Here is a 248,914-nt window from a genome sequence, read left to right as displayed (position 1 = left end):
AGATATCTTTTTCAATCTTCTGCGCAGTGATCTCCCTTACCTGAAAATTGAAATTTCTGAAGTAGAAGGGAAGCAACTCCTGCTTGCATTTTGACGTTTTTTAAAAAGACTGCCCCAGTCAAAATAAGAAAAGTCATATTTGGAAACTTATTATTTTGTACTGGTAACAGGAAGAGTTTGGTATGTTGGGTTAAAAACTATAATTTCCTCCATCCTTTTTACGTGCACATCTATTTAAGCTTGACTTTTACTTGAAAAATGCATATAATTCCACTTTAACAACAAGTTAAGATCTATTTAGAAGGTCCTATTCAGAATTAAAAACATAAGCTTAGGAACAGGGGAGTGGGAGGACCAGGGAACCCTACACCGTTATTGTTCCGAGGAAAGGTAAATTTTATTTACCGTCGCGTGTGAAAGCTCTGTAGCCTATAGCTTTTGAGCGGCCCCATCTTAAGAACAGTTAAAATCAACTATACTTTACCCCCAGCAATATGCTGGTACCCATTTACAGATGGTTCGACTGAGGCAATTGTGATAAAGTGCCTTGCCTAAGGAGACACCGCAATGGGAGTAGCCAGGAATCGAACCCGGGGCCTTCATTTCCGTAGGAAAGCGCCATAGCCCTATCGGCCAATGCGTCCACTAATGGGACTACAAACCCACAATTTATATCAATTTATTTAAAGGGATGGCAACGTTGTTCTTATGTTAATTTCTTCAGAGCTCTGGGATTTCTTAAAACATTTAAAGAAGTGAAAGAATTTTCAAAATCGAACTAAAAATCGTGTTAACTGGAACAATTAAACATGTTAACGGGGTCACCTCCAAAGCAAGTCAAACCCTTAACTTCCTGAAAAGGAATAACCCCACTAATAGCCCAAAAGTAAAAGAGTTTGCTTACAAAACTCTAGTCAGACCCCAACTTGAATACTCGATCCATCTCTGTTTGGAGTCCATAATACCAAACAAACCATCCATTAAATTGAAATGGTCCAACGCACTGGGCCGCGCGATGGGTTTCAAACGATTACTCCAAATACAGCAGTGTCTCCCAAAAGTTAATTAAACTGGGGTGGCATTCGCTTGAACACAGAAGAACTGATGCAAGGTTATTAATGTTCTAGAAAATTGTAAATGGACTGGTTGCAGTGCCCATGCCCCCTTGTGTTTTACTCTCTACCCGCTTCACAAGACATATGCACCCTTTGTCTTACAAGCAGATCATAACACCCTGTAATTATTACAAATTCGCCTTCTTTCCAGCTACTATAGTCCTATGGAACTATCTTCCGGCAGAGGTTGTGCAGGTCCCTACCGTGGAACAATTCAGACAGAGAGTGACCAAATGTTCTTACACGATATAAAGTGAAGAATTCTTTTTTAATCTCTTTTAACTGTTTATACTCTTCTTTTTAATAACACTGTCTTCTTGATTTTTCAACACTTCACAAATGCATTAGTATTGCTTTTACCCTCCTGTACATTTCTTCGTTTACATTTATCGCACAGACGCGCACCTGCACGTAATACTCGGAAAGAGGGCGTGGCAGTATGAATAGATAGATAGATAGAGAAAGTTATGAGCATTTAAATATTCGCCCAAATTGGCGGCCATTTTGTTTCCATGGCAACAAAAAAAAAAATGGCGGATTTATTAAATTTTTAGATACACATTTGTACCGTATTTACTTATTTCAGTAAAGTAATTTCTCTACTTTTTCCAGCTATATTGAAAGAAATTATCATGTTTTACACCTTACACTCAAAAACATATGAAAATTAATCTATTTAAAAAGTTATTTGCTAAATAAAGAATTCAGCAGTGTGTAAATGACGTCATAAACACACTAAAATGGCTGCCTCCATGATCAGCCATTTTCTTAAATTTCAAACTGCCATATCTTTTTCAATAGTGGTCCGATTTTAAAAATTCTCACAGCGGTATAAAAGGCTTGAAGATGGCTTTCATAATATGAAATTAGGCGCTGCCTATCTGACGGGAAAACCTAGTGATAGTGATACGGATTCTTTCTTTTTTTCTGCATTAAATTGTTCTTTCTGATATTTTTTGTTTGGCTTTCAGTTTTGACAGTAAGCCTGATGGTTTTGCTATTGTTATAAAAATAAGAAGGGGAAATGTTTTAAAAAGTTTTGTTTAAATGAACATGGATCTAATCATTTCTTCAAATGTATCAAGACTAGACAGACAATGGAAAAATAGTGTTCATGAGTTAAAGATAATAGTGATGTTTGGGTGCACAGAATCTACTCCCAAAAACGCACCATTAGTTGTACTGATGATAAAATAGAGAAAAGTGGAAACTTCACATGTCGCTCAACACGACAAAAACGAAACTGTTGCATAAACCCGGACAGATAACGGGGTTTTTTGACGTGTCACTTTTTTATTTCTGCAAATTGTTATCATTTATTGGTATCAAAATAATGCTTTTGCTGAAAACTTTACATAATTCAAATTTATATCTAGTAAGCAAATTTTAACTCACACGAAGTGAGCGCCGGAAAGTGGTATGTAAAATGGGGGCTGTACGAACATTGATAAATTCGAACACTTTGTCATTTACAAAATTTTCCTCATAGCATTATATATGGTGCAACAGTCATTCAAAAGTGACCCAATATCAGGCATTTATGTGTTGTCAGTGAGCATGCGTAAAACACACTCTTCCTCAGTAGTTTTGGATAAATATTTTATTATATACAGATAAATGCAAGTCATTTATTTATACATAATATTACCAATTTTGTTTCTGTTTACAACGAACATGCCTTTGCTATCAATTTGTTTCTCTAATACAAATTTCTGAATCTGGAAATGCACATATTCTTTTCAGTTCATTTGTTACAAACAAATAGTTTCTAAAAAACGACAAAACAATCCAAAAAATAAAACACAACAATTTACACATTATGCCTGCGTAACATCACATTCAATATCATCTTGTTCTGATATTCTTTTGTAGTATAGATACCGGAACTTGCGTTATCCTGCTATCCTAAACACGGACTATTTTAATTCTTTTAAATGCCATTATTGTCAAATGACACTCTTTTAGGACAAATTGTGTTCCACTAATACAGCTATGGTAAAACTTGTGTATGTGAGAATGACAAACAACCATTTACTTGTGAAATTTTTATTTCAAATTCATTGTAAAAAGTTCTTGACCAGAATTTTATATATAACACAAACACTCTTGGTCTAAATTCAATTTAATTTACCTAACTGCTAACAGTCTGGGACCTTTTTTTGAATATGATTAAGGTTAATTTCTTAGCTTGATAGTGATCGTAGTGAGCCTCTCAAGTTTATAGCCAACATTTTTTTCCAAGTGTAATTTTACTAAAACTCTAGTCAATGAATTGACTTTTAGAAAGTAGCTGCAATGTATGTGAAAGATTGTGGAAGGGAAGGGAGATAAGCAATATCGATATATGCTTTTTCCATGCCTTCGAATATTTTGTTCAAAATTTACAGACAGAACATTGGTTAACTATACTTATTATTGATTTGTGCTCCAGTAATTGAAAAAAGTCTGATAAATATAAAGAAAACAAAATTAAATTTGGCCTAAGTAAAAAAAAAAAAAAAATCAAGCACCTTACGAGATTCGAACTCGGACCTCGCGCATGGAAAGTGTGTGCGCTAACCACTGGACCAGAGTGACTTGTAACATAAAAGTGTGATAAAAATATGTATATAAATAAATTTTGTTAGGACAGCGTGTCTATATTCGTTTTACATTGACATTTTTGAAATTATTGGATATTCTACATTCATAGAAATAAATAAACAACGGTTTTGTTATTCAAACAGTGCAGAAATGTAGCTTACATCATAATTCATTATTGGAGACAAAAAGCGGGCCGCTTGAATCATCCATAAACTCGTTTCATGAAGAAACCCGAATAACACCGATTTCTATTGATACCGCGAATTTTCAACTGAATAGAATAATTTGTTTAAATAATGCGGCGCCTGATCGTTCATAAGAAATTTTATTTTATCAAATGTCGTCCTGAAAATTATTTATTGCGCAAGCACGGCAGCAGGTCCGGTAGAATTATGGGAGAACAACAACAACAAAACCGGTGAAGGTATAGAACATATTCCCAAGTTGAACGGTATATAGGTTTACTTTGACATATATACACGTACACATTATCTATAGACGGAAAAACCTTCGGTTTTCCCGTATAAAATTAACCTATTGTCAGGCTTTCCTTACCCTTTAAAATCTCTATTTTCGTTTCGTATGTATAAGACCATAATATGAAAAAGGCAAAGCCTCTGAGCGAGCGTAGCTTAAACGGCAAAGAAACTATTCACTGCTTAAAACAATTCCGAGAACCTATTCACTTGAAAAGAAACAAAAATTTAGTGTCATTATACCTGTAACAGCGAATATCATACGTTGCAAAATTTATGCAAAGCCGGTGTCACGGTGACGTCATTACCTGTTTGTGGCGTTCTTATGGCTTTATGCTTATTTATGATATTTTATCCCATTTTCTGGCCAATGCTTGATCTTTTAAAAGAAAATTATATTTTTTTCTACCAACTGGAAATCTTTCTTGCATTATTTTTGAGCGATGGATAATATTCAGCAATCAAATGAAGTTCTGTATTCACTGCCAACAAAGCATTTCCTGTGAGCACCTGTCCTCTAGGGACACGCACTTTGTAAAATAAAAGCAAAATTGAAATTATTTCCATAACATAACTTTTTTAAAAATAAAGACACCTAATGAACCTAGAGATTGTAACTCGAATATAAAATTAAAAAAACAACAACAATTTTCCCGACTTTGACGGAAGTAGAACAAAATGGCGGCACCCAAAATGGCGGCGACCAGACGAGAGGAAAATTTTTCAGCTACATCACTTTGCCCCATTCGGCACACCTTTGTTATATTCGCCTACACATTGCCGTAAGGCGAGCTACGCGCTCGCAATTGCGCTTCGCGCAATTGCTCGCAAGCTACGCTCGCTATCAATAATTGTACCTTAAAACTCACCAGAAATCTGCATTTGTCTTTTAAAAGACACGGTGCCTCATGATCCACTTTTATATAAGATGTCGCACTACGGAGTCAACGGTCAACTGTTGTCCTGGTTATCCTCCTTCCTTAAAGACAGATCGATGAATGTTGTGGTTGAAGGTGAACACTCGAGAAGCATACATGTAGACTCTGGCGTACCACAAGGAACTGTCCTCGGTCCTTTCGTGTTTCTTTGCCACATAAATGACATACCTCTTTGTATAAAGTCACAGGTTAGACTTTTTGCAGATGACTGTTTGTTGTATAGACAGATACGGAATATTTCGGACCAAATTAACCTCCAGCAAGATCTTGTCTGGAACATTGTCCGGTAGAGTGCAGGAAAACAGCTTTCATTGCCTTGGTAAGATCACAACTAGAATATGGTTCGATCATATGGGACCCATACCTAAAGAAAGATATTGATAAATTGGAAAAAAATAGGACTGGGACGATTTCAAAATTTTGAAACCGGTTAATCATTTGTATGAAATCGAATCGAACCGGTTAATCGGCCGCCATAATGAAAATGCTGTTCTCTTTTCCGAATACCGTATCAAGGTACCTCCAGCAGCTGACTTCAACAGGAACTTGCGGAATTTATCGTTTGCAAGCAGTGTGATAATTAATAAGTCATATTTTGGTGTATTTCATTTTGAATTTATCATAACAGGCAAATCCGAGACTATTGATTATGTTGATTGGTGTGTTTTAGCGGAAATATATTGCGGGTCTATGGGCTGGTCAAAGAAATGTACAAAGATAAAGTACGATTCGCGATGTTTGTTGTTTGAATGCGACTAGGTAATCGAATCGGATCCGATTAACCGAGTAATCGTCCCAGTCCTAAAAAAAATCAACCTCTGGGCGCTCGTTTTATTCTAAATAATTACAAATCTCAATAAGAAGGATGTGTAACACAGATGCTCAACACTTTAAAACTCAACTCTTTACAAAATCGTCGTGTTTACAATCGACTATTGATGCTCTACAAGATAGCAGAGGGTATGGTGCCGGCAGTGGACGCAAATAATTACCTGACTAATAAACCTACCAGACGATCAATAAAAGTGAAATCGTATACAAACTTTACTACATCTAACATTCTAGACAGACAGTTATCTAATAACTCTCGTTCGAACATGCTCGTACCGCATGCTCACACAAATCAGTTTAAAAACTCTTTTATTCATGGAAACACTTGTGCATTTGAACCATCTAGAGGATAGTGTAGCGCGCGCACCTACAGTCGAGGGCTTTAAGAAAGCCTTCCCAGATCATTTCCAGCCTCATTCCCGTAGAATATATTCCAGAAGTGGTCCTTCTACGTATTCGAACAGATACAGATACAGAAAAGATTTGAAAGAATCTATATTGTTCAAAATGTGTTTCTATCGAAAACGTTTTTCTGTCTTGCCGACTTGGAATGAAATTTATCTTATCTTATCTTAACGTCTGTTTATTTTTCAAGGCTAAATCCTCATAGAATAACTTAATCCTGGGGTATATGATATATTTTAGGGGTATATTTGGGGTATATTTATATATTCCTTTAGAATTCAAGATTTAGCATTTCAAAATTTCAATTGCAGGTCCTAAAGAAAACAATAAAACATTTTTACCATTTTCAATAATCACCTCATTCTACAATTGTATATATTAATTGCGATTTTCCAAGATTTACATTGCCATTTTCATAATCAAAAATGCATGATGTAAAGAAAATTTAAACAAAAAATCCCTAGTTATGTAAACGTTAGTGTTTAAAATGTTTCCAAAGAACAATTTTTTATAGGCAAAAACTGCACAGCTAGCTTGAGTATATCATGGCAGACTTTTTTCCCTAAAATCTCGTTAGAATTACGTATTTTTTTTGCGTTTGAATCAAAATTTTACGTTTTATAAAATTTAGATACTATGGCGAATTTCCAGCTTATATTTCTGAATGAAGGTGACCATATGGGTCCATGTGCAAAGAAATAATGCTTAAAACAATGTTTTTTAAAACAGAAATGTAAATGTAACATCCCTTTATATTTAGGCAGTATCTCTGGAAAATTGCTAATTTAAGGACACGTCCCGGCTGAGGTATCTTAGCATCATTGTAATACACAACTAGTATTAAAACTGTGTTTCCAATGCATGTGCTCATTAGATAAATCCTCAGTATATATATGTGAAGGCAAGGGATCTGCATGTTCTTTTTCCCAATTGCAACGCTGTGAATGGTTCTAATTAGTGACAGGTGATTGAAACAATAGGAATTCTCACGAGACTTGGATAGACAAAACGACGTTAACAGTCAGTTCTTTTCTTGTGTTTATCTACGAGCTGTAAGCTATATAGAAACTCTTTTTAAAGAAAATCTAACTGGAAGGTAAAAATAACAACAAACTTAAGTTAGGTCGCGAGTCACCTTACAGCTGTCAAATATTGAATGTCATTTGTTTTCACGATCTGTCATATGCATTGCTTTTATAAGTATCTTGGTAGGACATTTTAGTGTGTAATTTATTATACATTCCACAGCAATATTTGTGCTAGACATTGTTTTGTTGAGCTCTCCGAAGTCACATAAGAATTTCTATTGTTTTAGTTGTTGTTGGTAATAAAGGTACCAAAACTCAATCTTAAGATAAGGAATGGTTACTTTCTGATGGGTAAAGAAACACAGTACCCTGAATCATAACGTAATGGTTTTTGGAAAGAAATGAATAATTCTCTTTTTTGTAATTTACAGGAAATTGAAAACGTGATATCACTTTAATATTCTAACAAGTATGCATCTGGGTAAATCAGATGCTGATAAGAAAGCAAACTAGCAGGCCTTTTCATTTAAAGTAATCTCCGGCAAATGGAGACATTCCCGGTTTAAATAAATATGTTCTTTTCCAAACCGGAACTTAAAAATCACAAATGAGTGCTTTGTTTTGGTTTCGTTTTTTCCCCCGATTTACAATTTCTCAACTTCTGCTTGGCATTCAATTCAATAGCTAAATAAACTCAGCAAAGACAATTTATACACTGATCCAAAGGCAAGAGCTTGACCTAGCTAAAATGAACCCAACTTACTGTTTTGAGATCTATGAATGCGATCGTCGAAATAGAAAAATTGTGTCTGTAACTGTTGTTGTTGTTGTTGTTGGTAGACTAAGACAGAATTAATCGTAATGTAAAATCACGTCTGCGAAAAGGTATATCACAATGTAACTTTTTTAGTGTTGTTATTTACACACTTCGTAAGACTCTTGGCCATGGCATTTTTTCTGTTGTATTTGGTGAAGAGTATCAAAGTTTTTATTAAAAGATGTAATGAACCGACTGTTTGAGACGCGCACCACCTTAGTGGTGTTTAGTTCTTTTCCAGCGGACTCCAGTGGTGGCCTCCGTGATAGGCCGTGTTAAAGTACACTTAGACTGATTTGCTTTTATACTTGTCCTCGGACCAGTTTTGTTTGGGCCCTTGATGTTTCTCTTGTTATACTGTCTTCTGCAAAGTTATTCACTGGAGTACATCCGCATATGGTTCCCTAAGTTAACCTGGTTATGTCAATGTTAGGATATTTGTGAACCTTGCCTAGTTCAAGAGCTACATGTATGACTTAAAATTTTACGAAATGCTTTAGTTTGCAATACCGATAACTCCTGTAACTTTTTTCAAAAGACCAACGCAAACAGAAAGCAATGAAAGCAATGAAAGCAATGCTGTTATGTGAACTTGCGCACATTGTACAATCGTGTAACGTGTACATCAGTATGATAAACGCACCCCTCCTATTTACCACCAAATAGTTATGCCATGCTAATTTATAGCTACATTTACTTATGGATTTTTTTTCCATATTGGGTCTTTAGATAAATACCTATTTTGCTAAATACAAATGGAACTACAGAATAAAATTTCAGGGTTCTTGGATTACTAATGGTACAAATAAGACGAAGACGTTGAAACGTAACTCACTCCTAGATAATTATATAAACTGATTTATCTGCATTTTTTATTCTTAATTTTACATTTTATAACATTGTAACCACTGCATAGAATTATCATAGAGTTATCAAACTTAATACGCAAGAAACATAACTCTCTTTCCAATATTTGCCAAGTTATCCTTCACTCCGATTCAGGATGCTTTTAGATATTTTCATATACCGTCAATCTTGTGTTAAAGACCACCTCCGAACGAAGACCATAATTACAAAACCTGCTGAAACAGGCCATTATTTACCATTTTACCGAAAATTGAGTAATTTATTTGTATTTACCGAGAGACTTCCTGTCGACAAAGTTTGCCCTTTTTCATTTCCTTAAGGTGGTTTCATATAGACAGATATTACAGTGATAGATTTTCAGGTTGAAACTTAATAAAACTTGAAATGATAGATGTCTGTCATACCTTATGAGCATTAGTTTCGAAGTATGTATACATCGGTTTACTTATAGCTCTTGTTTGCTGTTGGTGTCGTTGCATTTTTTGTTTTCAGTCGTGCTATATTCATTGTATAAATCATTCTAGCATAAAACTGCTGTTCTTGTCACTTTTCGGGGGTGTTTTAACAGGAGAGAAAACGTGTGTTAACAGAGAGATTCTCGCGCTCACGTGCTGTTATAACACCTTTTTATATATCCACGTTCCGTGGCAAAGCGTAAACGCATTACGGCCCCAAAACGGATAATTCAAAATGAAATGACGTCAACGTGACAAAACAACGTAGACTTTACCGCGCATTTCATGGAAATTCAATGACGTTGAGGGACAATATATTAATTCACCTGTTTTTTATGCGTTTTCTGCTAGAATAGCGTTAGCGCATGTTCTTTTCGTGTTATAACATAAAAACATGCGTTATCCCTACAATGTTAAATAGCTTTTAAGGTTGTATTTGATACTACCCGTATTAAGACTACCTAGGTTGTATAAGTAATGGCTAACGGGAGAATACTCCAATATAATGATATATAAAACCACCACTGGATTGGTCACGCTTAATATATATAAATGTTGCCTCTTTCTCAAAATTCAGAGAACGTTTTTATGTTTATTGTGGAAAACTATATGGCAGCTGAAGAGTAAAAAGAAGATATCATTATCCACATTAAAAATGAAATGTGCAAAACTGAAAGTTTTGGCACATAATTTGCTTATCTAAAATCTCCTGGATAATATATTACCTTGTTAAATGGAATAGTAACTGCTTGTTAATTATATACTTGTTCTTAATACTATAAATAACTCTTTCAGAAAATTCTTAGTTTTTAAAACTAGTAGAAATGATCGCAAGTATCGGTTTAACAAAATAGCATCTGGTTGTTTCAGAGGGTGAGAGTAAACATTGAACAATTCTTGATTTTTTTCTATGCAAAGAATATGACGACTCTGTTAGTCACGCATGTCCGTCGGTCCGTTTGCCCGGCGTGTCCGCTCCATATCTTTTTAACCGCTGGGATGATTTTCATAAATCCAGCCCATCAAGACGACGTGCTGAGTGCACAACCCAGATTACTAGGTGCAGTTCAATCAAAGGTCAAATAGCGCCGAACTTGTGTACACCACTTGGAAGATTTACATGAAACAAACATCAGTTTTTACGTCACCAAGACGACGTATATAGCTCACAATCTAGGTCACTAGGTCAGTCACACTTGAAAGTCAAAGGTCATGATCTCAACATTTCATTCTCCCTGAATCAAAGCTGCATCTGAGGGTATTAATCATCTTCGGTAAATCAGCTGTAGTTTTGTCATAAATACATAAAAATGAAGACTTATATCGCTACTGCTTCGCAATTCGGATATTTTCAAATTTCTTGTTTATTGTCTTGTTTTATTAACTTTTGCATTAGTTTGAACGTGTTACTAAACTCTGTTTAAAACGAGCTGTTCTAGAATATAGCGTATTTCCAATTCATTTCATTTGCTAATTTCCAGTTAAAATCTTTCGCGAAGATTATTTCTAAAAAAAAAAAAAGACTGGAATAATAGAGAACAGAACTAAATATATCTTTTGTTATCCTACATGGATAAAGATACATTTTGTGATACATGTAACATGATAATAATCCAACAGATAATATACAGAAAGTTTAAAAGTTGACAAGAATCAATGTGGTAGTAGGGATGGTGAGCATATATATGTACAGTTAAACTTATTTCTTGATTTTCTCCTTGTTTTTATCATTATGAAAGGTGAACAAAGAAAAAAAACTAAAAAAAAAAAAAACAAAAAACAAAAAAAAAAACAAAAAACAAAAAAAAAACAAACAACAACAAAAAAAAAAAAAAAAACAAAAACAAAAAAACGAGAGGAACAGAACAAGAACAAATCGTAAATTAATCTGTACATCGATGGCTCCTCATCTTTAGTACACAAAATATTTTTGTTTCGTTTTTGTTTGGGTTAACGTCGCACCGACACAATTACACTTTCCAGCTTTGATGGTGGAGGAAGACTCCATGTGCCCCTCCGTGCATTATTTCATCAAGACCGGGCACCTGGGTAGAACCACCGACCTTCCATAAGTCAGCTGGATGGCTTCCTCACATGAAGTTTTCAACGCCCCGAGCAAGACTCGAACCCACATCGGTGAGGGGCAAGTGATTTGAAGTCAGCGACTTTAACCACTCGGCAACGGAGGTCCCAGTACACAGAAGAGTACATATATATATGTGATCATTAATAAAATATCAGTGATACAGCAACGTAATACTAGAATAACTTGAAATCTGTTTGATGTCCCTGTTTTACCAACCGCTTAGTTTTCGCATAACCCGAAATTAAAACTCTACACACTCTTCCCAGAGATATAGGGGGTTTCCATGTGACCAACATTTAACCCATTGAAAATGGTATAATCTTATAGGAGGTAAAACAATGTAATATATAATTTACCTTATATTAATAACACAAATAATAATAATAACAGTTTAAATAGGTAGCAGAAAAGTTTTGAAAAATGTGAAAAATTGCACCTCAGTGTAATTCTCAAAACTTATGTCCTGAACTGAGACCTAAGGTCACAGTTTTACCCCGAGAACTCAAAAGAATTGTTACAATTAAAAGGCAAATGATATTACAGGAGAGAACATGTTTCAAGTTGATTTCTTTATGCCTTTGAGTACCTATGTCCTCGACTTTTCTCTGAAAATCCATGCATCTTTTATGAAAAATTACATGTTTACAGCAAATTATAAATTTGTGTGACATGAGATGTATCGAAAAACTTACTGGTATTTGATGAACTGCTATTAATATGACTTAACTTAAGACATGAGAAATCGTTTGTGACATAAAGGTAAAGTTTCTAACGTCGTATCAAAATAGCAGTTGATCATTTCCCACCCGTACACACACAAACAAAAAATAAGGGAAATAAACACCACCACTGCCAACAACAACAAAAACAACAAAACAGTCTGCATTTTAAACTCTCGAATATGATTTAAAAACATATATATAAAGTACTTAAGCTAAACAGTAAATCTAGGATTTCAACAAAAAACTTACCCAAGAGTTTAGAATGCCATATAAATCAATTGAGGGTCGTGGCCTTATTGTACACACTGGAACTCGGGTTATCAATGAAGCTACTTGGAATCTGAGCTGATACATGTAGGTTAGGTTCTAAGCAAAACATATTTTTCCATATAAAAATGGACGTTCTTGGAATTACTGCACACTATTGTATTTAAAACCCTAGGTTCTCTGCAACATTTGCGTAAGGCTGACTCTGAACCTGAGAACTCGGGCTTTTGGAATTAATTTGCACAAACGACCGGCCATAACAGTCTCTTCAGAATGCAAGAAAAAACGTGATCGCTTACATCAAACGCACGCTATTCTGCACATTTAGTTTTATCCGTTAAGTCGTTTGAAACTGACTAAAAATAATAAATTAAGGCGTCAGAAACCTGTAAAATCATACATCATGATAGAGTTTACATATGTAGCATGTAATGTAAAACGATGTATAATTTTTTTTTGTTAATTGAAAATAGAATATCAAAATAAATATAAGGTGTATCGTTATTTTTATGTGTAACGCGTAACAAAAACATATTTAATCTGTTTTTAAAATGTTGTAGGAGTAGCAATTATTGCTTAATTTTTGCACCAACGTGTTCTGAATTTGGCGCGTAAATACGACGTTATAATTATGACGTCAGATACTTTGTTTGCGTCATTTAAAATGTAAACAACGGTACTGCGTCGTAGCGTAACGCATTCGATACAACTAGAGCACGGTATGTAAAAATGTTTATTATTTATTCTGTTTATTTTTTTAAAAGAAAATTATATCATGTAAAAGTACATATTACAAACAGATGGATTTTGTAAACAAAAGTATAAAATGCCACTGTGTTATTGGTCAGTTTGATATTTAAAATAATTACAAATTTTCTGACGTAGTATTTTTTGTCGTATTTGTTCAACGGGTATCCTACCTGAATCAACAGTAATGTGTTTTTATGCTCTGAAGCCTGAAACCAGTTTACCTTTAAATAAATGTACAAAATCATATCTTTCTATTGGTATATAACATAATACACTTTTAGATAAAACAGCGTATATAGTGTTATGCTAAAAAAATTACATTATTTCTGCCTGACGTTCAAATACGAGTATACAAGGAAGTGTCAGTTTCTTGACTTAGTTTTTGCTCCAAGTTCTGATCTATATGCTGTACGTAATTTTGGGGTGGATATACGTAATAAAAAAGCATAAATACATTTGTAATTAATTTTAAGATGAAGGATAAACATCCTATAGGTCTTTCTGCGGCAGAAAGTTTACAGTGGTATAAAAATAAAAAGAAAGAAAAAAACAAACAAGCTGTCAGTAAACATAGAAGCTGTTTTCCCAAGTCTGAAAGGAAGACACCAAGAAATAAGAAATACATAAAGTATCTAGAGTGAAACTAAATAAAATTCAGCAAAAGAAAGAACACATCAGACAATTAACAAAAGAAAGAGTACGTAAATTTCGGACAAAACAACCTACTGAAACAGAAAGCAGCATAACTGTCACTAAGCCATTTAAAAACAGAATGCAAAAGAGCAGGGCCGTGAAATGTGTAAAAGATACTATTAGAGATTATACACCTGAGAAAAGATCTGAAATTATATCTGCTTTAATATCGGCAAACAGTCCTAACTCCTTAAAAACAAGACGGCGCCTTGAATTTGAAAAGGTGATTAAAGGTGAAGGTGAAAAAATTCGTGATAAGGTCGCAGATGCTGTTCTGTCTGACGTACAAACTTCATTAAAGTCTGTTCCACCTATTACGTTTACCTCGTTTCTGAATTATCAGTATCGGTAACATCGTTCAAAAAAACATATTTATATACCATACATCAATAACTCTAGACCTTTTTTTCATTTTTTCAATAAAGTGTATTTCAAAGATATAATCTTGGATTTTTCTTTTTTCCCCATAGACCGTAATGCTATATGACGTTACGCCGACTTTCCAATATGGCGGCGCCCGTAGCGCAATAAACTAGGGGTCAACTCAAAAATAAAACGCCCGAGTTAATATTTGAAAAGACTGTTTTTGTTATCATAATATGTTAATTCTTGGGGAAATTCAGGTTAGGCCACCTCAACATGAAAATAAATAAATAAATAAATAAATATATAAGAAAATAGAAAGAAACAAACACAAAAGAACAAGGACATTCTAAAACGAAAAACAAAATTAATGTGCGTGCGAACGTCTCGATATTTTAGTAACACATGGGCAGAATGCCCATGTGTTACTTATATCATGTTTTCTGTCGTTGAAAGAAAATTATATATATCTTGACTTCAGCTGATGTGACTTAAATAGATATTTTCTCTCGGAAGTATCTTTATGGATTTAATTAATAAAAGTGAAAACTAAACTTCGCAGTCCGTCAGGATATTCCCTTTCAACACGTCGCATTACTGAATTCGAACGGACAGGGCAAGGAAAAAACTATTTTAAACATAAAAGGGTTAGATGTCTACAACTCGAAATATTTGCGTTAAAATAATTTCATACATACAAAAACCATCGTGACCGTTTAGAATTACAAATATTAGGTTTTCCTAAATAATCTTGTTAATATTTCTGTATATTAAGTTATATTTAGGACCCAGATCTAACAAAGAAATATCAGTTTATGTAAATGTTCCACTGAAACACCAAATTTTAAACTCTGACCAGTGAGTATTCGGAAAACATACAGAAAAATAATAACTAAAAAAAGATTTTTTCTTTAAGACTCCATAATTATGTTGCATGTAAAATCCTTTAGTCACCACTGTGGATAAAAAATCATTAATGTAGAACGGACCATGGCCTCTTTTTCAAAGGTAACAATTTAACGTTTTGTATTGTTATTATTAAAATAACATTTGATAGCAACATTGGTTAATCATACCCATTTCGATCCGTATCTTGCACATGTTTGTCCTCGAAAACGGAGAGTATATGCACCTGTCAATATTTTGCCCGCCTGGGGCAGCGGCGGGCATACACGGGACTTTAGACAGAAGACCATTCCCGACAGGCGGGAATTTGACAAACATTTGATGTACCAACCAGGCTCTAGGGTGGGATTTAGACAAAAAAGGTTGTCTCTGGGGTGGGGATTTAGACAACAACATTTTTGAAATGTCAAATTCCCCTGGGTCAGCCCGAAATTCACTCACGCTCAGAATCGCGTATTTTCATTTGGTAAACTTACAGAATAATTCAAGATTACGTTCTATAATAAAATCAGAATCGTTTCTGTTGATATAAAACCATGACGGCAACATGAAACTTTATGCTAATGAACCGGTGGAGCGCAATAAAAACACGTGCAGTGTTCCCGCCAAAATTAGGAACGGATAACATAAAACACATAACAATTACATATACATAGAGATATTAATTCCCGCGGAACTGCACGGCAAAAAGCCTGTATGATTATTTGACATACATTTTGCATGAGCAAAACAGTCCTTTTTAATCATCTTCAACCCGATTTAGGCCCCCGACGTGCATGCTTTTATTTAGGTTTAGGTTTCGGCGTATATATGAAAACCTTCGTCAGCTATAAAGCATTCTATTTTTTCAGGTTCAGGTTTGGTATGCAAAGTTATGTTAAATCTCTCTCTCTCAAAGTTCATTACATTAGAACAGTATGTTTCTATAATCTTTGGACTATTTGCGTTGCATCAAATTCTTATGTAAATGCTCTCTCAAATGGACTCTTCTGTTACTTCTATGGAAAAACCTCTTGTTTTAATTAAAAGTGCGGGGAACGACGGGGAGTGGTGGAGGGGGGGGGGGGACAAACAAAATACGTGCTGTACACCATATTTGTAGGTGTCCTTCAGGTCCCGCTGCTCCTACGCCTATGTTACACTTTCTGCTTATCATTTTGAACATTCTATTATATTTTCTTCGATCGCGCGCCTTGTTATGATACACGTGTGAGCAAAGGCCGAAAAAAAGAATTATTAATCGGTCTCCGTGGACTTTATCAACAAGACTTTGTGCCAGAGACAATAATTAATCTGTGCTCGTTTAATCCAGCAGAAAACTGAAGTGACGTAACACTTGCGACGATTACGCACAATGTCATATCTTGTGGAATTTAAAAGCATACTCCAGCCTACATGTTCAACATAAATGTACGATATATAAAAATAATGAACAGGAACAAAAAGAAAATATCATACCTTTGTTAAAAACCCTGACTGGCAGTTTCAAGAATAATGTAAGACTGAAGTAAAACTTTAACGGAAAAACGTTTCAGCTCACATTACCGTTATTTATTCATGAATGATCTGAAAATAGTATTTGAATGTTTAGATCTGTTTCTGGACATCGTACCTCCGGTGAACAATAAAAGTTGATAAAATGATAGTTCGGGGATATATTTCATAATTGAAATCGGCGGTTATAAATAACAATATTCTACGCTCTATGACTTCTCTCTGAGTCAAATATAAATCTGACATAATAATTATAATAATAATGATGATAATAATAATTTAATAAACAGAGAGAATGTGTTCGCGATCCGATTTTGCTTTTAAAGAAATCTAAATTAGCAGCCTTCGGATCAAGAGTAAGTCACAGGTTTAAAAAGAGATGCTTTCATATAGGCCTAAACAGCAAAATTATAATAAAAAAAAAAAACAAACAAAAAAAAAAACCCAGATAGGTTGATGAAATGATAAGCAATTAAGCATTTTTTAAACATATATTTCAAGAAGTAAAATTTAATTCTAGCGTGATGTACGTCAAGATGTCTATCTTCTATCGGCTAATTGTGTATCTACACCTGTGTAATTCTTCCCTTGTGCGCCTCGAATAAATCTGCATATTGCCAGCAATACTACGTCATTTATCTTATACGTCATAAGTTTCTTTCGGAGAAAAAGAAGCATACTCAACCGGGACTCGGTATGGCGAATATTGTGTTTTGAAAACTGAAAATTGTGAAAGAAATTGGATATGTGGTGGACTGTAAATACTTCAGTAAGGATGCTAAAATACAGGTTATCTTTGAACCATGCGTTTGGAAATGATGTTAAATTGAGCAAGTCATCGTTTCAAGGGCATGGTGCGATTGATGCCTGAATTTCATCGATGTGTAAAAGAGCTTGTTTGTTTACAACTGATTCACTGAGAATTGGATAGAGCTACAGAGGACTAGGAAGATTTTTGGAGTGTTTACACCTTTGATAGGTTAAAAGTGAGTCAATTTACATTTTTGTTAAATCTAAATAACATATTTTTAAACATAAAATTTCAGTTCACTCAATGCATTTACATGTAGCCTTGTAGGGAATTGTAAACGAAATGAGTTTTGAGTCGCTCCCGATAAAATTCACGTGAATTTTCCCGTTATACTTAAATTTAGAGAGCAAACTCCAATGGCGACAAGAAATTACAATGGGAGACTGCCGTTGAAAATATAAATTTGTCATTTATTTGGATATTTGGCAAAGCAGAAAAAAATCGTTAAATTTCTCGAGGGTGACTTTTTTCTAGTTTATCAAACCATGTGTACTTCGCCGGTAAGTGTCGTAGTTTTGTCATATGACACCAAAGTTGGGGTAAACCTTTGGAATGGAACAGACTTTAGGTATTATCAAAGGTTTCTCAACGGAATGCAGAACAAAAACTTAGGAAGTCGTCTCGTGTATAGTAGGCAACAATATTGAAACAATGATGCATTCCCTTACCAAAATGAAAAGTTTGCGGCAAATTTGCCGCAGCGTTGCGGTAAATTTGCCGCAAACATTTTAGTTCACCAGAACAGAGTAATAAATCGTTTGCAGGAGTTCGCCAGTAGCGGCGACCTTTCGGCAAACGTTTCGGTGACTTTGCTGCAAACTCACCACAGACTTTACAGAATTAAGCGTTTGCCATAACATCGCCAGAAACTTTATCACATGATTTTGTTCACCAAAACGTCACCAGAATCTTTTATCTATATTTCCTTCTCCAAAACATTCGCCATATGAGCTTTTAATTATCTGACCAGGTGTGAAAGCTCGCCAGAGGATTGCCAGATCAGTATCACATGACTTCTTCTTTGTTTTTATGGGTGCATAGAGTTTGGCTCCATTTTCAAACTGCCAAACAGTAGTTGTACATTGATGTATTAACATGAATTATTTATGTTTCTTTACTAAACAAAAACTTCCACAAAAAGATGGATAAATCAAAGAAGTATACTGTGTTTAATACCGTGGATAAATGTTGCGATGTAAGGTTAGTTTTCACATTATTACGCATGCAAAACCAGAATGTTTTTGCAAATCAGTTATCAGCTTTCACAATCGTTCCTTTAAAATATTTAAAGAGCTTCAAATCCATGTTAGCATAAAATATATTTACTAACGACATACTTTAACATAATGATCTCGTGCATTTGTATTTTTTCTTTATAATTATTTACAAAAGAGAAATCATTATTAGCAGATGCTATTTTGATAATTTAATAGACCTTTCTTACTTTTCTTGAAAATATATCCTTTGTTCTTCAAAAACAAAAGGTCTGTTACTTTAGCGCCAAAAGTTTGCAGCAAATTTGCGCCAAACAAATTTGCATAATTGTTTGCTGCCAAGTCGCCGCAAACTAATTTGCATAAATAGTTTGCCAAAAGCTCGCCAAAACATTGCCAGAAGTTCGCCAGAAATATTTTGGCGAATTTGCGACAAACTTTTACCATGCAAATTAGGTTTGCCGCAAATTTGCTGCAAACTTCATTTGCATAAATTGTTTGCGGCAAATTTGCCGCAAACTAATTTGCATGGTAAAAGTTTGCCAAAAGAAAGTTTGCGGCAAATTCACCAAAACGTTTGCGGCAAATTTGCCGCAACGTTCGCCGGAAGCCTGATATTTTGGTAAGGGTTGAAAGGCAAACTCACTTAGATAGTATGTTCGCATCAGCTTTCTTTCTTTTTGGGAGAGGGGCGGATTATGGATATTTTATATGATCTTGTGACGCCCAAAATCATATTTTAGCGTCAGCACGTTGTTTAAATGACGTTACATAAATGTGCAGAATAGCGTGCGTTTGATGTAACAATTATTGACAATTCTGAGACAGTGAACGTCTTTCGGGATATTTGGGTAGTACCTTGTGGTACCATAGTAGTCCTAAGAAGGAGCGTTTGTATCCATGACTACAACATGCCTGCACTTGGTCTATGAGGCCTCTATAATGGCAAGCTTCAGACGTAGGTTGTATCAGAAGCAATGAAAGTTTTCTTTCCTTGGCTCTCAAGTATTTCTCCGCCACTGCATCAATCTGCCTACTTACCAACGTTGCTTGGGCGCATGATTTCTGCAACTTCCACTCGGCTTCAAACAAAGCCTGCTTAGCGGCTGCAGTGATTACTTCGTTAACTTTCATATTAGCCATTCTGTATTATCAAGACAGTTTTTATTTAAAATTTATCGAGTAGAACATAGCGTCATGTTGACATCTGGCACGGACATGTTTGTGCATGTTATTTACACCTTTTCATTATTCTGCGCTAACAAAACTATTCGAACCAAGGGGTAATTAAAGAGTAATTGGCACTTACGTTGATCACCTGTTTGTATTGTCATGACTATGTTGTTATTTGTTTTGTTTGCATATTTAATTTAGCTAAATAATTGTCCTAAATAATGCCAAAGAATATTAATAAATTAAAAGTAATAATTACATTTACAATTAAAACAGAGATTGTCAGAACAGAACAGAACAGAACAGAACAGAACATATTCTTTTATTTCATCCAGGCATTTTACAATACAACATGGATATATATCATAGTAAAGATTAACATGAACAATAGAATGGTTCCGGTACAAGAAGTACTGTTAACAAATAGTAACAGTTATGAATAGACATTTACATAGGAAACTTAAAATTAACTTTCAGTATTAAGTATTCAATACAATTAAAACAGAGATTGTCACCTACTTAATATATGTATAAGCAAGATGACCATAATAAAACACCTATCTACAAAGATAAAAATTTCTTCTCTTGAAAATCAAATGACAGGTTTTGGCAGTATGACGCAGCGATGCACAATTACAGAGTATAAAGTCAGTTTTTCAGTATCGCTATTTACATGTAGCCTTTACTAAGATATATAAGAAACATGTGAATTACCAATTAGGCATTATCAGATCGAAGGTAAAAACAAAAGTGAAATTTTACAAGATAAGCATCAGCTGCAATATACATTTCGGGTCCCGGTAATGTGCCAGAAGGACTATTTGTAACGCTTGACGGTGTCAATCAATACGAACAACAATAATGTTAACTTTATCATCCATTAACTTTTTATTTTGCATTAATTATCATCTTTTGGGTTAATGATAGGGGTCAAAATCGTTGTTGGCGTGGACATTTTAATATTCTTCATAAAGTAGGGAAACTCGATTCTAAATATCTATAACGTTCAAATTCTACATAATTTCTATGAAACACTGAATTATACTTTGAAAGAACACTTTTGATATAATTTTTTGTTGTCATACACAACCAAATACACAACCAAATTTAACGACTTAACGTTTTAAGCAAGTTTTGACCTCAATTAGAGTAAATAAAATTGTATCGATTCTTTCAACTGTGGTCGGTGTTTACCACCTGTCTAACATGCTGTTGTTAACGGACATCTATGAACCAATCACCTTGCACAAATATCTTTTGAAAATGTGTCGAAAATACTGTAAAAATTAGCAACTGTTGTCTCATGTCAAATAGTTATGATAAATATTGACTTCTTTCTTTCATTCCAACATAAGTTACATACCAATAACCAAGTAAGAATAAATCTACATGGCGTACGAAAGACCCGTGGTGACATTTCAACTTCATTATTTCACGATTTCTGCTTCATGATTTCACGATTTCCACTTCATGAATCCACGAATTCACGATTTCTGCTTCCTGATTTCACGATTTCCACTTCATGAATTCACGATTTCACGATTTCCACTTCATGAATTCACGATTTCACGAATTCACGATTTCACGAAAAAACTTCACGATTTCTTGATTTCACGATTTCACGATTTCTTGATTTCACGATTTCCACTTCATGAATTCACGATTTCACGATTTCTGCTTCCTGAATTCACGATTTCCACTTGATGAATTCACGATTTCACGATTTCCACTTCATGAATTCACGATTTCACGAAAAAAATTCACGATTTCTTGATTTCACGATTTCTTGATTCCATTGTGAAATCGTGAATTCGTGAAGTTGAAATCGTGAATTCGTGAAGTGGAAATTGTGAAATCGAGAATTCGTGAAGTGGAAATCGTGAAATCGTGAATTCATGAAGTGGAAATCGTGAAATCGTGAATTCATGAAGTGGAAATCGTGAATTCAGGAAGCAGAAATCGTGAAATCGTGAATTCATGAAGTGGAGATCGTGAAATCAAGAAATCGTGAAATCAAGAAATCGTGAAGTTTTTTTCGTGAAATCGTGAATTCATGAAATCGTGAATTCGTGAAATCTTGAATTCATGAAGTGGAAATCGTGAAATCAGGAAGCAGAAATCGTGAAATAATGAAGTTGAAATGTCAACACGGGTCTTTCGTAATGGCGTCAAGAACAAACTGTACACCAGATTCACTGCAGAAAATGTCATTGCAGACGACGCTAAACGACGCTGAACGAAAATTGCGAAAGTCATGCGCCCAGATCGTTTTGTTAAAAAAGCAGCTCGAAGCTATCCAAGAACGCTACCGCTGGGCGAAGAGGGACAACTTCCGGTGCTACCGTTACAATCTACGTCTGAAGCTGACCGTTGTTGAAGAAGTTAGAAACATGTTCTACGAGTACGCACACATCAAAGCGGAAGAAGTTGCCGAACTTCGCTTACAGCTATTTAGTGGAACAGTAGACTCTGAGATGCTTTCCGACAACTCCGACACTGAGTCCGACAGAAGAAAAATGAGTTGTGACACACACATGGTGTGCGCTGAATAGACTGCACAACCGCCCTTTTAAGGGCTAAATGAGATCCCAGAAAGATCTCGCAAATACGCCGAAAGGATTTTCTTTTCAGTCAGTTGTCACTTTCATGTAAAAATCTTTTGAGAAATGTCAGCCGACATATTGTTGTGTAATTCCGACGAAACATGAATAACGTCATTCAAAGTTTAGTCTCATATAAGATAATACGAAAAGCTTGAAATCAACATACAATGCTTTTTAATTTTTTAATTTTATAGGATGTATTTTTAATGTACAAACTCATATGCATCAATTTCATACACTGCAAACACATTCGGGCAGCTTAACCATTTAAATATATTCGAGGGCTCTGACATTTGGAATAAATCATTTTTAGTGATGCCAGATTGCAATTATTTTATACGTTCGTATATTTTTGTCCATTTCCAAATAAGTAGGAATGTATCTTTTTATCGAAAGAAATGATTTAAGGATTTACACGTGAGTGGCGCAACCCCTGCGTCAAAACAACATAAAATTTGAAATCCATCTTAGAACCGTTGTTACAACGCACGTTTCCGCGTAACGTGCATATACGTTAGCGTGCCTGACGTCACACATTTAAAGTCGATTGATGTAAGTGGCGTGATTTTTCCGGCAAATAGTGGAAACTGCAAAAGGTTATGCAATCGCTTAAAATTACAAAAAGCATGGCTACTAGAAGTTCAAACATCGGTCTTTTTGCAGTTCTTTGGCGAGTTATTTTCAGTAACAAATTCAGTGCATACCTGAATGTAACATTTTCGCTATTCTAACAAAACTGATCCTGTTAAAGAGGCGAATAAACACGGTTGACAGAACATGGATCTAGTATATTCAATTCACTGAATTTCACGAATCTTATTAGTCTATAATTTTCCTTGACTTTTCTTTGTTTCAATACTTTTTTAATGAAAACATCTGAGACTGATCCGTGATATTATTGTTCTGTAAGTTCCCGATACCTTTTTTTTTAAATATTTCCATGACAATTACAAAACTGCTGAATCGCACGAAATGACCTCTTAATTTAAAACATTTTCTGGGAGAGGCCCCCATACCCCCACCTGCGGAAGGGGAAACCTCCACTCACACCTACCCCCATTTGTCGTTTCAAGTAAGCAAAAAATGAAAATTGTCAGAATCTTGAAATTTCGCTAGACTTTAAAGGCAGCACATTTAAAATTTGGAAGTAGGAACAGCATGCTTCTTAAATTTAATATCATTTGTACAATATTAGAAATGCATGGAAATACAGTGACAGCCGTCCAGTTATAATTGTAATTGTATAGCTGGATGAAAAATGGATGCTATACTTGTTTTCCCGCAGAATTTCATTCGTTTTACCGTGCGTGTAGATTGAAATGAGACATAATTAATCAATTATATTTCTTTTCATTGTAGAAAATTAAATTACGAATAGTGATGTTCATTTTTATACGTGTTACAAGATGTATATATTATACGACTTTGTAGTTTGAAATCTATTTTTAATACCCAATATCGGACGTTACCTCGATTTCTTTTCATCCTTTTTACCTATCGTCGGTCCTGAAATATGGTCAAATATCAAACAAAATTTAAAAAGTGTAAGTGTATTAAAGATGCGGGAAGACTAAGCAATGATGTTGATTGTGTTATGGATTTCCAGCCTTAAAACGAATTTGCTCGTTTGTATATTCAAAAAAAAGAAAAAAAAAAAAAAAAAAAAAAAAGAATGTGAGGGATTTTTTTGTGACTCGGGGTCGAAACATGAATGTGTTGTGCTAGAAGATTTATTAAATGTTCTAAAGAAATACGATGTATTTACGGCGCAGCTTAGCAAGTGAAAAAAACGACCAAACTTGTCATTCTCCCCCAAAAGGGTTGTTACACGTTTAAAAAATGCGTGAATGTTCTGTAAACGCTTTATAGATCTAGCATGTTCCTGTTCATGTTTAAAAACAAAACTTGTGAAAGAGGCAAAATAATCACTTTTCAGCTGATCGATTATCTAATGTATTTTTCAATACGTAAATGCTATTTTTTTTTTGCATCTATATACATGTAATCACATCAATGCATATAAATCTCACTTCTGTATGAAAGTTCTCTGTTGTAATATTAAAGCTTGATGTGTTTATGTAATTTTTATTAATTATATTTCACCATATTAACGGCATGATGAAAGAATAACCGCGAAATATATTTCTAAAAATAGACTGCTGTCTCCGTACTTTTCCGCCATTCTCTGTATAAAACCGAGAGTTCCCGAATATGGATGTACGGTACGGGTACGGTACGGGGATTAGGAACAACCTATTCAAGTTTCTGTGTTGTAATATATTTAACTGTCTTGTAATAAAGATATATTATGTACTCATAATGTAGTGTTAAGATATTTGTGCAACGAATAAAATGTGAAATGTAGACTAGAATGTCTGTCGTGTAAATACGCCGCCTAAATAAGGATAACTGATAATGTCACAAGTGAAATCGTTTCTCTTATGTATATATTTCCCTTAAAATGTTACAATATTTAATTCACCTTTCACCTGATACAACTTACTTTTCAAAATGTGGTTTCATGTGAATATTATTACAATGTATATACAATAAAATGCTGCATCACGTGCTCACAAGGTTAAGTGTGGAAAAGGCCTTTTAATGTTTGTTATCATGAACATGTGTGACACAATGTATGTTGATATTTAGCATTTGTATTGAAAACATTTAGGCTACGGTCAATCCGAAGGTTTGAGAACACGATATCATGTATATTTTAACTAATTCTATTCGAGTGATTTTATTCGTTACCTTGTTCCCAAAATATTTTCCTCGTCCTCTCATCTAAAAGTGATAATGGATAATGTGTTACCAATCATGATTTCATATCGACGATGTATTTTAAAGCCTTTAATACTTTGGTCCAGATGGACGATTATTTTCAGGAAATGACTATAATGTTACCAAATACTAGAATAAACTCTGCATCTGTTTATCGAGTATTGAGAGATTTGTCCATCTAGGAGTTGGGCCGCCGTAAATTACAAATGGCTAGCCCTAAACAACATGCATCGGATTGCCGAAATACCATTAAGAAGGCATATCAGATTAAAAACACAATTACATGTATACAACATGCTATGTAAATCAGCCAAATCCTGAGAAATAGCGAATGACTGAGAAGTTGCAGTATGATGCTATTTATTTTACTAACTGCCAGATGGCATCGATCGGTTTGCGAGTGATCTTTAACTTCTAATTTCAAGAAAACATTTGAGACTATCGCCAAACGATATCGCACCGTGAACAAACTAGGCATCAATTATGACACATCAAACAAATGCTGTCTGCAAAGTTCAAATATAGACAAAGGAAATTGCCACTAAAATATTTAGATATCATACAAGATAACATACATTAGTCCTTGCCCTAGGGTCCCTATTTGTTCGAAACACTTAGATAATTGTTTCCAGTTATTCTTCCCCAACGTACAGTATGATATACACGGTCAGGTACGGGAAAAATACTCGCCCATTTCAACTAAACAAAAAGTCCGATAAATGTGTAGGTACTATGCATATTGAAGAATTGATAATTCATTAGTTATACGGCTTGTTGTGACCAGCTACAGGATATACGCTCGACACGGTGGAACTTTCAAAGTATGCAGATTAATTAAGCTATTGAGCGGAAATCATTTTTCTATTTAAAGTAACAGTGACCTTGGCCGAGTGACCCCTAAATTTATTCCCAACCTATATGTTTAACAAAGGCTATCTATACACCAATTTTGCTAACAACAGGTGAACCCAAACTAAAGACATTGAGTGGAAGCCATTTTTCTATGTTTAGTAACAGTGACCCCAAATGAAATCCAAAGCTAGTTCTTCATATATGCTTGCTATACGTCAAGTTTGGTAACAACAAGTCAATCCAAACTAAAGTGATAAACCGGAAACAGTCTTTTTGATGATCAAATGAAATTTTGTTTTAGTGATGAGGCCTTGACCATGATCCAATGGCATCAAAATGAACTTTTTTATCACAAAAAAAGAAAACAGGGCCCGACCAGGCTTTGAACCTCGATCTATTCGTTCTATTGCACTAAAGGTAACTTTGGCCCGACGCTCTAGACCACTTCGTAAAAGTTGAATTTTCTAAGTATGCAAATTAAACAAGTTATGCTGCCCTTAAACTTGACCCCGCTGACCCCATACACAATTCCATCTGTGGTTTTTCTATAAGCTACATATAGCCGAAGTTTAATTTTAACCTTTTTATATTTTTAACAACAGTGTCATCGACATAATGACTTTATATGCAATCCCAAACTCCGTCGCTACGCAAGCTACCTATATACCAAATTTCATTGCAATCAGTTACTCCTAACTCAAGGTATTGAACGGACGCAGCCCACCACCAAACGGCATTCGTCATTCTAATAACCGTTTTTCTAAACCCGGTTAATAATCTCTGTCTCTTAACTTGAACTCATCTCTTAGCTTACTAATGATTTGTACAAGATTTGTAAAATTGTTATTAGATTTTACTCCAAAAGGGCCAAAAATGTTGACACAATATCTATAATTAATTTGTTAAAACTCATTGACTATCTATACCTATGCTAGTAAATAAGTCAATAAATACTGGTATCTTACCATATCAGTTAAAATAAGCTCAGGTCACTCATACCAAGAAAAAAAGGATCCACTGGAGTAGTCAAATTACAGGCGAGTGAGCATACATCCCATCCAGTCATGTTGTTTTGGAAAATTAAATGACTAAATTTCTTCTTTTTTGACAAATTCGTTATCAGAAAGAATCATGGATGTCAGCCTACAAATACTTCATATGGACCATACAATAGTTTTCGTCTAACAGGAAATACCAAATTAATATACGTGAAATTGTAAGTTCTTGGGCAGATATTCAGAAGGGTAATTTCAAAGATTTATTCCTACACGCCCGTTGAAATTTGATATAATTATCAAAGACATAGTTTATGTTATCGAAAAAGGCTTTCTTTCCAGTTGTTCAAATGACAACACACCCTCTTTACCCCTATGTATGACGAATTGATTAAATTCTTCAAAACGAAGTGAGTTCATATTGACTGATTCTAATATATCTGCATCTAACTAAAGAAACAAAATGATAAAAGTGTAGCAGGAAGAATGCAGCCACACATTACGGTTCCGTGAGTTGTTTCATTTTGCCGGGACAGGTCGATATCTTACATGAACATATTTGATGTTTTCAATGTATTCCTGTGGTTACTGTTATATGTGCAAGATTCATCTGGCGGGTGTAAGTTTATTATTTGGAAAACAACAACAAAAAACACTATTTCTAAACATTTTGCCTTCACGGTGACACACTGCATCTCTAACTCAGAGATAAAATGTCATCTTGTCAACACTTTAACTACCTGGATCAGGCAGTTAAGTCACAGACTGCCTTAATTTTAGCAGTCCTTGTTATTTTCATTTGATACACATCCAAGCTTCACATGCCTATTTAGCATAAAATCTCTGACTGTCATTTTGTTCATTTACTAAAAATTTACAAAATCCCAGTATGCATCCTCGTTTCCATGGTAACCGGGACATATATTGAACAGGAGTTTCTGAATTTTGCATCCTCCTCAGGAAAAATCGGTATAAAGGAAATCTGTGAATATGGGTTTCCAACTTTTTTTTTCTTACAGAGAATTTGTCTTGGCTCTGCCCTGCATGTATACTGTAAAAATACCACACCGGCCTTTCATACAGTTACTTTAGCAAGGTACTTGTATGATGTCATCAGTAAAGTGATGTCATCAATACACTTGTGTGTACACATATTATGTTTACCAATTTCAAGGTTAATAAACAGTGTAAAGGCGAGACATTGTATTAACTATCTCTTGAGAATCTGTAAATTTAAGTATACATATGGAATTAGGAATTACGTGTGTTTAAAGTGACAGCAGGTCTGTAAAATGAAATGCTGCATGAAATGCCTGCGAAGCTTCTGTAGATGTACTGCTGAATATGGATTATCAAGTTAACAAGTAAGATGTTTGCTTCTATATTTCACATATCGATGTAAATGTAGAGCTAGTGCACAAGGGTGCAATACCATACTTAAATTACAAACAAAGGAAACATACCTTTGTGATCGCAGGTCGCCTGGACATTTATACTGTGTTGGTGTTTTCTGTTAACAAATGCGGCCTCATCTGGATAACCAGGCGAAATTATTTTAACATGGGTCCCGTCAATACAACCAATTACAGATGGGAACCCACGAATGGCGTAAAATCCACTCATGATCCGTCTTCGGTCGAGGTCCGTCACAGGAAACTTGATAAATTGGTCTTTCAGTCCAAATAGTACGTCGGTAACGTCTCTCACGACCCGGGAGACGGTAGAAATGTCTACGCCAAAGGTGTCGCCGATAACCTGCATGAAATTACCTGTAGCAAGAAATCTCAATGTTATCAAAATCTGTTGCCGTGGTGTCAGGGCTTGGTTACGTCGCGTCCGTCGCTCCAAAGTCGGTCCAAGAAGTTCAACAAGTCTGTCTATGTTGTCAGCTGAAAACCTGTACCTTTGGCGTAATTCTTCATCCGTCAAGTCCGTCAATTGTCTGTCAATACGTCGAAACTGTCGAGGTCGCCTATGTCTTACAAAATGAATGGCGGCCATGTTTGAGTGGTTACTTTGTGGTTACCAAGCTCCTGTAGGTAGGTTAAAACTAACCGTGGTTATATCGCGGTTACCACGTATGACGTTATCTATACAATCGCTTACCACGATGTAACCATGTTGGTTACTGGCACTTAGTGGTTACCGCGCGGTTAAAAGTTTTATACAATTGGCTGCTGGAGGCCGCGGGTATATTGGAAAGCAACAAGTAGTGTGGGTGATTTCACATGATTTTTTTTACCGATATGCAATTGCCTTATCGTATTTATGGAACGCCGTTATTGCAATATAGCTGGCACTCTATACAATATATAGAGAAATGCTTGTGACCTGAATTCCTCATTCATTATAATAATTTCAAAAAATTTATTCAAACTTTCAGCAATGATCAAAATTAAGACCTAGTTGTTCATAAGAAATTGTTCTTTAATTTCCTGGATTATGGTCTTGTGTTGTTTTGCTTTATATTTCAACGGCATGAATCACATTTGTGATATCTGTAGTAAAGTATTTTAATAGTCAAGGAATGTGACCAGTTGAACTAAAAGCTATATCATACATGAAAGGGAAATATAGTTATTTTTGCTCAAAACACTAACTTTCAGAATTAAGAAATACACATTTCATAGATCTACTTGTAAAACATGTAGAATGGAGTAATATTTCCTACATTTAAGCGTAATTGTATGATAAAAACAATCACGCATAAGTTACCTTTTAATAACGTCTGGCCAAAGGAATATACACCTTGTAATATAAGAATAAAGAATGGCGTTTTGTGCCAGTAAACTTCCTTAAACTCACCAGCTTTTTTTTGCCAAGGCGATGCCCTACTTTGTTCCTTTTTTAAAACTACGTTCCTTTTGAAACCGTTTTAGAGGTGTTCCTGGGGGCCGTTTTATCAAAGTGTCGCAGATAACGACAAAAATTGGTCGTAGACGTTATTCTGCGACTTTGTCTTACGACCGTTTTACCAAAGGTGTCGTAGGATCGATGTCGCTACAATGTCGCAGTCTTTGTCGTAGACAATAAATCACGCGAGTCACAGTCTGTGTATACATTTCCGGTGACGTCAAATTGTTGTCTATCACAAAATGTCAGACGATAAGGTCACTAAAAAATCGAAGTGGAGCGAAGGGGAGGTTATTTTGTTGGTGGAGGAGGTTACCGGGAATGAGAAATTGGGGAGAAAGTTTAGCCCGGACAACACAGCAGTTGATAGGACCAGGTTTTGGTCTGAAACTACTAAAAAGTGAGTATCGGAAATGGTTGTTTAACCCCGACCATCCAAGTGTTTATAAACAAACAAACGTGGTTGACCTACTTTGTTGAGGCGCTTTTAACTCCTTGATAATATAATCCTTTCATACGATTAAAAGATTTTTTTACTTGAAAACATGGTCCGAATTGTCCCTAGTCAAAATAGTTCGACGTTCAGATTGTTTATTCTAGGGCAATCTAAACATCAAAACCGTGAAGGACCAAAATAATGGAAGTTAAATCACAGTACACAGTCGTGCAAACAGGTAAAGTTATTGGTTTTATATATAGGTGTAAACACACAGGAAACGCACCGTTTCTTTTTACAATGTAGAGGTGACGATGAACCAAGAAATGTTTTTTCATTGATCAGAAGTTAAAGGTATAGTTCGGACATGTAGAGGAAAGCGGTAGGGAGCGACTTGGAGATGGATGCGTGATCGCTACGTTGGGATAGTTTCTTTCGCCTCAATCAAACCGTTTGGATTTTTCAATGTAGTGATGAACAGCAAGAAATATTCTTTCATTGTCTTCATCCTTTAATGCCATATTTCCAAAGAGAATAGTCTTTAGAGTAAAAGGACAATATCTGCTAATTTCATTTGTAAGTATTATACGTATGTTGTCGTAATGTGTACATTGAAAGAAATAATGATAAGTTGTTTCAGGCCGTCCGCATAAGCAGAGGGGTGATGCGGTAATATTTTTGGAGAACAGATCATCGGCGAGTGAGCTGCAATTGGTCCGAAGGCGGGTGTGAAGAATCTGATTTTTTCGCCGTCCGCTATAGAGGTAAACAGGAACTTGATTATTTGCTAGAAAAAGTTGTCTTTTGAAAGATGAAACTGAAGGAGAGTTTCTAATAACGTTGAAAAGCACCATTTTTTCTCTTTTCACATTATCCACATGCGTATTAATTGATGACTGGTCTTTATTAAACAATATGTGTGTGTGCGCGCGTACGTGCGTGTGCGCGTGCGTGCGTGCGAGCGTGCGTGCGAAAACAGCTATACACACATGTCGTTTAGATTAGTATTATGTAATTCCTTTTTATCTAAACTCCAAACGATGATTTTGTTCAACGACAAATCACTGTTTGGGATATATTATTTCTTAAATGGACCTGGTCGTGTTAGAATTTTTAATCGGAAATGGACTGACGGACGGACAGCCTGACCGTCCATTTACTATATGCCTTCCCGTTGAGGGACATAAAAACTATGCAATTGGAGTGTTTAATGCAATAATTAGGAACATTCCGTTTTGGTCGCCATGCCATCTTTTTAAATTTTTCAAATGATTTTATTCAGTGAAATATAGATTTGATGTTTAACATGTTACCAACCGTTAACCGGTTCCGAGCAAAACAGTTCGTGGCGGACAAAACAGTTCACCGATATTTTTGCAGGCATCTGCATTGGGATAAGTATTCTATATCCAAGAATCGGTTGGTGCAAAATATGTTAAAGATTTTAATTTCTGTAAAAAGTAGCATGAATGAAGAACATACCATGTGCTTCCCGTTTATAGGTAATCTATATTTAGTAAGTTATGGCGCGAGTTAAAAGTGTTTTTTTTTTTAAAAAAAATGTGAAAACGAATGTTTATCGCGGTGTATTTAATTCACTTTTCAACATAGGGCTATTGTATTAACGTCAACCTTTAAAATAATGTTTGCTCTGAATATTATCCAACTTTTAAGCGATAAAACGCAATATTCAACTAGGTATAGACATTCAAACATGACATGGTCGAAAAAAATGTGGCGGCATTGCACAGCTCAAAATTATTTGTGTCGAGCAGGAGCAGTCCTGTGTCTTTTTTTATTTAATTTTACTTTAATAAATGGTCTAAATAATCATAGTAATAATCATTACTATTTTCCCGAGGTCTGAATGCAACCAATCTATAAATAGTTTATTACATGAGATCTGAATTAGATTTTCAAGTTTTGTTAAATACGGAACACTGCTTGTTTATTTGTTGATAATATTTCAGTTCGGCGAGCCTCACTTGTGGTACTACACTGTTCTCCGCCAAAAATACCTGTCAATTTCTCCCAATGAATCAGAGTTGGAGGACGGATGATTTTAGAAACATTGTCTTCTTTCAAATAGTCATAGAGGACGTAAGTTTCATCCGGGGACTTGAACTCGAACTCGCAGCCTCATTATGTATAGCTCTCCCTAATGATCTAAGTGAGTGGCCTTTGTTTGAACTATGGACTGACTATTTATAAGAATTCTTATAGTTTAAATAATCTAAATGTCGACGTATTACAGTAGGCATACATTTTATTTATTGAGTGGGTTCTATGTCAATGCCAGATAGACAACTGAAAACAAGTATAACTATACTAAATATATTATTGTACAAAGTATGTATTACTCAGTAACATGTAACTACAACGCTACAATGACCAGGTATCGCGTGTAATGAAGCATTACACATAGTACCCAAGCATTGGAGATTTAGGTACGGATGACAGGTTAGTAATTGTTAATAATGAACAGAAGGGAAAGGGGCAAGGTTTTGAGAAAATACTGGTCTGACATATAGGTCAGGTATAGGGTTAAAACAGTTATAATATGATTTATCATGGTTTATCATTGATGGCTTCACGTCAATATAGAACGCTGAAAATAACAAAATGTCAGTGGTGTACTGTTAAAATAGCGTCCTATGACATAAACATCCAACCAGCTGCCAAATATTTCCATTTTTACTCAAAAACGTATTGGATTAGTTCCGGGTTACAGAGTTCCTACCAGTGAGTCAGCAAAGACACTTATTGATTTCCTTATTGATTAAGGAGGTAGGTTACCTTGTTACAAGGGTAAATTCAAGTTAGTTTAACCGCAGCATTTGTTTGTATTTCGTGTAATATGATGTTTTACCTGCTACAATCTCAATTTCGTTTGTCTCTGTCCCTTCAAATTCAATTTTTATCTAGGTTTGAAGAACATGACCCTCTTAAGGTATTTCATATTAAAAGAAGAAGGAAAATACGGATATTTAACACTTTTCAGTGTATTTTAGTTTCATTGATATCCGTAGAAGTCTGCATAATTGATAATTTTACTAGTATGCACGTTAGCTTTCTAATATAAGCTTTAAATGCATATGTCGCGGGGCTCGTGTTTCCATGGTAACGTATTTTCTCTCATTTTTAAACAACTATGTATAAAAATAGGGGTTTTCGACGGCTTAAGTGGCATTCTGTTAATGACTAACATGGAATATTTGGGAAATATTATAAGCAAAATATCATGCACTTTACATGGTACCCTATTTTTCTTAAAGTTTACAGTAACCATGGCAACAGAGGTGTTTAAAATAGCTTATATCTTGCTTTTTGTCGTAATTTCTTATAAAAAATATTGAATAAGATTATCTTTCTAGTTAATGTAGCTTTAAATCATATTATTTCTAACGTAAGTTATATTTTCTTGTTATTTGCATTGATTCAAACAAATTTCACAGCTTAGAATACATACGGCAGTACCCCTCGCCTGACATTTTTCATGGAAAAATCGTTCAGCATGCTGATATTATTCTAATGGATATTGTTGAAATGAAAATAAAAAGCCGAAGTTGTGTTTCTTAAATAGACCAGTGTCAACGCTTTTGAATTTTACATTTAGATACATAGGTCACGGGCTTCATTTCCATGGTAACATCAATTAAATTTAAGGAACCACATTTTTCTACTGAAATTTGAACAGTTTTAGATCTTATTTTTAGTATATAAGTAACAAATTATCAACGGAACCTGAAAAATAGGTATTACAAATCAAACTGCTAGATTTTTTAATTGAAAATGGCCGTTACAAGTAACCTTTCATCCAACTATATTCCAAATAACATTGGTTACCATCATCCATTTTCTTACAATCCGGATAACGTTTCAATATAACTATATAAAAGAAGCAAAATATTGATGATTATTCAGAGCAAAAGATTCATAACAAATATTTCAGCAAATATTTGTTATTTGAAGATAGTTAAAATAAAGAAAATGCACAGAATCACGTACTTTCAAGATAAAAGCTTTTAATTTTGCGCGGTAACTGACACGTAACGTCATGACGTCAATGACGTCATTTTAAGGCAACATTGTTTTGAAGCGTTTCTGCGGCAATTGATTCATTATTTCTGCATTATTAAACCATAAAGTATCAGATCGGAGGCAGGTTCATGATTTGTTTTCAGGAGAATGAATATACAAACACATTTAATTTGTCGTAAACGTCGTCGTAAATCGTCACGTTAGCTTCCGGTTGGACATGCGCACATACAAATATGAAGGTAACCTACCTCCTTAAGCTATTACTTTCATTTCGGTACGTCCATTACTGCAAAACGTAAATTTATTTGATGTTCTATAAATGATCTGCTGTTGTCAGAATAATAAACACGACTTTTTAAGAGTTACGAGCTCGATATCACTATTTAGACACTATTCAATAAACTAAAATCACATAAGAGGCGGAACTGCTCTGTCTCGCCACACAAGTAATTTTGAGCTGTGCAATGCTACCACACTTTTAGACCAGGTCATATTTGGATGTATATAACTCGTGGAATATTGCACTTTGCTGGTTAAAATAACAATTGCACAATATTCTGAGCAAACATTATTTTAAAGGCTGATGTTAATACTATAGCCATAAGTTGAAAAATAAATTAAATATATCGCGATTAACTTTTTTTCGTTTTCGCATTTTTTTAACAAAATCACACTTTTAACTCGCCATAACTGACTCAATATACGTTGCTTTTAAACGGGAAACACATGGGATGTTTTTTGTCCATGCTATTTTATAGAAATAAAAAGATATTTTACATATTTTGCACTAATCGATTCTTGGGTCGAAAATACTTGCCCCAATACAGATGCCGGCAAAAATATCGGAGAACTGTTTTGTCCGCCTGGGTGTGGTTACCTCTAATATAGAAATGGCATTTAAAAGAATATTAATTAATGAATGATTATGTCCTAGTTGAGAAATAAGAGGGAAAGTATTCATGACATATTTCTCTTGTAAGTATTTTAGAGAAAATCTGAAGTATTATAGAATTAGGGGAGTTTAGTTGCTTTGATTACAGTTTTGGTCATTTTTCCCCATTTCTTCAGTAGTACAATAAAGGACCCTGCATGCAATTGTAATTTTTAAGCGGCATGCTTCCAGATCGTTCGACAACAATTTTTTTAAGATATCTTGAAATAAATGCCATATTTCTTAAGAAGTTTTTAACTTAATTACTGACAAACTTTATGTTACGGAAACACATGAGAATTTGCTGTTTTTACTACTTTTTACGATGAAAATTGAAAAGCTTTTGTCATGCTTTTACTCCATGTAAACTGTCTTGATTATAAATATCTATATTTTGAAGTCATTATTCACTACTTCAGCTGAGCGCTATTGGTTACGACGACGGGAAAATGTCTTTATTGCCGCGGCGGTACCAGCGCGGTCGTCTTTTTTTCTTGATTTGGAACTTTTATAATACTTTAGAAACAAAAATTCATATTCTAATGTTCATAATATGATCAAACTTCAATTTGAAAGAAAGATTTTTTTAGCCAAATCTTGAGGCATGCTGCTTTAAAAACTCGCAAGACTTTATGGGTCAGCTGGCACTACATATCAAATTTTCTCTGTTTTAATTACTTAAAAATATCTCAAAATATATTAATATTAAAGTACATTTGATTTTTCAGGGTTGATTTTTTTAAGTAGAAATAAGTGATAGGATTTTATTTTTCTGTGATTGCAACATGTATTCTATGAATTGCTCAAATTTCATGTCATATTTATTTTATTTATTTTTTATTAATGCAGAGTAATATATATTTCTTATCACTGAAAATGATTGTATTATATATATATTACTATAAAATGGACATGTTTGCCAAATAAAACTATAACTACCTCCCTCTCTAGCTCCCTTCATGACTACGCCCTTGATCTGAAGATGACAACGATACAAACTTGTTAATTTAACTAGGGAAGGAAAACACTGCAACACAATGTATAAAAACATTATGCTTACCGGAGACTTCGATGCTAAGAGTAAACTTTGGGGGGAATGTGACAGACAATGGTGCAGGTGAGCTACTTGAAAATTGCAAGTGGTTGGAAAATTTTATTTGCATAAATGATGATGAATCAACTAGAAGGGAAAGTAACAGTGTTATAGATCTTTTTGTCATCAAACCTCATATAAACAAGGATGTTAAACTTCGCAAAACGCTTGACCATGAAAATGTTCGGTCGGACCATATAGCAGTTTTGTTAGATATTGAAGACAATCTAGACCAAAAGTTCACATAAACAGAGAGATACTGTATGAATGAAATGGATATGTACATCATCACTAAAGATGAGTTTTCTTCATGGAAAACTGAGAACTTTGAACTGTTAAATATAGAAGAGATATACACATGTTTTCTAGAAAAATTTCATAAATGCCTGTCAGAAGCTGTACCAAGAAAAAAGGTAAAATCAGGCAACAGAAGAATACACCAACCTTGGATAAATGACAAAGTCAAAACAATAAAAACAGAACTAAACAAGTCAAAGAAAGTATTCAAATAGAGGAAAACTCCAAAGAATCTCCAAAGAATAAAAGAATGTGAAGAATGATATGAAGAAGAAGTAAGAAATGCTAAGGATGAATGGAGGAACAATATGTGCAGTAATATTGATCAATGTTCTAGGAGAGATGGAGATCATTCAAACAATTAACATCATATCAGGTTGAGGATTTCCAATATTCTTCCTCTTGTAGACAGCAGTGATGAAGTGATTTTTAACAAAAAAGAAAAAGCCAAACTTCTTGAACAAAATTTCTTTGGTGGGAAACACTTAGATGGTTTGACTTTTGATGAGAAGTTCAGAGCAGAGATTGAAAATGAGTTGGCACTTATCAAACTGGAAAGCATGACAGATGGGGGTGAAGATTTCCTAAATAGACATATTACATATGAAGAGGTTGAGGCAGTACTACAAACCTTAAAAAAGAACAAAGCACCAGGTCCTGATGACATATACACTGATCTACTTTTACAGTCAAATCAACAACTCATTGAGGTGATAACCTACATATTCCAACAGTCTTGGAATAAGGGTGTACTTCCAGGTACTTGGAAAAGTGCTACTGTAAAGTTTCTAAAGAAACATGGGAAAGATTCTTACCACAAACCAGGGTCCTACCGACCAATAAGTTTAACCAGTGCCCTTGGCAAATGTATGGAAAAGATAGTATACTCCAGAATATATGCATACTCAGAACACAAAGACATCATAGATGCAGAACAAGAAGGCTTCAGGAAAAATCATAGTACCACACAAGCAGATACGATTGGTGCAAAATATATATGATGGTTTCAATGAAAACAACTACACACTAGCTGTATTTCTAGACATGGAAAAGGCCTTTGATACAGTGTGGAGGGATGATTTGTTGGTCAACATGTACAGATTTGGAATCAGAGGGAAGATATGGAATTGGCTATCAAATTTTTTAACAGGTCGGAAAGCAAAATGTAGTGTAGGAGATGAAATGGGAGAGGTCTTTTCATCAGATATGGGGTTACCACAAGGATCTGTGCTGTCCTCTTTACTGTTTAATCTCTACCTGGCAGACATATTCACACAGGTAAAAAGTAACAAAGTAAAATTTGCAGACGACGGTACCATTTGGAAAACTGGAAATGATATACACCAATTAGAAACATCATTAAATACTGATTTAGAGGCAGTGCATGCATGGACCCAGAAATGGCGAATGAAGCTCAATACAGAGAAAACTGAATACTCAATATTTAGCCGAAGAAAGGATGACATAGATCAAATACAGATTACAGTGAACAAGAAAACACTACTAAAAACAGATAAACCAAAATTTTTAGGAGTTATACTTGACAAGGAACTTTCTTTCAAAGATCACATTGAATATGTGGAGAGGAAAGGATTACAAACATTGTCTACATTGATAACAGTAGCAAAAACAGAAAAAATAAGTGTTAAAAACATTGTTAACCTTTACACTAGCTTAGTGCTACCACAGCTTGAATATGCAGCTCCAGTTTGGCAAATTGCTAACTGTCAACCCCTTGAAAAAATTCAGAGGAAAGGATTAGCTGCATGTCTGCCTAGGATTACCTACTACTTCCAGTAAAGATGCTGCTGAAGTGCTTTCTGGGGTTCTACCACTTGACTTCAGAAGGGAGGAACTGAGCATTAGAGAGTGTTGAAAAAATATTTGCAAAAAACAAAAAGGAAAACTAGAAAGTTACATGGGAAAACACACAAATTTAATTGAAAAATTCAGATCTCCTTTTGGCTACATGTTAACACAGATAGAAGATATGAAGTCACTGACCAACTTGACAATGAATAGTATAGAACCAGAATTTTCCTACCTTGAATATCTACAGCCGTCCCGAACCAGACCTGATTACAGGAACAATCTTGTTTGTTCCAAATCTAGAACCAATAAACAAGTAGAGGATGCAAAGCAAATTATCACAAATATACTATCAGATGTAGACAACAGAACAGCAGTGGTTTTTACAGATGGTCCCTGCAGAGGAAGTCCAGGTCCCTGTGGTGCTGGAGCTTGCATCCTTCCAAACACAGAGTTAGTTGAACTGAAACAACCGGTATCAAAATTATCATACATCCTTGTAGGTGAAATGGTGGCTATCAAGTTAATACTTAAAACAATCCTAGAAGAGTGTAAGAGATTACAAATCAACAAGTTAAAAATATTAAGTGACAGTCAGTCTGCTATAGGCATTGTTAATCTTGGATGAGAGAATAAAACACACAAATTCTTGTCGTCAGAAATACTTCAACTGTGGAAAGATCTAGAAATGGCTGGAGTAGACATCCACCTTGATTGGACCCCAGGACATGCTGGTATCAGTGGGAATGAGACAGCAGACAGACTGGCCAAAGAGGCAGCTACAGAGGCAGAAAGCATGACAGATGATGAGGTAGTTACAAGTCAAGCAGATATCTGTCATGCTGCTAGAGGGTCGGTACGTATGAAATGGAAAAGAAGATGGGATATCAGTGAGAATGGACGACATTTATATCAATTCAGGCAAGAAGTTAAACCTAAGTACATCAATTTTCAGGGACTGAAGAACAAAAAAATATTGCTCCAGCTGCAGAGTGGGTATTGTCTTAACGAATACCAAAATAAAATAGGAAATAAAGACACGCCATTCTGCAGATGTGGAGAACCAGAGACTGTGATACACTTTATAGACGAGTGTCCCATATATGAAGTTCATAGAGAAAGGTTAAAGCAGGAGTTATTCCTTAACATGGTTATCTGCATGAGATTTCAGCGCTGAACTTTTTCTTGTAAATTCAGCAGAGGATCCCTACAAAGAACACAAGGAAAACTTGTCAGCTATAATTGATGACTTCATTGAAGCATCCAGATGATTTGTTTAAGCCTTTTTATAAAATGAAAACAACCGAATTTCGCAAAATATTATACCATGAGTCTATAAGAGTACATACTAGAGAAGAAAACGTACAACGTGTACGGTATATACCGGGGAGACAGCACGGCCATTAGAAATGAAACGAAACGAAAAGGAGGAATTATAAAAGAATTTTTCATCACTTTTATGACGTGGCAGCGAGTTTCACGTCTGTTTACGTTGTCATATTAAAGGTTGAACCAAGAATTGTCTTTTCTAACGAGAGAAAGATGACAGAACTAGAGATTGCACGGTGAAGTATTCGTAAGTGTAACTTATTTCGGATAGTTTTAATTTACAAGATACAAATATTTATAGTCGGGTTGTAAATATAATAACATTAGCTATGAATAGCTATTAGCCGACTTAACAAATAACAGTCACATTACAATACAAACAAATAAGCACATAGAAAAGCACATGAATTATCAAGCATAAAAGCACATTATACATAATACAACTGCAGGACTTCAAATTATATGCTGCTTTCTCCTTGATTCGAGCCTCTTAAATCTTTTAGGGTTGTGCATATTTTTGTAAACCTGTTCACTTAAATAATTTTTGTTTTTTGTTTAAAAAATATTTGCATTTAACAATGGGCAATAAGAATTACAATTTTATCATCTTTTATATGTATTTTTTTGCACGAGACTGAAGGAGGTCAAACTCCACATCATTTTAAAACTTTCTCATCGATTCGAGCCCTTTGTTTGGAAGGTCATTAAGTGTTAATGTTTGCATATTCTATTTCCATAAAGCAAATTTCTATCAAGATTGACTTCTTGTTCACTCGTTACAACAGTCGAAATATGCTCAGGACACTTTTAATTTGAAATTTGGGCTCACAATATTACCCACTATGTAATTTCCTTTTGAAATCAGCAATTTTTTATGCAAAAATATTAAAACAGGTATTTACTCATTTTTTCAGTGGTTTCATGACTAATATTTTCCAAGGAATTTTAAAATGTAAATGACACAAGTTTCTGATGGAAAAACATGCTCTATGAACATGAATTTTACTAAAACACAAGGGCTCGAATCGATGAGAAAGCTCGAATCGACGAGAAACAGGCATACAAAGTAAAAGCTGAGAGGTTTGTGCTAATCTTGACCATAGTCTAAAAATAAAGGGTACTTGGGAATACCGAAAACTACTCCATTACCGAAAACAACCGAAAACCAGTTTTGATTACCGAAAACTACTTATATTGCTAAAAGTATTACTGTTTTGGAATTTAAGTTAATATATTCTGATAACATATAATAATATATATTAACAGACGAAATTTTGAAGAAATTTGACAATTTTAAAGTGGTTTAATTTGGATTTTATTAAAATGAGTGATAATTGTATACTGAGTTACTTCCCTTTGATAATCAAGAAAACAGAATTCATGCCGGTGATAACGTGTTCTTTAAAATGATCTCAAAATCATATGCGGGTTGTAAAAATACAAAGTGCTATTCCACCTTAACATTGAAATGTAATGTTGTTTTAAACAATAAAAATGACGTGGACATTGTTTCCGTAAAAGAATAATATTGTCAAAAAAAACAAAAAAACAAAAAAACAAAAAAAAACAAGGAACTTTAACAACGTATAAACCTTTGAATTTCTTTCCTTCTTACATGTATATTTCATTATTTTTATCATCTTTACGGACGTGCAATGCGGTATGGGGACATTTGCTAAATGACGGACGGGAAGCAGACATGAAAAGAATTTGTAAACTTTTAAGGCTATAAGTTATAGCCAAATACTATTGCAGTGTATTATATTATTATACAATTATACCTTTTCATACGGCACATATGTGCATATATTACCAGTCCGTACGTGACGGAAAATATATATGACCAGTCATGTGACTTGACTTCTATGCACGTGCTTGTGGAAGTAATTAGATTTTGTCATTGAGAATTACCAGAGACTTAAAAAACATGAGATAAGCAACTTCATTGAATCCAGAAATGTCTCATGTGACTGAATTTGTAACGATTAAAACTCACAGACCATTCATCATACAAACATAAAAAAAACATATTTTCTTAAAGCTTAGATATTCAAGGTAAAAATATTTTCATATTTGCATTTATCTTCTAAATTTTATCCTCGCATACTTGATGCTTTTAGGAAACGTTAAAGCCTAAAATGTTTTATATTTGCTACAAACTTAAGAAATTTCTGCTGACACGCGTGAAATTTGAAGCATATAACAGGTCAGTACCATATTAACAGTCTGTGACGGTAAGCTATATAAACGAAATCGTACTAAAAAGACTTTATATGAACATTAACATGAATAACATGATCTCCATTTTCAGATAAAGTACATCAATTAATTAGATTTAAATAACAAATAACATGTTTGACGGGTCACGGCATATATTATGTCCGTACTGGACGGAAAAAAGACTTTTTGCACGTGTTATGAGCGTTGCAAATTTCCTGCATATTCAAGTAATTATTGCTTGATAAATGTTTATAACTATCCTGCTGGTTATTGGAAAAGACATTTTTATTTTAAAAGAAGACATCAGTCAAAACGATTTCTTGAAGATTACTGAAAGTTTTTATAATTGGTCAGTGAAATACGTATCTGTTTTAATGCATACTAATTTTGAAAATACTTCATTATTATCCAAAAATCATTACGTTTATCAACATTTGATTCTAAAATCATAACGGCTGAATATAAAGAAGTTATATTTACCTTGACAAAGCTGCATTTGCATCGTAGTTAAATCCAGAGAAAACACAACATTTGCACAGAAAGTTTAAGTGAGCAGCAGACCAAGTTTTCAAGTCCTTAGAACTTAAATTTGCACAATCACTATGTACCCAATTCTGACAATTGGAACAATGTATGCCTTCATGGCACTCAAGAGCACAGACAGAGCATGGATATTTCATATTGAAACCAAAGACAATGGTACTGAGGCTACTTTTTCGTAAGCTTAAATATACGTTAAAAACAAAGAAGACAACAAACTATGAAGAATTAAAATGAGTGACAAAACTTTTTTATGTAGTTTCTTCTGATGTTATGTAGATTAAAGAGAAGCAAATTCAATAAGAATCAATTTCAAGATATATTGTTTTTAATAATTACCTTTAATGTGTAGTTTGAAAGCTCAGATTAAAGACACATTGTTATCACCTTAAAGAATTTGAGCGGGAATGTATTTAGCACCATACAGATGGATTAAAGATGCACATGCAAACCTGAAAAGACTCTAAATTTAAAATTAACACTCATTAACGATGACAAAATAATTAGTTAATATATCAAAAAAATAATTTCAACCAGGTATGAAAAACATTTATACTTACCTTTGAACTTCTTTCTTCAAACACTCTACAATTATAACTTACCGTTTTAATGACTCGTTGACATCTTCTTTCGACTAAAAGTGCAAACTTTCTATTAAGACAACAATTAATTTTTCTCAAAAATCAACTTAATAATTTTATATTCATATTACGGAAACTCTAAAACAAATCAGAGTAACTGATTTTGTACAGTATATATATGAAAGGGAAGTAACTCAGTGTTTCATTTTCAAAGCGTAATCAATAATGTCGGATAAAACACTTAAACATGGACGAATTAATTCAAAATTTCGCCTGTTGTAATAAAATATTATATATTAATAGTATGTATTAAATTTAATATCATAATAATAATACTTTTAGCAAAATAAATAGTTTTCGGTAATCAAAACTGGTTTTCGGTAGTTTTCGGTAATGGAGTAGTTTTCGGTATTCCCAAATACCGAAAAATAAATTAAGATCTAATCAGTAAAATTCTGAAAAAATTAATATAAACACAAGAGTGCACCAGCTAAAAAATGTCTTCAAAAATCAAATATCACCTTGAATCAGATTCAAAGAGACGTGATTAGCAGGTCTAGGAAAGTGGAGTATTTACAGATTATCTGTAAATTTACAGATAATCAATAAATTTACAGATTTTTCAGTCTGTAAATTTACAGATTGTGTGTATGAAAACTGATGAAATTACATTTATCCTCAAAACCGCAGCTTGGAATTAATTGGTTTATTTACAGCATGCATAAATTAAGGTCAATTGTGGGTTTCAGCCATTTTTGTTGACTTTGAGTTTTTGGCATTTTAAGAAAAATCAAAGTCAACAGAAATGACTGAAAGTTACAACTGGCCTTTATTTATACATACCATAAGTAAATCAATTAATTTCAAGCTGCGATTTTGTGTTTATATATAATTTTAGCAGTTTTCAAACACTTGATCTGTAAATTTACAGATTGAAAAATCTGTAAATTTATAGATTATCTGTAAATTTACAGATAATCTGTAAATACTCCACTTTCCTAGACCTGATTAGTAGCACCTATCTCTCAGGTAATATATTAAATAGTTTCTGTAAAAATGCAAACTTAATCATATACAATTTAAACAGAAACATGCAAACTAAGCAAAGAACAAAAGCAGTTACCGGTTGCAAAATACATAAGCATATAATTGGTATCTAGCACAACTATAAGCTAGCAGAGCAAATAAACAACGGCATGCTGAAGTATGCAATTGGAAAGCTATGTATTGAAGTTAACAGTAAACAAAACAAACGACATGCAGTACATAAGAAGCATTGGCATAAATACAGTAGCAACAGTTATGCATTGTTGGCACAACAAGAACAGCGGCAACTCCGTCCATTCCAAGCACTGATCAAGCTCCGGAACTGATTTAGGTTCGACTCGTCTCTAAAATGTTGAGGAAAGGAGTTCCAGAGCTTGGCAGTGCAAGAACGGAAGGAGTTGCTACCATATCTTGTTGTCCTTACCTGTGGCACTTCTGCAGTGTTTGAATACTTAAAATAGTAAGGTTTATTATCAATATTTATAAGGTCATGAAGATAAGCTGGAGACTGTTTATTAATTATTTTAAAAGTTTCAATAGCAATTGTCCTTAGACGCCTAACTTTCAAAGATGGAAGCCGAGACTGATTTAGAAGAGTTGCATAATCTGAACAGTAGTCATTATAAACGAAACGTAAGGCCCTTTCTTGTATTTTTTCTATTTTCTTAGTGTTAGTTTCTCCGCAGAAATGCCAAGCCAATGGACAGAAGTTAAAATTTGACATAATAAATGAGTAGTAAATGTTAAGTTTACCTAATTTACATAGATTATGTCCAATGCGTTTTAATACATTCAACTGCCTAGATGCTTTTTTGCAAATGCTTGAAACATGAGAATGAAAATTAAGTTTAAAATCTATAGTTACTCCTAATAGTTTTACTTCCTCATCACATGGAATAATGTTATCATCTAGATTGAAGGAGATATTACATTTCTTTGTCTTATTACCAATAGCAATAGCTTGGAATTTGTCTGGGTTTGCCTGCATTTTATTATTTGAAAACCATTTAATGAGTGATAAGCTATCATTTTCCAAAGTAGTTACAACAGTATTAATATCATGGTCTGCATGTGATAGAGTGTTGTCATCAGCATAGTTATATAATTTACTAACTTGTACAAAATGAAAGATATCATTTATGAAGATGTTGAAAAGAATCGGCCCTAAAATGGAACCTTGAGGAACTCCTTTATAGATGTCTTTAAAATCACTGCTAAATTGACCTAACTTAATGCACTGACTCCTATTACTAAGATAACTTTGTATTAATTTTATGGAATTTTCGGATACACCATATGCTTTAAGTTTCAAAATCAGTAAATCATGTGGTAGACAATCGAAAGCTTTAGAAAGATCCATTAAAATTGAGGCTACATATTTGTTCTCATCTAAGGCTTGTTTCCAATCTTCTACTATCCTTAAAAGGGTCGTTTGACACCCATAACCTGACCTAAAAGCGGATAAATACATGTTAAAATGTTGTTCAAAAAAGTTTACAACTTGAATATTAATAGCTCTCACAAAAATTTTTGATAAAATTGGTAGAATACTGACAGGGCGATAATTCCCTTTCTCTAGTGTACTTTTCTTTTTATGCAGTGGTGTCACTTGGGCAATTTTCAAGCTATCGGGGAAAACTGAAGTTGAAAAGGATTTATTTACCAGAAAAGTAAGATGACCCGAAATTGCTGGTTCAGCCAGTTTAACAAGTTTTGAAGATAAATGGTCAGCTCCAGTAGCTTTCTTTATGTTTAACTTATTGATTTGCTTACAAATGAAATTTTCTGTAACTGGCTCAAAATTTAATTCTGATTGGCATGATTTATTATTTAAAATAGCAGCAATACTTGGATGGTCTTCATTTGGGATAAGATTGTCATTACCAATATCTCTAGCCACATTCACAAAAAAATCATTAAAAACTTCACAGACTTCTTGTTGATCAGTAATAAGTTTATCTTTTTCTAATAATATAGTGTCCTTAAATTTAGTACAACCTTTATTTGTGAGGAAAGGTTTTACGGTTGACCAGAAATCTTTGGATTTGCACCCCCCTACACATCTATCAATAAAGTATTTATTTAATGATTTTCTTCTCAAGCTGGTTAGGCCAGCATTTTTTAATTTTCTGGTTTACGGGAGCGCCAACCCTATTATTTGAAAAAACAAAATAAAAATAAAAGTCATTTTCAGTACTTTTATTTTCATTTTACCCGCCGACCGTCCATAATTGCTGCTGCCAAAAATAAAAGTTTAACTGTAAGGTAGAGGGGGCCTGTATAAAACGCAGACGAATAACGCAGACCATATAGTTATAGAGGGAAAACGCAGACGACTTTTTGGAAAACGCAGACAGGCTAATAAAACAATATTTAATTGCATGAAAGAGGTGTTTTTACAAAGGAAGTTCAACAGAATGATAATAATCGATAAAATTATTAATTCATTTGTTTATATATTAACTGAGAAAAGATAATTAGACATACAAAGATTCGAGGGAATTTTTAAGGGGGCAATTTGGACATGGACTTCGTTTTCTCCTGAAGCAACGTTGTATATTGTATTTCGAATGCAAAAATAAATAGAAATCTAGCGTTTATTTTAAAAAAAGAAACAACCAAACATGAAATATGAATTTTAAATAACACAGGCCTATGTTTGAATGTACAAATATTAATCAAATGAACTTGCGGAAAATATATATAATTTCTAGTCAGTGTGTTATCGTCTGCGTTCTCCCTAAATAACTATATTGTCTGCGGTTTCTAACAACATAAAAACATCTACTTACTCACTCACTTACTTATATATGCATAGATTCTATCGTCAGCGTTTTCTCTATATAAATATTTTGTCTGCGTTTTCTAACTTACATGAAACATTGACATACTTAAGTTACATAAAAACACTTACTTACTTACTTATATGTGCACATACTCTATCGTCTGCGTTTTCACTATTATGTAACTATATTGTCTGCGTTTTCTAACTTACATAAAAACATTTACTTACTTACTTACTTACTTACTTATATGTGCACATACTCTATCGTCTGCGTTTTCACTATGTAACTATATCGTCTGCGTTTTCTAACTTACAAGAAACATTTACTTACTCACTTATTTACTTACTTATATATGCACATACCCTATCGTCTGCGTTTTCACTATGTAACTATATTCTCTGCGTTTTCTAACATACATAAAAACATTTACTTACTCACTTACTTACTTACTTATATATACACATACTCTATCGTCTGCGTTTTCACTATGTAACTATATCGTCTGCGTTTTCTAACATACATAAAAGCATTTACTTACGCACTTGCCTACTTACCTATAAATGAACATACTCTATCATCTGCGTTTTCCCTATATAACTATATTGTCTGCGTTTTCTAACATACATAAAAACATTTACTTACGCACTTGCCTACTTACATATATGAACATACTCTATCGTCTGCGTTTTCCCTATATAACTATATTGTCTGCGTTTTTTAACATACAACCGCCAAACTATATTGTCTGCGTTATATGGTGTCTGTGTTTTCACATACATACTACGACTCTGTCGTCTGCATTTTCTTTAAATAAACGTATTTGTCTGCGTTTCCTAACTTATAATCGCCAATAATACAGTGTCTGCGTTATCATCTCACATACGTAATTCAAACTTTTTTTGTCTGCGGACTATCAGCATTTTCTAAGTATCATCATCGTCATAATCATCATCGCCATAGTTAAAACATCATAACCATGACTTCTGCGACCTTTGCATTGAAAATATCTGCTTATGTCATTAAAGCAAATGAAACACGTTGTAACTGCGAATTTGATTTTACCATTACATTTATGCACAATACAAATAGAATGGGAAAAGAAACTGATTTTCTCCTAAATGCGCAGTCATCTTTTTTTTATATTGTTGTTGTTGTTGTTGTTGTTATAGGTGGTGGTGGTATATAATGTGATAGGATCAAATTAAAAAAAATCGGTAGCTCGTTCACGAAGCACAGAGCACCAAAAGAAAAAAATACATCCGGTACTTATCTGAAAATAAATGTCACACTTTTCTTGAATATCACATTTAAATATGTGCACAATTTTCAAAGTAATCGCATATCTATTTTAAAAGTGTTTTCTAATAAAATTTATTTATTCATTATTAATTTTTATAAAATCAACTGTCTCCTCTTCTCAGGAGAGATCGTGTTTGTATACAAATCCGTTGTGTATTCTATTTTTAGAACTGATAAGACAAAGATCAGGTGGGCAGACGCCGAGCGTCAAATTTTTTTCGTAAACAGTGATGTTTTTCTAACGGCTTAAACTTTCTTAAAACACAAACGATATCAATATTTTTTTGATCAATGGAAAGGATATAAAACAAACAATTTGTTGATAACTTTTAATTATCATTTCAAAATAAAATTAATTAATTATGAACGCTTAACTTACAGTGTTTTTTCTAAAAGTTTTGAGCATCGCTACGCAGCTATTAAAATTGTATGTCATTCAAAACGGTTATTTATTTTCAAAAGTTATTTGAATATAAAAATATGAAAATCGGAAGCATTTCAAAACTTTTTGAATTTTTAAAATCAATAAATGAACAAAAAAGTTATTAAAAATTAATAATTCCGATCCATACACAAACGATGTAAAAATATTTGTTTTGCCCACCACCAGATAAACAGGTGTTGATGCGTGACGTTAGGGCGATCTCTATAAAGTAGACCGACTTTCCAATAAACAATGACTCCTGTTTATCGGGACCCTACTGTGAAAGTCATTGTCCTCCAACATCTGAAAAAAAGGTGCGAATGGCCTGAAGATAATGGGATTACGAAGAATATCATATAATAATTATAATAATTAGATGTATCCTACTAATTCATAATTGATTTTTTTAACAGAACAGAATCTATTTATTCCAGACTTATGCATACTCTGCGGAAAAATGTACAGAAGACACCAGTAAAGTTATTGAATAGTATAATAATCATTTAAAAAAAAAAAGTAAAAACTTACTAGAAAAACGGAATATGAAGAAAAAAATTGTCCCGGCAGATATCTGATTTATCTGTAAAATAAATCTAGTACATTTGAAAAATATGTCATCCAAATTACTATATATTTATGGTATTGATCAAAGTCTGTTTTTCTTTCAATGATATTCAGATTAAGACTACCCACGTTTACATTAGCTAGAAGTGAAATGGTGAAATGAACTTTAACACTTTTTTTTTTGCGACGAGACGGTCGCTAATCGTTTCTGCTAAATTTCAAATTGGTAAAAAAGTAAAAAACAAATAACCAAAGACCCAAATAAAGATATATTATTTCAATAAGATAAGTGGCAGTATGGCAGTTTGTTTTTGAAGTATAGTATAATTATTTGATACAAAACATAATTCAATAAATAAATATATAAATGATATATAGAGTGGGTATCCTATAGACTATAGTATTCATTTTCCACTTCTTTTTTATTTCTTTTTATTAATTTATTATTATTTTTGTCATGTCAAAAAAGTCAAGCGCTATTACATTTTTAATCAGTCAAAACCTATATTACTTTGATATTACCGGTATAGCTCTTTTATGAGAGACATTAAAATGATCGAGACACAAGCGCGTGCCACTGTGTTTCCATCATCTCCGTTCTTTAATGAGGTGATAAAAGGATTAGCGCATTTTTGTGATTATATATGATCACGGCTACTGTTCATTCCATACGTCATTCATTATTATGTTATGTTTAAACAAAATACGGAACGCAAATGAATCCAAATCATACGAATCACTGATAAAATAATAATTTTTAAGCACGTGCGTAAAAATATATTCATGAATATTCAAGCCAATATCAAACGTTTTTTTTTTTCAGTTATAAATGAAAATAGAAATGCATGACATATATATTTGCATTAATTATCAGGTTGCAAAACTCCACAAAAGCTTCGATAAAGAAAGTTACTCAATATGAGTTTGAAGTTATGAATAATTTATCAAGGAAGTTGTAAGAATTAAAGAAATGCTGAAATCTTTTATGTTTACCGCTAACTTATTGATTTAATTTCTTAATAACTCTACACAATATCGAGTATCTAATTAAAAAGCAAAAATAAGACCTATGTAAAATTGACGTTTATGCCAAATAAGTATAGAATACATTTTATATTTGTAGTTCTTGATTTTGGTAAATACCAATTCAAAATGTCTAATTTACTTTGATAGTAACCTGTTGAAATGCATTGCATCATCTGCGTTATAGTTTCTCCTATATGTTGTATATTGTCTGCATTTTCACACTACCCGTCTGCGTTTTCCCTCTATATCTATATTGTCTGCGTTATTCGTCTGCGTTTTAAGGTCACAATAGCCTAAAAAGTTTCCCCTATATATTCTATATAAAACTGACCTTTTTCAAAGAGCTACCAAACATAGCTAGACCCATTTCAGAGAACAAATCCTTACCTCATTTTAAAGAGTTATGATAAAACTGATATAAAATGAAGAGAAAAGTAGGGGTCATGTATCTTCTAAGAAAGATTTCTCTGGTCACATTTACTTACTGTAAACTGACATCAAAATCACACTGCTGTGACCTGGAAGTACTACTCATACTAAAATGGAACTTGACTTCACCAAATACAGCCTGCTCTCCCATTTTTCCTACCAAAATGTCAACAATACATCCACAATGAAATTTAAACAAAAACTAGCCTCAATTTAGATCTCTGTTGCCATGCCAAGTGAAAAATTAGTGTTCAAATACCTGGCAGCCATTACGTGACTAGACCAGATGGCTCCCACGCTGGTTCCTTTAGTTTAGTTAGGCCTATAAGAAAAACTGTTTTTCTGTAATAGTCTCAATTTCATTTGTATAGTACCAGTAACACATCTGCATGAAAAATACCAAGTTTCAGCTTGATTAAATCAGTTTTCCAGGTTTTATGGCATTTTCAGTAACGCGTGTCCCTGCGCCAATTTTCCTTCAAAACTGATGTCGCGACATAATTTTTAACCAGTTCTTGTAGCCAGAGCTGGTTTTTGCCCTATTTCATAAATTTTCACCATAATTTGCAAGCAAATTACACATTAACACTTTGAAATATACCAAATGTCCCCTCTGAAAGGTATAGATGGGCATAATTTAGAGAGCAAATTTGCATTTTTTTTAAAAAAATACCCCCAAGACAGTGAAAATGTGATTTTTTTGGTTTTTACCAATTTTTGCAGCAAAATTTCAATGAAATGCTCATTTTTTACCAAAATCTGACCAAACTAGTTCATTTATATCAATATCTGGACAAATCTCATTTTTTGCCCACATTTTCTTATATAAGAAAAACTGTTTTTCTGTAATAGTCTCAATTTCATTTGTATAGTACCAGTAACACATCTGCATGAAAAATACCAAGTTTCAGCTTGATTAAATCAGTTTTCCAGGTTTTATGGCATTTTCAGTAACGCGTGTCCCTGCGCCAATTTTCCTTCAAAACTGATGTCGCGACATAATTTTTAACCAGTTCTTGTAGCCAGAGCTGGTTTTTGCCCTATTTCATAAACTTTCACCATAATTTGCAAGCAAATTACACATTAACACTTTGAAATATACCAAATGTCCCCTCTGAAAGGTATAGATGGGCATAATTTAGAGAGCAAATTTGCATTTTTTAAAAAAAAATACCCCCAAGACAGTGAAAATGTGATTTTTTGGGTTTTTACCAATTTTTGCAGCAAAATTTCAATGAAATGCTCATTTTTTACCAAAATCTGACCAAACTAGTTCATTTATATCAATATCTGGACAAATCTCATTTTTTGCCCACATTTTCTTATAGGTCACAATAGCCTAAATAGTTTCCCCTATATATTCTATATAAAACTGACCTTTTTCAAAGAGCTACCAAACATAGCTAGACCCATTTCAGAGAACAAATCCTTACCTCATTTTAATGAGTTATGATAAAACTGATATAAAATGAAGAGAAAAGTAGGGGTCACGTATCTTCTAAGAAAGATTTCTCTGGTCACATTTACTTACTGTAAACTGACATCAAAATCACACTGCTGTGACCTGGAAGTACTACTCATACTAAAATGGAGCTTGACTTCACCAAATACAGCCTGCTCTCCCATTTTTCAACAATACATCCACAATGAAATTTAAACAAAAACTAGCCTCAATTTAGATCTCTGTTGCCATGCCAAGTGAAAAATTAGTGTTCAAATACCTGGCAGCCATTACGCCATTTTTATAAATAGCTTGTTTCAAAGTTTTATTCATGAATGGTACTGGCTTCTGCAAAAGCCTTTTCTTTTTCAAAGGAGCATGCTTGTTTGCTACATCTAAAAAAGTCCTGCTAAAATCATCATATAATAAATTCACATCATTCTTTTGGCAGTCTAATTCAGAAATATGACAAAGTAAGTCTTGATTAAAATTTTCAACATCAAAATGTTTAAAAGTTCTGTATGTGCAAAATTTATTATTCAGTTTTTGGACATCATGTTTAAACTGAGCGCCAATAAAGTTACGGCAGTCACTCAGACCACAGTCAAAGTTACATGTATTGGAAATAAGATTTGCACTATTTGTTAAAATAACATCAAGGAGTGTAGGATCACTGTGATTTTGGAAACAAGTAGGATCTTTAATAATGTTTTCCAGTGCAAAAATATCACAAGTATAACACAAATTTCCGGATAAATCTCTATAAATCGTAAGTTCGGATTAATGTTCTCCAGGTAAAGCGGTATTAGTCATGATAGTCACAGTAAAGAGCAGGTGTTCTTTTTCTTTATAAGACTGAAAACCTTTTAAATGCTGCAGTACACACCTCAAAAGATTAAACTCGGAAAGCACTTATTCTTAGATCATATCAGCAAAGAAGTATAAAATACGCAGAATGGCAACTGGCTATAATCTCGCGTGAGCTCGTGCCAGAGCGTGATTCGGCGTTATCTTACTAAAAACAAACATCAGCGAGCATGGAGTTACAATTTGTACCTTTAAAACTACATTTAAAATACATGTTAGCTTCTAAAACAAAATTAGTTTAATTTGAAATGGTCTTAAGACACAAAGTACACGGTTTTTTTTTGCCATCGAAGGAAGCGTGGTCATATTTTACCGATGAATAATTGCTTTCGCATACAAAATGGCGCGTGGAGGAAGCACCACTTCCTGTAAACGAGATCTCGTTTTTTTGTCACGGGAGGTTGGCGAGATTTGCTCTATATGCCTTTCAAGTTGCCAATCTATTTATTTTTATAGCTCTTTGATATCCGATATTATATAAAAGAAGTCCACTTTCACCATAAAGTCACATAGATTTCTATATATTTGCCTACATTGCTAGCTGTTTTTGTTAAGATTGGTATTACATCTTGTTACTTTCCACTAGCCAAACCAAATGTATGGATTCACAGGGGCTAGGTATTTAGCAGATGGAGTTTCTTGTATGATTGTTCCCTTTAATTTATAGGAATGCATGTAACATTACTTCTTGCTTAGAAATCCTGTCTGATAATACCCCTGAATATATACCTACATCAAATACAGTATGTATTTCACTAATTTACTGTGACTAAAAAGTAAAAAACCCTGTATTCAGTTGCAATCACCTACTGAAAATGACAGTATATATTCTTGGAGGGAGGGTCTTTTCACCCCAAGACAGCCCAAAACACCCATAGACACCCCAAGACACCTAAAAAAACAATAATTATCCTATTGTTTGGTATTAAAAGGTCAAAAAATAACATATTTTAATGATTTAGGTGATAATTTTCTTTTTTCTGAATCATAAAAAAGGAAACTTTAGAACATAATAATTCAACGGGAATAATCCAAAAAGCTTAACTATGATAGAGCCTAAATGAGATCCAGTTATTTCCCTTCCATACAGAAGTTATTGTGTTTGTAAAATTTTATGTTAGTAAATTTGAGTAAAAAGTAAAAAATTTTTTAACTGTAAGGGCATCCGGGATCTGCAGAATGACTATATCCAAGGGAAACAAATAAATATGTTATTTACATAGTAAACTTTACCTCCCTTTCACATTAATAACAAGTTCGTTTCAGCTGATATTGTTAGATGTATTTCCTTGAACAAATCTACTCTGCATGTTATCTTAACTGTATTAGCATGTCTTTAAGATATATATTTTTAATAAATGATACAAATAAATTAATATTCTAGGTGTCTTGGGGTGTTTTGGGGTGTCTTTGGGTGAAAAGACCTTCCGTATTCTTGGATAAGGAGATTCTTTGTAAAAAGTTACAGCTGGAGGAGGAAATAAATAAAAATAAAATCCACAAAACACCTCAAAGTCAATAAGAAAGATAAATAAAACAATTTTTTCCAGACTCTCTTTATTTTTAGCTCACCTGTCACAAAGTGACAAGGTGAGCTTTTGTGATCGTGGGGTGTCCGTCGTCCGTCCGTGCGTCCGTCCGTAAACTTTTGCTTGTGACCACTCTAGAGGTCACATTTTTCATGGGATCTTTATGAAAGTTGGTCAGAATGTTCATCTTGATGATATCTAGGTCAAGTTCGAAACTGGGTCACATGCCTTCAAAAACTAGGTCAGTATGTCTAAAAATAGAAAAACCTTGTGACCTCTCTAGAGGCCATATATTTCACAAGATCTTCATGAAAATTGGTCAGAATGTTCACCTTGATGATATCTAGGTCAAGTTCGAAACTGGGTCATGTGCCGTCAAAAACTAGGTCAGTAGGTCTAAAAATAGAAAAACCTTGTGACCTCTCTAGAGGCCATATATTTCAAAAGGTCTTCATGAAAATTGGTCAGAATGTTCATCTTGATGATATCTAGGTCATGTTCGAAACTGGGTCACGTGCCTTTAAAAACTAGGTCAGTAGGTCTAAAAATAGAAAAACCTTGGGACCTCTCTAGAGGCCATATATTTCATGAGATCTTCATGAAAATTGGTCAGAACGTTCACCTTGATGATATCTAGGTCAAGTTTGAAACTGGGTCACGTGCCATCAAAAACTAGGTCAGTAGGTCAAATAATAGAAAAACCTTGTGACCTCTCTAAAGGCCATATTTTTCATGGGATCTGTATGAAAGTTGGTCTAAATGTTCATCTTTATGATATCTAGGTCAAGTTCGAAACTGGGTCACGTGCGGTCAAAAACTAGGTCAGTAGGTCTAAAAATAGAAAAACCTTGTGACCACTCTAGAGGCCATATATTTCATGAGATCTTCATGAAAATTGGTCAGAATGTTCACCTTGATGATATCTAGGTCAAGTTAGAAAGTGGGTCACGTGCCATCAAAAACTAGGTCAGTAGGTCAAATAATAGAAAAACCTTTTGACCTCTCTAGAGGCCATATTTTTCATGGGATCTGTATGAAAGTTGGTCTGAATGTTCATCTTGATGATATCTAGGTCAAGTTCGAAAGTGGGTCATGTGGTGACGAAAACTAGGTCAGTAGGTCAAATAATAGAAAAACCTTGTGACCTCTCTAAAGGCCATATTTTTCATGGGATCTGTATGAAAATTGGTCTGAATGTTCATCTTGATGATATCTAGGTCAAGGTTGAAACAGGGTCATGTGCGGTCAAAAACTAGGTCAGTAGGTCTAAAAATAGAAAAACCTTGTGACCTCTCTAGAGGCCATACTTGTGAATGGATCTCCATAAAAATTGGTCAGAATGTTCACATTGATGATATCTAGGTCAAGTTTGAAACTGGGTCACATGCCTTTAAAAACTAGGTCAGTAGGTCAAATAATAAAAAACCTTGTGACATCTCTAGAGGCCATACTTTTCATGGGATCTGTATGAAAGTTGGTCTGAATGTCCATCTTGATGATATCTAGGCCAGGTTTGAAACTGGGTCAATTGCGGACAAAAACTAGGTCAGTAGGTCTAAAATTATAGAAAAACCTTGTGACCTCTCTAAAGGCCATATTTTTCAATGGATCTTCATGAAAATTGATCTGAATGTTCACCTTGATGATATCTAGGTCATTTTCGAAACTGGGTCACATGCGGTCAAAAACTAGGCCAGTAGGTATAAAAATAGAAAAACCTTGTGACCTCTCTAGAGGCCATATTTTTCATGAGATCTTCATGAAAATTAGTGAGAATGTTCACCTTGATGATATCTAGGTAAAGTTCAAAACAGGGTCACATACCTTCGAAAACTAGGTCAATAGGTCAAATAATAGAAAAACCTTGTGACCTCTCTAGAGACCATATTTTTCAATGGATCTTCATGAAAATTGGTCAGAATTTTTATCTTGATAATATCTAGGTCAAGTTCAAAACTGGGTCACATGAGCTCAAAAACTAGGTCACTATGTCAAATAATAGAAAAAATGATGTCATACTCAAAACTGGGTCATGTTGGAAGAGGTGAGCGATTCAGGACCATCATGGTCCTCTTGTTTGTTTTTATCCAAATGCCATTAAAATTTATTATGCAATTTTTTAAAGTATTAAGTAGAATATTGGTTCTTTGCACTTAGTAATCAGTTAAAATCAATTTAAACTTACACTGTTTTTAGTTTGTCTGAGCACAAAGTGCTAGTTAATCCCCCGCAATGAGTGGTGGGGGATTATAGGAATGGTCTCCGTCTGTCCTTCCATCTTCCGTCCTTCTATCCTTCCGTCTTCCGTCCTTCCGTAACATTTTGTGTCTGCTCTGTATTTCTTAAACCCCTTGAAGGATTTTCATGAAACTTGGGTCGATTAATCACCTCATCAAGACTATGTGCAGAACCCATGAGTAAGCCATGTCGGCTCAAGGTCATGGTCACAACTCAAGATCAAAGGTGTGAGCCTTCCATTTTGTGTCCGCTCTGTATCTCCTAAATCCCTTGAAGGATAATCATGAAACTTGGGTCAAATGATCACCTCATCAAGTCGATGTGCAGAACTATTAAGTCAGCCATGTCGGCTCAAGGTCAACGTCATAACTCAAGGTCAAAGGTTTCAGCCTTCCATTTTTTGTCCGCTCTGTATCTCCTAAATCCCTTGAAGGATAATCATGAAACTTGGGTCAGATGATCACCTCATCGAGATGATGTGCAGAACCTATGAGTCTGCCATGTCGGCTAGTGGTCAAGGTCATAACTCAAGGTCAAAGGTTTGAGCCTTCCATTTCCTGTCCGCTCTGTATCTCCTAAACCCCTTGAAGGATAATTGTGAAACTTGGGTCAAATGATCATCTCATCAAGACGATGTGCAGAACCTATCAGTCAGCCATGTTGGCTTAAGGTCAAGGTCACAACTCATGGTCAAAGGTTTGAGCCACTATCCGTAACAGTGGTGGGGGATATCTACAAAGTGTTCAAGGTAAGCTGTTGTGATCACTCTGTGACCATCGTGCATTAATTGTTGCGCATCGTCCATCATGCATTGTCAACAATTTGACTGTTACATTAACACTTTTAAGGTTACAGTTTTAGCTTGATCATAATGAACTTTGGTCAGAATGTTACCCTCAAAATTTAGGACAAGCCTTTTGCTGGGTTATCCTGGGTCAAAAACTAGGTAAATAGTTCAGTTATTTGGAAAACCTTGTTAACTCTCTAGAGGCCACACTTTGTCGCAGTGTTAGTGTCAATGAAATCTAAGAAAAATTCAAAACTTGATTACCTAAAATGGAAAACTAGGTCAGTAGTACAAATCATAGAGAAACACTGTTCCATTTCTAGAGGCCACATTTTGTGTTTAGATCGATCTTCATAAAACTTTACCAGAATGTTTGTCTCTATGAATTCTAAATCAAGATTAATCCTGGGTTACCACAGGTCAAAAACAGGACACATGGACAAACAATAGAAAATACCTTTTTTATCCCCCCACCAAAGGCGAAGGGGATATTAGAAATGCTCTCTGTCGGTGCGTGCGTCCGTCCGCAACGATCTTTGTCCGGAGCATAACTCCAAAAGTACTGGAGGGATTTTCTTCAAACTTCATACACTGATAGAACACATTGGGAGGAAGTGCAGTGTGCAGGAACAATAACTCTACCTTGCCTATTTTTGAGTTATTCCCCTTTATCTTATTTTCTTTAAAAAATTTGTCCGGAGCATAACTCCAAAAGTACTGGAGGGATTTTCTTCAAACTTCATACACTGATAGAACACATTGGGAGGAAGTGCAGTGTGCAAGAACAATAACCCTACCATGCCTATTTTTTGAGTTATTCCCCTTTATCATATTTTCTTAAAAAATTTTGTCCGGAGCATATCTTCTTCATGCACGGAAGGATATTGATATATCTTGGCACAAATGTTCACCACCATGAGGCAGAGTGTCATGCGCAAGAACCAGATCCCTAGGTCTAAGGTCAAGGTCACACTTAGAGGTCAAAGGATACAAGAATGAAAACCTTGTCAGGAGCATTTCTTCTTCATGCATAGAGGGATTTTGATATAACTTGGCACAAATGTTCACCACCACGAGACGGAGTGTCATGCGCAAGATCCAGGTCCCTAGGTCTAAGGTCAAGGTCACACTTAGAGGCCAAAGTTCAGATACAAGAATGACTTTGTCCAAAGCATTTCTTCTTCATGCATGGAGGGATTTTGATGTAATTTGGCACAATTATACACCATCATGAGACGAAGTGTCATGGGCAGTTCCCTTCTTTAGAATTACTTCCCTTTGTTGTTACTTTAAATAGCTTTTATTATGTCTCTCCCTCTGGGGGAGACGTATTATTTTTGCCGCGTTTGTCTGTCCGTCCGTCCGGTCGTCCGTCCGTACGTCACAATTCATTTCCAAGCAATAACTGGAGAACCATTTGACCTAGAACCTTCAAACATTATAGGGTTGTAGGGCTGCTGGAGTAGACGACCCCTATTGTTTTTGGGGTCACTCTGTCAAAGGTCAAGGTCACAGGGGCCTGAACATTGAAAACCATTTCCGATCAATAACTAGAGAACCACTTGACCCAGAATGTTGAAATTTAATAGGATGATTGGTCATGAAGAGTAGATGACCCCTATTGATTTTGGGGTCACTTTGTCAAAGGTCAAGGTCACAGGGGCCTGAACATTGAAAACCATTTCCGATCAATAACTAGAGAACCACTTGACCCAGAATGTTGAAACTTTATAGGATGATTGGTCATGAAGAGTAGATGACTCCTAATGATTTTGGGGTTACTCCGTCAAAGGTCAAGGTCACAGGGGCCTGAACATTGAAAACCATTTCTGATCAATAACTAGAGAACTACTTGACCCAGAATGTTGAAACTTCATAGGATGATTGGTCATGTAGAGTAGATGACCCGTATTGTTTTTGGGATATCTCTGTCAAAGGTCAAGGTCACAGGGGCCTGAACATTGAAAACCATTTCCGATCAATAACTTTAGTACCACTTGACCTAGAATGTTGAAACTTCATAGGATGATTGTACATGCAAAGTAAATGACCCCTATTGATTTTGGAGTCACTCCGTTAAAGGTCAAGGTCACAGGGGCCTGAACATTGAAAACTATTTCCGGTCAGTAACTTGAGAACCACTCGACCCAGAATGTTGAAACTTCATAGGATGATTGTTTATGCAGAATAAATGACCCCTATTGTTTTTGGGGTCACTCCATTAAAGGTCATGGTCACAGGGGCCTGAACATTGATAACCATTTCATAGGATGATTGAACATGCAGAGTAGATGACTCCTATTGATTTTGGGGTCAGTCTATTAAAGGTCAAGGTCACAGGGGCCTGGTCATGTAAAATCATTTATGGAAAATAACTTGAGAACCACTTGACCTAGAATGCTGAAACTTAATAGGATGATTGGACATGCAGAGTAGATGACCCCTATTTATTTTGAGGTCACTTGGTCAAAGGTCAAGGTCACAGGAGCCTGAACAGTGACTTGAGAACCACTAGGCCAATAGTGTTGAAATTTAGCGGGATGACTGGACATGCGAAGTAGATGATCCCTATTGCAGCCAGCCATCAGTGTCTCTTTGACTTTCGCTCCTGACCCCTATTGACATCTTGCCTATAGGACTTTGCATTGGGGGAGACATGTGCTTTTTAGCTCGACTATTCGAAGAATAAGTAGAGCTATCCTACTCACCACGGCGTCGGCGTCGGCGTCGGTGTCGGCGCCGGCGTCAGCGTCACACCTTGGTTAAGTTTTTCGTACCAGTCCACATTTTGACAAAGTCTTTTGAGATAAAGCTTTGAAACTTTCAACACTTGTTTACCATCATCATGGCCAGTTATAGGCAAGAGCACATAACTCCATCAATGATTTTGGCTGAATTATGGCCCCTTTTGACTTAGAAATCATGGTTAAGTTTTTTCGTACCAGTTCATATTTTGACAAAGTCTTTTAAGATAAAGCTTTGAAACTTTCAACACTTGTTTACCATCACCATGGCCAGTTATAGGCAAGAGTACATAACTCCATCAGGGATTTTGGCTGAATTATGGCCCCTTTCGACTTAGAAATCTTGGTTAAGTTTTTCGTACCAGTTCATATTTAGACAAAGTCTTTTAAGATAAAGCTTTGAAACTTTCAACACTTGTTTACCATCACCATGGCCAGTTATAGGCAAGAGTACATAACTCCATCAGACATTTTGGCTGAATTATGGCCCCTTTCGACTTAGAAATCTTGGTTAAGTTTTTCGTACCAGTTCATATTTAGACAAAGTCTTTTGAGATAAAGCTTTGAAACTTTCAACACTTGTTAACCATCACCATGTCCGGTTATACGCAAGAGCACATAACTCCATCAAGGATTTTGGCTGAATTATGGCCCTTTTTGACTTAGAAATCGGTTAATATTGCGTACCAGTTCATATTTAGACAAAGTCTTTTGAGATAAAGCTTTGAAACTTTCAACTCCTGTTTACCATCACCATGTCCAGTTATAGGCAAGAGTACATAACTCCATCGAAGATTTTGGCTGAATTATGGCCCCTTTTGACTTAGAAATCTTGGTTAAGTTTTTCGTACCAGTTCATATTTTTTGTAAAGTGTTTGACATATGGCTTTTAAACTTTTATCACTTGTTTAGTATAATAGTCTCTATCTGTAGGAAAGAGAACATAACTCTGTCATCTATTTTGGCTGAATTATGGCCCTTTTTGGACTTTGAAATTGGTTCTGTTTTCATACAAGTCCATGTTTTGTCAAAACTATTTGACATATGGCTTTTAAACTTTGAACACTTGTTCATCATTATGATTTCCATCAGTAGGCAAGAGTACATAACTATTTTGGCTGAATTATGGCCCTTTTTGGACTTTGAAATTGGCTCATATATTGCCATTTAGTGCAAGACTTATCGAAATCAAAGTAATACAGGAACATTGTTTGTCTAATCTATTTATTTCTTTTGTCTGAATATCCGTGGAAATATTTTGACCCCATTCTTCAATCAATTCTTCGAATAGTCGAGCGCGCTGTCATTAGACAGCTCTTGTTTCCAAAAGCAATTTCTAGTTGTAACTTTTTCATTACTAGTTGTAGGGAAAAATCGAGACCACTTTTCTGTAGTACAACATGCATGCTACATCCAATTTTGAGGTGTATTTTGACCAATCTCTACCTGTTAAAGATTTTTGTGTGGACATACAATTTTTTTTTCTTTTTTTTTTTTTAAGATTAACTTCCCTTAGTTGTTACTATAAATAACTTATATTGTAACATTTTTAGCTCATCTGATTTTTTGAAAAAAAATGATGAGTTATTGTCATCACTTGAGCCGTTGTCGGCGTCGGCTTCGGCGTCTGCGTCGGCGTTGCCTGGTTAAGTTTTATGTTTAGGTCAGCTTTTCTCCTAAACTATCAAAGCTATTGCTTTGAAACTTGGAATACTTGTTCACCATCATAAGCTGACCCTGTATAGCAAGAAACATAACTCCATCTTGCTTTTTGCAAGATTTATGGCCCCTTTTGTACTTAGAAAATATCAGATTTCTTGGTTAAGTTTTATGTTTAGGTCAACTTTTCTCCTAAACTATCAAAGCTATTGCTTTGAAACTTGGAATACTTGTTCACCATCATAAGCTGACCCTGTACATCAAGAAACATAACTCCATCTTGCTTTTTGCAAGAATTATTGCCCCTTTTGGACTTAGAAAATCAGTTTTCTTGGTTAAGTTTTATGTTTAGGTCAGCTTTTATCCTAAACTATCAAAGCTATTGCTTTAAAACTTGCAACACTTGTTCACCATCATAGGCTGACCCTGTACAGCAAGAAACATAACTCCATCTTGCTTTTTGCAAGATTTATGGCCCCTTTTGGACTTAGAAAATATCAGATTTCTTGGTTAAGTTTTATGCTTAGGTAAACTTTTTCTCTTAAACTATCAAAGCTATTGCTTTGAAACTTGCAACACTTGTTCACCATCATAAGCTGACCCTGTACAGCAAGCAACATAACTCCATCCTGCTTTTTGCAATAATTATTGCCCCTTTTGGACTTAGAAAAATCATTTTCTTGGTTGAATATTATGTTTAAGTCAACTTTTCTCATAAACTATCAAAGCTATTGCTTTAAAACTTGCAACAGTTTTTCACCATCATAAGTGGACACTGTACATCAAGAAACATAACTCTATCCTGCTTTTTGCAAGAATGATGGCCCTTTTTAGACTTAGAAAATCATGGGTAGGACAATATTTCTATTATACAAAAAAAATCAGATGAGCGTCAGCACCCGCAAGGCGGTGCTCTTGTTATAATTGACCATAGGGAAAAAACAAGACCACTTTTCTGTGGTACAACATAGATGATACTTTCCAATTTTAGGTGTATTTTAAGGTATCTCTACCTGGTAAGGAGTTTTTTTGTGGACTTAGAAAAACAAAAGACTTACAATGATTACTGAACAACCACAAAATTAAAATTCCATTTGTAAATACAGCTGCTAGAGTAAAGAAATTTGCTGTGACGGGCGTATATTGTGACATTCTGGCACTCTTGTTCCCTGTTAGCTTTCCTTTCCTTGTATTTACAGTAGCCCTATAGAAAAACATCATAGCTATACTGTTCATGAAAATTAATAAAATTTAGCAGTAAACCACCTCACCACTGACTTATTCTTTCTTCCACATCTTTAAAACCCCTGATGCGGACCACAACTCAACGGTTCTTCAAAGTTTTCCCCAAAATTATTACTTTCAGACACTAACTTGCCAGGAACTTTAGCCTTCAATTATAATATGCCCGGCGGGGGGATTAGCCATGTCTAACATGGCTCTTGTTTACACTCTAGAGGTGATCTTCATAAAACTGTGTTAGAATGTTTGCCACTCAAGTTGAAAAATAATAAAAATGACATAAATATTCATAAAATGGAAGTTCTTGTCAATCAAATCCCATGTTTATATATATTGTAAATACTTTAAATGAAGTATCTAACAGAATTAGTCATCTTGGTTCTTTCATATGTATATGTAGTGAAATAAGGGATGTAATGCAAATTAGCAATTTGAAGATATGATAGTAATGAAGATTTATTCCTTAGAAATTTCATAAGTATTATTTTGCAACAAAGGGAAGTAAATAATGCAGACTTGCTGAAATATTTTGTTCAAATAGGCCTTTATTCAGTCCTTAATAAAGCATAATGACATACCGGTATATGCCATGGGGGAAGGGTCGGTAACGTACACTCACATAGCAGTGATATAAAGTTGTACCTTAAACGTAAAGTTGATTTTCATTGAAAAAATCGAGCACATCAAACTTGAACAGAAGTTTAATTTAGTAAAGTTTAAAAAGCAAAGAATCTTTGTTGACTTGCAATGATTTATACATATTCTGAACTTCTTAGAAGCTGCCGGGGCTCTTTCCACAGACAGTTTATTTATAACATTGTACACATGTGACATAGCCATCATTATACTGTTTGTCTATAAATATATTGTAACAAAGGTTTTGTTGGGGGATGGTGAGTTTTCTGTTTTGAAAAAGCAGTTAGTGTAGTAAATCACTTGCCATTTGACATAGAAATTGTGTTTTTACCCATGCAGAAATAAGTCTTGGAGGCCAGGATATCCCAGGTAAATCCTGAGATATCCTGGGATATCCTATGTGGTATTTTAAGAGCTCAGCTTAAGACAGGAAAAGCCAGGACCAGAATAAAAGAAGACAGGATAAGGCAAGACAATCCAGGACTTATATAAATTGATTGAGGAACAGGCAGGACAAGCCAGGACTTCTTCAAATAAGATTCAATAAGCTGTAACAAATGTAAATCATAATGTTCTTTGTGCAGGAAATCCCAGGATATCCTGAGAAATCCTGCATCAAGAAAGGAACCAATGAAAATGAAGGCTTCTGACGCTGTTATACATGTGCCAAAAAAATATTCCCCCTTTTTCTGTTTATTTTTCTGTGATTATTGCAAATTCTGTTGGCTAAAGAATGGTCAAATTCACTCTTGTACTGTATAATTATATTTATATCAATAACATTCTAGATATTCCCTTCAGTAACTATATTGTACTCAAGAAAATTGCTCATGAATACCAAAAATTTGAATGTAAACAGGAAGTGCTTTGTTCATGTTGTTGCTGGCACATGGAATGGAGCAAAATATTTTAACTGGAATCTCTAAAAATGCTTAAGTTTAAGAAGGATATCAGGTAAGAACATTAAACTTTTTAATTTTAAATGTAATTCAAACCTGTAATGTCACAGGACCAGAAAAAAATTATAGACTAAAATACCATCTTTATTCCCTCAGTGTCTTAATTAAACTAAAAATTTACCTGGTCACAGGTATTTTTTGTTCAGGTATATGTGAAGGATAGATAATTATGCTTCTGTAACAAGAGTTAATCTAATACTTGTATATATTTTAGGTGATTGTTATATAAATAAATTTGAACCACTGACCTAATTACATGGGTGCCTAAATATAATGAGGGACAGGCTGAAGCTGGTCAGGCAAAGGCTAATTACATTGAGCAGTTGATGAAATGAAATGGAGAATGAAAAGAGGTGTTGAATTATGCTAATTTGAAAAAAAAAAAACAAAAAAAAAAAACAAAACAATACAACCTGTCAAATATGATCATATTTAAGTATAAAAATAACATTAAACATTTGACATTTTTTATTACATTAATTTTTGTTTATACAGTTGTCAGTGTTTGTGAGATACCTATTATATGAATTCCCCCAAAAAGGAAGAAAAGCTTACAACTTGTTTGTCTTTAGGGTCTCATTTCAGTCTAATAATAATCTTAAAGCTATAAAAAGTTAATTCTTTCCAAATGAGACACAATGATTGATTATTTCTAACAATTATTTTAAGGTAAGTCCTGCACCCAGGATAACCTTGGATGTCCTGGTCCCAGGATTCATTCTACTTGCCAAGAAATCCCAGGATATCCTGGCCCCAGGACACTACCATCCTGGCTTCCTGGGATTTCCTGGTCCTGGTACTCAATCTACATCCCAGGAAATTCCAGGATATCCTGGCCCCAGGACACTTTTTTCAATCTTGGCTTCCCAGGATATCCTGGGATTTTCTGGACCTCAAAATGTTATTTTCTACACCCTGGCATTTCCTGCTTATACAGGATTGTCCAGGAATGTGCAGGAATAAATCCTGTTCCAATTACCGGCGTGAAAAATCTTGAGATATCCCAGGATATCCCAGGAAAATGGCAGGAATTTCTCCTGAGATAACCTGAGATATCCCAGGATAATCCCAGGATTTCCTGGCCTGTTTTTGCATGGGTAGCTCACCAGAGCACAAAGTGCTCAAGGTGAGCTATTGTGACCGGTCATTGTCCGGTGTCCGTCGCATGCGGTGTGCATCGTCCGTCAACATTTGCCTTGTGAACACTCTAGAGGCAACAATTGTGGGCCAATCTTTTTGAAACTTGGTCAGAATGTTAGTCTTGATGATCTCTAGGTCAAGTTTGAAACTGGGTCATGTTGGGTCAAAAACTAGGTCAGTAGGCCAGATCAAAGGAAAAACTTGTGAACACTCCAGAGGCCACATTTGTGAGCCAATCTTTATGAAACTTGGTCAGAATATTTGTCTTGTTGATCTCTAGGTCAAGTTCAGAACTGGGTCATGTGGGGTCAAAAACTAGGTCAGTAGGCCAGATCAAAGGAAAGCTTGTGAACACCCTAGAGGCCACATTTGTGACCCAATCTTAGAAACTTGATTAGAATGTTATTCTTGATGATCTTTAGGTCAAGTTCGAAACTGGGTCATGTTTGGTCAAAAACTTAGGTCAGTAGGCCAGATCAAAGGAGAAGTTTGTGAACACTCTAGAGGCCACATTTGTGACCCAATCTTTATGAAACTTAGTCAGAATGTTTTTCTTGATGATCTCTAGGTCAGGTTCGAAACTAGGTCATGTTGGGTCAAAAACTAGGTCAGTAGGCCAGAGCAAAGGAAAAGCTTTTGAACACTCTAGGGGCCACATTTGTGATCCAATCTTTATGAAACTTGGTCAGAATGTAAATCTGGATGATCTCTAGGTCTAGTTCGAAACTGGGTATGTTGGATCAAAAGCTAGGTCAGTAGGCCAGATCAAAGGAAAAGCTTTTGAACTCTCCAGAGGCCACAATTTTGTGAGCCAATCTTTATGAAACTTGGTCAGAATATTTGTCTTGTTGATCTCTAGGTCAAGTTCAAACTGGGTCATGTGGGGTCAAAAACTAGGTCAGTAGGCCAGATCAAAGGAAAAGATGTGAACACTCTAGAGACCCAATCTTTATGAAACTTGATCAAATGTATCTTTTGGTATCTATGTCGGTCAATAGCAATACATAGCTAATGTTTTCTGTTTATATATGCACCGGCTTTAAATAAATTTTGTGTTTTATTGTGAAAAAAATATGCAAAAATGAAAATAAAACTTTCCCATATTTAGGACTATTTGCACACAAAAAATAAGTAACTACTCAGTGTTACATGTAAAGAAGTCCTAAAACAGATTTCCAAATTGCTGGTGAAAAATGGCATAACGGATCATGTAAGGATATGACAGTTATATATTTTATCTAAATTCACTTCTAATTGCATTGAGAAAAGATCTAGACTATTTCACTTTATTTATTGATTTTATTCATTTAGTAAATGTCTACGTACTCGTAATTGCCCAGTAGCAATATTTAATTTGAGCATGTTTACAAGGTGTTGTTTTCCAAAACACTTTATTTTTGTTGTAATTTTAATGTTACATTACATCTCTACTGTACTAGTAGATTTTTGTTAGAAAACGGCTATTGCGTTATATGGATTTCATATCACTGAAATGCTCTAAGTACTTAAATTTAAAATGATGGATCAAAGTTTAAAAGTTTCTGTGGTATAAAGAAGGAACTGTGTAAGTTACAACACGCTAAATAGCTGTTCTTCTTTATTCTATATAAAATTGACGTATTTTCAATGGCTGCAGCACACACCAGGAACCATTTTAAATGTTTGTAACTTGCATTATCTTGAAGAATATTGTCAGTGCTGAATGAAAATCAATAGAAAAGTGGGAATCGTATTTGATGCAAGAAAACTATTTTCAGTCAAACACAAAAACTGCAGAATCAGCTAAACTATGCGACCCCAAGTTGAAGTGGTGGTGTATGATCTAAGTTTTCCATGACAAATTCTGTCATGTTATTATTTCCTTAAGGACGGATTACACAAAACCGGAAGTGACTACTCAGTGTTATATGTGAAGTAGTCCAAAATGTAGTTCCATGCTATGGATGAAATCTGGTATAATGAGTGACATGAGGAGGTGACAGTTAAATTTTTGGCTTATGTTTATTGCTATAGTATTGAGACTAGATCTAGACCATTTTCATTGTAAATTTCTTGGAATAAGTTTTATTCTTTGTGAAAAATGTCTACCTACGCGTAACTGCTAAACGGCTGTTTCCATGGGGTCATTTTTAGAGGGTGATGTTTCTCAGAACAGATTTTTTTTCTTATATTCAACATAACATGTCAATATTTTTCTATTTTTGATAAGAAGACATGTTATACTAAATGACCATATATGGTTTTCATATCATTGAAATGCTCTAAAGTGCTGAAAATGAGGTCTGAATGTTTTGTTATTAATATGAAATAAATAAGGAATTGAATTGGTAGAATGTAACCTATAAGTTGTGAAGGGGTAAAAAATTAAACTTGTTTAGATGTGGCTGTAAATAGGCTTGTTTGGCCGGATTATGATAGAAAATGACAATTTCAGTGCAATTTAGCAGAGAAAAAGAAGAAAAACTAAAAATATTTCAATATCACTGTTTTGGGTTTTTTTTTTTCAAAAAATGCATATTTATTGACTAAATATTGGTAAATTTTAGATGTCAGGGGTGAGTTTGGGTATATTTTACAGTAACAGTGTGTGATTTGAGTGCAGTTTATGGTAAAACTTGATAAAATATGGCAAAAATAAGCCCAAGCAAGGAAAAGTGGTCAAAAATGATGTCGCGACAGCTTTTTTCCAGGAAATTTGGCGTGCTAGTATACGTTACTGAAAAAGCCATAAAACCTTGAAAATTGATTGTATCAAACTGAAACTGGTATTTTTTTTCCATGCATTTAGGTTACTGGTACAATTTAAGTGAAAATAACACATTTTGAGTATGAAAAATTTTCCTTTAAGGACGGATTACACCAAACCGGAAGTGACTACTCAGTGTTATATGTGAAGTAGTCCAAAATGTAGTTCCATGCTATGGATGAAATCTGGTATAATGAGTGACATGAGGAGGTGACAGTTAAATTTTTGGCTTATGTTTATTGCTTATAGTATTGAGAATAGATCTAGACCATTTTCATTGTAAATTTCTTGGAATAAGTTTTATTCTTTGCGAAAAATGTCTACCTACGCGTAACTGCTAAACGGCTGTTTTCATGGGGTCATTTTTAGAGGGTGATGTTTCTCAGAACAGATTATTTTTCTTATATTCAACATAACATGTCAATATTTTTCTATTTTTGATAAGAAGACATGTTATACTAAATGACCATATATGGTTTTCATATCATTGAAATGCTCTAAAGTGCTGAAAATGAGGTCTGAATGTTTTGTTATTAATATGAAATAAATAAGGAATTGAATTGGTATAATGTAACCTTAAGAAAATGCTGCCTACATGTCAAGCATAGATCTGTCATGCGATTTCAGCAAAACATTGCAACGAAAATACGGAAGATAGCTCTACTGTATGGAGCAAAAAAAATCTGTGGACTATTTGAATCCGTCTTTATTTTTTTCGTACCATTTACCTATTTAGTGTTTGTATGCCTGCAATATATATTTTTTTAATTTAACCTTCTAATTTAGTATTCTAGTACCTGCATGTAGCGATTTCCACGAACAAACGTTTCAAACAATACACTCTGACGTCAGAGGTTACATGTACAATGTCCCAGAAACCAGAATATTCGTGAATATCTGTAACAAACCGGTAAATTAAGACTGTCATCTTCTACCTAGCTGAGGTCGATGTAATTAAGAACACTCTGTTAGTTCTTGTATATCGGTATTTGTTATACTTCGCATGCATAATTGATAAACCCGTGTGAATGATCAGCTGATCAGTTGCCCGGGTCTCTAAAGCAGTGTCACATCAGCTGATCAGTTGCCTAGGTCTAAAGCATTGTCGCATCAGCTGATCAGTTGCCTAGGTCTCTAAAGCAGTGTCACATCAGCTGATAAGTTGCCTGGGTCTAAAGCAGTGTCACATCAGTGATCAGTTGCCTAGGTCTAAAGCAGTGCCACATCAGCTGATCAGTTGCCTTGGTCTTTAAAGCAGTGTCACATCAGCTGATACGTTGTCTGGGTCTAAAGCAATGTCACATCAGCTGATAAGTTGCCTAGGTCTAAAGCAATATCACATCAGCTGATCAGTTGCCTAGGTCTCGGTAAAGCAGTGTCACATCAGCTGATAAGTTGCCTAGATCTAAAGCAGTGTCGCATCAGCTGATCAGTTGCCTGGGTCTAAAGCAATGTCACATCAGCTGATCAGTTGCCTAGGTCTCGGTAAAGCAATGTCACATCAGCTGATAAGTTGCCTAGATCTAAAGCAGTGTCGCATCAGCTGATCAGTTGCCTGGGTCTAAAGCAGTGTCTCGTCAGCTGATAAGTTGCCTAGGTCTAAAGCAGTGTCACATCAGTTGCCTAGGTCTCTAAAGCAGTGTCACATCAGCTGATAAGTTGCCTAGGTCTAAAGCAGTGTCGCATCAGCTGATCAGTTGCCTGGGTCTAAAGCAGTGTCGCATCAGCTGATCAGTTGCCTATGTCTCTAAAGCAGTGTCACATCCGATCAGCTGATAAGTTGCCTAGGTCTAAAGCAATGTTGCATCAGCTGATCAGTTGCCTGGGTCTAAAGCAGTGTCACATCCGATCAGCTGATAAGTTGCCTAGGTCTAAAGCAATGTTGCATCAGCTGATCAGTTGCCTGGGTCTAAAGCTGTGGCGCATCAGCTGATCAGTTGCCTGGGTCTAAAGCAGTGTCACATCAGCTGATCCGCATGTCCTTTACTCGTATTTCGGAGCACATCAGCAAATACTTAAGCTCTTGTCAAAAATCGAAATATTTTATGTTAGTGGCAAATTTTTTTTTGCTACATTAATTTACTCTAGCAATTAAACAAATTACACAAAAACAACACTTTGCCACTCCCCAGCTACTACACACATGTATAATCTTTTTTCATCATCACTGCATATCTTGACAAAGTCCTAAGTATAAGACCTGACATATCTTATATCACATTAATACGTGTTACATTCATTTGTAACAGGCTGAAGGGTGTTTGAATCCTGACAAACTACTGAAGATTTACAACATTATTTATAATGTATGCCAAATATTTACAAACAGTCAAACAAAAAGAAAACAATCTAGTATTAAAATTAATCTATATTTCACAAAACAAAAACCAAAAAGAGAAAACGATACATGTGGGTGAAACACACCCTAAAGCAGCACCCAAGCTCCTTCTCGAGATAACATAAAAATAGATAATATCTAGGCACTTTTCCTGCCTTGTTATCATGGAAGAAGCACAGATGTCAAGTCATTGGTCATAACACTTACCAACTGAATATAACAAGTAAGTGTTCGGCAATGTCTGTAAAAGAAATGACCATTGAGTAATTTTGTAACAAAAAGGATATCGTTTGATGTTGCACGTGCACGATCCAATGAAATAAGAACAATTGAATGCGTACAGACATTTTTGGCAGACACTATTCATACAACACAGGTAAAGCTTAAAGGAGCTAGATATTAAAATCAGCTTTCTTTGGCTTCTAAATATACACAAGATGTCACAGGTCAAACATTTAATATGGTTAAGTTGTAATGTCAGATGTGGCGTTCCATATTTTTAACACTTAACCTTCCCATATGCGTTATAATTGGATATGTTTGGTTTTATGCATTTATAGTTTAGTGTTTTACTTCGGGTATTGAAATAGTGATACTCGTCAATGTACACCTGTGGCAGAAATTGAGGAAGCTACTGAAGCAATAGTTGGTGAACATTTGTCAGTCTGTTGTATTGTACATATCTTATCATTTCGTCGGTTTCATGTTTTTGTATGAGAGTTAGAATGAGAGAAAATTTCTGAAATACATTGGTTCCTTTTGAATAAAAGTCTTTTTCTTCACATATCCTTTCCGTCCCTGCACTTTCTCTAGTCCATTCTTACCAGTAAGACGTATAAACTATATCATATATATAGAAGAGAAACTACAGTACATTATTTCTATTTCCATTGAATTTCAAAACCTTAATATCTAAACTCAAAAGCCTGACTTAGTTATTGCTGCAGGCTCTAGCAAGTTTTTTCAAATGATTTCACTTTCCCATTGTTTGGGGTCACAAGAGCTGAAAAGAGTAAAACATTTAAATGATTTCTTCTTGAGAACAACATGATAGATTTTCAACAATCCTGGTCTGTGGCATCAGTGCATAGACCTCTCTCAACTTAGTTAAAAAAAATTGACATGACCCCCTTTAGGGGCGGCCCGAGCAGCTCAGCTAAAAACAGTCAAATTCTTTAACAACTTCTTCTTCTTGAGAACTACAGTGCAATCATCATGAGGTGTCTTTAAGATCTAAAGTCTCTAGAAGTGATCTGACTTTTTAGCTCATCTAAACTTTGTTTCAGAGTGTGAAGTAGTACAGGTGGATGATCAGTCATCCATTGTCGCGTGTCAACATTTTTAATTTAATTTCTCATCGGAAACTACTGGTCAAAATTACATCACATTTGGCTAGTAGCATCCCTGGTATGGACCTTCTTTCAGATTTGTTTGTATGGTCCAAATCAGTTTGGCTGTTTGTATGGGCAGCCAGAGCTAAAAGTTAGAAAACCTTTAAGGATTTATTCAAATTGTTCCACTTGGCCCTTTTCACAGCTAGAGCTAGAAATAGAAATATGTTAGGTGAACAAAATAATTTTCCTTCACAACTTGGTCTGTAGCATCCATGTAACCTTTTTATCTAAAATTTGTTCAAATGGATCCACAGTGAGACTGCACCCAGTTTAGGTGCAGCCATAGCTAAACATTGAAAAGCCTTTGAACGACCTCTTTTCATTACCCAGGTGATGGACCCTCAGCAAGCTGTAGCAGCCTTGTACAAACATCTAAAAATAGAAAAAAACTTTTAAACAACTTATTCTCATGCACTGCCAGACCTAAAAATAGAAAAAAAACTTTTAATCAGCCTGTTCTCATGAACCACATGATGTTACTTCAACAAACCTTACATGTACATGTTGTATCTCTCTCTCTCTGTTTTTCAGATTGGCTTAAAGTAGAAAACAATCTTTAGACAACTTCTTCTTGTGAAATGCTTGAAAGATCTCTGTATTACAGTAACATTGTTCTATGGTCTTTTTCTTAGTGTTGACTGTAGAAAGGAGCTGCCAGATCTGAAAAAAAAATTAACAGCATACTCATGTGAACTTGATGGACCATACAAAAGAGTATTTGATCTTTAGCACCTTTGGTTGGACCACTCTTAGGTTTGCTCTAATGGTTATGCATTTTGGGACTGTCAGAACAAAATACAGAAAAAAAGCTTTTAATAGCCTTTAACCCGTTTGCTTAACGGATGTTCACCAAACTTGATGAGAAAAAAGGCCAAATGGTCAAAGTCGTCTTCAGGTAAGCGACTTAGTCCGATTAGGGCCTCTTGTCTGCAATTATTGCAATCAAATTTTTTTCTTTATATACAGGGCCTCCACAAGCCATGGATCAGAAATCTCTGCATATAAGCTGACAAGTACTTACAAACATTGTATAGTCACCAGATTTATACCCATTCATTATGCCGAATCAAGGTATTCCACAGACTGGGGCAGCCAATGGAAATGCTTCTAGCACTACCACACCTTCGAAGCCTTCAGTAGCCAATCAAGGGGCATCTAACAAACTTCATGAAGGTCTACTACATAAATACCTGCTCTCATCAGCTTCAGCAGTTGTTGCTGAAACAGGTCTGTATTAACCTTATTTCTACTGCCTGTACTATATTCTTACATGGCATTTTTTGGTTACTTTATGATCAAACAGGATAACACTTTTTAAAGGTTTCTTAAGAAGAATTCTTCTGTGAAAAATTACACACCTGTAACATACTGTGTATGCTACTTTAGTACTTAGAGTATTAGGTTAAGTATCAACAAGTATTTAAACATTTAACCAGGACTTTCTATGAACATAGGAAGCTTATGAGGATCAGGATGAAATTTCTCAAGTCTTTGTTTTGAACATATATCACATTATCTCGACATGGGTTGAGCAGGTGTCACACTGGCTCAAAATGTTTAAGAGGCACTTTTAGTCAGATTTGGTACAATAGTAACAGAATAAGAGTTTTACATAATTATGAAAAGCCTCATTCTAGGTGCAATATGAAAAGTTTTAAGATTTTTTGTGCCTCCCCACCCCCCACCCATGAGTGGTGGGGGCATATAGATTTGCTCTTGTCCGTGCATCTGTGTGTCCATCCGAAGTTCGTGACACGCCTAGCTAAAAAAGCATTTGATATAAAATTGATGAAACCTTGCATGAGTATTTATCATGATATAAACTTGCACACTAACTATTTTTCGTCAGGCTGTGCCCACTAATTTGAGAGTTATGGCCCCTGAAGTAGTCAAAAAATGCACAATTCCATCTTGTGACATGCCTAGCTCAAAAAGTATTTTATATGGATTCATGAAACCTTGCATGAGTCTTAATCATGATATGAACTTGCACACCTCCTATTTTTCATCTGGGTCTGTGCCCTATTTCCAGAGTTATGGCCCCTGAAATAGTCAAAATTGCACATTTTCACCTGGTGACATACCTAGCTCAAAAAGTATTTAATATAAATTTATTAAACCTTGCATGAGTCTTTAACATGCGACATATGAACTTGCGCACTTCCTATTTTTCATCTGGGTCCGCCCCCTATATCCAGCGTTGCGGCCCCTGAAATAGTAAAAACATGCACATTTTCACCTTGTGACCCGCCTAACTCAAAAAGTATTACATATAAATTGATTAAACCTTGCATGAGTCTTTATCATGATATGAACTTGCGCACCGCCTATTTCTTATCTGCCTCCGCCCCCTATTTTCAGAGTTATGGCCCCTGAAATAGTCAAAAATGCACATTTTAACCTTGTGACATACCTAGCTCAAAAAGTATTTGATATATAGATTCATGAAAAACTTAAATGAGTCTTTATCATGATATGAACTTGCACACCTCTTATTTATTTGCTGGCTCCTCCCCCTATTTTTAAAGTTATGGCCCCTGAAATAGTAAAAAAATGCACATTTTCCCCTAATTACGTGCCTAACTCAAAAAGAATTTAATATAAATTCATGAAACCTTGCTTGAGTCTTTATCATAATATGACCTTGCACACTTGGCATTCTTCTTGAGAATCTTAGCGTTTATTACAGAGTTATGGCCCTTGAAATAGCCAAAATAGCGGATTTTTTGTTATGCCCCCGGCATCTACTGATGCGGGAGGCATATAGTGATCCTCCTGTCCGTCCGTGCGTTCGTCCCTACAAGGTTAACCAAATGGGACCGTTTCATCTAGCATCAATACCCCTTACTAGAATGACTTGATACTTATGCAAATGTAACCTGCGACCATTCCTCATCTTCAGACATCACCTGACCTCAGTTTGACCTTGACCTTGACCTCATTTTGGACTTAGGTAGCTTTATATGGGCCATCTCTTGGTTAACCAAATGGGACCGTTTCATCTAGCATCAATACCACTTACAAGAATGAATTGATACTAATACAGATGTAACCTGTGCCCATTCCTCATCTTCAAACATCATCTTACCTCAGTTTGACCTTGACCTTGGACCTCATTTTGGACTTAGGCTGCTTTATATGGGCCATCTCTTGGTTAACCAAATGGGACCGTTTCGTCTAGCATTAATACTGCTCACAAGAATGAATTGATACTAATACTGATGTAACCTGTGGCCATTCCTCATCTTCAAACATCACCTGACCTCAGTTTGACCTTGACCTCGTTTTGGACTTAGGTTGCTTTGTATCGACAAGGATGCCACCGGGGGCATCAAGCGTTTATTGAACGCAGCTCCTTGTTTGTGAATGTGATGCTCATAGCTCAAAAAGTATATGGTATAGAATAATGAATCCTTTTCATAATTCTTTTTAGCTCGACTATTCATAGAATAGTAGAGCTATTGGACTCGCCCATGCGTCGGCGTCCCGATTTGGATAAGGTTTTGTATGTAAGCTGGTATCTCAGTAACAACTTGTGGGAATGGATTGAAACTTCACACACTTATTCACTGTGATAAACTGACTTACATTGCTCAGGTTCCATAACTCTATTTTGCTTTTTTACAAAATTATGCCCCATTTTTGACTTAGAAATTTTTGGTTAAGGTTTTGTATGTAAGCTGGTATCTCAGTAACCACTTGTGGAAATGGATTGAAACTTCACACACTTATTCACTGTGATAAACTGACTTACATTGCATAGGTTCCATAACTCTATTTTGCTTTTTTACAAAATTATGCCCCTTTTTCGACATAGAAATTATTGGTTAAGGTGTTGTATGTAAGCTGGTATCTCAGTACTTACTAATGGGAATGAATTGAAACTTCACATACTTGTTCACTGTCATGATCTGACATGCACTGAGCAAGTCCCATAACTCTACTTTTTTTTCAAAATTATGCCCCTTTTTCGACTGTTGAAGCAGTTTTTGGTTAAATTTTTGTATGTAATCTGATATCTCAGTATCCACTAATTGGAATGGATTGAAACTTCACACACTTGTTCACTGTCATGATCTAACATGCTCTGTGAAGGTCCCATAACTCTACTTTGCATTTTTACAAAATTAAGCCCCTTTTTTCAACTTAGCATTTTTTGGTTAAGTTTTTTGTATGTAAGCTGGGATCTCAGTATCCCCTAATGGGAAAGGATTGAAACTTTACACACTTGTTCACTGTCATGATATGACATGCAGTACAGAGGTTCAATAACTCTACTTTGCATTTTACAAAATTATGCCCGTTTTTCAACTTTGGTATTCATTTAATTGACAAGGCTGTTGAATAGCCGAGCGTTGCTGTCCTCTGACAGCTCTTGTTTTTGAGGCTATACCCCATTAAGACTGCAAACATTTGAATTAGTTCCCCTTATTTGTGACAAATATACTAGTGGGGGGCACACCCTGTGTCCTACAGACACATTCTAGTTTTTAAAAGTTTGAAATTGAAGCAAATGGCAAACTTAAAATGTAGATGACAGAGTGATCCCAGCTGATATTTTGTCCTTAAAAAGGGGTTTTGAACATTTCCAGAAATGGGGTTTTGGACAATATAAACTGAGGCATGGTAGATTTATTAGTCGCAAAGATATTTCTTCATGAAATTTGGTGCATGGATAGACGACACATGCAGACAGTATAGCGAATATGCATATTCTTGTATGCTGTTGCTTTCATAACTGATTTGGTTGCTATGGCAACGAGCCAAAGTGAGATCCTACAAAAGTGCACATGATTTTTTTCTGAAACTTGTATAAAGATAAAAGACAATATTGATAACATGCATGTTATTTTCTGGGTTTACTTATAGATCCATTTGTCCACCTGTCTGTTCATTAATCATTCACAAATGGTGGATTCTGCCTTAACTTTAGAAGTACAAGAAATTTTTTTATTGAACCTGGATCATAGGTAGATGGCAACACTGAGAATTTACACATTATTTTATTTCATCCTTATTACAATCATTTGTACATCAGTCTGGCCATTCGTCAGTCTCAAAGGATAGACCCTGCACTCGTACAAGATTTTTTATGAAACATGGTCTATACATGATGGGTTATTTTGAAAATATATAGTTCATTCAGTTAAGTTTCAGTGTAGATAGATGTGGTTTTCTTGGAAGCAAATAGGAAATATGTCACTTCACTGGGCAATGATCTTTCTCATGATCCTGACTATTCTACCTGTTACTGTGGTTACCACATTATTAGAATTATGTACCGATTTCAGATTTATAACAGTGATGTTACCAAGTGCATAGATTTTCAAAAAATCTACTGCTATCTGACTATTTGAAAGATCTTGCAAATTCAGCATAAAATAACGTGGTACCATTGTGAGACAACAAGTGTGAGATACGATTATCTCATATTTAAAATTTTGTCTTCCATTTGGAATACTTGTCTCATAGATTGGAAAAAAAGTCAAATTTGCATAATTGTTATGCCCTTTATGTATTTTCATTTATTCCGTAATGATAGGGGACAATTACGGGATATTGCCAATCATAACTGACTAACTGACAAAAATCAAGATACCTAGTTAACGTAAGTGAATATGTGTATGGCAGTAGTGGGCACTAACGGGCAGTTTTGTCCTGTTAAGATACTTAAGTGGATAACAAGCCAGATAATAACTGAATGAGTGACATTTTTACAAAAAAAATCGAGATAGATAAGTGAATATGTGGTTGGCAGAAATATGCCATCATACAAAATAAAACCAAACGCTAACAACAAATAAATACAAATCATAGAGTATGACGTCACGAAAGCTTAGAACCTCATTTATACTTACATTTTCTCCATGAATCGGCGTTATCAGACACGGCGGATATATGTGTAATGTTACAGTAATATTGGCTGAAATAAATGTTTTCTTTTAATACTTACGTTATGAGGTGATCGTATATTGAAATAAGCAAATGTTCACGTCTTCTTGCTAGGACATATATATTTTTATCATAACAATTAACAATTATAATTGATATATATAATTTTATACAATATCAAAAAGTAAGAGAAGTTGAATAGTGTATTTTACATTATATCAAATTAGGAAATTTAATGATACTGAGATATGGTTAACTTATATATAGACAACGCCAATATATACGACTCGTATAAAGATATTTAAGTAAAAATATCCGATTGATAGGCGTTATTTAGCCTATTTAGCCAAGGTTCCCCGATGATAGATATATACTGAACAACTTGGCTAACCCACCGCTTGTTCTTTTGTCATTATTGTAAAAATTCTGTAAGTGCTATTTAGTCCATGCTCAATGCAATACGTTGTTAATTGCTTCATTTCAAAACAATGCTTTCAGTAATTTTATGAGTTTTCAGTAATTTCAAAAGAAACAAATGACGGATTAGCTATTTGTTCAGTGCCGTTCTATTAATTACAGCAAAGCAAGGATTATCCAAATAAGATGATGTGTTATTTGAGACATACAGTATTAACATTTATCAGACTATGCAGAGGAAGACTCAATATAAAACCTATTTCATTAGAGTAAACAAACAGGTCTATGAGGTGTATTTCTGGTTGGAATATCAATAACATGTCGTGATAGTGCATTACCAAACCTTTTCAATGAACTGGGGAGGGTTTTACCGACTTCAGTGTCTGCATGATATTACTTTTCACAGTGATACTTGTGAAAAAATTCTATAAGGATTACATGCAAAAATGGTAAATTCACCCTGTCAAACGTTTTTGGATAAAATTTATACGTTCTCCATGGATTAAATTGTCTTGTAGTGCAATGGGCCGAACACTATCAAACAGTTTTTAATGTTGTTATCATCATGTGCCAGACCTACGAGATATTAATTGTTATTTTACCTGGAGTAATCCATGTAATCATCAAAATTGTCAGTGTCGTCGTCTGTACCGCGGTACTCTGATGCCTGTATTATGCATTGACAAAATGGGAAAGCAAACTCATGATTAGGATCGTCATATACAGAAGCAAGATGCTCCGGAAAATGACAGTTGCTTTTTACCTGAAAAATAATTATTCCTATGCTTGACCTAGCGTTAAGAATATTAAGCTTAATGAAAGGTAAGCAAACCCTTTTCACAACAAGTTTTAGCCGTTGAATCAATAAGGCTTAGAAAGTGCCTGGAATAATTTAGATTGTTCCACTGTAACCTTTGCAAATACAATACCTACATAATACTACATAATACAACAACAAGATGTCATAGATCCTTGCAAGGCCTAAACATGCGACTAACAGTAAGATACTTTACTTTTCCTTCAAAAAAATCAAAATCAAAGTTATTTCTGCCTGGTGAACACTGACACGCTAAATGGTAACAGAAGGCACGTTTTATATAACATAATTTATAAAAAAGCAATCCATAAGAACCATAAACGCATCCAATCATTGCCTTTGTAGAATACAGAGCAACAAGGAAACACCCTTACGTGCCCTACGAAACAGGCTAGATGACACATATGACAATAGCTCAGTCACATTGGGATTTAAGAACTATTTATAATAGAGTCCTCCACTTATCCAGTCAAACATAATCAAAGAAGAGGAAAATGTAGCGTTCAACTGTAAAAAAAAATGGTTTGAACACTAAACATGTGATGTGTCTCAATACAGCTGGGACATAACCTTTTAATAAGACATTTTATAACTAAACCAAATACAACTGGGAAGTTGCCATGACCCAAAATCTTACGAAGATTTCATAAAAGTCTGGTTTTGATACACCTTTCGCTGAAGTGTCTTTAAACTACTAAAAATATTAAAACCAAATCTGAATTATGATAGTTAAATTTAGAGATTTGTTAGTAATTTACAGTAACGGTAGAACTACAGAAGAATTTGTTTTTGTAATATACGAATTACGTTCAAAATGATTATATGCTCTGGCAAAACAGTTTAACCAAGTTGTGTTTCTGGCGCTGACCGTTCAAAGGCGATGTCCAACTATGTTTCATTTTTTCTTTTTCTTTTTTGTTAGTTTTGTTCTTTGTACGTGCGTGCGTGAGTTTGTGCACGTCCGCATGCTGCGAGTTGCGATTAAGAGAGGCTGCATTTTTGGAACGCGACATTTCCTGTTTAATATTAATCCTTGTCTATTGGTGCCCTGGGCCAAGTTATATTAGATTCAAAATCAATGTAAAAAAGACTCGGACTAATAATTTGTACGTTTTTATTAAATTAAAACATTCAGGAAAACATAGGCATTTCCTTACTATGACCATTAAGCACTGTAAATTTTACCTCTTGCTGACAGCTGTTGTTAGTACCATAAATTAAATTGTGAAACTCATTTCCATCTGACAGCCCAAGATATTGTGCAGTTAAAGTCTTTGTATACAGGAGATTTTCCTTGATGTCAACATCTAAATTTTGGATTTCCATTATAATCTGTCCATCAACTGTATCCACCGATGAAAAGTCACAGTAAACTGCAATGCCGTCTTAAAAACATAACAAAAAAGTTATAGAACATCTATCAACTAGAGCTATCACTGAATATGATTAATACCACAACCATGTACTGTTAAGTGAAGGTTCATACGGATCTGTCAATACGAAATAATTCTAGGACTTTTCAAGTCAACCTGGCTGATCTAAAATCCAACTGCTCTTTAGTGCATAATTATAATGCTAAAGGTCACTGATCTTTGCCCTAGTACCGCAAAATCAACAGGGGTCATATAACGGCCATGACTAACCCGCCTACCTTGTTCGAGGATCCTATCCCTTGTGTCCTGAAGTTATGGAAGTTTTGGAGCAATAACCAATATTTGATCTTAAATTGTGACTTTGGCTTTTGACCATCAGGTATGTATGATGTATGTGACACACTCTCTTGTCATGAAGAATAATAATCCGCAGTTATATCAAAACTCTTTCAGGCACATAGAAGTTATGGAGCGAAAACCAAATATCTTATATTTGACCTTGAATTGTGACCTTGACCTTTGACCATCAGGCATAGGTGATGTGTTCAACATGTCATCTAGTCTTGACGAATAATAATGTGAAGTTAAATTAAATAACTGAAATAAAGTGAAATTGCATCAAAATTAAGTTTGTGAAGTTAAATTAAATAACTGAAATAAAGTGAAATTGCATCAAAATTAACCTTAATATCTAAGTAAAAGGGGGCATTATTCATAAAAAATTGGTGTTAGAGTTATGAACCTTTTGTCACATGATGTGGGTGTTAAGGTGGGACATCTATTTTAAACTTGAATCAAATCCATTTAGTAATAACTGAGATTTAAATTTCGGGAAGCGACATGACGGAACAAAACTGACTCATATAAAGCTCCTCCCCCCTGCCCCACCACCCACCCCCAAACATGTTTGGTTGAGGTATAAAAATAGTATATTTACAACATTAAAATATTTCGATATGCATATTGCATATGCACAACAATGTCGAGGTGAGTGAGGCAGTGGTTTCATAAATCGCAGAAGATACAGCTGTATGAACGGCTTAAAAGTACATGAACAAAATCCCTGTCAACACCCATATATCGTATGTTCACATACAAATCTATCTTTAAAATAATAAATTTCTAATTTGAATTGCTTCCGAAAATAAGCCTCAATGAAAACGTTGGATTTCATCCAAATCAATACTTGAAATTATATATATTTTTTGTAAATTGAAATCCTTACCTACAACATATGGTCCAGATTCATGATATCCATTTTCCCACCATTCATCGCAGGATTCTGCATTGCCTTCTTTGCAAAAGTTTTCATCGGTGCCGTCGTCACAATCCGGGTATTTATCACATACAAGTATGTATGGGATACATCTATCAGTATCGCAGTGAAATGAATCTTTGCAAGAACCTTTAAAATGACAACAACATTGAGAGGCACACTGATCTCATGCATAAATTTAGGCGGACGTTTCTAACTTCAAATGAGAAAAGGCGGCACAAACCTTCGCACTTAAAATGAAAAAAAAAGTACATTTTAAATTATTGCAATACTGATATAAGATAAATACTTGCGATAACTTATGTCTATTTATTTGTCAGTTGTCGTTAAAATAAGTATCTTCAAACTTACCGCTAAGACAATGCGTTTCATCGCTTCCATCAAGGCAGTTTTGAATAGCGTTACACCTCATCTTGGCCTGAATACATTGTCCATTTTCGCATGAAATTCATCTAATTTGCATGACTGTGGTGCTGCAATTATATTCAATCTCGATATTGAATGTTAAGCAGCGAAGATTGTTTAATAATTGTGTATAACATAATATGATATTTTATATGTAAAAACGTAATGTGATACTGTCAGATATAATATATAATTAGGCATAGAAATATGGAAGTTGTCTATGAAGCAAAATGTTTAATAAAATAAATGAATATAAAATTGCACCACATAAAATTATGATTGGTGCACAGTGATGTTAAGATTCCGTATCATCAATACTTCAGATTTATACGTCATTTATTTAGGACAGGTGAAATATCAGACAATTATCCTTCTGCATACCATACAACATCTTAGGAATTGTTTTACACTGAATCTAGATGACCTTGGACAACATGTCAAGCTCGACAGGTGTCGAAAGGACTAACAGCACCAAGTTTGACCTTTGACCACTAAGTATGACTTTGAGGTAGGGGTCTCTGTAAAGAAATTTAGTTCCATGTAACTCTTTCTGTCTTAAAAATATGTCAACCCGAGTTATGTTTTGAACCCATGTGCACACCGGCACAGCAGCTACTAGCAACAAAAAACATCATGTACCAAAATGTAAATTTATATAACTGCATCACTGAAAAGAAACAGTAACTATTATAACTGTACGGTGCCCCTAAAGTGACATGTTACACACTTTTTTTCCAGTTAGGTAATGTGAGACTTTTTTTATTTCGTTTAAACGAAATGATTTCGTTTTAACGAAATGATTTCGTTTAAACGAAATAAGTTATTTCGTTTAAACGAAATCATAACGAAATAGTTATTTCGTTTAAACGAAATGATTTCGTTTAAACGAAATAAGTTATTTTGTTTAAACGAAATGATTATTTCGTTAAAACGAAATCATTTCGTTTACACGAAATAAAAAAAAGTCTCACATTACCTAATTGGAAAAAAGTGTGTAACATGTCACTTTAGGGGCACCGTATTTTCCTTCATAATGCTGTACTCCAAACTTTTAACAACTTACAACAGCAAGATAACTTATCCGGACAAGAACTTAAATCCTTTTGTGCATCATTCATTTGTGAACATTCAAAAGTCCAAAATGCCGAATCAATGCAAAGTACAAGAACGTCTTTGCGATTTGCACATGGAAAATCCTATATATCTTTCTGTATTGTGCCAGATTCTTTGAAAACTGTAAAAGGAGTTTCCTTGACAATTATTTCGGAACGGACAGACAGCGGCAACTCTACCATATAATTTAAATTGTCGAAAGAATAAATAGGTTCTAAAATTATGAAAAAGTCGGAGGCCAATCTGAAATAACATGAGACAGGATTATAAAATAACGTTAGTCTGGGTCGGTACAAAACTCTGAAAACGATTATAACTCCCAATAGACATTTACTACTTAAGACGTGGAGTGTGAACACCAAGAACGGGGGCAATCGTAACATAATTTAATAATCATATTATATACGGTAGGAAAATGCGCAAACGATGATAAGGCCTGGTTTATTATGCCACCACTATGCGGTGAGGGGATGTAGCCTTATCTTCGTCTTTTCGTCCGTCCGTCAGGTAAAATTTGTAATCCACATATCGCACGATTTAAACGACCGTTATAAAATTTTGTAGGAATGATATTCCAAGTTGGAGTTGAACACCCTAGCTTTTAGTACATCACAAAGTGATCGAAGAGAGCTATTGTGCTAGCACTGTGTCCGTCGTCTGTCTTTGTCCGTCGTCGTACGTAGTTCACAATTTCTCTGTTAACACTCTAGAGGCCAAGTTACAGTTTAAGTTCAATCGCAATGAAAGTTAGTCAGAACATTGTGTCAAGAAAATCTCGACAGATTTTGACACTTGTATTGGTCATCTTGGTTCAAACACTACGTGACTAGGTCAAATCATTGAAAACCGTGTTAAAACTCTTGTTTCCATTTTTCTACTGGCTTTATTAGACCTGGTCAGAATATTGTCTTTATAAAATCTACAACAAGTTTGAAAATGGATTACCTAAGGTTAAAAATTAATGTCACTACGTGAAGTAACAGGAAAACATTGTTAACATAATAGAGGTCGTGATTTATTTTCTATTTTTTGTTAAACCTTATGAAATATAGATCTAGTTTAGAATTAGATTATCTGGGATTAAAAACTGGGACACAATACTGTATCATAGAAAAAAAAAACATTTTTAACACAAATACCCGACTCAGAATAGTTGTCTTTATCATTAATGTAAGTTAATTTTGAAATTGGGTGAAAATCTAGGTCAATAAACCAAATGAAAGAAAAGCCTTGTAAACACTCTAGAGACTAATTTGTTTACATGATCTATATGAAACATAATCACAATGTTTGTCTTAATTAATTCTAGGTAAATTTCGGAACCTGGTAATCTAGCTTTAAGAGGTAAAAACAAGGGAGGAATATCCAACAGGGAAAGCCACGTTCCATAAACGCAGCCACCACAAAGGCACATACAAACAACACTCGCACACCACACACAGAATAAACACACACGGACAAAACAACCAAACACATGAACACAGTGGGACACCGCCTTGGAACAATCAGTGGCAAAACCACCACTGGGTAAGTCATAAAAAACCTTTACACTTTAGGTGCCAAATACATTTTACTTTATAAATTGAAGTACACCTTTAAAACAGGGTTATTGAGTGTTATGTCATATCAGGGGAAAACATGCATAACACTTCTCATAAATTCTTGGTCAAGTTTGAAACTCGGTTATATTTGGTCAATAACTCGGTCGCTAGGTTAAATCGTAGAATATTTGTCTTCAGGAAGTCTACATCAATTTCAATATTGCGTTATGCGGGATTTAAAAAATACGTCACTTTGTCAAATCATTGAAAACTTTCTAAACCATCTATAGACGTGATAGCCTTTTGATCCAGATTAAAATTCATACGACAGTTTATTCAGACAAACATTTTGACCAAGTCGCAAAACGATTTGGTCATAATTGTGATCTCTCGAGTGTTCAAAGCGAAAATGTTTACGTAGGACAGCGACGACGGACGATGGACACCGTGCGATCACATTAGCTCACCTTGACCAATTTGTCTAAAATACATAATTTGCAATGTTGAAGAATATTTCAATCAAGTGTAATGCCGGTAGGTCAAATATTTTTGGCAATATGTATAACATCAGTTTTCTCTGACAGACAGACGGATGGAAGGAAAACCCAAGCCAGATCTATATACCCTATCGCAAAGTGGTGGTGGGCATTTATTTCCTACCGCACATGATATAATTTAATTTTGTTGAGATTGTCCCCCTTAAAATCGCGGGCTTAGCGCAAAACGGTTGTAACTTATATGAAATAAAGAAGGAGTTACAACCGTTTTGCGCTAAGCCCGCGAAATATCAATCATCATAAGTGTCCACAGTCCACTTTATTATAAAGATCAATGCAGCGTTGTTATTTTACAGTAAGTGAAATATTTGTAAGTAAAGTTAGTACTAAAATTATTTGTTTTCATTTATGGTACGTAAAACATTGTACATGCATCGAGTACCTACTTTGTAATAACTTATTTTATCTTATCTGTTTAATTTGATTTGATTTTATAGATTTGATCTTAACATGTCAAATGTTAAAAATAAATGACAGAGTCAAAGTTACCTAATTTTGGAATAAAATAAATATTAATGCTTACCTGTATTACAAAGATAAATTATAAATACGGAAAACATATGCTTTTTATCCATGATAGTAAATACACAAATGATTTGTCTATATTTATTAAACCATTTTGTCAGAATGTGCTCAATGCATGTTGCCTGTACAGCAACATATCTGGCAATGATGTGAACTACAATAACATACGTCTGGGACAAATTATATGTAAATATTCACTAGCTCGTCTGTTTCATATTCATGTTGGGATAATTCCATGTCAAGCCATATGTAAACTTGTGAACATGCCACGTATCGGATATAAATCACATTGAAAATAAAAAATAATATATATATATGACAGACGTACTGTTTGCTCTGCCTATGAATATAGTGCACTTAAAAAACGTCTGGACCATAGATTTTGTGCGTAATGCACCGTCTCGTTAGAGGTAAAAATGCCATTTCAATAAAGGTATCTAACAACTGCAAAGATGTATCATTGACACAGAACGGAAGACTTATGAAACATTTCGGCAAATAATGGCTGTTTAAACATAGCTCATAATAAAAAATACCCAAAAGCACATACTCCTAAGTTAACAGCTTTTATGTTTTACTGACAAGTATCGTCAAAACGTCTATGGCGTCTATGACGTCATTATAACGCAAAGATGATTTGATTCAGAAGGGTTTCTGCGGTAATTTTTCTTATAATTTCGGCATAACTAAACCAGTCAGCATCAATCAGAGACAACTAGAATACTCACTGAAGGCTTTGCCGTCCAGAATTTGGCTAAAATTATTTTTATTCAAATTGAAGATGAGCTTTTGTTTCTAAACTATCTTAAAAATGCCAGATCAAGAAAAAAAGATGTCCGAGTCGGGAATCGAACCCTTGCCGCCGCGGCAATAAAAACATTCCCGCGGTCTTGACCCATACACAACAGAAGAATATATATTTAACTATTGTTAAATATAGATTTTTATCATTTAAAGCAGTTTACCTCAACCGCTTTTCCATTTTCAATGTAAGAATTGTTTTAAAAAAAAAAGCAACTACTTCTCATGTGTTCCTATAACATAATTTCTGATCTGTCAGTAATTAAGTTTCAGAACTTGCTTGAAAAAACGGTGAGTTTTTCTGATCGCTCGATGTCCGGCGTCCGTCGTCTGTCGTTTGTCTGTTGTCTGTCGTCCGTCAATATTTGGCTTGTGTATGCTAGATAGAGGCTGTATTTTTCAACTTATCTTCACGAAATTTGGTCAGAATGATAATCTTGATGAATTCTAGGCCAAGTTTGAAAATGGGTCATCTGGGGTCAAAAACTAGGTCACTAGATCAAATCAAAGAAAAACCTTGTGTATGCGACAGAGGCTGAATTTTTCAATTGATCTTCCTGAAATTAAATCAGAAAGATTATCTTGATAAGATCTAGGCCAGGTTCGAAAATGGGTCATCTGGGTTCAAAAACTAGGTCACTAGGTCAAATCAAAGAAAAACATTGTATATGCGATAGAGGCTGTATTTTTCAATTGATCTTCATGAATTTTGGCCAGAATGATTGCCTTGATAAAATCTAGGTCAAATTTGAATATGGGTTATCCGGGTTTAAAAACTAGGTCACTAGGTCAAATCAAAGAAAAACATTGTGTATGCGATAGGGGCTGCATTTTACACCGGATCTTCATGAAATTTAATCAGAATGTTGGTCTATATAAAATCTAGGTGGAGTTTGAATATGGGTCATCTAGGGTTAAAAAGTTGGTCACTAGGTCAAATTAAAGAAAAACCTTGTGTACGCAATAGGGGCTGCATTCTACACTGAATATTTATAAAATATAGTCAGAATGATTGCCTTGACAAAGTCAAGGTCAAGTTAGAATATGGGTCATCTGTGGCTAAAAACTAGGTTACTAGGTCAAATCAAATAAAAACCTTGTGTATGCGGTAGAGGCTGTACTTTTCAATTGATCTTCATGAAATTTAGTCAGCATGATTGCCTTGATAAAATCTAGGTAAAGTTTGAATATGGATTATTTTGGTTCAAAAAGTAGGTCACTAGGTCAAATCAAAGAAAAACCTTGTGTATGCGATAGAGGCTGTAATTTTCAATTGATCTTCATGAAATTTAGTCAGAATAATTGCTTTGATGACATCTGGGTCAAGTTCGAATAAGGGTATTCTGGGGTCAAAAAGTAGGTCAATAGGTCAAATCAAGGGAAAACCTTGTGTATGCGATAGAGGCTGTATTTTTCAATTGATCTTCGTGAAATTAAGTCAGAATGATTTCCTTGATGAAATCTAGGTAGAATTGTAATATGGGTCATCTAGGATCAAAAAGTAGGTCACTAAGGTAAATCAAAGAAAAACCTAGTGTATGCGATAGAGGCTGTATTTTTCAATTGATCTTCATGAAATTTGATCAGAATGATTGCCTTGATGAAATCTAGGTCAAGTTCGAATATGGGTCATTTGAGGTTAAAAACTATGTCACTATGTCAAATCAAAGAAAATACTTGTTTATACTCAAGATTTTACTCAAATTTTAATGATAATTGGTCAGGATATTTTTTTTCCATGAAATCACTAGGTCAAACATGTTTACACTGATATGGTGTGTTATGGTGTATTTCTCGGGTGAGCGACCTAGGGCCATTTTGGCCCTCTTGTTTGTTGTCGTACGACTAGGAGGCCAGTATTTTTACTATTATCTTTGATGTTGTCGTAAATTCTTACAATTTGTCCGCTTGCCTTCATTCACATTTTATGTTATATTACTTCCTTAATAAGTTCTAAATTGCAAGGAAAGGATACGCTAAACTAGTGACCGGATTAGATTTTGTGACAACTACATATGTCATGCTATTTTTTACAGACAGTGTGTCTTATAAAGCCTTCACTTGTATGTATGTATTTGGATGTAATATACCAAGACATATAACGAGAACACTATGCATCAATAGAATATTTGTTTAGGCCGATTTCTCTTGAAGCTACGTTACAAAGGTGGAACATTCATGAAAAATAGTTTTCTTCAAGTACCTCATTTTACTGTCTGTGTCGTCAATCATGTTTTAAAACATGCACATTCAAATCAACATACAAACCGACACAGATTAATATCAGCTTTCAAATTTCATTTGGAAAACATACGTTAATAACGACAGTCTTGATTATATCCCTATTAATATGTTCAGGTGAACTTTACAGATATGCATTAATAAGTATAAAGCAATTTGTACACGTTGCCAACAAAATATAAATTACATAATTTTCGAATAAATGCAATCATCGTGACATTTCTACTGCTATAATATTCCATCCCAAAAGTAAACCTGTTGTGCCTTTCTAAATGTTGATATTAATAATCAATGCAGCAACATTTTCGTTTGATAGTTTTTCTCCCTCCTCATTGAAATTAGAAAGCCGTCAGTTCTCAAAAGACAAGTGCATGTTGAAAATAACTGCAGCTCGGAAAATAATTGTTCCGCATGGCGACATACACAAAACGAAAATATAAGTTATAAATATGTAAAATCCCATGTTTCTCTTTTTGGAAAGAACGACTGGAAATTTTTATGACGTCTTGAATAAAGGCACTATCATGACTACAATGTAAAACTATATTTTTTCTATCAACGCTTTTATTTGCAATGTTGTGATAACATTTATGTTATTTCTGATAATGTTATTAATGTAATTCATGACCTAAAATATAATGTTTTATTCTATACCTATTTTATCTATCCAATCGCGAACGTTCATTTGCAACACGTGACCGTACAATATATTACGGTATTTGGATGCACGTGCGTACAAAAATCCTGTATTTTCTGTATTTGGACGCACGCGCGTACAAAAAGTCCTGTATTTTCTGTATTTGGACGGTTCAACAGTCCCATGTTAAACATACGATAAAGCCCGAAATGCGTGAAAATGTTCCGAATGTAAATCGGATGAAGTAGGCGCTCTATATACAGAGTTTGATTATGCGATTTAATTTGAGTTTTTTGTTTGTTTACAACACACATAAACGATTCAAGGGATAACAATGCTATCTGATTTAGATATTAAAACGTTATTTAATAATCAAAAACTTAAAAATACTGTAAAAAGAATTATCAGATGTTGGAATATTTGAAAAGTCGCTAAAAGAAGCCGTTCCGGACGAAACCTAGAAATTGGTATCAGCCCTGACTGTCTGAATAGCTACCTCAGCAGTTTTTATTTAACGGTTAAGAAACAAAATGGAGAAGATTATGAATGGCAGCGGACGGGCGGTCAGCATCCAAAACATGTCTGCTCTATAATTCAGTTTTCGTCGGATCTTCACCAAACTTGCTGACAATGTTTGTGGGCATTACATCTCGGCCAATTTCGATAACCAGCCAAATTGTACCAGGCACTCTTTGATTATAGTCCTTGAATTACTCGAAAAACGGGGAATTTAGCCTTGTCCGCTCTTTTAAGTCGAACAGTTTTCATCCGATCTTCACCAAACTTGCTGACAACGTTTGTGGGCATAATATCTCAGCCAAGTATTATTACCACCCAAATCGCAAAATGGCTGTTGTAGGGAGGTTGCACCATATACTTTTTTTAATGATGATACGCAGAAAAAACAACATTCAATGAATTACGTATATTACGTATGAAGTGAAATAAATATAGAATAAAAAGGTTATTTAAGGTCTAACATTGTTCTGTATAATATATATTTGCACTCATACCAAGCTGGGAAAAGCTAGAAAAGGCAGGAATACAATATTCAGTGAAACATTTTTAATTTAAACTATTATTATAGTAAGATAAAATAGATATAGAATAAAAAGGTAATTTAACATTGTACTGTACAATACGAGATATATTTGGACGAGTACCCAGCTGAGAAAACCATATTGGACGAGCCGTTAGGCGAGTTCAATATGGTTTTCTCAGCTGGGTACGAGTCCAAATATATCTCCGTATTGTACAGAACAATGTTAAATAACCTAATATCATTATTCTGGGTGTTTATAATCGGCTGAAAAAAAGAAAACATAATTGGAGGTATATTTTCTGTACCCCACCCACTACATTGTACTTATGAAAGTCTGTATAGAAGTTAGGCAATTCAGTTAAGAAATAATTTATAGCAAAACCGTGATTTAACACTATTTATACACGATGGGTGGTTATACATCGGGCGTAATAATTTTATTTTTAGTACGACGTATAACCTCCCGAGTGTATTAATTGTATTTAAACACGGTTTTGCTATAAATTATTTCGATTCTAACATATGCGCTTATGTATGCTTCATCTGTACGGGGTACCGAAACATTTCCTTGTATAAACGCAGTTCAAAACAGAGCTGCTAGGTATTTTTAAATTATGGTAGATATACCACCATATGCAGCGGTCTCTGGATATCGGATGGAACCCAGTAAGTTTATGTTGGAAAACTATTATATTGTATTGGTGTAAAGTAGTAAATATGGATGAGACAAGATCAAATAGAAAAGTGTTTAGATGGGCAAGTAATAAAAGTAGCAATAAATGTAAAATCTAGAACGTCCTTGTGTGTGTGTCAAAGATGGAAACAAATATAACTGTAATAGGTTTTGTGACATAAATGCTTTTTGCTAATAAAAATTATATCTAAAATGTAATGACAATGTGATGTAAATCGTGATACTGCTCATAGTGGTGTAGGTGGAATAAGCTTAGGCTGTATTTGTCATTTAGACAGAATTTTTGAAGTAGAACAGTATTGTAACGTTGTTTTAAATAAATCATATCTAGGTGCACTTGCAAAATGTAGGAGTGGTACAGCCCCAATACATATAGAAACTGGTAGATACAATGGTTTTCCTGTTAGTGACAGAGTTTGTTTTAGTTGTTCCGCTACGGTTGAGGATGGACTTCATGTTTTATTACATTGTCCATACGGAGAAAGTAGGGGTTTTTTTTCCTAAAAAATCTAGTAAAAGCTTTATTATGCGCCAAAACTTGTTTTAATATTTTAAGTAGAAGGGGAAATCTTTTATATTATTGAATACTTATAAATGTATAAATACGTATATACGGTGTACTAACTTGTATTATCTTTGTAGTACAGTTTTAATGAAATTTACTAAACCTTTTTATGCTTATAAAAGTTAGTCTGTAAATACAAGGGAATTCTTAAGGTGTTTCTGGCGCCTTGTGAATAGATTATAGTCTATCATATTTCTGATTAGAAAGGTTTGCATGATGTAAAAAGAATGTCATTTCTGAGGATAAGTAGTCTTTGTTTTCTGTCTCTTTTATAAAAAAAATAAAAACCAATCAAAAGTATTTCATGTTTTCTCATAGCAATGTGAATCTACTTTAAAATGTCAAAAAACGGGCCAAATGCGCTAAACGTTTATGTAATTAATAATGACGTCAGAACACCTCCCATGTCCAATTTTTCAGCTACCGAGTTAAACTTCTGATCAATATATTTAACTGATTTTTATTGGATTTTCACCCTTTTCTCAGCTTCCAGCCATTGGTCAGCATCAATAAGACAAAATAAAAGGCTTCACATTCTGATTTTCTCTGGAAGTCATATAGAGACGTTAAAGATAAGGATGAATCGGTTTACAGGGTTACACGGGTGTATGGTGTACCAGAGAGCACATTCAGAGACAGGACCATTGGTTTGCAGTCAGCAGCAGAAAATAAAGTGGACTTACCACGGTCAGGTGCACCGACAATGTTTACAAGGAAACAAGTAAAGCAACTTGTAGATAATGTTTCATATATGACAGGGATAGGATACGGGGAGGGGGGTGGGGGGTGATGGAGGGCCACCAGGCATGACTTTCTGAATTTGGCAACCAATTTTTCTTTGTCCCTAGGTATGAGATTTGTTTCTGGTGCACTGTTAACGTATTCTTGGTTCATTGGATTTTAGAACCGTATGCCTGAAGTATGCCTATCCAGGCCTCAGAAACTTTCATTAGTACGGACATGATGTACCTCAAAGGAAGTGCTTGACAAATACTTTGAGGAATTAAAAAGCGTGATGGATAAGTATGATAAAATAGATCACCCAAAATACATGTTGTTTGTGTTAAGGGGCAGACCCCACAAGCAGTTACTTTCAACAAGGGAAAGACTGTCACAGTTATTGCAGCAGGAACTGCATCTTCTGTGTTATGTTTTCGACTTCATAATAATATTGTATACCAGGCTTACTTCTCAAAATTTCAGTTTATCATTTTTACTAATGCTAATGCAAATATTTTGTTAACACGATAAATGCAAATGAAGAAAACATGTTTGCTGCTAAATTTGTTAGCTACAGGTACCTGTTTTGTGAATTTTCAGGATCTGCTGGTACTATGTCTGAGACTGGATGGTCTAACTCAGCTGTCTCTCTTGAAATTTTGAACATTTGTTCCTAGTGACCATGCAGTTCCTGTGTTGTTTGGTGGACATAAATTAAACGTTAACCTCACTTTATTTACCTGGGGTGCTGCAAACAATGTTGTATTCTTCGTCCTCCCTCCTCACACCTTTCACATAACACAGCCATTGGATGTAGGGCGTTATGGTCCTCTCAAGAACTCTTACTACAGTGAATGCCAGACATACATGTGGAGAAATCCAGGGATGCAAGTGACAAGGTACATTATTAGTTTAGCATGTTTAATTGATTAAAACATAATTGTCCTTTAACTGGATCTCTCTTGTTAAATGAACGTCAACATCCATGTTATACAAAAACCCATTATTATATTTTTGCCTAATACTAGAGAAATTCGCAGTAGCAGTATCAGCAGAATCAGTAGCACAGTGGCATTATCAGTGTAATCAGTAGCAGCAGCAGTAACAGAAATGGTAGCAGTAGCAGTTGAAGCAGTAGCAGTAGTTGTAGTAGTATAATAGTGAAACTGGTCGAAGCAATAGTAGCAGTACTTCTAGTGCTGCTAAGGCTTTTAAAATGCTGCTCCTGCTACTGACTCTGCTTTTACTGCTACTGTTATTACTGCTACTATTCTGCTGCTGCTACTAATGCTGTCATTGCTGTCTTTGCTACTGCTACTGCTACTACTACTCCTGCTACTGCTGCTACATCTACTGCTACTTCCAGTTTCGCGTTGATGCTACTGATACTACTGCTGCTGCTACTGCTTGTCCTACCAGTGATGCTGCTACTGTTACTATTGCTACTTTTCTGCTGCATCTGCTGCTGCTATTAATGTTGCTACTGCTACAAAAATGCAAAAATGACTTAAACATTTATCATTTTATTTCCTGTATGTTAATAGTTATGAAGTAGAAAAATATTATTATCTACATAAACAAAACAGGCATATTTCGGATATGATTGTAATAAACCTGTCGAAATGGCCGCCATTTTGACGACGATACAACTCTGCCTATAGGACCTTTAGAGGGATAGATGGGAAATTGTGACCATAGGCAAGCTGTTCTAGCACAAACGAGAAATTCGCAGTAGCAGTATTAGCAGAAGCAGTAGCACAGTGGTATTATCAGTATAATCAGTAGCAGCAGCAGTAACAGCAATGGTAGCAGTAGCAGTTGAAGCAGTAGCAGTAGTTGTAGTATAATAGTGAAACTGGTCGAAGCAATAGTAGCAGTACTTCTAGTGCTGCTAAGGCTTTTAAAATGCTGCTTCTGCTACTGACTCTGCTTTTACTGCTACTGTTATTACTGCTACTATTCTGCTGCTGCTACTAATGCTGTCATTGCTGTCATTGCTACTGCTACTGCTACTCCTGCTACTGCTGCTACATCTACTGCTACTTCCAGTTTCGCGTTGATGCTACTGATACTACTGCTGCTGCTACTGCTTGTCCTACCAGTGATGCTGCTACTGTTACTATTGCTACTTTTCTGCTGCATCTGCTGCTATTAATGTTGCTACTGCTACAAAAATACAAAAATGACTTTAAACATTTATCATTTTATTTCCTGTATGTTAATAGTTATGAAGTAGAAAAATATCATTATCTACATAAACAAAACAGGCATATTTTGGATATGATTGTAATAAATCTGTCGAAATGGCCGCCATTTTGACGACGATACAAATCTGCCTATAGGACCTTTAGAGAGATAGTTGGGAAATTGTGACCATAGGCATCATGCTACTGTCTGGTATGCGGAACACTAATTTTCGCACTATGACTTGAATATGCCTTTTTCGAAATACTCTAAACCAAAGACTTTCATAGACAACTGGTTAGCTTAAATGCCCTATTGCTTTAGACATTGATCAGGCTCAAATAAGCTCAAACCCGCAATTTAAGACTCAGCAGCGATACTTCAATGGTTACAATCAATGTAAAGATGACTTGAAAAGCTGGAATCCCTTTTTTCTGTCTCCAAATATTTGTTCATTATGAACGTTTCAAGTAAAATTAGATCATCATACCGGTTGCTTATATGAGGAGTACGTTATTTCAAAATTATAGTTTGGCTTTACTTGGGCTGGAATCGTATGGCACCATTATTCTTACAATTGCTTTTAACGTGTTACAGTTATTAGTGCCATACGTCGATAAAATCAAAATGCTTATAATTACTCGGACAAGTGTTTAACATTGAAATGACAAATATATTTTTTATATTTCATTATTGCCATATTAATTTATTTTAACTTCTGAATTATAGAGTGGAGAATCTTGATGTGGGACTAATTCATTAATTTATGATTGCTTAGTCATTAAACAGCTCTGATAATCAATTATTATGCGTTTGTAATAATTTACTAATGGTGTAGCAAAATGTTGACATTTCCTTGAGTAATGGTTAATGTCTAATTATGAAAACAGATACATTAATGAGCCATGCCATGGGAAAACCAACATAGTGGGTGTGCGGCCAGCATGGATCCAGACCAGACTGCGCATCCGCGCAGTCTAGTCAGGATCCATGCTGTTCGCTAACAGTTTCTCCAATTCCAATAGGCTTTAAAAGCGAACAGCATGGAGCCTGACCAGACTGCGCGGATGCGCAGGCTGGTCTGGATCCATGCTGGTCGCACACCCACTATGTTGGTTTTCCCATGGCACGGCTCATTTGTATTTAAACGACTGAACTGAGACTGCAAACAACAATAATTTGCCAAGAAGAGAAAACTGAATGTCCCCTGTCTTTATTTGTTTAAATGCCAAAGATATATTATTTATGGGATAAATTAATCACGTCGTCATATAAAGTATCATTATGCCACTTTTGCACTTGCGAACAGCGCGAAAGAGCCTCCCATTTCTTTTTTCATTTAGCGCAGTGTGATACCATTAGGGCATTGATGAAAAACGTGTAATGTTTCTCTCAATAATTTTCTTTTCGGAAATACTCTTATACCAGTGACGCCAACAAAAACAGCTTCCTTCTCTTACAAATATTAATATATAATAGATCAATATATATATATATATCATTGGTCAAGCATTTTAGCGAATTAGCTCTGTATCAAGAAATATTTACAAGTCCAACAACGAAAATATTCTAAAACTTTAGGAGCGCGCTGTTATTCTGTGAAAAACAACAAACTTGTGCATATCTTGCGATGAAAAGATAGTAAGCTTTGCACCTTTTAAAGATTTACGTCTCTCCAATAATGGTGTTAGACGTACGAAAGTATATGACAAGAGAGATGACATTAATTTTGAAATTGTCAATTTCCATCCCCTTAATTGTGATATACCCCTTGACACATCTTTTAGGGTTAGTATTTCACAGTAAATAAGATTTTGTCAGAAGTTATAGTCAAGTTGAATACTTTAATCTATGTAATATATATATTTTTGATGATGCGATGATGGATCAGGTGGGGTTCTATGGCAAGTAGCCCTTAAATCCCCCGACTCACTCTCTCTTGGGACGGACTGGTTTGATATTCGTCCCATATCCTGCTTCTTTGTGCCCTTAATGGTGTTTCGTTTTGGTGCTCTTGCTTGTGTAAAGACATCGAGTGCATATGTTTACTGTTCCATCGTTTTAGGTTTGAGCTCGCCACTGGTGGTTTTGTTACTGACCGTTCCAAGGCGGTGCTCCGCTGTGTTCCTTTGTTTTGTCCTTGTGTGTTTGCTTTGTTTGTGTGGTGTGCGTGTGTTGATCGTGTGCGTGTTTGGGGAGGCTGCGTTTTTAGAACGCGGCTTTTCATGTTGGATATTCTTCCTTGTTTTGATATCTGTACATGGGCATATTGGTGTTTTACAATGTGTTTCTGTGGGCGTTAAAGGGTGAGATCTCGCACCAGTAAAGTAGTTTAAACTCCCCAGCGGTTTTTGAAACTGCCCGTTCTGGACAAGGCGAAACACTTTCATCTTCATGTAAATATGTTCGTTTCTGTTTGTTACCTGTATGACTCAGCACTCTTTACTTGCATACATATTCACATACCCATATTTCCATGTGCAGTTCTGTTTGGGTGACTGCGTCCTTTGTCTGTGGCTCTTTATGATGGACTTTTGTTCTTAACGTATTAATTTACTCTCAAAAATATTAAATTATGTAAGTGTGCTATTCAGTCCGAGTAAACTTTAAAATATCGATGTCAATGAACTTTTTGACGCAACGACCTACATGAAAGTGATGTCAAGCACCCGATATGAAATCTGGACCTCAAGGTCATGCTAAATAAATCTTTTCCATAACACTAAATCTAAATTATTAAAGAGTATGCTGGCATGCTTCCTCTATATCCTGATGAACTAAACAGCATACCCGTTTCAATAAGATATCCATGTTACAATTTACAAATGAAAATGACAATATCTTCAAACGTTTTGCATAACTTTGAACTCCAAAAATGACCGTGGACCTGTCAAGGGTCATCATTGGATAAAATGTGCCAATATTTCTATATTGAACTGTCTATTTTTCTATTTTCAAGAATTAGATCTATGTCAAAAATATATTTTAATGATCTAATAGAATCATAATTTTTTTAAGTTTGAAAGTATTTGTCTATGACTAAATTCTAGATCTAGATCTATTTAAAAATAAAAAAAAATACAAGCCTGAGCTCTTATTCTTATTTCCAATCAAATTTCATGAGATGTAGATTTATATTAAATGCACGGAGGGGCACCTGGGGTCTTCCTCCACCATTAAAGCTGGAAAGTCGCCATATGACCTATCATGTGTCGGTGCGACGTTAAATCCAACCAAAAAAAAAGATTTATATTAAGTTTACGCCTAGACCGTAGAGGCTATTGCCATTTTCCTTTGACTACTCAGAACAGTGTTTTAAAAATTCTAGAGTTATCTTCTAATTATCAATAGACTTTGCAATATTAAGGCCTGCTTTCCATTGTCGTAAATATTTATCACGTGACTGTTCTGTCTGCAGCATGTTTTATCTAGAACACTCCGTACACATTTCTGACATTCCGGAACACAACTCTTTTTCACACTTATTCAAAGCCAACCGAGCACGCTACCTGACGGCATTTAGTTTTATTTTAATATGACACATTGACGTTTAAGTTCCAAGTAACATTTTTGTGTAATATATAGTTATACAAATACAAATACTTTCAGACGATGTTTGTTCCAGGGATAAAGATTCTATAAGGACAAAATATATCGTTAAACCTAGTGTGCCAGCTACTAAGTCGCTTTAAACAGGGCCGTAGTAACGGGGGGTGGGGAAGCAGGGGGACCGCCTCCCACCCCCTCCCAATAATTTATACCGACTATGGTAATTATCTTAGCAATTTTATTTCCAACTTTCAGATCCTTAGCTCAAAGGTCAAGGTCACACTTAGCAGTCAAATGTTAACATGGTATGAACAGGATCTGTTTCGTGTCCGTTCCATAACTCTGTTATCCATGAAGGGATTTTAATATCACATGGCACAAATGTTCACCATGATAAGACGACTTGTTATGCACAAAAGTCGGACCCCTTCTCTCAAAGGTCAAGGTCACAATTTGAGGTCAAAGGTCAACGGGGCTTTTATCTTGTCCGGTTAATAACTCTCCTATCCATGAAGAGATTTTAATATTACTTGGCACAATTGTTTCCCATGATGAGACAACGTGTCATGCGCAACACCCAGACCCCTGGCTTAAAGGTCAAAGTAACACTTTGAGATCAAAGGTCAATAAGATTTTTTTCTGTCCGGTCTATAACTTTCTCATCAATCAAGGGATTACAATATTACTTGGCATAAATGTTCCTCATGATAAGACGATGTGTCATGCATAATACCCAGACCCCTAGCTTAAAGGTCAAGGTCACATTTTGAGATCAAAGGTCAGATGTAATAATGACTTTGTTTGTCCGGAGCATTTCTTCTTCATGGATGGAGGGATTTTGATGTAACTTGGCCAAAATGTTCACCACCATGAGGCACCGTGAGACGGACTGTCATGCGCAAGAACCAGGTCCTTAGGTCTAAGGTCAAGGTCATACTCAGAGGTCAAAAGTTAAATTTAAGAATGACTTTGTCCAGAGCATTTCTTCTTCAAGCATGAAGGGATTTTGATGCAACTTGGCACAAATGTTCACCACCACGAGGCACCCTTGTTTTTAGAAATACGTACCTTTGTTGTTACTATAAATAGATTATATTGTTACTTTTTTACTGGCCGTATGGAAATATCAAGACCACATTTCTGCGGTACAACATGCATGGTTTTTATATATACAAATTTTAATCGAAGTGTTTTGTTATAACATATTGTATATATAGTACAATATTGTTTATACATCATTGACAGATATATTCATTATGTTATACTGCAGTAGAGAAAATTAGGTGCCTTCCAGTAGGAGACTTTGTACTGCATGGCAATACTTCATTCACTTGTTTATATCTCAACTATATAGTTAACCATATATAGTGTGTAATAAGCTTGTAATTTAATGTAAAAAAATGATAACGTAGGGCAAAAATAACCTGCATCTCGGAAAAATGTTTGACAGCTATTTAAGAGGAAAATTGACGCAGTGACACGCGTTACTGAAAATGCAATAGAACCTTGAAAACTCATTTTATCAAGCTAAATGTGTTGCTTTAATTAATTTACTGGTATTTCATAATTGCAATTGACATAGTTTTTCATACAGGCTTATATATATTAAGAGAGCCAGGAGAGAGCCAGTTGGTAGGTACGGTGTTCCGTTATGGCCAGCGCCTGCTCCATCTGCGAATGCGAAGCGCGAAGGTATAACGGTACGATGTTGAAGCCCGAAAGTACGATGGTGAAAACACGACAGTACGACGGCCATCGTACTTTCGCACTTCACCGAGGTAGTGTTGCGTTTCACCATCGCACTGTCGCGCTTCACCATCGTATTGTCACCATTGTACTGTCTCACCTCGCCATCACACTGTCGCGCTTCACCATCGTAGTGTCACGCTTCGCCATCGCACTTTCGCGCTTTATCATCATAGTGTCACCACCATGATGTCGTGCTTTCTATCGTACTGTCGCGCTTCGCCATCGTACTGTCGCGCTTCGCCATCGCACTGTCGCGCTTCGTCATCGTAGTGTCACCACCGCACTGTCGGGCGTCGCCATCGTATAGTCGTACCTTCGCGCTTTGCGTTCGCAAGGAGCAGGCGCTGACCCTAACAGAACACCATAAATTGGTCTACATTCGTCATGGTTGGCAGATTATTGCGGACAGTCTATGGATCATTATTTTTCACTTGAGATGGTCGTAGACGAATGTATTCAGGCTAAAAAAATTTAAGTTTCGTTGTTATATATTTTTGAATATTTGGTACAATAAATGAGAAAATGTTGTCTTTGATATGATTCTGTAATAATTAGTATGTCTCTCTTACAAGACTCGTGATCAACTACTTTTCTCTTCATTTTATGTCAGTCCTCAAAATGATATCTAAATTGGGACTGGCTATGTATAACAACACTTTGAGCATTGTATTTTATAGAATATTTAATAAATGGAATTAAGTGTATTAAAACCTACACCAGTTGTTGACGTATGATGTTTTCTTAATAATTTCATTTCATTGCTTGTCAAATACTCACATTTATAAATGTGACAGCAAAACGCAACTTATCGGATAGTTCAAAACCTCTTTGGCGGTTTAAGCTATTCATCCCAGAATTCATTACACACAAAAAAAACAACATGAAACTAGACTGTTGATGCCCAAAAGGCAACAATGCCGAGACTGATATTTGTTGAGACCAATAAGATCAAACATGAGCTTTGACCTTTCATGTGACCTTGATCTTTGAGATTTTGATCAGTGTGTTGTTTCAATACTTTCACGGTTTCCATGAGGTAATTATTTTGCCATTTTAATAAAAAAGATTTCCCGCATGTCAAAGTTGTGGCCTATATAATTTGCATGCAAGTACATACAGCTATCATTTAAAGGCATATAGCTTTGAAACTTATTTATTCTTTTTCTAGGTCAATTACCAACCTCACTGGGTCAAGTTCCATAACTCTAACATGTATTTTGAGCAAATTATGCCCCTTTTGGACTTAGAAATTCTGGTTAAAGTTTTACATGCAAGTTACTATCTCCAAAACTAATGCAGATATTGAATTGAAACTTCACATGTGTCTTCGGGGTTATAAAACTAGTTGATAGCACCAAGTCCCATAACTCTGACCTTCATTTTGGCCAAATTATGCCCCCTTTTGGACTTAGAAAATTCTGGTTAAAGTTTTGCGTGCAAGTACATACAGCTATTACTAAAAGGCATATAGATTTGAAACTTATTTTTTCTTTTTCTAGATCAATTACTACCTCACTGGGTCAAGTCCCATAACTCTGGCATGTATTTTGGCCAAATTATGCCCCCTTTTGGACTTAGAAAATTCTGGTTAAAGTTTTGCGTGCAAGTACATACAGCTATTACTAAAAGGCATATAGATTTGAAACTTATTTTTTCTTTTTCTAGATCAATTACCTACCTCACTGGGTCAAGTCCCATAACTCTGGCATGTATTTTGGCCAAATTATGCCCCCTTTTGGACTTAGAAAATTCTGGTTAAAGTTTTGCGTGCAAGTACATACAGCTATTACTAAAAGGCATATAGTTTTGGGAACTTATTTATTCTTTTTCTAGATCAATTACCTACCTCACTGGGTCAAGTTCCATAACTCTTAACATGTATTTTGAGCAAATTATGCCCCCTTTTGGACTTAGAAAATTCTGGTTAAAGTTTTACATGCAAGTTACTATCCCCAAAACTAATGCAGATATTGAATTGAAACTTAACATGTTTCTTCGGGGTTATAAAACTAGTTGATAGCATCAAGTCCCATAACTCTGATATGTCCCCTTTTGAACTTAAAACTCTTTTGATATTTAACATTTTGGGTAATAATTTCCAGCTTCTGTGACAATATTTCGAATAGTCGAGCTTGGCTGTCTTATGGACAGCTCTTGTTAATAATGTTACTAATATTTTCTACACAGGAAAGCAATGAATTTTTGATTGGAAGTCTGAGAAATCAACAGTTGTTGAAAAATGGACTCGATTCGGTTTATTACGCGCCAGTGTAACATTAAATACTGACCACGTTGAAAATTGGCCCCATAGATCCTTTTCAACGTTGAGAATTGACCCCGTCAACATTTCAACATCAAATTTTGATCAAAGAGTCCTTTTTCAACGTTGAGAATTGACCCCGTCAACATTTCAGCATTAAATTTTGATCAAAAGATTCTTTTTCAACATTGAGAAATGGCCCCACCAACATTTCAACATTAAATTTTGAGCAATGGGGTCAATATTTAATGTTACACCGGCTGTACCGCCAGTTTAATACTTCAGTAAGCATCTGTTGATTTGATCACGACTGATCAAATCGGCAAACACTTTGAAATAATATAACGCGCCAAGGTCAATGTCACCAAGGTGTTATAGTGACGTCTTTGGTCATTTTTAAGGTTAAAGTTTTTCGGCAACCTTTGTTTTTCTGTCATAGCTTTGTTATTATTGCTTATATCTTTCTGTAACTTTACATAAACATTGTCCAGCATACAAACAAAGTATGTACAGGGGTTCGGCCCATTATACCCAAGGTCAAGGTCACCAAGGTGTTATACTTAGGTTAAGGTCACAAACTTGTTATACTTGGAATTATTTTCATGTTAAATTTTTTGGAAAGCTTCGTTTATAGACATACCTTTGGTACTTTAAAAGAAAGTGACCACTTTATCATCATCATCTGCGTGTGTGGTAGCAATCCCAATAACTCTAATATGTGTTCTTGACAAAATTATGCCCCTTGATGCATCTTCCTTTTAAAGTAGAGGTCTCCTGTTGAGACATATATTCATTTTACTGTCAAATCATCGAATAGTGGAGCGCGCTGTCTTACGGACAGCTCTTGTTGTTGAGACCCCTTAGAGAATTTCAAATTTGTTGTCGCATATCTTCACTCTGATGTGTTGCACACAAGTCGCATCCATATAACCATGGTCAAGGTCACACTTTGGTCAAAGGTCAAAAGAGAGTTTATTCTAACACATTCTTTGTTTATTCTTTTACTATTTTTTATCAGAAAATCAAATTATTGATCGTCTGCGTTACTTAAATTTTGTTTTTCTCAAAAACTGTCAAAGGTAACCATTTGAAACTTGAAAAACTTGTTCACTTTTACACATTTTTATACGCCCGAAGGGACGTATTATGTTATGATGCCGGTGTCCGTCTGTCCGTCCGTTAGCAATTTCGTGTCCGCTCTGTAACTCTTGAACCCCTTGAAGGATTTCAAAGAAACTTGACACAAATGTTCACCACATGGAGACGACGTGCAGAGCGCTTGTTTTGGATGACTAGGTTCAAGGTCAAGGTCACACTTAGGGGTTAAAGGTCATATAAGTGTGTTTCGTGTCCGCTCTGTAACTCTTGAACTGCTTGGAGGATTCCAAAGAAACTTGGCACAAATGTTCACCACACTGAGGCGACGTGCAGAGGGCATGTTTTAGATGACTCGCTTCAAGGTCAAGGCCACACTTGGTGGTCAAATGTCATATATGACTTTGCTTTGTGTATATTGCTCTGCATTGCAGTGCTCTTGTTTTTATTTGGCAGATCCCTTTTTTGTTCTCTTACAATAATTTTTTTGTATTACTTCCCTTTTTTGTTACTATAAATAGCTTATTTTGAAACTTTTATATTATTTGCCATAGGGAAAAACCGAGACCACTTTTCTGTGGTACAACATGGATGGTACCTCCAATTTTTAGGTGTATTTTGACATAACTTTACCTGGTAAGAATTTTTTTGTGGACTTGGAATTTTTTTCTGGATTTTCTTCTTTTTTTTGTTCCTGTCCTTTGGGCTTCAACAGTCAAGTTCTTTAAATTTTGCGCCCATCCTCTGATGTAACCCTTTGGGCGTATATTGCCCCGCTTGGCGGCGCTCTTGAATTCATTGCAATGCAGGTAACCCTGTGATTTGTTTTTACAGAGTAAATACCTCTTACTGTCCATCAGTCTCCAATTTCTCAATGCAGTGTAACAAGGTATTTTTCTTCTTTACAGTGGTGACCTCATTCTGTTGACTAGGTGACTTTCAATGATTTTTTTGTTGAGCTATTGCCCTTTTTCGACCTTGAATTTTCAGTTTTCAGTCCAATTACCCAATATCTTATCATAGGTATTGACATGATACTAGACATAATTTATTGTGATGACCCAATTTGTTAGACAAGAGGAGGTAACTCTATCAAGGATCATTTTCTAAGAATTATTGCCCTTTTTATACGCCCGTTTGAGAAATTGGACGTATTATGGGAACGCCCCTGGCGGGCCGGCAGGTGACGTCCGGAGCATATCTTCTTCATGCATGGAGGGATTTTGATGAAACTTGGCACAGTTGCTCACCATCATGAGACGGAGTGTTATGCGCAAGAACCAGGTCACTAGGTCTGTTTAGTGTATGTGCATCCGTGCGTGCTTGTGTCCGGATTTGATTACATGTCCGGACTGTAACTTTGACATGCATGGAGTAATCTCGTTTATATTTGGCATGAATGTTAACCTCAGTGAGACGAAGTGTCATGCGCAAACCGCAGGTTCCTATCTCAAAGGTCAAGGTCACAGAGGTCAAAGGTTAAATTCAATAATGACTGTCCGGAGCATTTCTTCTTCATGCATGGATGAATTTTGATGAAACTTGGCACAATTGCTCGCCATCATGAGAGGGAGTGTCATGTGCAAGAACCAGGTCCCTAGGTCTAAGGTCAAGGTCACAATTAGAGGTCAAAGGATACAAGAATGAAAACTGTTCGGAGCATTTCTTCTTCATGCATGGAGGGATTTTGATATTACTTGGCACAAATGTTAACCACCATGAGACGGAGTGTCATGCGCAAGAACCAGGTCCCTAGGTCTAAGGTCAAGGTCACACTTAGAGGCTAAAGTTCAGATACAAGAATAACTTTGTCCGAAGCATTTCTTCTTCATGCATAGACGGATTTTGATGTAACTTGGCACAATTGTACACCATCATGAGACGGAGTGTTATGCGCAGGTCCCTTCTTTAGAATTACTTCCGTTTGTTGTTACTATAAATAGCTTATATTGCAACTTTTTCATTACTAGTCGTAGGGAAAAATCGAGATCACTTTTCTGTAATGCAACATGCATGATACATCCAATTCTGAGATGTATTTTGAGCTGTCTCTACCTGGTAAGATTTTTGTGTGGACTTGCAACTTTTTTTTTTGGGGGGGGGGGGTTTAAAGATTAACTTCCCTTAGTTGTTACTATAAATAACTTACATTGTAACTTTTTTATAATTGACCATAATTATGGAAAAACCAAGACCACTTTTATGTGGTATACAACATAGATGTTTTTTTCAATCAGTATGTTAAAACTTAATAGGATGATTGCACATGCAGAGTTTATGACCCCTATTTATTTTGGGGGTCACTGGACCTGAACATGAGAAACAATTTCCATTTCATAACTTTTAAAAGAAGCACTAGGCCCAGAATTTTGAAACTTAGTCGGATGATTGGACATGCCAAGTAGATGATCCCTTTTGCAGCCAACCATCATTGTCTCTTTGACTTTTGCTCCTTTCCCCTATTAACTTCTTGCCTATACGACTATGCATTTGGGGAGACATGCATTTTTCTTCAAAATCATCTTCTAGTTCACCTTTGCCGAACTTGCCGCTCATGAAGTCCGTATTTACCTTGTTCCTGTGGGCATGTCATTGTATTAAATTTTGTTATCGTTGAACTACATAAGCTTTTTTGTATTTGATTAAATTGAATTATAGTTATCGTTAAACTACAAATAAATTTTTTTGATAATTTTGGACTTGAATTATCGTTATTGTTAAACTACATAAGTTTTTTGTATTTGATGGATTTAAATAATTGTTACGTATGCTTTAAACTGTCTTGTATTATCAAGGGGTGCAGTATTCCCATATACTGCTTAAGGGATTACTTTCGTTGTTTCTGAACTTAACGAATATTTTAGTAAATTTTATAATTAGATCTTGAATTAAAATATGTAATTGAAATTTTGTTTTGCTTATTTATTTAAACATGAGCTGTCAAAAGTAGGTTGTATTTTGGTGGTTTCACAACGTTAACCAACAACGTTGTCACAACGTTGATACGACTCCACATTTTTACGTTGTCACAACGTTGTATCTGACCGCAACACAACGTTATGCCACAACGTTGTCGCAACGTTGACACGACTCCACACTTTTACGTTGTCACAACGTTGTTTCTAACGTTGTCACAACGTACAGCACAACGTTGTAACAACATTGTCACAACGTTGCTGTGCTTCCTGGGCCGAAGTCACGTAAGAATTTCTATTGTTTTAGTTGTTGTTGGTAATAAAGGTACCAAAACTCAATCTTAAGATAAGGAATGGTTACTTTCTGATGGGTAAAGAAACACAGTACCCTGAATCATAACGTGATGGTTTTTGGAAAGAAATGAATAATTCTCTTTTTTGTAATTTACAGGAAATTGAAAACGTGATATCACTTTAATATTCTAACAAGGATGCATCTGGGTAAATCAGATGCTGATAAGAAAGCAAACTAGCAGGCCTTTTCCTTTAAAGTAATCTCCGGCAAACAGACACATTCCCGCTTTAACAAAGTATGTTTTTTCCCAAAACCGGAACTTAAAAATCACAAATGAGTGCTTTGTTTTGGTTTCGTTTTGTTTTGTTGGTACACTAAGTATATCACAATGTAATGTTTTTAGTGATGTTTTTCTTTTTTTACAAACTTCGTAAGATTCTTGGCCATGGTATTTTTTTTTGTTGTATTTGGTAAAGAGTATGAAAGATTTTATTAAAAGATGTAATGAACCGACTGTTTGAGACGCATCGCCTGTGTAGTGTTTAGTTCTTTTCCAGCGGACTCCAGTGGTGGCCTCCGTGATAGGCCGTGTTTAAGTACACTTAAACTGATTTGCTTTTATACTTGTCCTCGGACCAGTTTTGTTTGGGCCCTTGATGTTTCTCTTGTTATACTGTCTTCTGCAAAGTTATTCACTGGAGTACATCCGTATACGATTCCCTAAGTTAACCTGGTTATGTCGATGTTAGGATATTTGTGAACCTTGCCTAGTTCAAGAGCTACATGTATGACTTAAAATTTTACGAAACGCTTTAGTTTGCAATACCGATAACTCCTGTAACAGTTTTCAAAAGACCAACGCAAACAGAAAGCAAGGAAAGCAATGCTGTTATGTGAACTTGCGCATATTGTACAATCGTGTAACGTGTACATCAGTATGACAAACGCACCCCTCCTATTTACCACAAAATAGTTATGCCATGCTAATTTATAGCTATATGCACTTCCGGATTTTTTTTTCATATTGGGTCTATAAATAAATACCTCTTTTGCTAAATACAAATGAAACTACAGGACGAAATTTCAGGGTTCTTGGATTACTAATGGTACAAATGAGACGAAGACGTTGAAACGTAACTCACTCCTAGATAATTATATAAATTGATTTATCTGCTTTTTTTTATTCTTAATTTTACATTTTATAACATTGTAACCACTGCATAGAATTATCATAGAGTTATCAAACTTAATATGCAAGAAACATAACTCTCTTTCCAATATTTACCAAGTTATCCTTCACTCCTATTCAGCATGCTTTTAGATATTTTCATAAAAACAAAGAGAAATATCAAACAGGGAATGCCACGCACCAGAAGCGCAGCCTCCTCAAAACGAACCTCCCAGCACGCAAACGCGTGCACCACACACACACACACACACACACACACACACACACACACACACACACACTCGAAGCTTACACATCAGGACAAAACGAACAACACACACACTCAAAGCCACATAAGGACAAGACGAACAATAAGCATACACACACGCGCGCACACAAAGTCAACACACAAGGACAAAACGAACAAACAAACAAAGGAACACAGTGGGGCACCGCCTTGGAACGGCCAGTGGCAAAAACAATCTTGTGTTAAAGACCACCTCCGAACGAAGACCATAATTAAAAAACCTGCTGAAACAGGCCATTATTTACCATTTTACCGAAAATTGAGTAATTTATTTGTATTTACCGAGAGACTTCCTGTCGACAAAGTTCGCCCTTTTTCAGTTCCTTAAGGTAGTTTCATATAGACAGATATTACAGTGATAGATTTTCAGCTTGAAACTTAATAAAACTTGAAGTGATAGATGTCTGTCATACCTTATGAGCATTAGTTTCGAAGTATGTATACATCGGTTTACTTATAGCTCTTGTTTGCTGTCGGTGTCGTTGCATTTTTTGTTTTCAATCGTGCTATATTCATTGTATAAATCAATGTTAAATAGCTTTTAAGGTTGTATTTGATACTACCGTATTAAGACTACACTGTAAATGGAGAGAACACCGGACGCGTTCATCTGTGTTCAATTTTGGAACACTACGTGTTATACTCTGAACACCGATGTTTAGTACAAGTGTTCTGTGTACGATTGGAACGCTTGATTTGAACGCCAGCATTCAATATTAGATCGCCTTCCAAGAAAAGTCTAGACATATTTTACTGTTTTGAGTTTTAATGAACTAGGGGTAAGTTATTTTACCGATATATTGTTAATTGAAGTTTCAGTGAATGCATAAAAATGAAATAACTATATAAAACATTGACAGGAAATTTTATATGAACAGGGGCATTCATTGCATGTTCTATCTGAGAACGCCGGTGTTATGTCTAAAAATAGAATTTTTCAAGGAAGCGTCTATCAGTACCGTGAGTACGTCATCAACAAGCGTCTCAAGTTTGGCGGAAACAGGAAACTGGAAGGATAATCCGGAATAATTTGTTATGAAGTAATTTTTCTGCTATTTGCATATCTTCTCAGCTTTAATACTTTGTTCATAATTTATATTTAAGTTCCACCCGCCAGATCTATCTATAGTGTTTACTAGATAGATATTCCATGTAAATTCAAACAGGCAGCACTTATGTTGTTGTTGTCGTTGTATTGCAAATGCTGAACTAAAGAACATGAAATGCTTTAACTTTTATTTTAGGTCACATGTTGAGCAGGTGCAATTGGCTGCTTATTCAAACAATGAAACTGTCTGATAGCTCTACACAAAGTTTGATCGGAATAAGAAGAGCATGTCATTTCCAGACTCCTAAAGTGATCACTGAGGTTTGTTTGTTAAAGTTAGATGATATTTCTGTTCTGTTAAACAAACTAGTACGCTAGAATCATTGAACAATACTCTAATTAAGTGCTAGTATGATTTTCTGAACCTTTAGCTGGGACTTGAACCTGCTCTTATAAAACAGTGCCTGGCCTTTGGAAGTTTGAGTTGAATTACTGATTTCCATGAATAAGGTGTATGATATTTTACATCAGCATATATACCTAATTTTAACATAAAGCATTATTTCGCATTTAGTAGGTTTATACAACATTCAAATATCCATCTCTGTACCTATTTTAAAACAGCAAATAGTTTTATTAATGCTCCGATATTGAGAAATTTAAATGCTGTTTATATAATGAAATCCATTTTTCTTTTGCCAGGTTGTTAAAGAACAGGACTTTGAGGTCATATTGGAGGTAAAAGAAAACACTCCTCCAAAATTAGTGATATTTACCAGAAATGACAAAGCAGAGACAGCCTATTTAGTAGGAAATTATACTGCCACTAGGTGCAATAGGGAGAGTACAGTGTTATTTGCAGTTCATTTATTTGCAACATCCTGTGTTTTCGACATTGAATATCATTCTTAAGCAATGTCTTTAGGATTCTTGCAGCAATTTGTATTTGAAGAACAGTATACAAATGAAAGTTAAGAAAATCTTTTTTTTTCTGTGAGAAGTATAGAACAGTATTTAAATAAATGAGTTACATCATACATGGTTAGGGTATTGGGAGGATAATAAAATTAGCAGTCACTCTTTCTTCTGAAATATCATTCTGGTTTGTATTTTGCTGAAATCAAATGCAGCAGTTCAATATAGAGAATAGTTTTCAGTAATACTAATACCACTGGTCTCTTCTGAGCAGATAGATTGACATTTTTCAAATAATATTACTGGGTTTTTCAAAATAGTGTTTTTGGTACTGAGCAGGGACATATTTTACAAAATGGACTTATTGTTACTGAACAAGTTGATTGACATTCTCAAAATGTTACTATTAGTTCTGAGCAGACATGTTGGTATTTTCTAAATGCAATTGGGACTGAGCAGGTTTTTAACATTTTACAAATGAAATTGTATATATATATTATTGCATATTACAGTAATTCATAAATAAATGTGTACTTTCTTATGTTCTGAGCTGTATGCAAGAATAAAATATTAGAATCTAGTATATCTTTCTATATTATTGTATAAGTCTGTCAATGTTATGTCTGGTCAAAATGTTGGTTTTGTGCCACTGATGAAATAATTTTGTAACTAGTATTTCCAACCTTACTTGATTTATTTGCTTTGGGAAAAAGTCATAGTCATGTGCCAGTCTTTTTGTTAAAAAAATATCCTGAATTACCATTTTATCTTTGAAATTTGGATTATGACCATCGTCTATTTGCAGGAGTACAAAATTCTGTCAATATGTTTTTCATTATGGTAATTTTTTACACAGTTCCTAAAATTTTTAGGACAGGGAACACTTTTACAGGAAATTATGTTCAAAGCATAATATCTTCTTTTATGTTTTTATGACAGTTTTTTTCAGGTATGTTTAAAATACAACTAAAGAACACTTTACATGTACATAAAAAGCTTGTAAAATAGTCAGATTAAGTAGTTGCACATGATGTTGGTAGTTTTTCTTCAAAATGTTTTTTGAAATAAAGTTTTTTTTTTCAGCAGTAAATGTTATTATGTATAACAAATATCCCTTAGAAAAACATGTCTCTTATCCAGTGTTCAAAACTGAATGCAGTATGTTCAACTAATGCTCATATTCTAAATGTCCATGTCTTTGAACATGTTCTAGGCGTTCAATATCTGTTGCATTGGAATTGAACACGTCCGGAGTTAAACAAAAGAACACCTGGGTGTTCACAGACTATTCATTTACGGAACTGTAGGTGTTACCAATCTGAACACTAACATTAAAAAATGGAACATGTCTGGTGTTAAAAAGAACACCTGGCTGTTCATAAGGTGTTCTACAACAGAACAGCTGGCTGTTCATCGGGCGTTCTTTCTTTGAGCAGCTAGTGTTAAAAAATTGAACACTAGTATTAGGATTTTGAACGCAAAGACGCGTTCAATATCTGTTGCAATTTGGCGTTCAAAGCGTGTTCAGTTCCTTAACACTTACATTTACAGTGTACCTAGGTTGTATAAGTAATGGCTAACGGGAGAATACTCCAATATAATGATATATATAACCACCACTGGATTGGTCACGCTTAATATAAATGTTGCCTCTTTCTCATGATTCAGAGAACGTTTTTATGCTTATTGTGGAAAACTATATGGCAGCTGAAGAGTAAAAAGAAGATATCATTATCCACATTAAAAATGAAATATGCAAAACTGAAAGTTTTGGCACATAATTTGCTTATCTAAAATCTCCTGGATAATCTATTACCTTGTTAAATGGAATAGTAACTGCTTGTTAATTATATACTTGTTCTTAATACTAAAAATAACTCTTTCAGAAAATTCTTAGTTTTTAAAACTAGTAGAAATGATCGCAAGTACCGGTTTAACAAAATAGCATCTGGTTGTTTCAGAGGGTGAGAGTAAACATGTGAAAGCTCGTATTGAACAATTCTTGATTTTTTCTATGCAAAGAATATGGCGACTCTGTTAGTCACGCATGTCCGTCGGTCCGTTTGCCCGTCGTGTCCGCTCCATACCTTTTTAACCGCTGGGATGATTTTCATAAATCCAGCCCATCAAGACGACGTGCTGAGCGCACAACCCAGATCACTAGGTGCAGTTCAATGAAAGGTCAAATAGCGCCGTACTTGTGTACACCACTTGGAAGATTTCCATGAAACAAACATCAGTTTTGACGTCACCAAGACGACGTATATAGCTCACAACCTCGGTCACTAGGTCAAAGTCACACTTGAAAGTCAAAGGTCATGATCTCAACATTTTATTATCCCTGAATCAAAGCTGCATCTGAGGGTATTAATCGTCTTCGGTAAATCAGCTGTAGTTTTGTCATAAATACATAAAAATGAAGACTTAAATCGCTACTGCTTCGCAATTAGGATATTTTCAAATTTCTTGTTTATTGTCTTGTTTTATTAACTTTTGCATTAGTTTGAACGTGTTACTAAACTCTGTTTAAAACGAGCTATTCTAGAATATAGCGTATTTCCCATTCATTTCATTTGCTAATTTCCAGTTAAAATCTTTCTTGAAGATTATTTCTAAAAAAAAGACTGGAATAATAGAGAACAGAACTAAATATATCTTTTGTTATCCTACATGGATAAAAATACATTTTGTGATACATGTAACATGATAATAATCCAACAGATAATATACAGAAAGGTTGACAAGAATCAATGTGGTAGTAGGGATGGTGAGCATATATATGTACAGTTAAACTGGGAGATGAAAAAAAATCAATACATGTGCAACAAGAACAATGGAACTTATTTTCTTGATTTTCTCCTTGTTTTTATCATTACGAAAGGTGAACAAAGAAAAAAACTAAAAAAAAAAAAAAAAAAAAAAAAATGAGAGGAACAGAACAAGAACAAATCATAAATTAATCTGTACATCGATGGCTCCTCATCTTTAGTACACAAACTATTTTTGTTTTGTTTTTGTTTGGGTTAACGTCGCACCGACACAATTACACTTTCCAGCTTTGAGGAAGACTCCATGTGCCCCTCCGTGCATTATTTCATCAAGACCGGGCACCTGGGTAGAACCACCGACCTTCCATAAGTCAGCTGGATGGCTTCCTCACATGAAGTTTTCAACGCCCCGATCGAGACTCGAACCCACATCGGTGAGGGGCAAGTGATTTGAAGTCAGCGACTTTAACCACTCGGCAACGGAGGTCCCAGTACACAGAAGAGTACATATATATATGTGATCATTAATAAAATATCAGTGATACAGCAACGTAATACTAAAATAACTTGAAATCTGTTTGATGTCTCTGCTTTACCAACCGCTTAGTTTTCGCATAACCCGAAATTAAAAATCTACACACTCTTCCCAGAGATATAGGGGGTTTCTATGTGACCAACATTTAACCCATTGAAAATGGTATAATCTTATAGGAGGTAAAACAATGTAATATATAATTTACCTTATATTAATAACACAAATAATAATAATAACAGTTTAAATAGGTAGCAGAAAAGTTTTGAAAAATGTGAAAAATTGCACCTCAGTGTAATTCTCAAAACTTATGTCCTGAACTGAGACCTAAGGTCACAGTTTTACCCCGAGAACTCAAAAGAATTGTTACAATTAAAAGGCAAATGATATTACAGGAGAGAACATGTTTCAAGTTGATTTCTTTATGCCTTTGAGTACCTATGTCCTCGACTTTTCTCTGAAAATCCATGCATCTTTTATGAAAAATTACATGTTTACAGCAAATTATAAATTTGTGTGACATGAGATGTATCGAAAAACTTACTGGTATTTGATGAACTGCTATTAATATGACATAACTTAAGACATGAGAAATCGTTTTGTGACATAAAGGTAAAGTTTCTAACGTCGTATCAAAATAGCAGTTGATCATTTCCCACCCGTACACACACAAACAAAAAATAAGGGAAATAAACACCACCACTGCCAAAAACAACAAAACAGTCTGTATTTTAAACTCTCGAATATGATTTAAAAAACATATATATAAAGTACTTAAGCTAAACAGTAAATCTAGGATCTCAACAAAAAACTTACCCAAGAGTTTAGAATACCATATAAATCAATTGAGGGTCGTGGCCTTATTGTACACACTGAAACTCGGGTTATCAATGAAGCTACTTGGAATCTGAGCTGATAGGTTAGGTTCTCAGCAAAAAATATTTTTCCAGATAAAAATGGACGTTCTTGGAATTACTGCACACTATTGTGTTAAAACCCTAGGTTCTCTGCAACACTTGCGCAAGGCTGACTCTGAACCTGTGAACTCGGGCTTTTGGAATTACTTTGAACAAACGACTGGCCATAATAGTCTCTTCAGAATGCAAGAAAAAACGTGACCGCTTGTAACAATGATTGATAATTCTGAGACAGTGAACGTCTTTCGGGATATTTGGGTAGTACCTTGTGGTACCATAGTAGTCCTCAGAAGGACCGTTTGTATCCATGACTACAACATGCATGCACCTGGTCTATGAGGCCTCTATATGTTCATCTATACCACCGTCTTCAACTATTTCAATCACTTGTCCGTACAGCCGGCGCTGGAGGTCGGCGATATACTCTGCTTGAATGTAAGCATTTTCGTAGTACATGTTGCTGACGCCCTCGATAATGGCAAGCTTCAGACGTAGGTTGTATCAGAAGCGATGAAAATTTTCTTCCTTGGCTTTCAAGTATTTCTCCGCCACTGCATCCATCTGCCTACTTATCAACGTTACTTGGGCGCATGATTTCTACAACTTCCACTCGGCTTCAAACAAAGCCTGCTTAGCGGCTGCAGTGATTACTTCGTTAACTTTCATATTAGCCATTCTGTATAATCAAGACAGTTTTGATTTAAAATTTATCGAGTAGAACATAGCGTCATGTTGACATCTGGCACGGACATGTTTGTGCATGTTATTTACACCTTTTCATTATTCTGCGCTAACTAAACTATTCGAACCAAGGGGTAATTAAAGAGTAATTGGCACTTACGTTGATCACCTGTTTGTATTGTCATGACTATGTTGTTATTTGTTTTGTTTGCATATTTAATTTAGCTAAATAATTGTCCTAAATAATGCCAAAGAATATTAATAAATTAAAAGTAATAATTACATTTACAATTAAAACAGAGATTGTCAGAACAGAACAGAACAGAACAGAACATATTCTTTTATTTCATCCAGGCATTTTACAATACAACATGGATATATATCATAGTAAAGATTAACATGAACAATAGAATGGTTCCGGTACAAGAAGTACTGTTAACAAATAGTAACAGTTATGAATAGACATTTACATAGGAAACTTAAAATTAACTTTCAGTATTAAGTATTCAATACAATTAAAACAGAGATTGTCACCTACTTAATATATGTATAAGCAAGATGACCATAATAAAACACCTATCTACAAAGATAAAAATTTCTTCTCTTGAAAATCAAATGACAGGTTTTGGCAGTATGACGCAGCGATGCACAATTACAGAGTATAAAGTCAGTTTTTCAGTATCGCTATTTACATGTAGCCTTTACTAAGATATATAAGAAACATGTGAATTACCAATTAGGCATTATCAGATCGAAGGTAAAAAACAAAAGTGAAATTTTACAAGATAAGCATCAGCTGCAATATACATTTCGGGTCCCGGTAATGTGCCAGAAGGACTATTTGTAACGCTTGACGGTGTCAATCAATACGAACAACAATAATGTTAACTTTATCATCCATTAACTTTTTATTTTGCATTAATTATCATCTTTTGGGTTAATGATAGGGGTCAAAATCGTTGTTGGCGTGGACATTTTAATATTCTTCATAAAGTAGGGAAACTCGATTCTAAATATCTATAACGTTCAAATTCTACATAATTTCTATGAAACACTGAATTATACTTTGAAAGAACACTTTTGATATAATTTTTTGTTGTCATACACAACCAAATACACAACCAAATTTAACGACTTAACGTTTTAAGCAAGTTTTGACACGGGTGGTAAACGCGCAATCCAATTCCCGCCGGGAATACGCTTAAAATGGGTTGCGCAACGTCCCGTGCTGGTGTTGCGCGTAAAAAAAGACGAAATTGAGGTATGTGAAGTTATGATTTTGCTTAGTATGAGGCAAGTATAAATTTTCTCGAAAAAAGCAAAATGCTATTCGACACAGATATGATAATACATCATATGTGTAAAATATCTGGTTTGTAATTTATGATTCGGCTCTATTATCACAAAAACTCTGGCGACACGAAACGTGAAAAAAGTATGAAATCAACAAAATGGCAGTTTCTGACCTAATATGCCTAATCTGAGGACATCTGATGCTTTTTATGATAACTCAACTGTTATAAAGTAACGAATATCAAACTTATTTGTTTCAAATCCTGCTTACGGGGACATAATTGACAAAATAATCATCGGGAATGGGTTGCGCACCGGGAATGGAGTTGCTCATATACATCATAATGTGTATAATGTATACGCGCAACTCCATTCCCGGGGCGCAACCCATTCCCGATTATTTTTTGCCAATCTTTCCCCCAAAGGCAACATTTCATTCAAGTGTATGTAATATTCATGACTGTTTTACACGTGTTTGACCATTCGAAGCGTCACATTTCCAGAAAGAAGGCACAAGAGTTAGAAAATTTGCATTTTTCATGATTCCATGCTTTTTTGACAGCTCGAGCCATCAGAGTTTTCGTGATAACAGAGCTGATTCTTAAATTAATAAGTTGGTATTTCACACATATGATCCGTATTCATTTTTGTGTCGAATAGCATTTTGCTTTTTTTCGAAAGCACTCGTAAATGTGTAATTATTTACAAAAACAAAAACCCACCTACCTCGATTTTGTATATATTGATGCGCAACACCAGCACCGGAAGTCGCGCAACCCATTTTTAGCGTATTCCCAGTGGGAATTGGATTGCGCGTTTACCACCCGTGTTTGACCTCAATTAGAGTAAATAAAATTGTATCGATTCTTTCAACTGTGGTCGGTGTTTACCACCTGTCTAACATGCTGTTGTTAACGGACATCTATGAACCAATCACCTTGCACAAATATCTTTTGAAAATGTGTCGAAAATACTGTAAAAATTAGCAACTGTTGTCTCATGTCAAATAGTTATGATAAATATTGACTTCTTTCTTTCATTCCAACATAAGTTACATACCAATAACCAAGTAAGAATAAATCTACATGGCGTACGAAAGACCCGTGGTGACATTTCAACTTCATTATTTCACGATTTCTGCTTCATGATTTCACGATTTCCACTTCATGAATCCACGAATTCACGATTTCTGCTTCCTGATTTCACGATTTCCACTTCATGAATTCACGATTTCACGATTTCCACTTCATGAATTCACGATTTCACGAATTCACGATTCACGAAAAAACTTCACGATTTCTTGATTTCACGATTTCTTGATTCACGATTTCCACTTCATGAATTCACGATTTCACGATTTCTGCTTCCTGAATTCACGATTTCCACTTGATGAATTCACGATTTCACGATTTCCACTTCATGAATTCACGATTTCACGAAAAAAATTCACGATTTCTTGATTTCACGATTTCTTGATTCCATTGTGAATCGTGAATTCGTGAAGTTGAAATCGTGAATTCGTGAAGTGGAAATTGTGAAATCGAGAATTCGTGAAGTGGAAATCGTGAAATCGTGAATTCATGAAGTGGAAATCGTGAAATCGTGAATTCATGAAGTGGAAATCGTGAATTCAGGAAGCAGAAATCGTGAAATCGTGAATTCATGAAGTGGAGATCGTGAAATCAAGAAATCGTGAAGTTTTTTTCGTGAAATCGTGAATTCATGAAATCGTGAATTCGTGAAATCTTGAATTCATGAAGTGGAAATCGTGAAATCAGGAAGCAGAAATCGTGAAATAATGAAGTTGAAATGTCAACACGGGTCTTTCGTAATGGCGTCAAGAACAAACTGTACACCAGATTCACTGCAGAAAATGTCATTGCAGACGACGCTAAACGACGCTGAACGAAAATTGCGAAAGTCATGCGCCCAGATCGTTTTGCTAAAAAAGCAGCTCGAAGCTATCCAAGAACGCTACCGCTGGGCGAAGAGGGACAACTTCCGGTGCTACCGTTACAATCTACGTCTGAAGCTGACCGTTGTTGAAGAAGTTAGAAACATGTTCTACGAGTACGCACACATCAAAGCGGAAGAAGTTGCCGAACTTCGCTTACAGCTATTTAGTGGAACAGTAGACTCTGAGATGCTTTCCGACAACTCCGACACTGAGTCCGACGAAGAAGAAAATGAGTTGTGACACACACATGGTGTGCGCTGAATAGACTGCACAACCGCCCTTTTAAGGGCTAAATGAGATCCCAGAAAGATCTCGCAAATACGCCGAAAGGATTTTCTTTTCAGTCAGTTGTCACTTTCATGTAAAAATCTTTTGAGAAATGTCAGCCGACATATTGTTGTGTAATTCCGACGAAACATGAATAACGTCATTCAAAGTTTAGTCTCAAATAAGATAATACGAAAAGCTTGAAATCAACATACAATGCTTTTTAATTTTTTAATTTTATAGGATGTATTTTTAATGTACAAACTCATATGCATCAATTTCATACACTGCAAACACATTCGGGCAGCTTAACCATTTAAATATATTCGAGGGCTCTGACATTTGGAATAAATCATTTTTAGTGATGCCAGATTGCAATTATTTTATACGTTCGTATATTTTTGTCCATTTCCAAATAAGTAGGAATGTATCTTTTTATCGAAAGAAATGATTTAAGGATTTACACGTGAGTGGCGCAACCCCTGCGTCAAAACAACATAAAATTTGAAATCCATCTTAGAACCGTTGTTACAACGCACGTTTCCGCGTAACGTGCATATACGTTAGCGTGCCTGACGTCACACATTTAAAGTCGATTGATGTAAGTGGCGTGATTTTTCCGGCAAATAGTGGAAACTGCAAAAGGTTATGCAATCGCTTAAAATTACAAAAAGCATGGCTACTAGAAGTTCAAACATCGGTCTTTTTGCAGTTCTTTGGCGAGTTATTTTCAGTAACAAATTCAGTGCATACCTGAATGTAACATTTTCGCTATTCTAACAAAACTGATCCTGTTAAAGAGGCGAATAAACACGGTTGACAGAACATGGATCTAGTATATTCAATTCACTGAATTTCACGAATCTTATTAGTCTATAATTTTCCTTGACTTTTCTTTGTTTCAATACTTTTTTAATGAAAACATCTGAGACTGATCCGTGATATTATTGTTCTGTAAGTTCCCGATACATTTTTTTAAAAATATTTCCATGACAATTACAAAACTGCTGAATCGCACGAAATGACCTCTTAATTTAAAACATTTTCTGGGAGAGGCCCCCATACCCCCACCTGCGGAAGGGGAAACCTCCTCTCACACCTACCCCCATTTGTCGTTTCAAGTAAGCAAAAAATGAAAATTGTCAGAATCTTGAAATTTCGCTAGACTTTAAAGGCAGCACATTTAAAATTTGGAAGTAGGAACAGCATGCTTCTTAAATTTAATATCATTTGTACAATATTAGAAATGCATGGAAATGCAGTGACAGCCGTCCAGTTATAATTGTAATTGTATAGCTGGATAAAAAATGGATGCTATACTTGTTTTCCCGCAGAATTTCATCCGTTTTACCGTGCGTGTAAATTGAAATGAGACATAATTAATCAATTATATTTCTTTTCATTGTAGAAAATTAAATTACGAATAGTGATGTTCATTTTTATACGTGTTACAAGATGTATATATTATACGACTTTGTAGTTTGAAATCTATTTTTAATACCCAATATCGGACGTTACCTCGATTTCTTTTCATCCTTTTTACCTATCGTCGGTCCTGAAATATGGTCAAATATCAAACAAAATTTAAAAAGTGTAAGTGTATTAAAGATGCGGGAAGACTAAGCAATGATGTTGATTGTGTTATGGATTTCCAGCCTTAAAACGAATTTGCTCGTTTGTATATTCAAAAAAAAAAAAAAAAAAAAAAAAAAAAGAATGTGAGGGATTTTTTTGTGACTCGGGGTCGAAACATGAATGTGTTGTGCTAGAAGATTTATTAAATGTTCTAAAGAAATACGATGTATTTACGGCGCAGCTTAGCAAGTAAAAAAAAAAGACCAAACTTGTCATTCTCCCTCAAAAGGGTTGTTACACGTTTAAAAAATGCGTGAATGTTCTGTAAACGCTTTATAGATCTAGCATGTTCCTGTTCATGTTTAAAAACAAAACTTGTGAAAGAGGCAAAATAATTACTTTTCAGCTGATCGATTATCTAATGTATTTTTCAATACGTAAATGCTATTTTTTTTTTGCATCTATATACATGTAATCACATCAATGCATATAAATCTCACTTCTGTATGAAAGTTCTCTGTTGTAATATTAAAGCTTGATGTGTTTATGTAATTTTTATTAATTATATTTCACCATATTAACGGCATGATGAAAGAATAACCGCGAAATATATTTCTAAAAATAGACTGCTGTTTCCGTACTTTTCCGCCATTCTCTGTATAAAACCGAGAGTTCCCGAATATGGATGTACGGTACGGGTACGGTACGGGGATTAGGAACAACCTATTCAAGTTTCTGTGTTGTAATAAAGATATATTATGTACTCATAATGTAGTGTTAAGATATTTGTGCAACGAATAAAATGTGAAATGTAGACTAGAATGTCTGTCGTGTAAATACGCCGCCTAAATAAGGATAACTGATAATGTCACAAGTGAAATCGTTTCTCTTATGTATATATTTCCCTTAAAATGTTACAATATTTAATTCACCTTTCACCTGATACAACTTACCTTTCAAAATGTGGTTTCATGTGAATATTATTACAATGTATATACAATAAAATGCTGCATCACGTGCTCACAAGGTTAAGTGTGGAAAAAGCCTTTTAATGTTTGTTATCATGAACATGTGTGACACAATGTATGTTGATATTTAGCATTTGTATTGAAAACATTTAGGCTACGGTCAATCCGAAGGTTTGAGAACACGATATCATGTATATTTTAACTAATTCTATTCGAGTGATTTTATTCGTTACCTTGTTCCCAAAATATTTTCCTCGTCCTTTCATCTAAAAGTGATAATGGATAATGTGTTATCAATCATGATTTTATATCGACGATGTATTTTAAAGCCTTTAATACTTTGGTCCAGATGGACGATTATTTTCAGGAAATGACTATAATGTTACCAAATACTAGAATAAACTCTGCATCTGTTTATCGAGTATTGAGAGATTTGTCCATCTAGGAGTTGGGCCACCGTAAATTACAAATGGCTAGCCCTAAACAACATGCATCGGATTGCCGAAATACCATTAAGAAGGCATATCAGATTAAAAACACAATTACATGTATACAACATGCTATGTAAGTCAGCCAAATCCTGAGAAATAGCGAATGACTGAGAAGCTGCAGTACCATGCTATTTATTTCACTAACTGCCAGCTGGTATCGATCGGTTTGCGAGTGATCTTTAACTTCTAATTTCAAGAAAACATTTGAGACTATAGCCAAACGATATCGCACCGTGAACAAACTAGGCATCATTATGACACATCAAACAAATGCTGTCTGCAAAGTTCAAATACAGACAAAGGAAATTGCCACTAAAATATTTAGATATCATACAAGATAACATACATTAGTCCTTGCCCTAGGGTCCCTATTTGTTCGAAACACTTAGATAATTGTTTCCAGTTATTCTTCCCCAACGTACAGTATGATATACACGGTCAGGTACGGGAAAAATACTCGCCCATTTCAACTAAACAAAAAGCCCGATAAATGTGTAGGTACTATGCATATTGAAGAATTGATAATTCATTATAGCGAGTAAGATATGGAACAAAAAATGGCAAAGATGTTCCCCTTTGTGAAAAAAGCACCAAAGTTTGCATGAAATTACTTTAAGGTATCCCAAATCCTACAAAAGGAGGAGACACGCTATATCTGCCCTGGAACCTCCTTTTAAATCAGTTTAAAAATGGGAGGTAAAAATGTCTTGAAAATAATAATATTTTTTCTTTAAATTGAAATTTATCTATAAAGTAATGTTTCATATGATCTAAACATGGAAAACATATCACTAGCATAGCCAAACAACCATTTGGTATTGACAATATACAAAGTTTACTACAAAACACTCTTATTTCTAAAGATACATTCTAAAAAGGGAGGTAATCAGATTTTACTGTATGTTTAATTTCAAAACTGCGTGTGAAAAGATGTTTCTTATGAAGAAAAAATGAAAGTTATATTATAAAGTGTTATAAAGTATACTGGATCAGAAATGGACTACATATACGATGTGTTGGCTTGAATAGACCAAAACATGAGGCCCCAAAGGGGAACTACCTTTATCTATTTCAATTAAATATATCTACAACAATTTCAAAAATATTAATTCATTACCTTAACCAGTTATAAGCCTTGACACAAAATTTATTCAATTACATTTTATACACACTCAATATACATGACTCAGGAAAAATAATATGAGGTCCTTAAAGGGGAAATTGTTCAAAATCACATTTTAAAGGCAAATTAATGTATTTCAATCGTTAAAATATCATATTTCTGAACTTAACATGAGTAAAAAAAAAACAGAATTCATAGATCAAATATATATGTATAAAATATCAAAAAAAGGAAAAATATTCACATGTTTTGGTCCGTGAGTTTACCTATATATCTGTATTTTTTTAGGGCAATAGATTTATATAAAAAGGGAGGCCCTTCAATGGATCATTTTTGTATGTTACATAACAGTATAATCATATAAACATAACCATGTTTTCAAATTAAATGACTCATCCAAAGACCCATAAAATATAAGAAACTGATATTTACACCCGTTCAATAGATATCTAAAAATTGTAACAGGTTTCCCAGTACTTCTCTAATACGTTTGACAAATTTATATTTCTTATACATGTACATGAACGTGTTATTGCACTGGCATTTAATTGGTTCTATGAAGTGTACATAGTAATGAAAGTCAAGTGTCATTACTGGTCAATCCAGATTCAACAGAATTAAGCAATGCAAGGGTCGCAATTAAGGTGTACAGACACTAAATAGAAAACTGGCGCGGAAAAAATCATGGTAGTTGCAAAATGGCGCATTCAAAGAGTCCCCCTTCTTTTCTCTGTAGAGCTTTTTTTCCCTTCCTTTTTTACATTTTGTTTGCTGAAATCACATAACAGATCTATCCTTGACATATAGGAAGCATTTTCGCAATAATATGATAGCATGACAGATTTATTATGGAAATGTAGGTCATACAATTTGGGGTATCATTTTTAGTTGATATTGTAGTTGGTTTGATTGACTGAAGTACATGACTCCCATTTCATGTTTTTTTTCATCACTGACAATATTCTTTAAGAAAATGTAATATGGAGCTGCGTTCAATAAACGCTTGATGGCCCCAGTGGCATCCTTGTCGATAGATTTTGCACCTAAGTCCAAAATGAGGTCAAGGTCAAACTGAGGTCAGGTGATGTTTGAAGATGAGGAATGGTCACAGTTTACATCTACATTTGTATATAAGTATCAATTCATTCTTGTAAGGGGTACTGATGCTAGACGAAACGGTCCCATTTGGTTAACCAACAGATGGCCCATATAAAGCAACCTAAGTTCAAAATGAGGCCAAGGACAAAGTCAAACTGAGGTCAGGTGATGTCTGAAGATGAGGAATGGTCACATGTTACATCTGCATTAGTATCAAGTCATTCTAGGAAGGGGTATTGATGCTAGACAAAACGGTCCCACTTGGTTAACCTCGTACGGACGGACAGGACAATCACTATATGCCTCCCGCATCAGTAGATGCTGGGGGCATAAAAATGTAAGCTACAGACATTTAAAACGGGTCCTGCTCTGTGCTGTAGCCATTTGAAATTTGTCAACTTTATCTGGAATAAAGAAGGCCAGCTGTTTAGTATGTTCATACCTTAATGTCTCTCCACAAACATGGCTTCATATATAGATATTAGAAATGTGAACATCAGGTAATTTAGATGTTTTTCATGCTGTCTATTTCCCAATCTGACTAAAGTACTTGATCTTCTAAACGAAGATCTGAGAACGACCCATTCACATTCGTCTTCTGTATATTTTGGATTTCCATTATTGCTATTTTTATGTTATCCAATCACACGACTTGTTCGATTGTCAAAGGATAAGAAAAATATGCGGTTATTCCAGGACTCGAACCCGGGACCCCTCGTTTACAAAGCAAGTGGCCTACCGACTGAGCTAACCGGCTATCTGATATATTACGACATCAGAATTGTAAATATCAAAAGTCAATGCTACATGTAGATTTGCAAGATGTTGTAAGCTAGGCTCTGAATGGCTAGCGAAAGAGCCGTCAGAACGAGGCAATGAATAGGTCGTTTTCAGATCCTATGCGTAGCGTAATATAGGAGATGTACTTTAGTCAGATTGGTCTATTTCCTTTAGGAACTAGAATTTTATCTGGCACCATTTACTGACTTACAGCTTGATACCTTTGTTCATAACATGACCATGTATTGTTCCAAAAGTTTGAAGTCACAACATGTGGTGAACTAACTGGTATGCGACATGGGACACATTTGTTTGCCGTAGATGCATAAAAACAAAACCACAAAGGGATAATGTTACGAGCAACCAACACTGATACACTCTGTTACTTTCTATAGTAAAACAGTTTGCTAGTTGTTAGCTGTAGCTTCATTTGGCCGTTTCAAACAGTTCTGGTACATGCTGACTAATTCCGTAGTAAGCTGTCTTTTTGGCATAAAAACAAAAATCCAAAAGGAAACGACACATGAAAGAACGTAGACTTAAAGCTAACATTCATTATTAATGCATTATCTGGTTGTGTACTGTCTCAATACGTTTGCAGAAATATCAAAATGAAGCCAGAGAATATATTTTCTTAAGCAATTAGACTTATTGAAAGCACCCCCTGAGAGATGTTCACGTATGTAGCAAATATCATTGTATCAAGCAGGTTGTAGACAGGCATTTATAGCATACATTGACATTGCTAATCCTGTCAACTAGAAATGGTCAGGAGAACTGGTACTTTGCTTTAATTATGTTATACACTTCATAATTAGCTGCTATAAGTTGAAGGAAACTCATCAATGTAACTACAAGAATACATACAAAGGCAAATATAAATGTATCAAGCCAGTCCTGTGTACTTAGACATTTTGAAGACATGTGTGCTAGAGAGTGAATACTGGCAAACCTATTACAGTTTTAGTTAAATATTGAAAGGGCTGTTACGCCTAAAATTAAAAGTTGTTTGTTTAGGGTAACCAGATTTCAACTTTTGTAAGTTCACAAACAATGCTTGGGGCATTACCCTAAACAAGCAATTATTCTAGGACTTATAATTGCGCTACTGAGAGGTATTCCTAACACTGTATTGGACAAAGAGCACATATCAGCTATGATTATAACTAGGACGGCTAATATATTTTAAGGAGACATTGTTTATAAACTTATCGATTAATCTTTACCTTCAAAAATCTACATCTAACTCTAGTTGGTATGACCTTCTTTATTTCTGTATCATATTTTCATCTTAAACTATTTTTATATGTAACTATTTGCGTTCTTGGGGTGTCTGCAGTAAATCACTGCACTTTAGAAATGTTTATAGTTATAAGCTCTGTGGAGGGGTTCAGTGAGAGGGACCGTCTAGTGGTAAAGGTGTTGTCAGATCAATAGGAAGGTCGTTGGTTCAAACTGTGCAAAGGTTAATCTATCATACAATACCAGTGATATTTTCAAGAAAGCGGAATTTAGACTGATTCTAAAACTTGAAATCTTTATCTAATTCAAATAAATTAGTATTGAATATAGTATTAATTAATAATAAATACAACAATATATTTAGTTCACATTCCATTTTCTTTTATTTTAAAGAAAGCGTTAGGATGATCGTATGCTTTAGCTTGAAGTCATTACTTGTCTTGAAAAACATATAAATTATGTTTTGTATCATACGTTTTACATGAATTTAAATTAGATATTGAATTACAAGAAAAACACAAAATAACCCCTTCTATAGCTGCTCTTTTTGAATGCTTAATAATATGCATTGGGAAATCGAACTATCGGTACCCCATGTAAGTATAAGTACTGTAAAATCGGTTATATGAATTACAGTATGTAGTACTACGTATATATGAACTGGTTTTTATAAAATACCCTTAATGAACCTCAAAATGTAAAGAATGTTTAAATAATATTTTGATATAATTAAATACTAAAATTAGTTTTGTTTACCTGAGTGATATAATATTCACACTTAAAAATAAAGTCATCCTGTAAATGAAATTTTTAAACAATTTCCCCCCTTTTAGGGCCTCATCTATGTCATCTGTTAGAGTCCTATATATCAAATGTATATAAAATGTAACTAAATAAATATTATGTCAATAATAGCTACTTATTTTGGTTTTAAATTAACCTTTTGGACATTGCTTTCAAAAATATATGATTAAAATATATGAAATATGGGTCCCTTTTTGGGGCCTCATTTTAAGCTAATTGGGGTTAGCGAACTGCGTGTCTCCTCCTTTTTTTGGATTCAGCATACTTCAAAATAGTTACATAAAAAGTTTGGTGCTTTCTTCACAAAAGGAAACATCTTTTTCCTATAACCTACTCACTATTAGTTATACGGCTTGTTGTGACCAGCTACAGGATATACGCTCGACACGGTGGAACTTTCAAAGTATGCAGATTAATTAAGTTATTGAGCTGAAATCATTTTTCTATTTTAAGTAACAGTGACCTTGGCCGAGTGACCCCTAAATTTATTCCCAACCTATATGTTTAACAAAGGCTATCTATACACCAAGTTTGCTAACAACAGGTGAACCCAAACTAAAGACATTGAGTGGAAGCCATTTTTCTATGTTTAGTAACAGTGACCCCAAATGAAATCCAAAGCTAGTTCTTCATATATGCTTGCTATACGTCAAATTTGGTGACAACAAGTCAATCCAAACTAAAGTGATAAACCGGAAACAGTCTTTTTGATGATCAAATGAAATTTTGTTTTAGTGATGAGGCATTGACCATGATCCAATGACATCAAAATGAACTTTTTTATCACAAAAAAAAGAAAACAGGGCGCGACCAGGCTTTGAACCTCGATCTATTCGTTCTATTGCACTAAAGGTAACTTTGGCCCGACGCTCTAGACCACTTCGTAAAAGTTGAATTTTCTAAGTATGCAAATTAAACAAGTTGTGCTGCCCTTAAACTTGACCCCACTGACCCCATACACAATTCCATCTGTGGTTTTTCTATAAGCTACATATAGCCCAAGTTTAATTTTAATCTTTTTATATTTTTAACAACAGTGTCATCGACCTAATGACTTTATATGCAATCCCAAACTCCGTCGCTACGCAAGCTACCTATATACCAAATTTCATTGCAATCAGTTACTCCTAACTCAAGGTATTGGACGGACGCAGCCCACCACCAAACGGCATTCGTCATTCTAATATCAAGTTTTTCTAAACCCGGTTAATAATCTCTGTCTCTTAACTTGAACTCATCTCTTAGTTTACTAATGATTTGTACAAGATTTGTAAAATTGTTATTAGATTTTACCCCAAAAGGGCCAAAAATGTTGACATAATATCTATAATTAATTTGTTAAAACTCATTGACTATATACCTATGCTAGTAAACTAAGTCTATAAATACTGGTATCTTACCATATCAGTTAAAAATAAGCTCAGGTCACTCATACCAAGAAAAAAAAGAGGACCCACTGGAGTAGTCAAATTACAGGCGAGTGAGCATACATCCCATCCAATCATGTTGTTTTGGAAAATTAAATGACAAAATTTCTGCTTTCTTGACAAATTCGTTATCAGAAAGAAACATGGATGTCAGCCTACAAATATTTCATATGGACCATAACGAATAAGTAAATCGGACAATATCTACGGATTTACCAAGTGTTTGACTGCCTTTCTAACTGCTTTGTATTACCAAAGCTCCAAAGTTATGATTTTCTAATAAGACTATTACAATAGTTTTCGTCTAACAGGAAAGACTAAATCAATTTACGTGAAATTGTAAGTTCTTAGGCAGATATTCAGAAGGGCAATTTCAAAGATTTATTCCTACACGCCCGTTGAAATTTGATATAATTATCAAGGACATAGTTTATGTTATCGAAAAAGGCACCCTTTACAATTATTCAAATGACAACACACCCTCTTTTCCCCTACGTTTGACGAATTGGTTAAAATTCTTCAAAATGAAGCAAATTCATATTGACTGATTCTTATTTATCTGCATCTAATTAAAAACAAAAACAAAAGGATAATAGTACAGCAGGAAGAATGCAGCCGCACATTACGGTTCCGTGGGTTGTTTCGATATCTTACATGAACATTATTGATGTTTTACAATGTATTCCCGTAGTTACTGTTACATGTGCAAGGGAATCATCTGAGGGTGTAAGTTTATTACATGCGGCCAGCAGGCTGCGGGTGTACTGAAAAGCAACAAGGGTGATTTTACGTGATTATTTACCGATATGCGATTGGCTTATCGCATTTATGGAACGTTGTTATTGCAATATATAGCTGGCACTCTATACGATATATAGAGTAATGCTTGTGACCTGACTTCCTCATTCATTATAATATTTTCAAAAAATTTATTCAAACTTTCAGCAATGATCAAAATTGATACCTAGTTGTTCATAAGAAGTTGCTCTTTAATTTCCTGGACTATGGTCTTGTGTTGTTTTGCTTTATATGTCAACGGCATGAATCACTTTGTGATATTTATAGTAAAGTATTTTAATAGTCATGGAATGTGACCAGTTGAACTAAAAGCTATATCATACATGAAAGGGAAATAAAGTTATTTTTGCTCAAAACATTAACTTTCAGAATTAAAAAATACACAACATTTCATAGATCTACTTGTAAAACATGTAGAATGCATTTGTTTGCCGAATTTCGTCCTGAAATATATACTGTACAAAATTCAAAATATATGCGATTGAGCTCCGGTTTTACTTTGTTGCCATATTGATCGTGTTTTTTTTGCTATTGTGACACAAGCATTGCCCCTGACGGCACTTTTCGTGCAACGCCCAGTTCCGGGTGCTTTCGGCATATCAATGAAAAATACAAAATAATTGTGAATTTGCATTTAGAAAATGCTACTCAGTGGTATAAAATTCAGCGAATTAGGATTTACGCTTATGACGTCAGAGACGATATTGTGACGTCAGAACAGAAAAAATCACATCAAGTTTTGTTACAAATTTTGCCTTAAAATCCAGTTTATACAAAATCGACTCGATAAAAAGATGTAAAATTTTGGCATGATGTTTCGCAGTGTGTGTACGTCTAGTAGGGGTCACCGACTTTAATTTTTCAATATTTGACGATATTTTACCCTAACCCCCTTAAGAAATGACACGTTTAATCGTCATTTTTTACCAAAATATCTAAAGAATATGCGAAGCTGCATGTATTAACGGTAAATTCGGAATGAATTGATGAAATAAATCGACATGTATGTATTGAGAGACATATGGCGAGATTTGCTCAGAAAGTGTGTTAATGAAAAAGTCGATTTTTTTAAAACATGTAATAACATTCAGGTAATTACGGACCTGTTCCGAAAAGAAGAATTGTAGATATGAAATATCTTAATGAGATATCTGATAAAGGTTGTAAATTATGGAAATGACATTTCGCATCTAAGGATATTATCGAAAAAGACGTTTGATCATTGGTCAATCAACATGTTTATATGTGTTGATTCCTAGATATAACTTATAATTATTTAAATTCATGTGTTCAGAGTGTGAACACGAAACTACAGTTTCTACATCTATATCCTGGGCATCCGGAGAAACAGACATGGCTTTTACTTTTCCGTACTTCCTAAATATGGAAACTGCAACTGGTGAGGATTTTATGAAATATTTTCTAGTGAGCTTGTAACTGCACTTGATCAGAAGGTTCCCGCCAAGAAATAAATTATTTGCATTGGACCAGCAGTTGTACTTGATTGTAATAAAAAGACACTGTCTCAAGAATTCTCTGCGTCTGACTAGCTGCAATACTTTATAGTCATCTAAAGATCTATTTTTTTAAGAATAAAATCTGTTCGCTGGACTAGCTATTCTGCCTTACTATGATCTCACTGTCTTTGTCTCTCTCGAGCGGAAGGTCGGGGCTTTGATCGCTAGTCGTTTACCAAGGATACAAAAAATGATATCAGTTGCTCAGCATTATGCGTATAGAACAGACTCTTCTCTCAACTCGTAATCTCGCACGAATGAGATGTGGAGATTGATGTCTACTAGCTTTTTTACAAAGCTAAGTTAGCATTTTGCATTAGACGATTAGTAACAGAAAAGACATCTATTATTCAAGCTTTGAATGTGCATTTTGACAGCATCAATAGGAATAACAAATGGATAGTAAAAAGTGGATGTGTTGTCCATAAGTATTGACGAGACCCTCAATGGAGAAATAACTACTGCGTAAGTATTCTTTATGATTCTAGAAATATCGCATGTGCAAGTGGCTGCGGGGACAAAACGATTAGCCATCAATCTCGAAGTTGTGGGTTGTAGTCCTCAGTCTAATATACATCAGATGCATTGACAAGGTTCGGATTAGAAGGGTAGATTTTAATGTAATTAGATATAAAAATCTCAAAATATGTTCGGTTTACGGAGTAGAGAGGTTTCGGATTACAAGGGTATTTTTACAATAGAGAATGAATAGGAAAAAATGGGACCAAATAATTCGTTCAGTTTAGAGAGGTTTTCGGATTAGAGGGGTTCGGATTAGTGAGGTTCCACTGTATTTATTTTCAAATGTTATCTCCAGATTTTACAGGACGGAATATTAATACACTTATTCATTTAGTTTTTATGGTTAATTTATTGAAAGAAATACACTTGTATTCAAGATATTTTGAAGTAATTAAGTGTCGAATAAAAATCTTTAAAGGTATCTTAGATAAAAAGACAAAATACTCCCGAAAATAGATACTAAAAGAGAAAACCATTAAGATTCGTGAAAATCGTTGCAAAAGACATTGTAAGAATAAAAACATATACGGTAACACTACATGATATTGAATTTAGAAAATTGTCTGCGGTAATTTCGTACCCGTGGTAACGTGCGTGGAAGTCAGACGTTAACCAAAAAGGTTATTTGTGTAATTATAGATCTTTTCAAGATAAAATATTGCGTAAAGTAACGAAAACGTCCGAAAATATTAGCGAAGATTAATAAGTGCCAGGTCAAATACTTACGAACAAATGTACAAGATATATCTTGTCAAATGTGTTTTCTTTCACTAGTACATAGCATCTAAAGTTGAGATCGAATATATCGTGAAAATTTCTTATAATAAATACATCTCGTTTTAACTAGAACGTGAGTTGTGTATGTTGAAACACGTTTTTTTTTTACTCTAACGTTATATAGCCACAAACCATTTGGGGGTGATGGTAAAGTTACGTTATATTTCGAACTATTGAAGTCGGTGACCCCTAAGTATTTATGTGTCTACTAGACGTACACACATTGCCAAACAACATACCAAAATTATAAGGTTTTCTTTTATCGAGTCGATTTTTAATAAACTGAAGTTTAAGGCAAATTTTTTAGCAAAACTTGATGTGATTTTTTCCGTTCTGACGTCACAAAATAGTCACCGACGTCCTAAGAGTCAATTTCAATTCACTGAATGTTATACTATCGAGTAGCCTTTTCTGAATGCAAACTGACAATTATTTTATATTTTTCATTTATATGACATTCAGAGCGCAGGAAAGGAAAGATGCCGAAAGGACCCAGAACTCGCCGTTGCACGAAAACTGACGTCAGGGGCAATGTTTGTGGCAAAATAGCAAAAAAACACGAACAATATGGCGACACAGTAAAATCGTAACTCAATCGCATATACCCTGAATTTTGTACAGTATAAAATTCAGGACAATATTCGGCAAAAAATTTTGGGATGCATTCCAGCATTCCATCTTAAGCATAATTGTATGATAAAAACAATCACGCTATTCACCCATGAGTTAAAAAGTTAACTTTTAATAATGTCTGGCCATGGGAATATACACCTTGTAATATAAGAATAAAGAATGGCGTTTGGTGCCAGTAAACTACTTTAAACTCACAAGCGGTATTTTGCCAAGACGATGCCCTACTTGTTTCCTCCTACATGCATGTTTGTATATGTCGAGGGTTGATCGTGAAACTATTGTATCTGACATTTTGACCAAAAATTGGTTTTATGCCATTTTCTTAACTGCCTTATTAATACCCACAATGTGACAAAATATTAGAATTCATTTTCTCTCTTTTCACTGTAAATCAAGAAAAAGTGAAATATATTGTATCTGCATTATCATATTTTGTTCATCGTGAAACTATTGTATCTGACACAGTGCAGATACAATAGTTTCACAATAAAAGTTTTTTTTTGCTCTGTAGAAAAAGAAAATATTGTAACTGCATTTTCTTTCATTAAATCACTTAAATTTACTTTATATTAGTTTAAAATGTTTGAAACAGAAACCTTCCCTTCAGAATTAAAAAAAAACTGAAATATAAGAAACAGTTGTGCAGATTTGTAAAATTTTCAGGAGGAAGGAAAAACTTTTAGATATTGATGAAACTTTTCTGTATTTCTTAAAAACAAATTATTACCAGTTTGGATGTTTAATTTTTGGAAACATTATTTGAAGGATTAGTATTAAAAATTTCTGGATTTAAAAAATATCTTTGAACAGAGGAATTATAAATTTTGGATATTACTTTTGAACTGTGTAAAACATTATGGAATTCATTCTGACTGGATTTAAATTTGACCTGGACAGGATTTGGACTATTTTAGTTATTATATTGGATTTTAAAGCCTTTTGTCCTTTTCAAAGGTATTTGGATTTTTACTTAAATTCATAAATTTTGTTATTGTTATAGTTACTGGTTTATTTTTCTGTTACTTTTATTCACTATAAGAAGAAATTGTTACCCTCTGACGTAACAGAAATTAGGCGCTCGTCCGGGATAAACCATTGACAGCTACATTTTTGAATTTAATATTTTGACTTTAATATATTGAAACTTTTCAGCCAATTTTTACAGATTATTTTGTACTGGAAAACTTCTTAGACTTTATTTTTGGTAAAGTATACATACCAGCAGCTATCAAAATGTAATTTGAATTTGATAAGTTTGAGGCTGAGCCATCCCAGGAGATGTTCAAGTTAGCTATAAAAACCTGATTTACTTCTGCTTGCCAACATTATAATATTTCTGAAGTAAAGTCTTCCATGCTCAAACAAGAAACTAAGAACATTCTTGTTCAGAATTTCATAGATGAAGATATTTTTGATTCATCTGCTGAGTCATTAAATGTAGAAACTCAATCAGATTTGAAATTAAGGGAATTGCAGAAATGGAGAAAGAAAGGGAAGAAAGAGAAAGAGAAAGAGAGAAAGAAGAAAAAAGAATGCAATATGAATTTGAAATGAAAAAGTAGAAGTGCAGAACCTCCAAGTCCTTCTCACTTTGATGTCACAAAACATATTAGGTTAGTTCCACCTTTTCAAGAAAAAGAAGTTGACAAATATTTCATGCATTTTGAGAAAATAGCTGAAAACCTTAAATGGCCTAAGGAAAATTGGAGTCTTCTTTTACAAAGTGTTTTGATTGGCAAAGTTCGTGAAATGAATACACAGCTGTCTTTAGAACAAAGCTCAAATTATGATTATGTCAAAAATTTAATTTTGAAAGGTTATGAGCTCGTTCCCGAGGCCTACATGCAAAAATTTTGAAATTGCAGAAAGGAGTCCGAAAAGACTCACGTTGAATTTGCCAGAGTTAAGAGCAGTTATTTGATAGGTGGTGTACATCAAAGAAAATAGGTAATAGCTATGACAAACATAGGCAGTTGATGTTAACAGAAGAATTCAAAAAGTGTGTTGGCATCGAGGTCAAAACATTCTTGGATGAAAAACAGGTTGAAAATTTAGATGAGGCTGCTAGATTGGCTGATAATTATACTTTGACTCATAACATTTCCTTCAACAAACCAAATTATTTGAACAAGAAACCATATTTTCCACAAAATAATTCTAGGTTTTCATTTGGTAATAATTCTAATACAGGAAGTTCTCAAAAGTCAAATATTTTAGGTAATACACCTGAAAATTCAGGTAATAAACCTGCTGAAAAACCCTTGTCTCTACCCACTTGCAGTTACTGCAGGAAACCTGGACATATTATATCTCAATGCTTTTCTCTAAATAGGAAACAGGGAAGAGATGAGGCAAGACCAACTGGCTTTACCTCTCTTAAGTCTAAACCCCAGCCTTTTTCTGATATAAATAAATAAATAAATAAATAAATATATATATATATATATATATATATATATATATATATATATATATATATATATAAATATATATATATATATATATATATATGTATATAATTATAGGGGTCAAGGACGCCAAGTCTGATTCTATTATGGAGGTTTGTGAGTCATTCATATCTGGTGGTTCTTTATCACTTATCGGTGATTCTACCCAGTCTACACCTATTAAAATCCTACGTGATACTGGAGCTTCTCAATCTCTTATTCGTGCAGATGTTCTGCCTTTTTCTGAGAAGACTTCTTCTAGTACAAATGTATTTATTCAAGGGGTGGAACATGGTTTTGTTTCTGTACCCCTCCATAATGTTTATTTAACCTCAGATTGGTTACTGGCCCTGTGACTGTGGGTGTTAGACCTGATTCCCCATTTAAAGGTGTTCATTTATTGTTAGGAAATGGCCTAGCTGGAGATAAGGTTGTGGTAAATCCACTTGTAACTAACACACTTTGTTTGGATCAGAAACCTGATTCTGTTGAACAGGAAATTCCTCACCTTTACCCTTTTTGTGCAGTTATCGTTCTATGGCTAAGAAAGCCATTGAGAGTGATCTTGTGTCAGAAATTGATTTGTCTGATACTATTATCAATGAAACATTTAATTCTGAGACAGATAATTCTGTTTCTTCAAATCTGTTTGTTCAACAAACAGACTCTGACAACTGCTCTGATTATTCTCCTTTCAATGACCAAGGTCATAACTCGCTGTCAAAGTCACAGCTTATTCTGGAACAAAACAATGATCCTGAAATTTCATTATTATTTCAAAAGACTGTTAGTGAAGAAGAAGCTTCACAGGTTCCTGTCTGTTATTTTGTTAAACATGGGATTTTGATGAAAATGGCGACCACCAGATGCCCCTGCTGATGATGAATGGACAGTTAATTACCAGATTGTGGTCCCAAAATTTTACCGTCAGGAAATTCTTTCTCTGGCTCATGAAACGCCCATGTCAGGTCATTGCGGTGTAAATAAAATATACCAAAAGATCTTGAATCATTTTTATTGGCCTAATTTGAAATCTGATGTTTCTAAATTTTCTATGACTTGTCATACATGTCAAATGGTAGGCAAACCCAATCAGAAAATACCTAAGGCATATCTCCAGCCAATACCCGCATTTGATGAACCTTTCAGTAGAATAATAGTACAATGTGTTGGTCCCTTGCCTAAAACCAAACCAAGGAACCAGTACCTTTTGACAGTTATGTGTGCTTCAACAAGATTTCCCGAAGCTATTCCTTTAAGAAACATTAAAGTTCAATCCATTGTGAAGGCTTTAACAAAATTTTCACATTGTTGGTCTACCAAAATCTGTACAGTCTGACCAAGGTTCTAATATTATGTCTAACATATTTCAACAAGAATGACATAGCTTAGGCAAAGAACAATACAAATCTTCAGCCTATCACCCAGAAAGTCAAGGTGCCTTAGAAAAATTTCATCAAACCTTGAAAAATATTATTAGAACATATTGTTTTGATACAGAAAAGACTGGGATGAAGGTATTCATTTTTGTTATTTTCGGTCAGAGATGCTGTACAAGAATCACTTGGCTAAAGTCCATTTGAATTAGTGTTTGGTCACACTATCCGTGGACCTTTAAAATTATTTAAAGAAAAATTTCTTTCAGAAGATGACAGTTCTTTAAAATTGCTTCAATATGTTTCTGACTTCAGAACTAAATTGACAAAAGCTTGTGAATTTGCACGTTCAAATTTGCAATCTGCTCAAAACAGAATGAAATCAAGGTATGATCAATGTGCTGTAGAAAGAACTTTTAAACCAGGTGATAGAGTTTTGGCACTTTTACCTATCCCTGGTAAACCATTACAAGCGAGTATCATAGTCCTTATACTGTTGACAAGAAGTCAAGTGATCTAATTTACAACATTAACATTCCTGGGAGGCGCAAGCAAAAGCAGCTTGTCATATAAATATGTTAAAAGAATACATTGATAGAGATAACTTTGTCCCACATCCTGTTAGTATTAGTGTACCTGTTTGTGAGGAAATTGATAATTCAATTGAATGTAATTTTGAACAAAATAACAGCACTGTCCATGGTCAAACAAAGCTTAAAAATTCAGACATTCTTCAACACCTTGATGAAAAACTTTCACATTTGGAACCGCAACACAGAGAACAGCTGAAACAACTTATCCATGAATATGAACATTTATTTTCGGATGTACCTTCTAGAACTGACAAAAATTTTCATGACATTGATCTTACAGATTCGACGACACCAATTAAACAACATCCATATAGAATGAAACCAACAAAACAAAATCATCTAAAAGAAGAAATTCAATATTTGTTGGACAATAATTTCATTGAACCCATTAGCAGTGAATGGATATCGTCATGTATTCTTGTTCTAAAATCTGACAAATCCTATCGCCTGTGTACAGATTACAGGAAAGTTAACAGTGTCACAAAAACAAATTCATTTCCAATACGTAGAATTGATGACTGTATGGATAAAATTGGACAAGCAAAATATGTAACAAAATTTGATTTGTTAAAAGGATTTTGGCAAGTTTCTCTCACAGAAAAAGCTAAACAAGTTTCAGCCATGGTTACACCATTTGGATTGTTTCATTACAAAGTTATGCCATTCGGTATGAAAAACTCGCCTGCAACATTTCAATTCAATCATTTCTGGACTTAAAGGATGTGATGGATACATTGGTGATGTCATCATACACCATGACACTTGGGAAAGTCATCTACAGACCATCAGGGACTTCTCCAGGAGAGTCAATGAAGCAAAATTTGACGATTAATCTATCAAAAAGTGAATTTTGTAAAGCTTGTGTTACTTTTTAAGGTCATGTTGTGGGACAGGGTCAAGTAAAACCTATTGATGCTAAGGTTGAATCAATCTCTGATTTTCCAGTTCCAACCAACAAAGAGAATTTATGCGTTTTCGCGATATGGCTGGATACTACTGAAAATTTTGTCATTTTTATTTTTTCTATTGCTGAACCTTTAACCAATTTACTTTCTTAAAAGTCAATATTTATCTGGAATGATAATTGTCAAAAATCATTTGAAAATTTGTAGGCCATTCTTAAGAGCAAACCAATTTTTTTGGCACCAAATTTTGACCAACCTTTTAAGTTAGCAGTAGATGCTAGTGATATTGGTGCTGGAGGGGTATTGCTACAAGAAGTCAACTCTTGGATTAATCATCCTGCTTGTTATTTCTCAAAGAAATTTAATAAACATCAGAGAAATTACTCTACTATTAAAAAAGAGTGTCTAGCTCTAATTTTGGCTATTCAGCACTTTGAAGTATATTTAAGTGCAGTCACATACCCTATTGTTGTCTTCAGTGACCACAATCCCTTAACTTTCATTAGCAAAATGAAAAACAAAAATCAGAGATTGCTAAGATGGAGTGTTTTACTCCAAGAGTATAACTTGGATATTCTGCACATCAAGGGCAAAGATAATCTTATAGCAGATGCCCTGTCCAGGATTTGAACCAAGGGTTCTATCAGTTATAAATAATGTTATTTAGTATATGTGCTATAACTGTAAAATGATATATTAATTATATGTATTATAATTGTAAAATGATATTTTAGTACATGTGTGATAATTGTAAAACTGATATATTTCTTTTTCATGCATTATGTATGTTTCATTTGTTTGATATGTTGTAAAATTAAAAGAAAGTTTTATTAAATTATGTTTTCTTTAGGTGGGGAGGTGTTATGTATAGATATTTTTTTTTTCTTGAGACAAAACATTGTTTGTTGACCTTGTTTTAAGACATTATTCTGTATTCACTATAACATTCTCCTTTAATCTAGATAATTCTATCAGTAATGTATCAATTATTGATAAACAGTGTATGTCAGTTATTTCAGGAAAAGATTGTTCTTTATTTTTTAGGAAAGTTTTTTTAAATTTTTATTGTTACATGAGAACTCTGGAACCTTCCATGATACAATATATAGTCATATGTTTTAGATTAAAAACAGAACCTAAGAACCTAAGAAACTAATCTGTAAATATTGATGAAACTTTCCTGTATTTCTTAAAAACAAATTATTACCAGTTTGGATATTTAATATTTGGAAGTATTATTTGAAGGATTTATATTAAAAATGGAATTCATTCTGACTGGATTTAAATTTGACCTGGATTTGGACTATTTTAGTTATTATATTGGATTTTAAAGCTTTTTGTCATTTTCAAAGGTATTTGGATTTTTACTTAAATTCATGTATAAAAATTTGTTATTGTTATAGTTGCTGGTTTGTCTGTCTGTTATTTTTATTAACTATAACAAAACATTGTTACCCTCTGACGTAACAGGAACATCAACATGAACATGTGTAGATGGAGTCCGTACTATGTATCATCAAATCACTGCAGATGTTGAAACATAAGTACATAGTTGCACCTCTATGCAGTTTTGCTTGTCGGAAATTTACTCTACACATGATCTGTATAAAACCATGCTTTTCAGTTACTTTTGCAACAGTAATGAGAGTCTCTGGAATAATATATTAAATAGAAATTTTGCTACAAATGGCTACAAAATTTCAAGTTTACTCTCTATCAGGGCGGATGATGACTAATGTGAAACGGATGGCGTTAGAGAGGATTCCTCTTTCGCTAGTGGGAGTACAAGGGGCCTTCTCAGACGAAAGTCATAGACTTTTGGTGCAAAATCTAAACTTTAATGCTTCATGTTGCGATCACTTATATATTTTTGACCTATGTAACACATGGATGGGACTCCAGTAGGTCGTTTCATACGTGAGACTATATATGAGATAGAGAATTCACAGACTAGGTAGACCATTAAACTATTAGGAGTCAGAGAGCGGGACTGGCAGGTTCTCAAAAGAACAGGTAGATTCATTTTTAAACTTGAATCAGGACATATCTTTTCACTAAGCACAAATACTTAGATCCGTGAATGAAGCAGTTTGAATTCTTTGCTATCTAACTTGTTTCACACATCTGCAAACAAAAAACGCACATAACCGTTAGTTTGAATAACTTTAGTTTAAAGTATATATTGTTTAGTGAACAAGCACTATAAATCACTTTTACTTGCTTAAAATTTTCTAATGAAGAAACGTGTAAGTATGCGGAAACACTTACTGCCAAACTGGATCGTCAGCACGACATTTATTTTGTGTTAATGTACATGTTCAAATTCAACTTGAATATTTCGGATTGGTTGGTTCCAATACTCCCGCTTTGATAGGTTTGGGTATTGTATAATCACCTCTAAGCCTGGTTGTGCGCTTTCTAATTGTCTTTTGGAAGGTTTTATTATATGCAGGTTCTTAACTTCAGATCCACCCCCCCCCCCCTAAATTCAAGTTTGTTTAGTCCTGCCCGTTGTTTTCTCGTTTAGGGCAAACCCATTATTTTGATACGGAGCTATACGCCACTTTTCATGGAATTGCAAACTGTATCATTGAAGATTCCATGTACACCGCCGTATGAGTGTCTCTAAATTTAATTTCGGTACTTGTAATATGTGTAAATGTCGAGTTCTGCTCAACCCTGCTAGAGGTTGTGAACGGTAGCTTGAATTTCCGCTACCGTCCACAAACAGGCCCAATAGTATTTTTTATCTATGTCGCTTAAGGCGACCTGTGGTTTTCCACTTTTTCTATTTTAGAACTTAAGTGTAAGATGTTGTCCGGACATCATTTTAAGACGTTGTTAGAATAAAAAAATTAACATAAATTTTGTAAAGGATGCAAGTTGTATCCTATAAAATAAATAATTATGTTTTCTAAGTCTATACTACTTATAAGAGGAAACTTAGCATGAAACCTATGAACTTTTGTGGGCCCCAAAATGTCCCCAAAATGTCGGGCACAAACTCCCACCTACTGTTTTGAAATAAAAGAAATCTAGAGTTGTGTGGTACATGATAGGTAATAAATCGATATTAAGAATTATTAAATGCGAGCGTTTCAACACGTTGTTATAAAATCACTAGTGATAATAAAGTCAAGGACCAATAAAACAGCATAATCGTGGTCATATTTTATAGATTTTATCAAATGTTTACCATTTTAACATTTTAATCCTGGATTTCAAACTCTGCCTAACCATCTTATTTGAAGCTTCCTTTTTATAATGGACTTTGTTGCACTTTGATTCATATTCATGTTTACAATATTAGCCTCGTTCTGATAATTCAATAGCTACCATATCATATAACACTGAACACCGACCTTAATTGGTTTTCGAACTGACTACTAGACATTTGTTCGTCCAGACACAAATTAATTAAGCAGTGTTTTGGCTTTAAAAGAAAACAATGAAATGGGTTATATCTGACAGGTGAGCATTGTTATGTACATGAATTTTCAAAAATTGATGTTAAAGTATGACGGTAATCCTGGTGAGATAGCTTCTTGTTATATTTGCTTTTAGATACTTGCTTTTTTGTTATGCGTTTTCTTGTTCGTATGATCGTATGTGCATATTTATTTAAAAAAAAGTTACGTCCGCTGCTAAAATGTACACTTCCCTTAAAGCCGAGGCTTAAGGGCGTTAAGGGCGTTGCACATTTCAAAACCTCTCATGTTGCATTAAAAGTTGTTCAGGTTTCCGAATAAGCTTTTTGTGCTCTGAATAATTGCATAGAGCGCTGAAATAATAATTTAAAATTCAAATTACATGACATGCATTTTAATACTGTTTAAAAACGACCTGGTGACATTCCAAAACGTTTCAATAACAAACTCTAAAGGGTTTGATACAAACCAGCATTATATGCTACCCTTATTTAGGGAATTTTGTAGTGATTCACATAGTACCTATGCACATAGTGCCTATGTGCTTTAGAAGACTACTACTCCGAAAACTAAAAATGCAAATAACAACAACAACAACAACCACAAAAAGAGAGAGAGAGAGAGAAAATATTCATATGTTTACCTAAGACGTTTTTGAGTAAATTAATTATTCTCTATTTCAATTTAATATAAAACATGTTCACACACGCACACACGTATTAATGTAACTGAGAGAGAGAAAATATTCATATGTTTACCTAGGACGTTTTTGAGTAAATTAATTATTCTCTATTTCAATTTAATATAAACCATGTTCACACACGCACACACGTATTAATGTAACTGAAATCATAACATGATTATGTGGTCACGAGTATCAAAAGACAAAGTAAAACGGTAGTAAGACAGGACAAGTCCTGACCTTAATGGCCAAGGCTTTGCCTTGTTGTAATGACCTTAAAAGTGCAGTAGCTAACTGACTAATATACATTTAAATTGTGGTATGTTTGCGTACAAACTAATTGGATAGTTGCATAAACAGGTTTTTAGACGAAGCAATCATATTATGAAATTAAATGTAAGAAAAGTGGAATTGTAACCGATGACAATAGGCGAATCATCTTCATGTTTGGTAAAATGGCGACGTCCACACAAATTATAATCAAAAATCAGTAAAAGATTTAAAAGAGGTGAAATTTGCACTCTACAATTCTGTCCTATTTCAAAATTATGCTCCCTTTAGACTACAATTTTGGTATTAGTTTCGCATGAAAGTTCGTTTCTGAAGAGTTATAAGGCCAACTACTTGCAAACTTATCAAATGTAATCGGCATCATGATACAACACAACTTCATTTTGTCAATATTTTGTCAATATTATGCCCTTTTTAACAAAGAAATAATGTAAATCATTTGCATATCATAATGCTTATCAGGAACTTGGTACAATACTTAGTGTTTTAAGATTTTCAACACATCTTTGGCATTATAAGATTGACATCACTGTGCAAGTTTCATAATTATGAAAACATGTTTTGTTTTGTGAAAGTACAACCCTTTTGAAAATAACAACATTTTGTATCATTTGGAAAAACTTCAAAAAGTTATTAAAAGCTTTTGAAGGTCGGTAAATTATTTCATAGATCAGTTATACATTGCAGACCGGAAAACATGATATAATTGCTTAAAATATCAGTTTATTCAATGCACGAATGCTTTCAAAATTAAGGTTTAGAAATCGGTACGCAATAAGTCTTTGTTTATTTCAATATTAAAACTCTAAAGATCTACAATAATCTCTTACAGCAGACTAAACATTATTGCGTTTTTAAAGCATTTCATTGTAATAGTTAGCCGGTTACAAAAGAATGTGCTTTATTTATAACAATAGTTTATTGAAACTATATCATAACACCAGTATATACGGTGCTCCGTTTGGACTATCGTGACATTTAATTGAATCCTTAACTGCGATTTACGATGGTAATATGACGAAAACACGATAGTGCGATGGCACGATGATGTAACAATGATGGTACGAGGGTGAAAACGCAATGGCACGATGATGAAAACGCGATAATGCGAGGGTACAGTGGTGAAATGTCGATGTATTATAGCGTTTTTATTGCCGTACTATCGCGTTTTCACCATCTTACCATCGCGTTTTCATTATCGTACTACGCATTTATAACCGGACTGCGATGGTACGATGGAGAAAACGCGATTGTACGATATTAAAAACGCGATGGTACGGTGGTGAAACTGCAATGGTATGGTGGTTACGCGACGGTACGGTGGTGATAAAACGATGGAACGTTGGAGAAAAAGCGATGGTACGATGGTGAAATCGCGATGACATGATGTCACGTTGATGAAAACGAGATGGCACGAGGGCGCGATAGTGAAAACACGATGGCACGATGTTGAAAACGCGACGGTACGATGATGATAACGCCATGGTATAATGATAAAAACGCAATGGTACGATGGTGAAAACGCGACGGCATGATGGTACGATAATGAAAACGCGATGGCACAATGGTGCGATTGTAAAAACGTCGCTGATGGTGCGAAAAGGAAGAAGTTATATTATATCGACATTTCAACAATCGTGCCATCCCAATCCATCATCGTGCCATCGCATTTTTACCATCGTATCATCGTTATTTCATCATCGTGCCATCGCGTCATCGCATTTTTGTCATCTACCATCATGCATCGAAGTTTAATATAAAATAAAATGTCACCATTGTCGTAAACGAAACACCGTAAGTATATGTCAGATGGAGACTGAGTGTGTAGGAAGACCACAGATGCCCATCAACCTTCCACAAGCCTATCATGAAAACAATCTATACCCAAAGCGTGTTTTCAAACCCACAGTGGTGATGGGCAAGTAATTCTAATTTAGCAGCATTAACCGTACGGCAACAGATGACTCTAATTTAATTTCAAGTAAAGAAAACCTCTGTCCAATGCCTGTATTGCATGACTTTGCACATTTTAGCCACATTCTGGCTAAATCACACGGAGTCTTGGATATTACATGTTCTCTTAGTAACTTCTTTATTATTATGGTAATATTTCGCATAACTTCTATAAAAAGTGTTCACGTCGATACACTAAACGTTGCAATGGCGGAGAAGCATATATTATTTTTTTGAATATAGAGAAAACAAATACATATTTGTTGAACATCAAATGAAAAATGATAAAATATCTCCGAACTCGGCAGAAAATAAATGGAAAAACATCAAACCAAATGCAGATTTAAAATGGAAAGAAATATATAAAAACATACCAACATCAACTATAGATAGTAAATATAGAAATTTTCAATTTAAATATCTGCATAGAATAATTGCGACAAATAAAAGTATGCTAAAACAAAAAAAATAAAATCGTCGTATCAAATATATGTGACTTCTGTTCAATGAATGTTGAATCTATTAAACACTTATTTTGGGAATGTCCATGCGCTAAAAATTCTGGGGGGAGCTTAAAAGTTACTATCATGAACGAAACTTCCATTTAGATCTTAACTGCTCTACGATTTCTTTCTCAATATCAGAAAAAGACAAACAAAAAGACGCGACTTTTTTTTATTCTTTTGGTAGCATAATATTATATTTATTAGAGATGGTACCTACCCAAGGAAATCTAAGGGGAACAACTCTGAATTGACTAATAAACTGAAGCCAACATAAAACCATAAAACACTGGTCAAAAATGAAAGAAAAATCAGATAGGTCCTTTTTTGCAAGAACTAATCAGGCAGACAAAATATGACTTACATTTGTTAAAATCTCATTGTATTCAATATACAACATGCACACTTTCTCATTGCGTACACTGACAGTTATTTTATTATATAAATTGTAGCGAGGCCCTGATAGAAAGTTTAGAAGTACATGAAGAAAATGTAACACAATGCATAAGTTCCTTAAAAGAAAATTTACAAAATTAAGAAACGTAATAAAGTTCTGATCTCTTAGTCAATGTAATTTATTTTTCTAAATGGTGATGCATTGGTTTACACAAAATTCATATGTTAAAATGTAGAACTTATATATCCAACAATGAGAAATAACAAAAAAGTTAAATTGGTATCATTTTTATGCTAGTAGCTAGATTGCGTATATTTATAACTTCAGTGAATCGTTTTGAAAGTGTTTCTTATATATGCTTTAGTCATTTTATAGAGTTTCTCTTACTGTTCAGAGTATTTTGATTCAAATAATGTAACACAAAAAATCATTGTCATCAAATATAATTACAATGTTTTATGGCAGTGGTTGTAAATACAATATCCGAAGGTAGATGAAAGGTAATGACTCTATGCCATGTATTTTAAGCAATTCAACATTCTTTGGATGGAACTATCACGATCATTGCTTTCCATGAAACACAAAAAATGCTGAAAAAGCATATGGAGATTACTTTATATGATGAGTTTCGATACCGGTCAACTACCTTAAAAACAAACTATAAGGTGTTTTATTTATTGTTGTTAACAAAGTAAGCGGGTAATAACTTCAGATATCAACATTAATTTACAACTTAAACATATACACAACTTGAAAAAAGGTTTTTTGGGGCCTCTCATTTACAATTATATCAGCAATTATCACCTGAATTGAGTGCATTCGTGAGTGAAAAATATTGATGGTAATATGGTGTAGGGGTGTGTTTACATTATAAAATCGTTAATAACTTTTTTCAGGTTAATTTGTGGTATGGTTTTGGTAAGCTTATAACAAAGAGCATGTCATTCTCTTTCACTTAAAAGTTTTCAAGCGTTTTAGACTCTTAGCTAGTCTAGGAATTTGACTTGATAAAAAAATCAAAAGGAAGTTCAGTATAGGCTCTTTCAAAGTGTTGAAAGTAGACCAAACTTACACTATACTCTATTGAATATATTTAGCCGTGGAAACTTATGATATAGACTATAATTGGGGAAATCGTATAATCATTAAAAAACTGTCAGTACAAGAGTTGTCCATTTTGCTTCATATATTTTGAGAAAATAGAGAAAAGTGGAAACTTCACAGGTCGCTCAACACGACAAAAACGAAAATGTTGCAGGCTCGGTTTGATTGAGCCTGTTCATGGACGGTAGTGGAAATGCATGCTACCGTCCACGCCCTCAAGCCCCGGATTGAGCAGAACTCAACATTTACACATGCTAAAAGTACAAAAAGCAATTTAGAGACATCCGCAGATGTATTCAAACGGCGGTGAACATGGAACCTTCAATGATACACGTGTTATTATTATTATTATTTACCATATTTTTATAGCGCTCTTTTCATCTATAAAATAAACGTTCAAAAGCGCTGTACAAACTACATATAACAGAATGATATGGACATACAATACAACACAAAAAATATATCAACAATAAAAGGTATTTAGCCTGAATGAGGTTTTACTCTACATTTTAATTGTACAAGATATTTTAAAGAACAATTAACAATAGGAAATGATTTCCATTGCAAAGCTTGTTTTCCAGTGCAAAGTGAGTTTCAATAGACCTTGAAGAAAATGTGTGTTTTAAATGATCGTTTGAAAGCATCCAAGCTTTTAGCGTCTCTAATGGCAGCCGGAAGAGCATTCCATAACTTCGGTGCAGCTGATGAAAAACTACGATCACCGTACCTCACAGTTTTGCTTTTTGGAACAACTAGTTGTTTTGAGTTGTTCTTGGATCTCAAATTTCTTGCTGGCTGATAGAGTCCCAGCAAGTCTTTAACATAGATCGGTGATTGGTCATGCAATGCTTTGTATGTGTGAACTAGAATCTTAAAGTCCACTCTATGAGTAACTGGTATCCAATGCAGTTCTTTTAATACCGGCGTAATGTGATCATAACGCGATATTCTCGTTATAATTCGAGCTGCAGTGTTCTGAAGACTTTGAAGTCTATTCAGCAAGACCTTCGGAACGGCATACAAGAGCACATTGCAATAATCAATGCGTGAAGTGACGAGTGAATTTACTTGAGATTTTGTAGCATCTGTATTTAGATATTTCCTGATGTGGCCTATTTGACGTAGCTGTCCGTACCCTGATCTACAAACTGAGTTAATATGTTTTTCCATGCTCATTTTGGAGTCTAGAAAAGCACCAAGATTCCTTGCACATTTAGATGGTTTAATGTTCTCTTCTCCAATTTTCACAGTAACCGATTCAATATGTTTTTCGTTTCTTTGAGAGGTAAATACAATGACTTCAGTTTCATCGGCATTGATTTTCAACATGTTGCTGTTCATCCAAGATACGATTTCTGCGAGACAGTTTTCAACACAGCGTAAAGCATCCTTTTGAGAGACCGGATTTGTTGGTTTGAAAGATAAATAAAGCTGTCCATCGTCGGCGTAAAAATGATGATTTAGTCCATGTTTCTTGCATATTGTACCAACTGGTTTAGTGTACATTGTGAAAAATTTCCAAACGAGCATCGACTACCTTTTCAAGTATTTTAGACACGTACGGTAAATTAGATACAGGTCTGTAGTTCTTCAGAACATTTGCATCTAGATCTGACTTTTTGATGAGTGGTCTGATCAACGAACTTTTGAAGTATTTCGGTACATAGGCTTTCTCCAAAGAATAATTGATTATTTTAGTGAGAAATGGTAGCAGTTCTTCTAAGCATTCTTTCAAAAGCCATGTTGGAAGTGGATCTAGCTCACACGATTTACTTGCAGATTTTGAAATAACTTTTTTTCACTTCAGCCTGTGAGACTGCAGTGAATTCAACAAGTTTATCTATTTGCGTGTTCGAAATTTCCTCGGTGGTAACACCGGTTTGTAATTCTGTTTCTGACCTAATTTTATTTCTTATTCCATCAATTTTATCGATGAAGAAATCGCTGAAAGTTTGCGCTAGTTCTTAAGAAGAGGAAGATGTTGGCAGCACGGCCTCCTCGACCTTGTGTTGAGGCGTGTAATTCCATGAAGAGCGGCGTTTGGTCCCCAGATAAAATAATGGGTTTGTCCCAAACGAGAAAACAATGGGCAGAACTAAACAAACTAGAATTTAGGAAGGGGATCTAAGGTTATGTAGCCTGCGTATCACAGGAACTGTCAAAAGACAAAATTAAAAAGCAGGCACCATATCCAAGGGGTGATTATAATATACCCAATGCTATGAAAGCGGGAGTATTGGAACCACCCAGGCCGAAATGGTCATGTTGAGAAACTAAATAGTACCAATAACACGACATGAAAGTTGTGCTGAACGATCTGAGAAGATCGAAATATAACAGCCCTGATTGAATGTAAGGGGAGACTTTTTACGGCCGCCACACGGCACAAACAACACTGCTGTGATAATAAAAGTCATTTTTGAAGATCAAATATTTCTGTTTTTGTATGGAAAAAGAAAAAAACATAAATATATTTAGAAAATTGGTGCACTTAGCTATCATTTCACTCTGAAAAAAATCTGTAAAGAGGAATTTTAATTTTTTAGGTACCATCTCTAGTATATGTATTACTTCAATGTTATTATAAAATTTGTTTATATATTTATATAAGACATGGTATTTGATCTTTTTTACTTATAAATAAGAAGTGCTTGTAAATCTAGGTAGATAATCTTCAAGTCTGTTGGGGTTTGCATTTAATTTCAATCAATGTCTTTTTAGCTCACCAGAGCCAACGGCTCAGGGTGAGCTATTAGGATCACTCACCGTCCGTCGTCCGTAAACTTTTACTTTAAACGACATCTCCTCATAAACCGCTAGGCCAATTTCATCCAAACTTTACAGGATTGTTTCTTAAGTGAAGCTCTACAAAAACTGTTCAAAGAATTGGATTTTATGCAGAACTCTGGTTGCCATGGCAACCGGAAGGAAAAACTTTAAAAATCTTCTTCTCAAAAACCAGAAGCCCTAGAGCTTAGATATTTGGTGTGAAGCATTGCCTAGTAGATCTCTACCAAATTTGTTCAAATCATGACCCTAGGCTTAAAATTGACACCGTCCCAGGGGTCACTTGATTTTGCATAGGAAAACCTTAAAAAAATTCTTCTCAAAAACCAGAAGCCCTAGAGCTTACATATTTGATATGTTGCATTGCCTAGTGGACATCTACTAAAGTTGTTCAAATCATGATCCCAGGTTCAAAATTGGTCCCGCCCCAGGGGTCACTTGATTTTGCCTAGATTTCTGAAGGAAAATCTTCAAATGTTTTTAAAAAATAAACCAGAAAGCCTAGAGCTTAGATAGTTGACATGTAGCATTGCCTAGTAGACCTCTACACAATTTGTTCAAATCATGACCCCCGAGGTCACATTGACTCCGCCCATGGGGGCACTTGATTTTACACAGGAAAATCTTCAAAAATTTTCTAAAAATGAACCAGAAAGCCTAGAGCTTAGATATTTGACGTGTAGCATTGCCTAGTAGACTTCTACAAAATTTGTTCAAATCATGACACGTGTGGTCAAATTGACAACGCCCCATGGGGTTACTTGATTGTACATAAAAAATCTTCAAAATTTTCTAAAAATAAACCAGGAGACCTAGATCTTAGATATTTGACGTGTAGCATTGCCTGGTAGACTTCTATAAAATTTGTTCAAATCATGACCCCTGGGGTCAAACTGACCCCGCCCCACGGGGTCACTTGATTTTACATAGGAAAATCTTCAACATTTTTGTAAAATTAAACCAGAAGGCATAGAGCTTAGATATTTAACTTGTAGCATTACCTAGTAGACCTCTACAAAATTTGTTCAACTCATGACTCTTGGGTTCAAATTGACCCGCCCCAGGGGTCACTTGATTTTACATAGGAAAATCTTCATTTAAAAAAAAATAAACCAGAAGGCCTAGAACTTAGATATTTGACATGTAGCATTGCCTAGAAGACCTCTACAAAATCTATACAAATCATGACCCCCGGGGTCAAATTGACCCCGCCCCATGGGGTTATTTGATTGTACATAGAAAAATCTTCAAAAATTTTCTTAAAATAAACCAGAAGGCTTCGGGCTTAGATATTTGATATGTAGCATTGCCTAGTGGACCTCTATAAAATTTGTACAAATCATGACCCCGGGGTCAAATTGACCTAGCCCCAGGGGTTGCTTGATTGTACATAAGAAAACTTCATAAATGTTCTAAAAATAAACCAGAAGGCCTAGATCTTAGATATTTGATATGTAACATTGCCCAGAAGACTTCTACAAACATTGTTCAAATCATAACCGCCGGGGTAATATTGGCCCCGCCCCAGGGGTTACTTGATTGTACATCGGAAAATCTTCCAAAAAATTTCTAAAAATCATCAGTTTGACATTTGAAATATGTAGCTCATATTTCTCTGGTGAGTGATCCAGGGTCATCATGACCCTCTTGTTTAAAACTACGTTCCTTTTGAAACCGTTTTAGAGGTGTTCCTGTAGTGGCATCATAGACAGGCACTGGTTACAATTATGTATTTTGTGGCAAATCTAACATCTTTTTGCCAAGAACAATCCGCATCTGAAATACCTTCCTAAGCAATATTAATCTACCGTGTTTAGTTGCATTGCGGCTGACTAAGTAATGCATCCATAAATTCAACAGTCGGTTACATTTACACAGCACTTGTTAACATATTTTAACCGAGTTCGTTATTTGTTTGCTCGGTTGCGTTCTATGCTTCTTTTAATTGTATTATATATACTCCTAGATGTGTTCCTCCGTGGTTTCGGAGTATATGTATTCCACAGGTTAAGATGTTGATCTTGAGGATTTACATATTAAGATCGTGGTGTACCACCGAATGATGAAAAGGGTACAATAAGTGGTATGATATTTCGTCATTTCAATTTTACTATACCGTTCAGTCATAGGAGTAGGTCTTGGTCGTTGGAACCCCTTATCTCTATGAACATGTGTAGATGGAGTCCATACTATGTGCTCATCATATCACTGCAGGTGTTGAATCATAAGTAAGACCATTAAACCATTAGAACACCAGGAGTCAGAGAGCGGGACTGGCAGGTTTACAAAAGAACAGGTAGTTCTTTTTTAAACTTGAATCAGGTCAGCTTATCTATTTACTAAGCACAACTACTTAGATCTATAAATGAAACAGTTTGAATTCTCTATCATTTGTTTTACACCTCTGCCAATAGTTTTCTTATGTGAACAAATTTTTAACAAAAAACGCACATAACCGTTAGTTTGAATAACTTTAGTTTAAAGTATATTTTGTTTAGGGAACTAGCACTATAAATCACTTTTACTTGCGTACAATTTTCTAATGAAGAAACGTGTAAGTATGCGGAGACACTTACTGCCAAGCTAGTAATAATAGCTGTAACCGACCAGGCAGATCTGCATACGTTAATGTCTATTTCAGACTTATATCCGTGCTTGTAATACTACATTTTAATGTTAGGTGTTCACTAAAGAGCTTTCCGCAATGCTTGTATTCGTTTTCAAAGTATTTTACAAAAGGAAGGTAATGCCTAGTTTTAAACATAGGTAATAAAACAGAATCAACCATTTGCATTAAGTACTTTAAAATTTTCCGTTTTATAGTTACATCATTATTAAATGAAGTTTCCAGTGCGACAAAGATGTTCAGCATTGCAGCTAACTGATCGCTAAATAACCGCCTTCATTTTCATGCATTAAACATTAAAGTAACAATAGTATGAGGTAGTTATAAATTACCTTGTTCAAAAATATTTTTCTTCAAATTCGCTTCAGTGGTTTTAGCATAATCGCAAAAAATGTGTTTTAAACGTTCACTGTACCCATATATGAGAATGTAGGAAGGAAGCCCACCTTGCGGTCAATACCTCTAAGGGGTCCTTTTCACGAATCCAACTCTATTTGATTGTCACAGCAGCGTTGTTCTCGTAAAATGTCTTCCCGTACTGTCATTCAAAGCAGTTGTATCTCGATCACTTAATATCGTTCAGCACGACATTTATGCTGTGTTAGTGTAAATGTTAAAATTCAACTTGAATATTACGGATTGGTTGGTTCCAATACTGGCGCTCTGATAGATTTGGGTATTGTATAATCACCTCTGAGCCTGGTTGTCCTCTTTCTTATTGTGTCTTTTGGAAGTTTTTGTGATATGTAGGGTCTTTAACTTCAGATCCCCTCCCTTAATTTACAGTTTGTTTAGTCCTGTCCGTTGTTTTCTCGTTTAGGGCCATTATTTTGATTGGGAGCTATACGCCATTTTTCATGGAATTGCAAACTGTATCATTGAAGGTTCCATGCACACCGCCGTATGAGTGTATCTAAATTTTATTTCGGTACTTGTAATATGAGTAAATGTCGAATTCTGCTCAACCTAGGGCTAGAGGTCGTGGACGGTAGCTTGAATTTCCGCTACCGCCCACAAACTTGCCCAGTAGCATCTTATCTATGTCGCTTTAGGTGACCTGTGGTTTTCCACTTTTCTGTTTTAGAACTTAAGAGTAAGACATCATTTTAAGACGTTGCTAGAATAACAAGCAAATTCGATGAATTGGTATCCCCCGCCGAAAGGGTTTGTGAGGAATGGCAAAAAGATATATTCGGCAAAAAGTTAAGGATGTTAATAAGAAGCAAATAATTTCATTAGTCAAAACCAATTTAACAGAAAACAAATGTTTAATTAAAGAGTACATAATAAATATATGATACTTTGATCCTGACTAAAGAATTTATTTTGAATGGGTTATGCTTACTGTAATAAGCTTAGCTTTTAAAATTAAATGCAGTTAATTGAAATGTGAGCTTGAAGTTTAACTGGAACGAAATATTGTCTTTGAGTGGTTTTGCACCAGGTGTTGCTGTTTAACATTTGAACTTAAAAGAACAGATGTCCTTAAGAGAACATAGGTAAGATATCTTGAACATGGCTGAGGGCAAGGTTTGTGCAGTCACAACTTAACATGTTGAAGGTTTGAACATTTAAAAAAAAAAGGAATGGAAATATATATATGTATTTATATAGATATATGTATATATTTATTTTTTTAGGGGGTGGGGGTGCAGGGGAACGGGAGAGGAAACAAAATTTCACATGTTGATTATAAATATTGATTGAAAATTAAAAATAAAAAAAACGGGGTAAATGGGTTAAGTTGGGGGGGGGGGGGGGGGGGGGGGGGGGGGGGCAGAGGATGCATGATCAGTGGTGGGCATGACTGGGTGGAGAAGTGAGGTGGGGGAATGGCACAACTTGGAAGGTTTGAAAAAAATCTAAAATAAGAAATGAAAAATAAAAAACATTTTTTTTTTGGGGGGGGGGGGGGGGGGGGGGGGGGGGGGGGGGGGGGGGGGGGGTGTGACCAAGGCAAGTGGGTGACCAGGTGTGGGTGCGCAACTTCACATGTTTATAATAAATGTTCACAGAAAAGAATGAAAGAAATTTAATGAAATTCTGCCAAATGGTAAGTTTGTTATGTACAAATATGTGGATTTTTAGACAATTAAAGGGCAATAACTCTGAAGTTACAAAAGAAATCCGTACAAAATTGTCTGTGCACAACCATATTATAGTGACCTTAATTCTGTTAAAGTTTCATAGTTCTAGGTCAAATATATCAAAAGTTATGATGCAGAAATTGCCATATCTATAGTACCCTGTATAGTTAACACTAGAAACTTCTAAGGGCCATAACTCTGGTATTACTTGGGCAATCTGTCTGAAACTTGATGGGCCCCATAACCTCATAGTGGTGAACATGTATATGAAGTTTGTTTGAAAAAAATCTAAAATAAGGAATGATTTTTTTTGGTGGGTGGGGGGGGGGGTCGGGGGATGGGGGGGGGGTGGGGGGAGGTGTGTGATCAAGGTAAGGGGGTGACCAGGTGTGGGTACACAACTTCACATGTTTACAATAAATGTTGATGGAAAAGAATGAAAGATATTCAATGAAATTCTACCAAATGGTAAGTTTGTTATGTACAAATATGTGGATTTTTATACAATTAAAGGGCAATAACTCTTAATTTACAAATAAATCAGAATGAAATTGTGTGTACACAACCAAATTATGGTGATCTAAATTCTGTTTAAGTTTCATAGTTCTAGGTCAAATATATCAAAAGTTATGATGCAGAAATTGCCATATTTATAATACCCTATATAGTTAACACTAGAAATTTCTAAGGGCCATAACTCTGGTGTTACTTGGGCATTCTGACTGAAACTTGACGGGCCGCAAGAACTCATAGTGGTGAACATGTATATGAAGTTTTAAATAAATATTTCCAACCATTTCCTAGATATGGCTCCGGACGGACGGACGGACGGAAAGACGGACGGAAGGACGGACGGACGGACATACAACTCCAAAACTATATCCCTCCGACTTTCGTCGGGGGATAAAAAACAACATAAGTTTTGTAAAGGATGCAAGTTGTATCCTATAAAATAAATATGTTTCTAAGTCCATACTACTTATAGGAGAAAGCTTAGCACGAAACCTATGAACTTTTGTGGGCCCCAAAATGTCTGGCACAAACTCCCACCTACTGCTTTAAAATTAAAAAAGACATATCTAGGGTTGTGTGGCACATGATAGCTAATAGATTGATATTATATAAATAACATATGTCAGTGAGGGTGTTATTGATATTATCAACCCGAAAAGTGTTATTTATTTTATTATACCGAAGCAATAAAAAAACCCCCAAAAAATATTAATAGCAACTGAATTTTTAATAAAACTTGCGCAAAGGACACCTCCGCACAGGTGTTATCAAAATTATTATCCGGGAATTATTCGAAAACGTGGATCGGCGTGAGAGACATTAAAATTAATACATTTTGAGAGATAGGGACTTTGCATTAGGTGTTTTACATGAGGAATAATAACAAGAATTATTAAACGCGAGCGGATCGAGGAAAACGTTTTAACACGTTGTTATAAAAATCACTAGGAATAATAGAGTCAAGGACCAATAAAACAGCATAATCCTGGTCAGATTTTATAGCTTTTATCAACTTTTTTCCCTTTTTACATTTTAATCCTGGATCTTAAATGTTTCTCTTAGAGACTGTGCCTAACCATCTTATTTGATGCAGATTTGTAAAACTGAGTGTTAACTTTCACCGGTATTAAACCCCTTTAAATATGAAGCCTTATCAGTTTAAACAAAAGAATGAATATGCATGTTTACAAGATTAGCCTCGTTCTAATAATTCAGTGCATATTGCGCTAATGGCTGTAGATTAATGCTTGGATACTAAAAATGACTTGAATGTTTACTTAACTACGTTATTATATAAAACTGAACATATTGATCGACCGACCTTAATTGGTTTTCGAACCGACTACTAGACAGTTCGTTTAGACACAAATTGACTAAGCAGTGTTTTGGCTTTAAAAGATAATAATAAAATGGAAATAATAAAACGGGTTATATCTGGCAGGTGAGCATTGTCATCTACATAAATTTTCGAAAGTCGATTTTAATGTATGGTGAGACATGCTTCTTGTTATATTTGCTTTTAGCTACAATGTACTTGCTTTTTTGTTATGCTGTTCGCGTTTATGCGTTTTGCTTGTTCCGACGATCGTATGTGTATATTATTTGAAATGGAGTTATGTCCGCTGCTAAAATGTACACTTCCCTTTAAGCCAAGGCAAGAGGGAGTTAAGGGCGTTGCACATTTCATTACCTCTCCTGAACTGGCTCCACTATTATTTTGTTGGGTTGCATTCTCTGCTTCAAGATGAACGTTATAAATCGATCACAGACTGTCATGATATAAGATCCATTCCATATCAAATCGGAATGTAAATTTGCACAACAACAGTTATTCTGTTTGGGGTCTTCAGTTTTACATCTTTGTAATACATTTTGGATAGTATCAGTCAAAACTATTGCAAAACTATTTACTTTTTCAATTTTCAATCAGGGATAATATTCCCACCGAAAGCAGCGTAGTTGCTTGCTTTCTACAAGTATCACCCAGCCATATAGTTATATGGTACAGTTTAGAATCCTGCATTCTCAGATGATCTAAGCAATATAATATAAAAAGAAATAATATACCACTACTTAACTAAATTGTTGCTTGCGGATATCACGAGTACTTTATTTATTTGAGTAAAAATGAAACCGACTCCATATGTTTATGCATTTTATGACGTCTCTAAATTAATTATTGAGATTCGTTTATTATAATAAATGAAATTTCTTTGTGACATTCACAGTATTAATTTCTGAAACACATGCCAAATGTCAGAAATGTACTTCATGTAATATTAAAGATATTTGCAAAAAGGTATTGTGTTAGAATATTTGTCAATTTCTGAATAAGCTTTTGTGCACTGAATAATTGCATAGAGTGCTGAAATGTTTATTCAGAATTAAAATTACGTGACATGAAATTTAATATTGTTTTAAAAGGACCTGGTGACACTGTTACTCTTCAATAACATTATCTCTAAAGGTTTTTTTTATATTGAAACTACTTTAAGAAAACAGCATTATATGCTACTCTTATTTAGGGAAATTGTAGTGATTCTCACATTCTGTACCTATATGCTTCAGAAGACTACTACTACATAATTTAAAAATATATAAAAACAAAACACAAAATTTTAAATGTTGATTTCAGCTAGGTGATTACGTTATACATATATTTTTATTTACTTGGAATTTCATGTGTTTACCTAGGACGTTTTATTTGAAACGAGCTAAAAATAACCGATGGTGAATTTGTGAGTAAATTAATTATTCTTTATTTCAATTAAATATGAAACTTGTACACACACATTCACGCGCGCGCACACAAACGTACACACACATGCACTCACGTACACGTGTATATACGACTAATCATCACCACAATATACCAGACCAATTACGACCAAGCGCCTAGTAGTACAAATGAGCCTACACCTTCCAAAAAAAGTCCAATATCCCAATAAGATTAGTTTCTATGCTGCTTTATATACACATCCTAATTGTGCATATTTTTTACAGAATTATATAATTATACATAATGATAATATAACATATAAATAAATTTTGATATTAAATTCTATTTTACACAATTTTTAAATTCATTATCGGCAAAGTAATATCTCTTTGGAAATTTACAACATTTTGTATCAATTGGGAGAACATCAAAGAGTCATTAGACAGATTTTATCTAATGTGCTATGAACAGGAGAATAGAATAGATTTGATATTTATTACAGAGATAAAACGCGGCCTGCTCAGATCGGAAAACAAGATATAACTGCTAAAAACATCAGTTTATTAAATGCATGAATGGTTTCAAGTTAAATTTTAGAAATCTGTACGCGATAAGTCTGTGTTTATTTCAGTGTTAAAATTCTTACTCTAAAGATTTACAACATTGTCTGGCAGAAGGCTAAACATTATTGCATTTTTACAACGTTTCATTGTATTTCATTTATGTGTACAGAAGAACGCGCTTTGTTTGATGGCAATAGTTTATTCAAGATATTTTTGCATCAAACCGACACTAGATGGCGACTTTCCAGCTTTTGAGTGTGTAAGAAGACCGCAAGGGCCCACTAACCTTCCATAAGCCAGCTGGATTGCGCCCTCATATGAAAGCATTCTACATCTAAAGCGAGGCTTCAAACCCACAGCAGTGAGAGGCAAGTATTCCTTAACCACACGGCAACGGATGCCTCTGGCAACGGATGCCCCTATTTTAATTTTATTAAAAGAAAACCTCTGTCCAATGCCTGTTTTGCATGACTAGGCATAATCTAGCTACAATAACACGGAGTCTTGGATATTAAGTCTCTTAGTTATTGTTTCTTTATAATTATGGTAATATTTTGCATAACTTCAGTAGAAAGTGTGGACATCGATACACTAAACGTTGCAATGGCGGAAAAGCATTATATTACAGACTGCTTTATTCAGAACAATTAGGAAACTCTAGATGTTTTTATTTCTGATCCTTTCTTAGGGGCGTATAATGTTGTTAATATAGATGTTTTTGACACATTGTAAAACGATGTTTCTTATTTTGATTTAGGGAAAGTGTATTTTTCATGTTAAGATGCTAAAAGAATATTTGCTAAACTTAGACAGGGGTGGAGGAGACTGGAGTGGGTGAGGGTGTCCTGACTCCAAGTGTCTGTGTATGATACGCCATAGATTTAAAGCAGCATAAAACAATTCAAGTTTACCAGCACACCCAGTAGTGTAGTTTAAGAGTTTAATTTATAGACTCGTGTACCGATTAGGGAAATCAGCATGGTTTACTTTGCCTTTGTCACTATCATACCGAATAACTTTACCTAAATAACGGACATTTCCATTAATAAAAGTACAAAATCATCACTGACTATATCTTTTCTGGTCAAGGCAAAATAACTATAACAGGTAATCAAAGGCGAGACAACTCCGTCAACAATATACGTCAGAATCAGTGCTGTCATTACACACATATATATTTCATTTAAATTACACTCTTATCTTAGTCCTAATCTTTTTCGCAATGTCATGAATATTTATAATACACATGTACGTAATTATTATGATTATGACTAATATAACGTTTAAATTTGACTTGGTGTAATAGAAAACTCATTCTCTGAAGAAGTAAGCATGCTTTAACAGATTTATATTGCAGCGTTCTATCTACAAGTCGGAAATGAATATCTGTTGCGTTCTTTTTCTGTGTTAACATTTTAAATAGAAGTCATGAAAGTGATTTTTGTTTCAGCAATATTTCCAAGAAATGACAACAAATGGCGGGTCCAGGTAGTTCTGAAAACTCAAATGTACCTGTATATGAAGAAGAACAATTTGTGACTGCATTCAGAGACCACGGTATCGCTGGCATTCAGAGGTATGCCTCGGAAAGACTTGATGCATGGCGACATATCCCATTGGATATTGCAGTAACCGGGCAATCAGGGGCTGGGAAATCTAGTTACATCAATGCTGTCCGCCGGCTAAAAGTTGGACAGGAAGGAGCCGCGTACACAGACGTAAAGGAAGCCACGAAAGAAATCCGATCCTATAAACATCCTTCAAATAAAAACATTGTATTTTGGGATTTACCTGGAGTTGGTACTGAAAATTTTAAACGAGAAAATTATCTTGATAAAGTTAATCTTAAAAAGTATGATTTTTTCATCATACTGTCTTCGGAGCGGTTTTCTGAAAATGATGGTTGGTTGGCTAAAGAAATAAAACAGATGGGGAAAAGGTTTTACTTTGTCCGCACAAAAGTGTTCGTGGATATTTATACTGAACCACTAAGTAGGGAAACTCCACGCCAAAGGGAAGAAATATTGGACACGATTTTAATCGATTGTATAGAAAACCTTTCAAAGCATGAGCTGCCTGACAGTGATGTTTATTTAATTGATAACTTTAAACCAGATGACTTTGATTTCAATAACCTACAGGCAAAGATTATCGAAGACGCACCGCAGCTGAAAAGAGAAGCCATTGCATTCTCGCTCTCTGGTCGTACAGATAAAATTATTGAACAGAAAAAGAAAGAACTTGAAAGAAGAATTCCAATGATTGCCATAGCATCTGCTGTAGCTGGTGCCGTTCCTATACCCGGCTTGGGTACATCTGTCGACGTTGCTTTGTTGGTTAAAGAAACATGGTTCTATAAGGAGCAGTTCGGTTTAACCGATGAGGCAATACAAAAGAGTGCACAAATGTTAGGTATGCGCGAAGAAGAACTGAAGCAGAAGCTCGATCTGAAAACATTTCTGATAAATTGCACAACGAAAGGAATAATAGTTTTCTGCAGGGAGATGGCGGTTAAAGAAGTGGCTGCTGAAGCCGTAAAATTCATTATTCCAATTATAGGCAGCGTAGTGTCAGGGGCATTATCATACAAGACAACATCCTATTGCCTACGGAATATTCTGGAGGAAATGTATCAAGATTCCGTGAAGATAAACACGAAGTTCAGCACACACTTAGCACAGGCCACTGCAGTGTAGTCTAGCAAATGGTCTCACTGCCTCAATAACGACCCGGTGTTATGTAACTATACAACGAAGAAAAAAATATAAGGCATGTTAAGTGTATTAGTGCGCAAATTATTAATATCGCAGTAAGAAGAAAACTCCTATGCTTGAGGATTTCAATTTTATCATCGTACATTTCGTATTACAGAATGTTTTCCGTGCATTATATAGCCTAGGAAATATGACAGAGGAAAAAAGTAAGATATCATTGTCAAGACAGTGTACTTACTTTCCTAAGCATATGGATATGATGTCATATTGGGTCATTTAGGTCGGATAGAATATAGTATATTGTATAACATATATTTTCATGATATATATTAACATTTAGAATGATGACGAAACTGTATTTCATATATGACCGAAGGGATATTTAAGAAACCTACCAGTGTGCTTATCAGAAAAGTCATATTCTCATATTCCGAAAAAAATTCCGGGAAGCTTAACTTCTAAGTGCTCGATGATTCCGCTTTTGTGCTTTCAATACTCAATAAACCTACTTGGTGAGCATCTGTCAGTTTTACCAATATTTTCTTGTTTACATTGGTAGATCATACTGCATTGCTCTTCTATTCAGCCATTCTCCTCTACAACATGGGAAACAATGAAAAACATATATCATTTTTATATTAAAGGGGAATATTCAACATTTGACAATGTATGTATTTAGAAAGAGTTTAATGAAAAAAAAATAACTGGCGAAATATGTGTGAAAATAGTAACAAAAAGATATGGCAGTTTACATGTTATCTATTTAATGAAACGGCAGCCATTTTGGGCACAGTGACATCATTGTTCTTTCCTTATATAGGCATTAACAAATATGGTATTCATTGCAAACATATGTAAAATACAATTAAAGATGGAGCTTAAATTTAAGGTATACACTTTCGCATACACACTGAAGTTATATTATATATCGTCCAAAAAATATGATTCTCTTAATTGTTACTCTCAGATTTACAATATATATATTTTATTTCCCATATAAGGAAAGACTATGATGATGTCACTGAGCCCAAGATGGCTGCCGTTTCATTACATAGGTGGTATTAAAAAGATTATAAATATTTTGTTTGTAGTCCAATTTTGATACTTTTTTCGTCTTTTTTTTCGTGTTTATGTTTCATCTAGTTGTTTCTGATTAGAAATGTTGCAGAATGTTGAATATTTCAACTAGGGTTTTAATTCCTATGTAAACACAACTATAGATCGCTGATCGATAAGTCATTCTCATATACCAGAGGTCTACTGCGGGTCCCTCGGGACTATGTCGGACCCATGATGGATGAGGATAGATAACGGTATATCTCCTGTAAATTTCTTTTTAATCTGTTGTTTGGATTGCTTGAAATAAACGGAATAATGTCTGTCTGAACGGTTTTTACTTTTAAATGAAATAAACAAATAGGACAACATAGCATAGAAAGTATTTTTACAATTGCTCAGTACTGGATGTACTTAGAAACAACAGAAAAATCATCTGCTCAGATAAAACTATAGGATTATTATTACAGCAGCTTGGGTGTTGTATTTGACACGAATAGATTCCCTAGCTAAGACCACACAAGTCGGGCAAGCACCGAGCGTTATCCAACCATGTAAAATCAACGAAAATACATACACGATCAAGTTACTGTTAGAATTATAATGTAATTATAGATCGTCACCTATTTTTCTTTCTTTACATCTAAACAAAAGAGAACTATAACACCTTCCAAACAGAACTTTAAATATTTAAAAGTTATTGAAAAATGTCCAGAAACAGGCATGATACGGAATCGAATTTCATACGGCTATACAGATCATTAGTGCCGGAATCGAATTTCATACGGCTTTACAGATCATTTGTGTGACTTTTGTCAGTTCTTATTGTAGGATACAAGAAAATTGATATAAAGATCCGCACCAAACAGATAAACGGATACAATAAATATAGAACAGAAAAAAAATTTAATATTATATCAAATATGCTGTATACTTACTTTCCGAAATATCAAGAAGTGCGATCCATTTTAAGAAACATTTTGATAAAGTATGCAAGAAGATCCTTTGGAAGCATAGGACGCGACCAAGGAAAAATAATAGAAGACACGGTTTGACTGAGTATTTTCACGAGAGACAATGAAATGTGCAAAACCCCACACAACCCCTAGCACCGGCTTTTGCGTAATTATATTATCCGTAAACATTAAATGGACTCCATGCTCTCAAAGAACCAGGAAAATATAACAACACTGAGTCCAAAAACAAAATAGAAAAAATAAATCATTTTAAAATCAACGAACTTGTTTCTTGAAATCAGCTGAAACGTGTTTTTAAATAGGCTTGAAGGCATGTTAGGTCCTTCCTAAAGATTGGTTACTTTACCAGTTTCAGGAACAATTGAAATATGTTTTTAAAGATACAATAGAACTTTTTAAACATTATGAAAGAGATGCTAATAAAAAATCAAAAAGGAAAGCGGCCTCATTTCTCTGTCCTGAAATGGCCGTTGGTATCCAAATAAATTAGAAGAACTTCTTCTTCTTCGTTCGCCCTACACTGTCAACTGTCAGACCAGTAGCCTCGATGAAACGTGTGGTTTGCCACAGATCCTCAGTGCCTCCATACTGTTTCTGGTGGATTGAAGTATCTATCGGCTAAGTCGCAGCTCGCTCCTGGTCATGCCTTTTACATTTCTGGAGTATATGCTCCGTAGTCTGATCTTCCTCATCACATGGACAGGTTGGTGATGGTACCAGTCTGTATTTTTTGTACATGTGAGCATTGAGCTTGTTGTGGCCTGAGCGCAGCCTAACCAACATCACTTGTTCACACCGATCAAGGAAATGAAAAACAAGCATCTTCCTCTATCCTTGGTCTCGTTAGTGCCCTGATGATGGTGACTTTCTCCTTGTAGCTCACAGGTGTTGTTAGTTGTTCTGACTGAGCTCCTAGATTAGCCAGTTGGTCTGCCTCTTCATTGCATGCAAGTCCACAATGGGATGGAATCCACTGAAGTGCTACTTTGCAGGTGATAATCAGGCTCTACATTCTCCTGGTTAGCTGTGGAGCTTTGTTATTGATCAGAGCTTCCATGACAGACAGTGCATCTGTGAGAAAGACGACTTAGGAGCTTTCTTCTGCCGAGTCTTCAATCATTGAGACGGCTTTCATGAGTGCTTCAGTCTCAGCCTTGTAATCGCTGCAGTGTTTTCCTGTGGCTGCATGTAGTGTTTCTCTCTTGCCAGATGAGTATAGAATGAAAAACTCCTGCTCCTCCATCTTTGGTGGCTGATCCATATGTATAGACATGAGTCAATGTCTCCGGAGGATAGTCTTCCATGATCATAGCTTGTGTGAGGCTCTTCCGAATACTTTCATCCTCTTGTTTCCTGCGGTCAAGATGAGGAACAGCAAGTCTCACAGTCACTGAAGATAGATCATTCCCTAGAGGGATTATAATGTCTTCTCTGCCTAGGGGAGTCGTTGGAATGTTCAGCTCAGTTTCGAACTCTCGATTGAGTTTCTTTGCCCCGTGAACAAAGCTGCTACGTTTGGGCCGATTTTTGGTGTAGCCATTCAACTTGGCTTTCAAAGGATGTTCTTAAAAAAACCTGAAATTCTCTGCCTGAAGGAGGACCTTTGCATGTCTCCTGTCTTGTAACGGCTGAGTATCTGTTAGCTTCTTCATGAAAGAGATTGGTGTAGACTTTGTAGCACCTGTCATGATCCGTAATGCTTGGTTTTGAACCCTGTCTAGAGCCTGTTGGTTAGTTTTGGCAGTAGTGGACCAGGCAGTTGAACTATACTCTAAACGGTCTCATTTTTCCCTAATATACTGTCTTGAGTATGTGCTCATTTGCTCCCTACTTGCATCATGGCAAGCTTTCTACGGGCCTTCATTTCTGCTTGACTAATGTGGGTTCTCCAGGTTAGCCGTTTGTCAAATGTTACTCCAAGGTATGTTACCTCGTCTGCTTCAGTCAGCGAAGTATTTCCCATCTTGATTTTACCCGCCCCCTGCTTTGACGGCAGGGAGAATAGTGTGGTGGACGGTTTTTCTGTATTGATCGCAACACAAACCAATCTCCAGCCCAAGCTGAAAGCTTGTTGATGGTTTCTTGCATCCTGTATGTGGCTGTTGTGGCATGTTCTTCCTTGCACCATAACACCAGGTTGTCAGCGTAGAGTGCAGCCTTAACTCCTTTCGGTAGTTCAGCCACCATTTCATTGGTGAAAAGCAGGAAGAGTGTAAGGGATAAGACTTCGCCTCCGGGGCACCATGACGCAACGGAAACTTCCTACTGCTGGCATGTTCTAAGCTGACTCTTGCTCTCCTGTTGTAAAGGTATGACCTAATCCACCTCAGCAAGTGACCTCCTACTACATTCCTCCATCAGTCTAGACTTTGTCGAACGCTCGCTGCAGATCAATCCATGCTGTAAGCACGACTGTCAGCTCATAGAAGGCGTCCTTTATCTCTTGTGATAGGTAAGTGGTTTGGTCCTGTTAGACTCCATGTATCGCTTCAGGCTCGCATTCAAATCCTCTTCATGGTCTTTCCAACACAACTGGTTAGACTGATTGGACGATAGCTTGCAGCTTTCTTTGGACCCTTCCCTTTTTTATGGATAGGGATCATGACTGCCTCTTTCCATATTTGTGGAAGTAGTCCTTATGCCCAGCTGTAGTTGTAAGTTTCCAGGAGTTTGCAAATTGCTGCAGTACCTAAGTGGGTCAGCATTTCATTTGTGACTCCTTCTGGTCCAGGAGACTTCTTTGTCTTCAACTAGCTCATGTAGTTTAAGACTTTGTTTCATGCATTCTGATGTCACTTGTTTGTCTGCCTTTCCCCCTTTTCTCTTCGGGCTTCCCTTTGCCGTTCCCTGTTGATGGGGATGTTGGAAACATCTTTGTAGTTTGAGGCAAACGTGTTTGCCGCTTGTTTACCCGTTCACCAGTCTCTTCCAAAGTTGTTGATCCTCTCTGTGTATCTTCAGCGTTCAGCTGTCTCGTTAGTCTCCATAGCTTTTGACCATCTCGCTCTAGGTTGAGTGAGGCTGTTGTATTTCCAGCTCTTCCTCTTTGCATCCAGTTTGTGCCTGAGGAATTTGGCATTGGCTCGCTGTAGAGAAAGGATACTCTCTTGTGAGGAGTTGTTTTCTGCTTCCTCCCTGGCTTCTGGTAGTTTTGCCTGTAGATTCTCTAACTCATCACTCCATTAGGGCTTATAGTCCTTTCTTGCTCCCCTTAGAATGGCGCTGTAAGCAGCCTTAAGTATACTGGCGTTGAAGTCTTTGACAACCCGGTTGATGTCTCTACCTTCCACTCTAAGGTCTTTACAGAGCTCATCACTCAGACTTTGGTAAAAGGGCCATCTGGCCTTCTTGTAGTTTCATCTGGGGATGCTGGGTGAAGTCGAGGCTATACGGTCCATAGTAAGATGGACTGGGCGATGGTCGCTACCTCCTAGTTACTCATCAACTTTCCGTTTGACATGTCCGTGTATGTCATCATAACATAAAGCAGTCAGGGGTTGACGTCGTTCGCTTGCTGATAAGGTTAAGCTTGTTATCATCTTGCCTGTTCTCTACTTCCTCTTCACGTGTAGCCAGGTGGTTAATCCCAAGCTTTGAGAGTTACTGTTAAAGTCTCCTACAATGATGAACCTGGTTTCGTTAGTTGCAACTTTGTCTAGGGACAGAGCTTTGTCGTTTGGAGAGTATATATTTACAAGTTTCAAGTTTAACTTGTTCTTTCTGAGGCTCAGAACTTGGAACTCAGAGAAATCCAAATGCATGTTGGTCTGGACAGCTCTGATTTTGTTCCTGACCAATGTTATGATGCTTCCTTTTCGTCTGCCAATTCTGTCACAGCGAAAACACTGGTATCCTCTGACTTTGAAGAATTTCTCTTGTTGCAGGTGAGTTTCCTGAATGCAACAGCCATTGATGTCTTTCTCATAGAGGATATGCTCAAGTTCAGCCTTCTTGTTGAAGATACCTTCCGCATTCCAATGCATCAACCTGAAAGGTTGAGGCTGATTGGTTCTCCGCCTTAGTATGTTTTTCCTACTCTTTGCATGTAGTGGATTGAGGGAGGGACCCCCAGTAGCTGTGGGTGGACTCTGTCGAGGCTCAGAGCCCGGCACTGAATCTCCCTGGAGGGACCTCAGAGATTCAGCACCACATTGCTGTATACCGGATGGCTGTGTATTTATAGCGATATTGCATAGTGTTGTGGTTCGTTAAGAGAGTGCCAATGGTCCAGCACCTCTGTTTTCAACTCTGTAGGTTTCTATCGGGGTTACCTCGCCCTTAGTTTCGAGTTCATATCCTACCATGGGAAAACAGGGGCTATTTGTCCAATAGCTGGGGTCTGTTTATAGGCATCAGGGCGTGTCCACACACCGGTGGACCTGGCATGCCACATGTCTGGGGGCAGACCTCCTCCTAGTTCCCTGCAGTTCTGCCCGAGGCCGCAAGGTGCTCAGTTACCGTGTGGCACCATCTTGCAGGCACTGAAATGGGCTTGTACTGGCAGGGAAGACTTACGCACTCGGCTTCTCTTTCACCAGAAGGCTAGCCAGCGGCGGAGGCTGAAAGCAGAAGATGACAAGCACACAGCACACCACACTTGACGCATCAACTGACCAATACCACACAATTAGTAGAACGTCTCTGTGTGTTTTTCTTTCACTGTATCGTTTGTAGCATAGCAGATATATGTTTTATTCATAATTTTATTAACTGCTATTCGATGTACATTTTGATGCTATTTGTAAATGTCTAATGCATATGTCATCCCCAACTTTGAACGTAAAATATACGAGAACCACAACTCTTGTCGGTATTGATTTTTGCCTTGTGCGCCGTTGTAGTTGTTTCTTGTCGGTTTGTAATCTATCCGCGTTTGAAAAAAAAAAACAACAGAAAAACGATTGTAGTAGAAAATTATCTACATTCTCAAATTTCGGGAGCGGTATTCTGCTTCCAAATGGCAAATACTTTTTACTACTGGCCGAGCGCAGATTTACAGGCATTCTTCTTTTAGAAGAAAAATGCACCCTTAAACAGACAGTCATTAAAAATGTTTTTTTTTTTTGGTAAATGTGCCTGTACCCGCTAGTGTCGCCGGCATGTCAGTTTCGTTTTACTGAATACAAAAACATGTTCATGATAAATGTCTGCTTCCCAAACAGCGGACAATTCGTGTCTTGGCTATCTATTGTAAATGTATGCTTCCAAAATAATAACACATCCATTGATCTTACCTTCGTTTTTCTATTTCGTTAAAGGCCAAGAGTGGAAAAAGAACCTTTTTGAATGAAGGCAAGAAGGCCTGATGACATGGCTAGTAATGAGAAACAAATCAAAACAAGAGGAATACTCTCTAAGCATGGCTGTTTAAATGTAGCTGTGACAGGGAAGTCGGGAGCGGGGAAATCCAGTTTCATTAACGCAATTCGTGGCCTGAAGCTTGGGCAACAGGGAGCTGCCAATACTGACGTTAAGGAATGTACAAAAGGTATCCAATCTTACCAGATACAAGACAACGCACATATTGTGTTTTGGGATTTACCGGGTCTAGGCACTGAAACTTTCAAACAAGAAAACTACATCGATCAGGTCAATCTTTTCGAATACGATTTCTTCCTCATAATAGGCAGCGAACGACTGACCGAAAACGATATATGGCTGGCCAAAACATTACAAAATCACAAAAAGAAGTTCTATTATGTTCGGACGAAAGTTCATATTGATATAATAACTGAAGTATGGAGCCGACTGACTCCTCGTAGTAAGGACCACATTTTAACTACAATAAAAAATGACTGTCATGTAAATCTTCGACAGCATGTTGTATCAGAGGATGACATATACCTTATTGACAACTTTATGCCGGAGCAGTACGATTTTAATCGGCTTAGAACAAAACTGTTAGAGGATGCATTACAGTTTAAGAAGACATACATTACTTCAGAATACGAACAAAAGGAAACACTCATCCGTCACAGAAAGAAAGTACTCTTGGAGGATTAAAAAAGCCGCAATGGAGGCCGTTGTCACTTCGTCTATGCCAGTACCTGAATTAGGAGCATCTCTGAATATCACGGTTCTACTAAGAGAAACAAAGTACCTAACAGAACAGTTCGAACTGACTGTCGAAGCAGTTGCAGAAACTGAAGACTTGAACAGTTCGCATAGCGCTGGGCTTCAGGAACTAGTTGAACGAAATAGCATAAACATTGTTTGTTCGCAAAAGGGAATATTAGATGTTTGCAAAGATATTGAAATTTGTGAAATCGTCGACTTACAGTGTGCGATGCGACAAAGAAGGTCCGAAGATTCGGACTCTTGGTCCTATCGGATAGCATCAAAATATCTAAACGGAACACTTGATATATTATACGAGAATGCAGTGAAGGTCAACAAAGAAATTTTCAGTTTTCAATGCAAAATCTTGTATTAAAACGCAATGCAATCAACGTTTTAAGCATATTGTCTCTAACAGAAAGATTTCGCCAATGTTAAGCGGCCAACCAACCTACTAGTAACCACTTGGCAATTAAAACGCCGTCATCAGCCTAGTTGTTTTGAAAATTTGCAACTACTTAGTAGTGGTAGCAAACTAAATTCAGAAGGCTATAATGTTTCATTGAAAGAATATTTAACATAATCCCTGTTTTGAGGCATTACTTGAATGTGTTATTCTCTAATAAAAATATATGCGAATCACAAGCATGTCGCGCTGTGGACTTCGTCTTTTGGAGTGCGGCTTCCTTGATGAATATTCATCTTTGCTTTTTCCCACTTACCCCGACATTCCCACCCCTTTATCTACCCCTGAACCATTTTTGTATATAATTAAAATGCACTTGTTATAACCCGTCGGCTATATCTTTCAACTTCAGTTTCTTTTAAGTGTTGGTTTGCTTTGCGTTAAATGGCTCTCTGGCTGTGTTTTGGTGCTCTGTGCTTCCGGAAAATTTACCCTTACTTTTTATTTTTAGTTTTTAACTACATGTATATGTTTATGCTGATATCTCCTTTTAAGATTAAAATGTAATGTTCCGAAATGACCTAATGAATGCACAGAAAGAAATATTTTTTAACACATTGTCCGTTTGTTTTCATCATTAAATGCTGAATGCATTCCCAATTCTGATAACAATGATTGAGAATTAAGGAGAATTCGGAAGCTATTATGCGTAAATTGAGTTAGAATTTATGACTGAAAAAAATGCAGTGATTGGAACACCTCTTGAAAGTCTTATTTTTTTCATTAATTTTATAGTGAGCGACTTAATAAATGGTAGTTTTAGAAGTATCTATTTGTTAAGTGAAGGCTTTTGATTGTCTGTTACTCAGTGTAGAGACAATTTCGGAGATGTCAGGCTTGAACAAAGTGTTAGTGTAGACACAACTTACGACATGTCAAGCTCACATACAGTGTCAGTGTAAACAAAAACTACGATGATGCCATCCTCTACATGTAACACGGTGTCAACGTAGAGACAAGCGACGCGGATGAGACGCTCGAACACAGTACCAATACATAGATGCCACGCCCAAACAAAATGTCAGTGTAGACAATCAACAGAGGTGCCACGCTCGAATAGAAATTCAACGTAGAGGCATCCTATGGAGATGTCATGCTCGAGGGTAAAAGTAGAGACAAACTACGAAGATGCCACGCCCGAATAAAATGTAAATGTAGAAAATTGACGGAGATGCATCACTCAAACATAATATAAAAGTAAGCAACCTATGCAGTTGCCATGCTCGAACACAGTGATATTGCAGAGAGAGTCAACGAAGATGTCATGCTCTTACACATTGTGAATGTAGAAACAAATTACAGAGTGTTAATTTAGAGGCGGCCTACAGAGGTGTCAAACACGGAAACAGTGCCAAATACACGAACAGTGTCAAAATGGAGTCAACATACGGCCATGCCCCACTAGAACACAGTGAAAGCATAGAGACAACCCAACCTATAAGAATGTTGTGCTTGAGCACCGTTTGAATGTAAAGACAACTTACAGAGGTGTCACGCTTGAAGACATTGCTAATGTGAAGAAAACTTAAGGAGGTTCCATGCTCAATTACAATGTCAATCTAGAGACATCCTAAGGAAATACAACGTTGCAACACAGTATCAATGTAGAGGCAACCTACGGAGATTTCACGCTGGAACACAGTGCTAAACCTACTGAGGTGCCAATCTCGAACACAGTGTCAATGTGAATATCAGTACACGTGATAGTATATATATATTTCTTTGTATGTAAGTCACCAAATCTCCTGTCTATGTCTTCTCCATATCTTCACAATTAATCTGCGTTTCTGTCTTGGAAGTACATATGTCTATTTTTGCGATTTATATTTACAGGTAATTGAAAAGTTGTTGTAAGTGATTAAGATTGCCAAATATAATCTTAAAAAAAAACGTGATCTATTGACATTGAGTGATAACTCTAGCTTAATTCGTCTGCTAAGATTTTGCTAGTTATGTACCATGTACATTTACTCTGATATGATACAGCAATGTCTGGAACAAAGAAGAAAAAATAAACCGACACTTTTTGATACAGTGATGGTACGTTGTATTGAGTACTTAGTGGCGTATGTATTATTACGTATATAATAATTATTATTATTCATATTATACAGTAAATAAAGTGAACACCTTTTTTACGTTATTCCGTATAGGCATTCAAACTGACCGTTTCGTGGTTAAAATATTTATTATTACAACATACACTACAAACCGCATAATCAGAGCATTGCACGTGTTATAATAAAAAGGCATTCACTGTACATAGCGTCTTTCGCTCTTTACACAAAGTTTGAGCTAAAATGTATACTTTTAATTTGTCGTTTGATAATGCAATTTCTTTTTCAAGTTTTATCCTGATTTTTAAGATATCAAAACTGAGTGCCTGTTTTTTTTTTTATTTGAAATATAAAAGATCCGATTAGGTATATTATAAAATTTATCAAGATAAATGTGTAGTTGTGCGAAATTACATTCCCAAAACATGTGTTCTAAAGTTTCAACATGCACATTGCAGAAATAACACAGATTTGATTATGTTAGTTTATATTTAAACAACGATTTGTTTGCTGGGAGAATTCTCATCATATGTTTGTATTGAAAACTTCATTTTTGTATCTATCGTTGCTTTCTGTGGTTGTGTGTATATATTAGACCAATAAGAGAAGATTTTTGATAATTGAGCCGTGCCATGGGAAAACCAACATAGTGGGTGTGCGACCAGCATGGATCCAGACCAGCCTGCGCATCCGCGCAGTCTGGTCAGGATCCATGCTGTTCGCTAACAGTTTCTCCAATTCCAATAGGCTTTAAAAGCGAACAGCATGGAGCCTGACCAGACTGCGCGGATGCGCAGGCTGGTCTGGATCCATGCTGGTCGCACACCCACTATGTTGATTTTCCCATGGCACGGCTCATATAATCAATGACCACTTCATTTCTGACTTAATAATTGATTTTGGCCCGTTGCTTATTTGCTTGTCATAAAATAATTTATTTGGTTCTTTTGACTATTAATTTATTTACAAGTAATGCATTTCGCGTCTTGCTCCAGCGCCCGTTTAATAGTTTTTGGAATGCTTGATATAAGATTGTAATACTTCAAGAATTGTCTATTTTATATATGATATAAAAATTCGAATTTGTCAGACTTATAGAATGCTCTTGCTCTGTAATCAAATAAATGTTCTAAATGTTTTGTTCCCGTTTCATGCTTATTTTATGACCCATGCTTATGATGCTAGGACTTTAAGATGAGGTGTATGTAGCATCTTATCTTGTGTACATGTTATCTCACATTTCACTTTCCTTGAGGTCATCTTTTATGTTCGTATAATCATTCGGAGTCTTGGAAAATCATATATATAATAGGTTAGAAAAAAAAAACACGAATGAGTGAGATGCAGATTGGTACAAGGCATGTTGTTAAATGGAATTGCTATAATTTGAAAAATTGGAATGAAAAATCAATTTGCCAAATTGTTTGCTATGATTTCCCTTGGTTTGGTATTGGTTTTGTTCCTGTCCTTTGTGTATTTTAGCAGTATATGAGCAGCTCTTGCTTTTTTCCAGCTTGTTAAAATAAGACCAAGCTAATTTATATCTCGTAAGATTAATATACATTACAGTACAACTTCTAGTAAGAGAACACCAAAAAGAAGAAAGTGGTCTCTTAACAGATATATATATCTATATATACGAGTATTTATTATATACCTATATAAATTCTGTAAATAATAATAAATTCTCGTGAATTTTGCACGGTCGGATCTCTCTCGGCGCTTACGCGCCTTGTGAGATCTGATATCGCAAAAAAACACTCGAGCCGAATACAGCATCCTAGATCGAGCTACTGTTATAATAACCCTATTTTATCAAATTCACATCCTTGATTGAATTACGTACTTACTCATAATTCTGTTCTTTGTCTTTAGTTGTTTAGAGACATGCAAAGATATTATCTTGTAGTTTGCTAAACAACACTTCGTACCAAACCCATTATGAACAATGAAATACGACTTTAGCAACACATAAAATCTAGTGTCATGAACTGGTCGTTTTGTTTACATATTTAATGGTAATTGACACACTAAGATCTATTACTTTTTCTTCACAAACCAATGGCTTCAACTTGTGTTTGCAATTATTTTCCCCAATAAACCTCCTTATCGCCGGATATGTATGAACAAATGATATATTGATTCTGTCAAATTCTTATATTCTTGATATGTACTTTGACGTAAGCACAGCAATCAGAGGATTGTCTCGAGTGGGCGGGTCCCCATAAAATAATGTAATCCGTGTAGCACGGTTTTACTACACTAGTAGACCCTTAACTGTATCCGTGTAGAAAGCTGAAGTGATGAAGAGGTATTGTTTACGAATTCGTCCTTTTGTCCTATTTCCATGCTTTATGAAAGTAACTTTGGATAAAATATTTGTAGTGCGGCACTGGATTGTCAAATTTTGAAACAGACTATGGAACGCAAAACTGTATTCTTTAAGACTTCTTAAGACTGTGACATTAACACCTTTTTGGAATTAAATTATATTTATGCAGCTTACAAGATAATTTCTAACTTAACATGCTTAACAACTTCAGCATACCGTAAACATTGCACCCAAAATTGAAAGAAGAAAGAAAGAAGAATAACAGATGTAATACATTATATAAAGGAAGTCGAGGACTAAACTGGCATGGTTAAGATACAACAAATCACTGTGTAATTGTGTTAGAGGCAAACACAGATTTAAAGAGTTTTACGAAGTAAAGCATTAGCTTTTTCTTTCTATTTCATAGAAAATCAAAAGGTAATTTCAAGATATACTGCTGATATACTCGCATTTTTGCCTAAACCATGCATAATATCATATCATATCATATCATATCATATCATATATCATGACATATCATATCACATCATATATCATATCATATCATATCATATCATATCTGATATGATATGATATTATATGATATGATATGACATAACATAACATAACATAACATAACATAATATAATATCCTGTTGCTTTATGTAGATGATGCAACTTACTTGTTTATTTAGTGTAATGTTAAAAACGTGATAAAAGTGTCAGTAGCTGGCTATATTTGGTTAGGATACGTTTGCTAAGATTCCATCAAGAGTCTCAATCGTTTTTGATAAGCGGAAGGGTAAAATCAAATCTCCGGATGTTCCAGTTTGTTCCAGTATAAGGCGACTTATATCTTCTATAGCTATTTAACTTTAATAGAAACGGTCTTCATAGAACTGGCAAAACAACTGCGCTGTGCGCTAAAATTGCATAAAGCTGAAATCATATACACAATAAAAGTAAAGTATCAGTAAAATTAAAAGGCGATATCAAAGATACTTATAGTGTTTCACAGATTTCAAGAATCAACAACGATCAATCAGTGCCATTAATACATGTACCAGTGTTGGGATGGTTCCTCTAGATAATTATCTACAATCATTTGTTTATGCAGAATAGTAATTCGTATATGTGAACTTAGCAAAATAAGGGAGTAATTGCAAGCAATTGTAAGTATATGTGCTCTATTATTCGGAAAAATACAATAACAAGTAAGAATTGCCAGTACGCCAGTAAGTGATGATACTGTCGGCAAACATATTTCTGCCTACATAAAATGTGTACAAAATTACAATGTTCTTCATACGATTCATTTGCTTACAATGTAATATAAAAATGTAATATACATTGTTTGCTGAATAACACAAAACATCGTGCTTGTCGGAGGGTCTGTCGTGAATGGAAAACTCATATTGTGTATTTCCACTTAAGGTACTGGGTCCGTAACAATTTCCGTACGATCGCGTATCCTTCGTATACGATATCTGCAACCTTCGGTCAGAACAGAAAGACATAAAAATGTGGAAAACCACAGGTCGTCCAACACGACATAAACGAAAAATGTTGCAGCTTCGGTTTGATTGAGCTAGTTTATGGACGGTAGTGGGGATGCAAGCTGCCGTCCACGCCCTGCAGCCCCGAGTTGAGCAGAACTCAACATTTACACATGTTATAAGTACTAGGATATAGCACATGGAACTTTCAATGATGCACAGAGTGCAATTCCATGAAGAAAAAAAAAATTTATAACCACCGGAGGATGCCGAAGTAGCATACGGTGAGAATACTTGAACGAACGGAAATTGCTGATTGTCATTACAGTCCAGTACATTATTCTAGAATGATTACAAAGCTATTATACATGATAGGGAAAACCCAGGCATTTTACGTTTCATGAATGTTCTGGCTAGAAACAATATTCGACAATATTTGATGTTGTTGTATCTGATGAAATATTAGAATGCTTCAAACCAAATTATGTGTATTAAATCACGCTCTTTTGTTTTCACCAAATTCTAATTTTCCGAACTGTCTTATTTATCATATTGCTGGTTAATTGGGTCAGGTACTTGCCTTGTCTGTTGTAATGTATTGGGTACACGTTGACTATTGACACGGAATAATACAATGTAAATAAGATAATTCTGAAATTTATTAGAAACGTTTAGCTTGATAATAAATCTAGATAATACGATATTGTAGATATTTGAAACAAACATATATTGATGATGGTCTTTAAAATATTTGGGTTTTCATTTACCGATAAAATTATCAGGCGTAGGAAAATAATGTATTTTCCGAGGGTAAAGTTTCTAGAGTATTTTAGGAGTATTGCCCATATATCCCGCTAATAATTACGTCTGGAGACTTCTTTTCTGGCGGAATGATGTACAGCCTATGTCTCCTCCTGTAATATAAAAGATAAATATAATAAAGATCGTCTGGGGGTACAGACTTTGTAGAGAAACTGAAAGTTTCAATTGTCCTCGTTTCTTTTTTATTTCTTTAAAATTTATTCCTGATTATCTGTGTTGTTTGTAAAGACGGTAACCCTTTTGCAACACTGTTTTGCAACTTGCTTATAGCAAGCTCTTGCACAACTGGAAAAATAAGAAATATACAACCCTTACAATTTTGATAAGGAGGGGGATGACTACCATTGTCAAAGTTAAATTCGTCCCTAATACACTTCTACATTTTCGTTAAAATAGTTTGATGTTTGTGTGCCTTTTTTTTATCTAGCAGTTGCAAAAATGTTTAACATCTCCGAATTTCGTAATACAAGAGAGATTCAATATACTTTTATGACAATGTTTTTGCACGTGGTGTTTGGTTGCAGTAACATACGAAGTGCATTACATCGAATTACCATGGAACTAAGCTTTATATTACATGGATATTTACGTAATACAAGATAGGAAGCTTTGGTGATGTTTATGTTGATACACTTTCTACATATTTTAAACCATTGCCGTCTTTAAGCATGCATTACCATCTGCGCATGTGGGCTATGGTGTGTTGCGTTTCATTACTTATATTGTATATCTACTTGCCATAGGTGTAATGAAGACCATGTACTATTCTGTCCTATTACAGTGGTGATAAATATATAAACAAATCGTAATAGGCGAAACAGCCAGAACAATGTGATCATTTTCAAATTTCTTGATCAAACTTCCTTTACTTTGATTAATGTAAAAATAAGAAAGAAGAGCTAGCGAGCTTCTTGTTTTCTCATTTTGAGAGGCGGATGCATTTTTCACAAAGTGAGCAGAATGGTGTCTTTTTATAGTTATTTTAACTCATGGCACATATCAAGATAAAAACTCATTCGAATACTTGATCAACTGCCCAGTGTAGTGTAGAAAAGATTCCATGGTACATAATCTTTTTTGCTGTTGAAATACGGCGATTATTTTGTTGCAACAGATATATACTCAGTTCCAAAAGAAAGTGTGCACTTTTTAAGTTTAAATATTTCATAAAATTCCCCGACGTTTTTGTTTCATTTTTTCATACACTAACTCTCGGGTATAACTCAAAATCTAAAATGCACACCAATTTGTTAAAAAAATAACAGAAAACTAAGTGCACACTTTCTTTTGGAACTGAGGGTATTTAACCTATTTCCCAAAATGTCATTTTGTTAAATATGTAAGCTGTGATTCTGCTCTCACTGGTTGAATCCAATGATAAATCTGCCTGTGCTCAACTACAGTCCTGTAAAGCTTCACGTTCTTAATTGTTTATAGGCACACAGTTCTTACAATGCAATGCCAATAAGTTTGCTATAACTGGCGGAATCTTATTAAGTTGAATTTTCAAATGCACTGATTTTTTCCGAACAAAAATACAAAGTTAGGATATATCATTCTCCAAGAAAGGTCTTATCAGAGTATTAGTTAGAAAGTTATTTATTTCGAATTCAAAGGTGGTGCGCATGTGATTCAATATGAACTACTCAAACCACTTTTCAATAAAACGTCATGACGTTCTCCAGTGCAGTCAATTGTTTTGGCATATGCATTTTATACCTGTTAAAGTGTAAAATTACGATAACATCCAAGTACTAGTTGCGTAGAACAATGTGCTTTCGAGTAGACGTAAGTTTAAATTTTTCGTGGTCTGATATTCAAGACTTAGCGAACTGTATCGAAATCAGATATTATATTTACTTTACAAAGAATAGAAATAACCCAAATCACAGTAGTGGCCATATTTTTAAGAAATCGGGATGTGTTATTGTAGTCAAAGTGATGTCTGAAACCCATTTACTGAACAATTTGCTGTTATTGATCGGTCCCTTGATGAAGAAGTCTTTAGACATACGGACTAATACTGACAATTTCCTACACAGAATATGCAAATACTGCCGATGCAAAATTGGCATTGACTGGTATTTTTACATGTTATTTTGACCTGAATTGGAACTATTTTCTGTTACAGACGACACGCAAAGACATTACATTTCAGTTTTGTTGTTTGACACACTTCAAGAATGTTTCAGTAATCGAATTACTTTCAAAACAAAAAAGTGTTACATTTTAACCCATAGAGTAACGTTAATGATATTTTTCAAAGAAACTTCCAAAGGGTTTCTATAGATCGCAAGACTTAATAGTAATCAATTACCGTCATATATTCCCTGCTTGCTTTATTGCAGTTATCTTTTTAGGACAAAATGTGACATATCAAACACGTTTATTTCCATTATAGCCCTTGTATTGGCGTAGATATATCATGACAGAATAATTGAGTTATCAGTTAGTATGAAATGCAATTTTAAATGTATACGTGCAGAAGAAAGAGAACCTGTACATTTGTTTACAGTTATTTAAGTATGTCTATCAAGACTTCTAATGTGTTCAAAACGCAAATAAATAATTCCTGTAAATTTACTGGACATAAACACAAGGGTAAAGGTCCAGCAGGAACAAACTCATTTAGGAAGCGCAGCCCCCTCACATTTAACCCCTATAGCAGTGAATGTATGTACGTGTATAAGACATAAACAGACTATAACAAATTGACAACGAAGACAAAACAGACTAATTAACTAAATAGTGAACACCACCTTGGGATGATCAGTTACCAAAACACCACCGGAAAAATTTAACTGGTTAATGATATCCTGCTTCAACGTTTTTTGACAGTGTGAATAAAAGCCATACTCTCACGATCAGTCGTAATAGCAATAGGAGGCGTGCCACATCAAGCAGAAAAATAATATTGTATATACAAAGCAAGCCAAAAACCATATAAGAATACTTTTAATGTCTTTGCTTTGCAGAAGACAGAGCATCAAGAGAAACACTGCAGATGTCCCGGCGAAATATGTTTGAAAACATATATCAAAGCAGATCAATTGGCCTGTTCCAAGGCGGTGCCCCTATTTTCAACTTGTTTTCTGTCTGTCTCGTATTTTGTGTTGTGTATGTTGTCTTTGTTGCTTGCGTTTCTTTCGACTTTCTTCCCCTGCCCGCCAATCGGCCCTTTCCCTTGCATTTGCGCTCCCTTGCATTTGCACCCGCTGAGTGAGATATCGTGCCCACAATAAGTTTGGCCGCCGGTCGTCCTTGGCCGGTGCGCCACTGTTGTTTATTTTCTGCGATTTAGCAACATGGCTTTCCCCGTTGAATATTCAATATTTTTCCGTTACAGTTTCGTTTTGTTGTGGGCCTAGTATGCGATGCATGGCTCTACGGCTGTGTTATGGGTGTTTAATACTAATCATGAAGACTTCCATCTGTGCCGTCAAGCACAATTTAGGAAGAAAGCGTAGCATCAAACCGTAATCATGTTGAACTTAGGCCAAAACCTCTTTTGATAAAACGTTTCACTACTCTACCAGATACAACTGGAAAATTGATACTACCAAAATCTTAATTAGCTTTTCAACAACACCCCATGAAATCAGGGATTGGTTAGATCTATACATAGAGATCCGAATTCGGCTACCCCTACCGGACCTCAGTCAGACGGCAGCATGTCAATACATGCGATCAGCTGTTTAGACGGAGTAGAGGCTATGACTATGTTTTTGATATACTTTGTTGCAAATGTATCCTAAGATAAGTATTCATTTTTATGACTTATTATTCATTAGGGTAATGAAATTTAGCAAAATATTTACGAAATTTATAACAAAGGTAGCCCTATCGAACAGCATTATTTGTAGAAAATTGATTACATTCACCGTTATTCTCGACATCACAAGATCTGAATGAGAAATATATGTGCTATATGATAGTGTCTGTGGTAATGTAATACTGTGAAATCATTAATATTCGCGGGGGACTAATTTTCGTGGATTTCGTGGTTGACACGATCCACGAAATTTAATCCCAACGAACAAGTAAAATTCCCTTTCATTTTATATTCAGAAGTGCCGTTTTGACCAAAACCACGAAATTTAATGATTTTACAGTAATAATTATTTGATGATACATATGATAGTAAGATATATGTATGTTCTTAGCCTGTATTGCCTCAACTAATTCACTATACCACACGAATTTCATGAAAATGAATGTTTCCGATATTGATCACAGTTATTTTTGTCAATATTTCTTGAAATTGTTGAACATTATGAACAAATGCAATATTGATTCTTCTAATCTCAATTGTATTTGATAAGCTTTTATGCCCCTTAAACACTCCAAGCGGAAACATTTGTAAAAGATGATTATTTACGTAAAATATCATATCGCGTGATGCATGATTCGACCATTTCAATTCCGAAAAATGGATTGATAAATAGGTCTCTATTATTTTTTTATCCAATGCATGCCGTCAGATTATATGACTGAAAATTGACATAAATTTTCTGTAGTGTTTCAGTGTATATATGATTTGTTTAATCGCGGCACAATCAAGTCTTATCACATACTTCAAATACATTTTGTGAAACTAAGCATTGCTACCGATCTTGATCTGCTTAATTATACATGTATCTTTTTATCTATAGAGGTTCTGGTTAATTTTAAGTCTTTCAAGAAATAAGAAAATACAGGGGCCTTTCTTTATGCTAGGTGATTTCAATGATAAAGTGTGGTCAGTATGTAGATCAAATAAAATGAATATTTCAGATGTTTCAAGAAATGTCGTTGAACTCATGACTGTAGCGATGATTTATAGATAGCTGGAAACTATCTACATGTTAATCTTCCTAGTTCTAAGGATAATTGTGTTGAGATAACGATGCTTATAACAAAACGTTTCAGAAAAAAGAAGAAATGAAAGTGAAAGGAAGGAAAATGAACATATCAAAATAGAAAGGTCATAGGGAAAACATTTCTCAGTAACATCTCCATTCAAGAATGACACGAATGTAAAACTTAAAATTAGGTATTATAAACGAAATCAATGTTGACCAATATACTACATGTATACAAAACAGTCCGAGAGCAAACTTACACTTACATTAGTGCTAAAAGGAGAAGACATTCGTTTTATTTCATTTCTTCTATTGGTTGAAAAATATGGTATGCAAGACAAAGAATCTATCACTAGGTTAAGATGTGGATGGAGATATCTGGCTCACAGGTAGCTTTTTAATTGTGGCCTCGTTACCGCATGAACAGTTAACATCGGGCGAGATACTTCCATTCGCATCTTCAACTAGTGAACGATTTTTATAGTACCGGTTATCTGCAACTGCAAAACGAAAACATTTAGAAGCAGAAATATTTGATAGAGCCTGCTTATGGCAGTTGTCCACTAAATATGATATAATAATGCAATTTCGCCGACAAGTAACGTTGTCAGGACAGGACGATTATCATTTATACTATTAATCATTGCTCCTCCCAGCTTTTGTTTGTTTGTTTTGTGTTTAACGCCGTTTTTCAACAGTATTTCAGTTATGTAACGGCGGGCAGTTTACCTTGCCAGTGTTCCTGGATTCTGTACCAGTACAAACCTGTTCTCCGCAAGTAACTGCCAACTTCCCCACATGAATCAGACGTGGAGGACGAATGATATCAGACACAACGTCTTTTATCAAATCGTCACGGAGAACATACGGCCCGCCCGGGGATCGAACTTGCGACCCCGCGATCCGTAGATCTCAGCTAAGCGGGCGGGTGCTCTTCCCAGCGGAATAATTCACTGTATATGATAGTTTCTGTAATGACAGTATTTTTATAATACGGACAGTTAGTCTTTCATTCTCAGTACTCTTATGGCTTCAGTTTCACACGAATCATGGAATTACGTTTGGTCGCATTCTCTACTTCCAAATGTTCTTTTTACTTCTTTTGTTAATACCGCTTGCAAAATGTTATTCCATGTGTATTATCTTTAATTATTTGTTTTAAATAGACCCGATTTTAAGGGAAGAACATAAATCCATGCTTCGGTCTGAACAAAGTGAATATATATGTGTTATTCCACAAATACCGTGCAGTCTGGATATGCATTATAATTTCAGGCTGTCACAAATACAAATCAATTTATATAGCAATTTGATCAAACACACAGTATCGAATTTAAGCATGCTATTCTAGATGATTATGTTTTGGTAATATCAGTGCTACAGCTTTTTAAAAACTAAATATAACAAAACGCACATTGTTTTATTCGTGAAATTAGTTTTATTTTATTTCATTATTATGCGTCAGATTCTATAAAATCATTAAAAGTTTATTTTAAAAATATATGTAATTGCTTTAATAACCTATGAATTTCCCCATTCTATTTTAGTATTTAATTCCCCGAACATTCTGGAAGGTACGCTACTGTTAAGAGCATACATAGAACCTTCCATTCACTTCTTTTCCAGGTAAGGAACATTTACATAATTATGTCGTAAACAAACGATTCTGAAAATACTTAACTTTCATATAAAAGGGATCGCTTTTCTGATTTGATTATAGTTAAGTTACAGTTCTGAAAAGGATTATTAACAGAATACTGGGATGAACTAAGATTCATTTTTAGGATTTTTTTTTGTAACAAATTGTGTGAATTATTTTGACAGTGTTTTTTGGGTATAAGTGTTCATACGAAGTACCAAATGTTTGGTGGATTAACATTGTGCAACTTTGTTAAAGGGACAGACCTCCAGATTTTGCCTAAATATGATCTTTCTTTAAAAACGGACGTTTGCTCATATTATGAACATCATAAAAACATCAAGTTTTGTTTCTAAACTATTTAAAAATGGTACATCAAGGAAAAACATGTCTGAGTTCGTAATCGACCCAGGATTGCCTCGACAATAAAGACTTACATAGATGAATTCATTCTTTACGACATATTTAGCTTTATAATTAAGACTGATTACCTTCAGTGACCCGTGACAAATTTTTCAATTTTGATTTGAAAAAAATAGTGAAAATAACAAATGCTCATGGATTTCCATAAAAAGGAAGTTGCCAGAAACGAAGTTTAAAAGCCTTCTGAAGAAATATAGCAAAATGTTCATGATATCTTTCATTTTTCGTTTTTTTTGTTGTCGTACAGTCTGGGATTAGTCCTCTTAAAACTACAAATCAATTATATTCAGTGCTCAGATATTATAAAAATAAGGCTTTGTACTATAATTGTCTTTTGTGAATTTCTTTGAATACATCGTTATTGTTTAAAGTTTGTGGTTGGATTTCCTTTCTAGTTACTCTTGGCTCATGAAAACACATAAAACAGTTTATCTCAGGTTCACAATAGTCCTGCTATCGAATCCATTAAGCAGATATGATGATACATGATGTCTATACACTGATATGTTTAAACAACAATAAATTATTATCATTAAACATGTGTTAAAGTTTAAATATTTTCCTGCCTTATTATTTTCTTTCATGACATGCAAAAGAGATAAGAAAATAAAAACATGCATATAAGCTGTCATATTCTAACTTAGGATGTTTTGGCAAGTAAAACCATACTACTTAATTCGTTCATTTCAGGAATAACAAAAAAAATATATTTCCTCAGGATAAAGTTCTTAGAAAAAAGACATTGTTCTAGAAACCAGAGAATGTATTTTTTGGATCATTGCTCTTCCAGTTGTTAATGTCGCCTGGAGACTGCTATTCCAGAGAAAATATATACATTCTCAGTGTCATCCTGCAATAAAAGTGATGTAAAAATAAGATCAGAGTACAAAAGTACAGAAAACGCAAATGTAACCGCGTGTTATATATTCTGCAGTAATTGTATTCTCCTACATTACGACATTTTTCCTTGTGATATATTAATTCTAAAAAGTATTAGACTAAAGATATTTGCGTTATACAATTTTCAAATCCTGATGTTCAACTCAGGGCTCCAGCCAGAATATTTGGGAGGCATGTTGCAAGAAAATTTGAGACTAGAACGGTTGCGAAGGAGAGAGTGTGGAAGGGATTTCCTCGTCCTTTGGGCATATAGAGGCCTCTTGCAGAATAAGTTTGGTTTTAATGACTCTTTTGGTACATTCTAGTACATTTATAAATAGAAATGGAGTAAACAAATGCAAATATTTCAACTCTCTTTAAACAATCGTTGTCTTAAATGCCATTCATTATGTGAAAACATCTGCCACAGAACGCTACTTCAAATAAAAGGGGTTTATAAATCAATAAGGCAGTTAAACCCCTTAAAGTTTTTAAAATCTACGCCAGGTCCGGTTATATTTACCAGTCCTAGTACTACATTTTATGTATAACTTTGGATGGATTACCGAACCTGTGCATATTTATTCTAGAAGCATCTTCTGATGCAAGAGTAGACATTTATTTGCATTTTGACGATATAGTATTCATTTTCCATCAAAATCATTTTCAGCTGTATTTTCTGTACAAAATGTACAAATGCGTCCGTCTTCAGGCAGACCGTAAGGCAACTCTTCACCTGCACCTACCAAGTGCAGATTGATCAATGAAACTTTAGCGTATAATCTTGCTTCAAAGCACAGTGATTTCTAAGCTTATTTCTACCTCTACAGAGGCACTATTACTAGAATTTATTAATCTATATAATTGTTCAGCTTTGTACTAATTAAACATAAAATTCCAATTTGTTAAACATTTATATTCTTTTTTTTTTTTGTAGTAGATAATTGGGCCCAGGTATTAGCTAACACTTTCCATTGGCGAATAAGAGCTAGAATTCAACCCATATTTCTCCTGATATAACAAAATTAGGGATGTATTTGCCAACTCGGAAATAAAACCTCATTGCCCTGTTCTTGACTGCCATTATACATAAGAAGGATTTATGTCCCCAATGGCCGCGCCATAAGGTATGACTGACCTGTTTATATCGATCATCTAAAACTTCGAAACTATGTATAAGCACTTATAGCGTCTGCTTATGGACACTGTCCACTAAATATGATATAATATTGTAATTTCACCACCGAGTAACTTTGCCAGTACAGGCAAATTACCCTTTCCACTATCAATCATTTATGACCATCGCTCTTTCCAGCGAAATAATACACTGTATGTGAGTGTTTCTGTAATAACTGTATTATTTATAATTCAGACAGTCAGTCTCCCGTGCTCTTGTGTTTTCAGTTCTACAGGGATCATGTAGTTACGTTTGTTTGCATTCTATATTTCAAAATGTTCTTCTTACAGATTTTGGTAACGTCTCTTGAAAAAAAAATTATATTATTCCACACAGTTTTATTCTTTTATTCATTTTTTTTTTAAAACTTAAATTAGAAATTTTTCGGAAAGAAAATGACTTCATAATCTTGGTATGAACTGATTATGTATGGATTATTCAGCCAATGGCATGCAGTTCAGATGTACTTTCAAAGGTCTTGATATAGACAGAATGCTTACAAAGCAACTTGTATTGAAATCTAAACTGGAACAGAAGTTACTACAATATTGTATTCAAGCATGTCCTAGGTGACTATGTTTTTGTAATATTTTCAGAGGCAATATAAAAATGCACACTGATCTATATGTGATATTAGCTGCGTTTTATTTCCTTATGTATCAGGTTATTTTTGATGATTTGATGGTATAGTGGCTCTAGTTAGCTGTGGTTTTCCATATTCTATTTTAGCATTTTTAAAATTGCCTAAATTATAAGACCATTCTGAAAGTTATGCTACTATTTGTTCCATACATTGAACATTCCTTTCACTTCTTTTCCAAGTAAGATACATTTATATAATAATGTCGTAAGCCAAAGAACTTATTGGAAAGTATTAAAAATCCAGTCATGAATGGAAATTGAGAGGAAATGATAGAAATATAAATTTTCTGATATGATTATCTTTGAGTTAATATCTTTGATTACAGTTAAATTACAGTTTCGTGTTTCTATAAAAGGATATTATCAGAATATTGGATTTCAATGAGATTAAGATTTGAGCATTATTTTCAACAAACTGTATGAATTATCGGCAGTATTTTGGATAGTATTCTCATACGAAGTATAAAATGTTTTTTGGGATTAAATATTGTGCAACCTTGTTAAAGGAACTGGACAGATTTTGGCTTAATCTGATCTTTCTTTAAAATTGAAGTTTTGTCATTTAGTTTGAACAATAGAACCTAAGTTTTAGAGATGCAAAATCAAGAAGAAAAAGAAACATATCTGAGTCGGGAATCGAACCTGGGTTGCCTTGGCAATAGTCTTACGACCGCGTATATACTAGTAAAGATTTTTCATTAAGGCAGTTAACCTTACAATCACCAAGATATACGCTATTCAATTTAGAATGACAAAATTAATAAAACTAAAACAACTAATTCTAATATGTTTCCTTAACAAATAAAAAATCTGTGAAAGAAACCTTTAGAAGCATAGCACGCAACCAATCAACAAAATTGCAGACTTAGTTTCATTGAGTCTGGTCATGACAGTTAAAAAAAAATGTAACAAGCCTCATGCACCCTAACACCTTCCTAAGAAATATAGCAATACATTTCTAATATCTTAAAATGATCTATTTTGTTGTCGTACGATCTGGAGGTCACTTCCTTTAAAGCTGTAAACCATGTACCAGTGAAGATGTCTATTCAGTGTTAAGATATTACAAAATTCAGGACGTGTTTTCAGGTTTGATACTCATATTGCCTTTTTAACATTTCTTCGAAGAAATTGTTATTGTTTGGATTTTCTTTTTAGTTACGTTTAGCTGATAACAACACATAAATTAGTCTAACAACACTACACATTAAAAACCTTCAACGTTGCTTAGGTTAAATTCACATTGCCATCAAATCCAATAGGTAGCTGTAATGATACATGATGTCTAAATAAGCTGTTATTTCTTGTATTAAATGGTCGCAAACAAGTGCTTAAAATTTAATATTTTCCCGCCTTCTTTATTACGATTTTCTCTCCTCTTCTCCTCATGACACGCATAAGACATAATCAGTTGAATTCTTACTTAGGAATACATCGATAGAACATAATTTATTGTATATAAACCAAAAACGTTAATATATATTCTGATATTTTGACGTACTAATCCATACTAATCAATACGTACATTTTAGATATAACAAAGTTCTGTATTTCTTCAGGGTAAAGTTCCCAGCAAAAAAGACATTGTTCTAGAAACTAAGGAATACACGTTGGGAGCATTGCGCCTCCAGTTATTAATGACGTCTGTAGATTGCTATTCATGAGGGATTATGTACATTCTCTGTCTCATCCTGTAATAAAAGTGATGTTTACAATATCGTGCCGAACAGTGTGTTATATACCCTGCAAAAATAAAATTGTTCTACATCACATTATTTGTTTCCTTTAGATTTAATAATTGTAATGTACAAGAAAGGAAATGTATTGTCCCTCCAGTAGCTTCATCTGAAGACAGATATTCCAGCGGTATTAAGTCTCATCAAAGGTGACCTGAATGACCCCTAGTAAAAGTGAAGAAATCAAAACGATTTTAACTGTATTTGTTTGTCAATAACAGGATTTTTTCTACATTATTTCTTTTCTAGCATAAGATAAATTATACCTAGATGATCATAATCCGAAAACATATCTAATAGGTAAAATATTTGGCTAAATGTTGATCGCAGTGAAGTAAAACGTCCATCAAATTAAAAAAAAAAGATTAATGAATGAATGAATGAGTTGGGTTTTACGGCGAATCGACACAAAAAGGTCATATATCGCCAAGAAAAAGTTAAATGAATTACGTTAATTGTAAAGCATATATAAAACCATTAAAGTAAAAAAGTATATACATATATAGTGCAAAAAATCAGTTGTAAACATGAAAAGTAAAAGATATGAATAAAAATCAAATAATGTTCAGATTTTATAATACACTCAACAAAATTCCTAATCGGTCAGTTTATATTTGCATTGCTGTTTTGTTAATAATGTATGTATTTTCACAAAATTTCACATGCCGACATTTGAATAGGTACTGCAGCTTATTATTAATTTATTTTTGACCGACTCGCCGCCAAAGTAACCGCATTAGGCGTTTTGACTAATTTAGCATATTTTGCACGTGCAGGGCATGTATACCAATATGCACGTTTTAATGAACACTTTTGACATTACTGACGAAAGTCCAACTAGAAAAACACATATCATGGTGAAATTGACGCATGAGCAATGCGATCGAGCTGTCGGAATGTTGCTAGCTGAGATACATTTACGACACGTGTGTAATTATTTTTGCAATTTCAAAAGAATTTTGATGTAATTTGTTTGTAGCTTTTACTTCGATGGTTATTTCCATTTGTAACCTTATTTCCGTTTACAAGAACCTTCAATCGTTGGTTATCTACCATCCGCGTTCTTTTGGCGAAATTCAACATAAGTACAATTCATTGAAGTGACCAATTTTGAACTGTGATGTATAATTCCGACAGCCCGGGCGCGTTGCTTTTGTGTCATTTTTACGATGATATGTGTTTTTCTAGTAGGACTTTCGTCAGTAATGTCAAAAGTGTTCATTAAAACGTGCATATTGGTACACATGCTCTGCACGTGTAAAATATGCTAAAATGGTCAAAATGCTTATTGCGGTTACTTTGGCGGCGAATCGGTAAAAAGAAATCAATAATTAGCTACAGTACCTATTTAAATGTCGGTATGTGAAATTTCGTGTAAATACATGCATTCTTAACAAAATAGTAATACAATAACAACTGACCGATTAGGAATTTTGTTGAGTGTATATGCCTGTTTGTTTAAAAAATTGCAAAATTTTGTCGGCAGGAATTTGTTCAAACAACTCTTTTAACAATTTAACATTATAGTATGAATTGCGCTGTGGATCGAAGTCAACACAGTCGATTAAAATGTGTTTAATAGTAAGCTATATCAATAAAAATTATTTTCAAACTGATTTTTTTTCCAGTATGTCACTTGTACATTGTGTTGTGTGTACTAAAAGCGATTGCCTTAATTTTTGCATTGCATACACTTTCGATTATCTTGGGTGCTTTAGACATTACACTCCATATAAGCGCCAAAAATAAGTCAGTGCACTAGGGGTTTATCTTTTAAGGAATGTACTTTAGAATATATCATTAGTTCATGTCTTAAGTTTGAGCACCAAGAGCATGTCCTAGTTGGATCATAAAGGGAATGTTTTAAGTTTGAACACCAAGAGCATGTTTTCGGTTGGAGCACAAATAAAATGTCTTAGTTGGAGCATAAAGTGCATGCTTTAAGTTGGAACACCAACAGCATGATTCAGGTTGGAGCACTAATAGCATGTCTTAGTTGGAGTATCAAGAGCATGTTTTTGGTTGGAACACCAAGAATATATCTAAGGCTGGACCAGAAAGAGTGTGTCTTAGGTTGGAACACCAAGGGCCTTTCTTAGTTTCGAGCACCAATAGCATGTCTTAGGTTTGAGCACTAGAAGCATGTCCTAGATTGGAGCAACAAGAGTATGGTTAAAGTTGTAGCACCTAGAGAATGTGTTAGGTTGGAGCACCTAAAGCGTTTCAAAATTGGAGCACAAAGGGCATACCTTTCTAGAGCACGGCTAGGCAAGATGAAAAGCAAAAGTCTAAGTGTTTAAACATATCCGGAAATCTTAATACATCAAAGTGTTTGGATATACGTTAGAACAACCTTTCGCAAGTAATCTTAGCAGTAAGACACAAAATCAAGATAGAGACTATGTTTGCAGTGCATAATTTCGAATTTGCAAAGAGCTGAGTTTTATTTTAGGAGGTAATAAAGGATGTAAAATAGTTCTTTTCTCTTAAGTGAGGTTTCTGTACTTATATTCTGCAATATTCCTCTCTGACGCCATATGACAGCATAATTCTCAAGCTGATTGAGATGTTTCAGACAGACAACTTTCACAGTTTATGGATCAAGAAAATCTGTGTTTAGGACCCAGAGTGTCTAATTTTCCATCAGACAGGACAGACTAATACTGAACATCTGCAATTTCCTACTATTGCCTGTTCGAAAATAACATCAACTGATGTTTCCTGTGTGATGTTTTGACCTGAATTGGAACGATGTTCTCTTACAGATATACAAAAGCATTACATGAAAGTTCGCTGAGACACTACAACATTATCATACCTTCGTTACTTGTCTGATCATTTTCACAGTTGTTTCAAGAATATACATATCAGCGTATTACAGATATACACAGATAACTTGTTAATTAATATGCCAATATTGTAATGTAGACTTTCTGCACGAGTGACACATTTTGAGTACCGTTCTTCAAGAGTTATCCTATGTCCGTCAGAGATGGGAAATGCAAGATTTAATAGAAATAAAATATATAACAAATGCATTCTGTGTTTGAGAAAATGCAATAATATTTGTTTAATTATAACCATTTAATTATTGTACATGTTTTCTTGAGATGGATTTAATTCAATAGAATTTGACTTTATATATAAAGAGGTATATACACACAAATTGATTTCTACAGTTTACAAGTATATCTTGACGACAAATGAACCAAATTATCGGTGAAGAATGAGATGTAATTTAAACAGATTTATGCAGACATAGACAGGCAACATGGAGGTTAAAGAAATTTACAAATATTTGCAATGCATTTCGGCAAAATATATAACAGTAAACGTAAATCTTTGTCAAATGTTTTCTTAATGTTCTTTGACACGGAAGAGCTTTCAAGCACGCATGGACTATTTTAGAGCGCAATAAGAAAACACGAAAATATGACGAATTAAGGGGCGGGACACGAAATTTTAGAAATCAGCAATCACACAAAAACTCAACATTGTAGCGACATGTTTCTTATAAGAAAATAAAATTATGTACTCTACTTATACTCTTGAAAATAGGAAACTATACTTACTTCCTTTTCTTCACGCTCTAACACTATGGAAGGTCATAGTGATTCAATCAATACGTAATGTCTTTGTATGTCTGCAAGAGAAAATCGTTTCTATTTCGCTTCAAACTCCATACATATTATGAGCTGATGTCATTTGGGACAGACTGTAATTGCATATAGAAACTTCTAGAAACTACAGCATTTCGGTCGATCTGGCTTATTGACAAATAACAAGGCTGGTTGTTTTTGGTAGATTCAATATATTTTACTTTATAAAGATCAACATACAAGATGCAAACTATTTTACTTAAAGACTGTTTTATATACTAATAAACATTGGTACGAACTATTTTGTAACAAAATACTTTTGCCAACGCTATGACTTCTAAGAGTTAGAGTTTCAAAGTTATGTCCTATGAAAGGAGCTATTTCTATTATAGAAAAAGTAGTGTATTTGCACAAGGCACACAAGTTCATCTGTATTGTATATAACACCTTTAGTACATGTCAAGAAATAGCACTATTCAGAAGTGATGAACTACAGAAAGGGTAATTCTACTGTATAAAAAGGTTCACTGTTGTGATATTAGTTTAATTTATTATGACAGTAACTAAGTAAAGAGCAAGATAAATGCTAGACACGTAACATGTTTAAAGCTCTAGAAAAACGTTGTCCCATTGACTGGCGACTGGAATTCTGCAATGACTCGATGCAAAGGGACCGTCGTAGTCTTTCTGTTTTATTTTCAATTTACTGTCAATGAATTCGGAATGTTTCACTTATATATTACTGTGTTGATTTTAATAAATTCTATACAGAAATTTTTTGATTAAGTAGTAATATAGTTATCAGTTTCAAAGTTTCCTTATTGATATATGCTTTTCATTCCATTATTTAGTTTTATCCTCACTGAAATTGTTGTACTGATTCTGTGACAGTTTTATCGGATTCGACTGTGTCCGTCATTGTCACTAAGATGAGAAACATTTCAATTTGTTCGTTGAGGTACATAATAAGGGATCTTTGTTGCAAGCTAAATTTTTGACCTTTAATATATTAGTATATTAATTACATTGGATTTACATAATGACGACTCAACTATTAATTTATGATTTGATCCATCAGAGAGAACATACCGTTAATTTCCATAATTCTTGCCGAACTTACAGAGCCTCTGCATGGCGCTAGCGAATGAAAGGTTCCAATGTGGTTTATACCCTTGTAAACACACAAAAATATCATTCAATCCTCATATTTACATTTATAGTCGCCTGCTAAAAAAATAACAGGTTTGCTTTCCATGATATCAGAAAATTCAAATAAATATCAGCATATCAATTCAACACCAGTGTCCAATTTTGAAAGGTGGTTTCAAACGACGCCATTCTGTTTGTCAGGATACGAGATATATGACACAGGGAAGTGCCTACGCCTTGAACAATTAAATGGGTCCTATCGCTAAGGTGACTATGTAGAATGTCCTTTGTTAAAACGTATAGCCGGTGAGACCAAATATCTCGTATATAAAATTTTCATCTGGCTACCTTGCCTAAATGATTCGTGTACAAATAATTCGTAAATGATTTCACTTATGAGCTAGATAATTTCAGGGATCAGGCAAAAATCATTCAATGTTTCAACTATCAATCTTCAACTCAAAATCAGCAGCTTAAACTCCTATAGGCTGGAGATACTATACTTGACTGGCCTTTGTGTCGAAGTTCCCTTCAGACAATGTCTTTGAACAACAACGTACGAGTCCTATCGCATAGATGCTCAGCCTATGTTCTCTTAATTAAAGCTGCAACTCAATAAGATTGCCCTGATTCCTGGATGCTCAGCGCCTATATGCTATCACTTATAGCATTCAACTACTATATAGATATAGTGAGTAGGTTATAGGAAAAAGATGTTTCCTTTTGTGAAGAAAGCACCAAACTTTTTATGTAACTATTTTGAAGTATGCTGAATCCAAAAAAAGGAGGAGACACGCAGTTCGCTAACCCCAATTAGCTTAAAATGAGGCCCAAAAAAGGGACCTATATTTCATATATTTTAATCATATATTTTTGAAAGCAATGTCCAAAAGGTTAATTTAAAACCAAAATAAGTAGCTATTATTGACATAATATTTATTTAGTTACATTTTATATACATTTGATACATAGGACTCTAACAGATGACATAGATGAGGTCCTAAAAGGGGGGAATTTGTTTTAAAAATTTCATTTACAGGATGACTTTATTTTTAAGTGTGAATATTATATCACTCAGGTAAACAAAACTAATTTTAGTATTTAATTATATCAAAATATTATTTAAACATTCTTTACATTTTGAGGTTTATTAAGGGTATTTTATAAAAACCAGTTCATATATACGTAGTACTACAACTGTAATTCATATAACCGATTTTACAGTACTTATACTTACATGGGGTACCGATAGTTCGATTTCCCTATGCATATTTTTAAGCATTCAAAAAGAGCAGCTATAGAAGGGGTTATTTTGTGTTTTTCTTGTAATTCAATATCTAATTTAAATTCATGTAAAACGTATGATACAAAACATAATTTATATGTTTTTCAAGACAAGTAATGACTTCAAGCTAAAGCATACGATCATCCTAACGCTTTCTTTAAAATAAAAGAAAATGGAATGTGAACTAAATATATTGTTGTATTTATTATTAATTAATACTATATTCAATACTAATTCATTTGAATTAGATAAAGATTTCAAGTTTTAGAATCAGTCTAAATTCCGCTTTCTTGAAAATATCACTGGTATTGTATGATAGATTAACCTTTGCACGGTTTGAACCAACGACCTTCCTATTGATCTGACAACACCTTTACCACTAGACGGTCCCTCTCACTGAACCCCTCCACAGAGCTTATAACTATAAACATTTCTAAAGTGCAGTGATTTACTGCAGACACCCCAAAGAACGCAAATAGTTACATATAAAAATAGTTTAAGATGAAAATATGATACAGAAATAAAGAAGGTCATACCAACTAGAGTTAGATGTAGATTTTTGAAGGTAAAGATTAATCGATAAGTTTATAAACAATGTCTCCTTAAAATATATTAGCCGTCCTAGTTATAATCATAGCTGATATGTGCTCTTTGTCCAGTACAGTGTTAGGAATACCTCTCAGTAGCGCAATTATAAGTCCTAGAATAATTGCTTGTTTAGGGTAATGCCCCAAGCATTGTTTGTGAACTTACAAAAGTTGAAATCTGGTTACCCTAAACAAACAACTTTTAATTTTAGGCGTAACAGCCCTTTCAATATTTAACTAAAACTGTAATAGGTTTGCCAGTATTCACTCTCTAGCACACATGTCTTCAAAATGTCTAAGTACACAGGACTGGCTTGATACATTAATATCTGCCTTTGTATGTATTCTTATAGTTACATTGATGAGTTTCCTTCAACTTATAGCAGCTAATTATGAAGTGTATAACATAATTAAAGCAAAGTACCAGTTCTCTTGACCATTTCTAGTTGACAGGATTAGCAATATCAATGTATGCTATAAATGCCTGTCTACAGCCTGCTTGATACAATGATATTTGCTACATACGTGAACATCTCTCAGGGGGTGCTTTCAATAAGTCTAATTGCTTAAGAAAATATATTCTCTGGCTTCATTTTGATATTTCTGCAAACGTATTGAGACAGTATCACAACCAGATAATGCATTAATAATGAATGTTAGCTTTAAGTCTACGTTCTTTCATGTGTCGTTTCCTTTTGGATTTTTGTTTTTATGCCAAAAAGACAGCTTACTACGGAATTAGTCAGCATGTACCAGAACTGTTTGAAACGGCCAAATGAAGCTAAAGCTAATAACTAGCAAACTGTTTTACTATAGAAAGTAACAGAGTGTATCAGTGTTGGTTGCTCGTAACATTATCCCTTTGTGGTTTTGTTTTTATGCATGTACGGCAAACAAATGTGTCCCATGTCGCATACCAGTTAGTTCACCACATGTTGTGACTTCAAACTTTTGGAACAATACATGGTCATGTTATGAACAAAGGTATCAAGCTGTAAGTCAGTAAATGGTGCCAGATAAAATTCTAGTTCCTAAAGGAAATAGACAGCATGAAAAACATCTAAATTACCTGATGTTCACATTTCTAATATCTATATATGAAGCCATGTTTGTGGAGAGACATTAAGGTATGAACATACTGAACAGCTGGCCTTCTTTATTCCAGATAAAGTTGACAAATTTCAAATGGCTACAGCACAGAGCAGGACCCGTTTTAAATGTCTGTAGCTTACATTTTTATGCCCCCAGCATCTACTGATGCGGGAGGCATATAGTGATTGTCCTGTCCGTCCGTACGAGGTTAACCAAGTGGGACCGTTTTGTCTAGCATCAATACCCCTTCCTAGAATGTCTTGATACTAATGCAGATGTAACATGTGACCATTCCTCATCTTCAGACATCACCTGACCTCAGTTTGACTTTGTCCTTGGCCTCATTTTGAACTTAGGTTGCTTTATATGGGCCATCTGTTGGTTAACCAAATGGGACCGTTTCGTCTAGCATCAGTACCCCTTACAAGAATGAATTGATACTTATATACAAATGTAGATGTAAACTGTGACCATTCCTCATCTTCAAACATCACCTGACCTCAGTTTGACCTTGACCTCATTTTGGACTTAGGTGCAAAATCTATCGACAAGGATGCCACTGGGGCCATCAAGCGTTTATTGAACGCAGCTCCATATTACATTTTCTTAAAGAATATTGTCAGTGATGAAAAAAAACATGAAATGGGAGTCATGTACTTCAGTCAATCAAACCAACTACAATATCAACTAAAAATGATACCCCAAATTGTATGACCTACATTTCCATAATAAATCTGTCATGCTATCATATTATTGCGAAAATGCTTCCTATATGTCAAGGATAGATCTGTTATGTGATTTCAGCAAACAAAATGTAAAAAAGGAAGGGAAAAAAAGCTCTACAGAGCAAAGGAGGACTCTTTGAATGCGCCATTTTGCAACTACCATGATTTTTTCCGCGCCAGTTTTCTATTTAGTGTCTGTATACCTTAATTGCGACCCTTGCATTGCTTAATTCTGTTGAATCTGGATTGACCAGTAATGACACTTGACTTTCATTACTATGTACACTTCATAGAACCAATTAAATGCCAGTGCAATAACACGTTCATGTACATGTATAAGAAATATAAATTTGTCAAACGTATTAGAGAAGTACTGGGAAACCTGTTACAATTTTTAGATATCTATTGAATGGGTGTAAATATCAGTTTCTTATATTTTATGGGTCTTTGGATGAGTCATTTAATTTGAAAACATGGTTATGTTTATATGATTATACTGTTATGTAACATACAAAAATGATCCATTGAAGGGCCTCCCTTTTTATATAAATCTATTGCCCTAAAAAGATACAGATATATAGGTCAACTCACGGACCAAAATATGTGAATATTTTTTCTTTTTTTGATATTTTATACATATATATTTGATCTATGAATTCTGTTTTTTTTACTCATGTTAAGTTCAGAAATATGATATTTTAACGACTGAAATACATTAATTTGCCTTTAAAATGTGATTTTGAACAATTTCCCCTTTAAGGACCTCATATTATTTTTCCTGAGTCATGTATATTGAGTGTGTATAAAATGTAATTGAATAAATTTTGTGTCAAGGGTTATAACTGGTTAAGGTAATGAATTAATATTTTTGAAATTGTTGTAGATATATTTAATTGAAATAAATAAAAGGTAGTTCCCCTTTGGGGCCTCATGTTTTGGTCTATTCAAGCCAACACATCGTATATGTAGTCCATTTCTGATCCAGTATACTTTATAACACTTTATAATACAACTTTCATTTTTTCTTCATAAGAAACATTTTTCACACGCAGTTTTGAAATTAAACATACAGTAAAATCTGATTACCTCCCTTTTTAGAATGTATCTTTAGAAATAAGAGTGTTTTGTAGTAAACTTTGTATATTGTCAATACCAAATGGTTGTTTGGCTATGCTAGTGATATGTTTTCCATGTTTAGATCATATGAAACATAACTTTATAGATAAATTTCAATTTAAAGGAAAAATATTATTATTTTCAAGACATTTTTACCTCCCATTTTTAAACTGATTTAAAAGGAGGTTCCAGGGCAGATATGGCGTGTCTCCTCCTTTTGTAGGATTTGGGATACCTTAAAGTAATTTCATGCAAACTTTGGTGCTTTCTTCACAAATAAGCTGGAACTATTCTACTTTCTCAGTAGATCACCAGATCCTATGTCTTTGCCTCAGCTTTCCGATGCTCAGCCTATATTTGCTATCGTCTATAGCATTCAACTACCCGTAAGGTAAAACACCTATGCGCTGGCCCTATAGCTCAAAACCTTGTTGAAATTCTACAACTCTTCTTTAGTCTATGAACTTCAAACGTTTTCTTTTTTAATAATTTATCCACTCTGACAGTGTAGTTGCAATAACTTCCTCATCAAGGTACTGGGATAAATTATTAGTTGAACTCTCGATGTGTCTTCTTCTATCGCTGGATAGAATGATCTCTCTGTCATCCATCTACCTATTTATACTTTAGCAGACGTAAGTTTGATTAGTGTTATTTATAGAATTTGTACCTGATTGGTCCAAATTTATACATAGGGTTTTCCAACGAGTACATGCAAATATCTTGTTCCCTTTAACTGTTGTATATGACATAATGTGTGATGTTGGGATCCCAGCTATCAACACAATGAACCCAAATCTACATCCTATTATTAATAGCAATTCAACAATCATTATAGCAATTATAGTATGAAAAAGGAGTCAAACACTATCTGTGCTTATGTGTAACAATATCAATATATCAAACATAAAAACGTTTCTGACACTGTTTACGTTGTTTTTAATGAATAACATCATCTCGAACTTGCCATCTCACGGAAAAGGCATCCTTAATATTTTTATAAATGTCGTTTATACGAAAATAATATTGCCGATTTCTTTCTATACAAATCACATAATTGAATGTAAATGTTAAGGAATAAGAGACAGATTATTTGAATACACAGATAAACTGGGAAAATTCCTCGTTTACCGTCTTGAAAGGGAATGTTCGCTAGCTCATTTTTACTAAGAAGTTTGCTACAAAAAGTATGTTGTAATGACGTTCCTTCAGTCTAGTCACTGTCAGTTTTTGTTTCAAAACACATAGTGTTTGAAATAAACCTAAATTTGACAGATTGTTGCACATATATTTGCCGAGAAAAATGTATACCAGAATTAAACAATTGAAACGACAAACGTTTTCTTCATTTCTTCAGTTACAACCTCCCTGGGGTATGCAAAAATAATCTTTCGGTAAATGACGAAAATGTCTCAGGTCACTTTTGAAATATAATATTGTTACTGCGCCTGTTAAAAAAGCGTGATGGTAAATTTACAATGCATCTAGCCCTTAAACCTTTCAAATATCTAGGTCCAAGCATTGAAAATTGTATAAATATAGCCCTTGGCATTTGCAGTAAAAATATGCCAGCACGTTTGTAACCTCTATATTTCATGACGAAATAGAACTGTTGAATGTTCAGCATTATATTTCTACAACAACTACCGTATTGAATTTGATAACACATTCAGAACGGTATCGATGTTAACAAGCATCATTTCACAAAATGAGAGAAAGACACACAAAAGCATTGCCTTCTTGTATTACACACACATTTACCAGGGGAAATCATGATCAATTAATTCTTAGAATGCAAGCCAGAGTAATACTAACGGTCTAATATTTCACGTTCAGTTATAACTGTTACCGAAGCTGTATTTTGACATTAAGAGGCCTGAACGTTCCACAGAGGACTAGATGTAGACTTCAGGTAGGTAGATAGTCATGTTTGTTTAGTTGAAGTTTGCCGCGTTTCAAGATGCATAAAGTGATATTCAAACATTAAACGAAAGTATCTTTGCTCTTAAAGTACTTAATATCATTCTACATTAAAAGCCAAGCTACAGTTCATGTAAAACATAATAAATGCATTCTTTTCCAGTTAAACTAGATTGCTCTTTTTCTGACGAAACTCCAAAATCCAGGCACCGATCATGAAATTATACACCTATTTCATATGTCTTATGCGCGCTATGAAAGAGAGATAATGGTAATAGATGAGGCAGCAAAACCTTAATCACCAGTTAATTGACTCTGATTTACTGCTCTTAAACCATTGAATCCAAGAAATATCAGAGTATTATAAACGTCGTAAGTCATTGCAGCTATTTAATGGAGATAATATCAGGGGAAATTCATATCTGAACACATTAAAATTGTCTAATGAGCAGTATTGTAGAACAATGTTATACATGTATTAACATTAATTTAACTTTGCTTTGTAAAAGCCATAACATTGTTGTTATTTCACACGATTACGTGTACGCGTATGTATAAAACATTCCATTATAATAATAACCTTTTGAGATGTTACAATTCAGAATATCGCAAGTTGAACGACCTGTAGCAAGCGATTCCAAGAAAGTTATAGAATAATTTTATCAGACAGTTATCATTATATGTAGGGAGGCTTATAAAATCAAACCGCTGTGTCATCAAAACATAAACACAATATACAGTAAACCTCGCTTATAAGAAACAGCTTGGGACTCTGAAAATTGTTCCTTATAACCGAGGTTCCTTATATCCGTTAGCGAACTAGTTCCTTGTAACCGAGGTTTGTATAACGAACACAATTTGTATAGCGAACACTATTTGACTGACGTTTGAAAAGGGCTCCGGGTCGACCATGAATCTTTATGTGAGAAAGTTGTGAGTCCAGAACCGATCCTTTTCTAGAGAGATGGTAAGGTAAACTGACTGCGTTTGTATGACTGAAATAGTGTTGAAACATGGCGTTTAAACCTAAACTAAGTCAAAATGTACGTCGGTAAGAATGACGTGGTTTGTGTTTATTTTTGTCGGCTATTTCTATCTTCTTTTCTAGAGAGCACTACATTATGATTATAAGATATGTTGCAGCTCTTACCGTGCTCGACAGCATGTTATGTGAATAAGCATCAATACTAATATAAAATAAATGTTCAAATAAATAATACAAAAATGTTAAATTAGACTACCAATTAAAATTTAAAAGTAGGGTGTTTATGACACACAGTGCAATACGAATAGACAACGGCGCCATACATATGGTCTAAAGTGTAAATTAAACCTATAGTTTCGCTATTGTCCATTTTAGCACCTGCTATAATTTTTACAATTGAAAATTTGGTTAACCCTGTCCGCGACAGATTTTCGTTCACTATTGTTAACATGAAATACATAATACATGTAGCCCTCAAATATAATCTCGAGTAAATATAAGTTAATGATGATATTATTTATTCTCGTTTTATCATATCCATGAAATAACAAACTAAAGATTATAGAAATGAAATAATTATTATTAAATATGTGTTTATTCATGTGCATAAAAGCGCATGAAAGTGCCGACGTTACTCTAACGTCATCAGCGATTCTCCTGTTTATTTCCAGTTTTCAATAATTTTTATTCTTTATGTCTGTTCGCTATAACCAAGGGGTTTTCCATTGAATTTCGTACTTTCGGACTAGATAAAGAGTTTTTTATAACCGAGTGTTCCTTATAACCGAGTTCCCTATAACCGAGGATTTTTACATTGAATAAAGAAGGAATTAGATCGGGGAATTGAAAACAGTTCCTTATAACCGAGTGTTCCTTATATCCGAGTTCCTTATAAGTGATTATTACTGTATTTATAACATGCTTAAATACCGTACTTCAGTACTTAGTGTTTTTTCCAGTGTCTGAAAAATAGTTTCACTCAGGTTATTTCGGTGCCCCACTGTGTTCCTATAATTGTTTGTTTTGTCCTTTTGTGTCCATTTTTGTGTGTGGTGTGCGAGAGTTGTTCGTGTGTGTCTTTGGGGAGGCTGCGTGTTTTGAACGTGGCTTTCCCTGTTGGATATTCTTCCTTGATTTTACACAAAAGTTGAATTTCAAAAATTAGGATAACCTATAGTTAGTTACACATTGGTACATTAATTGTAACTACATCAAGGAAATCACATTTTCTACTTTGTTTGTCTATGTGAAGTTAACTGTCTTAAGACAGAAGAAGTCTGTGTGACATTGACAGTTGTTTCCATTATGACCAAAACATATATTTGAAATTCTAATATTATCATTATATCTAGTTAAACATTTTCTTTATGCTGAAAAATAAAACATTTTAAAAATGTCTTTAAATAATATATCAATCAACTTCCTCTAACTACACCTGTCGCTTTAGTGATAGACTGAATTGAAATACGAATTTTGAGACTAACATGCTTTCATAGAAATTGTTATAGGTACAATAGGGGTTGCAACAGCCATGTACGTTGAAAATTCCAACACTGTTGGTTTGGTTACAGCCGCGTTACAACAAACCACATTCGTGGTTTAACAAACCACATTCGTATACTCAGGTATTATTCTATCGTAGGCATGAGGGTTCCCATCCTAGATCAAGATGCGTTTTTCCCCGAATATACCAACTAAGCAGATTCAGCAAGAATTTTAAACTGTTGTGATTCTTCGGTGGTTCTTCCCCACCCAAAACCACTGTTTATAGGTGGGTAAGGTATTTAATAAGGGAGAATTTACTTCGTGTAGGGCGCCCTAAAATGTTAGTATCCTTTCACAAAATTGCTACTCTAGCAGCCATTAAAGTAGAAGACTCGGAATATACAGTTTCCCAAATAGCTTCATCAGTTGGCATTTCACCGGGGGTGTTCATAAAAATATTCTGACCAAACATTTGAAATTATCGAAGGTGTGTGCAAGCTGGGAACTTCTTTTGACAGAAGACCAACAATCCCAAAAGATTAATAAGACATAGGTATATTTCGAGCCTCAAGGTCTTATTAACAACTAACAGTGGATTTGGAAAATTCAAGAACGACCAATTATCAAAAAAATAACCAACCCAAAACACAGAAATTGCAAACGGAATTTTTACACAATCTTCCGTTGGGCAAATATCCAGTGACCCGGCAGATCTGTTAATTGAAAGTGTTACAGGGAAAATGTTCTTAAATCAGTTAGAAAACATTACGTTAGACGCCATCCACAAACTGGTATACGTGATGTCTGCCTTATTCATGACAATGCATCTGCACAAAAGAGCAACATTGTACAGCAGTATTTACATGACCCTCAATATTCGCCTGACCAAAGTCCCTGTTTCTTTGCTAAAATGCTGACTTGGTGTTGCTACGATTCCAGAGGCGCCCTTGATAGCGCAGTATATCAGTGTCTGCATAGTGTATAGCAAGGGCAGACTACTATGCGGCTTTTCAGGTCTTGGATAGTCCGAATGAAAAAGTGCATTATTTTACAGGGTTGTTATTTTGAGGGACCGGTTTAAGCAATATGCTTTAAAACAGGCCATTATATATTTTACATAGACTGACTCAATATATTCTTAATTCGCTTCGTATACGTAATAATGCAATTGTAAGAAAAGACATGTATATCCTTCCGCTGAAATAACCAATGTCCATCAATGTTAAATAGCGGAATGTGTAATTTTCCTGTTTTCCAACTCATATCATGTTTACGGTACAATGAACTAATATATTTCAACATTTAAGCGCTTTCGTTTTACAACCGTAGATGATTGATTGGATTTGATAGTGCCAATTCTGGAAACGCAAGTGTGTGAATACAATAAACGTCGTATGTAATCACCTTGCAGGACAAAAGCGACCGAGTGTTTAAAATCCCAAACTTTGAATAATTTGCCACTTACCGCTGTGTGTTTGAAACCTCGCTTGTAACGTGAAAGTCTTAATGTGTGGAAGCTATTAAGCTGAGTTACAGAAGGTGTTCTACCCAAATAACGCTGATGCCCTAAATAATGCCTGGAGAGCTCAACCAGAAGATAATTGTCAGAAACGGATATATTCATTGCTACTGTTATGCTAACACAATGAAGAGAAACATAATTCAAATGAAGTAATTATAATGGATAAAGCACCTGCCCCGCAATCTGGAAGTCGAAGGTTCGAACCCTGTCAGAGTGCTTGGTGAGCCGCCAGCTAGTTAAATAATGGTTACCGAATGCATATCTGCCTGGTGCCTGGCATTAAACAAGAGGGCCATGATGGCCCTATATCGCTCACCTGAGTTTAACTGCTTGCTTCAACAAATTTCTTTGCTAAAGCTTCAAAAACAAAGTGAAAAGGTCATGGTAAAGATTCTTTAAGATAAGTACTGAAATTTGTTAATTTTTTTTACAGGTGGTCCAAATCTCTTTGCTGTAGTATGTCAGGGTTAATAATATTTAAGATGAGTATCGAAAGTTCTATATGTGGTCCAAATTTCCATGCTGTATCTTCAAAAACAAGAGAGAAGGTCAGTAGGTCAGGATTAAGACTATTCAAGATGAGAATTGAAATCTGTATCAAACATTAAACATGTGGTCCAAATCATTTTGCTGTAGCTTCAAAAACAAGAAAGTAGGTCATAGTTCACAATAAGAACATTGAAGATGAGTATTGAAATCTTTATCGAAAGTTATTTACGTGGTCCCATTTCTATGCTGTTAAGATCGGTGTGCAAAACTGTACATGTCATTCAAATTTCAAGGCTGTATCTTAAAAAACAAGTCTAGGAAATATGATCTAGGATATTTGCCTATATGACCCCCGGGGCGGGGCCTCTTTTCACCATAGGGGCATAATTTGAAAATCTTGTTAGAGAATCACTAAGCAATGCTACATACTAAATATCAAAGGCTTAAGCTTTGAACTTTCAGACAAGAAGATTTTAAAAATATTTTCCTAAATAAGTCTATGTAAAACTTGGTACCCCCAGGGTAGGGCCTCGTTTCACCCCTGGGGCATAATTTGAACAATTATGGTAGAGGACCATAAGGCAATGCTACATACCAAATAACAAAAGCCTTGACTTTGCAGTTTCAGGCAAGAAGATTTTTAAAGTTTTTTTCCTATATAAGTCTATGTAAAATTTGGGACCCCCTGGGTGGGGCCTCTTTTTACCTCAGGAGCATAATTTTAAAAAATCTTGGCAAAGGACTACTTGGCAATGCGACATACCAAATATCAAAAGCCTAGGCCTTCCAGTTCCAGACAAAAAGAATTTTAAAGTTTTTCCTATATAAGTCTATGTAAAACTTGGTACCCCCAAGGCAGGGCCTCTTTTCATCCTAGGGACATAATTTGAATAATCTTAGTAGAGGACTATAAGGCAATGCTACATACCAAATATCAAAGGCCTAGGTCTTGTGGTTTCAGACGAGAAGATTTTTAAAGTTTTTTCCTATATAAGTCTATATAAACCATGTCCCCCGGGGCAGTGCTATATTTGACCTTAAGGGAATAATTTGAACAATCTTGGTAGAGAACTACTATATGATGCTACATACCAAATATCAAAGCCCTAGACCCTGCGATTTTGGACTAGACGATTTTTTTTAAGTTTTTCCTTTTGGTTGCCATGGCACCAGAGTTCTGTTTGGAATTCAATTCTTTGAAAAATTTTGAAAGGGGACCACCCAAGGATCATTCCTGTGAAGTTTGGTGTAATTCTGCCCAGTGGTTTTCAAGGAGAAGGTTTTTTTAGGAATTGTTGACGGACACACGACGCACAACTCACTACGCACGACGGACATTGAGCGGTCACAAAAGCTAACCATGAGCCTTTGGCTCAGGTGAGCTAAAATAGGAATCGGAATAGGAATGCTGTCCAATGTATGTAGGGGTCTCATAAGCCAACTTTCAGTAGGGGTGACACTATAATAAACAAACACTTTACTTTTACTTTCATAAATAAATACAATGTATGAATAAATCATACTTGTATTGCTAGAGTCGTTTTACTTCATTCCTATGTCACGGGCTGTAAACACTGGCTCCCACTCTTTATGGAGGAAAGTTTAAAAAAGAGCCAGTGATACTTCCGAGGCGGCGCTAATGACCGGAACTACACGAGAAATGTAAACAAAGACAGAGGGTGAGTTTATTTTTTACTTTCTGTAACAAATTTAAGTTCTTATTTCAAAAGAAAGGGGCAATGTATTCCACACAGTACTGGTTAAACTTCTTATGTATGTAGTTCGATCTGGAGAGCGAAGGCATTTCGTGACGTGAGAACTTTTGAAAGTTGTGAAATAGGAATTAAAACGAAAATTGACATATTACTATGTAATTCGCCCTAATTTACAGATATTTCAAAGTCATCGTTCTGATGTTGTTGAAAAGAATGTCTTATTACTGTATAATATAGGTGATTTGTTGGCGGATTACTACCGTCTATGTGTTTTTGGCCAAGAGGATGAGCCAGTGACACGGAGGAGGCGCTTAGAACCAGAGTGGGAGCCAATGCACATTTAATAGTGTTAAACAATTTTAAATTATTAGCAAACAAACTGCTTTCCTTGAACTACATTTAGATAAACAGCTTCTTCTTGTCTGTAGTGTTACATGATTGTGTAATGGAACTCGAACATAGCGTCATTAGTTGTATACATTTGATATTTGCAACTAAAGGTGACTTTCCCATACGGCAACAGTCTTCATGACCAACGAACTTTACTATTTAACTCAGTAGTGAAAACTTTTGGCAATCGATATGATTACAAATTTTGTTTATTCTCGGAATTACACTTTTATTTTCAATATCTGCTTTGCTGTGTTGTGGCACACTTTTAAACTTAAAGTTTTACTGATGGACTTGTAAAAAGCCTTGTTTTAATAAGAAAGTATGACACAAGATCACTAAATTTTACAGCTAAAAGTCATTATCCCACATTTTCGAAAAGTAACAAACAAATTTAAAATGGCATGCTATGGAGATATTCATTCTCCGATTCAAATCGAAGGAATTTCGTTTTGTCATTTTCCGTATCCGTTCGTCTGTCTGAAGCCATAGCTGTGTATTCAAAAGTCAAATTAAGTTATAAAATTTGTTACTGTTTGTATATACTGCTATAGAACGACAGAGAAATGGACACGGACAATGTCAAAACTCCCTTCTGCTCGATTTATATTCCTCCTAAATTTAAACTTAATCTTGAAGACATTGCCAATCTTATAAAACAATTACCACAACCATTTCTGCTTATGGGAGATTTTAATGGTCATCATGAATTTTGGGGCTGTTCTGACAGCAACACTAGAGGTCAAATTATTGAAACATTTATTAAAAGAAATGCCCTCTGTTTATTAAATGATAAATCAAAAACATATCTTCATCCTGCAACAGGTAACTTTTCTTCACTTGATTTGACAATTTGTCAACCGAACATTTTTCTTGATTTTGAATGGAAAGTACTGGATGACTTGCATGGCAGTGACCATTTTCCAATTATTATTTCAAATACTTTTAATCTGTCTTTAGACCAACCTTTATATTTTAAATTTAGTAAAGCTGATTGGAAGCAATTTCAAACGTTATGTAAAAATGATTAGACTTTGGAGAATATTACAAATTTTTGTGATCCTGTTGATCGGTTTTCTGTTCTTCTGTCCGATATTGCTTTCAAGTCAAAGAAATGGTAAACATAAAAATAAGCCATGGTATAATGATGATTGTAAGACCGCTGTCCGAAAACTTAGAGTGGCCATAAAAACAATCAATATATGACCGACAAAATACAATCTACAATCAGTTAAGATTCTGAGAGCAAAAGTTCGCAGAACTATAAAACAAGCAAAGAAATGGTCGTGGTATTCATACGTTTTCATACTTAATTCTAGGTCATCGGTTAAAAACGTCTGGGAAATGATTCGTAAAATAAGTGGAAAAGGAAAAACTCCGAATGTTTCCCATTTAACAAAACTGGAAAATTTTATTCGTGATGCATTTGTTAAAAAAGAACATCTAGTGTCTGTCTTTGTCGATTTAGAAAAAACTTATGACACTACATGGAAATATGGTATTATGAATGATCTTAACGGCTTAGGTTTAAAAGGTCGTCTTCCTACATTTATATCACAATTTTATCTGATCGCAATGTTGAAGTATGTGTTGGTTTTACTCTTTCTGACTCTTTTGAGCAAGAACAGGGAGTTCCGCAAGGTTCTTTTTTATCTGTTACACTTTTTAGCATCAACATTAATAATATTGTGAAATGTTTGTTACCAGGGACAGATTGTTCAACATATGTTGATGATTTTTTTGATATATTATCGTTAAAAGATATGCGTACGATTGAACGCCAAATACAGCAGTGTTTGAATAAAGTTCAAACTTGGGCCATGAAAAATGGTTTAAATTTTCCAAATCAAAAACTCATTGATTCCACTTTTGTCAATTACGGAAACAACATTGTGACCCTGAGCTTTTCCTAAATGGTACAAAAATACCCGTTGTTGACGAAGCAAAATTTCTTTGATAAAAAGCTTTCTTTTATATCAAATATAAAATACCTGAAAACCAAATGTTTAAAATCATTGACTGTTTTAAAGGTAATTTCAAATACTGATTGGGGAGCCGATCGCAAGATTTTGTTAAGACTTTATATAGCTTTGAGTAGATCCAAAAGCTAGATTACGGTTGTGTTGTTTATAGTTCAGCCAGAAAATTTTATTTACAGAATAGGATACCATCCATAATCAAGGTCTTCGTATTGCTCTTGGCGCATTTAGAAAATCGCCTGTTGAAAGCTTGTATGTTGAAGCAAACAAACCCTCCCCTTACACCCGACGTGTAAAAACTATCATCACAATATGCTTTAAGGGTGGCTGCAAACAAATCCAATCCTGCTCATAAAATCATATTTAGACCTAAGTACCTCGATTCTTATGACAGCATACCAAATCAAATTAAAGCCTTTGGATTTCGTATCAACATTTCTATGAAAGAAACTGACTTTAAATTCGATGATATAAAAGAACATTCAGTTTCAAATACACCACCATATACTCTTAATTCTCCTACAGTTCTTTTTGATATGAAAACTGCCTTGGAAAAGTCTGAAACAAACCCTGTAATATTCATGTCCAAATATAATGAAATCAGGTCGACTTACAAGGATCATTTTCCAATTTACACAAACGGGTCAAAAGATGATTTAAAGGTTGGCTGTGCCGTCGTCAGCCATTTACATCAATCAAATTTACGTTTGCCAAATAACGCTACATTTTTTCCAGCCGAGGCAAAAGCTTTTGATTTGGACCTAAATTTTATTTCAAAATATAATGAAGAAAAGTTTATTATCTTTTCCGACTCACTTTTTTAGGATTACAATCAACTTACAACCGAAATATGGAAACTCCTTTCATTCAAAATGTTCGTCTCTGAGTTCATGAATTATCTTTTAAAAAATCTATCATATTTTGTTTGATTCCTAGTCATGTTGGTATTTATGGAAATGAGGATGCCGATACCGCAGCAAAGAAATCCCTTTCATTACAACAATCTAAACTGAAATTACCATATCCTGATTTTAGGGCAAATATGAACAAATATATTTTAACTAAATGGCAAACATCATGGAACAATGCTTCGTTCAATAAACTTTATAATATTAATCCTACTTTAGGTAAATGGCACCAAGAGAACAGATCTATTCGCAGGGAAAAAGTTGTTCTTTTTCGTTGTCGAATAGGTCATACCCGTTTAACTCATTCTTATCTTCTGTACAATGAAGATCAACCTGAATGTGTACCATGTCAAACACCGCTTACTATTTTAAACGACTGTGTGGACCTTGCTCCTTAGCGCAATACATACTATGATGTTCAATCGTTAAAAGAGTGGTTTGAGCAAATTTTACATTTTTTTCAAATAGATAGGTTTTTATCATAAAATCTGAACCTTATATAATTTTTTATTCATCTTTTGCAATATTATTATGTTTGCAATTGGTATTTTTAGCACTAAATATGTATATACGTTTTTACTTTAATGGTTTTAGATATGCTTTACAATTAACGTTATCAATTTAACTTCTTCTCGGCGATATATGACCTTTTTGTGTCGGTTCGCCGTAAAACCCAACTCATTCATTCATTCATTCTATTTTCGTGTATAAGGTATCGTCCATAGCCGTCCTCTTAGGCTCGTAGAATCCTATTGGTTGCTGTCTAAGCATTTCACATTGTTAACCAATTTCAACCAGGCGATAATTTTCATATCATTCTCTTAATTTATGTTTACAAATAAAGTGAAACCTCTTAAATCAAGCTCTAATCCCAATGTGTATTGCCTGTCCGAATCGAGTGAATCATATTTGAGAGATTATCTCACCCACGGTATTTTTGTCCATTATAAACATGAGTAAAACAGATGAAGAATCGAGGAATAAGTTTGCTTTCTTACTAGTTTCCCACGAGGTACAATAAAGATTAAGATAAAGATAAAGATAAATAAAGATAATATTATATAGATACAATTTGATAAATATTCACGTTCTGTAAAATGTATATAAGCATATATTTACATGTAAAAACATAAATCAATTAAGTCTTTGGAATATTTACAATTAATCTTAAATTGTCCAATCCTTCTATTTTGTAATCAGTCTTAGTTGTCTTTGTCACTGACAGGGTTGTAAAATAATGAAGATATTTCATATGTTAGGAAATAAAATAACTGGTTGAAAAAATCCGTTTGATTTCAAGAGAATGGGGAAAATCAATTTACAGATAAAATGCTTCATTCACTGGCTCAGTTATTCCTTTTCGGAAACAAATAAAAACGGTATGCCATTTATAAACATGTGTTTATTGTGTTAAAAGAAAGATATATTTGCTATTAAGTTCATATTTGCCCAAAAGCTCAATGCATTTTCCTGAATCCATCTTAAGGAAGCAATCTCATCTTGTTTTCATTTCTTTGGTTATAGTATGAAATAAGCTTGATCCGCTTCCTCATACAAGTCTGTTTCTGTACTGTCTACCGACTCACATACATGACTTCCTTTGTCACCTTTAGAACTGTCTTGGCCTGTGATTACTTTCTCTGTTTCCAACGAAATTAGATGCTCATATTTGTCCGCATTACTCGCTTTTAGGTTCCTCTCACCTGCTTTTGCATGGTCGTATAAAGCGTCGTGATTACTTTCAAATTTATTTATTTTGTCTGTTCCATGCTTTTGAGGTGAAGCCTGTAGACTATTATACGTGCTGTCTCTTTCTGACTCATTGTCTATAGAATGCTCCCTTAATTTTTCATTTCCAATATGTGAATATGTGTTGTCACTTGAACTATTTCTTGTAACTGTCATATGAGAATAGTCTGATGATACCTTCAGATCGATACCTGGCTGTGTTTTGAGACAACCGTAAGTGTGAGAATCTTGTGGACTTTCTGCTGAAATTATTGTGCTGTATTCCGTACCGCCATCGGCCGCTGACTTTCTACTTTCCCCAGCAGTACTTACAAGCTGTGTAATACTCAACTTGTTATTCTTATGCTCTTCAGGAAGATTATCGTTATCCAAATTATTGCCAGTGCCAGACTCAGGCGGATGACCGCTATGTTGGATGCCACTTGTATGGTAACTGACACATGATACACGTTTAACTCTTCGTCGCCTTCAAAAGGGTGTGAAACAAAATTATACAACATTTCAGAATATTTTAGTTCATACTAGCCCACGCATTAAAACGTATATATGAGTGATACTGAATTTAATGTATTTATGACGATATCTTGCTTAACCAGTAACGAAAAGGCTGACTTCATATTTATCAAAAATTACCTCTTAACCTAATTCTGATATTAATGCAACAAACAGATAATCCAAACTATCCGGCTGTATTTTATTACATGTAAACCAGTAATGCAATTATTAGGCTGTTACCTCACAATAAGGCAAATGACCAGTGCAATGACGCTAGACACTACGATCACAACCGGCAGTACAATGTAGACTACAGTTGCTGTTGAAATGCCTTCTTTATTCTCTGAAATAAAATTGAGGTACTATAAACCTTAAACATGGGGGAAGAATTATAAACAATTACAAGTATCTCGATAATCGCACATAATACCATAAGAGGCAATGGAACATATATACTTAAAATACGCATTTTAAATGAATATTTATAAGATTGTCATTTTTCAAATGAAGGTTATTTACACGAAACAAGTCCTGTAATATTTGGTCTAAACACATGGCATTACACTTTGTTTTTATTAATTCGTTTTCTACTTTCAAATTGGATGTATATTTAAATGCAAAGTTGAAACAAAGCTCAGTGCACAAAATGTTTACGGACGTGAAGGCTCTTGCAGTCTTCGTCATAATGCTTCGTTTCTAAATATGCATTCATACAGGATTTTCGTTATAATGCGTTAAAGTTGCTAAAAGATGTTTGAATAATATGAAATCGGTGTTCTTGTGATTTCAAACCTCCCTTAGAAGAAACATTTTCATTTCCAAGTGTTGTCTGTGTTGTTTCTAATATGAAGCTTTTCTTTGTGGTTAGAGTTTCTGTACTCACTTGATTCAGTCTGGGCTGGCATTTCTCTAGTGTATGTTGTCAATGTTTGTGTTGTTACTTCCTTCGCAGTGGTCTCCGTAGCTTGGAATGTAAAATAGAAGATTTTCAGACTTTATGACGTGAACCAATCAGAATGATGAAATCTTTTACACTAACTGTCGTATGGATTTTGTTTAAATGATTATTCTTTTAAATACATTTTCCGTACAATGATCATATTGAACAAACATGAAATAGAAATTAAATGGTACCTACACGATATCCCTTCTTCACCACCGCAAACTTCGTTTTTATCGCCAGGACATTCTTTGTCACAGGTGGCTGCATCTGTATCATTTCGAATGCTGTCAGCGCAATAGCAGAGCTTTTCCTTTGAAGTAATAAATAGTCAAACATTACAAGTGTATACCATCGGTTGTACAAAAAGGGTAAATGTGCATAACTAACTCCACGATGAAACATTTGGATATCCGGACATTCACAATGCTGTGATAACATAATCTGTAGAAACGAGTGTGTACCATAGTCTAATGCCGGCAGCACGAAAAACCCAAATATACCCAAATCTTACCCAAATATACCCATAAATTACTTTATATTATTATCATTAAACTTTTCAAAATACATTATTTTTACAGCATATCCACTTATGTTATGTAAAGCGAACGTATTGTGACTGTTTTGTTAATTTATTTCCTATAAATAATTTGAAAATATTGGGACTATGACCAAAGTGTTCAAGCCAACGATTCAGTACAGTGGTCATGAGCATAACTGTCCGTGATAACACCTTGTGTTGTGACTTGCTTTCGCTTAACGATCCTTGTAACAATAAAACTTTAGGACCAATATCTTATTTATTTCACTTGTTAAACAGTGCTGTTCACTGTCATTTTTCACATAAGATCCGGAAGAACGGTCGTGAAAACTGAAATCATCACATTTTCTAGCTACATCAACTTGATATTCAGTCAGAAGATAAAGTACGCATCTTCTGAAAAAATCAACCCCCGCACCCCCGGCCCCTTCTATAAACAAATGTGTTCTTTTAAAAATCGTTATTTTTAAGAAGGAACATAATTCTTTCTTTATTTTCCACTTGAATATGAAGTTTCTATGACTTGAAACATCGATGGTTTTATTTCATTTTCTGATTGAATATCTATCTATTACCTGTGGGTTAGCTATTGACAAGAAAATAAAAATGTATGAAATTCATGCGAAGAAAGTATACATGTATGTACTGCTTGTAATGCGTTCAGTTTCAGATTTATTCGGGAAAATCGCACGTGCGTTCCAACTCGTTTCAAGTACGTATTTTTAATATCACCTACTAGAATGACATTCCGCACCAGTGGAATTAACTGAAGTGAACCTTTTAACTTCTTTAACATTATTACACACTTTTCGTACAAATAAACAATTAGCATACATTATGCACATGTATAACAATCATGTGTATGTGATTAACATTATGAAATTGAATAAATCCATTTGGTCATTCGCGACCTGTTTGCTACAGTTTGTCACTAGAAGCTAAATTGTTTTTCTCTCTAAAAATATGACGCATATGAGCGAAATAATTTCCTTATTGGTTAAAATCTAAACAATATTCTAAATGTTACTATTTACAAATTTAATACATTTCTTAACAGAGAAATAAAGACAAAAGGCAAAATCGCTATCAAAAGATTCTAATTGTTTTTATGTACATGCAATTTAATTTTGATGCACCCGATTTTTACCCTAACCTTTGTAAGCTTATGTATGACTTTACGATTTGTTCTTGTCCTGTTACTAATAACAAAGCCAAGGGAAATATTTTTGAAAACCATTATATATGACAGTTTGAAAGATAAGAAACCGCAGTTATTTTGGTGTTAAACATTGTCATATATTTATTTACAAATATCGAGATATTGTTTTTCAGAATTAGGTAGCCACACCTTAAATGTATATAATTTGCAATCTTGTTTACGATATATGTCAGATTTATCACATACTGAAATGTTCAAAAGTTTTTCATTTATATGCCGACTCTGGAGCTACGTTGAATCATTTCAACATACCTATTAGGCACAATAAACATCAAAAAAGTTACCATCTAGGACAATTTTCGCATAGTTACATTGCTGTAGGCAGAGCATTCTCTCAAAAATTATCATTTTCTACATGATAAATGTGATAATTAAGGTTGTTCTGCACGTTTGGATCGATTTTTTTCTACAATGTAGAATTTGATTAATTCTGATTTTTCAAAACTTCAGAATATTCAGCAAATAAAAAGAAACTGTCGTGTGCTTGATTTTTTGCTAGACAGATTAAAAACAAGAGCTGTCCGTAAGACAGCACGCTCGACTTTACTCAATGCTTGACTTTGAATTAGAGCTTTGCCAGTAAAAGCATAAATCTGTCAAAATTCTAAGCAGAGTTATGGGTATTGTTTCTTATGGTGTAGTCTTTAAAGGTAAGTAACTATTTTCAGTTTCAAGTCAATAGCTTTGATAGTAACAGCGATATTTGACATTATATAAAACTTTAACCAAAAAAGTATAAGTTAAAAAGGGGCATAAATCTGTCAAAATTCAAATCAGAGTTATGGGGATTGTTTCTTCTTATGTAGAGTGTGGTAGTAAATAACTAATTTAAGTTTCAAGTCAATAGCTCATATAGTAAGAATGATATTTGACTTATCAAAAACTTTAACCAACGCCGACGCCGACGCCGACGCTGGGACGAGTGCAATATCTCTACATTTTCTTCGGAAAGTCCAGCTAAAAATTGGACTTCAGGCAATTTTTCATACTGGGAGTATATAGGAAGATCATAACGTTCATAGCAATTTGCGATAAGAAATATTTCTACAAGCTGTAATGAACATAATGGCATTTAATGTGGTGAAATAAAATGTATAGGTCCATGTGCTTATTTCTGAGATATTTGACCATGATTAAAGTGAACCTCACATTTCAACCTAATTCTAAGACATTATTTTGAATTATTTAACGCGACCGATGTTTTAATATCATAATTTATCTTTAGAAAAGTGCCATTGACATACAGAAATACATTTACCCACAGGTTGCTATTAAGATTTTCATCTCTGTACGCCGAATGCAGTCTTTACTCTATGTTTTCCGAATAAATGACGTTACGCAATCACGCCCGGTTTATCAAACGTGCAGAACTACCTTAATAGCCAAAATCACAAAAAATATGCATTAAATCACATTTTGCCAAAAGAGATATATAATTTTTTGTTGGGTTTAACGTCGCACCGACATAATTCTATGCCGACTTTCCAGCTTTGATGGTGGAGGTAAATAGTAGAGGAGGCCTAGATAGATAAATAGATAGATTTATTTCTGCTTAAAATGTATAAAACATGGCATCACAATACATTATCCATGAAAACAGAAACAAACAGGTGATAATGATCCTTGTCAACTACATTATATACAAAGGATGTCACATAAAACAGACATGGAATCGCTTATTTCCATTGTGGTCCTTTAAATACAAAACAGTTTGACATAAGAAGACAATTTCAAAAAAACCCACAGCAATTGGAAGAAGTATGGTGCACTTTAAAGTGCTAGACATGGAATTTTTCATGTAACACATAATTTAGATAATCACTACAATATAAAAATGATAAATCTATCTATAATTAAAAACATGACTAGAAAATAAAACATACTTCTTTAAACAGGACTTAAAATTAACTAAAAAATACAACAGCAATTGGAAAAAGTATGGTGCACTTTTAAATGCTAGACATGAACTTTTTCATGTATCACAAAATTTAGATAATAACTACCATTTTAAAATGATAAATCTATCTATAATTAAAAACAGGACTAGAAAATGAAACAAAAAAGAGAAAGAAAGGCTTAGTCCATCAAGCACTTCTTTAAACAGGACTTAAAACTAACTAAGGACCTGCTGTCTCTTATATGTTGTGGAAGCTTATTCCATAATGAACATACACGGTACGTGAATGACCTTTTACCAAAGCCATTAACTCTGGGTAGAGAGAAACGACCACTGTCAGCGAAAGTACGAGATAGATCATCATTGGATGATGTGGATGTTACTCTAAACCTAGTATCATAATTGTGAACAGAAGCAGCAGGGATAAACTCTTTTATCATATAAGAAGGTGCAGTATTGGAAGATACCTTAAAGACATGACACAGAGGTATAAAGTCAACTCTACTGGCCACAGGTAACCTACCTTTGTTCCAGCAAACTTGTACTCTAACTTCAAGCAGTGGCTTGTGCAAGAAGTGCTTGTATTGTTTTTAAAAGATCCATGGAAAGGCTCCTTCCCTCTATCTACAAGTGCCATACCAAGTTCGCTTTCGACACACATAGGGTAACTTACTTGACCTTGATCGTGATCTGTGGCTGTTTGAAAAGGCATTGTTATATGTATTTGTGTTAAAAGCATATAAAATATTGCAATGTACAGAAATCAATCTTTACACAAAACAGTAACTCTAAAATACGATATACGTTATTATTTCTCCTTTTTACTCAATGAATTTGCTGTTTGAAGTTATATGTGTAAGAGAGATACATTTAGAAGAAAAAATCAGGATCCACATTAAATCCTGGCTTTTGTTTGATCATAGCACAATAATGAATATATTGCGAGATTTCAGTTAGTTTTATGCTTTCTAATGAAATACAGGAATATATTACTGAAATATAATTGATGTTTTTTCCGTTACATTTATCCTCTGTATTTACACTTGAATGCGAAAGAACATTAGTGATAAAAAGAGAATAGAAACTTCTTTACAAAGATTTATTTGATCTCATGGCCCGAGAGGTCATTAGAGAATACAAACATAAAATAACAAATATGACAAGACATGTCAAGAACAAAATTACATAAAGATTTTGTCACTAATTTTATTCCAGGCTATCCTGGATCATTTATTTGTTCTGTGTTCACTAATTGCAGTAATTTGTATATAACAATAATAATTCAGGATAATCATAGAACACAATAAATTAAGGGGACGCATACTTTGCAATTAGAAAAAAGTGAGTGGGGTATGATAAAATTTATCTGCAAAACAGTAAAATGTTTTGGTACATGAAATGGATACCGTTTCAACTATTATTAGTAGACAAAGGAATGCTCACTAAAATAAAGATGAAAAAAAACTAAAGTAAGAAAGTTTTTGTTGAATTACATACAAATTAGAGTGTACATTCGCAGTCAACAAGTAATAATTTTATGTGTGAAAATGAAAACATTTTACCTTGTCCAAACATTTATCAATATCCTACAGATTCTAATTTAAAGAAAAAGTGAAATAAGCTCACTATCTTTATTTTCCGTTTGCATAGGTAAGCTAAAACACAGTATTCAGTTTGTTTCAAAGTAGTGCATATGAAAAGATAAGGTGGTCAAGGAATGCCACATTCCAAAACTAAAAGAGTACATTCCCCCTAATACATTAAACATTTATTGTTACAGAAGTCGAGTTGCTTGCAATAAGGGTCTAGAAATGATTCCATTATTAATTTTCAACTTGGTATTCACGAAATACAATGCACTTAAATATCAAAACACATTCAACAAACTTTTGAAAATGCATTTTCTTAAAAATCTTTAAAATAAGGTATGAAATTTGGTTGAGAGGTCAAATCAATGTGAATATGTGCAAAATAACTTTTAAATCTCATTCAAAAAACTTACTAATACACAGCAGGAATGTCAATGATCAAAACTCGACAAAAATACAATTATCCTCACTTTTATGTCATTTATAATGTGTCCTTGAATTCTCCACCATACTTTTCATAACTCCGTGTCCACGAGTTGCACGAGGCTGCTGTCATTCACGTAAAAAATCGGGGTCAGACATGTTGTAAATGCCATACTATCTAAACGTAATTTATTGATAATGCAGTTCAAGAAAAACTTTATTTCATAACGTAATGAACAAGTATAATGTTGTAACAACAACTACACTTACACTGATCTGAGTAGCAGTCGGTTTATATCTGATTTTATTAATTCATTTTGTTTTTGTTATTGTTGTCAAAAGGTATAACGGAAGTGCCTAACAACTGAAAGCGGAAATGACTTCGATTCGACAAATAGTCCACTGTAAGTAATATTGTTTGATAAAGGCCCATAGAAATTAATAATTTTCAGATACTGAAGACGCATTTTCTGAATATTATAAGAATCTTTCACTGGTTGCGGGTAAAGATGGGAATATCCGGCACGAGGGTAACTGTTTAGGCGGTAACGAGGCTCCTGCCGAGTTACCACCTGAACAGTTACCCGAGTGCCGGATATTCCCATCTTTACCCGCTGCCAGTGATTGATTCTTTTTCTTGCATGCCTTATTCTTCAATTTGTTTTTCTTTAAGGCGCTATTTTGTTATAGTAGCGTATGAATTTGCGCATTCATTCATAAATTATAGCATGTGAGTCATCTTACACCCCTGTGTGTAAGATGAGTTTTTCTAGCACCGGAACAGCACGGGAAAATCCTGTCATATTCATTATTTAAGATAAGATATTATAAACATCGACAGTTTGTTTTTTAAAATTATACACGTGCTGACACCTATTTTGTCTCCCGTTGATTATAAGAGTTACCGTTCGTCCAGTGCAGTAGTACTTTTTTAGTGAATCGCCGAGAAGTCGTGGGAAAATTAAAAAACATGTAAATAAACTAATATTAACCTATTTTTCAAGATCAATTTCAAGTGATCGACGTTATGCATTTAATTCAGCAGACCAGTGCAGCATCTTAGATACCTGTACTAAGGTATTCATTTTGTAGAATGTCATGTTATGCCCTTGCAATGCCAATCCCACTCTGATTTTTTTGTTTACATGTTTCATCAATGAAAAAGATGGCGTCGATCCCGAGTTGAGATAAGATGACGGGGCTTTAAATTTTTACCTGTTTAAGCAAACCTGGTGCGTTATAAAGAAAATCTCAGAAGTATAACATTATTTGTTACACTGGTATTGTAAAAAATATGTTTTTTCCTTATACAAAACTTAATATTTTGTGTTGGATGTACTTTCACGAAAACCTCTATTTTCTTATTACATTTATAGTACCACATCCTTATCCACAAAGTACTGAATTTTACAGGTGTCCATGAGTATTATATCAATTTAGGAATATGTTTTTTATCTTCCCACCATCAATTTCTTAAATATGCACCCCTTCCGCATTTCTGCATGAACTGTGAAAGTAGCAATATGCGTCCCCTTAACTATGGAATGGCTAAAAGATTTAAGTTAAAGCTAACTGACATATATAAGGAAGATGGTTCGTTAAAATTTCAGGATTATTAATTTTACAAACTGGACTAATTTAATTAAGTTGTTTTATCAGTGTCACACATTAGCTTTTGATAATTCGCCATATTAGGGTTCTGAAAAGTATTATTCGGGATATAAGTTTGTCTGTCATTAACAAAATTGACACACTTAAAAAGATAGTGTGATTCATCCCCTATTTCTTGTCTATTTCAGAGTGTAGTGTTTTCTAAGGTAATACAAGAGCGTCTATCTTTTTCTATAGGCAGATTAAAATTGAGACATCTAAACTTACAAAGATATAAATTACAAATTTTGTAAACAAAGTAAATATTTCTCAAGCTTAAATTCAGTTTTATACATTCTATAGTTTAGACACTTGGGAGAATTATCTACAAAACTGTACCAATTTTGAAGGTATTGATCAAATAACTGTGTTTTTATTCTTTGTTAAAAGTGATTAAGATTGGAACAGTTTGTGACAACCAAAAGTCTGAGCAAACAATACTATTTAATACAGATTTCACTTTATCAATTTATCAATCCAATGGCAAGGTAATATTCCTTTGTCATGAAGATGATACATGGTTCGATACAACACACTACAAATTTTATCCGGTTTACCTGTAACTACTTTGGCACAAACATTTAACATTCTAGATAAAATGTCATTTTCAATAGGTTGAGCACCTAATACCCCCAGTACCATAGTAGTTGAGGTTGACAGATTTAACTTGAGTATATACGTGAAAATTTAAGTTGAAACTGAGAGATGATAGCATTATCCTCAAATCCCCATACCTCCGATCCTTACAAGAGTACTGGTTCACCACACAATCAAATAATTGCATTTGTATATCAATAGGAAGAGAAAGTCTCTTAATTTTAGTCAGACCGTTGAACACTGCTTTGCGGGTTTGTTTTGTTAAATGCTTTTTGGTTTTGCTAAAATTGCTATTGTAATTAAATTTCACTCCTAAATAACTGAAATCATCAATAGCCGCTAGTGGAGAGTTGTTAAAATGAAATACCGGTTATTTCTTATCTTACCACGAGAGAACATTACTACTTTTGTTTTATCAGTATTAACAGACAAATTTCACAATTTCCAATAGTCATGCATACATTTAAGTGCCTGTTGAAGTCCAATATGGCTTTTAGAAAATAAATCATCTGCATATAATAACAGGTACAACTTGAAGTAGACTTCACCATCGATATTACTTAGTTGTTCATTTACCTGATTTAAAAGATAAGACAATCTTTCACAAGATCTGGACATATAACTGACTAAGTCGTTCAAGAAAATTGAGAACATTATAGGGGAGAGATATTACAATGTTACAACATACACATAAACAGCTAACAAAAGTGTCAGACATAACATTATTAACTTTGACACAAGACTTAGTTTTATCATACATGTTGGAAAAATTACCATCAATATTGTGAGCTAGCAATTTACTCCAAAGTACAATTCTATAAACGCTATCAAACGCCTTTTTATAGTCAATAAACGATCAGTAAAGTTTTTTACGTTTAGACAGATAAATATCAACTAACATTTTCAACGAAAAATTATGTACAACCGTACTATATTTTTCTCTGAAACCCGCTTGTTCTTCTATAAGTAGACCACTCTCTTCCAAAAAAGTGTTTATTCTATTATTCAATACTGAGGTAAACAATTTACCAAGACAACTTAGAATTGTGATTCTTCTATAATTATCTAGGTTATTTTCATCCCCTTTGTTTTTATAAACTGGTAAAATAACACCAATGCACCATGTATCAGGGACAGTCCCATTGTAAAGTAAGGTTAAACAAACTGCAATACAATGGTAATAATGCGTCTTTCGAGTGTTTATGTACTCGTTCAATATATCGTCTTTGTTATTTTTCAAGTTTTTGATAACCTTTTTCAATTTCAGAGGCTGTAAACGGTTGATTCAGTTAGCCGATTCAATATCAAATGGAGCAAAAGCATTATCAGAATCATCGCTGTTTAATTTCCGAAAGTGTTCATGAAAAGCTTCTAGTGGAACTTTATTTAAAATTTCCTTGCATTCACCTGAATACTTATTAAGCAGATTCCAGTAATATTTCGGTTTGCTGTGTCGAAGGTTTTTCAATTTTTTAACAATGTTCTAATGGAAGTCCTTCAATTTTGTTTTTAGTATATTCTTATAAGATTTGCTACAATAGTTTAACTCAGCGAGGTTATTTTGTGAACGAAACTGTCTAAATTTACACTTAGAAAGGTGCTAATCTTTCTGTTTTTCTCTACATTCCAAGTCAAACCACCTAGTACGGGGGTCAATAACGTCTACCATGTACCCCTCCCTAAACGTTTTTTCATAGGTACGAAATTTTTCGGCAGGACCAACTCTTTCTAAATAAAAAATGTTCTCATGAAAAAACTCTTTTGAACTATGTATGATTTCACTGTTTCCATGGCAACCGTTCATTTTTGGAAATTGACAACCATATAGATGATAATAAGTCATATCTTGGTCAGTTTTGGTGATAAAACAATAAAAATGGTATTAAAATGGCGCTAAGACATTGGCCTTTAGATAGCAGCTAATTAATAAGCTAATTTGCATATTCAAGAATATTAATGAGAATGTTGCAAAATTACAAAATGGTATTAAAAAATAATTTTTTCCAAGTTTCAAATCAATTTAAACGTACCAGTTAGTTTTGATCTGGTCTTAAAGTCTCTCAGTGTTTTCTTAAATATCATTTTGTTATCTTATTGTATTTTATTTACTCCAAACTAGGTTGGCTTAGCTAATTTGCAAAAAAATGAACCAGTGCCACAAATTGAATAAAATGATATGATATACTTAATTGTTATCAATGAAATAACGATTTTTATGTGATCTACAATGTTCGCAGACATAGCGTTACCATACATTACAAATGTTACGTTACCATTCCAATAACCTTGTTTTATTTCACCAATCACTCAGAAAATATTCCAAAACATAATTAATATTAGTTATTTTGTACTATAAGAATACAATATGCATCTTTACTTGTCAGACAGTGAGATGTTTTTCCGTAACGCACTTAAAATACGTTACTACGTTACTACTACCGTTGCTTTTTTAAAAGATATTTCAGAAGAAATTGAAACCATAATTGTCACATATTGATTTATCTAAACTGTTAGGAGTAATTTTTAAAATATTTTTCTTCAGTTACTTCAGAAATTGCCTAAAATATATATTGCGCCATCCATGTAACTATAATTTAGATGGAATCATATTCAATTTCAATAAAACACACAATAATATCAATCTTTGCATTCATATGATCATATAGCTGAAATGTGCAGTCTTCCTGTGAGTAAAAATCAAGTTTTATAAAAAGTATGATTTGAATTTAGAAGAAGTAGCGTTCAAAATCAACCCAGATAGCTCAATAGGAGGAATCATAGAGTCAGATATCTGGATGAGGCCTTTGTTCTCCATGACGATTCGTTAAAGACATCGTGTCTTAAATCAGTCGACTTCCACCTGTTTAATACAGGGAACTTAGCACTTATCTGTAGAGAACTGAGTAGTTCCGGCACAGAATCCGGGACACTGGTAAGATTAACTACTCAACATTACATGACTGAATTTCTGTTGCAAAGCGGTGCTAAACGAAAACTAGTAAACAAAAGAATATATGCAGGTATTTAAAGTAAAAACTTCAGATTTAAAACTTTTACCAGATTGACAAAAACTGTTATCTTTTAGTAAATACCAAATCAAGATATAAGAAATGTGTTTAACTTGCAGACATTAAATAAAGAAAACTATTGTAGTCATTTTGAAACATTTACAAGAATGACATAATGTACAAAATATTTCTTTAATATTTCAAATTGTATAATAAAGGAATTTTAGAGAGCCTATAATCTTCTTTTGTCAGTTGCTTTCCATTTTATAAACAGTGTTTTCTAAAGCATCACATAATTCATAACAGCTAACCAACAAGAGAGCAAATATGTTATAATAGGTAACATTAAAGTGAAAATATCGTAAGTCACATCATAATCAAGACGTGCAAAATGTGATTCTTGTATCACTGCTGCCTCAAATTGTGTGCAGATTATATTTTTCAGACATTTCATCATGATTTTAGATTCAGATTTTACTAATTCGTTTAATTTTACAATAACAGAACACTGTTTAAGCTGGTACTAGGAGCATGAGGGCAGTTTCACGTTTCACTACATCTAATGAACAGACACAATCAAATCAAGTCAGCTATTATTTTGCTTGGTTATGTTCTTATGCTTCATAAGGATCATCTTAAAAATTATTCACTATCACAAAAATAGTCTTTAAGGAGGTAGTTTACCTTGTTACAAGGGTAAATTCAAATTAGTTGAACTGCAGCATCTTTTTGTATTTCGTGTAATATGAAGTTTTAACTGCTAAAATCTCAGTTTCGTTTGTCTCTGTCCCTTCAAGTTCAATTTTTATCCAGGTTTGAAGAACATGACCCTCTAAAGGTATTTCATATTGAAAGAAGAAGGGAAATACGGATATTTAACACTTTTCAGTGTATTTTAGTTTCATTGATATCCGTAGAAGTCAGCATTATCTATGATTTTACTAGTATGCACGTTAGCTTTTTAATATAAGCTTAAAATGTATATGTCATGGGGCTCGTGTTTCCATGGTAACGCATTATCTCTCATTTTTAAACAACTATGTATAAAAATACGGGTTTTCAACGACTTTAGTGCCATTCTGTTAATGACCAACATGGAATATTTGGGTAATATTATTAGCAAAATACCAAGCACTATACATGGTACCCTATTTTTCTTAAAGTTTAAAGTAACCATGGCAACAGAGATGTTTAAAGTGGCTTATACCTTGCTTTTTGTCGTAATTTCTTATAAAATAATATTGAATAAGATTATCTTTCTAGTTGATGTAGCTTTAAAACATATTATTTCTAACGTAAGTTATATTTTCGTGTTATCTGCATTTATTCAAACAAATTTCTAAGCTTAGAATACTTACAGCAGTACCCCTCGTCTGGCATTTTTCATAGAAAAATCGTTTAGCATGCTACTATTATTCCCATGGATACTGTTGACATGAAAATAAAAAGCCGAAGCTGTATTTCTTAAATAGACTAGTGTCAACGCTTTTGAATTTTACATTTAGATACATAGGTCACGGGCTTCGTTTCCATGGTAACATCAATTCAATTCAAGAAACCACAATTTTCTACTGAAATTGAAACAATTTTAGATCTTAATTTTAGTATATAAGTAACAAATTATCAATTGAACCTGAAAAATAGGTATTACAAATCAAACTGCCAGATTTTTTATTTGAAAATGGCCGTAACAAGTTACCTCTCACCCAACTATATTCCAAATAACATTGGTTACCATCATCCATTTTCTTACATTCCGCATAACATTTCAATATAACTACATAAAAGAAGCAAAATATTGATTATTACTCAGAGCAAAAGACTCATAAAAATATTTCAGCAAATAATGGTTATTTGAAAATAGTTTGAATAAAGAAAATGCACAGAATTACGTTTACGTACTTTCAAGATAAAAGCTATTAATTTTGCGCGGTAACTGACACGTAACGTCATGACGCCAATGACGTCATTTTAAGGCAACATTGTCTTGAAGCGTTTCTGCGGCAATTTATTCATTATTTCTGCATTATTAAACCATAAAGCGTCAGATCGAAGACAGGTCAATGATTTGTTTTCAGAAGAATGAATATACAAACACATTTAGTTTGTCGTAAACGTCGTCGTAAATCGTCACGTTAGCTTCCGGTTGGACATGCGCACATACAATTATAAAGGTAATCTATCTCCTTAAGTGCCATGTGATGGTTCTAAAAAGTCTCCTCGTACTCGGATTATGTGTTGTTAGATTTTCTGGTCATTTTGGATCATGTTTACTAAAACAGAATGCCGTTTTAGCCGGTGCTTGGAAGTGTAAGGTGTGTTTCTCATGTCATTACCTCCCATAAACAGACTTGATCCAACTGAGTCTGCTATTTATTTAAATGGTTGCATTCTTTGCTTCCAAAGCATCTTCTTAAAGTATATTGTAAAATGTTTTCAGCAACTCTTAAGTGTCGTTCAGAGGGCACTCTATCTTCCTAGCAGTTTTGAATAGCACTAAGTATTTGTTTCCTTAACAATTTTGCTTTTCAACCACTTAACATTGTTCACATTCTTGACAGCCTTTTGCAATTTCATGAGTTTAAATCTAAAGATTACTTAAACTACCTGAATATTTCATCTTGTCATTTAGTTTTTTTTTCAGTGCTGCTTTTCGACAGTAAATATTTTATTAATAAGCATATAAATATCTAAATACAATGAATGTGTTTCTGAATTTTAAAGACAAAATGCTTTATTTCTCACGTAACTGACTGCATAGATACACTTCACAATCACACAAAACAAAGATAAATATCGAATAAAAACACATTTTCCATGAAAGGCAGTCCCAAATTTTAACCCTATTATCAGTGTATGGATGTTTGCAGGGATGTGTACATAATAAATATATACAGAATATATACATAAAAATACATAATCAATGTAAAATGTAATTATTGGCAACAATATTGAAACCATCAAATTAAAGAACAACATAGTTAAGAAAGTGCTATAAGTATAATTAAATTGATAGATACATTAATTCAAAATGAAAAAGGAACATTGAATGTGTAATGATGTTTCAAATGATTTCTTGGTTAACAAAAGTAAAGAAAAATGTTAGAATTAAAACTTTAAAGTTTTAACAAATCAATGATATCATTGATAATATTGATAAGAATGATTCGAATTCCTTTCTACATATTTCTAAATACAACAAAATACAGTGGTAACGTATTTTAAAGCGCCGTTATGGAAAAAATCTCATTACTTGAGAAGTATTGAACTATACTGTTTTATTAAAGTATTTAATAACTTGATAACTAAATATTCCTATACTATTTTCTAAGAAAATAACGATACAATAAAACAACATTACTGGAATGATAACGTAACATGTGTAAAGTATGTTACAAACAGATTCCTCCTACAAATAAGTATTTACACTCTATTTTCGTATGATGCAGCTCAATAAATAATCACCAGTTTATTGATCACAGTTTATTTCATCTTGTTGTTCAGTTTTAAATATATCTTGGTTCCAGAGATGTCTGTTTTAGCATAGTTTCATTATACGCAAATTAGCTAAAATACCTAATGTAGAAATAATTGTTTACCTTCAGAGTAAAAATGCTATTCTAGAAAATACTGAGAGACATTAAGACCAGATCAAAACTGTACCATATATAGTTTCTAAATAATTGATGTAATAAAACAAGGTTACTGAAATGGTAACGTAACATGTGTAATGTATGTTACATATTGATTTCTCCTTCACATAAGTGTTATTTATTTGATAACAATTAATAATATTCATTTGATAACAATTAATAAAATCATTTTATGCAATTTAAGTTGTATCTCGTTTCCTGAGATATTGGTTGTGTGGCAGTGTTTCATTTTATGCAAATTAGCTAAACATACCTATTTTGGAGTAAAAAAAAATACCATAAGAGTAACAAAATAATATGATAGAAAACACTGAGAGACTTTAAGACCAGATCAAAACTGATTGGTACATTTACATTGATTTGAAACTTAGAAAATATTGTTTTCTAATAAAATTTTGTCATTTTGTATCATTCTAATTAATATTCATGAATATGAAAATTAGGTAATTAACATAAAAATGCTGCTATCTAAAGGCCAATGTCTTAGCTCCATTTTAATACCACTTTTATTGTTTTATCACCAAAACTGACCAAGATATGACTGATTATCATCTATATGGCTGTCCTTTCCAAAAAAGAACGATTGCCATGGGAACAGTGAAATCATATACAGTTCAAAAATTTTTTGTTTCATGGGAACATTTTTTATTTTGAAAGAGTTGGTCCTGCCGAACAATTTGGTACCTGTGAAAAAGAAGTCTAGGAAGGGGTGCATGGTAGACGTCATTGCACCCCCCACCCACACCTATCTGATTTACAGGTTTTTTTTCTGTTTACTTTTAAATTGCTATTTTCGTCTGCATCAGTATGTACATTGCCTGTTTTCATAGTGCTATTGTTATAGAGAATATTAGGTTACTGTCTGATAAATTTAAATTTATTAGGCGAGTTGAAGAAAATATATTAGGCGAGGCTCTGCAGAGCCTTATATGTTTTCGTAGACGAGCCTAATAAATTTAATTTTTTCCAGACAGTAATCTAATATTCTATTTATCCTACCTGTTCAGAAAATTGGGAAAAGTCGTTGGAAAGAGCAACAGCGTGCAGACTTGACGTCATATAATATGACGTTTGCAAGTGTAATTCAGTTTGTGGAAAATTGAAAAAATGCAATAACATTTTTGTTTCTGGATAAAAACCTGTGATTTTACCACTTATTTTCTTAGTTAGAACATTTCGAATACAATGATAAAATTTACAATGAAAAGTTCGGAAAAAAAATGTTTTCAAAATTTCCGGCTGAACTAATGTAAAAGTGAAAAATAACAATAACTTTTTTGCTTCAGGATAAAAACCTTTGATTTGACCACTTATTTTCTAAGTTCAGACATTTCCAATACAATGGTTATGATTTAAATGCAAAATTTTGATAAAATATGTGATTTCAAAAGTTCCCGCAAAAGTGATATCTTGACACTGACTAGATAAAGCAAAGTTTATTAGGCAGGCCGATTTTGTGCTATATCTTGTATGATGGTAGGATGAAATAGAATGTAATGTACAATTACCTTTATCCTTACATTTATCAATATCATAACAGATATCACGTACAACTTCATGATCAATATAACTCAAAAATACATTTAGTTTATCAGCATCCCAAGTTGGCTTAACGGAATTATTAACAACAAAATCAGGTACATCATCATCTTCCGTAACAAAATGGAGTATTTGAGACTTCAAGTGTAAAAGCAACCGAGTCCAAAAATATACTTCAAAGGTATAGATTACCCACACGAATGTAAAGTATACGCTTCACCGTATCGATATCTAACAATTAAACTGAGGTTTTACTACGCGTGTTTTAGGATAATATCTAACTATTGTGTATCGAATACAACCTAAAACATGTCCCTTTATCGTAATATAAATCAATGCTCATACATGAATGCCATGTATAACTATACTTACATTGAAGTTTATTCCAGTGAGGTAAAATCATTAAACATAATGTAATGAATAGTATATGTGAGGTCTCCATTTCGTAACTTAACCATAAGGATGGTATCATACAGGACATTAAATCGGATGCAATATATTTGCGAGCTCACGTACTTTTCGATAACAATCAACTTCCGCATGTAGAACAGTATAGCCTCGTCATGAATAGAAATAAGACAAAACAAGTCAATTTTATATTGTTATAAAGTCCAACTTCAGCTGGAACTCAGATCGTTGGAATATCACTTCGCTCGAATTCAACGTCCGGTCCCGGCAAAATTCAAGTATGATTCATTATATTCTATCTCAGACAGCTCGAATATAGAGGTGAAAATTGTCACAAAGTGCTGCTCACCTTTAAAGTCGAACTTTGGTGATAATATCAATGAGCCATGTACATACAAATCAATTTATCACTGTTCACATCCCGGATCACAAATGAAGAGAAAGTACCTATGTTTTTCAAAACAGACCAATAAAGTTAAAAAAACCCTGAAATGCATGCAGATACTCTTATATTTCTCAAACTAGAGTGCTAGACTGTCACAATAAACGCCCGTCATAGCAAATTTTACACTAGCACCTGTATTTACAACTGAAATTTTAATTCTGTGGTTGTGTAGTAATTCTTGTAATTTATTTGTTTTTCTAAGTCCACAAAAAACTCCTTACCAGGCAGAGATACCCTAAAAACACCTAAAATTTGAAAGCAGCAGCTATGTTGTACCACAGAAAATTGGTCTTGATTTTTCCATTGGTCTTGATTTTTCCCTACGGTCAATTATAAAGAAGTTTTAATATAAGTTATTTATAGAAACAAGAGGTTTATGAGAATTTTCACCTCTATATTCGAGGATCCACACAAAAATCTTTACCAGGTAGAGAGGTCAAATACACCTCAAAATTGGATATAACATGCATGTTGTACTATAGAAAAGTGGTCTCGATTTTTCCCTACGACCAGTGATAAAAAATTTGCAATATAAGCTATTTATAAAAATAACAAAGGTAAGTAATTCTAAGCTAGGGACCTGGTTGTTGCGCATGAAACTCCGTCTCATGATGGTGAACAATTGTGCCAAGTGACATCAAAATCCCTCTATGCATGAAGAAGAAATGCTCCAGACAAAGTCATTCTTGTATCTGATATTTGGCTTATAAGTGTGACCTTGACCTTAAACCTAGGGATCTGGTTCTTGCGCATGACACTTTGTCTCATGATGGTGAGCAATTGTGCCAAGTTACATAAAAATCCCCTCATGCATGAAGAAGATATACTCCGGACAAAGTTTGTGGCCGCCGCCCGCCCTCCCGCCAGGAGTGTTCCCATAAAAACATATATTTATAATGTCTTACCAAACGTGAAAGAGTGTGGTAAAGGAAATATAACTCTACTTGGACATGTAGAGTAGAAACATCAAAGGAACATAATATATTATATATTTTCTATTTATGTGTAATTTATTCCACATTTAACAGTGATCTAAAAAATGATCCATTATCTTGTCCGCTAAAAGAATAGAACATTTGAAACATTCGAATTACCTTCGAAATACATCATTTTTCTTACGAAACGTATAGCTTAATTTGAAACATAACTAAAAGAGAAAAAATATCCGAACTTTGCACATCTAATTAAACAAAATACCGCAAACCTTGTAAAACTATAGCACTGATAAATATAAAGCCGAATCTGATCACATGATATATAAACTATTTAAAAATTTAATGTAAAATCGAAATAAAAAATATTGCAGTATATAGTCTTCTATTTACTTTGCGGTATTAAACGCTTCAGAACTATTTATGAGTTGAAAAAATTATGATTGCCGGGCATGGGAGTAGATAATATTTCTACCAGTGGAGTTCTTTAAACGACATCTTCTTATAAACTTACTTACCTTAATAAGCATATGCATTAAATTGATTTTCAACTTAAAAGGAATCTAAAAATTACTCTCTTCTTTTGAAATGTGTAGACATAGTATCTATGTACACAGCACTGAAAAACAGGTATTGCCAATACGACAGAATGAATCCTAAAAAAAGACATTAGTTCTCAAAATTGATCTTTTTTATCAAAGAACATCTAAGGCATTCAATTCATGCATGGTCAATTATATATAAAAGATAAAAGTATTAACAATGTTATGCACTATGCATGTCCGTAAATTAAAAAAAAACAACAAAAAACACATTTATATCAAAGTATAAATAGTAATTTACAAAGGTTTGATAGAGTTGTAACAAGCTATAGGAGTGAAGATGATTAAATCCATAATAATACATACAGCCACTTCGGAATAATTTTGTTCGGTATCGTTTCTTTTTTCTCCTGGATATTGTATATTTAAGACAAAGTAAACAAACAGCTGAGGGAAAATTCTCATATGGCGTTAAATAACACTTGGTTGTTGACATGCATTTTCTTTTTTTTGCGATAACCAAAAATAGTTTACGTTAGTTTACATATTTCATACATCTTGGAAACGGGATAAAGTGCAATTACCTGTCTTTGCTTTCACTTTTACGTTAAGTCAGATGAACAGCTGAATTTGGCAAACAATTTGTTCGTATGATTATGAGTTATATTTCTCAGCATGATAATCTACACTTTCACTCTTTGCTCTGAAGATAATTGTTCGACAGGAATTGCTGCTTTCATTTTAGGTGCGAGTTAGAACTTTCTCCTGTATGATAACCAATGTACCATCTTTAGTTCGAGTTCAATATGATTGCGAATAAACTTCCTGGCGATAATGCAAACTGCCGAGTTTTGGACATGTTACAATTTACCCAGTGTGGTATATACTTTGAAAATTTCAGGATGCTGTTTTTCGTTATCATTTCTTTTTGCATTATCATTTTTAACAGAAATATTTTGCACGAGAGTAGAAAAGAGCTAAACTCTTTTTATATTCAAATTATTTCCATGTTATAAGTTGGTTGTGTAGATTTAGCATCAGCCAGAAAACTGCGGCCTTAACTTCGTTAAAATAGACAAACAAATATGTTTCAGACGCTAAGATCAATACAATAAATCAGCAAGTGTTTGTATGCGGACAGTAGACACCTTTATATTCACAACTGTCTATGTTGATACATTTCACTTTAGTAATACTCCAAACTGGGCTTAAGGCACCAAGTAGCTCTTGCCGACATGAATTGAATTCAAAACCGTTTCTTGCCAGTATGAACACATATCGTATCCATATAATACACCCCACAAATTTGTCTTCCGAGCAGAAACAGATGACAACTGGCTTTATACTTTAAGATAAATTCAGCCGAAACAAGTGTTAACGTAATAGTTATGTCATATTTGTGTTACAGTGAAACCAGATGTACCACGGAATTATTATGTTTATAAACTGCGTCATGTCTTCATCTATTCTATTTCTGCTCGCTATCTAATCAATATGATATCTTTAACCATCTCACAAATACCAGCAATCAGGAACACAATTTCCATTATAAGATATTGGTTTTAGACACATAATTCTAGTAAGGAAATAGATGAAATAAAGACTGACTTAATATGTACGTGTTATGATCAGATATGTTGATTTTCATTCAATATATTTAATTTTAATCATTGTCCTTAACATTATGAAAATGTAAAAGGCAGTCATCAAACTGGAACAACCTTTAAGTGCAATGTGATGGACCGTGTAACGTCGTCAAGTACTTGGATTTCATAAACTATCACGAAATGACTAAATCAAACCTAGTCAGCTTTGTCATGCTCGGTTGCTTTGTATGCTTCTTATTGATATATCCATAATAGAACTTTATCAGTGAAATAAAATTGATATTTCACTGTTTCAAACAGTGAAAATATCATTCTTATTTTTCACTGGTACGCAACTACACTTGAATGCGGAAGAATTTGAACTATACTGTAAATGATAGATAATTCATTGAAAAATAGTCTTCAGTAAAGGTATAGATGTGTAAAAATCATAACAGGATCATAAATATTTACATTCTATCATAAATAAAATGTAAAAGAAATCAGGAAACGTAATAAAACTATTTATAGTTTTTATTTTACAAAGATGTTCTGTCGTCACGACATTATGACGTAATGATGCGATGCACGTGACGTTGTGCGGACAAACTGGATATAATGTGGTTAAAACCATTCCAAACGCATAAAATAAGTAGAAAATTTGTTTGTTTCAGTGTAAGATCGAAATATATTTCACTCGTGAACACCATAATTTAACTCGTGAAAATATTGCATTATAGTGCTCACTCGGTGAAATATATTTCGATCTTGCACTAAAACAATCAAATTTCCTCTATATAGAAAAAACAATGCATAACGTTACAGAGGTTTATTAATTGACAGGAATCAAAATAAAATTCGTCATGTGCCAGTATAAGAAATGATATATAGAACTGTGGTGTGAAGTACAATACTGTTTCATGTGTAGTTAACTTCGACGCCCATACTCTTTTTAGAATAAAACGCCAATGAACTTGCTATTCGTAATAAAATGGCAAATTGTTAACTCCGACACTAATGCGTCATGACAATTAAGAAAGTCTCAAAACCATATTCGGAATGTAAAGAAAAGTTTAAAGAAGTTAAGGGTTGATTTGCATTGATAATAAAAGAAAAATGATACCTTTGAGCAACTGTTATAAGCAAATAGTTTTGGATTTTTCTCTTGCTGACACTTAGTTGAGTTTTGTGTTTTGTTTTGGCTTTTGTGTGTATAAGTAACCCTCTGGACAGTCCACAGGCAGAGTGTCTTTTCTTGGAAAATCCTCAATGTAATACAATATACTATATATATATGTATAAGTATAAACAGGGTTCCGACTTCCACTTTGTCTCTTATTTTTAAACTGTTTCCTAAAATCCTCGAATCTACATGCAATGACTATATAGTTGCTTGGGATACCCACTTTTAAACCTTTTTTCTTTTTTGGAACCCTGTAGACACTGAATAAGGAAGTAAGACAGTTTGGTTCACACTTTGGCCTTTTTGTACTTTTTTCTTTCTTTTTTCTTGGCAGAGGCCCTTTTTTCCTTTTCTTTCTCTGTTTGGGACCTTTTGTTCTCTAATGAGAGGCTTATAGACTAAGAGAAATAATAAGACTGGCTTAAAATTACATATTGACATACATTTTGGTCTGTTTTATGAAAGATAAATAAGCTGCTTGATAATACCTCTCTCTATTAAAAAATCCCCTGTTTCTAGGATTGAAAATTTTTAGAACTATTTTGTAAGATTAATCCTTTTGAACAAGGCATTAAATATATTGATTAACCTATGTGAACTAGGTATTGTAGTTAAACTGATTTATAAATCATTGTGAACTAGGTATTGAATAGTTTGATAACATTGTTACTACACTAAGTATATACTATGCTCTGAAATTTGTTTTAACTTATATCTATGTTTATATTATGTCTGTAAGATGTGATGCGGGATGGGTCCCCGACCCCATCACATCATGGACGGGGATAATAAATGGGCCCCTTGTGGGCCGAAATTAAAAAAAAAAAGATTCGGAATGTACGTATTTCTGTATTTCGACAAACTGAAAATATAACTTATGATAAAACTTCATCAACACTGATCTGTGTTCGCCAAAATGGACACCAAACAGTTCTAATTCTTTCAATGACTAAAAAAAAAAGAGAGAGACCTTCGTCTTCTGCATTATCAATTTTCATTTATACATGTTTGTTTGAAATGATTTGATTATGGATTTCGAAAAGTCTTCTCACAATAGCCAATCTTAAAAAATAAAAGGTTTAAATAGATTTTCCTGAAGCATAGAGTACCCAAAACACAGCCAGAGAACCATGCATCGCAAAATATGCCCTCAACAAAAAGAAACTGTAGTGGAAAGATATAGCGGACGGGTTTCTTCAAAACTCCAGCAAGTTCACTGTTAGGGGTTGGGATGTTGGAGGAAATGGAAAAAAGCAATGATGAATATTAAGCAGGGAGACCCAAATCCAGAAAACGCAGTCAACCACAAATACACACACAGAGTAAAAAGAGAGGGTAGGGGGCGATGGGGAATAAGGAAAGACATTCCACCAACAAACAAGACAACATACATAAAAGCCTAGATCGCAATTATTTGTTTTTTCCCAATAATTCCTCATTACCTCCGGATCTGTATGAGCAAATGATGTATTGATTCTGTCGAACTCACTTATATTTGGCGTGCTTTCTGGCACAAGTGAGGTTATCAAATTATACATGGTCTGAACATATATATGAAGAAGAGCTAGATAAAATATTTTATTGCGTGTTGCATGCTATTTAAATATATTTTCCGAATATTTTGCACAGTATTCTGCAAATAGAGGATAAAATTACTGTTTGCAGTGTTCGTCTGTTAGCCATTTCGATCATGAAATAGAGATTGATATAATTTTATACACTGGACTAACAGCTGTAATTAAGATTTTTGAGGCAAAACTTTGAAGCAAGTTGTCAAATGTTTGTTTATGTTTGTTTTGGGTATATTGCAGTTTTTCAACAGTATTTTAGTTATGTAACAGCGGGCAGTTAACCTTCCCATTCAATACCAGTACTAACCTGTTCTCCGCAAGAAACTGCCAGGTTCACCACATGAATAAGAGGTGAAGGACGAATGATTTAACACCAAATTTTCTTATCTTATCGAATCGTCACGGAGAACACACGCCTCGCCCAGGAATCGAACTTTCCTTATAAATCTAAGCTGGCGGACTCGGTGTTGCTTAAAGCGTTGATAAATGTATTTCATTAATCTGTATAATAAATATGATTGATATTAATTCAGATAGACGAAATGGCAGTCAGTAATTTATAGATGCTATCGTAACATGGATAGCAGAAACGGTCTTCGTACGTACATTCAAAGACTTGTAAGACCTCACCAAATTAAAAAGTTGTTCATCGGATTTGCCGCTCGTATATTTTCAGAAATACAAAACATATTTTTTGTTTGTTTTTTGGCTTGCGCTCGCCCCATTGAAAAAAGTCAAGCCAAAATTTTTAGGTGCGCTACATTTTACGGACGTAACAGTATTTCCAGTCCCAGGCTGTTCTAAGATGGACTTAAATCACAATAAATGCATACTACGCACACATCGTCTATAATATACCATAATGTTTATATTTAGTTGCATTAAAGTTATTTCCCTTTGATGCAATCACGCCATTTTCTTCAAATGTTTACCAAATTGTGTTTACAAAAAAACGGATTTATTTCATTGAAAACATACTGATTTATTTAATAACATCAATCTACATTATTTTGGTAAGGGTAACTACGTATTGATGCATGCCACTTTTCTGTTTTCTGTTTTTGCTGTCCAAATAATCAGCAGTTGTATACGAAAGTGGGTGGGGTAAGGAATTTACATTATGAGAGTTGTGTTCAGACTAGTTTAGACTTTCAAATTTTCCAATCCTCGAGTAGAATAACGTTAATCCACGTTAATATCCATTTCAGACCTTAATTGAGACTATTGTTACAACAAATTTAATGATAAATATGTTAAGAAAGTTTAAAGTTAGAACAAGAGCTGTCTGTAAGACAGCACACTCAACTTTTCTAAGTGTTTGACTCTGAACTAGAGATTTGCCACTAAAAGGGGCAAAATAGTCAAAAGCTTTGAAAGTAACAGAGCTAATGGACATTTTATAAAAACTTAAGCAAAACTAATCTAAGGTAAAAAGGGGCACAAATCTGTCAACATTCAGAGTTATGGGGATTGTTTCTCCTGGTGTAGACTTTGATAGTAAATTGTAATAGAGATCTGATCAAAAACTTCGAAAAGTCGAGCTAAAATGCTACATTTTTATAGCAGTAAATATTCAAGTCACATACCGGTATCTATCTCTTGATTATGGTTTAATGTTATGCATTGTTGTATATTACATATTTTCTAACAGCATTTCAGAAGCATACATTATTTGATTACACTGTACTGTATGCCAATGTTATTACCTTTTGAGTTTGCTTTGTGGTGCATCTGCAGGTCAAATTTTCTCAATCACATGTGAATTATTTTTAATGTAAAAGGGCTGTACATTCTATCTTAAGTTTGTTTTTTATTAGTCAATCGGGAGCCAAATAAAGACAAATATATTTCTTCGCTCTCCGCTCGCGCCTGACTTTCTCAAAAACCAAAACAAATACTTAAATTATTTTTCACTCGCCGCCTCAATTTTTTTCAGAAAAAAATCCGATGAACAACTTTTCAATTCAATTTGGTGTGGCCTAAGGTTTCGTTTGTACACATTCGAAAACTCCATTAGATTCCAATGCATATTTAGTTTGTTATATGAAAAATATTGTTGTTAATTTCATAATTTGAGATGTACTTCATCTATGTGGTATGGGAAATAAAACAAAAGAAAGAAAGATATATCTAGCTAATTTATAAACTCCATATATTATGTCAAGTAATGGTTAGATATATGACACAGGGAACACTCGTCCGCCTTTATATCTTGAACAATAAAATGGGTCTCTAAGGACTAGTTTTGTAAAAACCTCAATACTTGTATATCCTTTCCCCACCTGTAACTTAATAAAACGTATTAACGTATGGTGGCCCTTTCGCGCTTCCGTAGAATCAACATTTTATTACACGAAATTCATTTTGAAAATATTTCTGAAATGTCTAAGTCTGCAGCTCTCAAATACGGAAATATCTTACATCAGAGGCATAGTAAGTAAGTAAGTAAGTAAGTAAGTAAGTAAATTCTTTATTTATACAATATACTGATACTTTCAGACAGCACCAAAAAAGACTTTTTGAACGATTTGACGAAGTTCTAAAAATCTCCAAATACATTTGCTCCGTTACGGACCCCTGTGGGATTTGTGTTTATTCCGAGTTCAAATATGTTTTCCGAGATGAAAAGCTGGAATGTCGTGCCCAGGTATTTTAAAGCGTCAGAAATTGCTGAAAATTGACTCCCCATTTGCAAAAAAAAAATAAAAAAAGAGAAAAAAAAATAAGGAAAGAAGTCCACGCGCATACATTTTGACGGGGTTATCCCTGCGCGTGACCCCTGCCTATCGGCCAATGCAAATGCGACTTTCGTTTTCAAGTTCAGCCTGTCTACTTTCATTATCTTTACTTCCGGGAATAGCACTTTCTGTGTTGTCAAAGACATACCTATTCCCGGCCAAATTGCATGAAAATAAGCCCGTCGTCCTAAGGATATTAGATATATAAAATATACCATTAGGCTACCTTACCTTAATAATTCATGTACAAGTTTGTATTAAACAAGTGTCTCAACCAAGGTTATTCAAACCTATTTTCTAAAACCATTTGCCTCATGATATGTATATGGATCGGAGACCCTCGCACGGGTGAGCATACAACACAAGCATTTTTCATAAATGTATCTTATCCCAAACAACATTTTTTTGTCTGACTCTAATCCACTGTTTCAGATCGTACATTTTTTAAATATTTGTTTAGACATAAAACCGATCTCTCCTAAAATGTATAGGTCTCATGTGTTCTCAATTTAAACGTTAACAATTTATTTGCCTTTGGTATACAGATCTCTATTCAAGTTATAATTTCGATGTGCCAAGAACTGTTTTCGAACTCTATTTCTATTTACTGTGTCGCCTAACAGTATACATAGTTAAAAACTTTCTACATGCTCATCATTCTTGCACCAAAGGCAGTTGCGATGAGATGTATTTATCATAAAAGACGGGAAGCTGGAAGGTAGTCATAAACATCATATTCAGTAATTACTTGACACTGGCAAATCTGAGTTAGCAAATTAGACACTCACAATTTGAATCGATCTATCTACAAATGTACAATTCTAACATGGCTCGATTTGATTTCCAGTTAAGCAAAGAAGAAAATTAAGCTCTATATATTCTGCGATAAATATCGGTTGACGCGCGGACCGGCAAGAGAGCATTATAACGTCGATTATGACGTCATATTACCACATGACGTTCGATACATTACTCCTCGCGTAAACGAAGTCTAGTATAATATCTATTAAACTATATCAATGAGCATGTCAGAATGAAAATAATCAAGGCCGCCTTGTAATGTATCGTCTAATTTACCACGGTTCATCGTTCAGATGCGTCACGTTTTAACCACTCGGGCTAACGCCCTCGTAGTTCAATTCCTACGCATCTGAACTCTGAACCGTGGTAAATCAGACGAAAAACAACTCGAAGGCCTTGATTATTTGTTAAATAAAGACACTTAGATATACGTTTTAGAGTCTGCTTATAACCATTTCTACAAGGAATGATACAAGAATGTAATTTTACCAATATAGAAAGATTAAACTTTCGGTTATCAATCATATATGGATATATGCATATATATATATTAGCGCTACAAGAGTACAGTAATTGTTTTCGTAAAGATAATACAGCTCATTCCGGTGGATTTCTTGTATATGTATCATCATCTTTATATTCTAAACGTGTAGCAATACTTGAAGACTACTTCCCAGAGTCATTGTGGATCGAAGTAAGAGATAAATCAAAAACATATCTTATATGTACGGTATACAGGCCTCCGCACTATACAAATGAATTCTGGGACAGATTTAATATATGCCTAGAAAGGGCAGCCGAAATTGCATCTCAACTCATCGTTGTTGGTGATGTAAACGAAGACCAGCTTAATCCATCAGCCAGAAAATTCAAAGAACTGTTGTATCTTAATAGTATGAATAATGTCATAAACGAACCTACTCGCGTAACCGAAAATTCTCAAACACTTATCGATCCAATAGCAATATCCGAAGGGATTACAGTTTTTGATTCTGGGATTTTCAAAACCCCGGCTGATATAAGTGACCACTTTGGCACATTTATTTACATAGACTTTGATATCAATTCTGCAATTCCTTTTAAACGAAAAGTTTGGAACTACAAATACGCAAATTTCGAACAGCTTAATAATCTTATTCGAACGTACGACTGGTCCATACTTTATAATGATACGGTTTGTAATGCCAGCGAAACATTTACACGTATTTTTCTTGATCTTGCCCAAAGGTGTATTCCAACAAGTTTAGTGACCATTCGTCCAAATGACAGGCCGTGGTATAACTCAGAAATCAGACACAAGTCCCATCAACGCGATAGACAAAAACGCATTGCTCTAAATTCAAAAAAATCGTCCGACTGGAACCTCTACAAACAATTAAGAAACAAAGTAAATAATATGAAAAAGTATGCCAAAGAAATCTATTATAATAACTTAGAATTTAACCTAAGTGACATGAATGCTTCAAATCCTCGAAAATACTGGCATATAGTTAAAACTTCAATTAAGGAGAACACTGTAGCGTCAGAAAAAATACCTCCATTAAAGAATCAAGATAACACTTACGCTATATCTGATTCTGATAAAGCTAATAATTTGAATGATTTCTTTGTCTCAGTTTCTACAGTAGATGACTCGAACACAAATTTACCTAATTTTATAATGAAGACAAACGAAACTATAGATACTTTTGATATAAATGAACAAGAAATAACATCTTTTTCTATGGGAAGGACTGTATGCTGATGTTGAAATAACTCGTAGCCCAACCCTTTTGTTTTTTGTTGTGTGTTAAAAATATATGTAATATTGTGTGTAATATTGAAACAGAGAGCAATAAAATATGATTAAACTAATATATGGATATGGCAGAATAGCAGATTACGTATTTAGTTTTGACAATAATAGTACTTATAATTCTTAAAATATAGCACTAACATTCAGATGAAACCGAATGCAATACGACTTGATGCCGTTTGAATATTTTCATTAAAAGTTTTAGTAAAAACATATTTACCCACTAGGAATTGTAAGTAAAAATGGAAATGCATGTTCTTGGTCAGAAAGAAAAAAAATGACCAGTGTCAATTACAATGTTAAGTAAAACGGCAAGCCATTGCGAAAATATGTGGCAACAGAGAAAACGTTATTTTTTGATATTGGTAATTGTCCTCACCTTGACTGAGATGTACTCCGTGCAATATCTTTTTGGGTTAATATTTCAATTCTAATAAGATATGCCCTGTCTGTAGTTATGTTGGATTAACCTTCGTAATATTTCTATTAGCAGGACCATTGGTATTATAAAAGTAGCGAATTCTTTGCTAAATTTTATCACGATGACCCTAATATTGAATTAGTTATCAAATCTAAAAGAAATCTAAAACAGAAAAATTGGAAAACTACAGGTTGCCCAGCACAACATTAACGAAAATGTTGCAGGCTCGGTTTCATTGAGCCTGTTTATGGACGCTAGTGGAATTACAAGCTGAGCTACCGTCCACGCCCTCTAGTAGCCCCGACTTGAGCAGAACTCAACATTTACACATGTTATAAGTACCAGAATATAATTTAGAGACATTCACGATGTATTCATAAAGCGGTGCACACATCTACGACAAGGCATGTCACAAAGTGATTTTTATGGAGATGTACTTAACAAACGTCGTAAAATTCTCGGGCGTATCAATTTCTGACCCTTATTTATTGACTATATACATATATACGTTTAACTTGAGGATACTTGGACCGTATTGTTTTGAGACAGACTGCATTGCAAGTGTTCGTTGGCCATTTTACAATACTCCTTGAATGTGCGATGGCTGGATAGGTCGGCGTCTCCATGGTAACTTTTTTTAAATCCCCTTCAAAGGACGGACTCATTCATGTTCGTCTGGAAAGTCATGAAGGGTGTAGCACATTTCACTCATTCTGTCTTGAACAGTCTCAGTCAGACCGATTCTGCTATTATATTGCTTGGCTGTGTTCTTTGCGTCCAAGATTATAACAATTAAAAGTGCGTTTAAAACGAGTTTGGTATAACAGACAATTGTTTTCCACATGTGATATATAGTCAGAAGGTCGTCTGTAGTTTAGACTTAATGACGATCAGGATATGTATTTAGTCACAACAAAGTTCATACTCCGGGTAGTGAAACAAACTTTTACCCGATTGCTACCCAAATATGATATAATGGATATATATAACAACAGAAAAATGCTTTATAACAAACAACTGGAAACATTTTAAGTTAAGGACTATAAGCAGTGGAATTTGCTTGTGAATCAATATGATTAAGTTCGTTTTATGTCGACAACAGCTCTATCATGCCTAAATTTTAAATCCCATTTGGATTATAACTAATGTGAGATATATTAAGATAGACAGACACAACTTTGTCTACAGTGCACAGACAAACAATATCTGGTATTTTGTATTGATCGAAGATCCTCTTCTTTTTTTGTTTTGTAACTGTATCAGGCAAAAATAAACATATTACATGTATACATAACATATATACTTTCAGATTTTAAGAATTCTGTTTTGCATTTTAAATCGATTCGACCGAAAATCTCTATGTTTGTAGTATTTATGTATTATTTGTCTTTGTTGATATACATCTTGAATTATCTGTAAGCTCTGAAGTGAAGTTATGTAACAGTAGAAATTATAAAAATGAAAATCTGACTGTTTAAAAAAGTGAAAGTTCCAGTCTGATATGATCTAAAGTTATAGTTCAGAAATCCGCTATATCATAGTGTATAATTCTGCTAGAAATAACAGTGTTCTTATATGATTAATAGCAGAAAGGGTAATATTCCCGTATCGACAAAATTACTTAATGGTGAAATTACATTATCATTTTATGTTTATGGGAGAACTCTTAAGTATTCATACAGCTAAATGTTTTCTTTGAACAGAGCGATCATGAAAAGAAATCTGTCACTGGCTTGAAATGCTGAAAATGTTGTTACTTAAATCTTGAATGGGAAAGGCACTCAAAACTACATTGAAATACTGTTACATTTTCTCTGACATTCTACACACTCTTTACATCTAAAAATATAACAGAATATTCGGTTGTATTTTGTTGAGATCGCAAAAAATAAGTTCCATTTACTTTAATCTATAAGTTTGTCTTTTTGTCACGTTTGAAAACAAATGAGGATGGTTGCGGAGTTAAGGTTTGCTTTATTTCGTTTGCTTTTTGATCTACCTTTATGTTTACGATTTTCTGTTTATCTTACCCTTGTGAAAAGTTTTGTTATTGTTATATAGCATCCGTCCAAAATTGTCCTTGGTACAAAGAAGGCAAACCAGTTGATAATGTTTACCTATGTTTACATTCATAAATACTGTACAGCTAAATCAGAGTTCAAAGAAAATTCTTTACACATCTGAAGTGTACCGACCACAATTTAACTTTGAATTAATGGCATTACCTATCCAAGAGAAAACCATTGTAATGTTTTATTATTTCTGTTAATTTAACAGATCAACCAAACAACAATAACAGCAGTACTATTGAAGTCCATAATTGGAAAGATCTTAATTTGGTCACATAGAGGACATTTAAAAACTGTTTATGTAATTAAATATTAATTCTTATCTATATTAAAACCAAACTAGATGTAATTTTACTTACCCTAAAAGTATTGTTTTTAATTACGAGGGACTGTGTTTTGATTTGTTTGGTTAGTTAATCATCTTTTAATGTAAATACCTATCCATAGTTATAAATACTGGAGTAAAAGTAGAACAAAAGGACACATTCAATGATATGTATGTAGAGATATCACATGTTTCCTCATATTAAAACATTTGCAAAAACTGAAATTGATTGATAACCACTGGAGTCTGCACTCTTTTAACATGAAACATGTATAAAGGCGATTTTAGCTCAAAATGTGTAAACAACATACATAAGAGAGTTCATTTCCTTTTCTGTTTATAGGGCCGTCATACCTTTCATTCCACCATAGGGAACGCATATACAAAAATGTGTGTTTACATTGCGCTATCTCCTTGCGAACAATCTTTTACTCTTCTATTAAAACGCTCGTCGGAAACTACAGTAGCAGCACATTAATTTAAGAATAGAAATTAACATATCAAACGTCCCGAAATCACCCAGACATATCTACTGCTGGCTCTTTACAACTCAAGGTCAAAGGTCTGAGCTCTGTATCTCCTAAACCCCTTGAGGGATTTTCATGAAACTTGAGTCAAGTGATCACCTCATAAAGACCGATGTGCAGAACTCATGAGTCAGCCATGTCGGCTCAAGGTCAGGGTCACAACTCGAGGTCAAAGGTTTGAGCTCTGTATTTCCGAAACCAATTGGAGGATTTTCATGAAACTTCGATCACGTGATCACCTAATCAAGCTGATGTGCAGAATTTATGAGTCAGTCATGTCGGCTTAAGGTCAAGATCGCAACTCAAGGTCAAAAGTTTGAGCGCTGTATCTCCTAAACCCCTTGAAGGATTTTCATGAAAGTTTGAATCAAGTGATCACCTCATAAAGATGACGTGCAGAATTATTGAGCCAGGCATGTTGGCTTAAGGTCAAGGCCTTTGAAGGATTTTCAATTTCATTGATGTCGTCATACATGGACTTTTAAATATACTTAACAACCTCAATGCTTCCGCCCAATACTATCAACCCTTTCACTATCCATAACAGTGGCGGGGTGTATAACTGTCTTTCAGGCTGCCTTGTTAACTTTGTCTTTGCGGTCTATACAGGGTCTATAACCTCAGATCGCCTCTCTTAATTCCAGTTTGTTTAGCTCTGCCCATTGTGTTCTCGTTAAAGGCAAACCCATTATTTTAACGGAACATACGCCGCTTTTCATGGAATTGCATTTTGTATACTAGTATCATTGACGGTTCCATGTACACCGCCTTATAACACATCTGCAGATGCCTCTAAATTGTATTTTGTTGATTGTAACATGTGCAAATGTTGAGTTCTGTGCAACCGGTACCAGATAGAATAGACGGTAGCATGCAATTTCACTAACGTTTATAAACAGACTTGATGCGACTAGATCAAATAACTTAAATAGTATTCTCTCACATACCCATTATGATACATATTGGCTGCGACATGACAAAATAACTTAAACAAACAATAATTTCTGATTGACAAATGCTTACTGTTTACAAAGCAGTAGAGTATGGTAACAGTCTTATGTTGGTGTCAACAAGTTCATCCGCCGTACATGATCAGGCATAAATTTTGTAAATAAAAATAATTCAGTTTATGCGCATCAACCGTCATATAAAGAAATGTACATGCTCATCACCGAAACCTTAACAGATTTAAATTATTTAATTTAGAAAACAACTTGCTGAATATTTAGTGTTGCTGGTCACTTTTTAATGAGACAGGCCGAGATAGGAACAGTAAAATAGCTTTATTATGGCGCATTCGTTTGTAAAAAGTAAATACATTATCCTTACTATGACACAAACAACATATCTGCATATCGTGTAAAACATTAGAAGATATAAATTTCATCTGGTGAAACCTTCTATTGTAAACAAACGTAAATACAATTAGTGTTGAGAACAATTTCTCTTTTTAGAGACGGACGTGCTGCAGATGTACAATTTGTGTGTAGTTACTCTAGGACAAAATACAATTAACGTGAACATACCTGTTATAATTAGGTATTTATTATTTACCCCAAGCATCTGCGTGTTTAACGAAACAAATAAACAAGAGGGCCAAGATAGCCTTAGGTCGCTCACCTGAGAATCACACCATAACAGTGTAAACATGTTTGACCTAGTGATTTCATGGAAACAAATATTCTGACCAATTTTTATCAAAATTGGAGCTAAAATCTTGAGTGTAAACCAGATGACCCATATTCGAACATGACCCATATTCGAACATGACCTAAATTTTATAAAGGCTGTCATTCTGACAAAATTTCATGAAGATCAATTGAAAAATACAGCCTCTATCGCATACACAAGGTTTTTCTTTGGTTTGACCTAATGACCTAGTTTTTGACCCCAGATTACCCATATTTAAACTTTACCTACTTTTAATCAAGGCAATCATTTTGACTAAATTTTATGAAAATCCAGTGTAAAATGCAGCCCCAATCTGACTTAAGTACTTAATCTTCTAAACGGAGATCTGAGAACGACCCATTCACATTCGTCTTCTGTATATTTTGGATTTCCAATATTGCTATTTTTATTTTCGCAAATCTATTTTGATTTGAACCAATCAGACGGCTTATTCGAATGTGAAAGAGTAAGAAAAATGTGCAGTCAATCTAGGGCTCGAATCCAGGACCACTCGCTTACAGAGCAAGTGGCCTACCGACTGAGCTAACCGGCTATCTGACACACAACGACATAAGATTTATAAATATAATGTTGTAAGTTAATTTCTGATTGGCTAGCGAAAGGGTCGTCAGAACGAGGCCATCAATAGCTCGTTCTCAGATCCTAAGCGTAGCGTAATAGGAGATGTACTTTAGTCAGATTGAACGCAGCCCCTATTGCATACACAAGATTTTTCCTTGATTTGAACTAGTGACCTAGTTTTTGACCCCAGATGACCCATTTTCGAACTTGACCTAGATTTCATCAAGGCTATCACTCTGACTAAATTTCATGAAGATCAGTTATAAAATACAGCCTCTATCGAATACACAAGGTGTTTCTTTGATTTGAGCTATGACCTAGTTTTTGAACCCAGATGACCCGTATTCGACCTTGACCTAGATTTCATCAAGGCTATCGTTCTGACCAAATTTTATGAATATCCAGTGTAAAATGCAGCCCCAATTACGTACACAAGGTTTTTCTACTTGACCTAGATTTTATCCAGACAAACATTCTGATCAAATTTCATGAAGATTCGATGTAAAATGCAGTCCCTATTGCATACAAAAGTTTTATCTTTGATATGATCTAGTTACCTTGTTTTTAAACCAAGATAATCCATATTCAAATTTTACCTAGATTTTATCAAGGCAATCATTCTGACCAAAATTCAGTTGAACAATACAGCTTCTATCGCATGCACAAGGTTTTTCTTTGATTTCACCTAGTGACTTTGTTTTTGACCCCAGATGACCCATTTTCAAACTTAGCCTAGATTTCATCAAGGTTATCATATTAACAAAATTTCATGAAGATCAGTTGAAAAATACAGCCTTTATCGCATACACAAGGGTTTTCTTTGATTTGACCTAGTGACCTAGTTTTTGACCCCAGATGACCTATTTTCAAATTTAGCCTAGATTATATCAAGATAATCATTCTGACAAAATTCCATGAAGATCAGTTAAAAAATACGGCCTCTATCGCATACACAAGCTAAATGTTGACAGACGACAGACGCCGGACATCAAGCGATCACAAAAACTCACCTGAGCATTGCTCATGTGAGTTAAAAAGTACTTTTAGTACTTTAAAATCAATTACTATCGGATTGAAAAGGTTCAATATATTCTGTTGGTCAGCACTAAGTCTTGTTACTGACACAGCATACTACGTTTGCAAACAGTAGTGCACAATAATCTTAGATGACATAACGCATTTTCTCTCATTTTAAACAACTACCTAAATGTATGATAACGGTTTTGTTCGACGGCTTCAGTGCCATTCTGTTAATAACCAACATGGTATATTAGGGTAATATTATTAGCAGAATGCTCAAATCTTTACATGGTACCCTTTTATCTTAACGTTTAAAGTAACCATGGCAACAGAGATGTTTAAAATATCTTATATCTTGCTTTTTATCGTAATTTCTTTGAAAGATTAAATATAATTACCTTTCTCGTTTAATGTAGCTTCAAAATATTTTGTTTCTAAAGTATGTTATATGTTCTTATTTGCATTTATTAGAACAAATTTCAAAGCTTAACATACTTACAGCAGTACTACTGCCTTTATGGAAAAATCAGTGAGCTTGCAATTATATATATAAATAAATAAATAAATCAAATGAATAAGCTCAAAAGGATTTGATATTTCCTTAAAACCCTTTTTTTAAATACATACGTTAAATAGACCAGTGTCAACGCCTTTGAATTTTACATTTAGATATATAGGTAACGGGATTAGTTTAATCATATTTTACTGTACATATATACAGAAACACAAACAACAATCACATACATCAAATATGTCATATATACAAATGTGTTGGGCCAAAAGTTATGACAACACTATCGAGGGCCCTTCCCAGGCAACATTATAGAGGGCCCTTCCCAGGGATTCGTTTCCATGGTAAAATTAATTTAATTCTAGAAATAACTTCTTTTCTAAAATTAGAACAAGATCAGAGCATAGTTTTAGTATATAAGTACCAAATTATCATTGGAAATTACAAATCAAACGTCCCAATTTTAATTTGAAAATGGCCGTAATAAGTAAGTTTTCACCCAGCTATATTCCCAATAACATCAGTTACCATCATGCATTTTCTTTCATCCCTCATAACATTTAAATATAACTATATAAAAGCGGCAAAATATTGATCATTATTCAGAGCGAAAGACGAAAAATATTTGGAAAAAAATGGCTGTTTAAAAATAGCTGAAATGAAAAGCATTTATATATACTTTCAAGGTAAAAGGCTAGTAATTTTGCGCGGTAAAGTCATCACGTCATTTTAAGGCAACAATGTTTTGTAGCGTTTTTGCGGTAATTAATTCATTATTTCAGCGTCATTAAACCATTAAGCATCAGATCAGAGACAGGTTAATGATTATACAATCACATTCTGAATGATTCATTTGTCGTAAACGTTGTCGTAAACAATCACGTTAGCTTCCGGTTGGGCATGCGCACATACAGATATAAAGGAAAACCTACGTCCTTAAGGTAACTGGGATTTCAATGGTGTTAGGGTCGCTGACTTTGCCCTCAAATAGGTGGAATTTCGAAACTTTACCGTGGGTGTAAAATTCTTCATTCCGGGATTCATCTAGCTTGTCGTGTTTCCACCAGATTCACCTTCCAAGCTTGATATATCTTTTTTTGTGGGAGGAAATGCATATCAATGACAAAATAATTTTTATTGAATGTGATGGATGCACAATCAAGTTTTAAGAAAACATTACACATATTGTAATTGCATGTTTATTTTATAAACATATATCTGGAACTACAAGCATTCCCTTTTGCCACCACCGTTGCATGCTCGTTATTCTGTGAGTTCTAGTGCATATCCATTTACCTCTACACTCCTTTCGATATAATATGTATATACCGTGCTGGAAAGCCTTCAAATCTAATCTCAACGGAGATGAGTTATGTCCTAGCTCTGCTAAAAGTACTCAGGATATTTAATTCATCAAAGGATGGTTGTTATTATATGAACTATTTTTACTCAAAAAAGTGTCATATTATACATCTTTTAAATATACAAATACTGGAGGATTTTTCCTGGTGTTAATGCATGTGTATATCGTAAAAAATAACGCATATTTTGACAGGTATGCTTACAGGAACCAATGCTAGTACCGTTTTAGGCCTATATGAACAAGCAACACAGATTTCTTAAAACAGTGCAAAAACCGCATTTAACTTACTATTCGTAATTAATGTAATCTTAATCAGTCTGCTCTTAATAGGATTAAGCTTCGACGTTATCAAACTCGTTGTGATGTTAGCCACTCAGCTTGTGAGGAAGCTCCACTGAGTGAAGAATGATATATTCATATTCAACAGATAAATGAGCCGTGCCATGAGAAAACCAACATAGTGGCTTTGCGACCAGCATGGATCCAGACCAGCCTGCGCATCCGCGCAGTCTGGTCAGGACCCATGCTGTTCGCTAACAGTTTCTCTAATTCCAATAGGCTTTGAAAGCGAACAGCATGAAGCCTGACCAGACTTCGCGGATGCGCAGGCTGGTCTGGATCCATGCTGGTCGCAAACCCACTATGTTGGTTTTCTCATGGCGCGGCTCAAATAAATGGAACGTGCAATAAGTAAACAACATTCCATGGCCAAGACGCACCAAATTGACATCAACGTTTCAAATAAGGGAACTCCAAGAATTGATGTAGTGTGTTATGATAAGGCATTCATGATTTTCCCCGGGATCTGCGTTTTTGTTATTTAACTGAGTGGAAGTGTGTTCTCTTCTCTTTGTTTTCTTACCATACCATGCAATGAGAAAATATAGAAAATATTGTCGCCTAAACATTTTGCAAACAATATTCGGTAGTTGTTGAAGGATTATAATGTTAAATATGTAAAGTATAGAAGCTAATGAATTCTTAACA

At 34.5% G+C, this 248,914-nt stretch overlaps 5 protein-coding genes and 1 long non-coding RNA gene across 14 annotated transcripts; 2 read left to right on the top strand and 4 right to left on the bottom strand.

The window, feature by feature from the left end:
• Positions 1-13,258: 13,258 nt before the first annotated feature.
• On the top strand, positions 13,259-161,996 carry LOC123563621 (interferon-inducible GTPase 5-like). Of its 9 annotated transcripts, none has more exons than XM_053533827.1 (3): positions 13,287-13,309; positions 158,065-158,263; positions 159,346-161,996. In XM_053533827.1, exon 3 carries the CDS (start codon positions 159,371-159,373, stop codon positions 160,589-160,591), a length of 1,221 nt encoding a protein of 406 aa, XP_053389802.1. In that variant the 5' UTR covers positions 13,287-13,309; positions 158,065-158,263; positions 159,346-159,370; the 3' UTR covers positions 160,592-161,996. The 9 variants fall into 9 exon arrangements, 8 of the variants coding, with proteins under 8 accessions (XP_053389802.1, XP_053389814.1, XP_053389833.1 ...); XM_053533839.1 differs by having other exon boundaries at positions 13,291-13,309; positions 158,129-158,263; XM_053533832.1 differs by lacking the exon at positions 13,287-13,309 and adding an exon at positions 140,365-141,713 and having other exon boundaries at positions 158,129-158,263.
• LOC128549045 (putative nuclease HARBI1) lies at positions 24,063-29,226 on the bottom strand. The gene is made up of 2 exons (XM_053525094.1): positions 28,689-29,226; positions 24,063-24,103 (listed from the first exon to the last, which is right to left on the bottom strand). Exons 1-2 carry the CDS (start codon positions 29,224-29,226, stop codon positions 24,063-24,065), a joined length of 579 nt encoding a protein of 192 aa, XP_053381069.1.
• A 5,956-nt stretch (positions 161,997-167,952) lies between the features above and the next one.
• Positions 167,953-168,645, top strand: LOC128549042 (interferon-inducible GTPase 1-like). Its single transcript, XM_053525077.1, has one exon. It carries the CDS (start codon positions 167,953-167,955, stop codon positions 168,643-168,645), a length of 693 nt encoding a protein of 230 aa, XP_053381052.1.
• Positions 168,646-182,161: 13,516 nt separating this feature from the next.
• Positions 182,162-190,850, bottom strand: LOC128548436 (uncharacterized). The gene is made up of 3 exons (XR_008367041.1): positions 190,764-190,850; positions 186,981-187,146; positions 182,162-183,607 (listed from the first exon to the last, which is right to left on the bottom strand). It is a non-coding gene; the product is annotated as an uncharacterized LOC128548436 (long non-coding RNA).
• Positions 190,851-209,519: 18,669 nt separating this feature from the next.
• On the bottom strand, positions 209,520-211,521 carry LOC128552746 (uncharacterized). The gene is made up of 3 exons (XM_053533804.1): positions 211,265-211,521; positions 210,622-210,724; positions 209,520-210,352 (listed from the first exon to the last, which is right to left on the bottom strand). Exons 1-3 carry the CDS (start codon positions 211,284-211,286, stop codon positions 209,656-209,658), a joined length of 822 nt encoding a protein of 273 aa, XP_053389779.1. The 5' UTR covers positions 211,287-211,521; the 3' UTR covers positions 209,520-209,655.
• On the bottom strand, positions 211,446-227,936 carry LOC123563620 (uncharacterized). The gene is made up of 3 exons (XM_045356505.2): positions 227,810-227,936; positions 215,502-215,674; positions 211,446-211,634 (listed from the first exon to the last, which is right to left on the bottom strand). The coding sequence occupies exons 1-3, from the start codon at positions 227,916-227,918 to the stop codon at positions 211,446-211,448; spliced, it is 471 nt and encodes a 156-aa protein (XP_045212440.2). The 5' UTR covers positions 227,919-227,936.
• Between the last annotated feature and the right edge of the window lie 20,978 nt (positions 227,937-248,914).

This window comes from Mercenaria mercenaria, chromosome 2 (assembly GCF_021730395.1).
Source record: "Mercenaria mercenaria strain notata chromosome 2, MADL_Memer_1, whole genome shotgun sequence".
Lineage (NCBI taxonomy): Eukaryota > Metazoa > Mollusca > Bivalvia > Venerida > Veneridae > Mercenaria > Mercenaria mercenaria.
Note: the sequence above shows the minus strand (reverse complement) of the source record. Positions and strands in the feature narration are given on the sequence as shown.

Excerpts from the sequence above, each read along its gene's own strand:
- LOC128549045 (XM_053525094.1), bottom strand. The coding sequence starts at position 29,226 with ATGGCCGCCATTCATTTTGTAAGACATAGGCGACCTCGACAGTTTCGA. Across the intron at positions 24,104-28,688 it reads GGCGACCTGCGATCACAAAG|GACCGACGATAGGTAAAAAG; the intron begins GTATGTTTCCTT and ends ACCATATTTCAG.
- LOC123563621 (XM_053533827.1), top strand. The coding sequence starts at position 159,371 with ATGGCGGGTCCAGGTAGTTCTGAAAACTCAAATGTACCTGTATATGAA.
- LOC128549042 (XM_053525077.1), top strand. The coding sequence starts at position 167,953 with ATGGCTAGTAATGAGAAACAAATCAAAACAAGAGGAATACTCTCTAAG.
- LOC128552746 (XM_053533804.1), bottom strand. The coding sequence starts at position 211,286 with ATGCCAGCCCAGACTGAATCAA. Across the intron at positions 210,725-211,264 it reads GCCAGCCCAGACTGAATCAA|AGAATAAAGAAGGCATTTCA; the intron begins GTGAGTACAGAA and ends ATTTTATTTCAG. Across the intron at positions 210,353-210,621 it reads GTCATTTGCCTTATTGTGAG|GCGACGAAGAGTTAAACGTG; the intron begins GTAACAGCCTAA and ends ACCCTTTTGAAG.
- LOC123563620 (XM_045356505.2), bottom strand. The coding sequence starts at position 227,918 with ATGTCCTGTATGATACCATCCTTATGGTTAAGTTACGAAATGGAGACC. Across the intron at positions 215,675-227,809 it reads TCACTGGAATAAACTTCAAT|CCACAGATCACGATCAAGGT; the intron begins GTAAGTATAGTT and ends CTTTTCAAACAG. Across the intron at positions 211,635-215,501 it reads ACAAGTTTGCTGGAACAAAG|GAAAAGCTCTGCTATTGCGC; the intron begins GTAGGTTACCTG and ends ATTACTTCAAAG.